Source organism: Sus scrofa, chromosome 6 (genome assembly GCF_000003025.6).
Source record: "Sus scrofa isolate TJ Tabasco breed Duroc chromosome 6, Sscrofa11.1, whole genome shotgun sequence".
Taxonomy (NCBI): Eukaryota; Metazoa; Chordata; class Mammalia; order Artiodactyla; family Suidae; genus Sus; species Sus scrofa.
In genome coordinates, this window is record NC_010448.4 from 155537392 (window position 1) to 155785018 (window position 247627).

A 247627-nucleotide genomic window follows, 5' to 3' on the forward strand; every position below is an offset into this window, starting at 1 on the left:
TCCTACTCTGTCATGACCCTCTGCTCCAAACGCCTTCCTGAGACCACTCAGGGGTGGGGTGGGGCTTGCTCTCAGCTGGTGTCACATGCCATCTGTGGGATCAGTAGTGGAGGTAGGGTCACTGAGAAACGGATGCAGTAGACCTGTACGTGTGCCGTTTTTCTGTATGTTAGGCATCCCTATATTCTTAGCCATAGGTATTTACTACTTAAGCAGGGCTTCTTAAAGATATTAGCTCAGATCCCGCACTGCTGTGGCTGTGGTATAGGCCAGCAGCTGTAGCTCTAATTTGACTCCTAGCCTGGAAACCTCCATATGCTGTGGGTGAGGCCCTAAAAAAGACATATGACAAAAAAAAAAAAAAAAATTAGCGCCTTTAAGCCTCAAGCCAACAGTGACCCAGTGGATTGCTCAGTCAGACCACAGGCTCTGGGAAGGCTGCCCAAGCATGTTTTGATCAGCACTGTACCACGAAGTAGCTCCATGTCATAACCAGTCAGTTACTAGGTTCATTCTGGAAGGGTCGGGGTGGGGTACTGTGGGGGCACTAAATACTCAGGGGTGGGGGAAGAGAAGGCAGCCCCGGCCATCACCGTGCCTTGCCTCCACCAAGTGTGCCATGGGGACCTGCAGGGGCCAAGCTGGGAGCATCAGGAATGGCTGCTTCTGTGCGATTTGGGCTTTGAAGGAGGCAGTGGGGGCAGGAAGGTAGAAGTTTCTTTAGACAGATAGGGGAAGAAAGGGTGCTCCAGATGGAGGAAGCAGCACGAGCAGAACCATGAAGATGCAAAGGGACCTGACCAGGTTGGGGATTAAGAGCTACCTGGTGGGATAGGCAGAAGCACTGGCCTTTTATTTATTTATTTATTTATTTATTTATTGGCAGGGCTAAGACCTAGATTTCGCCCCTAAGGACATGGAGGGGCTACTGAATAAACTGAAGCAGCAGAGCTCTGTGATCAGACTTGTCCTTTGTGCTCTGGGGACACCAGGAAGATGCACTGGGGAGGACTGAGACCAGGCAGAGAAGCCACTTTAGAGACGGACCCGCAGGGGCTGGAGCTCTGCACACCTGACACGCAAGGGAGATGCCTGGGGGTGAGAAGGGATGGGGAGCTCAGAAGCTCAGGAGCCAGGCCTCAGGATGCATGTGCCCATCTCTGCAGGATGGCATTGAGTGACCTTGGGACAGTCACCTCAGTGTCCACACCTGCGGGCTGGTTCCTCTCTAAAGTCTCCAGTCTGAAATCTTAGGCATCTATGATCCTGATCTGAGACCTTCCCCTCAGAGCTGCAGGACTAGGAAACAAATCTATATCTATTACAAACCCTCGAGTGTCTCTTAATGCTTTTATTCAGGACCTGTCTTCCCAGGAGACGCTCGGGGCTGTCAGTCTGTAATTAGACTCTCTCCCTCTCGCACAGCCAGGCTGTGCAGCCCAGGAGCCGGAGCTGAAGCTGGATTAACCCACTGTAAACAAATTTGGTCAGTCCCCTCCTCGCCAGCCTCGGTTCCAGTCGAGCGGATTTCAGCAGCTCCTGGGTGAATGTTAATGCCTCCTACATACACGGTTGCAAGAAAATAATCACGTGTGCCTTCTTTGCTTGAGATACTGTGGGTATGGCTTCTTCAGCATCTCTGTGACACAGCACGGGGTGGGGGGTGGAGGGAGAGGGGCGGGCAGGGAGACAGGGCAGAGAAGCTAGAAAGAGCCTAAGGAGGACATAGGGCACCTGGGTTTCAAGGCAAGCTCAGCTACTCATTTTCTTTGTAAACTTGCAAAAGTCACTTCAGCTCCCTGAGCCTCAGGTATCTCAACTGTAAAATGAGGCTGAGAACACCTGCCTGGCAGACCTGCTGGAAACGGTAATTGAGGTAATGGACGTGAGAGCCTTTGGTAAAGCTTTGTGGGCGAGAGGCCAGCGTCAGGGATCACTGGCTCAGCTTCCCTGTTCAAAGGATTGGGGAGTTGGGGCAGGGGCAGAGCCCGCAGGAGAGCTAGGCTCAAAATTCTCATCAGCACCAGGGGCCTAGAAAACAGAAGGGGCACAGACCACATGTCCCATGAACTGCCCTCTGACTGAATTGGATGTAGGTTTTTAATCTACAAGAGAAAAGTACTAATGCTTAATGAATGTGTTCTTCTTATAATCTTTACAGTAAGTAGCTTTAGATGAGAATTCTTTTTTTTTTTTTTTTTTTTTTTTAGGTTAGGGCCACATCTGCAGCACATGGAAGTTGCCAGGCTAGGGATCAAACTGGAGCTGCAGCTGCCAGCCACAGCTCATGGCAATGCCAGGTCCTCGACTCACCAGGGGACCCACGTCCTCATGGGTACTAGTTGGATTCATTTCCATTGTGCCACCACAGGAACTCCTAGATGAGAATGCTTACACCCAATCCAGAGATGGGGAAACTGAGACCAGAAGAAGGAGGTGGGAGGGAGAGCGGATTTAGGGCCGGGTTATCCGAATTTAAAGTCTGTCTCTGCTCCCTGTCTTTGGAATTAAAAGCAGACGAAAGTCAGGTTTAGAGGGGGGACAGATCGTAATAGGTTATGAAAGAAACAAAGGATGTATTTGGTGGAGAACTACTCCCTTTCCCCAGAGCAGCAGGGAGGATGAATTCATGTCATAAACTGTAAGTGTCATGAGGGCAGGGGCTGCATTCATTGCCATATCCCCAGGACACAGAACACCGCCTAGGACAGAGGAGGCTAAATATTGGCTGAATGAATAAACCAACTCCATGGGCTCATAGTCACCCTCTTAGCTTCTTCTGGCTGATCACAAATAGAAAGGAAAAGAAAGTCCTTCACATAAATGGTCCAAGGAATTTACACAGCTTCGTTGTTCCAGTTGTTTCAGTTTCTATTGCCGTAGAGCAAATCACCCCAAAATGCAGCAGCGGGAAACAACGTTGATTTATTACGTCTTTAGATTGCGAGGAAGGCTACTCATGGGGCCGCATTCCACTGAGAGCTCACTCGGAGCTGGAACGTGCATCATGGCCTCTCTGCCTTCAGGATTTTTCTCTGCAAGGCCTCTTATCATGCTGTAGTCTAGCCTAGGCTTCTTTCCAGCAGAGCAGCTGACGTCCAAGAGAGAATGCTCTGTGCATATCAGGCAAAGAACGTCACGTAGCCTAATGTCCCACTGGCAAAGCAAGTCACGTGGCCAAGCCTGGGATCCCTGTGGAGGGATCCCAAAGGTGGGAATATCAGGATGTCTGGGTCAGTGAGGCCCATTTATCCCATCAGTCTTCACGAGCAGCACGTTATAATGAATTTATACATGTCAGTGGTCAGAACTGTGTCTGGCGCTTCGTTTATACTACTTCAGTATTAGTAATAGCTAATTATTATTGACAGCTAATTAGAGTGTATTATAATAGTGTACTATAAGTAAGGTAATCACTGCAATTGCTTTTATTTTTACTGACTATGAAATAAGAGCCCCCCATGCTAGGGACACTCTGGTATATCCTTCAAAATCTGAGCATAATATCCCTCCGTATTATTGAAATGACACAAGTGTGTTTGAGTATCTGTATCAGCAAAAAAATTGTGAAGTAGAATCCTTCTTTCCCCTCTCCGCCTACTCATTTCTTTTTACATGGTTTCCCTGAATCTGGGTATGCTTTTTGCCTATTCCTGGAAGTGATGTTGGAACCTACAGGAGGATTACTCACTTCTGTAAGAACCCATTCACTCACCAAGCATTCGTCTAAGGGCATCATGGTGTGTCTTCGCCTTTTCTGGAGCTTTATTCGGAGAGGGACAGGGGATGCAGATCTAGCAGACCAGATGCAGAGAGATATCTGTTGAGGAATTTCTGAGGAAGACCGTCTACCCTGATGCAAAGAAAAAGGTGTACAAGAAGAACCCTTCTTTTCCTTGCTGCTTTTGGACATAGTTGTATGAGGGTATGATAATTAGAGATGGCCTTTTTTATCACCATGAGAAGAATATGCTCTGGGCAGTCCTCTGGTCCAAGAGGGAAAAGACACAGGAAACAGAACAACTCAGCAAGCCTGTAGGCCTTCAACCTGAGAGTGGCTCACCCAGATCTAACTCAATCTAGCTGCCACAGCCTGAGGCAGAGCTGCTTAGCTGGCCATAGATAGATAGATCTGTGAAAAAAAAAAATATGATTTAAGCCACTGAGTTTGGGGCTAGTTGGTATGTGGCATTATGTGACCGTAGCTAGCCCGTATAGCACCTTATTCCCCAGGCTACTGTCAACTAGGCTGCAGAACCCAAGGTCTCAGTGCAGTACCATCCTGAAATGGGGGGAGTAGAGTAAGAAGGTTCTTGAGAGAGATGCCTTTGGAGTTTAGAAAAACATAGAGATGGGTGCCTCCTTCTCTCCAACTTTTAGAAGGCCCCTAGACTTGCTGATGTAGCCCACACAAGCAAGGTTAAGTAAGGACCAAGGGATAGAATGGTTGGGACAAGCAAGTTAAAATACTGGGTTGAGTCTATCCTAATTGCAGAGAACAACCAAAACGCTATGTATTTGCAAATGAAACATGAGAACATGTCAGAGTTCCCATCATGGCACAGTGGAAATGAATCCAACTAGGAACCATGAGGTTGTGGGTTGGATCCCTGGCCTTGCTCACTGGGTTAAGGATCCAGTGTTGCCGTGAGCTGTGGTGTAGGTTGCAAACATGGCTTGGATCTCTTGTTGCTGTGACTGTGGTGTAGGCCAGCAGCTATAGTTCCAATTCGACCCCTAGCCCAGGAACCTCCATATGCCATGGGTGTGGCCCTAAAAGAGACCAAAAAAGAAAGAAAGAAAGAAAGAAATATGAGAAAGTGGATTTAAACAGAGCTTAGCTAAAGGCCACGACTGGAAAAGAAGTGAAACTCTATCTGGTTTATACCTCTCCATGTGATTATTCAATAAATCTGCTCCACTTAGTACTTCTCCCTGCCTAAAAATACAGTGTCCCCTTCAACGTGGAAATCTCACCATGCACGCCTTCACCCGGGCCATCGGTGAACTTGTGGGCACTGCTTTCAACATAGCCCCCTTTTTATTTATCTTTGTATTTCATTTTCTCACTTTGTGCCAATATATTACTTCTGTGTCTGGCTTTTGCAGGAGAAATCTTTCAAATGGCATTTGAATGTGTACATAATCTAAGCCTTGTCTCCAAGCTTCTAGAAGTTTTCAAGGAATATTAGGAATTTAGTCAAGTGTGATCAACACGGCTGTTGCTAAAATTAAAATTATTAATAGCAGCAGTAGCAGCGACTCCCATTTCCTGAGCGCTTTTTACATGCCCAGGTGTTTCGCACGCAATTTATTCCATTTTCCCACCAGTTGATTTGATGGATATTATTATGGCATTCTAATAATAATAATAATAATAAAGCAACATCTGTTTGGCACTGCTGCCTCTGCACCCGGCATTGAGGTGAGCCCTTTGCCTGAGTTGCCTCACTGTTTTCTCACACAACCCTGTCAACTGGCACGATTATGTCCCCATTTGTCAGATGGGAAAGCTAAAAAATCCCCAGGGTGAAGACTCGCCCACAGTGTACAGTCAAGAAGAGGCAGTGCCAGGAGTTGAACCCTGGTCTCCCTGTTCCATGATGATCTCAATCTGCTCCCTGATTCTCTTTCAGAAACAGAGACCATGTTACCTACTCTGCTACTCTGACCTCTCGGCCTCCATCTAGATTGCTGTGCTCATTTGCTCCAAAAATTCTCCCCAGTACCAAAAATACTAAATTATGAGATTTGAGTGTAATCCTGCGTAGATGAAATCTGGTGACTTCAGGGGTAAGGCAAGCCCAAAAGGAAAGGAAAAGTCCAGTGACTTTTAGCTAACATCCAACTAGCATCTCCCTTTCCTAGCCTCTGCCCCAGAGATCAAGGTCGCCAGCCCCAGGGCAGAGAGGACCCCACCCTGCAGATGCTGGGGAGAAGCCAGAGGGCATTAACAAAAGAAACAAACATTATTCCGTCACAAAACGTTACAGCTCACAGATCCCTTCATATATTTTGAGTTGTGCATTCACTCTCCAAAATAAATATCATTATGCCCCGTTTATTTGCACATCTCAGGTTTCAAATTCAGCCCTGCTTTATTGAAGTCTGAGTATAAGTCAGGAACTTTTCTGGGTGGTTTCCAGGACAACACCTCATTGACATCTCACAAAGTCTCTATGAAATGGGAATGAAGGTCATGAGCAATGAAGTGACAAATTCAATACCACCCATCAAACCAGTGCTAGAGTCTAGATTTGAACCCAGGGCACCTGTCATCATAGCTACAAGAAACCTCCCTGCTACACTGACAGCAGCCTGGCCTCTGCTGAGCACTGCTGCTCTGATGGCTCACGACAGTCTGTCTCAGTGTTGTAAGAGGAAGTAGTTGTCTTGTCCCTTCAGCTGACAGGACTTCTGATCAAGAAGGCGCTCTGTCTCAGCATCTGCATCCAAGGAGCCTAACTGATCCCCCAACTTGATTAGATGAGAAAAGCCAGACCCTCAAGCCTTAACCTAACACCATAAGGAGAGGAGACTGACTTTCGGGGCCCTACTGGGAGGTGCTGAGTGCAGTTAGTACTTCGGATAAATGTAAATAATTTGTGGCCAGAGGACACAACATTTTACAACATCCTGAAAGTCACTGATGCTCTTCTCATTAAGAGGGGAGTCTACAGCTAAGCAATGAGGTCGTACTGTACAGCAAGGGAACTATATCCAATCTCTTGAGATAGACTATGATGGAAGATAGTATGAGAAAAAGAATGTATAACTGTATGACTGGGTCACTTTGCTGTACAGCAGAAATTGGCACAACACTGTAAATCAACTATAACTTAAAAAATGAAAAGGGGGGATCCTATGTCCCTTCCCCTTGAATCTGGACTCTGGGATGGCTTTGACAACAAAATGTGACAGAGGTGGCACTGTGCCAGTTCCAAGTCCAGGACTTCATAAATCAACAGCTTTCGCTTCCTATCTCTTGGGACACCTACTCTTCAATCCCAGCCATCATACTGTGAGGAGACATAAGCCATGTGGCAGAGAGACCCATGCAGGGAGGCACCAGACAGCAGCTCTGCCAGCCACGTGGGTGACCATCCCCAGCCAGTGCTGCATGGAGCAGGGATGAGGTGTCTCTGCAGAGCCGCGGCCACATTGCAGATTCATGAGCAACAGAGAGGATGAGCAGTTTTACGCCATGGTGTTTTGTGGGGTTTTTTTTGGGGGGTGGAGGGGGAGGATAGTTACAAAGCAAGAGGTAATTGGAAAGCGAGGCGAACCTGACGCCTGTGGAGCCTGTACTATATGTCAAGGCCATGACATTGATGACCATTTTGAATTCTTACAGACATCCACCTAAACAGATGAAGAAACTGAGGCTCAGAAAGGATGGATGACTTGCTTGGGATGCCAGACCTGGTAAGTGTACCAGCATGGATTTGGATTCAATCCAAGTGAGATCTCCAATCCACTAAACTGCAAGGCAGTGAAACAGAGACCGAGACTCTACAGCTCCGTGCTACTGGTTAACTTTTTTCTAGCACGGTCCTGTATGGATTGTTGATGTGAGACAAATGGATCAGCTCACTGCTTTTAGACTGCATGGTGTTTCTTTGGGTTTGAATTCCAGGCACAACTCCAGGGATCAGGGGTCTGCTGAGCAACTTTCTGGCTGTTTCACCTTGGGCTCATCACTTACCTTCTCTGAGCCTCAGTTTCCTCATCCTTAAGAGAAGAACATAGAGTTGTTATCAGAGTCTAATGAGGACATACTAGGTAAATGACTTCACATAGTACCTGGCCCCAAATAAGTATTTAACACATCGAGTGTCTCTGACCTTGAGGTCTTAAAGTCAGAAGCGTTTTCTTTACGTATAACTCCTGACCCCAGAGACAGACTCTCCAGGGTCACAATGAAAGAGATGCAGCCCAACCCTGAGCATCATTTATTTTACCCTCAAAGACTGAGCCCTTTATGCCTGCACTCCTGCAGCCCCTCTGGACAAGAAGGAAGCATAAGCCACAGCCAGTGAGCTTTGCTCACAAATTCCTCCTTCACGACTGACTGAGCCCTGATACCGGAAAGACACATTCCGTTGAATCATGTAAATCCCCACTCATCTCCAAATTGGGTGCTGGAGTGCCTCGGGGAAGTGATTTTACAACCTCGCTGACTTCAGCCAAGGTAGAGATTCCAATTGCTCTTGTGAGATAATTCAGCTGCATCCCACCCCCGACCCCCACCCCATGCCAGCAGCTGGATTGAGGGGCTCCTTCCCTTCTCACTAGAGAAATGGCCCCCTGGGCTGCAGGGGAACAGTCCCTTCCCTTTCTCTGTGAGCCGCCTGCCTCCTGCAGCCCTCCCCAGACAGCACAGGTGGAATTCAGGGACTCATGGCTCACATTCTCACTTGAACAAAGGATCTCTGACACTAGTGGGGAGGGCTGTCTTGAGAGATGGTGTCTAGAATATGAGGTCAAGGTTGCCTGCGCTTTCCCTCACAACCTCCTGGATTTCAGAGGCACGGAGATGCTCTGATGGACCCAGCCACCGTTGTGACCCCAGGCAAGAATATGCTTTCTAGCCTGCTGTGCCTCTGGGGAGAACTGTTATCTTTTCTTGGACTGCCTTTTTAAAAAATTTATTTCCAAATCTCAGCCTCACCAATAGATTATACAGCCCACAGCCAGCTGGGCTGCGTGAAGTCCACGACTAACCTTGTGTAACTCAAGAGGCTGTGCCCGCCAGGTCATCGATGGCATAGCTCCCTGTGCTGGTTGGAAAGATGATTTCCCTCCCACGTCTTTGGGAGCCCAAGTCCAATCTAATATTTGAGGGCAAATATTAGAAAACAGGTCAGCAGCTCCACCAATATGCATAATAATAAAAATTACTCTCCATTTCTGCTTGGTCTCCAAGGACCTAATAACCACTCTATCATGGATTTCTTGCTTCCGCTCCAAAAGGTAAGTCTTATTGTCTGCATTTCATATATGCAGAAAGAGGTTCAATAATCAAGTCATTTGTTCAAGGTCACACAGCTATTATGTGCAGAGTTAGGATTTCCATTCTGCCATCATTTAAAAAAAATTCTTTCTTTTTAATTGAAGTATAGTTGATTTACAATGTTGTGTTGGTTTCAGGTGACCAGCACAGAGATTAAATTACACACACACACACATGCATACACACTATGCATGTATATATATATTCACACACACACGTATATTCTTTTTCAGATTCTTTTCCCTTATAGGTTGATTATAAAAATTGGATATAGTTCCCTATGTTATACAGTAGGTTCTTGTTGGTTATTTATTTTATATATAGTAGTGTATGTGCATCCCAAACTCATAATTTATCCTTCATCCACCCCTTCCCCTTTTGTAACTGTAAGTTTGTTTTCTATATCTGTGGGTCTATTTCTATTTTGTAACTACATTCATTTGTGTCATTTTTTGAAGGTTCTGAATATAAGCAAAATCATATGGTATTTGTCTTCCTCTGTCTGACTTACTTCGCTTAGTATGATAATCTCTAGGTTGGTCCATGTTGCTGCAAATGGCGTGATTTCATTCATTCTTTTTTATGGCTGAATAATATTCCATTGTATATATGTACCACATCTTTCTTATCCATTCATCTGTCAGTGGACATTTAGGTTGCTTCCATGTCTTGTCATTCTGCCATTGCTGACATTGCTAAACTCTCTGGGGAAAGTCCTCCTCAGACCACTGTCCACACTAAAGAGGAATTTGCAGTCCAGACTGGTTAAGTGACAGTGCTTGTTTTGCCTTCCCTGGGCTCAGCCAGGGTCCCTCAGGGTCTCTATTCACAGCTCATCTTCTCTATGTCCTGTTCAGTCTGGAGCAGGACAGATTCCTGCTCTGTCCTCACCAGCAGATGGTGTCCAGGACTGGTCTTGCAGCCTCTAACTTGGGGACCATTGATCTCACCAAACCCCAGTGCCTGCTGTTGGGACCACGCTCTATTCCCTCTGATGCCTGGACCCTGCTCTCTAGGCTGAAGTAGATCAGCAGAAGAACCTCTCACAGAGGATGGGGCCATAGCAGAGACTCCAGGAGCCTCAAGGGCCAGAATCAACAGATGCTTACAATTCCTCCAGTCTCTTTACAAAGACCAACAATGATTTACAGTCTTGCCCTTGTCCATCACCCACACTATAGCCCCTGAGCTGCCATGTTCGGCATGTGACCCCCTGGGAGCATGTGAGTACCCCAAGAGTGGACGCCTGACCTAAGGCTGGCTGTGATGTAGCCAAACATGGAAAGCTCCACCCAGAGAGAGGCCAGCTAGCCCATCAGATTTTTACCCTAGGGAAACTGAATTGAAGAGATCTCGTTGTGGTTCAGTGGGTTACAACCTGATCAGTATCCATGAGGATGTGTGTTGGATGCCTGGCTTCGCTCAGTGGGTTAAGGATCCGGTATTGCTGTTGCTGCAGCATAGGTCACAGATGTGGCTCTGATTCGACCCCTAGCCTGGGAATTTCCATATGCCACAGGTGAAGCCCTAAAAAAGAAAGAAAAAAAAAAAGAGAAAGAAAGATGTAAGAAGAATCCAGTATGAGTTGCAGAAACCAGGTCTGGTTGGCTGCCCAGAGAAGGGCTACTGGGTAGAGCAGAGACCCTGAATAAACTGACGTGATGTGGGAACAAAAGTCATGATGGTGCGGAAACCAGAATAAACAGAAGCTCCAAGGAAGACCGAAGATAAGGGAGGAGCCAGTTGTTGGCAGAAAGAGAAGCAGAGGGAAGCCAGTCCTTAAACACAGCTCAACTGTGCGAGCTGCAGAGCAGAGAACGGAGATCCAGCCAGCCCCTCCACGGAGGGTCTGCATCCAGGCTGCGACTAGGTGGCCTGGCCACACTCTGGTTCCTGCCCTTAGATTCCCAGGATCGCCTCCCCTCCCTCGCCACCGAGGCCATCCTCATGGTGACACCCTCCCCCACTCCTTCTCTTTCCCGTGGAGTCTTGCACAGCAATCTTTTCATCACAGCCGAGAGAACCTGCTAAAACCCCCATCTCCACGCATTTGGGTTTGTGCAGGGTAATTGCCTTCTTTGTGTTTTACAGACTCGGACCTTAATAGATGTGATCCTTTGTGGGCATTTGGAAAGCAAGAGGCTGCAGGTGTGGCCTGCCAGTCAGTGATCAAGGCGAGAGGTTATGGGGTGGGCAGTTTTATCTTTGGTTCCAATGCATGTTCCTTTGCCCACGTTGTTTAATGCCACCTTTAACTTTGGTGATTTCATATCTTATATATCCTGATAAGCTCCTTTCTCAAATAATACATAAGTAAATACAGCTTTTGGAAGGGATGGTATATCCATCAGAGTCCTGGTGGAAATCACAATTCAGCTCAGGCCATTTAGAAGAAGATCGGAGGGTCAGAGCCCCTCAGGGCAGTGTGGATGGGGCTGAGGGAACTGACTGGGGGGTGGTGGGGTACCAGAGATTACTAGACAGGGAGGCCATTAGCACCCAGATAGCTGGAGGAGAGGTGATGACTAGAACCAGTGGGTACCAGGGCCAGGGGGAGCACAGGGAGAGCTGTAGGGATGGAAGGGGACAGGTGCTGGGGAAAGGGCCGGGGGGGGGGGACATGCCCCCCCATCGCACCTAGAGGGTTCCCGCTGGCGCTTCACAACTTGAACCAAACAGCAAGGAAACTCAGGTGATGTCCCTGCACCCCCCACCCCACCCCACCCCACCGCGGCACAGAGAAAAGCCTCTTAGAGGTGAAGGAGGATAGCAGGGGCTGGTGGGGGGGGAGGTGGGAATAGGCAGCAGTGAGGAACCAACAGGGATCAGACCAGGAGGAGTGGGCGTGACTTGAGGTGAGTGGCGAGGACCCTCTCCAGGAAGGGAAAGCGGGCTCCGGGTTCTCCGCGCGGCTGGCTGGCAGTCTCTGCGACCTTGAAGACCTGCCTTCTAGAATTACTTGTGTTCTCTCAGTTCTGGGGTGCTGACCTGACCGGCAGAGTCCTAGCGCCATCACAAGATGCCTGCAACTCACCCTCCTCCCAAGCCCTACGCCTGGCACGTTCAAGTTCCCTGACGCTCGCTGAAGCTCCTGTCGTTAGAGGTTTCGCTCAAGCAGGGGAGGGTGTGTAAGTAACCGTGGCCGCGGATGGAGACCATGGGGGTTTCGGCTCCTCCAGCCCACGCTCTGCTTCTTCAGTCTCTGACCTTGGGAAAGCACATCTCAGCTCAGCGAGGTGCCTGGGTCCTCTAAAGAAGGCACACCTGCACGTGTGAGCTGCCTGTTCCAAAACCGCCTCACTGCCGCCGTGTCTTCCAAGTAAATCCTCATCGGCCCAGGCCCACCGACTCAGACTTTGGGCAAATGCAGATCCAGACTCTGTTCAGCCTTACCTGTTGCCATCTTTAGGAAAACAAGGAACTTATCGGGAGGAAAGCTGATATTCATTGACCACTCGTGACCGGCTGGAGACTCACGCGGACCGTTTCACCTTTACGTTCATTCTGTGACCTGGGTTTGCAGAACCTGAGGATCAGCGAGGTTAAGTAATTTGCCCAAAGTCTCTCTATTTTTTTATTTTTGACCCTCAGAGGCAAGATTCAGGTTCTGTCTCTCCGGAGCCAAGGACCACATTTGTCTCATTATCTCAGGATGCATCTTAGCAAGAGGGCTGCTCAGGGGATCAGCTGGATAGAGCAGGAGGGTCTGTCTTAACAGAACAGCCTGGTTTATGAAAGCAGGGTCTTCTGATCTCCTTTATTTTATATGTCCACAGAGCTGAAATTAAAAACAACAACAACAACTATACTTCCTAAAATAATTCTGTATTTGGACGAGACTATTCTACCCTACCTCCGTTGTGCTAGGGAAGAATAAGCACTCATAGTCACTGTTGTTGCAACACACATACACACCCACCCCCACCCACCCACCCCCTCCCTCTCTCCATCTTCCTGGTCCAAACCCATCAAATTCCACTGCCTTCAGGGCAAATATCTCTGTCCACCAGGCCAGAATTCACTCCTCTGATTTGAGTTTTAAAGACAAAGATTTACACGGGACTACAATCTTGTTTTTTCTTTCTTTCTTTTTTTTTTTTAGTTGTGGTTGCTTCCGATTTCCATTGTCTGAATCATAGCCATGGAAATAATTGAATCTTTTTCTAACATAGAATATATTACTCTTGAAATAGTAGGAAATGTTGATAATTGCCTTTTATTGGACTCACAAATAATTTATAAGTTGGTCCGGTTTAAAAAAAAAAAAAAATCATAGTCTTTTATTTCTTTGGCTTCTTCCTGGAGGCTAGAAGCAGCCTCTAAAAATAGCTGCCTGTGCACGGATGGGCCTAGCACTCCCCCTGGTGGCCATAAGGTGGGATTGCGGACCCAGTAAAAGGACCCAAAGCTGCAGACAGGGTATTTGAATAATTCTTTCTCCTCTAAGTACACAGAGAAATTTGATTTATTCTTCACCGTCATGTCTGCATTACAGAGCACTTCTCCTCATAAAGTCCATCTGCTTCGAGGATAAGTAAATGATCAATCCCTCATGTGCAATATTATCATGCAGTGAACACTTCTCTGAGGTAGTAACAGCTTCTGTGGTTCTACCAAATGTCAGGGAAGCTGGGAGTTTCACCTTTCCTCAAGAAGATACTGAGGAAAAGATACAAATTGACCTTTATGTAACTGCTTACTGCGGGGGCGGGGGGGGGGATTAACAGAACGTGAATGTGTATGGGAGGGGGGGAGTTAGAGGAGAAAAGGGGAGGAGCCAGAGAAATACAAGGGCATGGTTACGCAATGCTTAGCTTAGAATCCCTGCTCCACTTAGAAGCTTGACAGCCAGCATCCTGAGATGGCCCTCCACAAGGGTGACAGACAGACACGCTCCCTCTTCCTCTAGGCACATGGGAAGACTATTTCCCAACATCCCTTGCAACTGTGAGCCATTGACTGAGTTTTGGCCAATGGGATGTGGGCAGAAGTGATGCAGCACTTCCAGACCTTACCCCTAAGACATCCCTAGTGATTCTTCACACACTCTCTGTCTCTGTATCCAAACTGATGGGAGCAGAGTAATCCAGCACGTCAGGGTCACACAAGGCAAGTGAGCCAAATCCATACGTCATCACTTAAAGGACATTCACATAGGTGAACCACCTGATTGCCATCAAAACTGTGATGCAACCACACAATAAATGTATATATGCTGAGCCACTGAAATTTAAGAGGTATTTGTTACAGCAGCCATTGTCAATTATCCTACTAAAGCAAATCAGGTCACTAGTTTCATCTACAGTTTCCTCAACTAAAAATAGGGATAATGCATGAAGATTCAATAAAACAAAGTATGTGAAAACATTTGGCACAGACTTGGGCCTCAATAGATGCTGGTTAAAAGGCAAATGTGTCTCCCATAAGCAATATTTTCATTCTGCAAAGGAATTTTTTTATTATTATCACACAGAATTCTATAACAAAAAAAAAGAAAACCCAACTCCAACTGGCAAGCCAAATGGGAATTTTACTGGCTCCCAGAACTAGAAACTCCACATGTAGATTAAAGCTTAGGGATGGTTTAATCCATCCAGCCGTTCAAGGACCCACGTGCTTTCTTCTGCCTAACAAATTTAATTCCAAACCTGACTCTCCCGATGGTCAAAGATGGCTGTCAGTAGCCCCTCCTATTTCAATAGCCCTTCCTTCTTCAATAGCTCCTCTTACTACATGTGCCTAGTTTACTTTGAGAGCAATAGGAAATCTCATCCCAGTATTTTAAGAAAGAATCCCCCAGCTCCTCTGATTGGACTGGCTTAGATCCCGTGATCCCCACAGAACCAATCACTTTGTTGACGTGGAGGGCATGAGTTGATGACCTGTCCATCAAAACTCATCCCTGGAACTGGGCATGAGGTCAGCTTTTCCTTCAGTCACATAAGCTTATAAGGGAAGAATGAGAGTACAGTTTTTTGGAAAGAACATTCTTAAGCAGGAGAAAGAGGGAGCAGGTGAAAAAGAATGCTAGCTAAAGTATGCTACAATTGGTTATGTTTATTTTCCTCGAAACAAAAAACAGGTTGTAAGTATAGATAGGAAATGCTACTTTTTGATCACTCAAAATGGTCATTCAACCTTTCAGAAATCTGTACATTAGCTGGACATTATGGTTTTCAACTTCCAAACCTCTGACAATGAGTTGCCTAAAATATCCTCAGCTATTGACTTTTTGAAATATCCTCAGCTATTGACTTCCTGTCTTTCTTGACAGCGCAGTGTTTAAAAAATGCCTCTTAAGAATAATTTAGTTTCTTGGTCTTCTGTCTCCGTTTCCTCTCTTTATTTCTTTGTACTTTCCTTTGATTTGATGCAAGTGTTTTTAGAAAGCATGAGACGCTAGACAAATGGGAGGGACTGTCCTTTTCATCTGCTCTCGATGCCAAAACTAAATCGTATGATGCACTATCATAAAATAATGAGACTGATTTTTAAATAGACTCCTTAGATCTCTGAGTACTGCTTTCTGAGCACCCACCTTGAGAAGTGATCCCCACTTTCCAGTGATGTTGCCCTAACTCAGATTGTATCAATCACACATCAGTGTTAACGGGAAAAGCTCAGTGACTTGACTGACCACAGCCTGCCTCTCGCTGAATTCCCAGTCCCCTGCGAGGTTTTCAAAAAAGTGAATCTATCCTCCCAAGCAAAGATGTGTCTTTTCAAATAGCATATCTTGAGATCTGCAGACAGCTGTCAGTAGAGAATTCCAAACCTATTTTGTTTTTTTTTTTTTGTTTGTTTTTTAGGGCTGCACTCGCCACATATGGAAGTTCCCAGGCTAGGGGCCGAATCAGAGCTGTAGCTGCCAGCCTACACCACAGCCTATGCTAGATCTGAGCCGCATCTGTGACTTCACACTACGGCTCACGGCAAAACCAAATCCTTAGCCCACTGAGCGAGGGCAGAGATTGAACCTGCACCCTCATGGATATTAGTTGGGTTTGCAACCCCCCTGAGCAGTAATGGGAACTCCCCAAACCTATTCTGAATAACTGTTAAAAGTGAGCACGCAGGTGCAGGTTTGATCCTTGGCCAGGGAATTTCCACATGCCCCTAAAAAAGAAAGTGAGCACTCAGGAAGGCCCATGAGTCTCACACTGGTTTAGGAGGAGAGAGAGGAAGTCAGGAGTATTAAACTCTTGCTATCTGATCACCACCCTCTTTCAGTTGCCATAGAGCTGCGTTCCTCAGCCTTCCAGGGTAAGTCTAAACTCAGCCAACCTTTCCAGGGCTCCAGCTGCTCCTTCTTCCTGCTGTTGCCTCGTCTGAGCTGCTTTCCTGCCCACATGCCCTGCCCTCCTTAAGGCTCTCTCTGCTCCCTGGGGAAGCCAGCCCCTTTCCATGAGCTGTGCTTCTCCTCACGCCATGGCTTCTCCTGAAATGTCCTCCCCCAGTTTTCACCTCCCATGCTCACACCTCACTCCAGACCTGGCTCATCTATCACCTCCTCCAAGAACTCTCCTACCCCCTCCTCAACACAAAATAATAGGACTTCGTTATTCTTTTGTCTTTAGTCTTGCAGCTTTAGAAAAGGAGTCTATTATAGCACTGATTTTTCTCATGCAACATTTTTGTATTTGTCCCTTACGCTTGGTCTAGGGGAGGTTGTCCCCAGATCCAATCCTCACCTGGCCCTGCTCTCTCCCAGGTGGCAAGGCATCTGACTCTGCAGGCTATTATATGGTTCAGCTCCTTACGTCCGCTGGCATCTGCCTGGATTTGGCCAATGGGAGGCACTAACAGGAGACTGAGGGTTGGGGGAAGAGAGAAGCCAGACTTTTGCATCCTTTCCTTTTCAAAAATTTTTTGGCTATGCCCAGGGCGTGGGGCAGTTCCCAAGCCAGGGACTGAATATGCGCCACAGCAGTGACCTGAGCCCCAGCCATGACAATGCTGGGTCCTTAACCCAAGCCCCAGCCATGACAATGCTGGGGTTGCAAACCCAACTAGTATCCATGAGGGTGCAGGTTCAATCTCTGCCCTCGCTCAGTGGGCTAAGGATTTGGTTTTGCCGTGAGCTGTAGTGTGAAGTCACAGATGCGGCTCAGATCTAGCATAGGCTGTGGTGTAGGCTGGCAGCTACAGCTCTGATTCGGCCCCTAGCCTGGGAACTTCCATATGCTGTGAGTGCAGCCACCAGGGAACTCCCTGCATCCTTTCTATAGAAGCCTCAGGAGGTATCTGTGGCAGTGGCCGTATCTAATCTCCTCTGCAGATTGCTGCTCCTGAGCCCTAATAACACCACCTCCCCTTTGTCACTTCAGACTAGTGGCTCAGCTGTTGGGAATCTCTGGTTCTTTGCAGGCCCCATTCTGGTCCTAGCTCTTCCATCCCTGGTGGCCCCAACCCATTCTGGTCCTAGCTCTTCCATCCCTGGTGTAACCAGTTCTCTGTTAACTTCCCTCCATTCTGGTCCTAGCTCTTCCATCCCTGGTGTAACCAGTTCTCTGTTAACTTCCCTCCATTTCGAGCACCGAGAGTGATATCATTTTTCCTGCCTGAACCCTGGCTGATCCATCAGCTCACCTCCCCCTCCCTGCCATCGAGAGTGGCTGGTTAAATGAATGACATCTGCGAATGGATGAATAGACAACCGTGTTTACCTGTCATCCATGAATTGTGTATTTCTTCTTTCTCAGACGCTCTTATGACTTTCCCTATCAATCTCTTTTTCCTTCTGTTACCCCCAATATCTGTTTTCAAGCTCGCTCCCCTTCTCCTAGCTGGATCACCCACCCCCCACCCCCTCGATCAAGTGTACCCGCACTCAAGTCCAGCCTGGCACCTGCATCACTGACAGATGGTGAAGACATCAGGTGTGGAGTGAGACCATCACAGTGAAAACAGCTGCAGCATCCATCCCGCCCAGGCTGCTGGCCGGGACCCACAGGACAACGGCAGAGGAGTCTTAATCTCGAGGCGGTTCAGATCTGTCTGTGGCTTAAACCTGAGCCAGGCTAATTTACAGCGATTCCTGGAGCCCCCTGCAATTTGCAGATAAAAGGAAGATGCACGTCTGTGGCCAAAGTGGAAGATGTGAAGATTAGACTGGCTGCTAAAATGCTCCCCTGTGCGTGAGACCAGCACGCGGCCGGATGTTCTCCTCATCGCTGCCCAGAGCATCATTTTATTGCTTGTTCTGGAGGCCAAGTGAATACCAAGCAGGTGATTGGAAGGGCCCTGGGAGTGGTGGAAGGTTAATGTCTCTGCTCTATGAAGAGGAGACGCCCCGGGCATCTCTCAGGTCACTTTGACCCCTTCATGACTTGGCTGGAAATGAGGCCTACAAGCTCTGGAGAAGACACTGAGCACTTGGGGGGGAAAAGGAAAAAATGATACCATTTCAGGAAATCTCCCCCAAAACGTAACACATGTATCAAGGAAACACGTGTTGTGGGCCCAGCACTGAGTTGGATGCTAAGCATAAGAGTGAGGAAGAAACAATTCCTGCCCTCAAAGGCCCCACTGCCTACTTGGCAGAGACAGACATGGGATAAAGGGACAAAGGTAGGTTGAGGGGCTGAACTGGAGGCTGATGCTCTACGTGGGACCACACACAGCACAGCACTCAGGAACACATGCCCTGGGTGGGGAGGCTGGGTGCATCCCAGCTCCCACACTTCCCAGCCTCTGGACCTTGGCCCGTGTGACTAACTTCTCAGTCTTGGCCTTCTCACTGTGTTCACAAGATTAGTGTTGTTGTGAGAATGCGTTTGCACATGACAAGGTCTTTACACCTTATCTGATGCACAGGAAGGCTTAGGACCCTGGTGTCATTGTGATGGACACCCCAGTTCCTCTACCTGCTTCGTGGGCCCTGAACTTCGCAAGGAGGAGCCAGGGTGGGAAAGGGAGACCGTGGTGATGCCATGTGGTGACTCCAGTGGCCCATCTGCTTGGTAGGCACCTAGGAAGCCCTTTCTGAAGCTCCTCAGAAGTCCCGGAGCGGTGGGGAGTTTATAGACGACTCCGAGATCTTATCACATGCCCAGACACAGGACCCGTTTCATAGTTGCAGTTGGGTTGTGAGGTAAATGATGAGGGAACTGTGGGAGCAGAGGGTTCAGCAAATCACTCTCCTTGTAGTTGTCAGGAAAGGCTGGAGGCGCCAGTGCTGGAAGGGTAAGGGGGGGGGGTGCTGCCTGGGGCGGGGTGGCAGGCATGTCTAGGAAGAAGATGGCAGTGGTAATATCCAGAGGAAAGAGAGAGCACTGTGAGCCTAGGAATAAAGAAACTGTGTGGCACTGTGTGGGGAGCCGAGTGACAGGAGCCAAGGCTGCAGAAGCTCCATAGGGCCAATTCGGAAGCGCCTGTGTGTCCTGGGAGAACATATGTGGCATCTGAGAGTCTGAGGAGGTTTTGATGCTGGAGAACACGGTCAGACCATGAGGGGGAGGCCCACTCAGGTAATCCGAAGAGGCTCATTACATGGCAGGTGGGAAGTTGGGGGCAGGGGCACCAGGAGCCTGAGCCTCCATCCCCCCAGATCAGGGATGGAGAGGAGCAAACGGGTTGAGAAATGTTTCCAAGTGGTCTAGTCATCTCTGAAGTGAAACTAGACTATGCAAATGCACGATGTGGGAGTTGAGCATTATGCTTTATTCAGTGACTTTCTGAGGACTCCAAGCCTGGGAGTCAGGACCCTCAGATTGTTCTGAGGGACGGACTGTTCCAAAGAGGCAACGGGGCAGGTGGGATATATACGAGCTTTTGCAACAAAGACCAGGTAGTCAGAACATCAAAAGATTACTTAAAAATATCTTTACTAAAGGATAGTTTATTTGCGATGTTCTATCAATTTCTGCTGTACAGCAAAGTCACCCAGTCCTACATTCTTTTCTCATAGTATTTTCTATCGTGTTCTATCCCAAGAGATTGGATATAGTAGGACCGCATTGCCTAGCCATTCTAAATGTCATAGTTTGCATCTACTAATCCCAAACTCCCAGGCAATCCCACTCCCGCCCCTCTCCCCCTTGGCAACCACAACTCTGTTCTCCATGTCTGTGGAGTCTGTTTCTATTCTGTACCTAGGATCATTTGTGCCATATTTTAGATTCCACATATAAGTACTATCATACGGTAATTGCCTTTCTCTTTCTAACTCGCTTCACTTAGTGTAGAATCTCTAGTTGCATCCATGTTGCTACAAATGGCATTATTTTGGTTTTTTTTTTTTAATGGCTGAGTAGTATTCTGTTGTGTATATGTAACACACAAAAGATTACTGTTAATTAAAGAAAATCAGATATCTCAAGTTAAGAAATTTAGAGTTTTTCTATGTACGAGAAGATGTAAGAATCTGGGCTCACTGAAATCATCTCTTTGATACGCACCTCAGGTATCTGGGGCCAGGATCCTGTGCTTTCTCCTGCTGAGTCTCCTCAGGGTACCCTGTCATCGGAGAGGCTGTAATGTGATGGCCCGATGGCTGCAACATCCTTTGTTTCCTGACAAGGCAGACAACATTTATCATTCACAGCTTCTTGAGGGCAGGAACTGTACCTCATTTTCTTTATGGCCACACCTGTGGCATATGGAAGTTCTCGAGCCAGGGGATCGAACCCATGTTTCTGCAGCAACTGGAGCGGTTGCAGGTAGATCCTTAACCCACTGCGCCACAGTGAGAACTCCAGGCCTGTACCTCTTTTGTGCCAGAAGACATCAACTGCCCAACACAGGAGTGGGTATTGAGTAAATATATGTGCCTATGATTGAATAAGATACAACCAATTGTCCTTGATAAGTGAAGACTGATGGGAGTCAGGAATGGTGAGGCTTCTGCTTGGGAAAATGGATGAGCTTGATGCCACTTGAGTGGATTTAGGGGACTGAGTCATTGGCTTGGTGCTGAGTGTGAGGGTCTGTGGAACGCCCAGGGTTCAGTCCAGCAGGAAGTTGATAGATGGATCACTGTGAGCCCTTGACACAGAGAACAGCGCCTGGCTCAGTGCACTGAGGAGGTGCTCCGTGGAATTCAGTTATGACCTAGAGTCCTTGACCACCTTCTACAGTGGGGCTCCTTGTTATTTTGTTCTTGGTTATTTTCCTTGACAGCTTTTATGGGTGTGGGTACTCTGGTGACAATTTTGCCTGTTGAATGAGACTCCCTTCTTTGACTGCAGATTCCGTACTGGTGAGGACAGTGTGTGCTTTGTTTTCCGCTGAAGGTCCTGACCTAACCTTGCTGAGAATCGAGATTTGGTAAATATTTGTTGCATGAATGAAGGGCTAGGAATATGGATGTGGGCACAGTCGGGACATAGTGGAAGCTAAGAGGGAGGATGGGTCTTGCGAAGCTGGTGACCAAGTCAAGCAGGGAGCTTCCAGGTTCGGAGTTACGTGTTGGTAACACTCTTCTCCAACCTTCCCAATTCCCTCCTTTCTCTCCAAAAAGAAACCATACCCTCTAAATTGAATCCTAGTCAAACCCTTTCCAGTCTCTCTCTGAGCTGCTGTTCCCTCATCTGTATAATGGGGATTTATTATGTGCCCTGGCTGTGAGCATCAAATGAGGTAATTCAATGCAACATATGTCTATATCGGCAATTCAATGCCACAGTGATAAATGCCTTTGAATAAACACCCTGACCTCTATGCTCAGTCCACCTAGCTTGAAGGAGCCTCCTCTGCTCTGGGAGACAGTGGGAAACAAGATCTCTTTGAATTATGCCACCCTTCTTCCCAGGAAGCCCTTCATTTCAATGGCAGAAGACTCTCATCTTGCAATGTGAACAGGGGCCAAACGTCCTGTCCCATCCAATGCCCTCTTTCAGACTTGACTGAGACCTGTCACAGGGGGCTGAGGGGTGGTTTGTGTGTGTGTTGGGGAGGGGAGACTGGCTGCAACCCCCCTCCCTGCAAGCTGATGCACCAGCTCTTGGCAGCATAGAGCCCGAGCTGCTGGCCATGCTGATAGCATAGCTAGTGAGCAAGAAAATAGCATTAGAGCCAAAAAGAAGGGACCATCAAAGGGCTGCTTTCAGGATGACAAAGGTCAGAAATAGCAACTCCTGAACTCAGAGACCCAGCTTTTTCAAACTTTTCTCCTGCTAAAGGGCCTACTTGGGAGACATGATTGTTGAGGACAAGGCTTTTGCACAAGATGCTCTCACCCTCTAGACCCCCCGCTCCTGGACCATGTCAGGACTAAGACCAAGCCTTCTTCCCACTGGGAAGCCTCTCCCCACCCTCTGGGCAGAGGTCCATGCCTCCTTCTCCATGGAGAGGGAAGAGGGGAGCGAGCCAGCCTTTACTGAGTGCGTATCAGGGTCAACTCATCCCATGATTCTTTATATTCCTTTTTACCGTTTCATACTCAGAACCATCTATGGAATTAAGTTTGATAGACCCATTTTACAGATCAGGAAGCTGATAGTCAGAGACACAAGTCACTCGGTCAAAAGAAAGCTAGTAAGTGGTTGAGCCAGCATTGGTCAAAAATCAAATACCCAGTGTATTTGCTGTCTCCATATTTCTAACAGAACACTCATTGTGTGGTTTCAATGGATCTGTTCCCAAGGCAGTGCCTCTGGGGCCAGAATTCCCTCTAATCCATCACCCTGCCTATCCCAGCTCTACACTGAATGAGCCTAGGGCCCTATGACCCCCCAGCCCAGATCTGCTTAGACCCTGGGCACCTCCTAACCAAGCAGGAGGATGGTGGGGGCATCCACGCCAATGGGGAAGGGCTCCTGCTAATCTCGCTACTCTGGTCTGAGGTCCATTGTTCTCTGGGATGAATTTTCTGCTCCAGTGTGCCACGGTGCCTCGGCCATCACTCAGCACTCGCTGTGTGTACCTTGTTCCATTGATTAAATATTTGCCTCTATTCTGGATTTCCACTCCTTTTCTTCTGTGAGGCCTCAAACCCTAGTCTGCTTGCCTAATGCCCTACAGCTATTCTACACACCACAGCTTCTTTCCTAAGGTACTGAAATCAATCCCCCAGATGCTGCCAATAATCTTCTAACTAGCTAAACCATTCCTCCCCTAAAATCACAATGATGCCACCCCGGTGAGCTTCAGCTTGGCTGCCACCTATAGCATTGCAATCACTAGTGCCTGATTTTACCCCAGTTCAGCAGATAAGTCTGAACTCAATTCTGCCTCTTCTAGGCTGTGGACCTAGGGGGAAAGTTCTTAATCTCTTTGTGCCTCAATTTCTTCATTCAGGAAATGGGGATAATGACCTATACCTCCTAAGATTATTGAGAAGATTGAACTGTGTGTGTATTTAATGTATATAAAGTAATTTGATATATGTAAAGCAATGACCCTGTGCTTGATACAAAGCAAGCACTCAGTGAATAAAGGATTCCTGTTGTTCTTCCCAGCAGCCCAGAATCATATCATTTAAGCATAGAAATCGGGTCTTCAATTCAATCCTCAAGAAGCTGGTTAAACCCACCAAAGAATTGGTTTCCTTATTTCCTGACCCAAATCTTATTATGTTTTTCTGCTTTTCCTAACATCTTACTGCCATTTTTAATGTAGCTCACTAATTCTTCGAAGTATAAGGTAGGTTAGGCTGCTGTAATAAATAATCCCTCAATTTCAATAGCTTTATATAGCAAAGACTTATATCATAATCTGATGACTACTGGACAAATCTCCTTACTGGATCTCTTATAAGAAGGGGCTTTGGGATCCAGGCTCCTTCTGTTTTGCAGTTCCACTGTCTTCAACACATGGCTTCCGAGATTGCTGCAAAAGAAAAGAGAAAGTGGACAATGGAGCTGGCAGGCCTCGAAGTAACATTCACTGCTTCTTCCCACATCCCACTGATGAGGACCTGGTTACACACCCAAGTCTAACTATAAAGGAGGTTGGGACATATAACCCTCTCATGTACTCAAGAAAAGTTGAAAGAATTGGGATTTGGTGAATACAAAGCAATTTCTCTGCTCATCTAGCCTTAACTGCCGTAGCCTCCAGCAGGTGAGAAGAGGTAACTGCATCTTAGGATGCTGAGTCTTTCACCCTCTCTCCTCCAGGCTCATCAGCACTGAGAGTCTCCTTAATCAGTCTGCACTCATGCAGACCTCAGGGGACACTGCTCTCCCTTTCTTTAACATCCCATCTGGGAATTCCCATCGTGGCGCAGCAGAAATGAATCTGACTAGGAACCATGAGGTTGCAGGTTCAACCCCTGGCCTTGCTCAGTGAGTTAAGGATCCGGCATTGCTGTGAGCTGCCGTATAGGTCACAGACACGGCTTGGATCTGGCATTGCTGTGGCTGTGGCGTAGGTCGGCAGCTGTAGCTCTGATTCGACCCCTAGCCTGGGAATCTCCATGTGCTGTGGGAGCGGCCCTAAAAAAAAAAAAAAAAAAGTTATCCCTTCTGAAATATGCACCAAAGGTGCTTCCTTTTCACTCGGCCAGAACTGAGCTTAAATATCTCACCATATTATATTTTGCCAATGACTGCTGGTGCATGAGGAATAAACTGAGAGCAAGCTATAGCTGTTATTTTGCTTTTGAAAAAATGGATTCTGGGCATCTTTAATGGAGTCTTCCACAGGAGCACCTGCCTGCCACACTGCTGTCTGGCAGCCACAGGTCAGAGGCCACCTGACCCCTCCTATCCAGGAATGACACACGTGTTTTAAGTCCATAAAACATAAGCCCGGCACTTGCGGGGGAGTGATTAGAAAGAGAAAGGGGTGCACACATGGGTGGAGAAGGGAAGCTAGGCTTTCCTAACTCCTTGCAAGGAAAGCAGATCAAATTGTTATCTTTGATAAAGCTTTCCAATACATATAAAATCAGCTACCCAAACTATGATTCATGAGTCACATGCCAGTTGACCTGTAGATTTTGTGGGGAGACCTGCCACTTCCATATCTTAGTGCTCCAAGCATCCAAACTTAGCCATCATGTGTTATTACTATGCCTTGAAATCTGGATCTGAAGAAACATGACTAAAGAGAGACAGAGGGTTTCCTGCTTGAACTGTCCATCTTAGGACCGTCTTTTGTGGATGATGGGATATGGGAGTGGCTGATATGGGGGACGATTCCCTACTTCCAGGCCAGCCCCCCTCCTCCTGGCAGAGCAGTGACAGTCCTTTGATCTCTACAAGATAAACAGATCCGAAAACATCTTAATAATTCATCTGAGTGAATGCATACATAATATAACTGGCATTTGTGGAGGAAGATGCCTTCCTTACAAGAGCCTATGCCTCCAGCTCCAAGCACAACACTTACAGAAACTAGGTGCTCTGATTCTTAGTAAAAGGCTGTTCCAGGGAAAACAGCTTGCCTTGGTCATGTTTGCTTAGCATCTTTCAGAAAAGCTCTGACTAAAGTATGATATACTATGAAGATGAATTCATAGGTAAGCACAAAATTCAGATGTGAGCTTCCTGTCAGGCAAAAGAGAAAACAGTTTTCAAAACGGGTAGGAAGGAAGCTGACGCTTTCTTGAACCCACATACCTCCCAGGATAATTTGAGGCTTGTTATATCCTTTGGTGATTTATATTTAAATAATCGTATACGTCGTAACAATCATCCCATATTTCTGCTTTGTTTATCCTTCCCTTCCTGCCTTCCCAGTTGCTCTGTCCTCTACATGTTGGGGATAAATGACCGCGGCTCAAATCATCAGTGTTGCAAAGTGAGACACATGAACACGGGGGGATCTCGACACGGCTCTACTTCAGCGGAAGGGCGAGAGTGCTCAAAAAGCGCGAGCGAAGAAGAAAGACCCCCCCCTATTTATCCCTAACACCGGTGGTATATCAGTCCCCTTCCCATGGGTCAGGTCAGGGAGCACCTTCTTCTCGGTAGGCTGATTGGAGACAAATTGTTACCGGGAGAAGAAGGAAAGAGGGGGGGTCGGAGGAGGGTGTCTCAGACAAAACAGGAACAAAATGGAGTAACCAAGACTTCCTTTGATAGAAAGGACATACGTTAATTCTCACATATTGTGGCTCTTATCTTGTTTTTTAACCTTCCTCTTTTCTTTGACTTTGTATCGCCCAGTTCTTCAAGTTCTCCTGGAGGCAGCATGGAAGGGAGGAAGGAGCAGTGGGTGAAGGTAAGACAGAGTCCAGAGAGGCCGACTTTGACTCTGCCTGGCCAGGGTATTTGCCTTGGCCTTCCAGAGCCTCATAGGCTTCACTTTTCCGCCAAAAACCACATCATTTATCTCACCACATTGTCCTGAGAAATAGAAAATATATGCAAACCATGTAGCCTGTTACACAATAGGCTCAATAAATTTAAGTTCCCTTCCTCCTTCCTTCTCTCCCTTTTGAAAGCAGTCAGGATATAAATTATACATAAGTAAATCACACTTTGCACTGGAAATCCTCAGACATGATGAATGTAACCAATAATAATTTTAATATTAATAATAGGTTGCTCTAGCAGCACCATCCTGAGTCTTACACCCCGTCTCTGTGCTCCAGCTTTGTCCTCGTCTAACATAGGCTGCTCAAAGTTTGCCCTAGAAAGAGGTGAATGCACATGATTTCCCATTTTTGGCTATTTCTTCAATCCTCCCTTCTTACATCACTGTATCCTGCTACAAACCATTACTTATGGTGCAACGTGTAAGCAGTACATTTGCCAAGAAATCAAAGACTGAGACATGAATAGAAACACTGAAAAGCTATAAGCAGTATCTGAGGCTGAAAGGAAGGTTTGGAAGCAAGAAGCCTGTGCTGCAAGTACTGATTTCTACTGCTCCGTGTGTCCAAGAATGGACAGGACCTCACTCCCCATTACTAAGAGGGGCAGACTGAAGCTAGGGGCCTGAAAGACAGAACTGTCTAGAGGATATGGAGCCTAGCTTCAGCCCAGGTATCTGCTAAGCTTTCTCACTGAATGAGAGCAGGCTTTCAAAGGACCCTTTACCCTCTCGGGTTTCGCTGATTTTCCGTATTCCTCTAAGATGTAAATGGAAGCAACCAAAGTGGTTGTGAGTGTGGGCCCTGGAGGCAGACTGCCTGCACGGCAATGTCTGCTCTTCCACTTGTTCATTCTGTTATCCTGGATAGGTGACCTTACCTGGTATGTGCCTCAGTTTCCCAAACTGGAAAATGAGACTCACAATAAGAACTAAATCAGGTGATGTTTGTAAGGTCTGGGGCACCATTCCCGGAGGGCAGAAGACACTCAGTCAGTCATTTCCTAGTCTGTGATTAAGTGGAGATCATGAGCAGCTGGGCCACCAAAGCACCTTGTAGATAGAACAGGACCACACAGCTCTTTCTCCAGTGGAATTATTCCTAAAGTGTAATGAAATCTAAACTTAGGTCAACCCCCAAATTTCATAACCCAATACCCACCCCCACAACATCTGCCTGTGGTACCTGCTTCTTCTGCCTCCACTCTCCCCCAGAAGCACCTGGGAGTTCTCGTTACATCATCCCATGACCTGCCCTTGTAACTTGTTCTGAACCAAACCAAAAAGCACAGTTCTCCTAGTCCTGATCTGTCAGGTCCAAGGAGGGGAGGGCCCTTCGGACCTACTCCATCCCTCTTTGTCATTGTAGGCTGGTCTGATGCCACGAGGGGGAGCCCTTGCATTAAGAGCAAAGAGAATCTGAGCACCCAATTATGAGCTGGCTTTGGGAGGAGGGCTCTAATTTCTCCCCAGAGCTTCTGTAGATGATTCCTCATCATATCATGTACGAACGTCCACAAGACATCCTTGCCTTTGACTGGAGTGAAGGCCAGGCTGGGAGGGAAAGTTACAGAGAAACTTGGACTTGTGCCCCAGTTTGCTGGGAGGAGTGGCCCCCAACTGATTGTGGGTGGAACCCACCCAACAGTGTGGATCAAACTGTGAGTCATAAAATCACCGGAGTGGGTGTTCTGACCACTGACTTTTTAATTAAGTAGCACATCACAGCTCAGAAAAGAATAGAAAGTGTCAGTGTGATCACACACAGAAGGAGTGATTGTTTTGAGAAATTTGTGTGTGTGTGTGTGTGTGCTGACTCATGATGTAAAATAGAGATCTGTGAGTCATTTATTATTAAAACACTCAGACCTAAAAAGCTTATTACAAATCCTGGGAGCTCCCGACGCAGCTCAGAGGAAACGAATCTGACTAGCATCCCATGAGGACACAGGTTCAATCCCTGGTCTCGCTCAGTGGGTTAAGGATCCGGCATTGCCATGAGCTGTGGTGTAGTCAGAGACGTGGCTCAGATCTGGCATTGCTGTGGTGCGGCTTAGGCCGGCAGCTGTGACTCCGATTGGACCCCTACCCTGGGAACCTCCATATGCCACAGGTGCAGCCCTAAAAAGACACACACACACTCGCTAAAATAAAGTAAAATAAAAATCTAGGTTCCCAGACCCTAGACTGGAAAAACGGGCTCCTGTCTGCCTTGGACCTTGCAGCCTGTGTATTATTTTTTTTTTTCCGTCTTTGTAGGGCTGCACCAGCACATATGGAAGGTTCTCAGGCTAGGGGTTGAATCAGAGCTGTAGCTGCTGGCCTGCACCACAGCCACAGCAATGCCAGATCCAGGCTGCCTCTGCAACGTACACCACAGCTCGCCCGCAGCACTAGATCCTTAACCACTGAGCGAGGCCAGGGATGGAACCTTTGTCCTCATGGATACTAGTCAGATTCATTTCTGCTGAGTCATTACAGGGAATCCTGCAACCTGAGTTTTGAATACATGCCTGGCAGCTGTGATGATCAGCCAGGTATGGGAGGCGCCTGTTAGATGAAATGGCCCCTGCCCCCTCCCCTGGACAAAGCAGGAAAGGCTTTTCACTTCCTGAGCTTGGCAAGGTCACAGCAGACTGCTTTTCACAGCACAGGCTACCTGCTTTGCTGGCTGCCAACCCCCGAACAGCTGTGAGCTCTTAAGAACCGGAAATTGGGGATTAGGTTTCCAGCACCAACTCTGTCAGAAAAACGGCAAAAACGTGCATGCGTGCGCGCGCGCGCGCACAGGAACACAGAAAAACATAATCCCTTTAGAATCAGCCAGACCTGTGTTTAAACCCTGACCCTTCTACTTAACTACCTATATGACCCTGGGGCAGGTTACAGGATCCCTCTGAGCCTCAGTTTGCTCCCCCTTTAAATGGGATTATAGCACTTCCCAGGCCTACTGCAGGATTTGGGTAGAATCTTGTATCCAAATGTTTAGATACTGCCTAACTCAAAACAGGCGGCCCATTATAGCAGCTCAGACCTTTCTGACCTCCCTGCAGTGCCCCCGTGAGCTTGGGCACGCTCTGTCCCCTTTTGACCTTGGTTTCTCAGTCGTTTGATGAGGGTGAGTAACCATCCGAAGGGCCAGGGTGGGGCCGAGGCTGTTACTAGCTAAGATTACATTGTCCAGCCTGTGCCCAGTGTACTAACAGGAGCCCCGCCGCCCCCGTTTCCCACCCCCTACTCCGCCACTCCCCCGAGCCTTGGGCATGATGTGAACTCCCTGCAAAGTGAGTGTGGACCAGCTGAGGGAGAGAACAGCTTCCTGGGAAGGGATACTGCTAGAATCCTGCAGGTCTTTAGAGCGGTCCTTCCTTGCCCCCTTCAGGTGCGGGTCCCGGTCCCTCGAACTTGGCGGATGGAGGCGGGCGCGCGCCCCCGCGCGGGCAGGAAAGCTCCAGCCCCAGCAGAGGGCGGAGCTGCCGCCCAGGTGGGGCAGGTGGGGAGCCTGGGCTCAGGTGTGTTCTCGGGCAGGGGAAGCGATTGCTCTCTGGCCGGCGCAGGCGGAGTAAAACGGACCCTTGGCCTCAGGATCCAGCTCTGGGAAGCTGGCTTTGTCTCTCAGACGCTGCCTCGGAGGAAGGCCATGGAAGGGGTAAGACGCGTGCTTTCGGTTGTGGTTTTCTGTGGGTCGTTACTGGCTGGTCGACTCCCAGGAGAGCGAGTGGGATAAGGCTGAGCGCGCACCCCGCCCCCTGGAGAGGAAAGCACACGCAGCGTTAGTGCCGCCCAGCTCTCACTGTCCTGGCAGGTGGGATGGAAGAGGTGTGTGTACCTATCCTGTGCCACCTCGGAGGGTGAGAGGACAGAGGTTCTCAGGACTGGTGGCCTGAAGGACCCTGGCTCTAACCCAGCCTGCTGGGCTTCTAACCTATGCTCCTTCCCCCAGCCTGGGTGTAAGTGATTGTTGGCGTCTGTTTGCTTGCGTTTGTGGACTGTCCTGGTCCTCCCGAGATTAGTGGGGTGGGCTTCCTGGTGAGAGCGCAGGACTGCGGGGCCTCTTTTGTGGTTTGTGGCTTTCCTGTGGGTTCTGCTCCTTATTAGCTCTGTTGCCTGGAGCCAGTAAGTTCATCTTCCTAAGCCTCCGGGTTCCTCGCTGGTAAAATAGGATTACTGCTAGAATAACTAGTTCGTGAGATGATTGGAGGTGCTCGTAAAAAAAAACAGAGATGACCCATGGGGACGTGCTCAGCACACAGCAGGTGGAATTCCCTTCTCCTTGGATGGCCATGTGCTGTTTGCCCAGTTGGAGAATTTCTCTGCCTGACTGACTATATTTTCCTCCTCGAATTCTCCACCTCCTCCCTCCCCCTCTTCACTAAGTCACTTTCTTTTTAAGGAGGCAGGCAGCCGTGGGTTTCGCCTCTGTCTTTATTATACATTTGGAGTCAAGTCTCTTTATCCTGTGAATCCTGTGGCTTCCTTCCCAGAGGTTGGCTTAAACTGGGACAGAGGATTCATTTTAGCGGGCACCCAGCAGGAGAAACTCCCCTTTGTCCCAGGGCAGGAGACATGTATCTGTGGCCAACTAGCTGGTATTGGAAAAGAGTGGGCAAAAGCACGCTGATGTGGTGGTATTTCTACTCTCTTCCCCGCCTGTGAATGCTCTCTTCCTCCCCTTGCCCTGTGCTTTAGCAACTTCTGAGAGGCTCCTCTTTGATGGAAAAATGTCAGGCTGAATAGATCTAGTGTGGTTGTGAGACAAAGAGACTGATTTTATAGGGTGCCCTCTCTGATGTGCCAGGATATGCGTTGGCATCCACAATTTCAGTTTATCCACATGACAGCACAGTGAGGTTGATGCCATCCGCCCTGTTCTTGTAGGGAGGAAACCGAGGGAATGACGTCAGTTGGTCAATATCACACAGCTGGGGAGTCGAAGGGCTGGAGCCAGGGCTTTGATTTGTCAATAATAGATACTGAGTGCCAACTACAAGCCAGACATGGCTAGCAAGGACGACAACAGGAAAACAGGTAGAATGTTAGGCAATTTAAGAGAAAAAATGTGCCAAAGGGCAAGTTAGCTCTGAACATTTTTATGGGATAAGATACTGTGGTTATGGGATACTGGTGTGGTTATGCAACTTTTTCTGCTCAGAGAAAGAAGAAAAAAAAAGATCAAAAGAGAAATAGGGGTTATTTCTCATTGTAAAAGGATTCTGTTTTATTTTTTTAAGTCAACAGAATAACCACTGCGTATGTGTATATTGAGCACCTGCATTGTGTTGTCAGGGCCTGTTTCAAGAGCCGCTGATACAGCAGTGAGCCAGTCATATAAGCCTGCTTTTATGAAACTTATATTCTAGGAGATCCCCCTGTGGCACAGCAGGATCCACGGTGTCTCTGGAGTGCCGGGACACAGGTTCGATCCCTAGCCTGGCAAAGTGGGTTAACAATCCAGTGTTGCTGCTACTTCAGTGTAGGTTGCAGTTGTGGCTCCGATCTGATCCCTAGCTTGGGAACTGCATATGCCTGGGGGTGGCAAAAAACAAATAAAATAACTTCTATTCTAGTAGAGAGGCCACATAAACCCACAGCCTTATTTGGTGAAATGGCAGTGAGTGCAGTGTGGAACCACATAGTAAGGAAGCATTTAAGGAGGGTGAGGCAGCAGGAAAGGATGCTGTTTTAAATGGATAGTTGCAAGAAAGGCATCAATGCCAGGTGCCATTTGAACAGAAACTTGGAGACGAGGAACTTGGCCCTGTTGCTCTCCTAGGGAAGAATGGTCTGCAGAGAGATAACAGCAAAGGCCCTGGGGCAGAAGTTTTTCTGTGTTCAAGGGCCAGTAAAATGGCTGGTGCAGAGGAATCAAAGGAGAGCGTGGTCAGAGGTAGTGGCCAGGTCATGGAGGGTGCTGGGGGCCCTTGGAGGAATTTCAGGTTTGCCTTTGAGTGAGATGGAGAGCACCTGAGTGTCATGAGGGGCCAAAGAAGATGATGCAGCTTCCTTTTCAAAAGGATCACCTGGCTGTTGTTTGGAAATGAGATGATAGGGAGAGCAGGATTAGAAGCTGGCTGACCAGTTAGGAGGCTCTCAGCCGAATCTGAGCAAGAGAGCATGAGGGCCAGCACCAGAGTCTTCGTAGCAAAGGTGGCTAGAAATGGTCAGATTCTGGATATATAGTGAAGGTTTAACTTCAGCAGGATTCAGCAGCTTTCACTAATGGATTGAGCAAAAAGAAAATGAAAGAAAGAAAATGACTCCAGGGCGTGAAGCCGGAGCACCTGGGAGAGTGGAGTTGATGTTGAGTAAGATGATTTAAGGTGGGGTGGGTTTGCAAGGAGATCAGGGGTCAGTTTTAGACAAGGGAGTTTTAGGTTGAGGGGCTGAGTAGGCTGTTGGATATATTTGGGTTTAGAGTTGAAGGGAGAGGCCCAGGCAGGAAGTATGACTAAGATAATACAGCCTCATTGCCTAGCATAATGCTGGGTGCATGATGGTGTTGAGAATATTTTACTGGGGTGGTTTTTAGACTTGGGTATAGGAGTTCCCATAGTGACTCAGCGGAAATGAATCTGACTAGCATCCATGAGGGCACAGGTTCCATCCCTGGCCTTACTCAGTGTATTAAGGATCCATCATTCCTGTGACTGCAGCGTAAGCCAGCAGCTATAGCTCTGATTTGACCCCTAGCCTGGGAACTTTCATGTGCCTTGGGTGCAGCCCTAAAAAGACGAATAAATAAATAAACTTGGCTCCACATTCTCTGATGTTCCTTCCATCAAGAGGTGGTGTCTGCATTCCTTTCCCTTGAATCTGGGCAGAATTGTGACTGCTTTGGCCAATAGACTATGACACATGTGACAGTATGTGACCTCAGAGACTATGTAATAAAAGGACATGCAACTTCTATCTTGTTTGAGAGAATGTAACTCTTTTTTTTTTTTGAGGGGGAGGAGTCTAGGTATATTTTATTTTTACTTTTTAAAAAAGATATTTATTAGAATATAGTTGATTTACAATGTTGAGCCAGTTTCTGCTGTATATCAAAGTGATTCAGTCATATATATATACATTCCTTTTCTTATCTTCCATCATGGTCTATCCTAAGAAACTGTATATAGTTCCTTGTGCGTACATTAGGATCTCATTGCTTATCCATTCTAAATGTAATAGTTTGCACTACCTCACTTCCTCCCCCTTGGCAATTACAAGTTTGGAGAACCTCATCCTTGCAGCCCTCAGCCCCCACATAAAAGCTCTACAGAGACACTTCATGTAGGGGCTATTATTGACAGCTAAGTCTAGCCTTCCAGCATCCCTGCAAGACAAGAACCAGGGCTCTCCAGGCCTGCCCCTCCACCACTGAGCTACCACTGGGCTAATTTCATCAATACCCTGTGGAACAGAAGAACCACCCAGCTGAGCCTCACCCAAATTCCTGTCCCACAAAACTGTGAGATATGGAAAAAAATGTTTATTGTTTTTTTTTTTTTTTTTTTTTTGGTCACACAGGATAATGGTATCTACCTCTTAGCAGTCAAATGAGTTTTATAGAAAGAGCTTAGGACACCTCAGTGAGCTCAAAGGGCAGGTAATTCTACAAACTAAAATAATACTATGTTACAGTAATAATAAGTATACCATTATATGTTGAACTGTATCCTTCCTCCATACGTCTGTATGTCGAAGTCCTAAACACCACTACCTCAGATGACATTATTTGGAAATAGGGTCTTTACCAAGGTAACCAAGTCAAAGTGAGGTCCTTAGGGCAAGAACAATCCAATATGACTGGTGTCCTTATAAAAGGGAGGGATGTGGAGGTGGAGATACACACCGAGGAGGGACAATGTGAAGATAAAAGAACACCTTGTGAACATGAAGACAGCCATTTACAGGCCAAAGAGAAAGACTTGGAATAGATCCTTCCCTCAGAAGGACTCAGCCCTGCTGACTTCTCTGTCTTGGACTTGCAGCCTCCAGAACCACAAAGTAACACATTTCTGTTGTTTGACTCACACAGTCTGGGGTACCTTTTGACCACAGGCCAAGCAAACTCTTACATGAACCTTATCAGGAAGTTAACAGAGAGAACGTATATAAATACCTGATGTCGTGCCCTTCCCCCACCAACCTGGAAAGGATGTTGTACCATGTTACTATTTTGACTTCTCACATAAAAAGACAGCTGTGCTGAGCTCTTTAGAGAAGAAATCTGATAGGTACTTATTAGCACCCAGCTTGGGAAGCAGAGTGACATGGTCTGGGGACTGTGGTCTGTACTCCTCTCTGATCATTGATTTTTGGGTTTGGTTTTTCTCATCTGTAAGAACCTAAAAGAGCAAACTCTTGGGGTGAAGTTTTCAAAAGTAATACCAACATTTTGTTAGGACATGCTAAATACAAGTTACACATAATTTGTTTCAGAGATAATTAAGCAATTTTGGATCAGAATATTGGAAAAAGTTAAAGTTTTACTTCTTACTTTTCACTCTTACTATTGTTTTCATCTTCCCTATTTTATAGATAAGGTAGAATCAGGATTCAAACTCAGACATATTTCACTCAGCATTCCCTTTCTTGATTCTTAGTTTGGTTCCTTTTTAGCATGATCACAGTGAGTAGTTTACTGGACAGGGATGTTTAGAAATGTTTAAACCAGAAGACCTGAATCTGAGCCTGGGTCTGCCATCCAAACAACTTGCTCTGTGGCCTTGAACACGCCACTTAACTTCTCTGAGATTCAGCAGTCTTATCTCTGTGTGTCTAACAATACCTATTTGATATTTTGTCCATGAGAATCATCTATGGTAATGTATTTGAAAGTACTGTTGAAAGGATAAAATTCCAAAAATATTCAGAGTTGTTGATATCACAATTTCCTAATCCAAAATTTGAACAGAGAAGGCAATAGAATTCAGAGCCCTAAACTCTCCACTTTCTGTGAACCAGCCAAGAGCTCATCTCAAAGATCAGTGTATGGTCTTAGGTAAGAAAAAGGAAGTCGTCCTTGGGAGAGGCTTTTACAATTTGAAGTCGATATACAAAAACCAAGCAGTATTACCATTTAAACTTTTAAAAAAATCCATGCACCCTTTTAAAAAATCACCCCAAAGTCTCTTGTGCATTTTGTTTTTCATCCAGTGCTATTTCTGAGTACATGCTTAGGAGCTTTCCCCCAAGCTGTGGTACCCAGAGAAGGGCACTGATTGGAAGTCAGAGGATGGCAGTCTGAATTTAGTCTCAGCCACTCAGGCCTGTGTGCACTGAGGCCAGTGGTTCACCTGCAGGGGTTGGGGGAAGGGGGTCAGTCTCCTTACTAACAAGGATTAAATGAATGAGATGACATATCGAAAAAAGCAGCTAGCATCAAAAATATCCATGGACTCTTAGTCTAACCTGCTAGCCACTTTTGAGCTGGGTGGTGAGACGGTAGGAAGAATTTAAGAAGTTTCTGCCTCATTCTGATCTACATGTTGTGGGCATGGGACCCTAATGCCTGGCTCTGTAATTTTTAGAAACAGATGAATTACTAGTAGATGTGCTTAACCAGCTCTGTGCTCTGTACTCACCTGGATGCTCACCCCTGTGCCTTGCTTAGTGACTACTTTATTGACCAATGTCCCAGGAAGGGTAAAATATGATGTTGGTGAGGACCCACTCTCTGGTGGTCCCTACACCTGGGTGTACTATTTCATTCAAGTCTCACAAGTCGTCTGAGAGAAATATCATCCCCATTTTGCAGATGAGGAAATGGAAGTTCTTTGGGGTGACATGGTTTTGCTGTTGTCGTGATTAACAGCAGCAGCAGCAGCTAACACTGAGCACATATATACATCAGGCCTGACTCTAAATGCTAGATATGTATTAACTCACAGCTGCTCCAGAATAGGCAAGATCATTAGGCAGGTAGACACTCCCATGGAGAGGCCCAGAGAGGCTAAACAATTTCTGAAAGTCCCACAGCCAGTCAGAGATGACACTGGGATTCAAACCAAGAAGCAGAAAGTTTAAAGAATACATTCTGTAAGAGTTCCCCTCTCCCAGAAACTCTAAAATAGTGGTATCAGGCTGTCAAAAGTACAGAGCTAGCTGAAAAAGGAGAGATATCCCAACACAGCAACGCCTTGAAACCCAAGGACATGACTAGTGTTTATTTCTACTTGGAAAAACATATACAACCCCAGAGAAAATGGCATAGACAAAAACATTCTTTCTGTTCCTTATGTCTCTCTTTCAGAAAAGATCTCTCATCCTAGCATGCATTCACATGAAAAACAGTAATAAATTTCCCAGCAAAAAAAAAAGAGCCTGGCAACACCCTTCGCTCAAAAAGTTGTTTCCAAATAGATCTGCAACTCTTTTGAGTTCTTTGCAATTAACTCCTTAAAATATCAGTGGGTGAAGGCCTTATTCTTTGCTTCATGGGATATAAATCTCCCACATCTTCACTGGTGCTGAAGAGAGATTTATATTGACTTTAGCATCACAGGATTGATTTAAGAGAGCATATTCAACTTTCAGACTCACTTTTGGGGACATTTCCTGTGCTCTCCCCTAACCCAGGAGTGCAGTGTGGAGCTGGAGCTATAAGGGATGAGAAGGAATGCCACACTGCCCTCTCATGCCATCAGCACTGGGGGAGAGAGGGCTGCATCTACCCAAGGAGGCAGTGTAGTACACATTAGGAGCTTGGGCAGGGCTCCAAAGGTTCCAGTTTAAGCTCTACCCCTTGCAACATTAACTCCATGAACCTCAGTTTTTTAAAATCTGAAATATTGGAATAATACTAGATAATATCTTATTTAATATCTTAAATAATATCTTATTTAAACTGTTTAAAGATTTACATGAAATGTCTTTCTCTGCTTCAGTTCTCCCACCTGAAAATTTTAGGAAAACTATCGTTTGAAGAACAGGTCTTGGCCTTGACGGGAAATCTATGTGACTTTGGGCAAGCCTTCAGAGTCTTCATCTGTAAAAGAATGATGAGGACTCTTCATCAGAGTCTTCCATTACCCCTCTGAGTGCTGATATTTGAAGGATTTATACCTAACATCAAAAGAGACTGTCTGGTCTATGGAGCGGTTAAAAAGATGAGTGATGGTTATTTTATTTTTTGGTAAACCCACTGTTATATTCCAGGTAGAATCTGATTCACAACTTAATGTCTCCATGTTTCTTTCTCAGCTCCTCTGGCTACTGAACTCAATGTAGTCAGTCCTGTGAGCCTCTAAGAGCTTCAGATCAAACATTTGGTTCAAATTCTGCCTCCATGACTTTCAAGCCATGTGTTGAGAGATTGACATCACTAGATGGTGGGTCCATCAGTGAGCATGAGGAGTAAAGCCGTCTCCAATTTATGCCTTATTACAGGTGTATGTGTGTTTGTGTGAGTGTGAGTGTGTGTGTGAGTACGCACTCCTGACGGTTAAAGCCACTGAGATTGAAGAGTCACTTTGTTAACAATAAAACCTAGATTATCCTGACTACTGTATACTCCAAAGTTTTATTTCAGAGCTTATATACTAGTTTCCTATTGCTGCTGTAACAAATTACCACAAACTTGGTGCCTTAAAGCCCCACCCATGGAGTTCCCATGGTGGCGCAGTGGTTGACGAATCCGACTAGGAACCATGAGGTTGCGGGTTCGGTCCCTGCCCTTGCTCAGTGGGTTGACGATCCGGCGTTGCCGTGAGCTGTGGTGTAGGTCGCAGATGCGGCTCGGATCCTGCATTGCTGTGGCTCTGGTGTAGGCTGGTGGCTCCAGCTCCGATTCGACTCCTAGCCTGGGAACCTCCATATGCTGCGGGAGCGGCCCAAAGAAATAGCAAAAAAAAGACAAAAAAAAAAAAAAAAAATAAAGCCCCACCCATTCACTCTTTCATAGTTCTGTGGTGTGGGGCCGGGGGCATAGATTTAAAATAGGTCTGTGGGGCTGTGCTCCTTTTGCAGGCTCTAGAGAAAAGTTGACTTCCTTGCCGTTTTCCTCTTAGAAGCCACCCACATGCGTTGGTCCATGGCCCCTTTCATCAGCTGAAAATTCAGCATCATAGCATCTTCTCTGACTGCTGCTTCCATCTTCGTTATTTTCTAAGACTCTGATTTTCCTCCTTTCCTCTTACAAGGGCCCCTATGATTATGTTTTACCCACCTGGATAATCCACGGCCATTTGCCCAGATGAATATAACTCAATCCCCTTCCTAAATCTTCTTTAACCATGTGAGATAACATAAGTCACAGGTTCTGAGGATTGGGGCATGGATCTCTTTGGGAAGGGATATTATTCAGCCTATCACAGCCCTAGCCTATCCTGACCATCACTCATGCCAGTTTTTTTTTTTTTTTCAGAGCATATGTCATGGCTTTTTTTTTTTTTAATGTTTATTGAAGTGTGGTTGATTTACAATGTTTTATAAGTTTCAGGCATATAGTAAAGTGATTCAATTATACATATGTATAAATATATATATTCTAGGAGTTCCTGTCATGGCGCAGTGGTTAATGGATCTGACTAGGAACCATGAGGTTTCAGGTTCAATCCCTGGCCTTGCTCGGTGGGTTAAGGATCTGACATTGCCATGAGCTGTGGTATAGGTCGCAGACGTGGCTTGGATCCTGCATTGCTGTAGCTGTGGTGTAGGCCGGCGGTTCCCTAGCCTGGGAACCTCCATATGCCGTGGGAGCGGCCCTAGAAAAGGCAAAAAGACACACACACACAAAATGTATATATATATACATATATATATATATTCTTTTTCTACATTCCCTTCCATTATAGGTTATTACAAGATACTGAGTATAATTCCCTGTGCTATGCACTAGGTTGTTGTTGATTACTTTATATATAGTAGTATGTATATTTTAATCCCAATCTCCGCATTTATTCCTCTCTCCCACTCACCATAGAAAATTTGGTTTTTTATGTCTGCGAGTCTATTTCTGTTTTGTAAATAAGCTCACTTGTATCCTTTTTTAATTCCACATATAAGTGATACCATATGATTTTTTTTTTTTTTTTTTTTTTGTCTTTATAGGGCTGCACCTGCAGCATGTGGAGGTTTCCAGGCTAGGGGTCTAATTGGAGCTATTGCTGCCGGCCTACGCCAGAGCCACAGCAATGCCAGATCCGAGCCACGCCTGCGACCTACACCACAGCTCATGGCAATGCTGGATCCTTAACTCACTGAGCAAGGCCAGGGATCAAACCTGCAACCTCATGGTTCCCAGTTGGATTTGTTTCCACTGTGCCATGATGGGAACTCTGATACTTGTCTTTCTCTGTCTGGCTTACTTCACCTAGTATGATAATCTCTAGGTCTATCCATATTGCTGAAAACGGCAAAATTCCATTCTTTTTAATGGCTGAGTAATATTCCATTATGTGTATGTACCACATCTTCTTAATCCATTCATCTGTCAGTGGACACTTAGTTTGCCTCCAAGTCTTGGGTATTGTTAATAGTGCTGCTATGAATATCTGGGTGCATGTATCTTTTCAAGTTAATTTTTTCTCCAGATAGAGGCCCAGGAGTGGGATGCAAGATCACATGATAGCTCTATTTTTAGTTTTTTAAGTGAAAACCATACTGTTTTTCACAGTGGTTGAACCAATTTACATTCCTACCAGCAGTGTGGGAGGGTTCCCTTTTTTCCACACCCTGTCCAGCATTTATCATTTATAGACTTTTTGATGATGGCTATTCTGACTAGAGTGAAGTGATACCTTATTGTAGTTTTAATTTGCATTTCTCTATTATCAGTGTTGAGCATCTTTTCATGTGCCTTTTGGTGACCTGTATGTTTTTGGAGAAATGTCTGTTTAGATCTGCCCATTTTTAAATTTGTTTATTTGATACTGAGCTATATGAGTGTTTGTATATTTTGGAGATTAGTTCCTTGTCAATCACATTGTTTGCAAATATTTTCTCCCATCCTATGAGCTGTCTTTTCATTTTGTTTATATTTCCTTTGCTGTGCAATAACTTTAAGTGGGTCCCCTTTGTTTATTTTTGTTTTTATTTTCATTACTCTAGAAGGTGGATTCAAAAAGATATTGCTGCAATTTATGTCAAAGTGTTTTGCCTCTGTTTTCCTCTAAGAGTTTTATAGTATCTGGCCTTACACTTAGGTTTTTAATCCATTTTGAGTTTATTTTTGTGGATGGTATTAGAGAATATTCTAATTTCATTCTTTTACATGTAGTTGTTCAGTCTCCCCAGCACCATTTACTAAAGAGACTGTCTTTTCTCCATTGTACATTCTTGCCTCCTTTGCTGCAGATTAATTGACAGTAGGCCCCTGTGAGTAATATTCCCTTCGGAGCTTTCTATCCCATTCCATTAATCTATATTTCTGTTTTTGTGCCAGTCCTTACTGTTTTGATGACTTTAGCTTTTTAGTATGGTCTGAAGTCAGAGAGCCTGATTCCTCTAGCTCTGTTTTTCTTTCTCAGCATTGCTTTGGCTATTGAGGTCTTTTGTGTTTCTTTATATAAGAATTTCAAAATTTTTGTTCTAGTTCTGTGAAAAATGTCATTGGTAACTTGACAGGGATTGCATTGACTCTGTAGATTGCCTTGGGAGTATAATCATTTTGACACTATTGATCCTTCTAATTTAAGAACATGGTATATCTTTCTACTTATTTGCGTCATTTTCAATTTCGATTTCTTTCATCAGCATCTTGTATTGTTCAGAGAACAAATCTTTTGCACCTTTAGGTAAGTTAATATTCCTAGGTATTTTATTATTTTTGATGCAGTGGTATATAGGGTTTTTTCCTTAATTTATCTTTATGATTTGTTGTTAGTATATAGAAATGCAACAGATTTCTGTGTACTAATTTTGTATCCTGAAACTTTACCAAATTCACTGATGAACTCTAGTAGTTTTCTGAGAGCATCTTTAGGATTTTCTAGGTATAGTATCATGTCATTTGCAAACAGTGACAGTTTTACTTCTTCTTTTCCAATTTGGTATCCTTTTATTTCTTTTTCTTATCTGATTTCTGTGGCTAGGACTTCTAAAACTACATTGAATAAAAGTGGTGAGAGTAGATATCCTTGTCTTATTCCTGATCTTAGAGGAAATGCTTTCAGCTTTTCACCATTGAGTATGATGTTATCTGTGGGTTTGTCATAAAATAAAACACAATTTAGATCTTCCTCAAGTTGCTCGGAGTTTAATAGGGAAGGTGTATAAAAATAACATAATTATAAGGTAACAATTGTAATGTGAACAATGACATTATGTTCAAGTAACTGAGGGAGCAGAGAGGAAGAATCTTTCATCTCCACCTGGGTGAGGTAGAAAAGCCTTTCCCAAGGGAGGTAATTTCTGATTTGGGTTTTAAAAGATGAAAAGTGTTCACCGGAAAATGGGGGTTGGGAGAAGGAAAGGCATTCCAGGGAATAGCATATATGAAGGAAGTGAGGGTGGAAACACCATCGTGTGTTTTGGGGCAAAGGGACAGGACAGAAGGGGAACATGGGGACTTGTATGCCTTTGCTGAACACTACATCCTCCACACAGCACTGGACAACTATGAGGGTGGAGAGTGTGTATGGACCAATGAGAAGCATACAACAGATACCGAATTAACCGGTCCTTTTCCTCTTCCTCAAGCTGCTTATGGTGTCAGAGGGTATGTGGTTAGGGAGCTGCTTAGTTTCAAAATTTCAGATGGAGCTTCATATAATCATTATAATAAGTCCTTCTTTAAGCCATTCCTCTTCTTTTTACCCCAGCCCCCCATGACACTTATTCATCTGTTCATTAATTTAGTATGTATTTTTGAGTATCCACCACATGGTAGGTGCTGTGTTGGACACTGAGATCTCAAGCTAATTGCTGCTTCTCTTTGGTAAGCCAATTCCAAGAGTTAAATTTTCTTTTTATCTGGAAAATCCTTTTGTATCAGATCTATGGCATTTATACATATTGAAAGATAATGTCTTAAATCTGTGTTGCATTATTTTTTATTTTATTCAAAATGTCCTTGTAATTCATTTTATTTGATGTCTATAGGAACTTTGTGAGGCAGACGGGATAAATACAATTATTTACATTTTAAGTATAACCCAAAAAATGAGATTTTTATATCTTCCGTTGGTTAATAAGTGTTTTAGCTAACTTCCTCAAGCCAAGATAAGTTGTATGAGAAATATTTTATATATGGTTGAATGAGATTATGGTCAACAAATTCCATTTATGCATGTTCATTTAGTTAGCATAAATTTATTAACTGTTTACTGTATGATTCAGAACAAGTTAAACTTGGGAGTTTCTAATCCTTACCACAAACTTTCAAAAACAAGGTACCTCATTTTATAGATGAACAAATTGAGGCTCTGATCACAGAGTGACATAGATATTCAGCCCTGGAATGATGCCAATATTATTTCTATATTCATTTTGGCCACAATGAGTCAAAAGCTTACACATTCTTCATGAGGACTCAAGGTGATACACCTTAAAAAATAAGCTAGATCACATCCCTCCTAGTTCTTGTATTTCTTCTCTTAAAGTTAAGCAATTACCAGTGATTACTTTTTCTTTGTCAGCATCATCTGTTTATTAAAGCCTTATTATTTCCTCTTGTCTATTCACACAAAGAAAAAAAAATCTGCTAATGTTTCACTAAGCTCTGCATTCTTCTCCTTCTGCCCTTCAGTTATTCTGCCTGTTTATCTCAAGCTAGTGTCTCTAGACTGAGTGACAAAGTCTGGCCCAGTGCCCAGGAGATCAATACAAGGCCATCTCTATCTAGTTGGCTTTGTCATTTTGTTCTTGTTGGAGTCCCCTTTAGTGTTTCCTGATTTAGCTGACAGTAAACTAGAGCAGCCTTTAGGAGGGAGCACAAAATGGGCATGTGGGCTGAGCCTAAGTAAAGCCAAACAGTCTGAAAGGTGGGTCCTGTGTTGCTGTCCATTTTTCTGAAGTAGCTTTGCTGGCTGGGCTGGGGCACTCATGGGAACAGAGAGGGGATTGGAGAGAAGAGGACAACTTTGCATGGTGATTTCACAAAGTGAGTAGAAGCAAGGAGTAGACTGGAGCGAAACCTCCGAGAAAATCCATGGATACTTCAGGTCAGTGAGTGCAGAAGAGAGAGATCAAAAAGAAAGCATTGTTGGAAACTAACTTGCTGCCCATCAGAATGGGTACAGCTTTCCCATCTGAAACCACCAGGCCAGTTAGTTCTGTACATATTTCTTGAGCATGTACCCTTTGCCACAGATAATTACTTCATCATTGTCAAAATCATCACGATAACCATCATCCCCATCACTGCCCTCCTCCTCTTCCTCAGCCTCATTCTCTTTATCCACATCACAACTCTTCTCATCAGAATGTCATGACCGAAGGCCTCCTTTGTGCCAGGCACCAGGCCAGCGTCGATGGCAGTTCTTTGACGTGAATGGTTGTATCTTCAGTTTACTCCTCTGGAAACAGAGAAGAGAGAACTGAAATAGCTTTGTCAAAGTGACAGAGCCAGAATTCAGAGATTGGGTTTTAACCTCAGACTTTCAACCCCAGAGCCCACGTGCTTAACCCTATTTTTGCACTTAATTAAGGCAGCTCTAAGTCTAGGAAGGCAGGGGAAAATGTAGAAGATGATAACAGTGTAATAGACACTGTAATTGAGAGAAGGACAAGGTGTCTGGGAGCAGAGAGGAGTCAGCACTCAGCATACTTGGTGGAAGACTCCCTGAGGGAGTTGCAATGGAGCCGAGTTGAGCAATACACGTTTCAGACAAGAAAAAGGCAGAAGCGCGTTCCCGGCAGAGGATGAAATGTGTGTAAAATGTGGAGGCATTTATCCTTTAACAAATATTCACTGTCTTCTCTGCTTCAGGCACTATGTTAGGAAACCCAAGGGTGACTTAGAAGGTGAGGAGTGTATCCAGTGGGATGTATGTCCTAGAGGAGCTAAGTCTGGACACTTCAAGAACAATAACTTAGAGGGAGAAATGATAGTAATACCATGTATTACGATCTATTATGACTTTTCACAGGCCTGGAACACTACCTAGGACATAATAGGCACCTGGCTAGGTGATGAATGACTGAATGAGTGACCTCTGTTCACCTTTAACACAATCCATTTGCTTGTAAGTTCCATAAGGACAGACAACATTGGTTCACCACCATCACTGCTTGTATCTGCAGCAGAGCCCCTGAGTTGCAGGTCGCTAGGGAACACTGTCCACAGAGAGTCTATGTGAATGGTCTGTGTGATCACAATGTGACAAATGCCCCTGGGGATGTGCAACGTGGAAACTTGGATTCCCATCTCCAGAGGATTCATGCTTGTTCATTGAATGAGCTAATGAAGAAGGCAGGCAGGAAGGAATAACAGAGATTACTGTTATTCAGCCTCTTAATCATGCAAGAGGCATGTTTGTTTCACAGGTGGGCAAGAGATATAACAAGCCTGCCTCCAAACACACATCCAGTGAGCCGAAGTGCCAAAAGACGAACCCAGGCCTCTCCTAATCAATGCTTTCCCACCATATTGCACAGTTTCTCTGCAAATCCATCAGTTCACGGTTTCCTCCAAGGAACCAAGGATGCTTCTTTCCTAGGAAACAGCTGGGTTGCAGTTTTCTTGGCCCCACACAGCTGGCGCCTTCCCAAGGCAAAGGAAATTGGGAGCTTGAGCTGGGAGCCTGATCAAGGATTGGTGTCTATCTAATTGCTTCTGTAAATCTCTCTCACAGGAGGCTCTGATTCACTGTTCTCTGGGTAAAGATGATCCTGAGGTTTAGTGAGTGGATTAGCAGAATACATACTTAGGAAGCACAAAGATTGCTGAGCATCATTTGTGGATAAAGAAATTTTGTCCCAGATAAAGGGCCTTACAAACACTCTGCAGCTGCATTTCTTGACTGTTTTCAGGCATAAATTGAAGCTACGGTAGTGTGTTAGAAAGAATTGGGGACCGAGGTCCGAAGGTCTAGGTCAGCCATTTATGAGCTCCTTGATCTTAGGCAAGTAACTTGGCCTTTCCAGTTTAGTCTCTTCATTTGTGAAATGAGTTAACCACTTCTGCAGCGTTGTGAAAGAGTAAACAAATAATATATGAAAATGAAAAGAATATGAGTTTGGGAATCAGACTTGATTGATTGATTGATTTTCTTTTTAGGGCTGCTTCTGTGGCATGTGGAAGTTATAGACTCAGAGCTGCAACTGCTGGCCTACACCACAGCCATAGCAACATAGGAGCTGCTGAGCTGCTTCTATGACCTATGCTACAGCTTATGGCAACACCAGATCCTTAACCCACTGAGCAAGGCTAGGAATTGAACCACATCCTTATGGATACTAGTCAGATTCTTAACCTGCTGAGCCACAATGGGATCTCACAGACTCGATTTTTAACTACAAATTTAATAATGACACAACCTTTGATATGAGCAATAATAATAATAGCCAGCATATATAGGAAATACGCTATGTACCAGGCATTGTGCTAAACACTTAAGAAGGAATAGCTAAATAAATAGGCAGCAACAGACTAAACAATATTATTGTTGCCATTTTATTGATGAGAACGGAGCTGATGAAGTTAAAAGTGTGACACTTCCTCACTGAGAACAAAAGGGTGGGCTCCAAGCACAGATTATCTGACTCCAAAGTCCACAACATAGTTTTTTTTTGTATAGTTGATTTACACTATTACATTAGGAGTTCCCGTCATGGCTCAGCAGTTAACAAGCCCAACTAGAAACCATGAGGATGTGGGTTTGATCCCTGGCCTTGCTCGGTGGGTTGAAGATCTGGCATTGCTGTGAGCTGCGGTGTAGGTCTCAGACACAGCTCGGGTCCTGAGTTGCTGTGGTGTAGGCTGGCAGCTGTAACTCCAATTCGGCCCCTAGCCTGGGAACTTCTATATGCCGAAGGTGCAGCCCTAAAAAGCAAAAAACAAAACAAAAACAATATTACATTAGTTTCAGGTGTACAGCATAGAGATTCAAATTTTTTTTTTGCAAATTATATTCCATTATGGGTTATTACAAAATGTTGGGAATAATCCCTTGTGCTCTACATAAATCCTTGTTGCTTATCTATTTTATATAGAGCAGTTTGTATCTGTTAATCTTACACCCTAATTTATCCCTTCCCCCTCCCCTTCCCTTTGGTAACCAGAACTTTGTTTTCTATGTCTGTGAGTTTGTTTACGTTTTGTATATGGATTCATTTGTGTCATTTTTAGATTCCATATATAAGTGATATATAATACTTGTCTTTCTCTGTCTGATTTATTTCACTAAGCATAATAATCTCTAGGTCCTTCATTTTTCTAGATGTATACCTAGGAGTGGGATTGCTGGATCCTATAGTAACTCTATTTTTAGTTTTTTCAGGAAACTTCATACTGTTCTCCATAGTGACTGCACTAATTTACATCCCCACCCGCAGCATAAGAGGGTTTGCTTTTCTCCACACCTTCTCCAGCATTTATTATTTGTAGACTTTTGGATGATAGCCAGTCTGACCCGTGTGAGGTGATACCTCATCATGGTTTTGATTTGCATTTCTCTAGTGATTAGTGATAATAACATGGTTTTCAGTCTCTAAGCCAAACTGTTTTCTCTCTCCAAACCTCAGTTTTCTTATCTTTAAAATGGGGATAACAAGACCTGTACAGCCTCATTGGTAGGAGAACTCGAGGTTAGATCTGGAAAGTACATGTTGTAGGAACCCAGCATGGCATGTGGCGTGGTGGCGGAGCCGTGGTGGCGGAGCCGAGGTGGTGAGGAGATGGAGATACCTGTGATGCTTGCGGGTACTGCAGATCTTCAAGATAACTTCCATGGCTATTATTAGAGAAGATTCTGAGTAGACAGAAAACCAGATAGCAGCTGCTTTCTCTTCTTTAAGAAAAAAAACAGACACAAAACGAAAACCTCCAACACCTATAAAATCTGTCCCCCATTGCATTTAGAATGGTCTCCCTTTGATTTCTTTTACTATTTCTTCGTGCAGCTGGGACTCTAATATGAAGAGCAAACCTAAGAAATAAAAATGGCCATGTTGCTACGGGGTTTACATCATGTGAGGTAGGGTGAAAGCCATGAAGGGGCTCAAAGAAGTTATTCAGCCCTTCTCTTTTCAGTGTTCAGTAAATTGCGCTTTAAATAAAACTGTCACTAGCCCAAAGGACACTGAGTAACTGTTCTGTCTGGGACACGAGAGGGCACTACGGAGAGCAGGAAGCACTTTTTAAATAAGGATTCTCTGTGGTGGATTTTTTTCCAACTTGCTGGAGGCCAGCTTCTAGTGAACTTTCCCTGTTCTTGCTCCATGTCGCAGTGCCAAACAGGCACAGGGAATGTAACGAGGATGCCAGGCCTGGGAGAGTTTAAGGGCTGGGCTGCTGGCAGAGATCATAAATTCTGACTTCAGCCCCTTAGCCTTGGATTATTAACCAAGCTGTACTTGAACCCCTCTGCTGGGAGCTTCATTTAGAATTAGGCCTCTGAGGATGTATGGCCCAATTTTTCCTCTGAGACCCTCACTCGTCCTACAGAATGCAGTTACAAGCAACGTTTTGATATCTTAAAGCAATCTCAAGCTCACTGTGTTTCTTCTGTTTTTTTGTTTTTGTTTTTGTTTTCCTGATTTCCTAAAAAAGGCATCATAAATCTCATTTGTTTGAAATGAGTAGCTATCTCCATTTTTTTTTTCATCTTAAAGACTTGTATACTGCTATGCCTTGAGTGAGAGTATGTAGGTTGCAAAATATTGATTTCTAATGCGCCATCTCCCTGTATAGTCCATGAAGGTATTTTGAACTGTAAAAATGCAAAAGTGTGTTGCAAAGTTTGTTTTTAATGGCTCGTGGTGGGGGACTTTCAGCAGACAACCTCAACCCCACTTCTTACCCCTCCCCATCTCATATTTCAGCCAAGTTCCCTATTTTGGAAACTCACACATGCCAGGCTCTCAAACCTAGAATGTCACCCACCCTCTGACAGTCAAGCTCCTGTTTTGTTTTTGTTTTTTTTTTTTTAGGGATGCACCCAAGGCATGTGGAGGTTCCCAGGCTAGGGATCAAATCAGAGCTACAGCTGCTGACCTACACCACGGCCATAGCAACTTGGGATCCAAGCCACATCTGCAGCCTACACCACAACTCACAGCAATGCCAGATCCCTGACCCACTGAGCAAGGCCAAGGATCAAACCCACATCCTCATGGATGCTAGTCGGATTAATTTCTCCTGTGCTACAGTGGGAACTCTTCTTGTTTGCTCTTCATACCTGGCTTTCTCCAAGAAGAACTTGGCACTGATTAGGGTTTCCCTCTGCCCTGTTCTGGTGCTGCCCAGTCACAGTAGTGACCACTGGGTGCTGTCATCGTCTGTTTACTTGTCTATCTTTTCCACTGTGACTCCCGTGAGAGCAAGGCCTGGGACTGTGTTACCCATTGATATACACCATAGTAGGCAGGCAACAAATAAATGCCGAATGAGTTTGCGGAAAGATAAATAAAAGTCTGTCGTAGGGAAAAGGCATGCGATGGCACAGAGTTGATTTTCAAACATCACAGGCTTTGGTGGCATCCACCCTTGGCTCAAGTATGCATTAGCTACGTGAACTGAGCGCTCTGCAGAAAACTCTGATCCTTGGTTTTGTCCTCATGTTCGGGGGCACAGCTCAGAAGCCCACTGTAAGGATTACAGTAATTGAGGGGAAATACACATGTGTATACCCAGTGCCTGGAAGCTTAATATTAATGACATAGTAAGGATTCAAAGCACATTTCATATTCTTTTATCTGGAATTACTACTAGTTTTCCCTCCATTTTCTCCATCCTTAAATACATCCAAATGCTTTCTAACCAGTTCAGTTCAGTTTGAAAGAACACCTATTGTCCATCTAGGTTCCATGTGCCCTGGCTTAATGACAGAAACATGAGTGAAAAAAATATAGTCTGGTCCATGACTCTGAGGCCCTCACAGTGTGAATGGGATATGAGTCAAGCAGACATAAACATGCATGATTTTAATAAAATTAAACAAATGGAAAGATAGAGGTAAGCAAAAGTGCTATAAAACATGGAATAAGTCCTCTTAGCCCAACCTGAGAGCTAGAAGAAGCTTCTGGGAGAGATTGATAACTCGGCTGAATCTCAAAAGACGCACATTTAGCCAGATGATGAAGTATGGAAAAGGCCTTCTAGGCAGAAGGAACAGCATGAACAAGTGCACCAGGGCAAGTTCAGTTTCGCTAGAGGGGTGAATTAGAGGCAGGAAGTGGGAAATGAAGCTGGAAATGGAGGCAGGAAGAGTTGAGCGGGTCTTTCATGTCTGACTAAGGAAGGTATGATTTATCACCAGGGTAACTGGGAACGATTGAAGGATTTTAACAGGAATGCATAATCAGAACTGTGCTTTAGTTGCATCATTGGCATGAACTTGATGCATTAGTCTGTAAGATAGCGTTTTGAAAGCGCATCCCCTCTAGGTCATTATTTCCAGAAATCCATTTGTTTGTTTCATTCAATAAATTTAGCAAATAATTATGGAGTACTTACTAGGAGTAAAGCATCATTCTTGAAGCTGTGGGATCTACAAGAGTACCTGTGTTATTCTGCCTGCTGCTAAGGAGTTCCTAGGCTATTGAGAAGGATGAGCCTTAATTACTCAAGTCCTTGTAGTAGGACATGGAAAGTGGTAAGAGGTATGAGACCAAAAGAGGTTTGCAGATAAAATTCTGGAGACATGTTGCCCAATCTGTCCCTTGAACCAGATGCAGGTTACAAAATAACCTCAAGGTGACTCAGAATATATGGACTCTCCAGAAATTCTGTTTAAGTGGGGCAAGTTCAGGAGTCCCCAGGACATTCCAATGCTCAGCCAGATTTGAGAACCATTGCCACAGGGGGTCTGATGGGAGAGAAGTTCCATTTTAAAGCTGCCAGTAATGGAAAACCTCATGGAGTAGGAAGCTTTTGAGCTGTGCCTAGACAGGTGAGTAGAATTTGGACAGCAGATATCTGGCAAGGCCATTCCAGGTAGCAGGTGCAGCATAGACTTCAGTGGAATGCAAGAAAATGAAGCATATGTTGGGAGAACCCCAGGAGTTTTGCACAACTGCAACAGAAAGAGGTATAATGGTGGTTTGAGACCAGATCAATGAGAAGGAGTTGATGCTTTCACTGCTAGATAATTATAGTCACTTATGATGGAACATTATGGAGGATAATGTGAGAAAAAGAATATATATATATATATATATATATATATATATATATATATGAATGACTGTGTCACTTTGCTGTACAGTAGAAATTGACATAATGCTCTAAATCAACTATAATGGAAAAAATAAAAATCATAAAATAAAACATCACTAACTTTGCAAAAATGGAATGACGTAACGATAACTGTATTTTAGAGCCATCAGGTCCCTGAAGAAATGTTTGAATGAGGCCAGGTCACCAGTTAGAAAATGACTCCAAAAATCTAAGTAGAAGAGGACCAGATGGACAAAGAATAACTATAGCAACAGCTACCATTATTAGGCATGGAGTTAGGATGATTGTTTTGCTTTCTTCTTCTTTAAGCTTTGACAACCCTAGGAAATGTCCATGATTTCTTACCCATAATCCCCAAATCAAAAAAGCTCCTATAACTGTGAGTTTTCATCACTGTTTTGTTGTCAGAAGCCTACCTGAACCAACATCAGACATTTTATAGTCTTTTTATTTTTACTACATAGAATGAACATTAATAGGTCTTACTACATAAATAGTACCACATTTTATCACAGCATGCTGGCTCAAACTGCATGTAGAGAATTTGTAATATATAACCTTTCTAAAATTGAAAAATTCTAAATTCCAAAGTACATCTGGCCCAAGGGGTTTGTAGAGGGATTATAGACCTAAATTAGCATTGTTTGGTAAATGCTGAGACTAAATCTTAGAGAACCCAAGTAATTTTCCAAAGGAAAAGGGTTAAATAGAGCCTGAGCTCCTGTGAAGAGGAAGGCATGGATGGAAGGGCCTTTGCAGGGGTGGCACTAACATATAAGATTTCATCTTGGAGACTAGGGAGATGATTATTTAGGTTGATGCCAAAGTACAGTTGGGATTCTTGAGTGAGAGTTCCAATGCCTCTGTAATTAGTCATGGATGGGCAGAAAGGCCCTCATGAAGAGAAGGGTGTGGGCAATGTAGACAAGAAAGCAGCAAAGTGATAGGATATGACATCCATCAAAAGGCTCTCTGCACCAAAATAACTTCTCTCTCTCATTGTCCATCAAAGGCAACTAAAATTCCGTATTACTTATTTGAGTGAAAGCTTTGAAGGCCCTAAATGAGAAGGGCTTCAGGGAAGAATAATGACTTTCTCCTTCCACCTCACTGGCTCTATCTACTCACCTGAAAATACAATGGACCTGCATGCCTCCTGCCTTTGCCTATGCTGTTCCTTTAGCCTCACATGTCTTCGGAGCCCTTGCTTCTCTCTAATGAAAACCATTCATCCTTCAATCTTACTTCCTTTGGAGAGTGCCCTGAATGGGCCAGGCCAAACTGATTTTTCATTTCACTGTATTTTCATTGATCCCATACGTAGACTTTATTATTTAAGTGTTTACATAATCGCCTTCACTAAACAAGGATCAGATGTTTTGAACTGCTCTGTTTAGCTAGCCTAGCTATCAACTGAAGATGCAGTGATGGAATGACAAAGTCTTTGCACTGGAGAAAGATTGAGTTTAGTGGAGAGACCAGTAAACAGGATAGACCAGAGTGTGATGAACACTGAGACAGAAGACAGAAGAGGGAGGCCCTTGGCCTGGAAATGTGCCTTGAATGAGACTTGAATGAGTTGGGATTAGCTACTGTGTTGCTTTCCTGTTTGCAAGTTTTAGCGGCCTTCTGATACCTACCAAGTGAAATCATAATTCCTTAACTCAGACTCCGAGTTTCTGTGTGCTCCCACTCTAATAGATAATTCTAGCCTTTATACACTGCAAGTTGGGAGCTACCCAGGGTACACTCCAGGTACAGGTAAAGGGTAGGAAAAGAGTTTCACTGGGGATGGAATTCTAGGCACATTTTATGCCTTCATCTAGGCACAAGAAGTATGAAGTGAGAGGGAGCTGATACATTCCAGAGGGTGAATGTAGTGTCCATCCATGGGATCTAATTCATGGGAATGAAGACAGCAGAGGAGAGTAGGTAGGAAAGAAATATTGGGGCCTGAGGATTAATTGGATGGGGCCAAAAGAACTGCTGGAGTTGAGATACCAAAGTAAGAAATTGGGTGAAATAGGAGGTGCTGATGCAAGAGTGGGGTACTTGAAATTGAAGTGTTAGAGATGATCCAGTTCTTGACAATTCTAAGGTGTATCCATGGAAACCAGTGACTAAGGTCAGGAGGAAGATAAGGTCATCAGAAATGGAGCCAGGGGTTTGGAAGGACTATCTATATGGAATCTAAATTTGCTTGTTGTCATGGACGTAGTAGGAAAGGGGGAGGGGTAAGCCAGGTGCTAAACTCTTCAGTAAAGAAGAGTGACCAGGGATGTTGTAGATGACTTCTGTTGGGAGCAGGGGGTTTAATTGGGTGTCCTGTTAGTAGGAGTTGGTATTTCTGAGAAAGAAGAAATCATCTGGAAGCAGCAGTGAGGAGCTAAGAGAACACTTTACCTGCCTCCTGGCCCAGGAGTAGAAGAGTGCGGCAGAAAAAAAGCCCCTCTTGGGAGAGTATCTGGGGATATCCTCAGGGGGAGACAGCAGTTTGAGTTAGAAGAGGTGGAGGGGGGAGTTCCTGTTGTGGCTCAGGGTTAACGATCCAGCGTTGTCGTGATCTGTGGTGTGGATTGCAGACTCGGCTCGGATCCCGTGTTGCTGTGGCTCTGGTGTGTGCTGGCAGCTACAGCTCCGATTAGACTCCTAGCCTGGGAACCTCCATATGCCGCAGGAGCGGCCCAAGAAATAGCCAAATGACCAAAAAAAAAAAAAAAAAAAAGAGGTGGAGGGGCGTATTCATCGACCAGATTGAGGACCCGAGGAATTTTCCTGATCACTGACTGTGATCTTCAGATTACCCACTGGACTGGGTGGAGGAGACGAGGGAAGGGTGAGAAATGGGGTACGAATGAGGATGTTATAAAGGTCTGCGGCAGGTAAGCCGCTGTGTGAATGGGCTGGCTTGCCTTTCCAGTGATAACCAAGGAAAACAGGGATGTAAGACATGCTGGCCTGTTGTTTTAGGGGGAGCTGAATCATTGGCTAACTATTGCCCCCCGTAGCTTTCAAGGTGATGCAGGGGGTATTGCGGTGAGGGAGGTGTGGTGGTCTTACTCGAACCATATGGGACTGCAGGCTGCTTTTAAAGGCAGCTGTGGGCAGTGCCATGGCTGGGGAAGAAGGGGCTTTACAGGTAGCTGGGCAACTGCAGATGTCTCCTGTTTAGCATGCAGCAGATGGGGCTACAGCAGAGGAGGTGCAGTCTTAAGAAAAGTGCCAGCCAGGGGCCAAACACTTACCAGGCTTTGCAGCCATTTGACTGAAACCTTACCATAGTCCCATGTGGCAGGCATTATTGGCCCTATTTTACAAATGCAGAGAGATTGAGTTGCTTACTCAAGATCACCCATCTAGAAGAGGTGGGCTTCTTGTCTATATTTAACCTGAAGAATGAAAAGTACTGACCTGACCTGATGGGTGATGAAGAGAGGGTGTGTGCAGTTTTTGGTTCTTGGACCTTTGTGATGGAAGTTCTTACCTTTTCTATTGTGTGTCTGTTCAGAGGGCAGGTGGGATTTCAAACAGCACTTCTATGCTCTGTGGTCCCTACCCATTCCTTGGGGGCTTTGGCAATCATCAGTACCAAGAACACAGACCATTTTCTCCATTGTGACAGCCCTTGTGGTATTGAGGTTTAAACCGAAGCCCTTTTATTCATGTAAGGGTGACTCAGATGCTATTTTTAATTGACTTTTATTTCTTCACATCTTAGGTAGGATTTGACAACTTTTTTCTTAGGCTCATAATTTCTTAGCTTCTACCCCCTCCTCTGTGCTTTGGATTTTGAGTTTCCATTTTCCTTAAAGCCCTGGCATTTGCTTACCAGGAGAGGCATGTGCCCCGTGATTAAACCACTGCTGTTGATGTTCCTGTTGCTTCTCCCTGTGGAAGGCACTATTCAGTGGCTTTGCAGAGGTTCAGAAATGAGTTCACTTTTCTTCTTAAATCATCATCAAAATAATGTCTTTTCCTTTTGGAACTTATTTTAAGTATGGCTTCATGGCAACTTTCACTTCTAGAGTCACTACAAATTCACAGAACCCCTGCAGTTCCTGTTCACTGCAGTTTGCCGAGTGCGGAGATGTAGGTCATTGCAGATGTAAGCCTGGGGAGCTGCGATGCAGGAGCAGGTTACCAAGCAGCGTGGTGAACTCTGTAGAGACAGGTGCAGCTCTCTGTACCATATTTTATAAACCAGACATTAGGACATGTTATTTGACACATAATTTATTCTCATTTGCAGGTCTGTTTTGGAAGGGTATAACACTAAATTGTATTTGGCTATGTGGTTCTGCATTTTCTTATCACCTTTTAAATTACATTATATCAGGACCGCCTTGACGATGCAAGCTACATGGTCACAGTGTAATGTAGTTAAGTGTCTAAATGGTGCCCGGCACACAATAATGTCATGCAAGGCATGTATATGTCAAACAAGCGTTTAATGCCTATTTTGGTTAATATGATTATTATTTTTCTGAGATTCCTGTAAAGTAAATATTGAGTGAGAGACATTTTCCTCCTAGTTTGGACATGGAGATATATATATATATCCATGTAGATGTAATAATACCACATTTAGAGAGCAGGGGTTCAGATTTGTAATCATCTCACACCAGTTTCCCTCTCCTTCTAGAATAGCAATCCTTTGTTTTTCTTGACTGGTTGCTACCTCCATGGTTAATTTCCATATCAAAGAGTTAAACCCCTACTGTTTAGAGGACACCACTGTCTTTTATCTTAGGTTGTTCCTACAATATCTGGAATTGTCTTGGCCTTTGCTTCCCAAATGAGGTATTTGCGTCTTGCTGCGTCCAGATCGGAAATGCTAGAGCAAACTTCCATGGCTATTTTCAGTCTTATCTTCTGACATTACAGTACTTAGATAATTTGTTTCTGTGTGCATTCTAAGCTGTCCTTGGGGAAAAAATGTAAATTCTGTACAGTTACAGTTCATGAATTATGTGAACCTGCTCATCCTTCTGTTTATTCACTGATTCATTCATTCAACAAGCCTTTGGTGCTCCTCAGGGCTAGGACTGGAGGTACCAAAATAAATGAGACCCTATCCTTGTCCCAAAAGGATGCTGAAAGACTTGCAAAACAAGGATTCTTTCATTCCCCTGCTTTTTATTGAGTAACCACTGCAGGTCACATATGCTTTGGGGCACTGGTGCTATAACATACACTAACAAAGTACAAGACAGTATGCTGGGAGTTGATAGGTGCCATGAAGACATGTAACCTAAGATGTCCTGGTCAGTGTTTTTGGCAGTAGACAACCGAATCTGCTGCCAGTTTGAGCAGAGAGGGTTTATAATAGGTTATATTAGGAATCTTCAGAAGGGTTGGGGATGAGCTTGTACGTCACAACTAAGGGAAATGTCCAACTTGGACCATTCCAAGGGGAACATCTGTCCCAGCTCGTGGAGGATCTGCTCTCCTCTAAGTGGCTACAGCCTCATGTGCTCACTTCCCATGCCCCATGGATGACTCGTTCACAGAATTCTAGCTGAGGGGTTGCCTAGGAGGTAGAGTTCTAAGCTTTCCAGGATCTGTGTTAGGAGAAGGCTCACTAGGAAGAAACATTAATTAAAAACCTTTGGTGGATACTGAATCCTCTTCTAATTACTCCCGTCTCCCTCCTTTGCCATGCCGGCTTAAAAGGAAAGTTACAGTCATTTTTTTCCTCCCTCATCTCCCATTCACTCTGAAATCCACTGGACCATTGCGTCTGCTGTGAGACCCTTTTGCAATGTCTGTCAAATGGTCTCCATCTTGACAGACTCCACCAGATGACTTTCCGTCCTTATCTTAACAGAACTTTTCTGCTGTACTTGCTGCTATGGGCACGCATTCCCCATTCATACTCTCTACCCCTTCTTTTTCTTTCCTAACTTCATACCTCTCTGCTGCTTCTTTTCCTTTAAAGGAAGAATTAGGAGTTTGTATTGGAGCTCAGTGGGTTACAAACTGGACTGGTATCCATGAGGATGTGGCTTCGATTTCTGGCCTCGCTCAGTGGGTTAAGGATCCAGCATTGCCACAAGTGGTGGTGTAGGTCACAGGTGGGGCTCAGATCCCACGTTGCGGTGGCTTTGGTGTAGGCTGGCATCTGAAGCTCTGATTCAACTGCTAGCCTGGGAACTTCCATATGCTGCAAGCGGTCCTAAAAAGAAAAAACAACAACAAAAAGAAAGGATTAATGCTATTTTTTCTTTTTAAATTACTTTTAATTAAAGTATAGTTAATTTACAATGTTGTGCCAATTTCTGCTGTATAGCAAAGTGACCCAGCCATACATGTATATATATTCTTTTTCTTATATTATCTTCCATTGTGGTCTATTCCAAGAGATTGGATGTAGTTCCCTGTGCTATACAGTAGGACTTCATTGCTTATCCATTCTAAATGTAATAGTTTGCATCTACTAACCCAAAACTCCTAGTCTATCTCATTCCCTCCCCCTCTGCCTTGACAACCACAAGTCTGTTTTCTATGTCTTTGGGTTTTTTTTTTTTTTTTCCTGTGGATAGGTTCATTCATGCCACATTTTATCTTATCTTATCTTTTGTCTTTTTAGGGCTGCACCCGTGGCATATGGAGGTTCCCAGGCTAGGGGTCTAATCAGAACTGTGGCCGCTGGCCTACACCCCAGCCATAGCAACACGGGATCTGAGCCTCGTCCACAACCTATACCACAGCTCATGGCAACGCTGGATCCTTAACCCATTGAGCCAGGCCAGGGAATGAACCCGCAACCTCATCGTTCCTAGTCGGATTTGTTAACCACTGAGCCACAAAAGGAACTCCATTCGTGTCATATTTTAGATTCTACATATACGTGATATCATATGGTATCTCTTTCTCTGTCTGACTTCCTTCAGAGGAAGGAAGTCTCTTTAGTATGAGAATCTCTAGCTGCATTCATATTGCTGCAAATGGCATTGTTGTGTTTGTTTTTATGGCTGAGTAGTATTCCATTGTGTATATGTACCACATCTTCTTAATCCATTTATCTGTCAGTGGACATTTAGGTTGTTTCCATGTCTTGGCTATTGTGACTCTGCTTCTTCTTAGACTTTCTTCTTGGCCTCTGCTATTATCCCATGGCTCTAATCTCATTGCATGTTCCTCTCCATGATTCCATCCAGTCTCATCACCTCAACAGATGCCAAAAATCAAGGTGTTTGCCAATGACATTCCTTCTAGAGGCTCTAGGGAAGAATCAGTTTCCTCACCTTTTCAGGCTTCTGGAGACCACCTGCATTTCTTGTCTTGTGGAGCCTTCCTTCATCTTCAAGGTCAACACAAATCATCTTCAACCCCTGCCTCCTTCATGTCTGCTTCTGCTGACACATCTCCTTTTCTGACTCTTGCTTCCTTCTTACAAGGACCCATGTGATTGGGCCCAACTGGTTAATCCAGGATAATATTCCCATCTGAAGATCCTTCACTTAATCACATCTGCAAAGCCCTTTCTCCCATGTAAGGTAACATAGTCACAGGTTTCAGGGACTAGGATGTGGACATCTTTGAGGTGCCATTATCTTACTTGTGACATCTACCTTGTGAGGTGGGATGCAATTATTCTCCTAGATAAGACAACAAATACAGAGTAGGTAATTAATTTGCTCCAAGTCACAAGGCTAATAAATGACAGAGCTGGCATTTAAACTAAGTTTGATTTCAGGGTCCATACTCTTAAGCTCCATGCTAACCAATAAATGATGAATGCCAAATCTAAATTTATAACCTCTGTAGGATTCACATATAGAACTGCCTGTTAGATGGCTTCCCTAAAAATGTAACCTATCCCATTCCAAGCTGAGCTCATCGTCTTTCTCTAATACCTGTATCTCCAGTCCTCAGTCTTAATTGCTTTACCAGCATTCATCCTCTCACCCAATTTAGAAACCTGGGCATCACCATGGAGTCCTCCCTCCCTTTCCCTTCAGACCCGTTAGCCTCCAGGTTCAGCCTGTACCACTCTCTGCCTTTTCTTCTTAGCTGTCCCCTTCTTCCATTCCTACCAACACTACCCAAGTCCAGCTTCTCTTCGTCCTTACTTGATCACTGTAGTAGCCTCTTAATTGGTTTCTGGTCTCTAACTAGCATAAAATATAAGACTAACCATGTCACAGCCTGTGTAAAATGCATCAGAAGCTCTTCATCCCTGCTGAAAATTAAACCCAACTATGTTAAGGAGACGTGACCTTTACTTGCTTCTCCAGCCATATGTACCAAACAATGGGGCTCCAATAATATGGACTCCCTATTCCTCCTACATATGTCCTGTTACTTCACATGCCGTACCTCCTATGTTCTTGTTCTTCTCACGTCTGACGGCCTTTCCCACTGTTCTTTGTTTGACTACTTATTTTATCTGAGGAGTCATGTCTAGGACGCCTTCCTTGTCCCTTCCCCCACCCCGGCATCATGATCTCTGTGTTCTCAGAGTGGACTTTGTGCCATGTAGCTAATAACTTTCTGTATTATGCTAGAATGATCAGTTTGTGTCTGCCTTCCTCATTCCATAAACGCCAAAAGGTCGGGAACCATTTTTTCTTTTTCTTTTAAATTGAAGTATAATTTACAAAAATTGTATTTCAGGTATACACCATAATGATTTGATAATTGTATATATTGCAAAGTGATCCCTACAATAAGTCTGGAAACATCCATCACCATGCGTAGTTACAAAATTTATTTTCTTGTGATGAGACCGTTTAAGATGTACTCTCCAGCAACCTTCAAATATCCAGAGCAGTATTATTCACTGTAGTTACCACGCTCTATATTACATCTCCATGATTTATTTATTTTATAACTGGATGTTTGCACTTTTTGACCCTCTTCACCCATTTCTCTCACCTGCTACCCCCACCCCTGACATTCACCAATCTGTTCTCTGTATCTGTGAGCTTGGTGGGGCTTTTGTTTTGTTTTGTTTGGTTTTTTTAGAGTCTTCATACAAGTGAAGTCATACAGAATTTTTCTCTCTCTGTCTCACTTACTTCACTTAGCATAATGCCCTGAGGGTCCATCCATGTTGTCACAAATGGCAAGACTTCCTTCTTTTATGGTTGAATAATATTCTGTTTTGTAAATGTCACCTTTTCTTTATCTACTCATTCATCAAGATGCATTTAGATTGTTTCCATATATTGGGTATTGTAAATAATGCTGCAGTGAACATGGGGATGCTTATGTTTTTTTAAGGCACTCTTTTCTTTAGAAAAATACACAGAAGTGAAGTTGAGGGATCATAAGAAGTTGCTGGGTCGTATTTTTGTGGATGCACCAGTTTATGTTCCCACTAATGGTGCACAAACTTTGCCTTTTCTCCACATCCTCAACACCACCTGTTACTTCTTCTTGTTTTGGATAATAGCCTTTTGTGAGATAATACATCATCGTGGTTTTATTTACATTTCCCTGATTATTCATTTGAACACTTTTCCATGTACCTTTTGATCATCTGTATGTCTTCGCTGGAAAAATGTCTGTTCAGGTCTTCCGCCCATTTTAATATTGGATTACTTGTTTTATTGCTGTTGAGTTGTATGTGTTCTTTATATATTTGGGGTATTAACCCATTATCAGATAGATGATTTGCAAATATTTTATCCCATTCAGTGTATTACCTTTTCATTCGTTTTGTTGTTGGTTTCCTTTGCTGTGCAGAATCTGTTTCGTTTGATGTAGTCCTACTTGTTTATTTTTACTTTTATTGCCTTTGCCTTTGGAGTCAGATCTTAAAAATCATCACCAAGACCAGTGTCAAAGAGCCTGCCACCTGTGTTTTTTTCTAGGAGTTTTATGGTTTCTAGTTTAATGTTCAAGTCTTTAATCCATTTCGAGTTTATTTTTGTGTATGGTGAAACATAGTGATCCAAATTCATTCTTTTGCATGTGGCTGCTTAGTTTTTCCAACATCATTTATTGAAGAAACTGTCCTTTTCCCATTGTATATTCTTGGCTCTTTTGTTGTAAATTAATTGACAATCTATGTGTGGATTTATTTATGGGCTTTCTGATCTATTCTGTTGATCTATATGTATGTTCTTATGCCAATACCATACTGTTATGATTACTATAACTTTGTAATATAAAGTCAGGAAATATGATACCTCCAGTTTTCTCAAGATTGCTTTGGCTATTTGGGGTCTTTTGTGGTTCCATGTATTTTTTTAGGATTGTTTGTTCTATTTCTGTGAAAAGTACCAATGCACTTTGGTAGACATTGCATTAAATATTTAGATTTTTTGGGTATTCTAGCAATTTTAATGAGCACAAAATATCTTTCCATTTATTTGTATCTTCTTAAGTTTCTTTCAGTAATGTCTTACAGTTTCAGTGTGCAAGTCTTTCATCTCCTTGGTTAAATTTATTCCTTGGTATTTTGTATTTATTTTTGATGCAATTAGAAATAGGATTGTCTCCTTAATTCCTCTTTCTGATTATTTCTTATTGTCTAGAAATGTGATAGAGTTTCGTATATTGATTTTGTATCTTGCAACTTTACTAAATTTATTAGTTCTAACAGTTTTTGATGGAGTCTTTAGGGTTTTTTATATGTAATATGCCGTATGAAAATAGTGACAGTTTCACTTCTTCCTTTTCAGTTTGGATGCCTTTTTTTCATTTTATGACTAATTGTTCTGTGTAGGACTTCTAATCCTATGTTGAATAAAAGTGGTGAGAGTGGGCATTCTTGTATTATGCCTCATCTTAGAGGAAAAGCTTTTAAGTTTTCATCATGGGGTATGATGTTAGCTGTGGGCTTGTCATACATGGCCTTTATTATGTTGAATATGTTCCCTCTATGCCCACTTTGTTGAGGTTTTTTTTGGTCATAAATGGATGTTTAATTTTGTCAAATGCTTTTTTTGCATCTGGAGATAATCATATGGATTTTGCTTTCTTTTTGTTAATGTGATGTATCATATTGATTGACTTATAGATATTTGACCTTATTTGCATCCCTGGAATAAATCCCACTTGATCATGATGTATGATTCATTTTACTGTATTGTTGAATTTGGTTTACTAACATTTTGCTGAGGATTTTTTATCTGTGTTCATCGGTATTGACCTGAGATTTTCATTTCTTGTAGCATCCCTGTCTAGTTTTGATATCAGGGCTCAGGGAATGTCTTCTTCATATTTGTAACCCTAATGTCTAACACACAGTAGAAAACCAATTAATATTTTGAGGTGACACAAGTTTAAATTTTTAACAAGCTGGGATTTTCTAATTCAAGAAATTGGGAGAAAGGCAGGCATTCCAGGCAGAGGAAAGAGCACTTTCAAAGGTATAGAGACATGGACGAGCAAATAAGTTTGGGAATTGTAACTCACCGAGGCCAGGAGGAAGAAAGCATGTCAGGGAGGGGGCCATATGATGTCAGAAAATTAAGAAAGTTGGGATTAGGAAGATCTTTATGTACTAAGCAAGAGTTAGAGCTGTATTTGAAAGCTTTGAGGAAGCCAAACTGAAGAATTTTAAACAGGGGCATACATGATCAGATTTGTGTTTCTAATCAGATTTGTCTAATAGCTGGACAAATAGCATATTAGAGAGGCCCAAAGTAGAGGCAGAGAGACCATGAAGAAGTTATTTTAAGCAGCAAGTAGGGAGGACTCAAAGCAGTGGCAATGGCCTGAGGAAGGGTCAGGCGCATGGGCTTTTAAGACTTCAGATCAGCAGGATGTAATGACTGACTAGCTGAGGGTCCCAAAAAATAGAGCATGGCTTTAAATGGAATGTTTCCTTAGCCACCTCCCAACCCATCGTCAGTCAACTTGCTTCATACCCTCAACCCCGACCTCCCCCCAGGAGGTAAATAACAGAAAGCATCACATCCATGTTCCACAGCGAGAAAAATCAAATCCAAATGTTAGTGCCAGAAGGGGGCTTGGAGGTCACCCAGGCCAACTCCCTCCTGAGTAGACAAATGGCAGAATGGAATGACTTTCCAACAGTATCTCTGAAAATTAGTGGTAGGCACCAAGTCACTCTTTATTGAATGATCTATTTAATTCTCCACATAGAACTTGTCTCTAGGGAGTTCCCGTCATGGCGCAGTGGTTAACGAATCCGACTAGGAACCATGAGGTGGCGGGTTCGATCCCTGGCCTTGCTCAGTGGGTTAACGATCCAGCGTTGCCGTGAGCTGTGGTGTAGGTTGCAGACGCAGCTTGGATCCTGCGTTGCTGTGGCTCTGGTGTAGGCCAGTGGCTACAGCTCCGATTGGACCCCTAGCCTGGGAACCTCCATATGCCGCGGGAGCGGCCCAAGAAATAGAAAAAAGACAAAAAAAAAAAAAAAAAAAAAAAAAAAAAAAGAACTTGTCTCTACTATTTTCATGTATATTTGCTTAGTTTCTGTCTCTCCCTGACATTATAATGTGATATTTAGAAGCAGAGTCCTTGACTGTTTAAAAGAATGTTTTACCCACATAGTAAATACTTACTGAGCATTCGTTGAAAGAGGAATAAGCCAGGTATAATCAGGTTTTCTTCCTCCTGAACCTGTCATCTTTTCCCACGATCTTGGCTTGGAGGTTATCAGTCCTTAATTCTATTTACTGCTGGGGCTTTTCCTATTCATTTCTACAGAGACTGAAATCTACCACAACAATATCATATTTCTCATTTGGATTCAGATAGTGAAGAGCTAAAAAGTATTATCTTGCATTCCTTCAGAAATATTAACCACTAGTCACCTTATACCTATTAGGATGGCCTCTATCAAAAAAACCAAAATAACAAGTATTACAAAGATGTGGAAAAAACTGGAACTCATGTGCCAGTTAGGAATGGAAAACAATATGACGATTCCTCCCAAAATTAGATATAAAACTACCATATGATCTAGCAATTACGTTTCTGGGCCTATACCCAAAAGAATTGAAAACAAGGTTTTGAATAGATATTTGGACACCTATATTCATAACAGCCTTACTCAAAACAACTAAAAGGTGGAAGCAACCCACATGTCCATCAGCGGATGAATGGATAAACAAAATGTGTTATATACATACAGTGGAATATTATTCAGCCTTAAAAAAGGAAGAAAATGTTTCAGTATGCTGTACCAAAGATGACAGTTAAGGACATTATGCTAAGTGAAATAAGTCAGTCACAAAAAGACCAATGCATGTGATTCCACTTATGTGAGGTCTCTGGAGTAGTTAAGTTTATAAGTACAGAAAGTAGAATGACAATTGCCAGGGCTTGCAGGGAGGGAGAATGGGATGCTGTTGTTTGATGAATATAGTGCTTCAGTTTGCAAGATGAAGAGAGTCCTGGATGTTCTTAACAATGTGAAGGTACTTTTAAAAATGGTTAAGATGGTAAATTTAGGAGTTCCCATCATGGCTCAGTGGTTAACGAACCCGATGAGTATCCATGAGGACGCAGGTTCGATCCCTGGCCTTGCTCAGTGAGTTAAGGATCTGGCGTTGCTGTGAACCGTAGTATAGGTCACAGATGCGGCTCAGATCCCACATTGCTGTGGCTGTGGTGTAGGCTGGCGGCTACAGCTCCGACTGGACCTGGAAACCTCCATATACTGTGGGTGTGGCTCTAGAAAGACAAAAAACAAAAAAATAAAATGAAAATTAAAAAAAGATGGTAAATTTAAAGTTCTGTGTATTTCACCAGAATTTTAAGAATATGAGCCACTGAGGTATGTACATCTGCCCTCTCATGCAATCCTTGCAGAAGCCAGTACTGTTTGTAGAACAGTCCCATTTTATAGTGAGGACCACAGGGCTGAGAGAAATGAAAAGAATTGTCCAAGACACATGACTAGAAAATGGCAAAGCTGAGCCTTATACTCCAATCTCCTGGTTCCATGCCCTGTGTTGGTGTCTGCCATATCATTGGAGAGGAAAATTAAAGGAATCAACTTGACTGCTGGTTGAAATATAAGAAATAAACCCTTGAAATTTGTGAAGAAAGATATACATGTGCATGGTGTGTATGTGTGTGTGAGAGAGAAACAGAGAAAGAGAGAGAGAGGTGGGGGGAGAAGGAGGGGGAAAGGGAAAGGCATGCAAGCCAGCTCCCAGACACCTGCTCTCTACTTCCTGTTCAATTTTCCTTCCTTCCGACATCTTCAGAGGGCAGGTGTGAGTCAAGTATAAACACAGTGCGGCAAAGTCAGCCAATGTCCTTTCCCTCAGCTGACACCATCATGGGGATTTTGTCACCATCATGAGGGACTGTCTGTGTGCATAAATGTACACCTTTAAGACGATCCGGCTCTTCCTTTTGGAAACGGCTCCATCAGATGCCTCCCTACACTCTCCCTCCTCTCCCTCCTACCTCCTGTGAGGATGGAAAAATGACAGAGTGCACTTACCAAAGGAAGTTGAACCTAGTGAGAGAAAGGGGTCCTGGGAAGAACACTGTGTACGAGTCACGCCTGATCCTACCTACCTAAACCACCAACTCACTGTGTAACCCAGGCATGTCCCTTCATCTGTCCCCAAGGACTGGGCTGTCACCACCATTTTCATATATCCAATTTGAGCTGAATTTAAAAAGGAGAACACAGTCTCCAGAGGGGAGTCCAAAATACAAGAGCATCATCTAGTCTCTTATAAGTAGCTTTAAAATTTTTCTTTAATTTTAATTTTTTTTCTTTTTAGGGCTGCACATGCAGCATATGGAAGTTCCCAGGCTAGGAGTAGAATCAGAGCTACGGCTGCTGGTCTGTATCACAGCCACAGGAACATGGGATCCGAGCCATGCCTGCAACCTACACCACAGCTCACGGCAACACTGGATCCTTAACCCACTGAGCAAGGCCAGGGATTGAACCTGCATTCTCATGGATACTGGTCAGTTTCATTGCCACTGAGCCACAATGGGAACTCCTAAGTAGCTTTTATTTACTATGCATCAAGGCACTGTGATGGTCACTTTACATATGGTCACCCTAATCTTTCTACCCCTCCAAAGTTATTTTTATGGTGTGACTGCACTGGTAATACCAAGTTTCCCAAAGTATTTCCAATGTAGTAAAGAGCAGAGCCAGAGTTTGAACTTAGACCTATCTAGTTCCAAAGATTTCTCTTTTCTGCACCCCCATGGTGTTAGTTCAACAACCAAGTTATAAAGAGCTGTGGCAGCAACATGGAATCAGAAAGGGAGTTAGGTCTACCTGTCAGGGGAAATCTTGAAGGAGAAGGTAGGCATTAATGTGCAAGAAAGCAGTTCACAAGTAGATGGGGGACTCATTTGGGGAAGTAAGAACACATGAGTAAACACATGTACAAAAGAGAGTGCAACGTTTATGGGACAATGTAGATTATCCAGTTTGGTTTGAGTGTGGTTATGTTGAGCTATGTGTGGAGATAGTAATTCCACCATCTTTGAGATCATAATTCCACAACCTCTGCCAGTTTTCTAAGATGCCACACTAAAGAGTTTAGGATTTATTTGTATAGGCAGCAGAAAGCCACCAAAAGTTTGTATCAAGGGATTTATCAGTAATTGTTAGCACTGTCTATTTTATAAGTGTAATTTATACGTTGGGAAGGAAATTAAACACACTTGAAGTGTTTCAAAGAGTTTTTTCTTTTCTTTTTATGGCTGCACCTGCAGCATATGGAAGTTCCCAGACTAGGGGTCAAATCCGAGCTGCCAGCCTATGCCACAGCCACCGCAACACCAGATCTGAGCCACATCTGTGACCTATTGCTGCAGCTTGTGGCAACACTGGATCCTTAACCCGCTGAATGAGGCCAGGGATCAAACCCTCATTCTCACAGATACTATGTCACATTCTTAACCTGCTGAGCCACAACGGGAACTCTAGAAACAGTTGTTTTCACTCCATCTCACATGGAGAGTAGCATTACTGGCTGATACTACTCAGTAGATAAGTGATGCTATTACATCAGCACTGAGAGGCCCTTGGCATGCACAGTGAAGTCAGCTAATCATGTGGCTTTTTTCCTTGAATGATGAGACATTTCTGGTTTTTTTGTTTGTTTGTTTTGTTTTTTTTAGGAAGGGTTAAGAAACTTCAAAGAACTTCAAGCCAAATTTCAAGAGCTTGATACACCATCTCTTCCAAGACCTATTAAATTCCCAGCAGGTGTTTCTCAAAAGGGTGACATTGGAAGCAAACCGTCCGCAAAGACTTTGGCAAGTGGGAGACCCCTCTCATCCAGCCTCATTCAGCCCCCACCCAGTTGTGCCAGTGGTGACCCCCAGCCTCTTAAACACCAGAAAGTAAACTTGGCTCAGAAGAGCGAGATTCAGAAATGTTCTAATTCCCTAGGAACTCTGGGAGGCCCTTCCGGTTCTGCAGTAAATTCGCAGACAGCCTCCCTGCTGTTAGATGTGAACCAGTCAAATGCTGAGAAAAACAGTAAGAAGAAAGCAATGGTGAACAATAGCTTCCGAGACAAGCTCTGGAACTGGGAGGTTTTATCTCAGAAAAGCGAGATGGCATCAGCCTTTCTCCCCACCAGTTGCAGAAGCCGGGCCTCCCATCTGGAAGAGCAGAAAAGCATGGCATTTATGCTAGAGGAGCCCAGGAAAAAGCTGGAAATAAAAGGAACCCAGACCCTCCCTTCCCAGAGGTGCTTGATGGCCCAAAGAAGATTCTGTGCCACCTCTGAAGAGCCCACCATTCGACTTTCTCAACATGGCAGGAAGAGCCGAGACATCCCCAGTCCAGAGAGGAGCCCAACTGAGAACACCTGCCACCCCACCTATGACAATGAGCTCAACATCCAGGCCCCAGGTGAGAAATGGAAACCCCACCGGCCTGGGGGAGGGGTCACTGTGTTCCTAATGAGAGCTGGCTGGCTTGGGATGGTCGCATATGTGACCTATGGTCAATATTTGCTCCCAGCTCCAGCACCGGTGTTCTAGGCCCACCTGCTCTTTTGGCATTTTAGGTTTTGGTTGAGTGATTAATCTCCTAGAATTATATGGATAGAAGGTTTGGGCATACTTTGACTTGAATCCTAGCTCCACTTTTTGCAAGAGGCATCGACATGGGCAGTCCACTGAAGTTCAGAAAGCCTGGTCTGCTCTCCTATATGTTGATCCATTGCCTATCTTCCTTGCCGTGATAGAAAGCACAACCGTCCTCCTGGTGGCTCATGCCAAAACTCTGGGAGTCATGCTCTCTTTCTCTCTCCTCCTCATTCTTTGCAACGAATCCATCAGCAAGTTCTTGGTTCTACCACCAAACCAGATGTGTTGGGATGTGTTCTCCATCCCACCGCTTCTTTCTCTTTCTGCCTTCTGTCCATGTTTACATGGACCTTCTCTTGCCTGGACCACTGCAAGGTCCAGCTGGGCTCCCTGATTTCACACTCTTGCCCTTTTATATTCTACCCTCCTTGTAGGCACAGGGATCCTCTAAAGCATAAATCCAGTCATATCACTCCTCTGCTGAAACTGGACGATTGCCATCGAACAGTGGCTCATGTGATTTGCTCCTTGCCTACCTCTCTTAGCATCTCCTCTCTCACCACATCATTCTTCCTGTTATTCCTTAGGTATGCCAAGCTAATTTCACCCCAGGGCCTTGCACTTGCGAACCCCTCTGTCTGGAACACTCTTCCCCCCAGGTCTTTGATGTCTCCTTCCCTCCCTTCATCAAGGTCTCTGCTCAGTGTCACATGCTGTGAGTGGACCTTGTGGATCACTCTACCTGAGAGCCACTCAACCCCCAGCACTCTTTATCTTCTTACATTGCTTTGCTTTTCTTCCTATTACTTAGCCCTATCTGGTATATCATTTTGTATTTGTTTACCTCAGTAAAATGTAAGTTACATGAAAATAAAAATTGTGTTCTTTACTACTGTGTCCCCAGAACCTAGAATAAGGCCAATTTGAGTGAGTCCTCAAAATAATATTTATTGTATGATTGAATGGGTGGATGGGTCTGCTCACAATCCTTTATGTTTGCTCTTTGAACTTAGAATAGTATAATAGTCTCTAAACCACTTACTACTGACTTATGGCTCTGCTTCTTTTGGTCCCTGCTTCTGTCTCTGACTTACCTCCTGCCTTTCTTCCCCTGGCTCACTGGCCCATAGACAACACTCTGGATGTCTTGCTGTTCCTCGAACAGACTTTATTGTAGCTCAGGACCTTTATAATGGCTCTTCCCAGAAAACTCTTTGATCTTTTTATAGATGTGTTTAGGTCTATCTAAAGACCACTTCCTTACCACCAATTGTTCACATTCTTTCATATAATCCTGTTGTATATCCTTTGTAGAACTGTTAGATCTCGTGATTTTCTTATCAGTGTATTCATTTGCATGTTTATCACTAGTTTTCTTCGATTAGAATGAAAATTCCTGAGAGTAGAACTCTATCTGTTCTTGCTCCTAACTCTAACCCCAGCCCCTAGAAATATGCCTGGAATATAGTAGATAGTTATTGATGAAGGGATGGGAAGGAAGAGAGGGTGAATGGGAGGAAGGAGAGATGGGGGGAAAGGAAGGGCTAGTTTACCTGCCTGAAAGAGCTATTGGAAAGATAAATGAGATAACCCATGTGAATTACTTAGCACAGTGCCAGATAAAAATTAGGGGCCCAATTAGTAAGTGATCATTCACTTTCAGTATGTCTTCTCCTTAATTTGATGAAGACTGAAATCTCTGACAGTGTCGTGACTTGTAATCCAAGCCTAAGAAAAAAGGAACTTTGGCCACGACTGTGTAACTCTGCTGACAGGGCTAGAAGGAACCCCCCCTCCCAGCTTGTAGAGGACAGTGGTCCTTTGAGGACGTTGCCCTGAAGTATTTGTGAAACACTAGCCAACTTCTTTAGTTTTACCATGTAGGCAGCCACTATACTAGATCAACCAAAAATCAAGGCACTTGGATAATATAAGATTTTGTTCTGTTTTCAGTGTAAGAGGTAGATATATTTTTTATATATAATGTTGGAGTTCCTTTAGTTGGCTTGTTGATGAAGAAGGTAAAATGCATGAAATTGGGACTGTCCTAGAAAATTCCAGGATGCAAAATCCACAGGTGCTCTGGTACCGCAAGTCAGCTGTGAAGCCCGTTCTAGGCTATGAGCCCTGGAAATCAGAGACCAGTCCTTATTCATCCTCATGACCCCCTTGTTATTTGCCTGCCACCAGTGCTGGAAGCATCCTTTCAAGGAATAGTCATTGTCCTTTTCCTCTGCTGCAGGCCCTGTGCTTGGTGCTGGGAGGAGGTCATTAGGGCCTAGTCTCTGCCCTCAAGGAGCCTCCATTCAGTGGGAAGATGGACTAGCCCCTCTAATATGCCACAACACTGATGGAGAGGTGGTAACAATGTGGAAAGAGATACAGAGCAAGGAGTGGTTGATTCTGACCTTGTTTTCTGGTAGAAATCATGAAGAGCCTCCTAGAGGAGGTGTCTTTGGAGCAGGGCCTTAAAGGATGAGTCAAAGCGAAGCAAGGGAACAGCATTCCATAATCAGGAATGGCATGAACAAAATCCTGGATATATGAGAGCTTTTTAATGCTTTTAAAATTAAAGCTAGGGAGTTCCTGTTGTGGCCCAGCTTGTCTCTGTGGAGGCACTGGTTTGATCCTTGACCCAATGCAGTGGGTTAAGTATCTGGCATAGTTGCCTTTGGAATGGATAAGCAATGAGATGCTGCTGTATAGCAGTGGCAACTATATCTAGTCTTATTTTGGAGCATGATAATGTGAGAAAAAGAATATATATATGTATGTGTGACTAGGTCACCTTGCTGTACCGTAGAAAATTGGCAGAACACTGTAAACCAACTATGATGGAAAAAAAATCATTAAAGAAGTATCTGGCATAGATACCTGCAGATCAGATTTGATCCTGGCTTGGAAAGTTCCACATGCAGCAGAAAAAAAAAAAAAAAATCTGGACTTGTAATAACATATAATAAAAAATAATCGGAAAAAGTATATAAATATATATTAATTAATTTGTTATATTCATTTATAAATATACATATATATATATATAAAGCTGAATCACTTGGCTATACATCTGAAACTAACACAACTTTGTAAAGTAACTATACTTCAATAAAAAAATTAAAAAAATAGAAACTACAGGGAGTTCCCATTGTGGCTCTGTGGGTTAAGAACCCAACATAGCGTCCATAGGATATGGGTTTGATCCCCGGCCTTACTCAGCGGGTTAAGGATCCAGTATTGCCGTGAGTTGTGGTGTAAGTCACAAACGTGGCTCAGATCCTGTGTTGCCGTGGCTGTCATGTAGGGCAGTGGCTGCAGCTCCTATTTGACCCCTAGCCGGGGAACTTCCATATACTGCAGGTGCAGCCCTGAAAAGCAAAATAAAATAAAATAAAATAAAATTTTTAAAAATTACAGAAAAAAGATCAAATCTGGAAAACTGAGAAGCCAGTTGTGTGATTGAAAGATGTTGAGGCTTAAGGTGGGGAAGTAGGATGGTAAAGTGAGGTAAGAAAAGAGTCTGGAAATGTTGACTGAGACATGTCGTGTTGAAATGCCAGAGGATGGAGTGGGTGGATGTCAGGCTAAAGAAATCAGCCTTCATCCTCTGAGCAGCAGGATGGTGACAAGGTCAGGTTTGCATTTTTGATCAGGATGCTCCGGCTACTGGGTGGAGAGTACCTGGGAGGGGAGTGAGACTGGGGCCAGCCATGAAATGACAATAATAATAACCTGCATTTTGGATTATTTGTTGTCAGAGAAACAGCCGGATGTTAGGCACTCATGCCTTCCCAAGACCAAGCCACTGCCTTCTCTCAAGTCCCTGGGTCCTCCTCCCCCCAAACCGCCAAAGCCCCCGGTTGTGAACCTCCAGGCCTTCTGGAGCCGGGCAGCTGCTGTTTCCGAGACCCACAGGGAAGGTAAGCAAAGGCACAGCCAGCCAGCAGGAGTCACGGCTCCCATGCCAGCATCCCCCTGTCACCTCCCTCTCTGCATCAGCTCCCAGGGGACGGTGCCGAAGTGCTTGTCCATGGGGCTGGACATTCATCACTGCTTACTCTCACATTGAGGCTGTGGCAGCTTGCTGGTGAAATGACAAATTTGTGGGAAATGACCCCTTATCGCTCCGGGCCAGCCCACTTCCCCTGAGAGCATTGCATTTGATCCCTGGGAATCTGTCCAAGAGGAAGAAAACCATAAGTAGCTGAGCAGGGAGGCAGAGAGTCTTTGTTTTCCTACAAAGCCTGTGTTGTCAGCACAACCAGTGGAGAAGAGGAGGAGGGAAGGAAGAGAGGAAAGTCATTATGAACTTGACCCTTGATCTCAGGGGTCCCTTGGGGCCTCTTGCAGGAATGAATTGAAGGGCCTCCACCCTGCCCCGACTAGTCCTTTCCAGGAGTTGCAGCATTCTCGGAAGCCAAACCAGCCAGCTTTGCTATTTTGTGGTTTTCTGAATGTGAAGGGAACTTCCTTGCCCCACCACAGCCTGATCCTGTTGACACTGGAAACACCTTGGCTTATGTTTGCTCTCATGAAACCTGAGGTCTGTGTACACTTGGGGGTGATGTGTAGTGCTGGGCTAGCATTTATCACACTGTGGCCACGAGTGCCTGTGCATGGTACATTGAAAGAGTGAATTCTCCATTCATTGATTTTTTTTTTTTTTTTTTTACTTTTTAGGGCCATAGTTGCAGCATATGGAGGTTCCCAGGCTAGGGGTCGAATCAGAGCTACAGCTGCTGGGCTACTCCACAGCCACAGCCACGCCAGATCTGAGCCACATCTGTGACCTACACTACAGCTCATGGCACCGCTGGAGATTTAACCCACTGAGCAAGGCCAAAGATTGAACCTGCATCCTCAAAGATACTAGTTGGGTTCGTTACTGCTGAGCCACAGTGGGAACTCCCTCCATTCAGTGATTCTCAGTGATTCTTATTTGACTGCTTTGGGCAACCTCAGGGTGAAATTTCTTTAACTCCATGGTTCTCAAATGATAGCGTGCATCAGTCAGCTGGAGGACTTGTTAAAACACAGCTTTCGGGGCCCAACCTGAGTTTTTGATTCAGTTGATCTGGGTTTGGGGCCTAAGAATCTGCCTTTTTAACAAGCTGCCAGGGAAATGCTGATATTGGTGGACCAGGAACCACACTTTAAGAATCACTGCTCTGTGTCATCTTAAGTCTTATCCTAAAAGAAAATTCTATAGAGAGAAATAGAGCTCTGCTAAGTGTCCTTTAATAACATGGCCACCTCCACAGCAGAGAAGGCTAAGTGTCATTTTTATAAACATTAAATAATTCAGGTCTCAAACCACCTTCTTGAAAGAGAAGGTTTTCAGAGAACAGAGAACCAATGGCCAAGTCTTCAGGAATAAAACTGGCTTTGTAAACCCCAGCTCCCCCACCTACTCGTTATGTAAGTTCAGGCACAATACTCACTGAGCCTCATTGTCCTTATCTGTAAAATGGGCCTGATAATAACACGCCATTCATGGGATGAGTGTGAGGAGAAATGAGATGAGGCCTGGGAAGCCTTTGAACAGTGCTCGGTATGTCAGTAAGCGCTCAGCAAAGGCACTGTCATCATTGCTTCAAGCATGCCTTGAGCAGCCAGGCTTGCCCGGCCCTGTGATAGACACAAGGGATTAGCAGGTAAACCCCATAGGAGTTCCAGGGCTCCAGGAGGTCAAAGTCTAGCACAAGAGATTGTGCTCATAAATAAGCACCATAAAGGGTGGGTGAGTGCTGTGTGCAGGATGGCTGGGCCCTGGGTGCCAGCAGGGGAGGGGCAGCTTGTGGTACAGGCAGGGTGCCCACCCCCCCATCCCATTTTGTCACAAACAATTCACTTCAACAGGCTGCCGCTCACACTTCTTTTCTACCCTTATCTTGCTTTTGCAGCAGCTGGGGAAGAAGACGACCTACCTCCAGAGAGGTGAGGAGCCATTTCTTACTTTTTTATTTTTATTGATTGATTGATCGATTGCTCTTTAGGGCCGCACCCACGGCATATGGAAGTTCCCAGGCTGGGGTAGAATTGGAGCTGCAGCTGCCAGTCTGCACCACAGCCACAGCAAGGCCAGAGCCAGCCTCGTCTGCGACCTACACCACAGCTCACGGCAATGCCAGATTCTTAACCCACTGAGTGAGGCCAGGGATTGAACCTGCGTCCTCATGGATACTAGTCAGATTCCTTTCTGCCAAGCCACAGTGGGAACTCCTGAGGCGCAGTTTCGTAATTGTGCAGGAGTGTGGCCCATCAGCGAAGCTGCTTAGACCGTCTAAAAGCAGGCAGGCGATAAGCACACACCAAGTGTCTGTATTTCTCAGAAGGGCTGCAGGAAGAGCAGATTTATAAGCAACAAACTGCAGCTTTCAATTAAACGAGAGATTAAATAAACCGTGTTTAACAACCCTGCTGGCATTAAGTTGTGAAGACGGTCCTCTGAGGTCCTTTTATTTATGGTACAGTTAAGTTCAGTAAGTGGAAACCTCAGCTTCCGTAGTGATACATCTGATTAGAGGCTGCAGAATGCTGTGCGCAGCTGGGGTGATGCTAGGAATTGGTAATGGACCTTATGGTTAGGGTGCACTTGTAAGACGTTTGCTGTGGGAGCATCAGGCCATTAATTCACGCATTCAAATACTATCTGCTGAGGCCTGTGATGTGTTATGCATCAACTGGCTACTTCGTACCTATGTTCTCACTTCCTCTGCTCAAGAAGGCTGCAAAGTTGCTGCCACTCTCCTCGTTTCTCAGCGAAAGATACTTGAGCTCAGAAAGTTTGCCACTTGCAGAGCCATACTTCCAACCCAGGTGTGCCCAAACTATTTTTTATTTGAGGTATAATTGATATATCACATTATTTAAGTTTGAGGTGCACAATGAGTCGATTCTGTACATTTACGTCTGTAGCAAAATTATGAAATTATGTAGTGTTAGCTAACACCTTTATCACCTCACATACATGATCGTTTCTTTTTTGTGATGAGAAGAGTTAAAATCTAGTCTCTTGGCAACTTGGAATTTATAATACAGTATTTTTTTTCTTTTACTGTAATCACTGGTGCGCACTGGATCACCAGAACTGACTTATCTACTAATTGTAAGTTTGTACTCTTAAAACAACATCTCTAATTCCCTCACTCCCCAGTCCCTGGTAGCCACCATTCTGCTTTCTGCTTTCGCAGTTCTGGGTTCTTTTTTAGATTTTGCATGTAAATGATGTCATAGTTGTCTTTGTCTTTCTCTGACTTATCTTACTTAGCATAGTGCCTTCAGAGTTCATCCATGTTGTTGCAAATGGCAAGATGGCCTTCTTTTTCAAGGTTGAATAATATTCCATGTGTGTATACATGTGCATATCACATTTGCAATACATTTATATATCACATTTTTATATGTATCACATTACACATCTATGTATAATATATATGATACATATTTTATATCGTATGTGTCTCACATCTATCCATTCATTTGCTGATGAACACTTGGGTTGTTTCTACATCTTGACTATTAAAAATAATGCTGCTATGAACATGGGCATGCAGATATCTCCTGGAGATCCTGTTTTCCTTGCCTTTGGGCATTTACCCAGAAGTAGGATTGCTGAATCATTCAGCAGTTCAATTTTTAATTTTTTGGAGTTCCCATCATGGCTGAGTGGTTAACGAACCTGACCAGCCTCTATGAGGACGTGGATTCAATCCCTGGCCTTGCTTAGCGGGCTAAGGATCCAGCGCTGCCATGAGCTGAAGTGTAGGTCACAGATGCGGCTCAGATCCCACGTTGCTATGACTGTGGTGTAGGACAGCAGCTACAGCTCTGATTAGACCCCTAGCCAGGGAACCTCCATATGCCACGGGTGCATCCCTAAAAAGACAAAAAAAAAATTTTTTTTAATTTTTCAAGAAACCACCATACTGTTTTCCATGATGGCTATACTAAGAGCCATCACCCCCTTTACAAAGATGTTCCTATTCCTAAGAAGGTCAGTGTTAGAAGGAGAAATAGCATAAAAATAATCATGTTATGTATTACTTCATTAAATGTTTATAATAGTAGAGTGCATTGCATTTTGTAATAGAGAAAGGCGCAAGTTTCAAAGGTTGCAAAATTTTGGAGTGATCACTTTTCCGTGGGAAGGTCAGGGAAGTCTTTATAGAAAACATGTAAGTTATCTATTGCTATGGTAACCCTATATAACAAACAACAAAACATCAACAGTATACAGCATGAGTGTGGGTTCAAGTGATCTGGGCTGGGCTCAGCTGGTGTGGCTCATATGCTGCAGACTCTTTAGGCAGGTTTGCTAAGACTGGGTCAGAGGGAGGGCACTGAAACTTTACACGGCAATGAACAGGGATCAATCCAGGAAGGGGTCAAGAATAAGAGCATTAATTCGATCAACCTAGCACTGAAGATGAAACAATTAAAATGGGAATTGAGGATAAACATTGTCAGAAAACCTGAGGCAGGACTCTATAGGCAGAGGCAGTGAAGTAATGTCCTTTTTTGGAACCTGGAGCTAGCTGAGTTAAGAGTATACAAAGTATAGTAGGAATGGAAAGAGATGGGATTATAGAGAGAGACAGAAATGAAGTCATGGAGGATCTTGTACACCAAGGACTGATTGAAACTCTCTTGTTCAGCAAGGAACTGACTGCACAGTACTAGACAAAATTCACACGCTCCAGGAACTCCTGGTTTAGTTCTCTATTTGAAAGCATTCAATGACAGCACAAGGTAGGTCAGTGGAGCCTTCTATGTGCTTTATTTGAAAGAAAAAATTTAGACATCTCAGGCAGTAATTTGTACTACTTACTCAATGAACATGGGTCCCTGTGTTTGAAGGGACAGTGCAATCCTGCTGTGCTCTGAGTCAGTCTTGGTTTCCTCATGCCTTGAATACTGTGAGCATCTCAGTAGAATTATGAGTGTGCTGCGATTATAGTGTTCAGTGAGATCTGCATTTTCCCCACAATGTGGCTCTAAGCTAAATGGACTCTTTCTCATCCATTTCAACATGGAGAACAAACATGCTGTGATGGGCAAGTATCGGGAAACTAGTCAGCCTCTAATATGACAACTTCTTCTTAAGGGATTTACAAGCACAATTTCTCTCCTGTCCTTCCACACTGACTTTAGAACCTAACCTCATCTAAAATGAGACTCAACATACCACAATTATGATATGGGCCATGGTGCTGGAAGAGTGAGAGACAAGAGATGAAGAGGGACAAGACTATTTAAGGGTGGCTTCTTGGACAAAGAAAGAACTTAAGATGTATCTGGTATGATAGAGCAGAATTAGGTAGCCTTACTTATTTTTCCCCTTTTGTGAGACTGAGGTGGGTAAGGGTAGAGAATTGTTGCCGGACATAACCACATTCCTGACTTGTAGTTGATGGGTGGGTGGGTGGATGGATGGATGGATAGATAGACAGACCGAAGGACAGACCAGTGGATATTCAGTATAGAGGTAGAACGTGACGGTAGCAATAAAGAAGGGAATATAAACAGATGAGGGTCTGCTGAGGTGGAAAAGTAAGAGAGGAGTTTGGATCCTAAAGTACGTTAAGTGCCTTGGGAAGGATCTTGAATTTTATCTTGTCAGTGATAAGAAATTAGTTTGAACAAGTAAATGCCATGATGCTGAGCAGCTTTAGATGCAACATCCATGGAAACTAGTGCCTGTTTGGGAAGAACATCATCTGTGTTCATGGTATTAATCTTCAATACAGATATTAGCTTAGAAACAGAATATGGAGGAGTGCCCGTCGTGGTGCAGTGGTTAACGAATCTGACTAGGAACCATGAGGTTGTGGGTTTGATCCCTGGCCTTGCTCAGTGGGTTAAGGATCCAGCGTTGCTGTGAGCTGTGGTTTAGGTCGCAGATGTGGCTTGGATCCTGCGTTGCTGTGGCTCTGGCGTAGGCTGGCAGCTACAGCTCCGATTAGACCCCTAGACTGGGAACCTCCATATGCTGCGGGAGCGGCCCAAGAAATGGCAAAAAGACAAAAAAAGAAAAGAAAGAAAAAAGAAATAGAATATGGAGGATCTCATTACTGGAAGGGGACCTGGCAGTTATTTACTGTAGCCAGATTTTATAGTCAGAAGGTTAACAAACATCTGAACCTTTAATCTAAGCCTGACTCCTTAAAATTTATGTAGCCTTGGACAAAGGCCTCACCCTCTGCAAGCCTCAGTTTCTACTTATGTAAAACGGGATATTGATAGATCCTAACTCGCACATTTGTGGCACAGGTAAGATGAAATGATTGTAAAGCATTTAGTGTACCTCGCATCTAGGGAGTGTTCAGCAAAGTTTGCTTAGCTGTTATGTAACCTCTCACCAAAGGCAGGAGTCCATGCTCAAAACCTTAGGCTCTTCAAAAACCGTTTGATGGGAAGCCTGTTGCCTGCAGAGTCCAGTGTTTTTCTTTGTTGGAGCAGATTTTATTCATTCAACACATATTTATTGAGCATCTATTATATGCCAAGCACTCTTCTATACATTGAGGTCCTCTTATATACAGCAGTGTATGAAGTAGAAGAAATATCTTACATGCACCCCCACACATGTTTGTTTGTTTACTCAAAAGTCCTTCAAGTTGGGCTGGAAAAAAAATGACCTCCTTACTGTAGTTTCTCAACCGTTTGTCCAGGAACTACTCATTGGTGCAGTAGACACTGTCTTTACCCCTTCCTTTATATGACAGTTCTTAAAACATATAGGGACTATATTCTTCTCTAATCTCGAACTCTTTCTTTTCAGCCATTATTCACAAAACAAGAGTCTTTGTGTTTTAGTTGTATTTCTGTGGATATAATTTTTAATTTATAATTTTAAAATATTTTATTAGAGTATAGTTGATTTACAATATTGTGCCAGTTTCTGCTATACAGCAAAGTGACCCAGTCATATATATATTCCCTTTCTTACCACTCCCTCCTCTCCCCCTTGGCAATATCTGTGAGTCCGTTTCTGTTTTGTAGATAGCTCTATTTGTGGCGTATCTTAGATTTCACATATCAGTGATCTCATATGGTATTTGTCTTTCTGACTTTGATTCTCTTCACTTAGTGTGAGAATCTCTAGTTGCATCCATGTTGCTGCAAATGGCATTATTTTGTTCTTTTTATGGCTGAGTAGTATTCCATTGAATATATGTACCACATTTCTTCATCCATCCATCTGCTGATGGACAGTAAGCTTGTTTCCATGTCTCGGATATTGTGAGTAGTACTGCTGTGAACATGCAGGTGCATGTATCTTTTTGAATGAAAGTTTTGTCTGGGTATATGCCCAGGAGTGGGACTGCTGGATTAAATGGTAGTTCTATATTTAGTTTTCTGAGGAATCCCCATACTGTTTTCTACAGTGGTTATACCAATTTACATTCCCAGGATATATTTTTTAATTCTGTTATTAGAAATTCATTGCATTTATAATGACCATTTTTATGTCTGAATCTCTCCATATTGTGTATTAAACAGCATTGTGTAATGGAGCAAGTACATATCTGGAATCAGATTATCATAGGTTCAAACCCCTCCTCTATTTTATGCAAGTCATGAAATAGCTTGGAACTTTGATGTGCATATGTGTAAAGTGAATGTAGTAAATTTACTTCACTGATTGTCACAAAGACTAAATGAGATACATTGTATAAAGCACAGAGAACACCAAAGATGCTCAGTGAGTCTTAGCTTCTTCAACCCTTGGCCTCTCCATTTCCTCTTAGGTCTGGAATATGAATAGGTTCATTAGTTACCAACAGTGAAACGACTCTTTGGAGATTGTTCTTTGTCATCACTCTTTCGTGCAAACCGAGCTGGTTAGCATCTCTCTTGAATAAGCAGCTTCTATTTGTGTGAGCAAAGCAGGTTAATCCCAGAGCAGCAGTCAGCCCTGGACCTCTGTCAGTGCTTAGCAGAGTCGGCTGATATTTTATTCATTAGCTATAAATAGGAGGTTTCTGCCATTAGGAGAAGTCAGAGGGTAGTCCTGAGTCAGGGAATCTCTACTCAGGTACTGCAGACACTAAGGCAGGGAATGGCAGTTTATTTCAGGAAGGGAAAAGATTCAGCCAGTGTTTCTCCCTGAGAGTCTAAGAGTGGATTTCAGGAGTCTACCGGATTCTCTCCTGAACTTTTAATTTTGTATTTTTTTTTATGACTGTCTTTAAAAGATAATATGAGCCTATTTTCCATCTTCTGTATGGCATCTTTCAACCAAATACTTTGGAATATGCTTTTGTGTTTGTGTTTTGGATATTTCTACCCCATGCACAGTGGGAAACACAAGCACCTTCTAGGGATGAGCATATTGTGTGACCATGTCTAGGACCTGTGTTAGACAATGTGGAAAAATAGATTCTGGGGAATAAACGCTTCCCCTAAAGCATTCAAGTAAAATAATGATAATAGCAGAGAAATGACATAGTGGTCCAAAAACAAAACAAAACAAAACAAACAAAACTGTAGTCCTTATTTAAATAGTGGTAAGTGTTATAAAGAAAAAAATGTTTTTTTAATTTTTATATAATTTTTAAAGGTCACACACCTTTAAAGGTTCACGTACAATGACAAAATATTGGCTATATTCTCCCTGCTGTATAATACATCCTTGAAGCTTGTCTGCTATCCAGTAGTGTGTACCTCCCACTTTTCTGTCCTTATATTACCCTCCCCCACCCTCACTGGTTTGTTCTCTCTATCTGTGAGTCTTCTTCTCTAAAGACAATATTTTAAAGCATATTAGAATAGTAATGGGGTATTGGGAGTGAAAGTGTGTGTAGGATGGTCAAGAAAAGCCCCTCTGGAGTGGTGACATTTGGACTGAGACCCGAATGCTGAGACCCTCTTGGGCAAGGTCTAGGAGGCATGCCAGGAATGAGAACAGCTGGCATGAACTTTGAAGGAGAACCGCCCTCCGCAAGTTTCAGGAGCCAGAAAGGAGGGGAGCGCAGCTAAAACACAGTGCACTAGGGGGATGGCCATGTGATTCTTGGGAGCCATGGATGAATCTGGATTTTGTTCTAAATGCTTTGGGAAGTCAAAGGGGAGTTTTAAGCCAGGCAGTGACATGAGCTGACATTTATTTTGTAAAGCTCAATCTGGATGCTGTAAAAATGATACCTTTAGTGGGAAAACAGGTGGAAATAAGCAGACAGCCTAGGAGGCCATAGCGACAATGATAATCACATGAAAAATAGCAATTAACACGGATCTGTGTTCTAAATGTAGAAATGTTTCCATTTGTGACAATCTTTAAGAAGAAGATGAAACTATTACAGATGTTATAGATGAGAAAGCTGAGTCACAGAGAGATGAAATAACATGACATGGACAAGGGGAGTAGAAATAGAGATAAAATGAATGGATCCAAGTTATGCTGTAGAGGAAAGCCAGCAATTCCTGGAGTAGCTGTGTTGAGTGAGATGGGATAGAAAGAGAGGAATCTGGCACAGCTTGTAGGTGATTTGCTATTCCCGTCATTGCTTTTTGTTGTTGTTGTTGTTGTTGTCGTCGTTGTTTTGGTTTTTGTCTTTTTAGGGCTGCACCTGCTGCATATGGAGGTTCCCAGGCTAGGGGATGAATCGGAGCTGTAGCCACTGCTCACAGCAACGCTGGATCCTTAACCCACTGAGCAAGGCCAGGGATCCAACCTGTGTCCTCATGGATACTAGTCTGGTTCACTTCTGCTGATCCATGACAAAAACTCCCCCATCATTGTTGATATTAACTATGTGCTCAGCACATGGTTACTGCTCAGGACAAGACTGACCTGCCTAGACGCCATTGGAGATTGTTGTCTATTTAACAAAACAAGTGTTGCATTTTGCCTTGATCATGTAAGACCAGAATCTCTAAAGGCTGGTTTTTAAATCGTTTGCAACTACAGTGCTCTTTCCTGAATGGCTGCATTTTGGTTAGTTAAGACTGACATAGATGTGCTCTGATTGACCAGCAGCAAAGTAGGCACCTCGTAATGATATCTGAAAGGTGAATGTTGACCCCAAGATCCCTGCACACCAAACTGAATTGCTTTGGGAGAAAAATAAGGGGATGGCTTTTTTTTTTTTTAAGCCTATGCCTTATTCATTTTTATACTCAGACCATTAAGATGGCTTCAGCTCAAACCACTTCAAAAACTTCTTATTATCCCTTTTTAATTGAACTTCAGGGAGACCCCAAGGCCACTGTTTCACAAGGGCAAGGGTGGTGGGAACAGTGGATTCATTTAGGCTTTTTCTCTTCTTTAATGTTTTTAAGTATTCCTCCTTTTTAACAAAAATCACCTAAAGATCCTGTTTATTCAGCACTTTCCATAGAACTTTTTAATTGAACTTCAGGGAGACCTCAAGGCCACTCTTTGGCCTGCCTTTCACAAGGGCAAGGGTGGTGGGAACAGCGGATTCATTTAGGCTTTTTCTCTTCTTTCATGTTTTTAAATATTCCTCCTTTTAAACAGAAATCACCTAAAGATCCTGTGTATTCAGCACTTTCCATAGACAAAGACTTATGCCCTCTATTTGTGTCCATGCTTTGATTTTAAAACTCCCGATTGCTGGAGTTCCCTAGCAGCCTAGGATTAAAGATTTGTTGTTTGTCACTGCTGTGGCTTGGGTTCGATCCAAAGGCTGGGAACTTCCACATGCTGAGGGTGTGGCCAAAACAAAAAACAAAAAATCCCAACTGTGACTACCCCATGAAGGAACTGGTTAGCGGCCTCTCTGCTCATAGAGTTAGGTTAAGTAATGCAGGTAGATACAACTGGACCCACAGTGCTGGGATCTGACCTGGTCAGCCCTGCTCCAAAGTACAGCCTCACAACCCCACTCCCAGGTGCCTTACTGAGGATTCACATGGATCCTTGCCTATAACAAAAGAGGGCAAATTTTAAGAGACTCGTCACCGGCTTTACGAATTTTGCCTAGACATTCTCCTGCCTGGAAAATGTCTTTCAAGCTTGCCCTAGGATTTCATTTTCTCTTTGCAGAAAGATCTGTGTGAGGGAAGCTGGCTACATTGGAAAGCATTTAGAGCTAAGCCATGCCTTCTCTTTGTGGCATTTGGATGATAAACTGGAAGAGGTCATGATTTAGGAAGAAATCAGACAATCACAATTTGCAGACTTGGAGCCTGTTTTTGTAAGTAGATGTACTCAGAAAAGTTGAGTGGAAACTAACCTTTGGGTGCTGGGCATGCATTGGGTATTGCTCAGCCCTTTGCATCTGTTAGACTCACTTGAGCCCCAGGACCACTTTAAGAGGGAAAAATTAATATGCTCATTCTGTAGGGGAGAAACCAGGAGCTCAGAGATGTTTTATGACTTGCTCTAAAGTGTAAGATAATACAGAGCTTATCCAGGATGTGAATTGTGTCTTTATAAAGATTTTCAGCTACACTGTCCTGTCTCAGAATTTTTTCAACATGAGGGGTTTTTGGAGATACCTATTACACTGTAAAAAGGATCATCTGTCTTTTTCACCTTTGTTTCCCCAGAAAGTAGACGTGCAAGTAATATTTCATACTGACTAAGCAGGTGATGGACAAATGTAGTGACAGATAAACAGACTGATGGGGAGAAAGATGGGTAGATAGAATGAATTGCCTTCCATGAACTTTTATATAAAAAAACATTCCAAGACTCTGCTTTCTGAATAGTTTGCATTGATTAGTGCATGCAGTATCATATTCTTCTAATATTAAAGCTAAATAATGAGGACAATTTGAGTTCTTAATTTGTGCAATTTGAGGGCTCCTGTCTTGTGGAGATGTGGATTCAAATGAAATCTTCTCTTTTTTCTGCTCCTTTTTAGTCTAGCTTCTTGCAGGTGACACTCTGCCAACAAGCTTGTCCGTATTTTAGCTCTCAAGACAGTCTCCTCTGTTCCCCCTCTTCTGTGGACCTATTTCACTTTGAATTAAATATTTAACCAAACTACTCATTGAGCACTTCACCTCCCTTTTACACTTAGAATAGAATTTTAAAATTCTAAACTCTTGGAGTTCCCACCGTGGTGCAACAGAATTGGCAGCATCTCTGCAGTCCCAGGACACAGGTTTGATCCCTAGCCTGGCACTGTGGATTAAAGGATCTCACATTGCTGCAGCTGAGGTGTAGGTCACAGCTGTAGCTCTGATGTGACCCCTGGCCTAGGAACCACAAATGCTGTAGGGCCACCAAAAAAGAAAAAAGAAAAAAAATTCCAAGCTTTTAATCAGGATCAAGAAGGTCTTATACCTTCAGGCCACTCTTTCCCCCTCTCCTAACCCCCTCTTTCCCTTGTTCACTGTCCTTGGCCCACTGGCCTTTTGGCTTCTCTGCAGATAGAGCAAGCATATTCTTACCAGGCAGAAATACTTGCTTTCTCCTTCACATAGAGTGGTCTTTTCCCAGATCTTCATTTGATGGCTCCTTCTCATGATATAGGACTCATTCATTCAATGAATGTTTATTACACTCCAAGTATGTGCCAGACATTGTTTTAGAAGCTGGTAATGCAACAGAAAACATGGACCAGATATTTTAGTTGGGACGAAAGACAAATCAGCAAATAATAATATAGTGTAAAGTAATGGTAAATGTTTAAATCCCTGCCTCCCTGATTATAGCTCATGTTTCCTTTCTCAAAATACTATCTGTTCCGTATATAAGACTGCTTAATTCTTCTGTTAGTGTTTGTTAATGCTCCCAATGATAGTGTTTATTCTAGTTGTTTATTTTGTGCCTTATTTGAGACCATGAGAGTCTTAAGTTCAAGGACCTTGTCTCCTGTTTGCCTTTATAGTCTAGAACAGTGCCTTGCACAGAGAAGGAGCACAACAAAAAAATTCATGATGTGACATCATCTGCCTGTCCATGTAGTAGGAGTTTTCAGTATATCTGTGGGCATCAGAGGAGAACCCAGACCACTGGGAGCCTATAATGTGTCAGGCACTGTATTAGTCACTGGGAACCCAGCTGTGAGTGATGCAGTATAAGATCCCAGAGCAAAAGAGACAAAATAGACTGATTTTAAAAGTAGTAAAATGATTTCAAGATCATGACAACTACTAGGAATGGTATGACTAGGGTAGATAGAAATGAGTGGGGAAGAGGGCTGTTGGGAAAAGGTAGCAGGAGAAGGACTTTCTTGAAGGTGACATGTGCTGAAAAAAATGCACAACCTAAAAGTTGAGAAGTATGTTTTATTTGGCAAACTTGCTTTGGACTTAAGCCTGGGAGACAACCTCCCAGATAGCTCTGATGGACTGCTCTGTAGAGGGAAGGGATGAGCTAAGATATATAGATAGGAGTTTTTTGCAAAAACAAAGCAGGTGATTGAACATCAAAAGGTTTCTGCTAATTAAAGAAAAAACAAACATCTAAAGTGACGAATTTAATGCTTTTCCATGTATGGGAAAATGTAAGAGTCTGGGCTCACTGAAATCATTCCTTTGATAGGTCTGGTAACTCTGTAGGGCCAACATCCTGTCTTTTCTCCACCCCGAATCCCCTTAAGGTACACAGTCAAGGGCAGTTGCAGTGGCTAATGGCTTAATGGCTGCAACATCTTTTGTTTGCTAGGGCAGATGACTTTCTTAGTTCACACATCTAAGGTGAGACTTGGCGTTGAAGGCAGCTCAGCCATGCAGAAGCATTCTAGGCCGTAGGAACAGCATTTGCAAAGTCCTCAAGGTAGGAGAGAGCATGGCATCCTTGCAAAACAGAAAAGAAGCCAGTGTGGTTAGACTGCTTAAAAGGGAGGGAGCTGGTGATAGGGCAGGTGTTTGGAGAGGTTGCTAGGAGTCAGATCATAAAGGTGAAATGTTTGATGATTTTGTTGTTGTTTTTAATTAAGAATCATAGGAAGCCTCTGGATAATCTTAAGGAGGATTGGAACAAGGTCTAAGTTACCTGTTTAAAAGATCATCCGGGCCACTGTATGGAGAGTGGACTGTAAAAGGACCAGAGAAAATGGTACTTAACTGGTATTTTAGCTCATAAGTGGACACCTGTGAAAAGGACATTGGCGGGAAGGATACTACAAGCAGAGGGGCCACACAGACAAAAGCACAGAGTCAGGAAATATCCTGGTGTGTTTAGGAACCACAGGTAAATTGACATAATTAGAACATATAGTGCCAAGATGTATACGGGACATTGTAGTTTGTAATAATAGTTCTGTAAAAGTTGGTAGAATAATAGAATGGACGTAGATGGTCCTTGGATTGAGACTCAATTGTATGCAGTCTTTTTTGTTTTTTTTTCCAGATTCTTGGGTATAGTTCACCTCACTGTCTAAATTATAAATTCTTTGAAAGCAGGGAGAGAATCAAATACTTCTTCCTTACCAGCTACATGATTGAAGTTTAAGTTTAATGACATAGCAGTACTTGAAAATTAGAAGATCCAGGGGGTGTGTCATTTGGGGTTAAGAGCATAGACTTTTGTGTCAGAAAGACTGAAGTTTGTATTTTGAATGTCACACGAGCTGTGTGATTTTAGAAGAGTTATTTCATATCTCTTGCCCTCCTATTTTCTTACATGGGAAATGGTGAAATCAATAAATCCTACCTTTTAGGGTTGCTGTGAGGATTGAAATAAATATCTATAATTCTGCAAAGTGCCCAGCAATGTTGTAAACACTTGATAAATGGCAGCAGTTTGTCGTTTGTTTGGAGTAGCCGAGTTTGGCTGTAACAAGGTCTAGGGCTACAGGCAGTGGCTGGAGTCAGGAGGCAGGTCCCCTAGGAAAGCCTGCAGCGAGCTCAGAGGGTGACCTCGCCTCCCACTGCATAAAACAAATGCTTGTCAGTATGATGGCCCACCTCAAAGCAGACAACCTGAAATCTGAAATTCAGGATATTTTAAAACTTGACCTTCCTGATGAAAATGAGGGCTTGGGATCATTTTTTATTCATGCTGCCTAAGTTGCCACTACATTATTGAGAAATTGTTCTAGTGGTTGCATTGGTAGACGTCAGGGGGCTTGGAAAGTGTCATTCATAAGTTCACCAGTGATTTCATTGATTCTGCCTTAACCTCAAAATACAGGTTAAGTAATACTGTTCTTATTTTATAGGTGCTAATGCCAAGCACAGAGAAGAATAGTAATTTCCCTATCACATGTTCTCCATATAAATGGCTAATAAACAGAAGAATTGATCAGTGAAACCATTGGATAAGCCTAATGAAATTTTGAAAAGTTTCATCCAAACCCCCCTTGTAATCTCCTTGACCTTCACCATCACCCTGGGCTTCATTATTTCCATTTATCAGTTTCTCCTCTGTGCTAGAGTGACCTGTAGTTCCGAGGAAAAGAACAATGGACTAGGAATTAGAAGGTCAAGCTTCCAGTCTCACAATGGTGCTATCTTTGGCAAGTTGCTGAATATCTCCAAGCCTCAGTTTCCATACCTTTACAATGCTTCATAGCACTACTAAGAGGAGTCAAGAGAATGGATGTAACATCAGCATGAATAGAGTTGGGTCAAAGAGGGAATGAGAGTGTGTTAGTTAATGAATGAGAAATGTCACAGCTTCTGTGCTTCCCCATCTTCAGCACCTGCTTTGCTTCATAATTTGGTCAGTCCTCTCGGGTCTGCTCTGCTGTATATGCCAGTGACCTTCTCCTGGTGACATTATAGGGGGTGCAGCTCATGCTATGTTTGACCTCACCTGGCACTTCTCTTTTTGTGAGACAGTACATAGCTTTGTGGTTAGGACCCCGATTCTAGACCCAAACATCTGGCTTCTAATATCTGCTCTGCCACTAACTGCTCTGTGACCTTGGATTGTGCCTCAGTTTTCTCATCTAAACATGGAAAGAAGGATGGTATCTTCATGGGGTCAAATGAGAATCAAATAAATTGATGCCTATAATTGGAACAGTGTTGGCACATAGTGTGTGGTAACGATTAGCTATTGTTATTGTTGACAGGCCCTCCTTATGAATGAGATCAGTGTTGCTTCTGTATTAATATTACGCCCGAAACTGGGATCGCTTTAATAATATTTACCTGGTCATTGTGTTGTCAGAGTTTTCCTGAGAAACAGAACCAGTAGGATATATATTTTATATATGTATGTGTTACATATATAAAATATATATGTATATATTACATATATAAAATATTGATGTGATTATTTATTAAGTATGAAGCATTGGCTCACACGATTATGGAGGCTAAGAAGTCCCCTGATCTGCCCTCTGTAAGCAGGGAGGCCAGTGGTGCAATTCCAAATACAAAAAGCCTGAGAACCAGGGGAGCTGATGGTATAAACCCCAGTCCAATGGCAGAAGAAGAAGTGTCATGTCCCAGCTCAGTTGGTGACACAGTGAAAAATGAGTGAATTCCTCCTCCCTTCTCCTTTTGTTCTGTTCGAACCCTCAATGGATTGCAGGATGCCTGCTCACACTGGAGCAGACTGTCACTTTGCTGAGCCCACTGATTCGGATGCTAATAACTTCATCCAGAAACGCCCACACAGACACAACCGGATGCAGTATTTATTTGGACCCTCTGTGGCCAGTCATGTTGACATATAAAATTAACCATCATAGTCATTATACTTTTGTGGCCCTTTATATAGAGAATTGGGTTATTAATTGAATTAGAAACAAAAAAACCTCACGCCCAGGGCCGAATAACCTTGGAGGCATCCTTCTTGCCGTATCTTGTTGGAATTGTTGTAGAAGTCATAGTGGGATAGGTAATGCCGTGGTAGGATTGGGCCTGCATTCTCCCCCATGTGTGTATATGTGTATGTGTACACACACATACACATATGTGTGATGCATATGGTGGTAGAGGTGGTAGAAGTTTGAAGTCCCGGTGTCTGATGTGTGGAGTAGAAGTGGACATGGTAGCATAGCAGTGGAAGTGGAGGTAGTGAATTCTCTATGCCAAGAAATGCACCAAACACAGCATAGTGTATATCATCTGATAACACACAGACACAAAAAAGATAATTAAAAGAAGATACCTGGGGCCAATTATTTGTCCTGGGGCAGAAATGCTGGTACTCAGCCCCACAGCCTGTGTCTCCTTATTCTGCTCAACTTCTTCATTGCTTATTGTTAACCGTTAATATGTACAAAACAGAAGTTGACTAGCTCATAAGAAAAAAAATTCCTTAAATGTCTCATACATTTTGGTGAACCTGGTATGAATGGATGTTGAGATCCACTTTAGATAAAATGGTTGTCATTTTTAAAAGTCATTTTAAAAGTCTAATCATCAATCATTTGATGCAAAGTTTTTTTTTTCTTTTTTTCTTTTTACTCTTGTTAAGTAGAGCAAAAAGGGAATTCAGCTACAAGAGTTAGTTCTTTAATTCAAGAATTTCTTAGGGCATAAGCCTGTAGGAAGAATTGTCTTATAAGAAATATTTATTGGAAATAGGCACGTTCCCAGTTTGAGACCTTGGGTAATTGAGAACTCGAATGGTCTCATCCTTCCTTGTCAGCAGGAACCTCTAGCAGGTCACAGGGAGCAACTGCTGGCTAAGCTTCTGCTACTCTTCCTGTTTCCAGCATTGGTGGCCCATTGAAGTAGAAGAAGCTGGATTTTAAACTTAGATCCATATCCCTAATAAAACTCATGCAAAAGTAAGTTAAGAAGTTTTGCTGTTCAAGTTTCAATCTTTCTAGTTAATGCAAGCGCTTTAGACTTTCCAGAATGATCTTGCAGTGAAAATTTCCAACTCACCCTCACGCAATGTGGCACAGTAGACAATGAAAAAGGAACCTTACCTGTCAGGCCTTTCCCACATGTTAACTCAGCTATTCCCCCAGTGACCCCATAAAGAAACGAAGGCTCTGAGAAGCTAACTGCTCAAGACCCCATGGCCGGTGAGAGGTGGTAATGACTCTGGGTATAGTCCCCAACACGTGGTGAACCCTGACAGAGAACAACTAATCCTGTTGTGGATAATTCCGCTGTTCGACCAAGGGACCAGACGTTTGGATGAGCTGTGTGAGCTGATTCCCCAGCATGTACAGTCTGATGCAAGGGCTGATGAATTATTGTCTCCAAAGGAGGGCTGTGGTGCAGGGATAGACAACCGCATAGACGTGGGGTAGGAGTAGACATGGCAGATGGAGACAACCACGAGGCGAGGTCACAAGTCCATGCTGCAACCAGAGACCACACTTGTTCAAAAATCTGTTTAGGAGGTAGATTTCCAGGGGTCCAAACACAATTAGAAAGTATCTACTTTTGTGAATCATCTTTAGCATTTGCCTTGTCTTTAAGGAGCACTTTGTTTTTCCAGGGATGTAAATAATATTAAAGGTAGCATGAAGTTAATGTTTTATTATGTACTATTTAAATTACTAGAGGTTTCCTGTAAGAAAGTCAGACAAGACAGAAACCAATGCTATGCCAGTAATAAAAGGAACTTTTTTCCCAAACTTCAAACCTCAAAACTTCTTTTTGAAAATACTATAATTTTTATAAGATAATCATATTACTAGCACACTTTTTGGTGGAATGATCATATCCCAAGAGCAAATATTTCATTCAATATCCACACTATGCCTTTAAAGTAGATTTTCTTTCTTTCTTTTTTTTTTTTTTTTTTTTTTTTTGTCTTTTTGCTATTTCTTGGCGCTCCGCGCATATGAGTTCCAGGCTAGGGTCAAATCGAGCTGTAGCCGCCAGCCTACGCCAGAGCCACAGCAATGCAGGATCCGAGCCACATCTGCAACCTACACCACAGCTCATGGCAACGCCAGATCTTTAACCCACTGAGCAAGGGCAGGGATCAAACCCGCAACCGCATGATTCCTAGTCGGATTCGTTAACCACTGCGCCACGACGGGAACTCCTAAAGTAGATTTTCATATTACAGTTTTATAGAGTAGGAAACTAGGGCTTGAAGGTATTTATTCAGTACTTTAAAACTAGAAAATAAAAGAGATAGGATTCAAATTCAGATCTGTCTGACCCTAAGCTTCAAGTCTGTCTGTAATTCTGTGTAGCCTCCCAATAATGTCTAAAGTCCTGGAGACAGACTATAGATAGATATTTTAATCTACGTGGAAACAAGGAAATTGAAGCATAGGTATATTTAAATTATAGAGTTATTTCTTCCCAGCAACCCAAGTTCATTATATTGACCCACACAGTATTAAATCAAGATTGATTTCAGATCTGGTTTAAATAGACCAAGAAAAAGATAAAACACTTTCTCAAGTAGCAAAAAGGAAGGTTTACATACATCAGAAATATCTTTCTTTGTGTTTTAACATTAATCCTGGGACTGCCTCTCTATAAAGACAGTTGATCTGAAAGATGACTTGGTTTTTAAACATTTGGTTGAAATTCTTTCTGATCATCTAGGTGAGATATTTATTCATTTCTAACAAAAGTAGTCCAAGAATTTTTTTTAAATGAGAGTTGCAGCGTTTATTTCAGTTTATCTCTCTTTCTTGATTTTGTTTTTGTTTTTTTGGTTTTTGTTTTTCTTTCTTGCCACACAGGCAGTATGTGGAAGTTCTTGGGCCAGGGATTGAACCTATGCCACGCAGCAGCATCCAGAGCCACAATGGTGAAAACACAGGAGTCTCAATCGGCTAGGCCATCAGAGAACTCCCTAGTCCAAGAAATTGATTAGCCATCTCTTTCAATATTTCCACAAATTGTTTCTTATTAATAAAACTGGTTTACCATAGACTGGAGGAGATGGTTAGGCCATTGGAGCATAAATTGCCAGGCATAGTCTATAACTGAAGGAAGTTTCTCTCAGTTACTCGATGTAGGGACAGAGGAACAAGATAGGGGAGAAATTGCTGATGCATTAGCGTTCATAATACTTCCTTTTCACCAAAATGAACTACTCACTTTAGTAAAATTTAATAAAAAAATTTTAATATTTTAAAATATTACAGATATTGTGGGGGAAAAAAATCCTGAAATATCCAAAGTGGTCCTACATAGCTGGGAAAACAATTGGGTAGAAAGTGCTTATGATATAATAATAATTGGAAGAAGAAAAAGGAAAGAGAGAATTTCAACCTTTTCATTGTTGTAACAATGGAAGAAATAGGGGAAAAAATCAGGAAGAATACCCAAATGCAAGGCGCTCTCTTGTGTGAAGGTGGGCGGACTGCAGTCCACAGTTGGTATGAAGAAGTGATTTGCCATTTGCTATGGATACTGTTGAGGTCCCTTGGTTTCACTTCCAATTCCCATTGCCTTTCCTTCATCCCCAGAGGCAACTCCAGCTATGCAAGTAGGAGTGTATCCATTTGTGTACTTATTCTTCAGCACAAACTCATATATCCATTAAAGTTACCATATTTTACATTTTTGTATAAATGGCATCTTATTTCATCCTTCTGAACCTTGAAATTTTTTCAAAGCTGTTCTCCCAAAATGGTTGTGTCAATTAATACTTTCACACCAGTATAGAGAGTTTTTGTTTCTCTAGATTCTTGGAAAATGCAATATTGTTTTCACATTTTGAGATTCTTGATAAGTTGATTGAGTGTGAACCAAATTTCATTGTCCTGACCCCATTTCCCTGTTGATTATGAGGTTGCAAATTTACTTTCATAAACTATTCAGTTTTACTCTTCTGTAATGTTTATCATCCTTTTGTCCAATTTTCTATCAATTTATTTGTGTTTTTCCTGTTGAAGGAGTTCCCACGAGAGTTCAAGTACTAACTAAAGTTTATTGCACTTCATTGTATGTGTGATATTTGTTGGAATTTGATCTAGTTAAGAAAGTTTATGTGAAAAGTATTTTTGCATCAATTAAAATAATTTGGATTTTTCATCTCATATTTTTCAGTGATAGGTTTTCTGATGGTGAGCCACTCTTGAAGTCTTCAAATAAATTTTAGTTGTTCCTGAGTTAATTTTAATATCATTAATTAATTTTTATTATTTAGTGAGTTTAGGCTAAAATTTCTAAAGTAAAATTGGGCTTTTATAGTTTGGTCATTTTGTGGTTTTCATATCAAAATTACACTGTTATCTTCAAATGAGTAGGGTGGCTTTTCTCTTTTTCTATCCTTTGAAATGTTGCTAAAACTTGCTCATAAAACTATTTGGCAGAGGAGAAAGAGAAAGGTGGGTTAAGTGTAGAGGTGGGTGTTGTGCTATTGATTTGAGCCCTTTTAATGGTTTATTGGCCTATTGGTCTTTCTAGTTCTTTTTCAATCAATGTTGTAATTTTATTTTCCCTATTAATTTGCCAAACTTCCCTAAATTTTCAAACTTACTGGCAGAGAGCTGATGTCAACATTTTCTTCGGTTTCTGAAAATATATAGAGAAGTCTTTAGTTTTGTCCCTCTTGGTATCTATAATTGACGAGTATGTATGCATAGGCGCACAAGTGTGAACTTCCCTCATTTTCTTGCTTAGTCATGCCCACGTGTGGTCTAATGTTAATACACCTATCCAAGCTTTCTTTTGGTGAGTTTTGTTTTCCACCTCTTTCTCCATTCCTTTATATGGAGCTTTGGTTTGCCTAGTGGTTTTTAGCAGCATTAGCTATATTTTTAAAATATCCAGTCATATACTCTCTATTTTTAAGGGAGTGTAAGAATCTATGTGAATTTCAGTTTTAATATTGGGCTTTTTGCAAAGATATGACTGCCTGTCAAAAGTTTTAATCTTGATCACTTAACTAAATACTAGCTCTGCACGACTCATCAACCAGCCAGTATTTAAAACACAGGATTATGTATTTAAAATTAATGTGGATCAGATACTATTTCCATGCAGAATGGAAGACAAGTCAGTTTGGAGTGCACACAGCTGCTCAATAATGAAAATAATGCCTATTTAAATAGAGTATCACATTGTTTTTTCAGTGTGAGAAGCAGCATGGCATAGTTAGAAAAGCCGAGTCTGGAAGCAGAGAAATCATCTTCCAGCCCTGGATCTATCAGTGATTAGCTATTAGATGTGGGCATATTATTTACCTTTGTGGGATCCTGTTTCCCCAGACGGGGAGCAAGAATGACACAGTGTGTTTCATACATGTTTTAAGAATTAGGGGAACTTAGAATTAGCAAATGCTGGGAGGGTATGGAGAAAAGGAACCCTCCTGCACTGTTGGGGGAATGTAAATTAGTAAACCACTATGGAAAACAGAATGGAGGTACCTTAGAAAACTACATAGAACTACCATATGACCCAGCAATCCCACTCCCTTGGATATCTATCTGGACAAAACATTTCTTGAAAAAAGACACAGGCACCCGCAAGTTCATTGCAGCACTATTCACAATAGCCAAGACATGGAACAACCTAAATGTCCATTGACAGACTATTGGATTAAGAAGATGTGGTATATATACACAATGGAATACTACTAAGCTATAAAAAAGAACAAAATCATGCATTTGCAGCAACATGGATGGAACTAGAGACTCATACTGAGTGAAGTAAGTCAGAAAGAGAAAGACAAATACCATATGATTTCACTTATATCTGGAATCTAATATAGGGCACAAATGAACCTTTCCACAGAAAAGAAAATCATGGACTTGGAGAACAGACTTGTGGTTGTCAAGGGGGAGGGGAGGGAGTAGGAGGGACTGGGAATTTGGGGTTAATAGATGCAAACTATAGCCTTTGGAATGGATAAGCAATGGGATCCTGCTGTGTAGCACTGGGAATGATGTCTGGTTACTTGTGGTGGAGCATGATCGTGTGAGACAAAAGAATGTATACAGGTATGTGTGACTGGATCACCTTACTGTGCAGCAGGAAATTGACAGAACACTGTAATCAGCTAGAATGGAAAAAATTAAAACCATTATAAAAGTAAAAACAAAAAACCCCCAAAAACAACAACAACAACAACAAAAAAGGTTTTCACCCTCTGGGGGGGAAAAAAAAAGAAGAAGAAGAAGAATCTATGTGAATTTATCGGGATTCTTGATCTATTTGGACTTTTTCTCATTATATTTTGCTTTAAATTTATTGTGAAATTTCCTTTTCCTTTTCTGCCTTCTTGTTTAATATTTAAACTTCCTCATTGACTCTTGTCCTTCTACTGGTTGATAAGTTAAATACTCTATTTCTACTCTTTTCAGTGGTTACAGTTAAATTTTGACATCTATGATTAACTGTGTGATGATACTTACAGTCTCTGGCCTGCCTCTAAATGATACCTGAGAATAATTCCCACAACCCTCCTTTGTGATCTCTTATATTATTATTTAATATTTCAGTTCTATTTTATTCTTAAATTTTTACAAATTAGTCATTTTTACAGTCAATATCTATAATTATCAATAGTTTTATTAATTTCTTTGATCACTGTCATTTCACTTTTTTTTTTTTTTCGCTTTTTAGGGCCGCCCCCACGGTATATGGAGTTTCCCAGGCTAGGAGTCGAATCAGAGCACCAGCCACCACCTATGCCACAGCCATAGCAACACAAGGTCTGAGCTGCATCTGTGACCTACACCGCAGCTCACGGCAACGCTGGATCCTTAACCAACTAAGCAAGGCCAGGGATCAAACCCATAACCTCATGGTTACTAGTTGGATTCATTTCCATTGCGCCACAATGGGAACTCCCTCATTTCTTAGATGATTCCTCATTATTTGTTCAATTTCTTTTGATGTATTTCAGCCAGGATGTGAGCAGTAAGTACATGTACTGGTACTCTGAAAACATCCTTGTTTTTCTCTCACCTTTGAATGATAATTTATCTGAAGAGGATTGTACATTGACCTGTCTTTGCCCAGTGCCTTAAGATACTCACAATCCCCACCATCTGTTGTTGCTAATGAGAAATCCATTGCCAGTCTGGCTGCTTTTCCTTTGTAGATAATCTGTCTTTTTTCTCACACAACTTTTACATTTTTTTTCTTTGACTTATTCTGGTTTATTACAAACTGTAAGCCTGTGGATTTATTATTGAAGCTGCTTCAGTAGAAGGATTTGTTTTGCCTTGCAATATTAACGTCTTAGCTGTTATCATCTGAATATGGACTGCTTTTCATCGTCCTCTTTTTTCCCCCTTTTAGAATCCCTAGTACATAAATGTCAGACTTCCTTATTCTTCCCTCCCTACAGATAGCTCTCTTTTAATGTTTTTCCATGTCTTAATCTCACTATGCTACATGCTAGGTGACTTCCTCAGGTCTAACTAATTCACCAGTTCTCTTTTCTGCTCTGTCTAGTCTCCTTTTCAACTTAAATATTTTTAAATTTCAAGAACTTTATTTCTTAAAATTTTGCCATTTGCAGCAGCATGGATGGACTTGGAGGGGGTAGTAAGTGAAATAAGTCAGATGGAGAAAGACCAGTACTGTATGATATCACCTATATATGGAATCTAAAAAAATACAACAAGCTGGTAAATACAGAAACAGACTTACAGCTATAGAGAACAAACTAGTGGTTACCAGTGGGGAAGTGGGGACAGGGGCAAGATAGGGGCAGGGGATTAAGAAGTACAAATTACTGTGTATAAAAAATAAGCTACAAGGATATACATTATAACACACAGGGAATGTAGCCAATATTTTATAATAGCTGTAAATGGAATATAACCTTCAAAATTGTGAATCACTGTGTTGGCATCTGACACATAATATCATACACCACTATACCTCAATTTAAAAAATTAAATTTTAAAAAGAACTATATTTGTGATTTCTATAATTCCTCTCTCCTTTCCCAAATCTGTGTTTTTTTTTTCACTTTGTTGTTTTCCTAATGGCTTTTATCTTTTATTCCTCATTTTATTTCTTTGAACACTTAAAACATACTTTTGTGTGTGTGTGTGTGTGTGTGTATCTTTTTTAGGGCTGCCTCTGGCATATAGAAATTCCCAAGCAAGGGTTCAAATCAGAGCTACCTGCTGGCCTACAACACAGCCACAGCAATGCAGAATCTGAGCTGTGTCTATGACCTACACCACAGATCACTGGCAAAGCCGAATCCTTAGCCCACTGAGCGAGGCCAGGGATGGAATCTGCATCCTCATGGATACTAGCTGCATTCATTGCTGCTGAGCCACAATGAGAACTCCAAAACACACTTATTTTAATGTCATTTTCATGTCATCCTAATATTTAATTCTCCCATTCTTTAGATATGAGTGCCTGCGGTGGTTTTCTCCTTGTGTGATTTGCAGTTTTTCACTGTATGCTTATTTTGAGTGGGAACCACTTCCTTTGGAAACTGTAGGTGCCAAAGGTTGTGGGAGTATCTTTACAGAATGATTTCAGATTTCCTTTCCAGACCGGCAGCCTGGGGGGTGGGTTGTTCGGATTTCCAGTAGCAGTCCTGGCTTTGTGCCTCAGAAATACACAGATCCTATGCATTTAAAACCCCTGCTTGGTCTCAGTAGACACAGAAAAAGCTTTTGACAAAATCCAACATCATTTCTGATAAAAACCCTTCTGAAAGTGGGCATAGAAGGAACCTACCTCAACATAATAAAGGCCATATATGACAAACCCACAGCTAACATCATTCTCAATGGTGAAAAGCTGAGAGAATTCCTGCTGAGATCAGGAACAAGACAAGGATGTCTGCTCTCGCCACTACTATTCAACATAGTATTGGAAGTCCTAGCCGCAACAATCAGAGAAGAGAGATAAAAGAATCCAAATTGGAAAGGAAGAAGTAAGACTATCACTATTTGCAGATGACATGATACTATACCTAGAGAATCCTGAAGATTCTACCAGAAAACTGTTAGAGCTCATCCATGAATTTGGCAAAGTTGCAGGATACAAAATTAATACACAGAAATTGACTGCATATCTAGATACTACCAATGAAAGATCAGAAAGAGAAATTAGGGAAGCAATCCCATTTACCATTGCATCCAAAAGAATAAAATACCTAGGAGTAAACCTACCTAAAGAGACAAAAGACCTGTACTCTGAAAACTAAGACATTGATGAAAGAAATCAAGACACAAATAGATGGAAAGACATACCATGCTCTTGGATTGGAAGAGTCAATATTATCAAAATGACTATACTACCCAAGACAATCTACAGATTCAATGCAATCCCTATCAAATTACCAAGGACATTTTTCACAGAACTCAAACAAAATATTTTAAAGTTTGTTTGGAAGCACAAAAGACACAGAATAGCCAAAGACATCCTGAAAAAGAAAATTGGAGCTGGAGGCATCAGGATCCCTGACTTCAGACTATACCACAAAGCAACAATCATCAAAACCATATGGTACTGGCACAAAGGCAGAAATATAGATCAGTGGAACCAGGATAGGAAGCCCAGAATTAAACCCACACACCTACAGCCAACTAATTTGTGACAACAGAGGCAAGAATATGCAATGGAGAAAGGACAGCTTGTTCAATAAGTGGTGCTGGGAAAACTGGACAGCCACATGGAAAAGAATGAAATTAGAACACTCCCTAACACCATACACAAAAATAAACTCAAGATGGATTAAAGACCTAGATTTAAGACCAGACACTATAAAATTCATAGAGGAAAACATAGGCCAAACACTCTCTGACATAAGGACAGCAACATCTTCTCAGATCCACCTCTTAGAGTAATGACAGTAAAAACAAAAATAAACAAATGGGACCTAATTAAACTTAAAAGTTTCTGCACAGCAAAGGAAACCCTAAACAAAATGAAGACAACCCACGGAATGGGAGAAAATCTTTGCAAATGAATCAACTGACAAGGGAAATCTCCAAAATTTATAAACACCTTCTGCAGCTCCATACCAAAAAAACAAACAACCCCATCCAAAAATGGGCAGAAGATCTAAACAGACAGTTCTCCAAAGAAGACATACAGGTGGCCAAAAAACACATGAAAAGATGTTCAACATCACTCATTATTAGAGAAATGCAAATCAAAACCACCATGAGGTACCACCCTACACCAGCCAGAATGGCCATCATCAAAAAATCTACAAACAGTAAGTGCTGGAGAGGGTGTGGAGAAAAAGGAACCCTATTATACAGTTGGTGGGATTGTAAATTGGTGTAACCACTGTGGAAAACAGTATGAAGATTCCTCAGAAAACTAAAAATAGAACTACAGTTTGATCCAGCAATCCCACTCCTGGGCATCTATCCAGAGAAAACCATGACTCACAAAGACGCATGTACTCTGATGTTCACTGCAGCACTAGCCAAGACATGGAAACAACCTAAATGTCCATGGACAGAGGAGTGGATCAAGAAGATGTGGTACATATATACAATAGAATATTACTCAGCCATTAAAAGGAACAAAATACCAGCATTTTTACCAACATGGATGGACCTAGAAATTGTCATGCTAAGTGAAGTCAGCCATACAATGAGACACCAACATCAAATGCTTTCACTGACATGTGGAATCTGAAAAAAGGACAGACTGAACTTCTTTGCAGAACAGATGCTGACTCACAGACTTTGAAAAACTTACGGTTTCCAGAGGAGACAGTTTGGTGGGGGTGGGGGATGCGCTGGGGGTATGGGATGGAAATCCTATAAAATTTATTAGTGATGATCATTGTACAACTATAAATGTAATAAGTTCATTGAGTTAAAAAAAACTGAAAATAAAAATAAAAATAAAACCCCTACTTGGGGCTGGGATTTTAGAGTCTCTGCCTTCTCACAGGCGACTCTTTTCATTCCAGCAGCCCATGTCAGATGGCAAGCTTCCCTGCTCATTCCCTGGGAAGGGGTGCGGTTCTTTTCCAGAATTAGTTTTATAGATGGGAGGGCATTTTGTGACCCTGGACCTTATACCCATCACTCAGGGCCAGCTCCCCATGCAAATGAAGCCTGTGACTCATACCAAGTGACATTAAATCTCCAGCCACCCAGTCCTGGGATCTTTATTTGATCCTAATTTCCCGTAGCATCCTTTGGCTGCAGTTCTCATTGACATCTTTCATTGTGGGTTTCCTCTCTCTGTCTGGCACCTGGGGAGTTTTACCTTATTGATTTCTAGGTGAGTTATGGGTTCTTGGTAGAATTCTTTGCATTGCTATACATCAGCTAGAATCCCTGTGTATTTCAAGTAGGGGTGGTGTGCCTCCCATATCTGTTTAGGTCACCATGTGGGCCAGACAGACTTATTATTACTTCTCAACTGAGGACAAAAATAGCCTGAGTTTGAAAATATGTTCTAAAAAATGTTTCGCTTTAAGTAACCTTTTTTCTCCACACTTCTCAGTGCTGAATTTGAAGAACCACATAATTACGAGACAACAATTTCCTATCTGAGACACTCTACCGACTCCATTAACCTGTGCACCGCAAAAGAAATTGCTGATTGTAAGTCTGCTAAGCCAATTAATATAGTGACCCCGTATGGAAAAAAATGTGTCCAAAGTGGTATTTTCCCCCTCGCCAATTATAAGTTTCCAAATTCACAGCCATTATGCTTTACTCTCATTTCCTTTTTCCCCCCTTGCCTAATCTTTTAAAATATAAATAAACCCAGTTAAGCATCAGTGCTACCTCACAGTTCCTGTGTTAGCTTCTCTCTTCCCTCTTCTGTTTTCTCCTTCACCAGTCTACTTAGATGCTTTACCTTCTATGGATATGTGGAAGGGAAAATCAGGATATGGCGATCCCTTTTTCCTCCTTCTCCTCCTGTGGAAACTTCATCTCTCTTCTTGTGGTGTCTATCTTGAGTCTCTTGGTAACTCCCTGAATGGAGAGGGCGATAACAGACTGCGAGCGTTAGGTCCTTGTATTTAACCTTAATAAGAAGCAGAGGATTCATTTAATGAATCTGACCACTGGCTCAGAGCAAAATCTTCCAGCCTCAGGTATTGCTGACAAAGCTCAGACCTTCCTGTGAAAAAAGAGACCCTCTCAGGGAAGAAGATGAAGTAGGGACTCATAGCATTTCTACCCGTTTGTATGTCTTTGTTCTGTCTATAAAATCAGCCAGTTCTCTACAAAAGGCGTAAGTATTAGTGCTGGAATAAACACGAGTATTGATGGAGCCCAGACTGTGGGCCATGGTTCTGTGTTAGGTCCTCTGTGTATGTCCTTGCTGATGTAGCAGTTGTATTCACTGCTTTTAGAGACAGAAAACTGAAGATCCGAGAGATTGAGTTGCATAAGGTCGCACAAGTCATATGTGGTAGGGCTGTAATGGGCAGCGGGCTTAGACTGTCTCTCAGATCTATGCTCTTTCCACAGTTTTATCCTCTTCTCATTCAAGGACATTTGCCTTTCCTGCAAGGAGAGTTAGAGAGAGAGCATCTTGTGCAACCTCTCTATTGTGCAGAAAAGAAGCCCAGAGCTCTGGGGAGGAAATCATTTGCCTTGGAATACAGAGTTAGGAAGTTCACAGGGTAAGAGTTAGAACCTGCTGAAATTTTTCTCACCTCTCCCAGGAAATAAGGGATTGAGGAACGACTGGAAAAAACTCTCCTAGACTGGGAAAACTCTAGGTTCTCCCATTTGGCTTATAAAATACTAGCCATAAGAAGTGGAACTCCTGTCCCCATCAACCCAGAAAGCAATGCTTCTCCATATTTGGGGTGTCCAGGCTCACCTTAAGAGCTCAGCTTCTCAGATTCTGATGTTCACATACATTACCTAGGGATCTTGTGAAAATGCTGATTCTGGTTCAGTAGCTCTGGGTGGGGCTGAACGTCTGCATTTCCAACAAGTTCCCTTGTGACCCTAAAGCTGCTGGTCCACAAACCGCCTTTGAGTAGAAAGGCTGTGGGCCCCATTTGGACACCTTCCAACTGCATGCCTCTCTACAAAACTAATATCACAGGACCAGGGGGATGCTGTAGTCAGAGCCTGTACCTTCTTTCTCAGGACCACATGAGACCCCCAGAATTCCCTCCCACAGGTGGCTCCCTCAGACCTGGTTTGGGTCTCTCCCCTACATCCTTCCTCTTGGGACAAGAAGGGCTGTTTATGGGGGTCAGGGGAAGATGAGGTTGACATACACAAGGCCCCTTGTGTGTAGGGTGAAGCTGAAGGTAGAGAATGGAAAGAAAGCTGCACAAGAGGCCTGCATTTGTTCTCTCCAGGCCACAAATGTTCAAGGTGGGCTTGTCAGGGGCATCATTTGAGGTTCCCAAAGAAGGAACCACTAACCCGGGCCTCTCTTCAGTCTTTCACTGAGGAATTCTTTATGTCCCTTAGTGCTTCTAAGGAGGCAAGTGTTTATGACTGAAAAGAGAAAGGGCTCAGAAAATAAGCCACAGATGCAACTGAGAGGTACCTGAGCATAGGGTAATAGGAAAGGGCTAGGATGGGAGGTACCTGAGCATAGGGTAATAGGAAAGGGCTAGGATGGGAGGTACCTGAGCATAGGGCAATAGGAAAGTGCTAGGGTGGGAGAATGGTAGTGGTGGTGAGGGCTTCCCCTGCCAGGAGGGCATCCTGGGGGGATAGGAAGAGGTCTTCCAGGGCTAAAGCAGCCAGGGAACTGCAGCCTGGGATCAAAAGGGTTCTGTACATCCCCCACTCTTTTCCCTGCCCCTCTCTGAAGAGCCAAGATGCAGTTATCCTGTAGGAAAAGGAAAGGAAGGAAGCGGGCTACTGTACTCCCACCTGTCCCTGTTCACTTGACCCTTCCTCATGGCTCATCCTCTTTACACCACTTACTGGTTAATGATACATGAAACCTGTTTATTCATCTACAAAATGGGTAAAACATCTCCTTTGAGGAATTGTCCTGTGGACACATTTAAAGTCAAGTGAATTCTGCTCTGGGAAGATAGAACAGATGTGTTTTCCCTTGCACCCCTGATAAGTACAACTGAAACCCTTGGATATTATATATTTAAAGCAATCATACACATATATATCAGTACTTTAAATATTATATATTTATTTAAATATATATATAAAGTACCTATATATAACATTTAAAGCACATATATTTAAAGCACATATATAGTATATTTAAATATTATACAATATTTAAATAAACTCTGCTCCTGCTTTAATATTATTAATAATACACTTACTACTAATAATAAATTATTGAATTAATAATTTAAATATCAAATATAAATATATTTAAAGCATATATATACACATATGATTCATATATGTGTATATATACGCTTTATGTAACATTTAAAATTTATATATATAAATACATATACACATATATACATATTTATGTACATTTTTATATACAAATGTAAGAAAACTCAAAGACTCTGAAGAGGTAGGAAGAAGGTAGACCAGCCAGGGACCTTGGGACCCAAGGGAGGATAGATGGTGAGTTGTCTGGATTTTCTTCTTGCTTCATATACCTGAGCCTTGGAGCTGAAGAAGCTGGCAACCCAGAAACATCAATGGGCACAGACAAAACAGCTCCAATAGAAGCCTGCTTTTTCAAGCCAAAGGGCCAGGAAAAGGGAAGCCTAGAAAGACAGAAGGCCTGTAGACAACAACTATTCTACCCGAGCCAAAATCACAGAAAATAACTGCTTTCTCCCACCACCATTGAGCACTGGAACTTTCATTAGGCTGTGTTGATGCACTCCAGCCCCTCTGCTGAGGCGGTTTCAGAGAAGGCCAGGTAGGGAACTGGGTCTTTCAAACCTGCCAGGGTAACAAAACACCTACAGTGAAGGCCAGTGAAGCCACACGGGGAGCATGGATTCCAGCCCCTGCCCAGCAATAACAGGGTGCCCCTTCCCCGCCCTGCTGGATAGCGTCACAGAAGACTTTGAGGAGAGTCGGAACTTGCACAACCACCAGGAGTAAGGCAGCCACCACTGTGTGGTTTCTGCAGAAGCCGTCTTGGAAGCAGTAGGAGTACTCCTCCCCAGCCCAGCCAGGGTGTCATCAGCAGAAGCGGAGTGGGGAGCTGGTGCTCCCAGCCCTGCCCTGCAGTGATGAGAGCCCTTCCCTTACTTGGCTTTAAGGAGGCCAAGAAGTAGGGACCCAGACTTCTACCCCCACCTGTCAAGAAAAAGGCAGTCCTTCCCACTTCTGCTGAAACAGAAGGTTTAAATAGGATCCAGAGGCTTATAGCATGATACTGCAAATGTCCAGGTTTCACTAGAAAACCACTCATCACCCCAAGAGCCAGGAAAATCTCAACTTGAATGACAAGAGATGATTGATAGATGCCAACATCGGGATGACTGAAGTGTTAGAATTTTCTGACAAAGACTTTAAAGCCTCTATTATAAAAAATGCTTCAAGGAGCAATGATGAACTTGGTTAAAACAAATTGAGAAAAAAAATCTTACCAAAGAAATAGAAATAGCCTTTTGGACTGTGCTTCCTAGGATCACAGATTGTCCTAAAGGGTCCTGGAGACTTCAGCCAGAGATAACTTCAGCCAGAGAAGTTCTGTCTCTGCTCCTACAGTATTGTGTTTAAATGAGTGACTCCATGTAGTTCCCGCTGTGGCTCAGTGGGTTATGAACCTGACTAGGACCCATGAGGATGCAGGTTCCATCTCTGGCCTTGCTCAGTGGGTTAAGGATCTGGTGTTGCCGTGAGCTGTGGTGTAGGTCACAAATGTGGCTCGGATCTGGCATTGCTGTGGCTGTGGTGTAGGCTGGCAGCTGCAGCTCTGATTCAACCCCTAGCCTGGGAACTTCCATATGCCATGGGTATAGCCATAAAAAGGAAAGGAAAAAAAAGTGAGTGACTCCATGGCTAAAAGAAAGTTTGGAAAGCCATTTCCTAACTGAGTGGCCCTGGGCATGTGACTTCATGTCTCTGGGGGTCTGTTCCTCATTTGAAAATCGGAATATGAGAAGTGATTATCATGAAAAGAAAGTTAGCCATTTTTCTTATTGTTTTTATAATATTAGTAATAACTGTCTCACTTCCAGGTGGAAAAGAGGTGAAGGGACTTTTCCCAAGTCACACAGGGAGTGAGGACATGGAGAAAGAGCTGAGGGCCTGGATGACATGCCCATGTTGTGACACTAGCCATTGGAGGGTTGCTGATATTTGTCCTTCGTCTCCCAGCAGGTGCACAGCTCTTCAGTGGAAAGGGTTATGTAAACTGCCTGTGGAAAGCGAGCGAGGGCTCTAATGCTTTGAGTTACATCCTCCTATTATAATTCCTGGTCTTTTCCTGTCCCCCTGGGGTATGGTCTTTTGTACTTTATATTCCTATCTTGCGGACACATTTTGATGGCAGAACTTGCCATTGAGGAACCTCCACTTTGCTAAAATACAGTATCAAGTTATGAATACATTATTAATTGTGTGCATGTTACCCTTGTTTACTCTTAGCAAGTCAGTCTTCTCTGAGCCTTGATGGTTTCTAAGACAGAATAATAATATCTGCCTCCCCACCAGGTGGTAGATAGAAGCAAAGAGATCATGATTTGTTAATTCTTTCAAAACACAGAGGGTTTGGTGGAGACTTGGAGGAGGGAGAGAGAAGGAGATTATCATTTTGAAAATTGGGAAATCCATGCGTGGGTCAGTTTTGTAAACGAAAGCTTCAGGACTCTAGCAGCAAGAAGGAAAGGAACAGGAGAAGTCCCATGTATTATGCATGTGTATTCATTACCAGTAGGGGGAAACTTTTACAATTTTTAAGCAAAGAAAAATTGGCAGTTTTATCCAAAAACATGACACTTTCTGCTAGGTATACATTTCTTTCATCATTTCCTCTGATTTCCCCCATTGACTCTAGAAGGCAGGTACCAATGGGCCCCATATCACAGATGAGCAATCTGAGGTTCAAAAAATGAAATAATTTGTCTGCAGTTCCACAGGTAGGAAGTGGCAGGGTTGGGCTCTGCACCCAAATTCTTGCTCCTGCTTGTGTATGTATTTGTTGATGATTAAGTCTGACACCATGTCTTTAAAATCCACAGAACTTTGGGGAAAATCTAAAAAGGTATTCAAGCCTTAGCTGGTGTTCAGTCTCCTCTTTTCAAGCTGGGCTGAGGAAACCAAAGACTTGTGGAGGCAAACACAGTGAAATTCATTTTGCTGAAGTGGAATTTGGACTTCTGTTGCCTTTTTTTCCCCCCTTTCCCTTGCCTTTCAAGTTTCCTCGCTAATTGCTACCGCGAAATTGCAATCCTTTCTCTTAATCATGAGGTGTGAATCCATTTACCAAAAAAGAAACTGAAAATTGTTTCCAATGCTTTCCTTGACTATACACTCCATCCTGGAAATCTCCATGAAAATTAAACCACAATCAATGACCTGAGAATTTCCCAAACCAAGTCGTCCATATATCGATGTTCAGAAGGTGGAGAAAACTGAACTCTGCCATCTTTCACAACTGCTTTAATCCTGGGTCCTGTAAGAAATGGGTACTATAAGAAACTGACAGTAAGAAAATAACATCATATATAATTAATATAAGACTATAAGAAAATAATTTTTTCATGTTTATTTTAGCAACGTATGAAGTCAGAATTGAAGAACTCCAGAAGGTATTGTGTCTTCTGTTCTTATCAGCTTTATAAGTAAAACAAGTGTGCAGAGTTGATTCTGAAGTCATTTCTTTCATGAGGGTGGAAACAGGTTTGTTTTGTGTTTTCTCCAGATTTCTCAGGCTTTTTTAGACTCCAGCTGCTAAGATTCTGAAGCCTGAGCCCTGCAGCATCAGAGACAGAAGAGGTGTTAGGATGGGAAGCGATCCTAATCCATTCCTGGCCCCTCATCTAGCGTGGCCAACACCAACTGGCCTTAATAAATTAGAGTTCTTGGCATGAGCCAAACATGTGTATCCCGGTCTTTCACGAGAATGACCAGACCTCGACCTCAGAAGGCATATTTTTCAGGCTTCTGGTGGGCACTGTGCTAGCACCTTGAATCTCAGGCTTCAATCCCATCTCCTGGCTGGATGACCTTGAACCTCTATTTCTTCACGTGTTAAATAATGATACTAGAAGTGCCCACATCAGAAGTCATTGTGAGAATGAAAAGAGGTAAATTTAGGCAAGTGATTTAATTGTGAATGCTGGAATTTATCCTAGGCATTTAACCTCCCTGAGCTGCAGCTGTATCTTCTATAAAATGGTGTGTTCTCTATAGGGCAGGAAGCGTTTGCCTTGCGGTAAACTTCTCTGCAGTGATAAATACTCAGTAAATAAAGGGACCAATAGTTGTTTCATTGAATTGCTGGGAGAACTAAGTCAGACAAATAGGTAAGTACCTAGCACGGTGCCTGGTACACAATAGGCACTTACCCAATGTTTTGTTTTGTTTTTTGTTTTGCTTTTTTTAGAGCTGCATCTGAGGCATATGGAGGTTCCCAGGCTGGGGGTCTAAACAGAGCTACAGCTGCTGGCCTATGCCACAGCCATAGCAACACCAGATCTGAGCCATGTCTGCAAGCTACACCATAGCTCACGGCAACGCTGGATCCTTAACCCACTGAGTGAGGCCAGGGATCGAACCTGCAACCTCATGGTTCCTAGTCAGATTCATTTCTGCTGTGCCACAATGGGAACTCCTACCAAATGTTTTTACTGGGTCAGTCAAGCTGCTGCTCCTTCCTCACTGCGTACATTTGGTCTAGATCCTTCATCTTTCTGGTTCATTTTTCTTATGCTTATGGGAAGGGATTGTTCACTTGTGATATGCTTCATAGATAGAAAAGCCGATGTGATTATTCTTATTAACAAAAGTGAAAACTATTAAGATACTTCACTTCTGGCGATATCAGCAAATAAACTTCTCTGCACAAGGGAACTTTCTAAATGACCAAATTTTATCCTGTTCAAAACAAAAAAAAGCATGAATGTATTTTTTAATCTTTTAACTTTCAGAAGTGTATTATGCTCATCTCAATGTTTTTAAGCTCTGTGGCTAGAATCTGATTTCACCCTTTGTTGATGACCTGGAATACTCTGGTACATAAGGAGCAGGGCGGGCACAGTTCCTGCTTTCCTTATGAGATGCTTTTGGCCTTTGTAGATAGATGTTCAGAGCTAGTTGCCTTCACACCAAATCTGCGGGGCCTGTTTGCTGTAGTAGTTTTCTTATTTTTGTCAGTTATTATTTCCTTCTACTGTCCATTTCTTTGTGTTCAGCGGTGAGCCTGTCACGTGGTCGAGTGTGCACTGAGTCCCTGTTGGTGGCAGGCACTTTTGTGTACACGGCAGCATGTAATCCCCACAGTCACCTTGTGAGCTGGTATTGCTACTTCCATTTTATAGTCGAAACCTTGAGGCTCAGAGAGGTTAAATAACCTGTAAATAATGTGGCAGAGATATAAAGCAAGGTCTCCCTGACATACCTTTCTGCCAGTGCTACCTTCCAATCTGCTAGAATTATATAGAAAATAAGAGCCAGTTGTCTCTAAATGAAGGTCTGCGAGGCTCTTCTCAAAGGAGGGTCGATGAGCTCTTGAACTAGACTTTGTAGCAGCATTTTGGATGCTTAGATATATTCTCTTCTCTTCAGCTCTTGGCTAGATTCCAGTTAGTGAATAGCACCAGATAGGTGATGACAGATTCAACGAGGGGCTGTGTTGTGGTCATTAGGATGTAATTTTTTTATATTACTCAATTAATTTATTACGTTTATAGTTGTGTGTAGGACATAATTTTAACGGAGCCAAGTCTAGATCATGCAAGAGCTGATTTTTAATCTGGAGGGTGAGTAATCAGGAGGGGAGAATTCCCAGCATGACTCGCATACATGCTTCTACAGTTTTGCCCACAAGGACAATGCTCAAATATCACACATTCCTATTTGCTCATAGGATTTAGAAGGTTTTTCGTTCTACAGATGCATTCCTGGAAAGGTGTTTAGAGAACAATTGATTTTTCTGAGTCAAATTACACATTCCCTTTGGCATGCACCATTGCTTTAGAACTGCCTGTTTTCTTTTTGGATTGATCTTTAGCTTCACTGGCAACTCTTTATGGAACATTCTATTGTCAGTGTCTACTCTTGCCTTGTACTGAGACCTCACTGGCCTCACCTTTTGCTCAGGTCTCTAATGACCTGGAATCAAATAGCAGAGGCGTGGTTTGGGTTTGACATAGGTTGATTTATGAAAATGACCATTTTCCCCTTTACTTTCAGCCTTGGAAGAATTTTCTCCACCAAGAACCTAGGTGAGTTTTACCTTTTTGGTGAGTTTTCCTTCAAAAGGAAAAGCATGAATCAGCCATTGACCCCCTGGTGACTGAACTGGTTTTCCTTAATGGGCCAGCTGTTTCCAGCACCTGACCTGGTTCAGCACCCCTAGTGCCTGGCAAGGCATTATTGCATTCTCTTTTATGGATGAATAATATTACATTGTATATATTTACTAGTGCTTCTTTATCCACTCCTCTGTTGATGGACATTCAGGTTTCTTCCATATCTTGACTATTGTAAATAGTGCTGCAATGAACATTAGGGCACATACGTCTTTTCAAATTATTGTTTTCTCCTGTTAGAGGCCCAGGAGTGGGGTTGCTGGATCATACAGTAGTTCTAGATTTAGTGTTTTAAGAAACCCCCATACTATCCTCCACAGTGGTTGCACCAATTACATTCCCACCAACAGTGTAGGAGGGTTTCCTTTTCTCTTGGTGGGACTGATATTTCATCCTATAGGCAATGGGGAATTATTAAGGGGTTTTAGGCAACAATTCATTCTGGCATTGATTGGAGCAGGCAAAAATCTGGAGAAATTGTCTATGGTTGACTTCATCCTGGTCTCCTTGTAAAAAAAAAAAAAAAAGAAGAAGGGGAAGGGAGAGGAGGAGGAAGAGGACTCAAGCCTGTTTAAATTCACTTTCCCCATTCATTTCATTTAGGATTGAGGGGGACCCTATCATATAAACACTCTGATATTCACTTTTTCCCTGGTATCTCTTCACATTTCAGCCCCAAAGATGAAGATGAAGATAAAAAAGTGAAGGACAAAGATCCATGTGAATTGGAACATCAAAAAACAGAAAAGGATCTACATTCAGACCATCTTTTCAAGGTATCCAGGTTCTAGGGCTCCAGACCAAACAGCGCAGTTCAGCCATGTAATGAGACCAATTCATGGAGCGACTTTTTAGAGGTTGAGATGGGCAGCTCTCCGGAGCGACAGTCAGAAGATGCAGAAGGTGTTGGGTGTTTCATCCAAGAAATCAGCATGACAATAGCTGAACTCTAGCCTTGGATTTTCCATTTATTAGCCATGAAGTAGGCCTTAGGAGCAGGGCTGAGACTAGTGTGAGTTCAGCAAGGCATCCAAGAGGGCAAAATACAAAAGCACACTCAGGCACGACCTGCCCTTGTACCACCCTGGAGGGAGGGCCTCCTCCTTCAGCTCTGTGCTCTGAAGCCCTGCTTAAAAGAGGGGCATAGTCTCTGAGCTCAGGCATTTCATGTGTAAAATGAGAATGAATAGTCCCTACCCAATTACCATCGTCACTCCCATCCTGATTCTATCTCATTTGTGATGATAAAATGAAATGATGCTCATGAAACTGTTTTGTAAGCCATAGCTACCATAAAGTGAAATAGATTGTTGTTAATTCATTAATTGATGAATATTGTTTATTAATAGTAGGAGTTCCCTGGTGGCTCAGTGGGTTAAGGATCCAGCATTGCCACTGCTGTGGTTCAAGTCCCTGCTGTGGCATGGGTTCGATCTCTGGCCCAGGAACTTCTACATGTTGAGGGTGCGTCCAAAATATATATATATCCGTATAGTTTATTATGTATATATATGTACCTATATGTGTGTATATAGTTTATTAATAGCAAACACTGTATATGTGTATCCATATCAAATTGACACTACCCCCTTCGAAAAAGTTAGTGTGGTCAGAAGCTTAAACAATAGGTACCACCAGGGCTACTACTGGGGCTCAGAACATTCAAGATGCCTGTTTGAGATGGTCCTATCTTATATCAAATTGTTCCAGTTCTACCTGCAGGGCTTTGGTAAGTCAAGCAGCTTGTTGGTAGTCTGGGCCTGAACTAGCATGTAGGCCAAAAGACCAGGCTGGACCAGGTTGGGTGTTTCGAGAGCATCACAAATCAGCATAATTCAAACAAGTCAGTCACTTATAATGAAAGACAGGGGCCAGAGCCAGGGAGGCAGCATGATGTGTCAAGGCCAGTGGGCAGGGGCAAGACCATCCTGGATGTTGAGGCCAGACATCAGGAAGGGTTAATCAGGAGTGTATGAGAAAGACAGCAGAGGAGCATGATGAAGGATGATGACCATGGAAGAGCAGAAGCAGGATGTGCTCTTTGTCAGTGCTGGCCAAGGGCCAAGTATGGGATCAGGTTACCATCAAAGGGACACAGTCCTCCTTTCGTGGAGTGCATTTGAGTTTGGGAATTATTCATAGTTATTTGGAATATGCTGGGTAAATGTGGTGAGTGGTCTAGCTGGTCTAGGGGTCAGTGCTTTTTGGGGGTCAAATACAAATTATTAGTCCGTAGAAATACAGTCCATGGTGATTCAGACTGGCTCTAGGAAGCATTCCCAAGGACAGTGCTTGGAGAACCTGTGTTTGCTGTGTGAGGGGCTAAGCTGAAGAAAGGCGGTCACTGTATTTGTGTGAAATGCTGACTGTTACTTTTTTGTCATTTTCCCCTGTTTAAAAATTTCATTCTTGGCTATGTAGCTTAAAATAATAACCCTCCTCTTCTCCTCTCTTCTTCCCAGATCCCAGCAAGAGCTCAGGAAATTTCATGCCTTATTCATTACTTTACTTTTACCAAGCCCTTTCAAATGTATTTGTCACAGTCAAAAGTCAACCCTCATGTCCACTTGTCAAAAGGACAGTAATCCCCTCTGCCCATCTCATAACTATAAAACACAGAGATGGCCAGAGGTGTTCCAATTCTCGTCTGTCTCTAGTGTCTCTTCCTGCCAGTCTATATAGATCTTTCCGAGATGCAAGTCTGATGAGGTTTTTCCCCTGCCTGGTTCCCTATGACTATGAGATAAAGCCCATGCTTGTTGCCTTGCACGCAAGACCTTTTGTAACTCAGCTCCATCCCATCTCAACCCTTTCAGCCTCGCCTCTAGTCTTTCTTCCTCTGTCCTTTACCTCATCAGCAGCCTCTGTGGTCCCTTCTAAAGACACTAACACTTCTATGCCCCCGTTTGTGTTGACTTGTCTACCAGGTAGTCCTTATCCCCTCAACCAATTTCTTCCTTGCATTTTAAACCCAGTTAAATAAAACCTGCTTTTGAAGTCTTGCCCCACCCTGTCTCCTAGCCATGAGGACTGACCTCCCCTCCCACTTCCACCTCGTGAGCAACTCTGCAGCAAATGACACTCACCTCATTATACCTTAGCTAATGGTTTGTGTGTATTGCTCCGTGACCAGCATGGAAGCCACTTGCATCTCTCTATTCCAGAGCTTAGTGTATTGTGTCCATCAGTAAGTGTTTAACACATGCCAAAGGGAGGAAGTGAGGAAAGAAGTGATGAGAAACAGAAGAAAGGGGGGTAAGGAGATGACATATTGGGCAAAGGAACACAGGACTCTGGGGTTGTGGCAGGAACACAGGGCTCTGGGGTTCAGTCTGGCCTCGGCAGATGACTAGCTGTGAGACCCAAAGCTGTTTATTCCTCTCAACTGAGTTTAAAAACATTAAATAATGATGTTTTTCTAATGGGGTGTCATGAAGATTAAGTGAGATACAATATAGCAAGTGCCTGTCCTGCTGTCAGCACTCCATGCCACCCCGACCACCTCCCATGGGCCTGCCTCTGCCAGGCATTCATTGGCTTTTCAGAGATGAACACAAGACATGGTTTATGTCTTTATGATGCACAGGAGTAATATTGCGTTAAGTAAAATAGTTGCTACCCTGAGGAATGAATGAATACAGAACTGCATGAAGAAGCAAAAAAAAAAAAAAAAATTAAGGATAAATCAAAGCCCTGCAGGACTGTCCCCGACATGTGTTTAGGTGGATGCCTGTGAAGGGACACCTGGAGAAACCCAGATGGAGAAAGTCCACAGAGGTAAGAAGACCATGCTGCCCAGGAAGGAAGGCCCTGGGACTGACATCATCCAGACAAAGACTTGCCTGGTGGACCCCAAGCTGGCCCGGCACTCCCAAGGCCACTGTGAGTGTGTTTCCTTCTGGTTCTCCTCACTATTAGTGCATGATTTTAAGGCTGTGCATGACCCATATTTTAACGTATTTTATCAATATTTATTGAATACCTGTCATATACCAAGTAACTTGCCTGAGCGAGGCAGCTGTGCAGGAGAGGCAAAAGTCATTGGATGTAGAAACGGAAGACCCAAGTCAAACCTCAGGTCTCATACTTATTAGCTAGATAATATCGTAACTCCATACGTCTTCATATTCCTCAGCTTCTTCAGGTATAAAAAAGGGTCTTAATACAGACCGCACTGGGGTTTTGCGTGGAGCAAATCTGACAGTATATTACATGCTAAGTATTCAGCAAATGTTATTCATTTCCCTTTGTATCTACCTGCTCCTGTTGATTTCTGTAGACCCAAGTCATTGACACTGATGACATAGTATGATGTCGTAGGACATATATTCAGGTTGTATTTTATCTTCCTGGGAGTCAAGACTCTTGATTATAAGTAACAGAAATCAGGTCATACTGTGTAAACCTAAAGAGGAAAAGGAGGCTCACCTAGCAGAAAGTCTGGGAGTGGCTGGATCCAGGGACACCATCAGTATCACAAGGACTCAATGGTACTTTTTCTTCTGGCCTTGCTTCCCTCTGGCTTAGCTCCTTTGTCAAACTCCACCCTTGTGGAGGCAAGATGGCAGCCAGCAGTGATAGGCTTACACACTATTCTCTTAGGAACCCCAGAGGAAAACTAGAAATGGTTATCTTCTTAATGGTTTTACAAAAAGACCCAAATCTGAGTCAGTTATTGGCTTGATTGTGTCACATGCCAACCAGGACCCAGTCATCAAGAATGGGGGATAGTATCCTCTAATGGACCCAGCCTAGGTCATACATTCACATCTGGAACTTGAAGGATTTCCCAAGGAAAATGAAAAGGTTATTATCCTGTCCTTTCAGGATGTAATCTGAAAGTCAAGCTGACCAGTGGCTGTGAATTGGAGGTGAATATAAGAGAAGAGAATCAAGGATGTTTTCAAGATTTTGGATCTGAGCAATTGAAAGGATGGGCTGCCACTCTATTGAGATGGGGCAGATGTCAGGAAGAGCACATTTGCAGAGAGATCACAAGTTTGGTTTGAAACATGACATGTTTAGATAACCAAATGGAAACAGTTTAAAGGCAGGTGGAGTATCAAGAACTCATGGGAGGTGTCTAAGTCAGGGATATAAAATTTTTGAGTTGTCTGTGCTTTTCAAATGAAGCCTTAAACTTTTACATTTGCCTCAGCCAAAAGGGAGGATTAAGAAAGAAAAAAATGTCCTGAAGTAAGAATTAAGAAACCATGTGTTCAGTGTCTGTGTTTTGTGCTAAAGAAACTTACTGATAACTTCATAAGAAAAAGTAGGGGATTTCCCTTAGGGGCTCAATGGTTAATGAATCCAACTAGGAACCATGAGGTTATGGGTTCGATCCCTGGTCTTGCTCAGTGGGTTAAGGATCCGGTGTTACCGTGAGCTGTGGCATAGGTCACAGATGTGGCTCAGCTCTGGTGTTGCTGTGGCTCTGATGTAGGCTGGCGGCTACAGCCCCAATTCGACCCCTAGCCTGGGAACCTCCATATACTGTGGGTGCAGCCCTAAAAAGACAAAAAAGAAAAAGAAAAAGCAGGGCCTTTATGTCTCTGGGAGCTGACATTCATCAAGATGGTTTGGGACCTATATGCTAATTGATGTCTTGTAAACCTTGTTGCTTGGTGCTTTGACTTAACAGACAAAAGTCAATGTGCTTGTTGTTTATTTCTCAGATATATTACTTATTTCTGATTAATGGTTCATGCCTGAAAATGGTTCTGAGTCACCCATACTCTGAATACTAACTTATGCCAACTGATAAAAAGTGGCAGTTTTATGGTCGTGACAGGTTTATGACTCTGTGAAATAAACCAGCTCCTGCCTATAACAGGCTAGCTATTTGTACAATCCCTATGCATTTTTCCACCTGGCACACTATCCAGCTGATTCTATCACTAATGAATAATAAAGGTTGACAGGGGCTCAATCAACTTGTCTGAGAAATTTTACTTTAAGAAAAAAATGCCACAGACTGGTTAAAGTCATCTAAACGTAGGGAGAGAAGCCCCAGGGCTGCACCATGGAAGGCATCAACATTTGAAGTCAGGGATTAGAGGAGGAACCATTGATGAAGGAGGAGGAGTCACTGGTTTACTGGGTAATTAGCATCCTTTGTAAAGATGTATTAATCTCTGCCATAATCATACAAGAGTAGGTGTTACTCTCGTCATCCCAATTTGAGAGAATCATGACACGCTCAGCAAAGTGAAGTGTCTTCCCAAAGGATCATACATGCTAAGGTTATATATAATCCACTGTTAGCATGTTTAGTCTTTTCCTTGGTTGACATTGAGCATCATTTCTTGTGCCTGTTGGCCATCTGTACGTATGTCTTTTTTGGAAAGATATCTATTTAGGCTTTCTGCCCACTTTTTAATCAAGTTGCTATTTTTTTATATCAAGTTGTATGAGTTTATGATGTATTTGGATATTAACCCCTTATCAGCCTTTTCCTATTCTTGCCTCCATTGCTAGTGATGTGTGTGAATGCGATTATGAGAACAGTTAATGAGATGTTCTTTGGGGCATTTTCTGTTTTCTTTGCAGGTGGGTATGTGAAGGCCTTGGAGATGACTAAAGAAACTCCAGGCCCAGGAGCCTTTAGGTCAAGTTCCATTTCAGAGACGTATGATGATGTTGAGTGCCCGAGGAGAGAGGCGTAAGTACATTCCAGCCCTTCAGCGAGATGAATGTGATGAAACTTTAAAAGTACAATACAACAGGTCAATGGGCATTGTATCTTTTCTCCCCACAGATCAAAGTCAGACTTCTCTAGCTCATTCGCCTCAGATAATGGTAAGTATAGAGACATTTGAAACACCAGTAGGAATTGCTAAGTTTCTACGGCTGATTAGCAGTAAAGAATCTTATGTTTACATATTTTTAATAATTCCAATTGGGTGGGATGATGATAAGCTAATAGAAGTGGTTCAAGGTATGTGTGCATAAGTGCATTTATTTAAAAAAATTATATTATAGTTGATTTACAATATTATGTGAATTTCTGCTGTACAGCAAAGTGACCCAGTTATACATTTATTTACATTCTTTTTTCCACATTATCCTACATGATATTCCATCACAAGTGACTAGCTATAGTTCCCTGTGCTATACAGCACGATCTCATTGCTTATCCATTCCAAATGCAATAGTTTGAGACTACTCAACCCCATATTCCCAGTCCATCCCACTCCCTCCCCCTCCCTTTGGCAACCATGAGTCTGTTCTCCAAGTCCATAAGTTCGTTTCTTTACTGTAGATAGATTCATTTGTGCAATACATTAGATTCCACATATAAGTGATATTATATGGTATGTGTCTCTTTCTGACTTACTTCATTCAGTTAGTTTGAGAATCTTTAGTAGCATCCATGTTGCTGCCAATGGCATTATTTTGTTCTTTTTTATGGCTGAGTAGTATTCCATTGTGTGTATGTACCACATCTTCTTAATCCATTCACGTGTCGACGGACATTTAGGTTGTTTCCATGTCTTGGCTATCGTAAATAATGCTGCAGTGAACATAGGGGTGCATGTATCTTTTTCAGTGAAGGTTTTTTTCTGGATATATGCCCAAGTGGGATTGCTGGGTCACATGGTAGTTCTACATTTAGTTTTCTGAGGTATTTCCATACTGTTTTCCATAGTGGTTGTAACAATTTACTTTCCTACCAACAATGCAAAAGGGTACCCTTTTCTCCACCCCCTCTCCAGCATTTGTCACTTGTAGTCTTATTAATGATGTCATTCTGACTGGTGTGCGGTCAGGTCCCATTGGTTTGTTTTTGTTTTTTCTATTGCCTTGGGAGATTGACTTAAGAAAACTTTTGTATGGTTGATATCAGGGAATATTTTGCCTATGTTGTTTTCTAGGAGTTTTATAGTGTCTTGTCTTATGTTTACATGTTTAAGCCACTTTGAGTTTATTTTTGTGCGTGGTGTGAGGGTGTGTGTGTTCCAGTTTCATTCATTTCCATGCAGCTGTCCAGTTTTCCCAGCACCACTTGAAGAGACTTTTTCCCATTTTACATTCTTGCCTCCTTTGTCAAAGATTAATTGACTCTAAGACTCTGGGTTTATTTCTGGGCTCCTAATTCTGTTCCATTGGTCTGTATGTCTGCTTTTGTACCAGTATCACATTGTCTTGATTACTGTAGCTTTGTAATATTGTTTGAAGTCTGGGAGAGTTATGCCTCCTGCTTGTTTGCTTTTTTTCCCCCCCTCAGGATTGTTTTGGAAATTCTGGGTCTTCTGTGGTTCCATATAAATTTTTGGATTGTTTGTTCTAGTTCTGTGAAAAATGTCATGAAGGAGTTCCCGTCGTGGCGCAGTGGTTAACGAATCCGACTAGGAACCATGAGGTTGCGGGTTTGGTCCCTGCCCTTGCTCAGTGGGTTAACGATCCGGCGTTGCCGTGAGCTGTGGTGTAGGTTGCAGACGTGGCTTGGATCCTGCGTTGCTGTGCCTCTGGTGTAGGCCGGTGGCTACAGCTCCGATTCAACCCCTAGCCTGGGAACCTCCATATGCCGCGGGAGCGGCCCAAGAAATAGCAACAACAACAACAACAACAACAAAAGACAAAAAAAAAAAAGACAAAAGACAAAAAAAAAAAATGTCATGGGTAATTTGACAGAGATTGCATTAAACCTGTGGATTGCTTTGGTTATTATGGCCATTTTAATGATATTCATTATTTCAATCCAGGAGCATGGGATATCCATTTCTTTGAATCCTCTTTAATTTCCTTGATCAATGTTTTATAGTTCTCAGCATGTGAGTCTTTCACCTCTTTGGTCAAGATTATTCCTAGGTATTTATTTTTTTTCTTTTTGCCTCTGTTTCCCTGCCTGAGGAGACAGATCCAAAAAAAATATTGCTAAGACTTATGTCTAAGAGTATACTGCCTATGCTTTCTCTAGGAGTTTTCCCAGCTTTCCTACTTATTAAAGAGACTATCTTTTCTTCATTGTCTCCTTTGTTAGATTAATTGACCATAGGTGCATGGGTTTATTTCTGGGCTATTCTGTTCCACTGATCTTTGTTTTTTGTGCTAGCACCATACTGTTTTGATTATTATAGCATTGCAGTATAGTCCAAATACCTTTTTTTTTTTTTTTTTTTGGCTTTTTGCTATTTCTTTGGGCTGCTCCCGTGGCATATGGAGGTTCCCAGGCTAGGGGTCGAATCGGAGCTGTAGCCCCCGGCCTACGCCAGAGCACAGCAACGCGGGATCCAAGCCGAGTCTGCAACCTACACCACAGCTCACGGCAACGCCGGATCATTAACCCACTGAGCAAGGGCAGGGACCAAACCCACAACCTCATGGTTCCTAGTCGGATTCGTTAACCACTGCGCCACGACGGGAACTCCCCAAATACCTTTTAAGATCATCCTTAACATGGTCTAGAGACCTTGAGTTGACCCAACCTTTTCTTACACTTTATTCAGTCTTCAACTATGAGGTCTAATCATGCTGGCTTTTAGCTTCTCTAACATGCTAAGCTCCAACTTCAGGGTGTTTGTATATGCTATTCCCACTTCCTGCAGTGTTTTCCTCCCTGCCGCCTCTCAGCCTAAGTGACTCTTAATCTTTCTTCTGATCTCAGCTCAGTCATTATTCCCCAGGGAATATTTTCCTAAGTATACAGTCTTGTAGTACCATAACCCTCTTTCTCATAGTGCTTTCCCAGTTTTATTTTATTTTGCTTTTTAGGGCTGCACCCGCAGCACATGGAGGTTCCCAGGCTAAGGGCTGAATCAGAGCTACAGCTGCTGGCCTATACCACAGCCACAGCAACACAGGATCTGAGCTGTGTCTGTGATCTACACCACAGCTCACAGCAACACCAGATCCTTAACCCACTGAGTGAGGCCATGGATTGAACCCACAACCTCATGATTCCTAGTCAGATTTGTTTCCACTGCACCATGATGGGAACTCCACTTTCCAAGTTTTAATTCTATATGTGTATGATTCTTTGATTAATGACTGTCTTCCCTCCTAGATGGTTTTCTTCTTTATACTTACCATTTTCCCTAGCCCCTATTATAGTACCAGGCACATGTTAGCTATTCAAAGAATATTTGTTGAATGAGTGAAAAGGTAATGGAGGAGGGGTAATCAAATGATACTCTGGTTGTTTTTATCCTTCATAGAATATCAGAATTTTATTTATTTATTTATTTTGCTTTTTTTTAGGGCCACACTTGCAGCATATGGAAGTTCCCTGGCTAGGAGTCAAACTGGAGCTACAGCTGCTGGCCTACACCACAGCCACAGCAATGTGAGATCTGAGGTGTGTACTCGACCTACACCAGAGCTTACAGCAATGCTAGATCCTTAACCCACTGACTGAGGCCAACATCCACAGGGAACCCACATCCTCAGGGATACTTCTTGGGCTTCTTACTGCTGAGCCACAGAACCTTCCAGAATATCAGAATTTTAGATGGAGAAAGAATCTTAGAGATCATTAAACATGGTACCCTCATTTTATTTAATTTTATTTATGTATTTATTACTTTTTGTCTTTTTAGGGCTACACTGGCAGCATATGGAGGTTCCCAGGCTAGGGGTCAAATCAGAGCTGTAGCAGTTGGCCTATGCCACAGCCACAGCCACATAAGATCCAAGCCAAGTTTGCAACCTATACCACAGGCAATACTGGATCCTTAACCCACCGAGCAAGGCCAGGGATCGAACCTGCCTCATGGATACTAGTCAGGTTTGTTGACCACTGAGCCACAACAGCAACTCCAGTACCCTCATTTTAAAAAGAGGAAACTGAGGCTCACAGAAGTTAAGTGACTCTCCTAAACTCATTGTGATTCAAGTTCTTGAAAATCCTCCATTGCCGGGTATACTCAAACTATATCTCTGTGTTTTAAGCTTACATTTTGGACTAGGTGAAAGCCAGGCTATGAGAAGAAGGACTATTCAAAATTATTTCCCCAGCATTCAGCACAGTGCTTGTTCTTTAGCAGACAGGTTGTTATATGTTAAGCCAGCAAAGAGGGAGAATAGAAGGAAGGGCTCTGTTCATTAAACCAACTTCCTTTAACTAAATCTGATCAGACTTGGAAACAGAGTAGAAGCAAATATTTTGTTTGTATATACTTTTATAGAGGTTAATTATTTTTTATCACACGCTTGTAAAAACCAGTGCATATGGTTCCATTAAAACTACTTACTAAAGAAAAGATCAGAGTACATAGAACCTGGTACTTATCCAATAATTTTGTGTTAAATATCAATCTGAATTATTGCCATTATAGTAAATGAAAACAGCTTTTTTATTTTGTTTTACTTTCAGAAGAAAATAGTGAAGAAATGTATGAGAATGTCTACAAAACAAAGAGCAACTACCCAACAATAGAGTGAGTTTCTCTTTTTTGCCTTCACAGCTAAGGTATTTCTTATTGGTTTAGGAAAACCAAAGTTTAAGAAATGACCCCCATCTTTAAGGAGGATTTGAACCGAGAGTGGAGATAAGATATTGTAATATGACATTGTGATCAACGGGGTACTTGTAATTGTGTACAATCATATGTTATAATTTTTAATCACATTGCTTTTTCTTTTGAGAAAATATCCATCTCCCAGAGTAGAGGACTTTGATGTTGTGTTAGGGAATAAGTGAGAAAGGAGCAATAAATATCAATAAAGTGCTTTGATTCTGTGGTTGCTTTTCCAGGAAGAAATCAATGGTAATGACTTAACTGTGTCTTTGCAAGTTAATGAGGCTATCTCTGGGATGTGTGCTTAATTTAATACCTAATAACTCAGTGTCCAAGGATAAGATTTGTTCAAATGTTTAATTATTAGGAGCACATAGTGGAAAGGAAAGCAGCAGTGGTCAAAAGCACAGAGTTTAAGAGTTGAAGGGAGAAGAGGGCATTTGTGCTGGGTGGGATGATGCGGGTGTATCAGTCCCTCTTCCTAACTCCCCCATTAAAAAGAGCATATTTGGAAACATTTTAATCCCCAATCAGGCAGTGTACTATCTTTGTTTTTTTTTAACTTTTTATTATACTTGATTTATAATGTTCCTTCAATTTCTGCTTTACAGAAAAGTAACCCAGTCATACACACACACACACACACACACACACACACACCTCTTTTTTTTCATACTATCCTCCATCATGCTCTATCCCAATATTGGATATAGTTCCCTGTTCTGTACAGTAGGACATCATTGCTTATCCTTTCTAAATGTAATAGTTTGCATCTATTAACCCCAAACTCTTCATCGACCCTAGTCCCTCCCCTTCCCCCCTGACAACCAAAAGTCTACTCTCCACGTCCATGATGTTTCTGTTTTGTAGACAGGATCATTTGTGCCATATTTTAGATTCCACATATAAGTGATATCATATGGCATTTGTCTTTCTCTTTCTGACTTACTTCACTTAGTATGAGAATATCTACTTGTACCCATGTTGCTGCAAATGGTATTATTTTGTCCTTTTTATGGCTGAATAGTATTCCATTGTATATATGTGCCACATCTTCTTAATCCATTCATCTGTCAGTGGACATTTAGGTTGTTTCCATGTCTTGGCTATTGTGAATAGTGCTGCAGTACACATAGGGGTGCATGTATCTCTTTGGATGAATGTTTTGTCTGCCATCATTGTTATATAATCAGTCCATAAATTAAAAATTAGTGATATGAATCAGGAGCCAGGAATTTCTATAGTGTATTTCTAGTACAGTTTGTAAACTCTGGTTCCCTGAATCATCTTCTCCAAAAGGAAGACTTTGCTCCATAAACTCTATAAAATACAGACCATTTGGAGTAGATGAAAGTTTGTACTGAAATATAGTAATTCCCTTTATAGCTGGTATATGCTACTTCATATCCACACTTATTCAAAGTAAGAGCACAGAAGCTGATAAGGCATCTTCTTGATCTTCCTTGAGTGGGGTGTGTTTTAGAAATGATACTGAAGTCTCTGAACCTTTGTACTGCAACAGCCTTCCATCTCAAGAACTCTCTCAAACACATTATTTATATCCTCTGATTCCTCTTAGTTTAGATGGAAAAGAAGCACTTAAAAGACTGCAGAGATTCTTCAAGAAAGAAAAGGACAGATTTAAAATGAAGAAAACCAAGTCAAAAGAAAATATAAGGTAAAAAGTCCCTTTTTTATTTCTCTTTGCAGGAGAGGATTAGCAGTGCCAGCTTGGTAGTTACAGAGGTGATGTCATCCATCCTGTTTCTCTAGTGAAGGGGTACCAGAAGCTAGAACCAAAGGCCCTGGTTATCACCTATCTCCTTGCCAATATTTGAGTGACCCACACCACTGATGCCAGTTGGAAAGTGACAATATCCCTTTTGAAAAAATTGATGAGAAGAGGTCGTAAACAAGGGTAGAGGAAAAGCCTTAAATACAGTCCGGGAAGGAAACTTTGCTCATCATCCTTGACATGTATTCCTGATATTACTGAGTGCCACATTATTAATTATGTCCTTTTATGCTTTTGCAGCCCTACAAGTTCCAGCAGTTTTACTTTTCTACACTTCCAGGTTCTAATCTGCCTCTCTTAAGAGAGGCAAAGGGTGGAGAGGGAAGATGAGTGTTTTAGCTGAATGGACCATATATCTCAGAATCTTGAACCTGGAAGGGACACTGTGAGATCAATCCACTACCCATGGGAATTTGGAAGGTTCAAAAGAGAAGAGACAAGTGGGCTATGTTCTAGATTCTAGTTTCAGGTCTTCTGTTTATTCAGTGTGCAACCATGGGCAAATCACTTGCATTTTACATTCCATAGTGACTAAGCTTCCTCTTGCTTAGAGTGGAAGGTACCCTTGGGGTCTCTGGAGGCACTTCTCTCTTCAATCTTACATAAGATCTACCAAGAGGGAGTCCAGCTCCATCTCTGTTTCTCTCTCTCTCTCTCTCTCTCTCTCTATATATATATATATATATATAGAGAGAGAGAGAGAGAGAAACACATAGACATAGATCTGCACTTTATGAGGGCAGGGAATGGTCAAATAATTTGCCCCAGGTCATTACATATATTGACACAGAATTATGTTACTGTACCTTTGAAGTTCTTTTCATTTATAAAACCTCAGAGTCACATGAGTGTGCCTAATCATCTGCTGGATCTAGATCTACCAAGAGTTACAACAGAATATGGGGTTTAAGATCAGAGTCCTGACCACGGAAGAGGAGGGAGTCCAGCCCCAGTGGTCAGGAAGAACTAAAGGCGGACCCCAATCTTAGCAGGTTAGATGCCCTGACAAACATTATTAGCATACCTGCAATCCCTTAAAAATTGGATCCAAGGGAGAATGCTGTTTTAAAAATGCAAATCTTACTTCCTTGTCCTTAGAACTATTTAGTGACTGCTTACAAATTTCAGAACAAACATCCAATCCCTTTCAATTGCAAGTGAATACTTTTCTGGCAGGTCCCTACCTACTTATCGGGCTCTATCTCTCACTCAGATTTACTCTCACCCTCACTCCTGTGTGTATGTGTCTGCCATGGTGTTTCATGCTTCCTTGTTTTTAACCATGACATTCCATTGGTCTGGAATGCACCTGCCTCTCCCCAACTTCTTTGATTATCAAAGTTCTAGTCTTCCCTTAAATTTGGTCAAACATTATCCCTTCTGGGATGCATTCCATGAACACCTCTTCCAAAACCTGTATTACCTGCTACTCTTCTGGGTTCCCATAACATCCCATGCACATGTTGTAACATCTACTCATACTACTGAGAAACTCTTAGAGTCAGAGAATCTAAAGGTAGGAAGGGAAATCCATATTACCTAGTCTGACCAACTACACAAGTTTCTCAGAAAATTTCCTAAGAAGCCAAATCTCTGGGCCTGTGCACTTTATAAACAGAAATTTACTACCTGCAGAGAGAAATCGTCCAGTTTTAGAAAGGTCTAAAAAGATTTTTTCCCGTTAAATTTTGCCAAAATCTGCCTCTCTACCTTAATTTTTCAGTTAATAGCATGGAGATTTACCCATATAATACAGAACTTTGTTTATTCCCTTGTTTCTTAGTTTGCCTTTTGTTGAGTCTTTTGTTGGAAGGCTCTTGTCTTGACCATCAACACCTAGTTTGTTGTCTTATTTTCAGAACAAGGTTGCAACCCTGAAAATGAAACTTTTTTTTTTTTTTGGTCTTTTTAGAGCCACCCCAGCAGCATACTGAAGTCCTCAGACTAGGGGTCCTGTTAGCGTTACACCTGCAGGCCTACACCTCAACCACAGCAATGTGGGATCCAAGCCACACCCCAGCTTCTGGCAACGCTAGATCCTTAGCCCACTGAATGAGGTCAGGGATCAAACCTGAGTCCTCATGGATACTAGTGGGGTTCATAACCTGCTGAGCCACAATGGGAACTCCATGGGATTGATTTTAGAAATGGAGAAACTAAGGCCTCCATAAAGGGTATTTAGTGCTATTATTTTGTCCTTTGTTATGTTTTTATCACAGAGAGTTACATTAATTTACTTTTGGTCCTCCTCCCTAAACCCTGAGCAACTTCAGGACAGAAACTGTGTCTGCTCATTTTGTAGATGCAGCACCTGGGCCTGGCCCAGTGTCCTCAGAATACTTAGAGCACTGAACTTAAATTGCTTAAAATACACGGATTTTTGTTTCTACCACATCGTACTTCCTTCCATGTGATCTACCTAACCGTGAAATTTGAGGAAAACCAGTCCATGTACCTGAGCCAAAGACCCTCTCCCATTTCCATGTGGACTGGAATTGTCCCCTCAGGTCACCTCTCTGGTTAAACATATACATAGTCATGGTCCAGTGTCTCCAGAGGGTCGTTCTTTCTCACCGTATTTCTCCACTGGATGTATCTGACTGGCATCTAGGAAGGTTAGAGGCACAACTAGGACTTGTGGACCGAGAAGGGTGGGGCTGTGCAACAGCCTGATATTGTCTAGTTAGGAAAGGGGGTGTAGCTTCTTGGGCCTTTTGGCTAACATCAAGTGTAGGAAAGGGGGTGCAGGTCATCACTGGAGATAAATTATCTCATTTACAAGAGCAGGGAGGTGATCAGAACAAAGCCACAGGAAAAGTTTGCTTCATATCTTTGCCCAAAAGCATCTATATCAGGAAGCCTAGTCATCAAGATGTTGAGATATATCAGCTAATATTTTTGAACATGGCTTTTTTTCCTTAACCCTTTTGTGTCTTTTGTCAATTAACAGTGCATTTTCCATTTCGCTGCCTGATTTAGGTAAGTGACATTCACTTATTGCTGGCACAAAACTATTTAGTATTGGCACATTCAGGGCTTGAGAAAGAGTAGTAATCCTGCCTGCATTCCATAGTTAAGGAAAAATTGATACGTGAAAATCAAAGACATTTTACTTAAGAGTATTCCTTACTTTGGGAAAGATGAGTAACATTTCTCAAGTGCCTCCTATATACCAGGCCTTTTAAAATCCCAGAGAAATAGATGCATCACTTGTTTTTATGAAGGTCACAGCCATACTTTGGTGACCTGGGATTTGTACTCAAGTCTCTAAATACAAAGCTCACACATTTTACATTATACCACATAACCTACTGAAGGACTTAATGCCCAGATCACCCTAATCAAAACATAGTGAATTGAACACAATCACTTTGCAATACACATACTGCACTTGAATCAAGGAAAGGTCATTGGAATATTTTTTGCTTGGCCGTGAAAACAGTAGGGCACAAATTAGCACAGTGCCTGATGCATAGTGTGCTTGCTCTCAGTGCATGTTCAGGAAGTTGAATCTGTCGATGAGAAAGGGCTGTGTGTTTTGTTGTCAGTTTTTGCTTATGGGCTATGGCAAGGGCGGCTACTTTGATTTTACTCTGACTTGGCAATTCAAATGTATATTATATTTCCCAAATATGAGCTTGCTGAACAAAATAACAAATGATTATATATACCTAGTATAATCACAGGTCTCCCAAAATATCCTTGCTCTACGTAAAAGAAAAAAACCCAGCTTCGAATAGCTAGCTATTGTACCCCCATCCAGATTTATGAATAACTGAATATGAATTGTGAATAATCATGCCAAAATGTTTCTAATTCATTCAAGTGGTGAGTCACTTGAACATTATGGAATTCTATGAAGAGCACCAAGGAATGTGAATATGCTAAACTGAATATATGTAATTATGATTATATACTAAGTCCAATTCAATTTTATGCAAGATTAATATAAAGAAGTTGTCAAAGGTTTGAAATAAAAATCATGGGAGAAAAATGAACATTGATATTCGATTAAGTTGTTGTTTTCCCCTACACTTTTCTAGCAGTGTAATATCTTTGTCCAGTTCCAGGATAATGGGAACCTCGTCTAAAAACGATCCTTTCAGCAACTCATATTTTCTGGAAATCTGCATGAAATCAAATCAATATATTTATTTGTGTTTGAAATACTAAGACATCCCAGTTGTTTTTTTTTTTTTATGCTTCAGTGATGTTCTTCTTAAATGGATACTCTTTTTGTTCTTTGATCCTTTCAGCCTAACCTATATTCTATGATCCGATTTTGATAAAAACAGGCTTGGGAATGCACCTGGAAAATTAAGTTGGGGATTGTATAAACCATTACCTAATAAATGACTATTTTGATCCTATCTTGACCCTAGAACTTAGGTCTCAGGAAGTTATTATCTATGATGATGTGGACGTAAATCAAAAAGAGTCGAAGTAAGTCAATGTGTTTCATCGGTCATCCCTGTGGGTATTTAACCCACTGCCTCATGCTTTGTTAAATATGGTCAGAGGGCCACCTCTTCAGATCCCTGGGTACTAGGTGAAAATTCAAGTTACGATATATTCCCCCAACGAAGAGGAAAGAGAAACGATGAATAATATAGATGCCCTAACAATGGCAGGTGATTCAAAACTCACTGGAGCTTTGTTTCTTACCTTTGAATCTATAGACTTGAAACTCATTTCAACACAACAGATATTTATTTAATAACCTCCTATGGAGGATGGCAAGAACTACCGGACAAAACCTCTGTTCTCAAAGCCTAAATAACTAAAATGTATCAAAGAAAATAAACCATCCTGAAACCCTACGCTCCCTCTTTAGCTACGTATTATCTGTCCTTTCCCTCTCAACTAAATGGGCTCTCATCCCGGATACATTTCTCCAAGATCACTCCAACTAGGTTCCTATCGTGATAGCAAATTTGGTTTTGATAGGGTCACTGATAACTTCTTTGTTAAATCCTGTGGTTACATTTAAGTCCTTATTCTACTTGGCTTTTTTGTAGTATCTTAAATTGTGGATGCCATCCTTCAAAGGAAGGAAATATTAACTTTTCCCCAGGTCTCTTATGTTATTATTTCTTATTCCTCATCTTTGGCTGTTGCTCCTCCTGTTTGGTTGGTTTTGGTTTAATTCTAATTCTGCTGTTCATTTCTTTTAAAATTATGTGCTTCTCAGACTTCCTATGTCAATTCTCTTTCATTCTTCCTTTATGTTCTTGAATGGTCTCACCCACATCTAGGGCTTTCATTAAGATCATTATGGTAATGATATCAAAAGCTACAATTTTGAGGTCAGATTTCTCTCTTCCACTTTAGTAACTCTGTTATATAACTCTATTTGAAACTCAGGATTGTACACTAATTCATATTCTCAACCATCCCCATCCAAATATGACCCCTTTCTTCTAATCTCTATGTTGGTGATTATTTCAATAGGCACACAGTGGCTCAAGCCAAACCCCCCCATTGTTGTTGACTCCTTCTTTGCTGCCTGCACCCTCTTCTGTTGTAGTAACTCAGAATGTTCTTGCTTCCCCATCCCCACTGCACAGACACAATGCAGGCACTCCTTGTTTCTCAGCTGGATTACTGCAATGACTTCCTGAATGGCCACCTCACCTCCACCTGAGTTTGTTTTCCAAATGTTCTAAAGTACAAATGGGATCATGCCACAAACCCCACCAGTCACCAGCTTAAAAATGGTTAGTGGTCATCTATCACTCAGAATGAAATCCAGACTGCTTACGAAGACAAAATTCATTCTTGATCCAGCCCCTGGCAAACTCAGCCTCACCTGTACTTCCCACTCACCCACCATTCCTATGTTCCATCCTATACTATTGGGTGTTTCTTGAACTCAAGCTCTCCAGAATTTCTAAACCTTCATGTTTGTTCCAACTTCATCAGTTCATTCAACAAATATTTACTGAGCATGTACTATATGCCACGCACTGTGCTAAGTGTTGAGTACAAAACAGTGAACAAAACAGATGTAATTCCTATCTGACTGGAGAAACAAATTAATTTTAAAAGCTATAATTAAACATTGGAACTTGGGATATTTTGAAAGAGAGTGGACATATGGTATGTGTGTTGAAAGGAGACTGATAGTCATTTTAAAGTAGATGTCTGGGGAAGGCCTCAGATAAATATCCAAAGAGGTGAGAGTTTACAAACAAAAGAACTGTTCTGCCTGAAACACACTTTACCATACTTTTTGTTTGGTTAATGATTTTATCTTTCATTATTTAAGACTGAATTCAGATGTTGTTCTCTAGGAAGACTTCTCTGAGCTTTCCTACTTGAGCTAGATACCCCTTCTTATCAGAATATATTTTTCATTGTTGTATTGGTCTTATTTTTACCTGTCTCCTCCTCTAGATGGGAACTCCCTGAGGTAGGGACTGTGGCTTTCTGATCTGTATATGGGTCTCATACCAAAATGTAGTTTTTAAATCAGTTAACAAGAAGGATCTGCTACCAAAAAATGTGCAAAATAATCTGAAAGCTCAGACTAGGTAGATATTTCCACTATCTGGGGGATAAGAAAAGTCTCTGTGCCAAGGTGAAGAAGCAAGGATAGGAAATATTTTGACAGGCAGAGATGGGGGCCTGAGAGAGAGAAGCAGGGAAGGTTTGCTGGGCAGAAGGGATGGATACTGTGTAAAGGGAAAACACGTGTGTTTGGGAAGTTTCATTGGCCCATAAGGCACATGATTAGGAAGGTGGGTGTTATAAGCAGGAAATGTAATTTGACAGGAGATGGAGGATAGCCCTGGGATATAAAATTAGAGTTAAGAATGATTTTTTTTTCTTAAAAATGTACTATATATTTACACAAATGAAAAGAAAACAAACAACTGCCCTGAACCCATAGCTCAACTCCAGAACAAACCCAGGGCCTCAGCTTGTCTACCTTGAGCACATCCCTCAGTCTATCCCACTGCCTTCCCCCAGGGTAAACACTCCCCTACATTTTGTGTCTTTTGCTTTCTGTTCAAAACCAAAATAGTGTTATCAAACACAGGTGATAAAAACATAGTGTTTGATTTGGGATTTTTAACATTATAAAATGGTGTCATGCTGTAGATAGAATTCTGCAACTTTTAAAACTCAAAACCCATCCTTTTTTTGAATCTACTATAAATGCATTCATTTTTACTGTTCTATAATATTCCATTTTACGTATATACCAAAATTTATCCATTCTCTTGTGAGTATTGGGATAGTTTCAATTTTTTTTTTGCACTTACGAATACTACTACTGCAAATACTCTTATTCATATGTATACTTAGAAATCAATGCAAATTACATAGGGACTGCAAATTCATAAGAAAATGCCAACTTGTTTTCTGAAGTGGTTGTACCAATTTACACTCTTCCTAGAAGTACATAAGTGGAATACTGATCCACAGTCTCACCAACGGCACAGAAAGACGTCTTAATTTTTTTTGCCAATTTACAGGGTGTGAGATATTTTCTCTTGTGGTATTAATTTGCATTACCTTCATCACTAGCAATGTTGAACCTCTTTTAATGTTTATTTACCCCTTGTGTCTTTCCTTATGTAGAAAACCTGTTCATATTCTTTGTTGATTTTTCTATTGAACTACTTTTTTTTCTTATTCATTTATAGATAGGATTTTTTTATGCATTCTAGATACTATTCCTTTGCCAATTATGTGTGTTACAGGTGTCTTCTCCCACTTTGTAACTTGCATTTTCAACATCCTTCCTAATCTTCTGATGAATAGAAATTCTTAATTTTAATGTACTTAAAGCTACCAATTTAGGAGTTCCTGTCATGGCTCAGTGGTTAACAAATCCAACTAGGAATGATGAGGTCGTGGGTTCGATCCCTGGCTTTGCTTAGTAGGTTAAGGATCCGGCGTTGCCATGAGCTGTGGTATAGGTTGCAGACACAGCTCAGATCCTGCATTGCTATGGCTGTGGCATAGGCTGGTGGCTACAGCTCTGATTAGACCCCTAGCCTGGGAATCTCCATGTGCAACGGGGGGTGGCCCTAGAAAGGACAAAAAAAAAAAAAAAAAATTACCAATTTAACCTCAATGACTATTGCTTTCTGTATCTTTTTTCTTCCTCTTTTTAGGGCTGCACCTGCTGTATGTGCAAGTTCCCAGGCTAGGGATCGATTCTGAGCTGTAGCTGCCAGCCTACACCACAGCCACAGCAATGCCAGATCTGAGCCACATCTGCAAACTACACCACAGCTCACGGCAATGCTGGATCCTTAACCCACTGAGCAAGGCCAGGGATTGAACCTGCATCCTCATGGATACTAGTCAAATGGCTCCCACTGAGCCATGGTGTGAATTCCTGATTTCTAAAGAAAAAAAATAGATTTTAAAGAAATCTTTATCCCAAGATCTTAATGTTATTCTCCATATTTTCTTCTAAAACTGTTAACTTTCTGCCTTTTATATATAAACCTTACACCTATCTGAAACTGATTTTTACATTTTTACTTAAGTAGAGATCCAATTAACTTTTTTTTCATATCGGTAGATCTCCTAGCATGGTTAATTGAATAGCCCCTATTTTCCCCATCTCTACAACGCCGTCTTTGTTGTACTAAGTTTCCATATATCTGAAGAGCTGTTTCTATGCTCTGTAGTCTATTCCAGTGTCAATTCTATCTTAAGTACACTGTGGTCTGGAGAAGTAGCTGATATATTAGTACTCTGAGAAAGTAGTTGGCATCAGTACCTTGACATGTTCTCTGACGTGTTCTCTGACATGATTCATGCCTCATGAATCACGTTGTAAATTTTTATAGATGTTCCATGTGTACTTTAGAAAAATGACTTCTCTAATTGTTTGGTACAAGGATCGGTTTATGTCCTTTAAGTCAAATGTGTGTTAATTCTCTTATGAATTTTTAGATGCTTGATCCATTAATATACAAAAAAATGGGTTGAAATCTCAAAGACGGTAGATTTGTCAGTTTCTTCCAAAAGTTCTATCATTTTGTGCTTTTTATAGGCGAAAGCTCTTTTATGAGTAGCATACAAAATGTTAAATATCTTCAAATGAACTGAATGTTTGTTACATTGTAGCCATCTCCACCCCCCCCCCAAAACAATACTTACGTAGCTCTTACTGTGGGTCACAGTTGATAGATTTCCTGCATATTAATTCGCTCAGTCTTCTCATCAGTTGTAGAGACTATTGCAATACAAATTTTATAGAAAAGAGGTAGAGACACAGAGGCTAGGTTACTTGCCGAAGCTCGCATAGCCAGTAAGTGGTAGAACTAGGACTCAAACTCCAGCAATGGGAGTCCCCTTCCATACTTTACTGCAATGCTAAGCTAATTTCCCAGTGGTGCTTTGTCTTAAAGTCTAATCTGTCCAATCTTACATACCTGCCTGACCTTTTCGTTAGTATTTCCCTAGTATACATTTCTTATCCTTTTTCTGATTTTCATATTCTTGTTCACTGTGTCTTATATAAATAGCAAAGAGTTGAATTTGGCTTTTTAAAAAATCTGCCTTAACTCCTACCTGCCGTTGACCTGAAGTTTAATCTTCTGAAATATTGTAATGCTGAGGAGACATGTCTTCTGTGCTTGTATACTGCTTATTGCTCTCTGTTTGGTTTTAGTTTATGCGGTAGGGCTATTAGGATACTATGTCCAAGACTTAATCTAAGTGTAAAGTGTAACAAGTTGTTAAAATGAACTTTTATCCAGGATCTAGTAGTTTTATGTTGAAAGGGCCCTTTCAGAAAATTCTCGTGCCCTACTGCCAAATGAGGTTCCAGAACTATGGGTAAGAGGACAATATAATCAGAGCCACACTTGAGGAAGAGTAATTAGACCCTTCTGCAGAATGCTCTGGAGGGAAAGTCGGAAGTAAAACATTTGTTAAGATACTGTTGGAATTCATGTTGTGGCACAGCAGAAATGAATCTGGCTAGGAACCATGAGGTTGCAGGTTCGATCCCTGGCCTTGCTCAGTGGGTTAAGGATCTGGTGTTGCCATGAGCTGTGGTGTAGGTCACAGACATGGCTTGGATTCTGCATTGCTGTGGCTGTGGTATAGGCCAGCACTGGTAGCTCCAATTTGACCCCTAGCCTGGGAACCTCCATACGCTGCGGTTGCAGCTCCAAAAAGGAAAAAAAAAAAAAAAAAGATGCTCAGGTGAAAGATGATCAAAATATGTTGTGTTTGACGGTAGTGAAAAAAAATGAAGATATTTTATGATTAAATATTTACCAAGTCACTTAGCTCTATCAAAATCTGACCAATTTCTTTTCATACGTAGAGTAAATCTTCTATACTTTGACCTCGGAGAAAGCAATTTAAAACAATGTAGCAGATGGAACACTGATGGAAAGTAGCAAAATTTGGAAAGAGAGATGGAAGATGATAGCTTGAGATCTTGTAAGCTTGGCTAGTTTGCATGTCATGTCTTGGAAGGTATTAAATTGAGGAGATGCCTAAACTCTAGGTTTGATTTTGCTCATAGGAATATCACCGAAAGAGTCAGCAAGGGAAGGAAGAAAGGGAAGAATCTTTTTTTTTTTTTCTTCCCTTTTTAGGGCAGCACCTTCAGCATGTAAAAGTTCCGTGGTTAAGGGTGGAATCAGAGCTGCAGCTGCCAGCCTACACAACAGCCACAGCAACTCGGGATCTGAGCCGCATCTGTGACCTCCACCACAGCTCACAGCAACGCCAGATCCACAACCCACTGAGCGAGGCCAGGGATCAAACCCGCATCCACATGGATACTAGTTGGGTTTGTAACCCACTGAACCACAAGGGGAACTCCAAAAGGGGGGGTATTGAAAAGGACACTGGAACATCTTCTACAATTTGATATCAGCAGGACCTATGGCACGTCACCTTCTCAATCTTAGCTTCTTAACTTGTGACAAGGCAAAAACCAATCATCCTGCCAGATTCATTAAGCTCTCTAGCTAGGGCCTTAGAAAAACTAAAATAAGTTGACAGAGAGGCAGAGCTGGAACATAATGTTCACATGGTCAGCATGAGTATAAACTGGTCTGATCTTTCTGAAAGGATAATACGGTGCTATGTATCCAAAATGCCCATACTGTTCATGTAATTCTACTATAAGCAGTTAGTGCTAGTAAAAAATAAAAATAAAAAATCTTTCATATACAAAATTTCCATCTTAGGATCATTTAAAAAATGTTTAAAACAACCAAAATATATAGTAATTTGCTAAATATGTACTCAGCATGACCATTTAAATGTATGCTAAATATATACAAAATAGTTTCTGCGTGCTCTCATTATAACGACAACTGAAAGACAGTGGGATGCAAAATTGTATATAGAGTATGGATCTCAATTTAGTTTTTAAAAGTGCTTGGGAGATATTTAGGAAGAAACCTGGATGTTTTTGAGAGCTCCTATTATGCTTACTTTTGTCTCTTTTCTAGTTGTGCCTCTAATTTGTCAAATACGCAGGATATATTGCTTTTTAATCAGTGAAGAACATGAACTGTTAAGGAGGCATTTGCCTTGCCTCTTCCCCACCCTCACAGCTGTAGCTCCTTGCGAACAAGTCCATGCACTGCACAAGTCGTGAGCACCTGCCCTGGCCCAGCTCAGTGAGCACCTGCCCTGGCCCAGCTCTGTGCTGAGCCTGTGGTAGCTACAGCTGGAATATACGTCTAGATCCCATCCATTAGGAACCTAAAGTGGAGAGACAGAATAAGTGAACAGTAAATTGCTGAGCTCCTTGATATTGACTCCAAAGGCAACAGACATTGTGAAGAGAGTGACTGGAGATTCCTAGACAAGTCCTGGAAGACTTTTTAAAAGCCTCACCTAAGCTGCATCTTTCTTTTTCATTGAAGTATAGGTGATTTACAGTATTGTATTAGTTTCAGGTATAGAACATAGTGATCCAGTTCTTTCTTTCTGATTATATTCCATTCTGTTATAATAAGATACTGAACATAATTCCCTGTGCTATACACTAACTCCTTGTTGCTTAACTATTTTAGGCATAGTAGTTTGTGTCTGCTAAGCCCATATGCCTATGCTGCATCTTTAATGCTGGCCAGATGCTGAGTCCTTGATATTCTGTTAGACACCTGTGACCATAATCTGTAGAGAATGGTGATACAATGTCACTGAAGGAAAATTTAAGTTCCTCTGACATAATATCCTTGTGAAGAGTTCCTGTGTTCTGATGTACAAACACCATAAACATACAGATGGTTGATAGAGGAGGGTCCTGTTTGGCTCACAACAATGGTGAGCATATCGATACTTTGTCATACCAGCAAAGAAATGTTTTGAAGCAGCAGGCATGATGAAAGACCATAGACTTTGAAGTCAAACACACTTGAATTCAAAGCCACTGGGTTGAAAGCCACTATTTCTGTGACCATGATAAGTTACCTATATCTTCTATTTCTCCCTTGGTACAACTTTATGAAAGACTAAAGGATTGTTGCAATGCTTCCTGTAAAAAACATTAATTGACATACGTAAGCATACGACTTGGCACATAAAAGCTCAAAAATATTGGTTCCTTCTGTAATACCCTCTCTGCATCCTTTTCTGCTGATACTAAACACTAGTTGGATTAGTCTTAACTCACAGTAAAGGTCTGTTTTATCATTTATGTTTTAGAGGTGAAGAAACTGAGGCTCAGAGGGAGAGGAAGTGTGTTTATATACAGGTTGATCTCTTGCCTCTGGCTTCAAATCTGGGGGTCGACAAGCTATAGCCTATGGGTCAAATTTGGCCAGCCACTTGTCTTTGTAGATACAGTCACAATAGCAGAGTTGAACAGTTACCTCAGAGATGGCATGTGTGCAAAACCTAAAATATTTACTATCTGGCCTTGCCACAGATTATCAAAATATTTTTCTAGATGACTTAATTTTTTAGTAAAACAAAGTTGTCCAGAAAGTACTGATAGTTCTATAAAGGTTCTAGTTCAATTTTAACTTATTTGCTCAAAATATTTTTCTTCTCAGTGATGAAGATAAACAAAAAACTTGGAAGCCCAAGTTTCTGATAGCAAAGGAAAAAAAAGAGAAAAAAGGTACTGAAGAATCAAAAAGGTAAGCACCTAGATACACTTACAGTTGATCTTTTGCAATTTATACCTCTTACTAAAGTAAACTGAGTGACCTTGGGTGGGTTGTTAAATTTGATATTCAGGTTCCTCATCTACAAAATGAGAATATTAACGCCTGTATTACAATACAATGGAGAGGATTCAAAGAGAAAAAGGATATGAAAATGTAAAGTGTCACACACACATTTATCTTCATTATCCCTGCTTTTGGTGGAAAGGGAGCAAGCAAAGAATTCTAGCCAGGCTTTATCAAATGATGAAAAACTTCCATTCTTCTTTTAGGCTGTGAGAACTTTTCCTTTATAAGACAGAACTTAAATAATACACTAATTAGAACTTAAATGCTACTTCGAGAAGCTAGGTATTATATAGTTAAGATCTGCCAAGAATACAATTCTAGTTATCACTGTATTAGTGTCAGAAATAGAATGTTTTATTGACTCAAGATCTAACCTTTATTCGTGTGATTCGAATTCCCAGTTGGCTGCTGGGGGGCGGGAGGGAGGCGGGGGAGGATGGTTTTACTGTCTCTGATGGTCACCTAGTGCTTTGTGCTCTAATCTTCCCCCATTTGCTTGGACCTGGGGTGCAAGCCTGAGATACTTTGCTTAATGAATGTTTTGGGGAAGTCCTTGTCTGAACAGTCAGTGAGCTAAGAACACTGTGGTCTGTCTGCTCTGGGAAATGTGTCTAGAAGACTCCTACTGGGGCACTGCAAAGGAAAGCAGATGCCTGTCTATACCAAATTTAAACTCAGAGCATGGCACAGGACGGCCTTTCCCCTAAGTTTGTTTTCATTAAGTTTAGACTTGATGTAATTTATTTTCCCCAAGTTGGAAAGATGTATTCCTAGTCTAGATAAACATATTTTTACCTTAAACTTCACACTTTTACATACTTGGTGTAGCAGAGCAAAACAAAATCCCCAGAGATGCAATATCAGTGAAATTATTTGCCTTACCCCACAAAAAAAAAAAAAAAAGCTTTTTAGTATTTTAATGACTACATGTCTTTTTTAAGAAACAATTTTATTTCTTTCAACAGACTGATATTATGATTTATGTTTTCCTCAACTGAGTAAATTTGACGAATATGGTAAATTTGAAAAATGCAATATTGAGTCTATCATTATTCCGGCAGATTGATGTTATTATTTTCTTTGTTCTTTTTAAAATTGTTTCTACCATAACCCACCAATAAATAAGAAGTACTTTCAATATTAATTCAACCCTTTTATCATCCCTTTATTAATAAAAAATGATCAGTTTTCAGTGAAGTGTGGGGAAAGGGCACCCCAGGTATAAAGGCATGGAGCTGACAGCCCCCCTTCCAAGATGTTCCAGGTAGACTTTGCGTATGGAAAAGGGCAGCTGGAAAGGTAAAGTGGACCAAATCATAAAATGCTCCGTGGACCATGCTAAGGAATGTGACTTTATCTCATAGGCAGTAGAGATAGATTGAAAGGTTTTAGGGCATCTTGCTTTGTTTTCTTAATTCTATCCTTCTCTAAAACCATTCAGCAAACAGGATCGTTCTTTGAGGCACACTAATTTGTGATTCCCCAGTTAGGTTTGAAAGTTTGGGAAGCCACAAAATGTAAACCACTTACTCTGTTTTCTATTAAATAATCTGAGGGTGATTGGGAAGATTTATACATTTACTTCAGCTTCTTTTTTAACAAGTTAATTATATTTCTAAGCCTGATTCAGAGAAGATTCTTGTTTATCTTGTTTATTAACCAATTTGCTTTTATCTTGTGATTTAAAAAACTTCTCAATTGCAGGGAGAGCAACTGTATTACTTACCTTGTTCTGTTGTTTTTACAGCCTGCTCTAGTGGAAATATGTATGTATATACATATACACAAATATGTAATTTTATGTAAAATTAGATATGCAGTATACCTGAATTTATTCTGAAATAGAATGAATTTACAGCTTTGGAAGCTCAGAGTTTTACTATACTATACTTAACCCTGCCTGCATATTTTTTGCCAGCTTATCTCCTAAGAATTTCTTCAAAATCAAGAAGCAAAACTTAGAAAAGAACAGAGTGGAAAAAGAAGAAAAACTTTTTAGAAAAAGATTTGAGGTATGTTCTCCTCTGAAGGTAAAAACTAACAATAAGAGCAATTTCTTTTATAAAGATCCCATACGTGAGCAGCATCTCTGCCTTTCTGGGAGAAATGATCATTTTAACATATGCTCGTTTTCTCCTGATATGTTTCTGTATTATCATGCCTTTGTACGTGCTATTTCCTTTGCCCAGAAAAACCGCTAAGTTGGTCTTCAAGGTTCTGTTCAAATGTCACCCACTCTTCCCTAACTCCTCCAGGCAAAGTTATTTCCTCAGCACATTTTATAATCTCCATTACACAGTATCCACTCTAACAGCGATCAGTTGTATCACTGTGTGTTCTGAACTAAATCTCGAGTCCATTTTGAAAGAGCGATTTTTGTTTTCTTGAAATTTGCCCAACTCCCAACATAAAAATGGACACATTGAATGATTAAACAACTTCTATTATTAGAGTCCATTGAGCACTGTTCCATGGTTCCAAGGTTCAAATGATTCTCCCTTTTGATTTCATCAATTGTCACCATGGGAATGTATTAACTTGAGAAACCTACACTGACCACTTTCCGTGTACCGGATTTTGGAATGAGAGAAAGTGTGTGTCCTACTCACACACTTTGTCCTTTACTTTGCCTAAAATTTTTCAAAAGTTCTCCACTGGCAAATGGATAAAGATTAGGTTTCTTAACATGGGATGTAAAGCTCTTCATGTCATGACCTTTGCTTATCCTTCTGGTTTTATTTCACGCCATTTTTCACCTTGTGCTGTGTGCCTTGGCAACAAATTGTTCATAGTTCTGTTTCTTGAATAAGCATCTGCCTCTATCCTGTCATTTCCTTCCTCTAGGTGTTTGCTTTGTCTGTTCCAACTGTCTGGTGTGCCCTTGGCTACTTTTCTCCATCTGACTAGCTCATGTTCATTTACAAAGACCCAGTCAAGGTACCTCCTCTATAGGAAGACTTAACCCACACTTCCTCCACATACCTATATACCTGAGCAAACCTCTAGCTTATCACAAAACATTAATATTGTTGCAGCTACGCATTCAGCAATTAAATTATGAGCTCCTGGCAAACAAGGGTTACATTATCTATTTTTCTATCTGTGCACAGAGCAGAGTATCAAACACTTTGTAAACATCCAGAAATGTTTTTGGAGTGAACTAAAATAGGAATATACACAAATCCCTCAGAGTCATTATTAAATTCTGCATGGAACAAAGCTGATTAGGGTTACTATAACTAAAAAGTGTGATATGAAATTAGTTACTAAAAATGTGACATTATTTTGATTAGTTGAAAAACAAGTGTGTGATAATTTTTGAAAAGACCTTCAGTTCCATCTAATGCCTTTCTTCTCAACTGTATTTGTGACTGGCTCATACCGGACAGAAATTTCTGTTCTCGTATGCATGGGATTCCATTCTTCTTAATTACATGTGGTGAGTTTCCTTGATGTATCACTAGAAAAACTATAATTTCAAATTTTATTAGGCTCAAATCACAAAATATTTGGTGCCTCATGTGTGCAAGGTGTTGAGGGTATAAGGCTGAAAAAAAACTTTTTCCATTTTCATTTTATAAGGCAATAGGTTGATGAAATGCTATAAAAGGGGTATATATAAAGTGCCGTTAAAGCAGTAAATTATACATAGCAGTCATGAAAGTCTTCATGAAAGGTGCTTAAGAGGAAAAACGAGAGTATTTCAGGCAGTGAAAACACCAGGAGTGATGACATGGAAATAGGAAAGGTATGCAGTGTACTCAGGATTAGGATACACTCTGACATAGCTTCAATAAAGGGGACAGCAGTGAGGGAATGGAGAATGGCGGTACTCAGAGGACCTGGAAGTCACACTAAGAAATGTGGATCTTATCGTGAACATAGAGTTTGCAAAACTTTATAAAAAAGGCGACCAGCTAATCAGATCTGCATTTTAAGACAGCTCTGTGTAGTTGCAGTGAACAATGGCTTGGAAAGGGTAAGATTGGTTAGGAACCTACTACTTTGTTAGGCACAAGGAAACTCTATCTTGGAGGTTAGGTCTCATTGGTGTAAAGTAATATTATTTATTATTTCAAATTCAGGACACTTTTGAAAGTGGAAGGAGGAATACTTAATCCTAACAAGGATTTATAGAGGCATTAACTATAAATAGAGACCATCCTGAGCAAAGCAAAATCTTTGGTCACCCTCATTTACTGAAGGGGACATCTGTAAATATAAGCTGCATATGCTCCAACTATTTTTTTCCCAGTTAATGGATTTCAATACATTAGAAGGTGGTATACCTGCAGACATATAGGTTGGCTAGTTTATCACAGAAAAAAAGCTCCCCTGAGGTCAGAAGTAGAATTCCTCAGTTTTTTCACAAATGCCTTTAAGCACAAATGGAGAGTGGGAATTGCCCTCATGCAGCCTTGCTACTCCTTCAAGATATGTGTGCTCTGGTCATATGCACATAAGAATACATGAGCCCACTGGAGAGGAAGGGTGGGAGGAGTGCCATCTAGCAATGCTATGTATTAAGAACATTAGAAACTCTATGACATAAACAGGTTTTTCTCTTTCCCTCTTCTCACTTGTCCTCTCTGGGTTTGGTGGTGACTTTATTGCTGGAACAATTAATATACAAAGTACAGTACTTAATTTATACCAATGTTTTATATAGCCTTCTCACCCACCAGAATTCATTCTAGTACAGTAATATAATGGGTATGAAAACACTTTGAAAATATGATTGTATGAAACAAATGTAAAATTATGATAATAAATGTCCTATTATTTCCTTAAACAACTTCCCTTTTACTGAATATCCTATTATTTTCTTTCATTCTTTTTCTTGTATAGCCACACTTGTGGCAGCACACAGAAGTTCCCGGGCTAGCGGTTGAACTGGAGCTACAGTTGTGGGCCTATGTCACAGCCACAGTAATGCCAGATCGGAGCCACATCTGTGACCTATGCCACAGCTTGTGGCAAGCCAGATCCTTAACACACCATACGAGGACAGGGATCAAACCCTCATCCTCAGGGAGACACTATTTCAGGTTCTTAACTTGCTGAGCCACAACAGGAACTCTAGGAAGTTCCTGAGGACTTAAAAGTCTGAGTGAGGAGTTATTTTCTATTCATTTAGACAATGGTCAACTAATATCTTGAATTTATTTTGAGGTTACTATGTATGTTCTTCATTAATTTTGTCATAATGAAAAAGAATAAAAACCATGCAAGCATATTCTGATTAGCAAATTTCTCCTTTCAGTACGACAAAGAGATTACTGTCATCAACACAGCAGTGGCATGTTCCAATAATTCAAGAAATGGGATATTCGACTTGCCAATAACCCCTGGAGAAGAACTGGAAGTCATAGATATCACTGAAGAAAATCTAGTGATATGTCGCAATTCTAAAGGCAAATGTAAGTCACTGCGTTATCACTCATAAGGTTGTTTTTTCAGTCTTTTTATGGCTGCACCTGCAGCATACGGAAGTTCCTAGGCTAGAGGTCCTATACCACAGCCACAGCAACACTGGATCCGAGCCATGTCTGCAGCAATGCTGGATCCTTAACTTACTACTGAGCAAGGCCAGGGATTGAACTGGCATCCTCATGGATACTAGTCAGGTTCTTAACCCACTGAACCACAAATCCCAGGGTTTTAATCAATGTTTTTTTTAAAAAAAAATCTCAGTGCATTATAACTTTCAGATGGATAATGCTGATTTTTGTTTCTATAGATGGATATGTGTTAATTGAACATCTAGATTTCAAGTAAGTGGTTCGTACTTCAAGTAAGTGAATACTTCAAAATCTTAAATTCCAAATACATAATACATTACTGTGTATGTGAGTCTTAAGGAAAGACTATTGAATATATTTAAATTCAGGGAAAGTTTTAAAATACGCAATGCCCTATTCTATAAGGATTACTTGGAAGAGACTTTATCATTGTGCCCCTGAATATGTTATCAAACTTGTCTACAGAGCATATTTATAAACATTTTAAATGAGCATAAAAATATTAAACAGGATAAGAAATTCCCCCGAAATCTCCTACTCACTAGTCCATGGACTTGTATCTCAAAATGTTTGTCCATTTTTCTTTTTTCTCAGGCACCAAAGTTGGTCACCTTAGGAAGACCAAGATCAGATGGTCTGGGCTGCACAATTGAGAACTGCTTCTAAGGTCTCAGTCCTGGCCTCGTATCAGTTTACTTGTCAGTGTGAGATGATGGAAATGTTCGTGACGAGCCGAGAACAGAAAAACGAATCTCCCATATTTAGATCTTGGTTTTACTCCTAAACGGTTATCTTTCACTGTCTATTTCAGTATCTAGTTCACTGCTGGCTCAAGAGAACGTGAAACAGTGTGTGTGGGCATTTGAACACTTGTTTAATGAGCCATGTCCAAAGTTAGAAATCTCGCCTTTATGGCACCTCGTCAGCTGTGCAGATGGTTAGTTTGCTTCTAATATTAGTACACAAGTGTTTATAATTTTTAGATGATGTCATGCATTTAAATTTGGTATAATTTAATTCTGAAAAGTAAAGAAAGTGTAAGTCTTTTAAATACTCCAATTTAAGGTATGATCCTAAAATCAATGTATAAATGTCCTTACGCTTTATCACCAAACTAGAATCAGACAAATGCTGCTCAAAATTGGTTTCTTTAGGAATAGTATGCTGAAAAGCAGTTTATTCCTAAATTCACCCAATATTTTAAAAAATGCCTATATAATTATTTTGTTTAATCCCTGAATATTCAAATAAAATAACTCATGTGTTTTTACTTATAGAAAGTAAAGGAAAATAAATTGAGCTGTAAATAACATTCTATTTTTCAAATGATGTACACTGCCAGTTAGGTAGGATGAGTCTGCCCCTCAAGCGTATGATCCATGGCCTCATCGTTTATACTGTGAGGCTATTTTTTAAGTTTCTAGGGTCTTTTATCTTCTTTTTTGTTGTTGTTCCACATAGCACTTTCCAATAAAGGTCAAGCTTATTCTAAAAGACCAAGATCAAAAGTATTCATAGAGTTTAGACAGGGAAATAAGGTAATTACAAATAAGTAAAGGTGACACCAAAGCTTGGTCTTTAAACACAATATATTTCCTAAATGCAGAGATGGACAATCCATGGTCTGTCTGGTGACTAGGAAGAAATTCAATGTAAAAGGAGTAAGTGTACCTGGTGGGAGATGGCAAGGGCTGGAGTGGGGTAAGTCTGGGCTAGAATGTGACAGAGTTCACTGGCCTCTTTCCTAAAGAGAAAGTAGCAACCACTCAAAGGTCTTAAGCAGGACGACAAGGCCAGACATCGAGAGAGAAAAGGAACAAAAAAATCATAGCAGTGGGGGAAAAAACTGTAACTGCAATGTATACATCTAAGGATGACCTGACCCCCTTGCTGTACAGTGGGAAAAAAAAAAAAAATCATAGCAATGGGGTGGCAGATTCGAATAAGGAGAGACGAAGTTATTTTTGCAGCATCCAAGGTGAAAGAGCACTAGAGCTTAGGACAGCAGCGACAGAAATATATAGTACAGCTGAGATTGCTAGATAATTAGTGTAAAATAATCAGAAGACATTTTTTTCATCACTAAATTTCACAAGAGCTAAGAAGATTGACTTTGACAATCTTTTCAGGTTGATGGAGTGTAGAGCTGTCCTATATAAAAGTGATATAAAAATAAATTATTACACATTTTGAAAGGTAGTAATGAACCCACTTCTGAGATTCTATTGCAGATATACAAAAGCAGTCTTCATTATAATATTTTAGTAGAAGTGATTAAACTGAACCTACAAACATCCCTAACGTTAAAATATTAGAGCTCTATTATGGTACATTAATAACATTACTTATACTTATGCAGCTATTTTTTAAATGTAATAGATCTAAATACATAGAAGGGTATCTACGAGACGTCTTCAAGGAAACATGCCAAAGAATATAAGCATTCTCTTCTGTAAAGAGAAAAGCTTGTTGTGTTTCTAAATTACAAGAGTATCATTCTGAGCATGAAAACATACATGGATGCCCTGCACCAACTGAAGGACAGTGAGTATCGGTGACCACGGGAACTTCATGGTGATGTTTCGGTGTACCTGTACATTTTTTATCTTACAAAATTTCAAAAGTCAGAGAATCAAGCCTTAATTTTAAAAGGCATAGTCACCTCTTTCTTTAAATACAGATTAATGCTTTTATATATTTTATTACATATGCATGGATGTATTAAAAGTGTACATAAAAGCTAAAACTGATTTTTCAAAAAGAGAATATATTTCAACACATGTTTCTGTTTGAAGTTTGAAAAAGCCCAGGATTTGAAAGAGATAGTTCTACTGGCAATAGAGGTTACTCTCACAACTACTTTCGAAGCTATTGTTGTACCTCAAAAGCAGCAATGACAATATGTAAATGCAAGGCATAGCTTTGTTCCAATAAAACTTTACAAAAAAATATATATACATATATAGTACAGAAGCCCCATTAGAGAGATAGAGGAGAAAGAGAAATAGAATTAAGTGATGCTGAGATTTCCTTTTTTTAGGGAGATGAGATTAAGGCTGGTACCAAAGACTGGGAATGTATTTATGCTTCAACCCCCCCCTCCCCCGAATTAAATGTACTACTCAGTGAGAGGCAGGGCAGTAGCTAACTGCAGCCCTCTCCCCCACTCTGGGGCAAGACCTGTTACAGTGGGCATCGTAGAAAACCAGGATGAGCATGCCCACAGGAAAGCTAGTAAGCAAGAGGGAGTACAGGGCTATGTTGAGCAGAGACAGTTCATGCAATAATCCTGTACAAAAGAGGATTAAATGCCATGCATCACTCTTGCCATCTCACCAAATCAGCAAAACATGAAGTATTTCAAATCCTGCAGTGGCAGCAGGACTAAATTTTACCTGACATAGATGTGTCCATGCGCACTCCATCTCATCACATGGCATCTAATTCTAATCCCACGACTCAAGTCTGAGTCTCAATTTCCTCATCAGTAAAACAGGGCTAATAACACTCACCTTATCTGCTTCACAGGGTTGTTGTCAGGCTGTAATAACATAAATAAAAGTGTCCAAAAATTCATAACACAAAAGACTGGGTAAGTGTTGTTATTTTAGTACCTGGACTTTTCTGATATTGGAAGATGTTGAAAACTTAATAGGTTTTTGAGATGCAAATATATTAAGACTTGAAAGAATGGCTAGGAATATAATTAACATGGATATATTTAACAGGGTTTTGACACTAAAACTTTATGTTTTAAAGTATAAACCATTTGGTCTAATATAAACTAGTATAGTATTTATTGATATGGATTGCATTTTTAGAAAAAACATTCCATCCACATCATTGTAATTGTTTCTGTTTAGCTACCAGCCACTCTTCCTCCATTCTGTAAATCACAGCATTGAAAATAAACTTCACACACTCTTGAGCTGCAAGGTTCTTTAATGTGAACATTGTAACTAAGATTTCAGTGATGTCTCAAGCAGGTGTCATCTGTTTCCTAGAAACTCTAATCTAGCATAATGTTTCACTGCAAAGACTGAGTTTCTATGTAACTTTTAATTTTTGCATAAAAAAGTGTCATGAAAGATGACAACATTCTGTCAGATGAAAGACAGCACACCAAGGTACTTAACCCTGACAGAGGCTAACAATGCCCCACTCATTCATTTATAGGTGGGGCCACCAGCAATGTGTGAACATGCACCAGCAAAGCCGTCCATCCCTTCCTCCTTTTGAGTACCTGTGCCACACTTGGTCTTCCAAGTTCGACATAGCATTCTCTTGACCAGGGCCTCTCCTGCACACGTTCAGACCTTTTAAAATATAGATTCTAGGGGGAAAGAATAGGAAGAGAAAAAAATCAATATGTAATGACAAATTCCTAAGAAGGGGTTGTTTCTGGGTAGTAGGGTTAGGTTGATTTTTTTCAGCCTCTTCAGACTTTCTGCTTTTTTCAGATTTCCTACAATAAGCATCTATTATTACTGAAGCAATTTAGGAAGTAAAGGAAAAATGTCTTTCATTAATAAAAACAAATCTCTCTTTAAAGTCTGGATAAAGCAGATTGAAGTCTTATGTATCTTGACTTGGGTGTGTTTTTAATGAGAGCTAGCATACAGTGCTTTTCAAAAAGCTTTTAGATGTATAAATATGAAACCATCATGAGCACAGAGGACCACATCGATGTTGCCTGTTTTGTATTCTCAGCAGCCTTCGGTGTAAAACTCTGTTGTAAGCCTGAGGACTTCTAAGCCTTTCCTTTCCTATCCTATGGTAAGCAGAATTTTGGTCTCCGTGATCTTCATGCCCTGGTTTTAATACCTTGTAGATAACGTTATGTGACTCGGCAAAGGGGACTTGACAGATGAAATTAAGTTTGCTGACCAGTTGACCTTAAAATGGGGATATTATCCACATGAGCCCTATTTAATCTCCTGGGCCCTACCGTCAGAAGAGGAAAGCAGAAGAGTCAGACTGGCAGAGAGATGTAGTGACGAGGCAGGAACCATGAGCCCCCGTTACTGGCGTTGATAGAGAAAGGAGACATGGACCACAGAATGATGGTTGGTGGTCTCAAGAAGCTGCAAATGATCCCTAACCAAGAGCCAGAGAGGAAGTGGACCTCAGTCCCATGACAGCATGGAACTAAATTCACCACCAACTTAAAAAAGCCTTGAAACAGATTCTGTGCCAGAGCCCTGCCCTTACCAATTCTTTGGTTTTCAGCCTGTGTGACTTGATACAGAAACACTAGCTAAGACTACTGAACTTCAGACTTACAGAACTGTAAGATAATAAATTTGTATTGTTTAAGTCACTAAGTTTGTAGTAACTTCCTATGGCAGCAATAGAAAACTACTATAACAGCTAAAGCTAGGAACTACAGTATACAACGGTATACTAGGAAGACGGGAGTGGACAAGATGGAATGGAATCTCCAAGGGATCACAGGCAGGCTCTTCCTACAACAGCTTTCTCTGCAAATATTAACTGACATGCAAATATTAGCTTAATGAGAAACAAAACAGCTTTTAAATTAACCAGAGACTTTAATTTGATTTTGTGAAAAAAAGCTTATAAGCAATCAGTGCTTTTCTCTTTTGTGTTTGTTACCTATGAGTCTGTACAGTGCAAATATTAACTAGGGAGAACCTGTACCTATGAAATGCTGTGTAATTCCAGCAGACATCTTTACCACACAGATACTGGAAAATAAATCCTTCCCATTGATCATTTAACACTCACAAAAAAATACACAACAAACAAAACTGAAACTTGAATCTTTAGTTATTAAAACACAAAAGCACTAGGAGTCTGGTCTTTTTTCTCCTCTCCTGAAATGAATTATAAAAAACGATCCCAATTTCAATGGTTTAAAAAAACTACTTTAACAGATATGTAATCAAGTGCTTCAATGGGTAAATCTATCAGTCTCTGGGATTTTGTCTTCAAAGATGGGCTAAGAAAAAATGAATGCAAAATGTTCTTGAAAATTTTTTGATTAATATCCAATCTTATATTTTCTTATGATTGTCATGGACACAACCAAATGGCTGTCAACTTTCAGTTTTGTTTGCTGCACTCAAAAGTCACTGTATGATACTTAAGCATACATGATACTGAACACAAGCATTCTTCCTAAAACAAGATTACTATGTGTAGAGTTCATAGTTCTACAACAATTTTACATTAAACATTCAAAACATCGTACAACCATAGATATTTGTGAACAGTTTTGAGGGAAAGCCGTATTTTGGTATATTAAGGCAGCTCCAGCCAACATTTTAAGAAATTGTGAATATGTGATATTTGGATATTTGATATTTGCAAGAAATTTTAAAAGTCACTTAAAAATGAGAACACCATAATTTGTGAAGTTGTCATCTTAAAACATTTTTACTGCTACATTCTTAGCACGTATGACTTACCTAAAATCAAGATACTCATCCTATCAGTAGCAAAGATATCTATAAAAAAAGGAAGGGATTTACATTAAATATGATAAATCTTGTATTTAAACAAGGGCCTTTAAACAGTTTCCCACACACATCTGTGAGGTAGGTTATTCTCCACATTTTGTAGATGAAGAAACTAAATGAGGTTATGTGACTTGCTGCTGCCACAGCGGCCAAACTGACAATCAGTTTCCGAATGGGATTTTGTTCTTTGCATTACTTCTTTCCTTTACAAAGTGTTTAAAAGGTTGAAATAAAAAGACTGCTATTCATTGCATTCATTTTAAAAACATGAGAAGGCAGCCAAACTTTTACCAAGGTAACTTAAAAGGTGAAGCAACATAAAAGAAATAGAAAAATACATCCAGTGAACAATTTCTGACAGTGATAGTGAGGTCTGGCCAAAAGAACCTGAAAACAAACAGGCAAAAGCAAACCGTACAACTGTGGAGGACAGACTGAAGGAAAAATGAGAAGAATTAGGAAAAAAAGAAAAAAAAACAATTCAAACAAGCTTTTGACTAATTATTATTCCTATAATTTAAGAAAGAAGGCACACTTAATTAAGGGTTTTTGTTTGTTTGTTTGTTTTTAGTGGATCTGTCCTCTTTTCCATCTTAGGAAAATGTTACCTCTCTAGAAAAAATGGCCTCTCGTTGTAACTAAACTTAAAAAGGACTTTTAGCTGTGAAAAAATGCATGCTTAAATTAGCAGCAAAAATGACTATGCAGTTCTCCTTGGCTAGAATGTTCCTATTCCTTCCTTGAAATTTTAAATCAACACAAAGTAACAAACCTCGAATAAAAAAATTCACACTGTATAAACCCTGTCAAAATTCCGTGTCATGTTCAAAAGAGTTCTCATGCTAGGATATTCTACCAATACTTAACTTTTTTCCTGGTAAGAGCACTCTACTCTAGGATTTCCTTAATTGCACTTTTTTAAAATGTAACTTAAATTTACCTACCCTGCTTGTCCAAATAATCACGAGCTACTTTCATAACATCGGAACCTCTTTAGATATAAACAGTAGTTACTGAGAGTCGTCTACACAATCATGGCTGCAAACTGGCATTGCTAGGCGAGGTTGGCAGTAAACATTAACATTGGCTCACAAAGGTAATACAGGCCCACAGTCTGATAACGTCTAGACCCAGCCTGATTCTTATCAGGCTATGGCTGAAAAGGTTTAATTAAAACTCAATCTAGTCTAGGCTGTAGGACCTCTTCTTTTATGTCGGTGGCATCAAATGCATCATAATTATATATGGAAAAGGCTAGTAACAATGCCAGCAATTTGCTTAAATAAGATATAATTTTTAAAGCTCAAATACAAATGACAGTTCAAATTTTTATAAGGTTTGAAGAATCCGTATCAAGCCAATAATAATTAGGTAGTTTGTCAATAGAAATATACTCTATGAGAACAGTGTCTTATCATCTAATATGCACTTTATACAGTGAAAAATTATCAATATATATATAACATTTAGATAAGCCTAATTCAGATTAATAGTCAAAAGCCACTGATAATTTAAGATAGGAGTTGGGGCTAGTTTTTCTCTTTCTAAAATATACTGTGTTGTAAGAATCATACAAATAAAATTAAAGGAAGGATCATGTCCTAAAAGTTTTCTTCAGCATTTTTTTTACCCTCAATAACTTAGAAGTACTTAGGAAAAATCAATATGCTAATCATGAATACTTAAGATAACTTTGTATCTAGTTAGTACAATCAACTGGTTCAAATAATTAAACAAAAAATATTCAGTTAAGACCACTTTATGTCACCCTAAGACTTGAAATCAATACATCTGTGTTTATTTTTATTACTCAACTACTCAGCTATTTCAGCGACGGACTGTTCTCCCCCAGGAGAAGGGGACATATAAAGAGCATGGCCGTCACTGAACCCTTGTGCGGCATGAAAGCCTTGTGAAGAGCTTTTGCTCCTGCTTCCTCATCTGGAACTGGTTCACGAGGTTACTGTAGGGCATTAAGTTAACAGATACGGAGCTGTCTCTGCATCTAAAGATCACTGTTAAGGTGGGCGGAACATCTCCATCCAAGCAAATTAGTCATGTTTTGTTTTATGGCAAGTGCACACGATGTTTGGTTTTCTGGATGATTTTGCGGGGGGGGGGGGGAGAGCAGCTCTGTTTAGAAAAATATTCAAGTATATACCTTCACCTCACCAAATAGAGACCATTCACACTAGTATAAAATCTCTAAATATATAAAAAGTGAACATTAACACAAACTGTAAGAAAAGGCAGAGAGGACAGAACTTTAAAGCTCAAAGATAATTCAGAGGTTTTTTAATCTATCCCTCCCACTCGAGAGGTTATAAAAATGTGGCCCAACATAGGATGTGACTGACCAACAGATTGCACATACCCCTCACCCAGAATATTAGAGCGTCTTTGATAACTATTATTAAAATAAATTACATTCCTTACTTAAAAAGTCACAGAGTGATAGAAAAAAAACAGGTAATGAAATGCCAGAACGAAAAGGCAGAAGTCTTTACAAACAAATAAAGAGATCTAACTGTGAACATGTCTAGCAGTGAGATATTGAGATTTCACAGCCAGTAACAGGATTTAACTTATTAACCAGTGACTAGACAAGGATGCAGTGTCTATGGCAGGCACATTCCAAGATCTTAAGTTCAAAAATGGAAGGTGCATTGCTAATATTAACTTAGTATACTGTCTATTTACAGGTAAATCCGAATAGTCAAAAAAATCTGCAACAGTTATCTATGATTATTTTCTCAATTGTGTCTCGTCTAATATAAAAATCAATTTGTATTCCCTGAGGAGAAACTGGCTAGGGAATAAGAGAAAGCAAGCCCAGTATTATATAACTATCACGGAAAACCTATTTGTAGAGAGTCAGCCAATTCCCTGACACAGATTACTTCTATTCCTGAATAATTTAGGCTTATGGATTCTCTTCATAGCTGGACAGTATCAAGGAATGAAAACACTAGGTTACAAAAACTGTCTCAAAAGTTTGTTGATCAAAACAAAACCCGACTTGTAAGAGCCTGCCTATCTCCCTTCCAGATAGTTAATTTGGGAAGCTGTTTGTTCCTACTTTGAAGAATAACAGGAATTAGACAGAAATATGGTGTCCTATATAAAAATATATAGAAAATGTTCACTGACTACACTTTTTGAAAGAATCAGTGATAATGACTCATTATCCATAGAGCCATAAGCATTAGTCAGTAGTCTCTTAGACAATGTTAAAAGTAATTTTAAGGTTTTTCAGTTATCCATTCAACGCAAAAAAGAATTTTGATCCCCCAAAATACCACAACCTGATTAAGAAAATGAAGATGCTATGAAACAAGTTGCAGACATACAAAATTCTAGCAGACCAGCATTTGCTTAAGATGAATAAATACATCTACAGGTTTAAATGAAATGATTCTGGTTTTGAACCAGACTCTTTCCAACAAGAGATAAGAGAAAATAAACTTTAATTTTATACTTAATTACCCTAATTATGGCAACCTGATACAATAATTTTCCTAAAATAGTACTTTTCCAAATATGCTTTCTCCCAGGGAATAGTAAGTTTAAAATGATGATTAAATTAATGTGGGCAAAGCAAGATTAAACAAAGTTAATTTTTTTTTTTTTCACAAAAGGACTGGCAAAAGTCTTTAATGTTCGCATCCTTGGTCATCCTCAAGTGGGAAAGTATCATTTTCCCAACTCGCTCAATTAAATTTCTCTTCTGCAGAGCATCTCAAAGAATAGTTTGGAAAATGCTATTCTAGAACCATTACAGATTCCATTTCCACAGTATAGCTAAGACTTCACAGCCTAATAATAGCAGCTCTCCTCCAGAATCTTAACAGGAGAAATTGTTCCTATCCCAGGTCTACCACATACATACCACATCCATACCACGTCCACAACTAACCAGTTTACAAGACTAAAACGCGAGAACTTAGCAGCTGATTCTCTTCCTCTCTCTGCCCACGAGCAGCAAAGAACCTCCTAGGAAAATGCTCTAGCCCCCTTATGGTGGGCTGAGCCTCCTATAATCTTCTCTCTAAAAACCAATGTACTAAACCATCTATATTCACAAAATAACTGTGCTTTAAAAACGTAAGCACACAAGAACCAAACTATGAGCCTTGGTTCTCCTAAAATTCAAGAGATAACTATCAAAATATAGATATTTATAAATACTGGCACAAATGAGAAAATAGTAAATAATTTTTTAACTCTTAAAAAACATAATCATCCATATAAAGAAATTTTGATATAAGTTTCTAATATCTGATTCATTACAGAAGCTAAAATGCCACTGGATTCCTTCTTGCTATTTCTCTGCCTTCAAAATTGTTAGGGATTTTATCACTGAGAATAAGGATTCAGAGTAATTCCTTATTTTGAAGGTCATCTCATTCATAGGCAAATATTATGAAGTGGCCCTGTTTTTCCCAAAAGGTATTTACACACTTGTTGAGGCCAAAATTATGCCGTATCTATATGCACATCAAAACTAACGCAGCAGAACTGCTTATCCCTATAAAAATAATCACAAAAAAGTATCCTTTGATGCCACTAGATGGCAATCTTTCAAAGGTTTAGACTTAAAACATATTAACTACAACTCCACCCTCTTTCCCAAACTGGCAAACAAGGATTCCTTGTACTTTGCTATTAAGAAGTCGGACATAAAAGTTGTATCATTTTTTAAAAGTTCTTCAAAAAATATGATGTGACACAATGCAAACCCCTGACTCAATACTCATTTAAAAACAGCCATATTTGTTTTACAGGAGAAACTTGGTCTAACATTCTCATTTGCTTCTTGGTAGAAAACACATTATTTTTGGCAAAGAGAAACCAGTCAAGGCAATGTCACTTTTTGTTTTCAAGAGCTTAATCTTTTCTAGGGTGAGTCAGGTGAATGATATTGTTAATTACAGCATTTTAAACAAAAAAAAAAAGAATAAATACAATTAGATAAATTATACATGATTTTAAAATTAAATATTTTTATTAAAACAAAATATAATCAATGGGCTGTTACCTACCCTGCTGTATGTAGGGTTATTTTTTAAAGCCTTAAAAAACCAAAAACCCTGCACAAAGCAAAAGCAAAAGTTTGGTTTTCCTTTAAAAGCACTGATGTGCGAATACATATATGTATATGTGTAAACAACACATATATTTATTCAAGAGAAAATTCTTTGAATGTTTAAGGTTTCGCTGCCCTAACAAGTTCAACAGTGCAGGTCACAGCCTACCGAGCTTTGGAAATACACAAAAGCCCTTAGGGCCAGAACAGTGTTTTCAAACTGGATGGCTAGCAACCAAGATACAGAACAAAGAAAGAGAACCAGAAAAGATTTTAAAGCTAAGTCAGTCGGCCACTAAAGATGAAACATTAAACACAAAGGCAACCAGGAAGGTGAGGGACCACAACAACCAAATTCAGATGAAAAACCAGCATCACGGGATTCAGCGGGGCACACACACTCCTTACACACAGTTAAAGATCAAAGGTAAGAGTTCTCTTTACAGGGACTACCGACATTTTGCTTTGTTTCATTTAACTGTCAAATCATGCTTGGTGAAGTATAAAAACAAATAGAGCTAAAAAATATTTGAGAAAGATAGATTTTGAAGGCATGTCGTAAAATAAGTTTATGAAAAAGACAAAAGTTGCTGCAATTCCAGATGTTCCAGTACTGAGAAGAACTTTAAAGGCAAATCTTTAGTACATTATTCAGGGACATCTCAAGATAAAACCTCTAGTTACAGCTGTTTTTAAGAACTTAGAAATCATGGTTACCTGTTTCGGGACCACAGCCCTTCTGCTGAACACTGGGCAACATTTGCGAAAACTTCTACAAGAACTTGGTTTTTGAAATTTTGGAGGCTGACATTTAAGATTTCAACATTTAAATACTACCTTACCAATATTGCGGTTTTTTTTTTTTTTTTAAACTTCTTGGGCATAAACACAGCGTAAAGCCTGCCGAAATTTAGGAAGCAAACTGGATTCACCTACACTACACAGTAAAGCAAGAAGGTGATGCCAAGCGACTCTTCGTTGATGGTTCACCAGTAACGATGTCTTAATCATCTGCAGTGAATCCACGGTTTTAGATGAACAACAATCTTCGTCGATGTTCACCTAGTAAAGACACCGCCTATGTGATTTTTATCGTAGGCAAAACAGAATTACAGATGTCTACAGTAAATAAAACGTCAGATTTGTTTTCAGTCATTTCAAAGGTATTGAGTGTCCTCTGGAGATAGTTACGTCTCTCAACCACTACTGCAGAGTATGTGATTTCAATAGGTAAAACAATAATTTAAAGAATATATCTCATTTTCACAGTGCAATAACAGAAGATAGAAACTAGGGAAAGATTATCAACGGGCTAAAGTAGTGATCAGACTGGCACACATTTCGAAAAAATCCATGGTGTGACTGCCCAGGCGAGGTGGAACTGAAGGCAGCATGCTTCCGGTCAAGGAGCCAGAGAGAGAGCCAGAGAGTGAGTGGCTCTCCGCAGTGACAGAATCCAAGCTTGACCGCGGTCTGTGCAAGCCAGCAGCAGAGCAGGACCGCTGAGGTGTTGAGGAACCAGACCTCTGCTCCAGCACCTCATCTGAAATGGACCAAAGAAGAGCAATTTACATGAAAGGTATACTTGTCCAAGCTCTTCCTCTGAAGACACTGTATTCAGAATATTAAGTAAACACATCTGAGCAAGGACAACCTAACAAGCAATGTCATGTTTCAGTGTTTTAGGAACAGCTCCTCCCTCCCTCAATCGTAACAGACATCACTAATCAATCACAACACTTCTATACAGTCAAAACATGACTTTTTTTAGGGCTGCACCTGCAGCATATGGAGGTTCCCAGGCTAGAGGTCAAATCAGAACTGCAGCTGCCTGCCTACACCACAGCCACAGCAACGCCAGATCGCCTCGTCTGCAAGCTACACCACAGCTCATGGCAACGCCAGATCCTTAACCCACTGAGCGAGGCCAGGGATGGAACCCGCATCCTCGTGGATGTTAGTCGGGTTCATTAACCACTGAGCCACGATGGGAACTCCAAAATATTACTTCTAAAACCTCTTTAATATAGTATTTGACAGTAACCTTGAAATGAAACCAATATCCCTTCCATCTGAAGAAAGCATGCCTTTGGAGGATTATTTTCTTGCAGCATTTCACCAAAAAAAAAAAAAAAAAAAAAATCACTAGGATAAAAACAAAAGTTACCATTGCAGAGTGGTTCTGATCCTTCAGAGCACTGTAACTGCCCACAGCAACGGGCAAGGGAAATTTTTGAAAATGCAGATTCCCAGTTTCCCAGAACCCATCTCTAGAGATTGATTTGCTAGGTCTGAGATAGTTCCTAAGAATCTGCAGTTTAAGACGACCTCTGGGTGCTTTCAATGAAGATAATCTGGGGACCATATAAACACAGCTAGAGTTGAGGACAGTTCAAGGATAACATTTATTTTATTAATTGATTGATTTTTGTCTTCTTAGGGCCACAACATATGGAGGTTCCCAGGCTAGGGGTTGAATTGGAGATGCAGCTGCCGGCTGCAAGATCTGTGCTGTATCTGTGACCTACAGCACAGCTCATGGCAACGATGGATCCTTAACCCACACAGCGAGGCCAGGGATCAAACCCTCATCCTCATGGATACTAGTCAGATTTGTTTTTGCTGAGCCACGACGGGAACTCCAAGAATAAAGTTCCAAATCTGAAGAACTCAGTTTTCCTCTGGTTCCATCCAGCAGTGGACACTTGGTTCATTCTGCTTGTATCCCACTTGGACCTCTGAGTGGAATACACACACTGACCAGCCGAGTCTGACTCTTGGCACACACTAGGACATGACCACCTCCCTGACTCTTTCGCCGGTCAGGGGCACCAAACCATGGGCATCAAAACCCAACCCAAATCCTGGGGGAGGCCATACAGGATACCTTGGCCACCCAAGATGAAAGAAACAGATGAAGTTTAGATATTATAATGCTTAATGGTAAAATATGACTGGGGAAATGTGACAAGAACCTAACGTCAGCTTACTTTAGGTAAAATTGCTTCCTTAATTGTTCCTTCCTTTTCTCTACAGCCAACACTTCAAATGACTTTTTAATACCAAGGAAGCACGTCTTTTGGAGAGGTGATGGATTAGAGATTTTCCACATGTCTTCGATCCTTTTCGCTTCACTTACACTTTTAGTTAAATCTAGGTTACTTAAAAACCAGTACAGAAGACCTACCCACCATGTCTTTGAGATGGTTTTAACATCTTGTCAACTAGTGCCAAGTTTTATCTTCTCAGAGTTCATGCCTGCGTGGCTTCCTTACCATCAATGCTTTTAAAGTCCAAAAGATAGCTTCTATTGTCAACCAGGTACAACTGTAAGCTCATTTTCACATAATTGCCAGTCACTGGATTTTTTCTTCTTACACGTAGATGGTATGCATTCACTACCTAAAACGGAAATTTTTCTTTAAGGGAAAACATTAAAAATAAACTACAAAATACCTTATTCTTATTGAAAAGAATAATATTAAAACAAGTAACTGACAGAGGTAGAGCAGAGATGGAATTCCTGAATTATCTTTTTTCTTTTACATTACACAGTAGTTTAGTATTTAATCCCTACCAACAGTACTATATACAGCAATTAAAATTTAAAGGGAATGCAGAGATTATATGGAGTCCAGCATTCTTTCCAGATGTGCCTCTACTCTAAATAATCTTCGTTGCCCATTCTCAACTTGGATACCTTTACTAGGACTATAAGCTAGACAGAGACCTAACATGTTAATGGTTTAAACCTGGCACAGTAACAGGTACTGTCACAAAATTGAAGTATCATAGTAATCTTGCAAGGAAGATATTTTCTTTTGAAGATAATAAAACAGCAACTCAGATAAAGATTCTGCTTTTTCAAAACATCAAATTATTTACAAAATGTTTTCAGTAAGGAATTTTAAGACATTAACATCTATTTTTAAACTAACTAAATAAAACCATTTCAGAAAAGGGAGATCTGCTTTTTAAATGGTTTTAAGGAAATATGATTTTGTTTATTCATTCCATGTACAAATAACGAAATAAAAATATGTCAAGTGAATATGTACATGGTATGTTTGAACATTTTTCTTCTGTTAAAAATACATTCCAGTCCTCAAGAAAGGAACGAAAATAAAAGATACCTGAAAAGGAAAAACTGCCCCCCATATACTCAAATAGAATTGAAATGCATTTGAGCACTAATAAAAAAGTAAAATGTGGACTGAAAAAAAAATATATCACAACTAAGGACTAAAAGCACTAGCCAAATAAGACAGGCTTTCTCAACTTACAGAAAAGTATTTGTCAACTCAATAAATATATCCTGATGGTATAATTTGTACGAACCACTTGTTGCTACAGCTATTAACAAAAAGAAAAAAAGAGAAAGTAAAAACATACTATCTTTGAAGACACATGACTTTTTTTCTGATGCATGCTGAAACAGGTAAGCTATTTTCTCAAGAAATTTCAAGTTTATTAAAACTCTTTCTTGGCCAAGAATGCTATTCTATAATTCAAAAATATATAGGTCCCCAACATCAACGGTTCTTAATCTTTACAAAGATTTATTTTGTTTTGAGTGTACATGGTACATTACTAGAAAGAATGGGGTTTATTAGCCAGAAGCATCTAGACCACTAAATTCATATATAAATCAAAACCAACTTTTTTATTGACCACAGTACTCAACTCAGCAGCTCACTATATATCAAAGGGCTTCTACTAATGATCTTCATATACTCCAATCTCCTACCTTCCATTCAAAATCCAGCTGCTTCATAGCTCGGTAAACTTCAGCCATAATGTCATATGGTTTGCTTTGACTTCGAATCCCAAGATGCCACTTGGCTTTTTTCACAGCTAAAGATTTGGGCTTGGTTGTATTCAGTGCATCCAATGGACATCTTGCTTTAGGGCTGTCTGCTATAAGAGGTGGCATCCTTTCTGGATGAGGTTTCAGGCCTGGGGGAATATGCATGGCACTATCATCCATAAAAGAACCAGTTGGGGGACTAGAGGCGAGGTAGAACTCACTGGCTTGGTTCATTATTCTCCGATTGTCAATGACAAGATGATAAGCCACTGCAAGCTGGTCTTGAGGGTCACCACTATACAAACTGTTCATTACTTCTGATTCTGTACACTCAAATTTTTCACACACTTCTTTCACAGCCTCATCATCAATGACGTTAGCATCATAGGAGGGGTCTTCAGGAAATAAGTAACTGGGCAAATCTTGTTTAAACCATTCATGCTCTCTAGGAAAAATACCACAACACACTATTGTAAGAACATGCTCTGGCAAGTCCCAAATAATTTATGTACAATGTAACAGAATCAGAAAGATGTGATCTCTAGGCACTCACTAGCTATGTGACCCTGGGTAAGTAAGTTAACCTCTGCTCTTGAATATGATGATTATTCAGACTTGGGTATGTGGCTGCAATTTCCTCAAAAATAAAATGAGCTTGTCATTCGAAAGGAAACAAGTGGCAAACAACTATTTGATGCCAATGATAAAATTCAAGCTTTAAAGCAAAATCTTAGAATTCTGTATTATTTGTACATGTCTCTATGAGTTTGACAGCTTCCCAATACATAAAAGTTTTTTTCTAACTTTATAGTGAAGGTGATAATAAACATGATTTGATATTATATAATGAAATGGGTCACCATTTGGAAAATCAGTCTACCTCAATAACTCAATATTTTCCATATGACCAATGCTTGATGTTACAGAATCATACATGAGTAAAAGATCCACTTGAAATAAAAACAAGACCAGTGGATTTTAATGTAATAAAGAATAAAAGTTTGAGGTCGTTAAAATGACCCAAGCCAATCTACAGATTCAGTGCAACCCCTATCAAATTACCACTGGCATTTGTCACAGAACTAGAGCAAAAAAATTTTTAACATGTATGGAAACACAAAAGACCCCAAATATCCAAAGTAATATTGAGAAGGAAAAACAGCTGAAGGAATCAGGCTCCCTGACTTCAAACGCTACTACAAAGCTATAGTCATCACAACAGTATGGTACTGGCACAAAAACAGAAATATAGATCAAGGGAACAGGATAGAAAGTCCAGAAATAAACCCTACTATGCTCAACTGATCTATGACAAAGGAGGAAAGAATATACAGTGGAAGAAAGACAGTCTCTTCAACAAATGGTGTTGGGAAAACTGGACAACTGCATGTAAGAGAATGAAATTAGAACACTAACACCACACACAAAATAAACTCAAAATGATTAAAGACCTAAATGTAATAAGGCCGGATACTATAAAACTCCTGGAGCAAAACATAGGCAGAATGCTCTTTGATATAAATCACAGTAACATCTTGTTTGACCACCTCCTAGAATAAAGACAATAAAGACACAAATAAAACAATGGGACCCAATTATATTCAAAAGTCTCTGCACAGCAAAGCAAACCAGTGAAAAAAACAAAAAGACAACCCAGAGAATGAGGGAAATTTTTTGCAAACAACTCAACCGACAAAGGTTTAATCTCCAAGGTATACAAACAACTCATACAACTCAACAACAAAAAAACAAACAACACAATCAAGAAATGGGCAGAAGACCTGAATAGACACTTCTCCAAAAAAGACATACAATTGGCCAGCAGGCACATGAAAAAATGCTCAACATCACTAATTATTAGAAAAATGCAAATCAAAACAATGAGGAACCACCTCACACCAGTCAGAGTGGCCCTCATTCACAAGTCAACAAACAACAAATGCTGGAGAGGACGTGAAGAACAGAGAACTTCCTTCACTGCTGGTGGGAATGTAAATTGGTACAACCATTATGGAAAACAGTATGGAAATACCTCAGAAAACTAAATATAGAACTACTGTATGACCCAGTAATCTCATTCTTGGATATATCTGGACAAAACTATCACTGAAAAACATACATGCACCTGTACATGCATCATAGCACTATTCACAATAGCCAAGACATGGAAACAACCTAAATGCCCATTAACAGATGAATGGATTAAGATGTCGAACATATGTACAATGGAATACTACTCAGCCATAGAAAGGACAAAATAATGCCATTTGCAACAACATGGATGGGACTAGAGACTCACACTAAGTAAGTCAGAAAGACAGACACCATATGATATCACTTATGTGTGGAGCCTAAAATATGCACAAATGATCTATCTATAAAACAGAAACAGGAGTTCCCATCGTGGCGCAGTGGTTAACGAATCCGACTAGGAACCATGAGGTTGCGGGTTCAGTCCTTGCCCTTGCTCAGTGGGTTAACGATCTGACGTTGCCGTGAGCTGTGGTGTAGGTTGCAGACGCGGCTCGGATCCCGCGTTGCTGTGGTTCTGGCGTAGGCCGGTGGCTACAGCTCCGATTCAACCCCTAGCCTGGGAACCTCCATATGCTGCGGGAGCGGCCCAAGAAATAGCAACAACAACAACAACAAAAGACAAAAAAAAAAAAACAGAAACAGATCATGGACATGGAGGACAGACTTGTGTTTGTCAGGGTGAGTGGGAGGGAGTGGGATGGGCTAGGATTATGGGGTTAGTAGATGAAAACTATTGCATTTTGGGATGGGTAATGGAATCCTGCTGTATAACACAGGGAACTAAATTATATATATATCACTATATATAAAATAGATAACCAACAAGGAGCCACTGTATAGTACAGGGAACTATACTATACTAAATATTTTGTAGTAACCTGTAAGGTAAAAGAATCTGAAGAGTTTCTATATCTATCTATCTATTTATCCACACATACACACACATATATGTAACTTAATCACTGTGTTGTATACCTGAAACTAACTTAAAATTGTAAATTCACTATACTTCAATAAAAAAATAATTTTTGTAAAAAAGTACAAAAATCAATCGATATGTTTTCTGATTTGATACTGCAACTGATACGTTAAGCTTTGGTTTAAAAAGATATCAAACAGGAGTTCCCGTCATGGCACAGTGGTTAACGAATCCAACTAGGAACAATGAGGTTGTGGGTTCGGTCCCTGCCCTTGCTCAGTGGGTTAATGAGGTGTTGCTGTGAGCTGTGGTGTGGGTTGCAGACGCAGCTCGGATCCCGCGTTGCTGTGGCCCTGGCGTAGGCCAGTGGCTACAGCTCTGATTCGACCCCTAGCCTGGGAACTCCATATGCCGCGGGAGCAGCCCAAGGAAATAGCAAAAAGACAAAAAAAAAAAAAAAAGATATCAAAGAAAAAGAAATATCCAAAACTATCCAAAAAGCTATGAAATGCTCCTCCTTTTTGCAACCACTTATTTGAGCTCAGATATTCTTCTTAGACTCCAACTAAGACATGGTGCAAGATACTTCAACAGATAAATGAAGAGGTAGATAAAGAACTCATGTCGCAACAGAAGAAAGGGTGGGGGAAAAAACTGTAACTGCAACGTATACATCTAAGGATGACCTGACCCCCCTTGCTGTACAGTGGGAAAATAATAAAAAAAAAAAAAAAAAAAAAAAGAACCTAGCTGTTATCTCTGACTAGGCCAAACAGTAAGAGGATTTGAAAAATGTAAGGACGTTCCGTATGACAAAGCAGTTAAGGATTTGGCATTACCGCAGCTGTGGTACAGGTCGCAACTGCAGCACAGGTTCGATCCCTGACCCAGAAACTTCTACATGCTGTGGGTGTGGCCAAAAAAATAAAGAGGATTTGAAAAACGTAAAATGATGTCACTCTTGCCATTGTATTTTGTTTTGGAAAATAAGGTTATTTTTCATAAGAGACATGTTATTCAGATTAACATGTAATAGGTTTATTATTATTTTTATACATCAATTAAATATTTTTTAATTTCTAATATGATATTGATAAATATTACCTGCATTTAAAACACACAGAAAAAATAAATGAATAAATAAAATAAAACACACACACACACACCCCACACAACTCTTTGGCGTCCTCAATTTTAAGACCATAAAGGGGTACTCAAATCAAAATGCTTGAGAACCAGTCTCCTAAATCTTATTTTCTCACACTTCTGGGCCTTTGCACATGATGTTATTACTACTGCCACCCTAAAATATCCTACCCATTTTCATTTAACTAACATGTACTATTCCTTCAAAACTATGTAAGCATTGCTATATGGTAAGCTGGGCATTCCCTAAATTCAGATAAGTACACATTTTACCTGAATGCCTTTTATTGACAAATTAATTCATTTATGAATACTAAGGACATACTATGGCAAAAAAAGCACACTCCTTCTCCTCACAGAGATTATATTCTAGCTGAATAAAGATTAAATACTCTCAAAAATAAATATATAGTTACAAATATACAGCTAAAAAAATCCTGTCATACAGATTTAGAGAACAAACTTGTGGTCGCCAAGCAGGAGGGAGACCGGAGGAAGGAAAGATAGGGATTGGGATTAGCAGAGGCCAACTATTACATACAGGATGGATAAACAACAAGGTCCTACTGAATAGCACGTGGAAGTATATTCAATATCCTGTGATAAAGCATAATGGGAAACAATATGGAAAAAGAATATATACATGTATAACTGAGTCACTTTGCTAAACAGGGGAAATTAACAACATTGTACATCAACCATACTTCAACAATTAAAAAAAAATCCTGTGATAAAGATTATGAGTGAAAATCACATGGTAAAATAAAGACTATATAATTCAGAATGGAAGATGCATGACTAGGGAAGCTGGTCCCATGGTATTTAAGCAGATACCAGAAAGATTATAATGCAGCTAGGCGCAGTTGAAGAACTGTGCTTTTGCTAGGTACTCCTAGCAAATGAAATAATACATGTAAAGACTCTGACACAAAAAAAGTTCTGCTATGTTCCCGAACTGAGGCCACAATCACAAAGATTAATGAGTTATGGGTTGGAGTGGCAAAGATAGCTGGTATTTCTGACAGCTGTAGACTACAAAGAAAGATTTTGGAAGACACATGTACTCCAATGTTCACTGCAGCACTATTCACAATAGCCAAGACATGCAAACAATCTAAATGTCCATCGACAGAGGAATGGATAAAGAAGATATGGTACATATATACAATGGAATATTACTCAGCCAATTTAAAAGGAATGAAATAATGGCATTTTTAGCAACATGGATGGACCTAGAAATTATCATGCTAAGTGAAATCAGTCAGACAACGAGACACCAACATCAAATGCTGTCACTGACATGTGGAATCTGAAAAGAGGACACAATGAACTTCTTGGCAGAACAGATACTGACTCACGGACTTTGAAAAAAACTTATGGTTTCCAAAGGAGACAGTTTGGGGGGTGGGGGAATGCGCTGGGGGTGTGGGATGGAAATCCTACAAAATTGGATTGTGATAATCATTGTACAACTATAAATGTAATAAATTCACTGAGTAATAAAAAATTTTGGGATTTGAACCCATGGTTGATGAAAATAACAAAGATTTTAATTAGGCAGGGGAGACATGGCCTAACTTGCATTCTGTAAAGATCATGCTGTGATAAAGAAATTGAAAAGATAAAAATAATGATTATGATGATTATGAAAATGATGCTAGTGCAATAGTCTAAGTGAGAAACGATGGTGTGCCAGGCATTGAGGATATATACAGAGATGAAATTTCTATATCTTCTAGTAGATGATTCTATTACAATACTAATACTTTCTTATGGTTGTTAAAAGATTTTTTTCCTTAATCTTCCCCTCTAAAGTGGGACCTCCTTGGAACAGGGACCATACCTTATTTAGCTGTATTGCAGTACCCAGGTACAAAGTAAATGCTTGATAAATGCAGAATAGATAAATGATGAAGAGCCAATGAAGTCAATTCATTAATGTGTTTAATTACTACATCATAACTAAAGCACTTAAATGTTTAGAAGTAAAAAATGACTGCTAAATACTAATTTTTTCAAAATAAATAATAGAAGAAAATAAAATTATGTTACATATCTAAAACTTTTTTAGAGTATCAATGACAAACAGGAAGGATGATTACTTCTGAATGAACTCCAAAAATTCACTCATCAGTGTGAATTCCCCCTGAACCACGATGGGAACTTCCATGAAAAAAACTTTAGACTAATGATATTAAAGATGACTCAAGATGCTAGAAATAAACTGGAGGCAAAGATTGATAAATTATAAGTAACATTGAACAAAAAAATAGAAGATTTAAAGATTAAGCAAGCAGAGATGTAAAATACAATAACTGAAATAAAAAATTCACTAGAGGGAACAAAGAGCAGAATACAGGAGGCAGAAGAACAAATAAGTGAGGTGGAAGACAGATTGGTAGAAATCACTGAGGAACAGAAAAGAGAAAAAATATTGAAAAGAAATGAAGGCAGTCTAAGAGAACTCTGGGACAACTTTAAATGCACCAACATCTGTTTTACGGGAGTGCCAGAAAGAGAAGAGAGAGAGAAATGACCAGAGAAAATATTTGAAAGGGTAAAAGTCAAAAACTTCCCTAACATGGGAAAGGAATCACTCACTCAAATCCAGGAAACACAATGAATACCATATAAAATAAACCCAAGGAGAAACACCCTGAGACACAACATTAATCAAATTGACCAAAATTAAAGACAAAGAGAAAATATTGAAAGCAGCTAGGGAAAAGAAAGAAATAACATACAAGGGAACCCAGAACAGGTTACAGACTGATTTTTCCTCAGAAATTCTGCAGGCCAGAAGTGAGTGGCACTATACACTTAAATTGAAGAAAGGGGAAAAAATCTCCAACCAAGATTACTCTGCCCAGCAAGGCTCTCATTCAGATTTGAAGGAGAAATCAAAAGCTTCACAGACAAGCAAAAGCTAAGAGAATTCAGCACCACTAAACCAGCTTTACAACAAAAACCACAGGAACTTCTCTAGGTGAAAAAGAAAAGGCCACAATTAGAAATAAGAAAACTACAAATGACAAGGCTCACCAGTAAAGAAGACCAGCAAACTATGGAAAACATATGTATGGAGATTCCTCAAAAAACTAAAAACAGAATCACCATAAGATCCGGCAATCCCACCCCTGGGCATCTATCTAGAGAAAACCATGACTTGAAAAGATACATGTAGGAGTTCCCATCGTGGAGCAGTGGTTAACGAATCCGACTAGGAGCCATGAGGTTGCGGGTTTGATCCATGGTCTTGCTCAGTGGGTTGAGGAGCTTGTGTTGCCATGAGCTGTGGTGTAGGTTGCAGACGCGGCTCAGATCCCGCGTTGCTGTGGCTCTGGCGTAGGCCAGTGGCTACAGCTCCGATTAGACCCCTAGTCTGGGAACCTCCATATGCCACAGGAGCAGCCCTAGAAAATGCAAAAAGACAAAATAAATAAATAAATAAAAATAAAAGTAAAGATACATGTACCCAAATGTTCACTGCAGCACTATATTCAATAGTCAAGACATGGAAGCACCTAAACGTCCACTGGCAGAGAATTGGATAAAAAAGATGTGGTACATGTATACAACGAAATATTACTCCGCCATAAAAAAAAATGAAATAGTTCAACATATGCAAATCAATCGAAGTCATACACCACATTAACAAAAGTCAAAACCCATATGATAATCTCAATAGATGCAGAAAAAGCAACTGACAAAGTCCAACATCCATTTATGATAAAAACTCTCACCAAAGTGGGTACAGAGGGAACATTCCTTAACATAATCAAAGCCATTTATGACAAACCTACAGCAAATATAATACTCAATGGAGAAAAGCTGAAAGCCTTCCCACTAAAACCTGGAACAAGACAGGGATGCCCACTCTCACCACTACTATTCAACATAGTACTGGAAGTTTTAGCCACAGCAATCAGACAAACAAAAGAAGTAAAAGGCATCCAAATAGGAAGAGAAGAGATAAAACTGTCACTGTGTGCAGATGACATGATACTATACACAGAAAACCCCAAAGACTCAACACAAAAACTACTTGAATTGATCAACAAATTCAGAAAAGTAGCAGGATATAAGATTAACATTCAGAAATCAGTCACATTTCAGTATACTAACAACAAAAGTTTAGAAAAGGAATACAAAAACACAATACCTTTTAAAATTGCACCCCAAAAAATCAAATATCTGGGAATACATCTAATCAAGGAGGCAATGGACCTATATGCCAAGAACTATAAAACATTAATCAAGGAAATTAGAGAAGATGTAAAGAAATGGAAAGATATTCCATGCTCCTGGGTTGGAAAAATTAATACTGTAAAAATGGCCATACTACTCAAAGCAATCTACAGATTCAATGCAATCTCTATCAAATTACCCAGGACATTTTTCACAGAACTAGAGCAAACACTCCAAAAATTTATATGGAACCACAAAAAAACCAGAATTGCCAAAGCAATTCTGAGAAACAAAAACCAAGCAGGAAGCATAACTCTCCCAGACATCAAGCAATATTACAAAGCCGCAGTCACCAAGACAGCGTGGTACTGGTACCAAAACAGACATACAGACCAATGGAACTGAATAGAGAATCCAGAAATAAACCCAGACACCTATGGTCAATTACTTTTTGACAAAGGAGGCAAGAACATAAAATGGGAAAAAGAAAGTCTACATAAAATGGGAAAAAGAAAGTCTATTTAGAAAGAATTGCTGGCAAACCTGGACAGCCACATGTAAATCAAGGAAACTAGAACACACCTTCATACCATGCACAAAAATAAACTCAAAATGGCTGAAAGACCTAAATGTAAGAGAAGACACCATCAAAATCCTGGAAGAGAATATAGGCAAAACATTCTCTTACATCAACCTTATGAATGTTTTCTCAGGTCACTCTCCCAAAGCAATAGAAATAAAAGCAAAAATAAACCAATGGGAACCTAATCAAACTGACAAGGTTTTGCACAGCAAAGGAAACAAAAAAGAAAACAAAAAGACAACTTACAGAATGGAAGAAAGTAGTTTCAAACGATGCAACTGACAAGGGCTTAATCTCAAAAATATACAAACGACTTAGACAACTCAAAAGAAAAAAAACCCAACAACCTAATGGAAAAATGGGCAAAATATTTGAATAGACATTTTTCCAAATAAGATGTACAAATGCCCAACAAGCACATGAAAAAAATGCTCAATGTTTCTGATTATTAGAGAAATGCAAATCAAAACTACCATAAAATACCACCTCACACCACAAATAAAAAATGTCGGAGAGGGTGTGGAGAAAGGGAACCCTCCTGCACTGTTGGTGGGAATATAAGCTGGTACAACCACTATGGAGAACAGTATGGAAGTACCTTAGAAATCTATACAAAGAACTACCATATGACCCAGCAATCCCACTCTTGGGCATCTATCCGGACAAAACTTTTCTTAAAAAAGACACATGCACTTACATGTTCATTGCAGCACTATTCACAATAGCCAGGACATGGAAACAACCTAAATGTCCATCAACAGATGAAGGGATGAGGAAGATGTGGTTTATATACACAATGGAATACTACTCAGCCATAAAAAAGAATGAAATAATGCCATTTGCAGCAACATGGATGGAACTGGAGACTCTCATACTGAGTGAAATGAGCCAGAAAGAGAAAGATAAATACCATATGATATCACTCATATCTGGTATCTAATATACAGCACAAATGAACGTTTCCACAGAAAAGAAACTCATGGACTTGGAGAATAATAGACTTGTGGTTGCCCAGGGGGCGAGGGAGGGAGGGGGTGGATTGGGAGCTTGGGATCAATGGATGCAAACTATTGCTTTTGGAATGGATTAACAATGAGATCCTGCTGTATAGCACTGAGAACTATGTCTAGATACTTAGAATGGAGCACAACATGGAGAAAAAATTATGTAAACATGCATGTGTAACTGGGTCCCCATGCTGTACAGTAGGAAAAAAAAAAAACTGTGTTGGGGAAATAACAATTTTTTAAAAATGAAGTTAAAAAAAAAGAAAGAATGGCTTTTGCAGAAACATGGATTAACCAAGAAATTATCCTGCTAAATGAAGTTAGACAGTGAGACACAAATATCACATGCTATCACTTATTTGTGGAATCTAAAAAAAGGATACAAATGAACTTATGTGCTGAATAGACTCACAGACTTTGAAAAACTTATGGTTATCAAAGGGGATAGGTTGGTGGGGAGGAATGGACTGGAGTTGGGAATAGAAATGTTCTAAAATTAGCTTGTGATGATGGTTGTACAACTACAAACATAACGAAACTCGCTGGATTAAAACATAAACTTATTCCAGAAGTTCCCGTCGTGGCTCAGTGGTTAGGAAATCCAACTAGGAGCCATGAGGTTGTGGGTTCGATCCCTGGCCTTCCTCAGTGGTTTGGGGATCTGGCGTTGGCATGAGCTGTGATGTGGGCTGCAGACGTGGCTCGGATCCCGTGTTGCTGTGGCTCTGGCGAAGGCCAGTGGCTACAGCTCCGAATTGACCCCTAGCCTGGGAACCTCCATATGCCGTGGGAGCGGCCCAAGAAATAGCAAAAAGACAAAAAATAAATAAATAAATAAACTTATTCCAAAGATAACCCCCCCCCCAAAAAAAAGAGTTGGAGTAATCAAGAAGGCAGTCAAAAAAACTTAAAAGGAAAAGTTACGGAGTAGAGTGTCACAGGGTCCTTGAAATACTGTGATATAAACCTTGGACTCACAAATGCAGAGCTGTGTGCATCCCCAAGAAAGGCCCTTATTTCTCATCACTGGCCGACTTTGAGGCTCTGTGCTAGTAGGAAGTGAAGACTAATGCGGTTATGAATGTCTCATTAAAGCACTCAGGACACACCCCAACATGCACAGAGTCCCTCAGCAAAGGCTGGGAGACTTATTAGATCAAGACCTTTAAGAAAAGCTCTCTCTAATAATTAGCTGACCATTAAGCTAACCAAGCAGAGACTTCAGTGACTACTCATGCCAAAGAATATAGACTTATGGAATTAGTTCAATAAAATCACTAAACAAACAAGAGCAACAACATACAACAATTACAAATTCTAGGCATCTACCCAAAAGAAGTAAAAACATATAAAAGCTTATTCATGGCAACATCGTTCACAAGAGCCAAAAAGTGGAAACAACCCAAATAGCCATTAAGAAATGAGGGGATAAACAAAAATGTGGTTTATCTATACAACAGAATATTTTTCAAGCAAAAAAGTGATAAAGTACTAATACATGCTATACCATCAAAGAACCTTGAAAACATCATGCTAAGTGAAAGAAGCCAGACTCAAAAGGCCACATGCCATCATATGTGATTCCATTTATATGAAATGTCCAGAAGTGGCAAATCCATACAGACAGAAAGTACATTAGTGGTTGCCAGAGGCTGCAAGGAGGGGAAAGAGGTATAGAGTTTCTTTGGGGGATGAGGAAAATGTTATGGAATTAGATAGTAGTGATGATGAATGTACAACTTTTTGAACATATGAAAAACCACTGAATCATGCAATTTAGAGGAGCAAATGTATGGTATGTGAATTATATCAATAAATGTTTAAAAAACAAATAAATTTTGATTTCTAATTAATTTAGAAAAAGAACCACAACTCTTTATAATAATAACCCTGCTGATTAAAAAGCCATACTTCCAGGTTTTGATTTTCAGGAGTCAATTTCTGAATTAACTCTACCAAGGTGAGCAGTAACCAGGACGTTTATGAAGGTTCACCTTAGACAAAAACGAATTCATTTCATACAGTTAGTATATAGCCAGCAGAAATTATGTCTTTCTGTTATGACTAACTAGTACCTGATTTTGATACATGACTTAAGACTAAATGAGTTATAATGACTACCAAATTTTAGAAATGTCACAAGGTGTGCAAACTTCTTTAATTACAACTAAAAGGTCCTTACATATTCACCAAAAATAATATTAATACTAATACTGTAGGCCAGACATTGTTCTAAAAGCTTTAATTATATTAGTATGAATATTTGTAGTTTCTAATATTCAACTGTTTTTAGACCTACAAAATCATAAATTCATATTGGTTCAACATAAGAATATCCTCCAAACAAATCCAGGACATAGGATGTAACTAAAGCACAAAGAGGTAAGGAATGTGCCAAAAGCTAGTACGCAGAAGAAATTGGATTTATAATTAGACAGTTGAACTTCAAACCCTTCACTTTTAACCACAATAACAATAATACCAATACTAAATTTAAGGCAATTAAAGATGTGATTTTTATGAAGATGATGTCTGTCTTATCTACCAATATATTTCCAGCACTTAGCAATGGACCCTGAATAGAGCAGATGTTAAATAAATGTTAAATAAAAAAGAAAAAATGATTAAATGAATGAATAAATACTGAGATATAGTTTCTAACCTCCACAGCTTAAGACAGCTTACCATCTTAAAAGAAAAACAAGACCTCTATGGACATACAGGTACACCTTACAGACACTACAGGTTTGGTTCCAGATCATGGCAATAAAGTGAATATTGCAGTAAAGCAAGTCACCAATTTTTTGGTTTCCCAGAGCATAAAAAATTATGTTTATGACTGGCCAATGGAGACCTGCTGTATAACCAATATTCTGTGATAACCTATATGGGGAAAAGAATCTCAGAAAGAATGGATGTATTTACACATTTAACTGAACCACTTTGTCATACAGCAGAAATTATCACTACATTGTAAGTGAACTATATTTCAATAAAACTTTAAAAAATGAAAAAATTATGTTTATAGTATACAGTAGTCTATCAAGTTTGTAACAGCATTATGTCTAAAAACATATATACCTTAATTAAAAAACACTTTATTGCTAAAAAAAAAAAAAGGCTGCCACAAACCTTCAATTTGTAAAAAAAGAAAAGAAAAAGAAAAAAAAAAAACCAACCCAGTATCTACACAGTGAAATAAAGCAAAGAGCAATAAAACTAGGTGTGCCTATAAGACAGAATGTGGTAGCGTAACAGAAATATATGATTTGTTGGAGAGAAGATGGGTATATAGAACTGGTGTAGCAATCTGAATGGTAGTATAGGTTTTGAATTCAGGCAATTTCTGAGCCCTACTTCTGCGTCTTATTAGCTGGGTAATTTTCAACAAAAAAGGATTTACTCAAGATATAACTCATATCAAATGCACAATACCTAGCACTGTTAATACTAGGTTCTTAAAGCAACTTCAAATTTAATAGGGACAAACATATATAAATCAAAACACAGCCTTTTGAAGCTTCAGTTTCACGACTGATAAAATTAGAAAAATAGCTACTATTAAGAATCAGTGCAGGAGTTCCCACTGTGGCACTGCAGAAATGAATCTGACTAGTATCCATGGGGATACGGGTTCAATCCCTGGCCTTGTTCAGTGGGTCAAGGATCTGGCATTGCCATGAGCTGTGGTTTAGGTTGCAGATGTGGTTCGGATCGCATGTAGCTGTGACTGTGGCATAGGTCAGCAGCTATAGCTCCAATCTGACCCCTAGCCTGGGAACTTCCATATGTATGCTGCACCTGTGGCCCTAAAAAAAAAAAAAAAAAAGAATCAATGCAATAATATGTTAAGTATCTAGCAAATTGCTTGTTTTAAAACAACTGTTCAATAATTAGTAATCCTTTCTCTGTTGAACCATATTTTATCAAATGAAGAATTTCTAAACATAAAAAAAACAGAATATGGATAAATTTAAAAATAATAAAACCATAAATTCAAGTTAGTATTTTAAGTACACAGATGAATACCACTATATTATATTACCTATTTCTATAAATTAACTCATACTAGTAGCTATTTATATTTTTCTTCTCAAGCCTGTAAATATACAACTTTTTAAAATAATAGAATCAGTAGTTTTACTACTCTAAATGTATGTGTTGATAAAAACAGGTTCAAGTATATACATATATATTAGGATATTTAATTTTCTGAGGCAAAGTCAATTAAGTGAACTATTTATTCTAAAGATCTATGAACACAAGAGTTTTTCCTGCTAAATAAGTTCATTTCCATAACAAAATCTGATGCTGATTTACAATTTCATATTTTTATGTATAAGGCCTGGAACACTAAGGCAGGGTAGGGGAAGAAACGTATACATGAATGCAAAAGGAATCACTCTTTCCTTGCAAAGAGATCAGCAATAGTCACATAAACACTACCTCAGCCATCATTTAAATATTCCAAGAGTCTTATGAAGAGACAAGGCAAAGTATTCTGGAAAGATGTCAAAACAATGCGTTGGCAAATAAATATATGATGAAATGTTGGGTAAGAACAAGACACCCTCTAAGAAACATGACTGATAAGAAGTAGAAGGCAGTGGATCGTCCTGACTCATGTGTGCTATAGAAAGGTCATATTCACAGTTACACCAGCAACTGCACTTTCCAAAGTTTCTCACATAACAAGAAATCCTTCACAGCAAACCCACTAGCAGCTATTTTTGGATTCAAAATCTTAGCAAAACATTTCATGCTTTATATCATCAACCATATACATATCACCCTGTTTTTCCATTTGAAACTCATTAAAAAGCTGAGCATATGCTCTATTCCTAGGCCTTCTAACACTGTATGCAGAAAGATGGTAAGATACTCTCTCCACACTTTTATAGTATAAGACAGGAGAAAGATACACTGAAAACAGCTAGATACAAAATGAGAATGAAAGAATAAAAGCATGAACAAAATGTGGAAATCACCGAAGCAACTAACATTGCCCAGGAAAATCAGACATGATTTCACAAAGAAGGTGAGCAGATTTTTAAAGAAAGAATGGAAATCTATCAGGTCCAAAAGGCAGAAAAGGCATCAGAGGGAAAGGGAATAGTATAAATAAAGATATGAAGGCATAAAGGATGTGCGACGTTTGAGGAACAAGGACAAGTGCCATGTGCCTGCGGCACTGGTTTAACGGGTATGGTGGTGAGTGCAGTAAATGAGACTTCCAAGAAAGCAAGTCGAGTCTTTCTATGAAGGGCCTGTATGCTTTGTCGCCTTAGCTGAAAAGGTTGGGAAACAATCTGAAATGTTTAAAAGATGAGCAACAGGATATGGTTTAGGTAATAAGGAAAGAAAAATCAGTGTAAAATAAAGCATTACAGTGCCTAACATAGATCAGGCATTCAGTTAGTGGTACTATTATTAATACTAGAATGTGTACTTAATAGCAACACGAAGAATATTCACCTTATGTCTTTGATAGTTGCTCGTTTCAGGGGGTCAACCTGCAGCATATGCATCAGGAGAGTGGCAACAGAACGATTGAGATATTCTGGGATATAAAAAACACCCCCTCGGATCTTCTTAAACAATGTAGGCACATGCTCATCATCAAATGGGAGTGTGCCACAAAGAAGAGCATACAAAATAACACCGCAGCTCCAGATATCGACCTCAGGACCTGCATACAATCTAGAGGGAAAGATGACAACACAAACCTGAAATGCAAGTGTTACTTCTCATTTATATGTACCCTGCTTCTACATGTACCTATATTCACAGCACAGAGTCCATGTACATTGCCTTTCAAGGTCTTTAATGAAGTCCATGGCCACTCCCACACACACACTGGTTGTTCCTCCAGAGAGTAATTGGTTATAGCCACTTAATTACTACTCAAATTTTCCAAAAGAAAAATAGTGTGTTTATTTTCCACAAGCTAATCTGACTGAACTTACTGACCAATTAAGAAGTATAAAACTTTCTATGGGTGGTTTTTGATAGAACCATCAAAGCAGATGACCATAAATTTTAAAAAAAGTCATACCTTAGAGTGTGCAAGCTAAATCTTTTTATCATAAATGTATTAAAAGGAAAGAAAATGCATATATAATAGAGTGTTTATGCCTGGCACACATATTTCAAAAAATATTTGAAAGAGTCAAGTACCTAACTAGCCCTACGGCAATACCTGACAGTACTGATGCTGTGTTATCCTGCGTAGCTACTACTTTCATTTTCATCACTTGGTAGCCCACAGGACTAAGATTACCATTATCCAGAAAATCTATGCCTAGAATGCTATTCCTTTTTTCTCTTAACTTTCTACAGTATTAAAGTTCCCCTGATAGCACATTCCCAAATTCAAACATGATTTTTGAGGTAACAAAGCAGATCTCTACAATTCCAATTTAAAAAATATAATTCATTTCAAAAGAATATACACATGTATAGGTGACTGGGTCACCTTGCTATGCAAGAACACTGTAAATCAGCTATAATGGAAAAAATAAAAATCACTATTAAAAAAAAGAAATAAAAAATATAATTCATTTCAATAAAAATCGCTATCATTTACACTGTTTGCCGTACAGTCCAAATTCCCATATCTGCAATAGACTTGAGTTTACCAATCTGTATAAACATTTAAAAAATGTACCAATGAGTAAGTTACATGAATTAGTCTCTTCTTGCGCAATTTAATTTCATTAAAGGACAATGCTGTCTCCACAAAAACCTCATTCTTTCAAAGACAAAATATAAAAATAATACTCTGAATACTTTATAAAAGAATATATAGGAGTTCCCGCTGTGGCCTAACAGGATTGGCAGTGTCTCTGTAGCACTGTGATGCAGATTTGATCCTCAGCCCAGCATAATGGGTTAAAGGATCCAATGTTGCTACAGCTGTGGCACAGGTCACAATTGCAGCTTGGATAGGAGCCCTGGTCCAGAAACTCCATATGCCATGGGGCAACCCCCTCCCCCAAAAAAGGGGTATATAAAGTATTATTAAAGAACTGTATCTGATAAGTAAATAATGACACTAGCTTTAATATAGCAAAAGCTTGCTCTCTTAGCTGTGATTTTCTAAAATGAAAAAAATCAAGATTTGTTTCAAATACCATATGATATCACTTATATCTGAAATCTAATATAGTGCACAAATGAACCTTTCCACAGAAAAGAAAATTACGGACTTGGAGAATAGACTTGTGGTTGCCGAGGTTGAGGGGGAGGGGAAGGGAGTGGGATGGACTGGGAGCTTGGGGTTAATAGATGCAAACCATTGCTTTTGGAATGGATTGGCAATGAGATCCTGCTCTGTGGCACTGAGAACTATGTCTAGTCACTTATGATGGAGCATGATAACGGGAGAAAAGAGAATGTATACATGTATGTGTAACTGGGTCACCATGTTTACAGTAGAAAAAAAATTGTACTGGGGAAATAAAAAAAAAATTGTTTCAATTTTTAATGGAAAAACTCCTTAAATATATTCATAACAAAATCTAAATTAACTGTTTTTAAAAATTGTTTAGGAGTTCCCTCTGTGGCACAGTGGATTAAGAATGCAACTGCAGTGGCTTGGGTCACTGCAGAGGTGCAGGTTTGATCACTGGCCTGAGGCAGTGGATTAAAGAATCTGGCATTGCTGCAGCTGTGACATAGGTCACAGCTGTGGCTTGGATTCAATCCCTGGCCCAGGAAATTCCATGTGCCACAGGTGTAACCATAAAATTAAAAAAAAAATCCTTTGATATAACTATTTTCTCCATTGACAACAGAAAAATTAAAGGGATGGACCATGTGTTTCTAGAGGTTAAAAGTCTTATTTTCCAAAGAGAATATATTATATTTAAATGTTACCAGAATGAACAAAACATTACAAGAAGCTTTCTTTTCACTCATGTATTTTTATTTTTACCTGCCTGAGATGACTTCAGGTGCTGCGTAATTTGGAGACCCACAACTAGTTCGCAGAAACTCACCATCTGACATCATATTAGATAATCCTGAAAATAAAAGGAGTATGTTTACCTGGTATTAGGTATGTTTAAAAGTAAATACAGATAAATGAATGAGGAAAAACCTGAAGTCTGTAAAGCCTCACATATTATCATGTTTAATTATTTTAAAAAGCAGTGGAAAGCATTTGCTAGACTAGAAAGAGATCATTTCAGAATGCTTACACATGATAAAAAGGCTTCATCATACATATGATTGAAATTAAATTTCTTTTCTAGGAGTTCCTGCTGTGGCTCAGTGGGTTAAGAACTTGACTAGTATCCATGAGGACGTGGGTTCGATCCCTGGCCTCGCTCAGTGGTTTAAGGATCCAGCATTGCTGTGAGCTTTGGTGTAGGTCATGGAGGTGGCTCAGATCCCGAGTCGCTGTGGCTGTGATGTAGGTTGGCAGCCACAGCTCTGATTTGACCCCAGCCTGGGAACTTCCATATGCTGCAGGTGTGCTGTTAAAAAGGAAAAAAAAAAAAAAATCCTTTTCTAAATAAGATTGATTCACTTCACATAAATGAGGTTTTTCTAAATCATATGAACTTTTCCAAACATAAAAACATCAAAATATTATTTACCCACTTCTGCAGCTGAAAGAAAATAGAGACTCCTATCACTTTTTTATGCCCTGCTTTCAAAGGCATGGAAAAAAAAATCTAAGTAGAAATTAGATAAGCACCAATTTATAAAGATTATGTTCCAAAGGTTTTTTATTTGGGAAGTTTTAATTCAACACAGATAAATATTCTATTAACCAAAAATCTAGTTGAGGAGTTCCCGTCATGGCGCAGTGGTTAATGAATCCAACTAGGAACCATGAGGTTGTGGGTTCGGTCCCTGCCCTTGCTCAGTGGGTTAACGATCCGGCGTTGCCGTGAGCTGTGGTGTAGGTTGCAGACTCGGCTTGGATCCCGCGTTGCTATGGCTCTGGCGTAGGCCGGTGGCTACAGCTCCGATTGGATCCCTAGACTGGGAACCTCCATATGCCGCAGAAGCGGCCCAAAGAAATAGCAAAAAGAAAAAAAAAAAAAAAATCTAGTTGAACTATAGTACTAAATGAGTTTTGATTTAGAAAAGAAAGAAATAAGAAAATTAATTTCCTGACAAAAATTTTAAATAAGCAATGCTGAACTCTGGTACCTTTTTATCTCTTTCCATAATCTCTCACTACCTAATCCTTTTCCCAGACATCCTGCCATGGTATCCCAGAAAGCTATGTTTCTCCCAGAAAGCATCTGGTGCATAAAAGTTACATTTTACCCTTTTATTTTACCCCTGACAAAACCTCCTATTCTTTTATCAAGCTGTTAGATATTATCCACTGACATTCCTCCTTGATCAAATCAGAAGCATTACAAAACTCCCAAAATACATGCAAATTTTCATGTAGCTCCATTTAAGAGTAAGTGCATTTATCAGGGAAAGTGCCCATATTTTCATTAGATTTTCTAAGGAGTCTGTGCTCCTCACACACACAAAAAAAAACCTATTTAACTCTCCTTTCCACTCAGGAGGCAATGCAGACTGAATGGATTTACCTTGATGTAAGCTCTCTAACTTCTCTAGAAGTACCTGCATTTTTCTGCATGTGTTTTTAGAACCACACCTACGGCATATCAAAGTTCCCAGGCTAGGGGTCTAATCGGAGCTACAGCTGCCAGTGTACACCACAGCAACAACAGAGCCAAGCTGCCTCTGTGACCTACATCATGGCTCATGGCAATGCCAGATCCTTAACCCACTGATCGAGGCCAGGGATCGAACCTGTGTCCTCATGGTTACTAGTTGGGTTCATTACCACTAAGCCACAACACGAACTCCCTAGAAGTACCTGCATTTTTAAAAAGTGATTTCAATGAATAGAGTAAGCTAGTGTGGAGACTGTGCAACTAATCTTTTTCACAGTATAGGATTTACATTGTAAAACTGAAAGTTTGTTAAGAGTTATTTATTGACACTCCTGAAAAGGCAGCTAGTATCCTTCTAAACCACCTTCAAGTTACATACCAAAATCTGCTATCTTGGCATTCATCTGTGCATCCAATAGCACATTCTCTGGTTTCAGGTCTCGATGAACAACCATATGCCTGTGACAGTAATCCACGGCAGAGAGAATCTGCTGAAAGAGCCGCCTGGCTTCCATCTCTTCAACCTATCAGGTGTAAAAGAAACAGCATTAAGAAGATTTGGGGGGAGTTCCTGTCATGGCTCAGTGGAAATGAATCTGACTACTATCCATGAGGATGCAGGTTCGATCCCTGGCCTTGCTCAGTGGGTTAAGGATCTGACACTGCCATGAGCTGTGGTGTAGTTCGAAGACTTGGCTCAGATCCTCCGTTGCTCTGGCTGTGGCGTAGACCAGCGGCTATAGATCCAATTCAAACCCTGGCCTGGGAACCTCCATATGCCACCGGTGCAGCCCTTAAAAAAAAGAAAAAGACAAAAAACTGGAGTTCCCGTCGTGGCTCAGTGGTTAATGAATCTGACTAGGAACCACGAGGTTGCGGGTTCAATCCCTGGCCTTACTCAGTCGGTTAAGGATCCAGCGCTTCCATGAGCTGTGGTGTAGGTCACGGAGGCAGCTCGGATCCCACATTGCTGTGGCTCTGGTGTAGGCTGGCAGCTACAGCTCCGATTCGACCCCTAGCCTGGGAACCTCCACATGCCACAGGTGCGGCCCCAAAAAAGACAAAAAAAAAAAAAAGATTTGGGACATCTATGTAGCAAAAATTTTAGTTTCATAATCAGCCTAAATATAACTAATTAGAATTGTATTCGAATTCTCAATAAATCAAACAACCCAAAAACTTGCGTTCAAGCTCAACAGGTTTTTCTTTGCTACTAGGCAGTTACAGTTCATTTTCAATTAATATTACTAAATGTGCACCATGTTTCAGGGAATCAGCAAGTAAAACATACTCTAAAACAGAACATAAGTCAAAGTGCTAAGAATATAACTGATGCTTCAACATGATGTTACAGAACTGATTTTTCATTTTGAAAGTATAGGCTTTTCAGTTGGCCAATAAGTGGGCATTTCCTAAAATCAGTATTTCACAAGGTACACTTTTTAAGAAAGAAAATATGTCTAATACTCTATATGTTTAGTTAGACATTACTGCAGAAGCAACCCCAACTTTGAAGCAATCTTTGTGGTTTGCTCTTTCTATTTTCTTCTTTATTTAGCTTAAGAGCGTACTGTACTAGATAGCGTGTTACTCACCCGTCCATGTTTACAGATGTAATCAAATAATTCACCACCAGACACATATTCCATTACCATAAAAAAATCTGTCGGAGTGCTGATCACCTGGTATCTTTTTGTAAATGAAAAAAATTAAAAAATTTACATTAACCAAAATCAACCTAGTATATCCATTCTTGCTATAATTTCATATTCCAGTATTTTACAATATTTTAAGGTGGCAACAAATTACATAATGTAATCAATATAATCACAGTTATTAACATGGAGCTTTATAAAACTCAATTACTTTACAGGGCTTAAAAACTTTCCTTCAGATCCCCCTTTCACGTTTACAAAATCTAAAAAATCCTTCATCCCACAACAACTAAATTAAGCATTAATTTTTCCATTTAAGCATAATTTTTTATGGAAATGAGCTTATATTTAAATATAAGTGAAAAAAATATTCTTGGAAAGGTAAAATGATACCAAGATGAAGACAACCAGCAAAATCCATAGTGACAAATGATCCTTTGCTCAAAAAACAAAATGCAAGAAAAAAAGGAGTATAAAAGTAAATCAAGAGACATACTGATTGATTATACTTTATAGACTTATTTTAATTCCAATTCAGACAAAATGACTTTAAAAAACCATTTATGAAACAATCGAGAAACTCTGAATACTGACTGAATAGTTGATAATACTTTGATTGTTTAGATGTGATACTGAACTGTGCTTATTTTATTATAACAGAGCTTTTATCTTCTAGAGTAGACATGGAAGAATTTATAAATCAAAAACATTACTTAGGATTTGCTTCGAAATAATCTGAGGTGAGAAAAGTAGAAGGAAGCAGATAAAACAATACACTGATAACTGGTAAAGCTGAATAAGAGGTACATAAGACTTCATCACTTTACTTTTGTATTCATTATAAAATTTCCATAATAAAAAATAAATAGATGTATATATGTGTGTGTGGGCTACGCATATGAAAATATATATGTGTACTTTCTAAGCATTCAAAGCTGAGCACATAAAACAATAAAGAACCTTGGCTCTGTTTGACAAAATTTTCCCTAAAAAACAATGTTCACATACACACAATTGTACCAAGGGTTTTGAAAGCTTTAAAAACAAGTTAAATATAATACTAATATTTTAACTGAAGGTGCATTTAACACATATAAATAATTTCTCTACTCTTCTTGGTTTATAAAGGATTATTTATAACCTGGTTGATCGTGAGCAGTATCTAATTTACACTGAGTTGCTATTTAGAGACACTAAATAGAGCTGTGCAGTTTTGCATAGCTTAAAAACCCCCAGTGGAAGGCACAAACAGGAGCTTAAAAGTGGCCCAGAGGCCACCTTCTGGCAGTACACATTGACACAGCATGTGTCTGAGTGGATGTGTCTACCCTGATGGGGCACCTTTTATTATTAACGTGCAAAAAACCAAATGTGTGCTAAGTGGTGGTTCTGGTTACTGTTCTTCATTAAAGAGGAGGGAAAAAAATGGCCAGGAGTTGGTGGTATAACTATATACCATAGATTTTAAGAGAGGGCACATATATAAATTAAACATTTGTAAAAAGTAAAATATTAACACAACACTGTAAGTCAACTGTACTTCAATACTATACTGAAGAAAAGAAAAAGAAAAATTAAAATAGTAAAGCTATAGTACTGAAAATGATTACAGATTTTCAGAAGAAATATTTATAACGCAATTGATAGTCTTTGATGAAAAAGGACAAGATACCCCACTCCATACAGAATAAACTAATATAACTGGTGAATAGGTTGAGTCTACTTCACATGAACTGTGAAAAGGGAATTTTATCTGAGAACTCTAGAGGAAATAGTTCTATAAAAGCAATCCTAACAGGCACCCACCTCTAACTAAAATAAATAGTGTAGAGCAGAAGCACCCACTGTGTCACCTCACCATAGGCTGATCTGATTTATTAACAGAATTCTCAATCACTTTTCTGCTCTGTACATCCTTGGGGTATAAGAGAAAAGAAGTGATGGAATTCTAATAAATTCAGCTGCCGATTCCTATAGCACAGGTCTTCACTAAATACTGTTGGATCTAAAGACCTGGTTCAGACTTCAGGTTGACTTTTATTTTCTTTTTAAAGACTCGATGGTGATCGTGTGCTTCTAGCCAAAGGGGTATGATACCTGTCTCTCTTTCTGGAGATGTCAATAGCCATTACTGACCACAACCTAGATTTTATTAATTCACAATGAAATTTTAAATGCTGACTGATTTCCATAGTCCAGTAATGAACGATGGTCTAAAGGAAACCCCTCACTCAGAACTTCCTCCCTCAGAAACCCTACTGTCTCTGAAGTGCAGATGATCAGGTTATACTACCCAATACCCTTTCTTATTATAGTCATTAATCAATCTCCTTGTCAATGCCCTCTCATTCTGATTTAAGGTCTTTTTGCCTGCTACTAATGTTGTCAACATTCTGGTTGTCTAATATACAACCTCTAATTTCCTTGACCTCCTCAGTTCTAATTCTCTCTCCTTCCACACACACAGCCACTCACTCTTTCGTTATAGACTAAGACTAACTCCTCCAATTATGCATGGGATTCCTTTGGCCCACCTTCTAAAGAACTTGGTTACTACAAACTGCTCTTCGTTCCTGTATCAATCTCTCCCTCCTGACTGAATCATTCCCTTTGGCATACATTCCATAACACCTCCCGTCTTAAAAAATAAACCCTGTCTACCAACATCCATTCATGATAAGAACTCTCACCAAAGTGGGTATAGAGGGAACAGGCCTTAACGTAATCAAAGCCCTTTATGACAAACCCACAGCAAATATAATACTCAATGGAGGAAAGCTGAAAGCCTTCCCACTAAAATCTGGAACAAGACAAGGATGCCCACTCTCACCACTGTTATTCAACATAGTATCGGAAGTCCTAGCCACAGCAATCAGACAAAAGAAATAAAAGGCATCCAAATAGGAAGACGAGAAGTAAAACTGTCACTGTATGCAGATGACATGATACTATATACAGAAAACCTTCAGGACTCCACACAAAACTACTCGAACTTATCAAAGAATTTAGTAAGCAGCAGTGTACAAGATTAACTTTCAGAAATCGGTCACATTTCTATACTTAAACAATGAAATATTAGAAAAGCAATACAAAAACACCTTTTAAAATCACACCCAAAAAAATCAGATACCTGGGAATAAACCTGACCAAGGAGATGAAAGACTTATATGCTGAGAACTATAAATCATTAATCAAGGAAATTAAAGAGGATTCAAAGAAATGGAAAGATCTTCCATGCTCCTGGACTGGAAGAATTAGTATCATTAAAATGGCCATACTACCCAAAGTAATCTACAGATTCAATGCAATTGCTATCAAATTACTCATGACACTTTTCACAGAACTAGAACAAATGATCCAAAAAAAAAATTTTTTTTTTGTCTTTTTGTCTTTTTAGGGCCACACCGACAGCACATGGAAGTTCCCAGGCTAGGGGTCTAATAGAAGCTGTAGCTGCCGGCCTATGCCAGAGCCACAGCAATGCCAGATCTGAGCTGCATCTGCGACCTATACTACAGCTCATGGCAACACTGGATCCTTAACACACTGAGAGAGGCCAGGGATCGAACCTGCAACCTCAAGGTTCCTAGTCAGATTCATTCCCACTGCGCCAGGACGGGAACTGCAACAATCCAAAAATTTATGTGGAACCACAAAAGACCCAGAATTGCCAAAGCAATCCTGAGGAACAAACATCAAGCAGGAGGCATAACTCTCCCTGACTTCAGGCATCATTACAAAGCCACAAAGACAATGTGGTACTGGTGCCAAAAGAGACAGACAGACCAATGGAACAGAACAGAGAACCCAGAAATAACCCAGACATCGACAGTGAACTAATCTTCGACAAAGGAGACAAGAAATAAAATGGGAAAAAGACAGTCTTTTCAGCAAGTGGTGCTGGGAAAACTGGACAGCTGCATGGAAATCAATGAAACTGGAACACATCCTCACCTCATGCACCAAAATAAACTCAAAATGGCTTAAATAATTAAACATAAGACCCCATCAAACTCCTAGAAGAGAACATAGGCAAAGCATTCTCTGATACCAACCTTACAAATGTTTTCTTAGGCCAGTCTCCCAAAGAAATAGAAACAAAAACAAAAATAAACCAATGGGACCTTACAAGCTTTTGCAGAGCAAAGGAAACCATAAAGAAAACAAAAAGACAACCTACAGAATGGGAGAAAATAGTTTCAAACGATGCAACCAACAAGGGCTTGATCTCCAAAATATAGAAACAACTCATACAATTCAACAGCAAAAAAACAAACAACCCAATTGAAAAATGGGCAAAAAACCTGAATAGACATTTCTCCAAGGAAGACATACAGATGGCCAACGGGCATATGAAAAAATGCTCAACATCACTAATTATTAAAGAAATGCAACTCAAAACTACTATGAGGTACTACATCACACCAGTCAGAATGGCCATCATTAGTAAGCCAACAAATAACAAATGTTGGAGAGGGTGTGGAGAAAAGCGAACCCTCCTGCATTGTTGGTGGGAATGTAAATCGGTAAAACCACAGAAAACAGTATGAAGGTACCACAGAAAACTAAAGACAGAACTACCATATGATCCAGCAATCCCACTCCTGGGCATATATCCAGACAAAACTCTCACGGAGAACAAAATTGTAGTTGCCAAGGCGGGGGAGTGGGATGGACTGGGAGTTTGGGATTAGTAGATGCAAAAGATTTCATCTAGAGTGGAGAAGCAATGAGATCCTGCTATATAGCACAGGGGAACTATATCCAATCACTTGCGGTGGAATATAATGGAGGATAACGGGAGAAAAAGAATGTATATGTAACCGGGTCACTGGGCAGAAACTGACAGGACATTGTAAATCAACTATATCATTTTTTTAAATCAATAAATGTGTTCAGACTTAAGGATTAATTTCTGGCCTAGAAATACAGATTTGAGAATCTTTAGGACAGAAATGACAAATGCCACCGTGGCAGTAGATGAGATCACCCAAAAAGGGTCCACTAAAATCACACCAGCTCAGAACACCGAAATACATCATACCCAAGGGCTAGGCAGATAATGAGAGGCTCCTAAAAGAAAGTTTCAAGAAGAGGCAAGAATGTAACAGGAAAGTCAGAAAACCAGGACGCCACAAAAGCCTACAGACTGCATTTCAAGGTGGTGATGATGAACAATGTTAAAGAGCTGACCACAGGATGGATAAACAAAGACTTTAAAAAACTGGTAGGCAAAACCATCTCTACCAAATTAGAAAGTACTGATCTTTTGACCAGTCAAAATGCAGTTTTCTAAGAACTATGAGGAAATAAAAAACAAGTACAAAAAAATCAATTCAACAAATCTAGTTCATGGAAAAGTCTGGAGTTTCCTTCTGGTCCTGTTTATTCCTTTTACTTGTCTTTCGGTGGAATTTCTTTCAAGTTGAGTGAGTAGAGAAACTGTGCAATGTATAACCTTCATACTTACTATTTAGTTTTCAAACCTTCCTGCTAATTCTAGAGGCCCATTCTTTAGCAAGGAAACATTCTTGGCAGTTAGTCCAAGACTGCAGAAAATAAAACTGCTAAAAGGACCAGGTTTCTCTCTCTGTTTAAATCATCAACTCTACCAGAGGCCATGTTAATAAGCTTGTTCTGCAGCAGGAACGCATGAGTACCTTTTTCAAAAAAATTCAGATCCACAATTAAAGAGACAATGCAGCTGAATGGATGAAGTTCAAGGCTAGAAACCAGAAGCTTTAAACTTCTCTCTGCTAATTATCTTCTGACCAACCCTGAGAATATTCTATAAACTCCTTCACAAAACAGCAAATAATTAAACAATTCAATAACAATGAAATAAGTAGTCAAGTCAAAATCAATTATAAATAATTACAGAAATGGAAGAAAACACTAGTAGATATAACACCAAAAGAAGCTCTTAAATCCTTGTGACAACTGACAACTGCTTATTGACAAAATCTAATTTGTGTTTATAGGAGCAGAGCACGAACTAGGACTCACACCCTAAATGGACAAGATTTCCATGGGATCTCTCAGGGTTGGCATTCTAAAAGTGACGAGGTCAAGGAACAAGGAAGATGCAGAGAGAGCTCTCCCTTCTCCACTCTCACTTTGGCCTGTGATCCTTTCAGTCCACTTTTTCAGTTTTCTCCTCTTTTACAGAAGTGACCACTTACTAAGGAAGAGCAAAGAGATTTAGCTTAGAAGTCATTCAGCAAGTAGAATAAAGCCATAGCTAACACAGAGTTAAAGTCAGATATGAACTGTTACAGTTAACCAAAAATCATTTGGAATCATAAATGGACTGGAAACAGCTTGTAGGCCACCAATTCTTGCTTTGGAGCCAATGTACAACAAAGTATTAGGCATTATAACAGTGAGAAAGACATTTAATCCTCAAGTAGAACCATGAAGTATCTCCATTTTAAAGTTAAGGGAACAAAGAGTAGGAGAATGAGTCACTGAGCTCATCAGTGATATCTGAATTCTTATGATAATCTTTAAAAACCTATATACATGAATTCTGGATCATCTAGAGTACAGGTCCTAGATGAGAACCTTATGATCAAGTACTGCCACGCAATTTCAGGGGCCTCATTTGTTTTCATTTATGATCAGGTGAACTTCAAATATACATCAAATGACACTGAAGCTTACTGTTAGAATAAAGTCTTCATCATAGTGGTGTGAGAACTGAGTCATCACAGGTCACCCAGTGGCCTGCCAACCCCCAAATCCTTCTCTGAACAGTCAGCGGCATATTCATATTCATGCTGTTAGTAAGATACACTAAGTGGGCCCGCTCCTTTAACATACCAATTTGCAACTGTTTCTTAGCAATAAAGTATCTAGTTAGAGTAAAGACTAAATGCGTGTTGCAAATCCCAGCAATAACTGGATCAGCCATTCATTTAAGGACTTCAAGAATGTTACTCTATTAGTTTCCAACTGCTGCCACGTTAAGAACTTAGTGCATAAAACAGCACAAATATATTATGTTTTATCTCACAATTTCATAGGGTAGAAGTCTGATACATGCCTCACTGTGCTAGAATCAAGGAGAACGGAGCTGCATTGCCATCTGGAGGCTCTAGGGTAAATCCACTTCTTTGTCTTTTCCAACTCTTAAAGAGAAACCACCTTCCTTGGTTCATGGCTCCCCTTCTTCCTCCATCTCCAAGGCCAGGCAGAGCCTGAGTCCTTCCCACATCCCATCACTTCAAGCTTGCTTCCGTCTTCAAATCTCTTCTCTGGTTGTGAGCTCCTCTTCCACACTAAATGATCACTGTTATTACACTGGGCCCACCCAGATAACCTAGGAAAATCTTCCTATTGTTAGCTGACTAGCAACCTTAAATCCACCTACAACCTTAATTCTCCTCTGCCATACAATATAACGTATTCACTGGAAACAACGGCATCTTGGGGATGGGGGCACAACTGTCTACCACAGCTACTAGGCAGCCTTGTTATGAGGGATACCAAGTCGTTCCTGACATCCAAAGATTGCTCACTAACAAAGTTTAGGCTAAATCTAATGTCTAATTATAATGTATGAACTGGCAAACAAAGACTGAAAGATAATAATACCATGTTTCTTCCCAGTTTTCTTAGTATCAGAGTAGAGATTAACAGCATAGCATTTGGAATCAGGTATGAACTCAACTACTAGCTCTGCAATTTACAGCTATTTGACCTGGGACAAAGAGATACATGATTTTCTTATATTTAAAAATGAGCATAATACTACCACCTTAGGATGAAGTGAAATTATATATGTAAAATGGTCAATACAGTTTCTAGCCATTATCAGGCATTCAATGAAAAAAAGCTTTTATTAAACTCTATCCAAGCTTTAAGATAAAAATACAGTTTTCAGCGTTTAGCACATTATATTTTTGCAAAAGTATTAAACGCTGCCCCCAAATTATGTAAAGGAACAACACTATGGCACACTTAATGTTTAAACCGTCTATGGATATAGTCAATTTTAAATTTTTATCTTTCAATTTAATTAGCTTATTACTAATCTCAATTTACTTACCTTCTAATTTTGCAGCCTATCTTATCCAAAAAAAAAAAAAAAATTCATTTGCCTTCCTAAGAGCTTTACTATAAGTAATCAAAATAATGATTGCAGTTTTGCAAGTAATACTATGGCAGATAATCTTTAACTGCTACTTTCCACCTTTTCAAAAAAAAAAAAAAAATCCTGATATGCTAACTTGAAGTAACTAGAACAATATTACAAAATAATTCTAGAAACAGCAAGTCTAGAATTCAGCAGTCCTAAATGATCTTCAACATGAATATGACAAAGAAGAGGCAACGTAAATTACATTTTTAGCTCTGAACCAGAAGTATGCAAAAAAGGATTGATGGAGGTTAAATGAATTAATGCTTGCTAAATATAAACACGAAAAACTGTATTTTTATAAAAGTTTAACTGAAAATTATTATTTATAAATTGAAATATAATATTTTAAGACACTTCATCTTTTATATTATCAAATGCAAAAATACTTACAGTTTGATAATATGAGGATGACGGAAGAGTTTTAGATTTTGAATTTCTCGTTTTATTTTTCCAACAACATCTAAACTGCGAATCTTCTGCCTATTTAAAATTTTAACTGCCACTTTATGGCCTGTCAGTTGATGTTCTCCAACTAGAGAAAAGAAAAAGGGAAAAAACCTGTTGTCATAGTAATGTAATCGTTTATTCATGCATCCTTCCACTGTAACCCCAAATTTCTTTATTCATGTATACCACTTTGATATAATTTATTTCATAGAACTAAAGATATCTCTTTTCATGTCTGTCTCTTCCACTGGAGTATACATTCCTTAAGGAAAGAAACTGTATCTTAGTCTTCTGTATCACCACCTAGCTTAGTGATGTTAATTAACTATTTGTGGAAAAATTACTGAATTCCACATTCCCACCTAAAAGTATAATCAAATTTGAAACATCTTCTGGACAGAATACAATTTACTATGTTTTGTTAATCTCATTCTTTGTCCCCTTCTGGTTAACCCAGTCATACATTATTGAAGAACAAATAATTGCTATAATAACTCATAATTAAATTAAAACTCATAACAAGTTTAATTACCATTTCATCAGAAAATCTACATGTACCCCTTCTTTTTGGCCTTTTCTATAAAGCTTTCTAATTTTCTTCCTCTTTGATGGAATCTCTACTTCTTTAAAACTCTTACAGTATATTTAGAAAGCTCAAGTGTCATTTACCATTTTTAGGCTATAATAAATACTTGTGTTTTTGACAAATCATACCCTTCTTGAATAAGACAATCAGTATTCATCTGAATCTCCCAGGAAGTATACACCACAGTGTCCTGAACACACATATCGCACTTCCTGGTTTCAAAATATATTACAAAACTATAGTAATCAAAACAGCATAGTATTGGTATAAAAACAGAAAAAGAGATCAATGGAATGGAATAGAGAGCCCAAAAATAAACTCATGGATGTAAGGTCAATTAATTTATGACAAAGGAAACAAGAATGTACAATGAGGAAAAAAGAATGAAAATAGATCCCTATCTTACACATTACACCAAAGTCAACTCAAAATGAATTAAAGACTTAAATTTAAAACCAAAAGCCATAAAACTTCTAGAAGAAAACACGGTAAGCTCCTTGATATTCATCATGACTTTTTGGACTTGAAAAGCAAAGGCGGAGTTCCTGTTGTGGCGCAGTGGTTAACGAATCCGACTAGGAACCATGAGGTTGCAGGTTCGATCTCTGCCCTTGCTCAGGATCCAGCGTTGCTGTGAGCTGTGATGAAGGTTGCAGACGCAGCTCAGATCCTGCGTTGCTGTGGCTCTGGCATAGGCCGGTGGCTCCAGCTCCGATACAACCCCTAGCCTGGGAACTTCCATATGCTGCGGAAGCGGCCCAAGAAATGGCAAAAAGACAAAAAAAAAAAGAAAAAAGAAAAAAGAAAAGCAAAGGCAACAAAAACAAAAACAAGTGAGATTAAATTAAATTAAAAAGTTTCTGCACAACAAACCATCAACAAACAAATTATTTTAAAAAGGGACAGAGGAACAGAATAAACATTTTGCTAAAGGAGGTATACAAAGGGCCAAGTACACGAAAAGGAGCTTAACATCACTAATCACCAGGCAAACGCAAATCAAAACCACAATTAAATATCACATCACATCTGTTAGAATGTCTGTCATTAAAAATGAAGAAATAGGAGCTCCCATTATGGCTCAGCAGTAATGAACCCAACAAGTGTCCATGAGGACGCAAGTTCAATCCTTGGCCTTGCGCAGTGGGTCAGGGATCCAGCGTTGCCATGTGGTGCAGTGTAGATTGCAGGTGCGGCTGGGATCTGGTGTTGCTGTGGCTATGGTGTAGGCTAGCAGCTGTAGCTCCAATTTGGCCCCTAGCCTGGGAACTTCCATACGCCATTGGTATGGCCCTTAAAAAAAAAAAAAAATTTAAAAAAGCTCAAAATTATCAGTCAGCAGGGAATGTAAATTAAAACCACAATGCTATACAATACCACAGCATGCCCATGACAACAGCAACGTGCCATGGGTAAACAGACTAGAAACAGCACTTGGACGAAAAAGAATACAAGAAAATCCTTTTCTCAAAGATATACCATATATTTCAATTATAATTTGATTTCTTAACCAAAAGTTATACTTCAGAAAAGAGATTCTTCTCAAAATCCAGTTCTCATAAATCTTTCGTATTAAGAAGGCATTTTCTAAATTATTTTAAACAAATGACTATGTATGAAAGACATTTGTCTAAACAGGTGCCATTCATTACCTGAGAGAAAACTCCTTACGCAATCAGTTTTTTTAAAAAAAGATATTTGTCATGGATATGGCAATAGGATCATTATTCCTGGAGAATAAATTCATACTACAAAAGTGGAACAATCACCCTAAATACGCCTTTTAAAGATCACTTAAAAAGCAGTATACTGTATGGCCACAACACTGTGATGTTACTAAGTATAACGGTATATGACAAACGAAAAATACCCAAAGCTCTAATGTTACACTAGTGGGTACCTATTAGAGTATTGCACAGAGATTCAAAATACTTTAAATGGAAATGAATATGGTATTCTAGAACACTACTGCATATGATTCAAAAAACAGCCCTAATAATGATAAAAATCTACAATCTGAAGTAGAAAAAAAAGCAGTGTTTCTTGTTTATATATGATATGACTTTAAATATGTTTATCTAAAATAGAAACACATTATAAATAGAAAAAAGACATGTACATGATTTTTTTTTTTTTTTTTTGGCCACACAACATGTAGTGACTTGATGTGGTATATCAGTTCCCAGACTAGGGACTGAACCAGGGCTGCAGCAGTGAAAGCACAGAGTCCTAACTACTAGACCACCAGGGAACCCCCCAAGAATGTTTAATAGCAGCACGAGTCACAAAAACTCAAAAGTAAAAACTACCAAATGCCTATATGTAACAGATAGATAAATAATGGTATAGTCTTAATGTAATACTCTTCAGCAACGGAAATGAATAAATTAAAACTGCATGCAAGGACATGGATAAATCTCACCTTCAAACATAATAATTCTATGAAGTTCAGGAGTTCCCGTCGTGGCGCAGTGGTTAACGAATCCGACTAGGAACCATGAGGTTACGGGTTCGGTCCCTGCCCTTGCTCAGTGGGTTAACGATCCGGCGTTGCCGTGAGCTGTGGTGTAGGTTGCAGACGCGGCTCGGATCCCGAGTTGCTGTGCCTCTGGCGTAGGCCAGTGGCTACAGCTCCGATTCAACCCCTAGCCTGGGAACCTCCATATGCCACAGGAGCGGCCCAAGAAATAGCAGCAACAACAACAACAAAAGACAAAAGACCAAAAAAAAATAATAATAATAATTCTATGAAGTTCAAAAACAGATGAAACTAATCCATGGAGAGTGGTTACCCTTCGTGAGGGTGGAGAACATAAACAGTAACTAAAATGGGGCACAAAGTGGGGGGCTTGTGCAATATTGGTCATTTTTTGTGCCTTTCGATAGTGGTTGTAAGGCTATGTTCAATCTGAAAATTCACTGAGGATTCAGGTAAGATATAACTTAGAATGTATGTACTGCTTTACATTTGTGGAACAATTCAATAAAAAAAGTTCAGGAGTTCCTATTGCAGCTCATCAGGTTAAGAACCCGACATAGCGTCTGTGAGGATGTGGGTTCAATCCCTGGCATCACTCAATGGATTAAGGATACAGCCCGCAAGATGTACCACAGGTCACAGATGCGGCTTTGATCTGGTGTTGCTATGGCTATGGCATAGGCCACACCAACACCTAGCCTGGGAACTTGCATGTGCCACAGGTATGGCCATAAAAAGAAAAAAAAAGTTAGAAGAACGTTTGGATGACACTATACTCATACCTAGGCTACTAGAGCCAAGAGACATCGTGTATGTCAACAAGCAGGGCTTCGTCTGGCTTTAGCCACCCTTACTCATTTGTACCAAGAGCCTTCATTCTGGGAGTCAGGAGAGTCACATGATGCACATACGTTCTGACCACTACCTTCACCAGACTCCTGCCAAAATAACACAAGCCTCCTTTCTTCACCCATGGAGAAAGAGAACACAGTCTCATCGCTTTTCTCCAAACTTCTCTTCCCTCAAAGTTCTTTAAAGGACAGTTCTCAACAGGAAGAAAAAGAATTCTCCTTTTGATATACACCACTGATTAAACAAGTACTATAGGCACCTTATATACAAATCTTATTTATTCCCCAGAACTCTAAAAGTAAACATTATTAGAATACAAAAATATAATACCTTTTAAAATTGCACCCCCCCAAAAAATCAAATACCTGGGAATAAACCTGACCAAGGAGATGAAAGACTTATATGCTGAGAACTATAAATCATTAATCAAAGAAATTAAAGAGGATTCAAAGAAATGGAAAGATCTTCCATGCTCCTGGACTGGAAGAATTAGTATCATTAAAATGGCCATACTACCCAAAGTAATCTACAGATTCAATGCAATCTCTATCAAATTACCCATGACATTTTTCACAGAACTAGAACAAACAATCCAAACATTTATATGGAACCACAAAAGACCCAGAATTGCCAAAGCAATCCTGAGGAACAAACATCAAGCAGGAGGCATAGCAATCCTGAGGAACAAACATCAAGCAGGAGGCATAACTCTCCCTGACTTCAGGCAATATTACAAAGCCACAAAGACAATGTGGTACTGGTGCCAAAAGAGACAGACAGACCAATGGAACAGAACAGAGAACCCAGAAATAACCCAGACATCTACGGTCAACTAATCTTCGACAAAGGAGCAAGAAATAAAATGGGAAAAAGACAGTCTTTTCAGCAAGTGGTGCTGGGAAAACTGGACTGCTGCATGCAAACCAGTGAAACTGGAACACACCCTCATGTCATGCACCAAAATAAACTCAAAATGGCTTAAAGACTTAAACATAAGACAAGACACCATCAAACTCCTAGAAGAGAACATTCTCTGATACCAACCTTACAAATGTTTTCTTAGGTCAGTCTCCCAAAGCAACAGAAATAAAAGCTAAAATAAACCAATGGGACCTAATCAAACCGACAAGCTTTTGTACAGAAAAGGAAACCATTAAAAAAAAAAAAAAAAAAAAAGACAACATATAGAATGAGAGAAAACAGTTTCAAATGAAGAAACTGACAAGGGCTTAATCTCTAAAATACACAAACAACCTATACAACTCAACAGCAAAAAAAGCCAACAACCCAATAGAAAAATGGGCAAAAGACCTGAATAGACATTTCTCCAAAGATACACAGATGGCCAACGGGCACATGAAAAAGTGCTCAATATCACTGATTACTAGAAAAATGCAAATCAAAACTACCATAAGGTACCACCTCACACCATCAGAATGGCCATCATTAATAAATCCACAAATAACAAACGTCAGAGAGGGTGTAGAGATAAGGGAACCCTCCTGCACTGTTGGTGGGAATGTAAATTGGTACAACCACTATGGAAAACAGTATGGAGGTGCCTTAGAAAACTAAACATAAAACTACTATATGATCCAGGAATCTCACTCTTGGGCATATATCCAGACAAAACTTTCCTTTAAAAAGGCACATACGGAGTTCCCGTCATGGCGCAGTGGTTAATGAATCTGACTAGGGACCATGAGGTCGCGGGTTCGGTCCCTGCCCTTGCTCAGTGGGTTAACGATCCGGCGTTGCCGTGAGCTGTGGTGTAGGTTGCAGATGCGGCTCGGATCCCGCGTTGCTGTGGCTCTGGCGTAGGCCGGTGGCTACAGCTCCGATTGGACCCCTAGCCTGGGAACCTCCATATGCCACGGGAACGGTCCAAGAAATAGCAAAAAGACAAAAAAAAAAAAAAAAAAAAAAAGGCACATACACCCACATGTTCATTGCAGCACTATTCACAATAGCCAAGATATTGAAACAAACTAAATGTCCATCGACAGATGATTGGATTAAGATGTGGTATATATACACAAGGGACTACTACTCAACCCTAAAAAACAACAAAATAATGCCATTTTCAGTAATATAGACGGAACTAGAGACTCTCATACTAAGTGAAGTGAGTCAGAAAGACAAATACCATATGACTTCACATATATCGGGAATCTAACATAGGGCACAAATGAACATTTCCCCAGACAAGGAAATCATGGACTTGGAGAACAGACTTGTGGTGGCCAAGAGGGAGGGGGAGGCAGTAGGAGGGACTGGGAACTTGGGGTTAATAAATGCAAACTACAGCCTTTGAAATGGATAAGCAATGGGATCCTGCTGTATAGCACGGGGAACTATGTCTGGTCACTTGTGATGGAGCATGATAATGTGAGAAAAAAGAATGTACACATGTATGTTTGACTGGTCACCTTGTGGTGCAGCAGAAAACTGACAGAATGCTGTAAATCAGCTATAATGGAAAAAATAAAAATCACTGTAAAAGAAAAATAAATAAAAGTAAACATTTTCATCCCCAGTTTGCAGATGAAGGAACTAGGAATTAGAGAACAATGAGTAGCAAAATGGTTTATTTGCCTCCACCACCCACGCTCAAAGCTCACATTACTTTACCTCCCACTAACCAGGCACTCTCAATTCTAACATATCAAGAGTGTTTACTTGCACGTTTACCTTTTTATTTCCGGCATGTCAGCTGAGAAACCAAGACACAGTAAAGGCATTGAGACTAGTGGTGTTGACTAAGGATGGAGGGACAGTGTGAAGAATAATCAAGGAAGGAGAACTGCTGTGTTCAGTGAAGATGCAGGCTGGGGTTGGGGCTGTGGCCTTTGGGATGGAGCAGATATATGTAAGTTGTTTCTCAAGAGCTGCCTCATGTCAAGAAAACAAAACATGGACCAAAACAATCCCATAATATGTAACATGCACTATACTTTTACTGAGGGAATAAGGGCAGCAAAAACTATCCTTGAAAACCTTTTTTCTCTTAGTTGTTTTTACCTCCTGTTAGCCTGAGCACTTGTTAATTCATACATTTAAAAAGTATTTTCTGAATGTCTACTGTGTACTGGGCATTGCTCCAAATGCTGAAAATGCAGGTATAAATGAACTTGCATTCTGGTGAAGAATATAAACAGTAAACACACACACAACGACAGAAAATGAAAATTGAGCAGAGTACCAATGACTGGGGTGGAAGTGGGGAAATAGGCTATATTAAATAGATCAGGAAAGGCCTGAGGATGTGATTTTTCAGCAAAGACTTGTTCTACAGCTAATTCCTTTGAGAAATGATTAAATAATATGCTGTATTCTGCTTTATTTTTAAAACTCATCTTTATATTGGCTTGGATTATAACTTTAAAGTACTTCTTTAAAACCTAATAAAGAATTCCATAGGAGAATCAACTTAGTTTTCACAGAATTTTTTTTTCTTTTTGCTTTGCCCACACCATGCAGAAGTTCCTGGACCAGGAACCAAACTTGCACCACAATGACCTGAGCCACAGCTGTGACAATGCCAGATCCTTTTAACTGCTATACCACCAGGAAACTATTTTTTTTTTCAATATCATTTAAGATGAATCATTTACATAGTCATGGTAAAAAGTTTTCTGGTATAGAAGAGATTATTTTTATTTTTAAAGTGCTGGAGAAGGTATTAAAATTCCGGTCAGAAATAAAAAATTCTTTAAAAAGTTCATATTAAGTTCTCGCTCCAGATGAACAGAACCTTCCAGAAATACTCCCAAAGCTTCTTAAACCACCCCCTTCTTATAGTTTCAACTTTGGTCCTTCCTCAAGTGTCTCTTCTTTTTCTTTCTCTTATTCTACATGCTTTGTCTACCTCTTTTTCCATTTCCTTTCCTGGCTTCAATCATTTCCCCTCTATGCCCATTAACTGCCCACCTGAGTAACTGTTGTTGTCAAATATATTTACTGAATATAACTTTATGTTCCATAGGCTTTTTTTTTTTTTTTTGGCTTTTTAAGCCCACACCTATGGCATATGGAAATTCCCAGGCTAGGGGTCGAATTGGAGCTGCAGCTGTTAGCTGGATGCTTAACCCCACTGAGTGAGGCCAAGATGGAACTCTCATGGATACTAACTAGTCAGATTGGTTACTGCTGAGCCACAATGGAACTTCCATAGGATTTCGCTTTAAAGAAGAATTGTGAAATGATTTAAAGTTCCCTTCCAAACAAAAAACAGAAAACTTTTTCATCTCTAGCACTTTTAGGTGTTCATTTTAGTGGCTACCCTGCAGATTACAACATTCATCTTGGATTTACTAGACTCTAACAGAATGTTTTTACCATTTTGTAGAAATGCATGTACTTTAGAACACTTGAACTGTTTTTCCTCTCCCACTTTTTCTGTTGTATTTTAGTCCTAAGTATATTTTAAATCTAACAAGATGTCATTACTTGACATAGCCAGTATCTATTTAGTTGTGCATATATTCACCCTTTCCGATGGTCTTCCTTTCTTCTTGCACCCTTGCTTCCATCTGGGAAAGCATCATTTTTTTCTGCCTGAAGACTTCCCTTTGGTATTCCCTTTACTGTGGGTCTGCTGGAAACAAATTCTCTCAGTTTGGGTTTACCTAAAAATGTATTTTGCCTTTATTTTTGAAGAATATATTTGCTGGATACAAAACTATATGTTGGCAGTTCATTTCTCTCACCTCTCTGGAGATACCATTCGACTCTTTCCTTGCTTTCGTTGTTTTTGTTGAAAGTCAGCTTATTTTTGTTCCTTGAAGACAATATGCCTTTTATATCTTTTTCTACTTTAAGATTTTCTCTTCACATTACTGGCCCCACCCCCATCTCTGCATTGACGGATGCAATCCACTCAAGTATAGGAGAATCTCAAGCAACAAACGAACAAACCCAGTTTTGGGCAGTTTTTCCAATAATGTGCCTCAGAATGGTTTTCTTGTGTTTACTCTGCATAGGGTTCATAGATCTTCTGAATCTGTGGCTAGATGTGTTTATCACTTTTGGAAAATTTTTCCCCATTTTCTCATCAAGTATTGCTTCCGTCCCACTCCCTCTCCCTTCTTCTGAAACTGTCAAAGTGCCTTCTCTGCATAGCATCAGTGGTCTTGGGTTCGGAATGACATTCACATTCAGAGGGCACGGTAAGAAGTAATCTTTTTTTTTTTTTTTTTTTTTTTTTTTTGTCTTTTTGTCTTTTTGTTGTTGTTGTTGCTATTTCTTGGGCCGCTCCCGCGGCATATGGAGGTTCCCAGGCTAGGGGTCGAATCGGAGCTGTAGCCACCGGCCTACGCCAGAGCCATAGCAATGCGGGATCCGAGCCGCGTCTGCAACCTACACCACAGCTCACGGCAACACCGGATCGTTAACCCACTGAGCAAGGGCAGGGATCGAACCCGCAACCTCATGGTTCCTAGTCGGATTCGTTAACCACTGCGCCACGACGGGAACTCCAGAAGTAACCTTAATGCCAATTTTAATTAACTTTTGGGAAGGATTTAGGACTGGAAACATAGTATCAGTATGGCAATATCAACAGCATCTTTATCAGGAGTCCTTAAAACATCCAGTTCCTACTTCCCAAGCCCTTAGTCAATTACATAAGCCAGACTAAACTGTAGCTGGACACAATCCACTGCAGCACTCATAACCACATGGAACTACAGCTCATGCATGCAGCTAAGCCCTAAACAAAGGGTACACTGAGTTGTTGTTAGAAGAGACATCATAAAGAGAAGCTGGAGGTCTAGTTTCCTACAAATGTTATGCTGGTAAAACAATGTTGCAGTAATGCAGTTCCTTAGAGTATAACATGTGCTTCCATAATCCTCTCAGTCCGGATGTAATTCATCAATCACAGGTAATTTCACAATAAATACTGTTGTTTAGTATCAGAACTGAAATATCACATTTATCTTGTGATATCTAAGAGAAACTATACTAAAAGAAGGTAAACCTGAGGTCATCTTTCCAAAGGAAAAAAAATCTTAAGCCTGCAATTTTTTTCTCTGCAGGTTCCAATAACACATGTTAGCGTTTTCACTGTGTTCTCATGTCTCTTACACTTTCCATCATTTTGTTTCTCAACACTTTAGTCTATACCATCTTCTGACCTATCTTCTAGTTCACCAATTCTCTCTTCAACAGAATCTATTAAACCATCCATCCATAGAGTTCTATTTCAATTATTATATTTTTCAGTAATAGAATTTCTTTTTTTTTAATATAGATTCCTGTTCTCAGCTAAAATTTTGCAACTTGAACATATTTTTTTTTTCAGCTGTGCCCATGGCATGCAGAATATCTGGGGCCAGGAAACAAACCCAATGCCACAGGAGTGACGCAGGCCACAGCAGTGACAATTCCAGATCCTTAACCCACTGAGCTACCAGGAAACTCCTTCCATTATGAACTTATTAATCACATTTTTTGCTTTTTTTTTTTAGGGCTGCAGCTGTGGCATATGGAGATTCCCAGGGTAGGGGTTGAATCAGAGCTGTAGCTGCTAACCTTCGCCATAGCCACAGCAATGTGGGATCTGAGCCGTGTCTGCGACCTACACCACAGCTCAAAGCAATGCTGGATCCTTAACCCACTGAATGAGGCAAGGGATTGAACCTGCATCCTCATGGATGCTAGTCAGATTCATTTCCACTGAGCATGACAGGAACTCCTTTTGCAGTCATTCATCTGTTGATGAGCATTTAGGTTATTTCCACATTTTTGCTACTATGAAAAACGTTGTGGTAAAAATGGGACTGCATATATACCATCAAAATCCTCTTTTCCTTTGGGTGTATTCCTAGAAGGGGAATTGTTGGGTCATATGGTAGATTTACTTTTAATGCTTTGAAGAAGATCCACATCATTTTCCACAGTGGTTGGAACAATTTATACTCCCACCAACAATGTATAAGGGTTTCATCTTCATCACATCTTCACCAGCACCTACTTTGTTGTCTTCTCAATGACGGTCATTATGAAAGGTGTAAAGTGACATCTCACTGTGGTTTTGTGTTTCCCTATTAGTGACATTGAGCATATTTTCATATATGTTTGCAATTTTCATGTGCTCTTTGGGAAAAAGTCTATTTATTCTTCTGTCCATATGTTCACTGAATTGTTTTCTTACTAAGATGACAGAGGTTTTTGGAGATTAACCCAGTATCTGATATATGGTTTGCAAGGTTTTTCTTCCATTCTATAGGTTGTCTTCCTTTTGTTAACAGAAGGCTTCTTTTGCTGTACAGAAGCTATTAAACTTGATGCAGTCCCACTTGTTGATTTTTGTTTTTGTGTGCTTTTGGCCTCATGTCCAAAATCAGTGCTAAGACCAGTAACTTGCTGCTTCTCCACATTTTCTTCTAGGGATTTTACAGTATCAAGTCTTATGTTTAAGTCTTTAATCCATTCTGAGTTAATTTTTATGAGAGAAGGTTCCAATTTCCTTACCCTCCATGTGTTCCTCCAGTTTTACCAGCACAATTGGTTGAAGAGACAATCCTTTCCCCACTGGGTATCCTTGGTTTCTGTCACATACTAGCTGACCATGTACACTGGGATTTAATTCTGGACTCTCTGTTCTGTTCCATTGCTCAATGTGTTTATTTTTATGCCAGAAACATACTGTTTTGATTACTACAGCTTTGTAGCACAGTCTGAAATTCATAAGGGTGATACCTCTAGCTTTATTTTTTCCCTAGCATTTCCTCAGGATAGGCCTTTCAGAGTTTTTGTGAATCCACATAAACTTTAAGATTTTCTTCTACTTCTGCGAAGAATACCTTTGGTATTTTGATGGCGATTGTAAGAAATTTGTAGGTGGCTTTGGATAGTATGGCTATTTTAATCATATTAATTCTTCCAATCTATAAACACGAGATGTATTTCCATTTGTTTGTCTTTAATTTCAGCGAAGGATCAAAATTTTCACTGTATAGAGCTTTCATTTCCTTGGATAAGTTTACTTCTGAACATTTTGGTTTTTTCTACTACTGTGAATGAAAGTTTTATTTCAGATGTTTCGTCATTAGTGAAAAAGAATGTAACTGATTTCTGTATGTTGATTTTGTATCCTGCCACTTGAATGAAATTAATTCCAAGGGTTTTTTTTAACTCTAGGATTTTTTATATTTAAGATCATATCATCAGCAAATAGTGATAATTTTACTTTTTCCTTCCTGATTTGGTGCCTTTTCTTTGTCTTTCCTAATTGTTGTAGCTAGGATTCCAATACAGACTCAGTCTTAATAGGTTGTGTGTTTCTAAAAATGCATCAATTTCTTCTAGGTGATGTAATCAGTTGGCATATAATTTGTTCATAATAGTCTTCTATGATTCTGTATTTCTGAATTCAGTTCTCTCTTCTTACATGTCTAATTTTACTTATTTGACTTTTTTTTCCCTTAATCTAACAAAAAGTTTTGTCAATTTTGTTTATCTTTCCAAAGAACTAGCTCTGAGTTTCACTGATCCTTTCTATTGGTTTTCTGGTCTCTATTCATTGATTACCATTCTGATCTTTATTATTTCCTTCCTTCTTCTAACTTTGGGCTTAATTTGCTCTTCTTTTTAAAATCCCTTAGGTATAAAGTTAGGTTGTCTATTGGAGATCTAATTTCTTTCTTTTCTTTTTGCTGTACCCATGCCACATGGAAGTTCCTGGGCCAAGAATCAAACTTGCAACATAGCAGCAACCTAAGCCACTGCACTGAAAATGCTGGGTTTTTTTTTTTTTTTTTTTTTTTTTTGTCTTTTTTTTTTTTTTTGCCATTTCTTGGGCTGCTCCCACGGCATATGGAGGTTCCCAGGCTAGGGGTCTAATTGGAGCTGTAGCCACTGGCCTACACCAGAGCCACAGCAACACGGGATCTGAGCAGCATCTGCGACCTACACCACAGCTCACGGCAACGCCAGATCGTTAACCCACTGAGCAAGGGCAGGGATCGAACCCGCAACCTCATGGTTCCTAGTCGGATTCGTTAACCACTGCGCCACCACGGGAACTCCTGAAAATGCTGGCTCTTTAACTGACTATGCCATAAAGGATCTCCTCTAATGTCTTAATATATGTGTTTATTGCTATAAACTTTCCTCTCATCACTGCTTTTGCTGCATCTCACAATATTTGACATACTATATTTCATTTATCTCAAAATAATTTTTTACTTCCCTTTTGATTTCTTCTTTGACCCAATGGTTGCTTTTTGTTGTTGTTGTTGGGGTTTTTTGTCTTTTGTCTTTTTTTTTTAGGGCCACACTCATGGCATATGGAGGTTCCCAGGCCGGGGGTCGAATTGGAGCTGTAGCTGCCAGCCTGCACCATAACCACAGCAACATGGGATCTGAGCCACGTCTGCAACCCACATCATAGCTCACGGCAATGCCGGATCCTTAACCCACTGAGTGAGGCCAGGGATTGAACCCGCAACCTCATGGTTACTAGTCAGGTTAACCACTGAGCCGCAATGGGAGCTCCCAATGGTTGCTTTTAAGTGTTGTTTAGCTTTCATATATTTCTAGATCTTGTATCTTCTTGTTGTTGATTTCTGGTTTCATACCACTGCAATCAGAGAAAATGGTATGATTTCAAATTTGCTAAGATTTGGTTTGTGGCCTATCATCTATCCTGGAGAATGTCCCATGTGCACTTGAGAAGAATGTGTATTCTGCTGCTGTTAGGTAGAATATTCTCTATTGGTCCATCTGTTTCAAAGTGTGATTCAATTCCAGTATTTCCTAGTTGAATTTATCTCTATGATCTGTTGACAGTGTAATACTAAAATCCCCTACAATTATTATATTATTTCTCCCTTAAGATTGGTTATTATTTGCTTAATACACTTTGGTGCTTGCATGTTGGGAATATATGAATTTACATTTGTTATATCTTTTTTATATACTGATCCCTTTATCATTGTACAATGACCTTCTTTGTCTCATTATACTTTTTGATTTGTCTATTTTGTCTGCTATAAAAATGGCTTTGTCCCCTTCTTTTGATTTTCATTTGCTTGGACTAGCATCATCCATCCTTTCACTGTGAGCCTCTGCGTGTCTTTAGAGCTGAAGTCCCCTGTAGTTTGGTTTTTTTTTTTTTTTTAAATCCATCTGGCCAATCTGTGCCTTTGGACTGGTGAGGTCAATCCATTTACATTTAGGGTGATTACTTATATGTAAGAAATTTACAAAAAAAATAAATAAATTTTAAAAAATTAAAGAAAAAGAAATTTATTACTGCCATTTTATCTTACTTCCATTATTTTATCTCTCCATTTTTTTCCTCCTTCTTCTGTCAACCTTTGTAAATTGGTGATTTTTCATGGTGATTTGCTCAATCGCCCCCTTTTTTTCATTCTCCACTCTATATTTTTGTTTGTGGTTATCAATAGACTTACATAAAATTTTAATAGATAAAATAGTCCTTTTTCTGCTGATAGCAATTTATCTTCATTTGCCTATAAAGGTTCCATTCTTTTACTCTTTCCTCTTCACATTTCTTACATCACAAATTATCCTTTTATTCTGTGATTACAAGCTGTGGTAGCTTTAGTTCTTTTCCTTTAACCTTTGTATTATAATTAAGAGTTTAATATTCTAAGTTAGTTTTTTGATTCTCATCTTAACCAGAGATTTGTGTAATCTTTTCATTCCAGCTTGAAGAGCTCTTTTCAACAGTTCTTATAAAGTAAGTCTTATAAGGCAAGGTGGTGAGCTCCCTCAGCTTTGGTTTGAGAAAGCCTTTATTTCTCCTTCATATATGAAGGATAACTTTGCCAAACTGAGTACGCTTGGTTGGCAGCTTTTATCTTTCAATATCTTAAATATGTCATTCCACTCTCTCTTGGCCTATAGAGTTTCTGCTAGGAAATCTGCTGGAAGCCTAATGAGGGTAACTTTGTAGGTTACTGTCTGTTTTCCTTTGGCTGCCTTTACAGTTATATTATTGACTTTTGACAGTTTTAAAATAATGTGTGGCCCTAAAAAGACAAAAGACAAAAAAAGAATGTGTTTTGAAGAATGTCTTTTTGTGTTAAAATTAATCAGGTATTTCTCTAGTACACTCTCTGCTCCCTTTTCCCTCTCTTCTTTTTGACTCATCAGATGAATGAAGTCTGAGAGTTCTTGTAGGGTTTCACTTTTTAAAAAATTTAGTTCTCTCTCCTCTATCACCTGAATCATCTATTTATTTCTGTCCTCAAGCTTGCTAAATCTTCCTTCTATCTGATCTGCTTTATTTCCATTGCATTCTAATTCTTCATCTCATTATTGAGTTCTTTAGCTCCACAATTTGTTTCCTTTTTAGAATTTCAAACTGTTTGGTAAAGCACTCCTTTTGTGAATTTTATTCCTGATATCATTGTATTGCCTAAGTTTTCTTATAGCTCACTGATTTCTTCATAACAGCTATTTTCAACTCTATCAGACCACAATATTCCATGTACTTGGGTTTGGCCATTGAAATTGTCATTTTCTTTTTGTGGTACCATATTACAATGACTGTTTCCATGGTGTTTGATGAAAAGAGCCTTTCTTCCAAATTTGATGTAGCCCTTCTTTCTTTAGGCAAAGCTTTGTTTACTCTGCTCCTAACAATTTAAGTTGGCAATTAGAAGCCTTCCTTTTGTTTTCCACAAGGTGGCGGTATAGCACATGTTTTTTGCTTTTTTGGTTTTTTTCCTTTTCTCTTACCAGTGCTAACTAATCACCAGTTGGGAGTGCACGTTAAGGAGGGAAAAAAAAAAAAAAAAAAAAAAAAAAAAAAGCTGGCAGAGAAAAATAAGAGGGAAGGGTGGCTGGCAGCAGAGTGGGGAAGGTGTATACTTAGCACTTGGGGCTTTGGGTGTGCCCACTGCCTAGTAGAGGGATCCCCAAATCTGGGGTTGGGGGAGTGGTCCAAGCAACCTGTGGGCAGTCCTCTTGCCAGAATTCTAGCACCAACAGCAGGAGATGCTTTCCTTCAGTTCTTTCCATCTGCCTATTTCCCTTTCCTTCCTCCAGTCAATGAGGTCGCTCCTCAGAGAAGGCAACAGATCTGTCCAGCTGCAGCATGCACAGCTGGATAGACACCAACTCACCACCCTCAGCCTTCATCTCCTCCGTCAAAAAGTTCTGTGCTGGCCCACTCCCAGACCTGCTGCCACCATCTCTATTCTGTCACCACTCCCTAACTCCACAGCCTCTTCTGCAGTCCAGCACACACACTTTCGGGTACAAGGATGGCTATCTTGTGTGTCCTTGTATGCTACGCAGGAGTGTTGTTTTTTTTTTGGGGGGGGAGTATGCATGTCCAATTAGTTACAAATTAAAGGGGAGAGAAAAACAGAGTAACTCACACCATCATAATGCTGACATCACAATTATTTAAAGTCCCTATCTGATTGCTTGAATATTTGAATCACCTAGGAGTTTGTTTCTACTGTCTTGGCCTTGTCTCCTAGAATGCTGAATATTGTGTGTGAAAAACTGAAGAGGGTCTGCCTGATTTTACTCTCCTCCAGAGAATAAAGATAGGAAGCAGATCATCTTAATAAATCTGGGACTAGGGTGAATCTAACGATTTCAGTCTTCAGAGGGTTGCAACCCAACACTCAACTAGTTACCTGGGACTCTCCTCCTTGATAAGCTGTGAACCCCAACCGTTGTCTCCCCAGGATTTAAAATCTTCTTAACTTTTCTCCCTTTTAGCCACTGCTCTCTGGCTTCTTACAGTTACTATTTTTACAAATTAGCAAGTGACTCAAAGAGAAAAGTCAAATGAAATATCAGACTGACTCCAATGCATTTTACCCCTCATAGGGATACCGACCAGTCAAGTCCCAGCTGCCTTAATTTTCTTCATATTTTCTAATTGTTCTTAACTAGAAGGTTGATTTGATACAAGTTAGAAGTCATAGCCAAGTATGGAAGCCAACCACAGTAGGAAAAAAAAAAAAGTATATGCAATAATAGAGTATTAAAGTTAAAGAGAACTCGGTATTAATGACTTTCCATTCAAACCAGAAATTTTATGGCAACAATCTTGATATCCACCTGGTATCCAAGTAAATCTGTCAATAACGGAAATATAAATGAATTGTGGTACAAGTTGTACTACTCCTAGACAGTCTCCTTGAAAGAAAGATCCTCATTATTCTGGATTATAATTTACCTCCTTAAGAATTCACTCAAGAGTCACAGATTCAGCCTTGAAAGCGTGACCCCTTTTTCCATGTGACAGTACCTTAGCTATTTAAAAACAGCCAATCACTTAAAATATGTTTTCTCATAGTATGAAAAATATCCTTTACTATATCTCATATGGCATACTTTCTGAACTCCTATAGTTATAATGATCATTCTGTAAATGAAATATAATCGGCTAAGTTTTTCTTCCAAATTATGGAACCAAGAACTGAGACCAATAGTCAAGATTTAGCTTAAGACAAAGTAAAGAACTATTATTTTCCACCTAATAACAATCTTTAAATTTAGGCACTCATATACTTGCAAAACTTGTGGTCAGATAAAACTTCAACATCTTAGAAACTGGCTATCAACTGTTCCACTCTTTTATGCACCTGTTTGTCTTCAGTTTTAACCTAAGGACTAGATTTGACACCTGTTCCCATTCAATTTTACGTAATAATCCAAAGAATCTACATAAATATAAACTGATTCTGTGATTTCTCTATTAATTATATCATCTAGCTTTGTACTATCCCAAATAGGAACTCTTACTATACTTAATAAATGGAGTAAATGTCCAAGATTTCCCCTGACAATGACACCTGAATTCTTTGAGAACAGTTGCTCAGCAGCAATAAGCCATCCAGAGTACATTTCTTTATCTTGTCCAAAAAAGACCATAAGGCACAAAGTCAAATTTCTTGCTAAAATCAAGCTTATAGCATATAGCAAAACTGTTACACTGTCAACTGTGAATTAGAGCTCTAAAGAGGCCTGGTATAAACTGGAGTAAAATGTGGATTCATCATATCTTATTTGACTTAGAATTCAAACGTGAAGCAAGAATCATTTAAGTAAATTTGTGATGAACATGCCCTCTTTGTTTTAAATTAGTAAATTATCTATTGTAGTATCATTGCCACATTTTTAACACTGGTAAAAATAACGTTCTTAAAAGTCAACATGACTAAACATGGTAGATGTTTAATATGTATTGGTTCTATTACCATTAACTAATTCTGGAAGAACTAAAGTCAACTATGGAATACATGTAGTACCAAGTTATACTCCAAAACATTAAAAATGAAAATGAAATTAATTCATACTTACAGTATTTACCAAGTAAGAATTTTTTTGTTGTTGTTGTTGTTGTTGCTATTTCTTGGGCCGCTCCCGCGGCATATGGAGGTTCCCAGGCTAGGGGTTGAATTGGAGCTGTAGCCACTGGCCTACGCCAGAGCCACAGCAACACGGGATCCGAGCCGCGTCTGCAACCTACACCACAGCTCACGGCAACGCCGGATCGTTAACCCACTGAGCAAGGGCAGGGACCGAACCCGCAACCTCATGGTTCCTAGTCGGATTCGTTAACCACTGCGCCACGACGGGAACTCCAAGAAGTTTTTTTTAATGTATGGCATATACATACATTTTTTCAATTTTTTTATTGTTATTTCCCTGACACGTTTTCTTTCCTACTGTACAGCATGGTGACCCAGTTATTCAAATATTTAATTCCATTAATTTCCAATTATGATAGCTAGGTAACTATCTCATAACTAATTTATAACTTAGAAATTGAGAGATAGTAAATGAGAACAACATATTGCTCATTGTGGGCTTTTTTTTCCCTTGGCCACGCTCACAGCCCATGCGAGTTTCTTGGGCTAGGGACTGAATTAGAGGCACTGCTGTGACCTATGCCACAGCTGCAGCAATGCTGGATCCTTACCCACTGCACCACAGTGGGAACGACCATTGTGTTTTTAATAGTGCATAAAATGTACAAAATAATATGAAGAAAAAAGATTCTTAAAAAGTATTTTAATAAATTGATACATTAGCATTCAGGGTAAAAGACATTATAGAAAGATTTGATGCTTATCTTTAATCATATGATTATCCTAAATAATAGCTGTTTTAGGAGTTCCCTTGTGGCACCGCAGGTTAAAGGATCTGGTGTTTTCACTGTGGTGACTCAGTTCACTGCTATGGCACAGGTCTGATCTCTGGCCTGGGAACATTCATATGCTGCAGGGATAGTCAAAAAAACAAACAAAAAGGCTCTTTTATAAAACTAAGGGCAAACTTAAAAAGAATTTTTAACACTTTAAAAACAAAGGCACCACCAAGGAGTTCCCATAATGGCTCAGTGGAAACGAATCTGACTAACATCCATGGGGACGCAGGTTCAATTCCCGGCCTCGATTAGTGGGTTAAGGATCCAACACTACCGTGAGCTGTGGTATAGGTAACAGAGTCAACTTGGATCCCATGTTGCTGTGGCTGCAGCTGTGGCTGTGGTGTAGGCTGGCGGCTGTAGCTCCAATTCAACCCCTGGCCTGGGAACCTCCATATGGCATGGGTATGGCCCTAAGACCAAAAAAAAAAAGAAAGAAAGAAAAGACTTTGCCTTGGAGTTCCAATTCTGGCTCAGCGAAAATGAATCTGATTAGGAACCATGAGGTTGCAGGTTTAATCCCTGGCCTCGCTCAGGGGGTTAAGGATCTGGTGTTGGCATAAGCTGTGGTGTAGGTGGCAGACGCGGCTCGGATCTGGCGTTGCTGTGGCTCTGGCATAGGCCGCTGGCTACAGCTCCGATTCCACTCCTAGCCTGGGAACCTCCATGTGCCTTGAGTGCGACCCTAAAAAGCAAAAAAAAAAAAAGGCACCACCAAAAGAAATACAGAAACATTTATCAGAGGCAAATGTTGTTAACTGTAAGACACCACTTAAGCAAGAACACTGCTCCCCTGAAGGGGTGAAGAAGGTTTCTATTATTAGCAGAGATAAGAGCTGCCTCAAATTCTTTCCTTAATAACACTATACTAAAAATAAAATGGTTCACTACATTTCAAAATAAACACATTGCTTTGCATATGCATTTCAATGGTTCAAATAATAAAAATCTATTCAACATGATCACAGTGTTTTTGCTTATATTTATTTGTATCTAATATACAACAAAGATTGGCTCTCATTTTCATAACACATTCAGTATTTTAGGGGTCTTTCGCCATCCACTTTCTCATCATTTCTTAAAGGATTTGAAATTAGATCTTCTGCTAGTTTCAATTAAATTATCTACCTGGCTTCTAAAAATTAACTCCTTTCTACAAAATATTTTCCCTATCATCAAGCAAACCACAGGAATCTCAGAAGAATAAATGAGGCCATCTTATCATTACGAAGCAGTATAAAACGCTTTAAGGAAAGCTAACATGGACCACATGATGAGTGAATGTTTTGGCATGTTCTTACAAAGCAAACTAGATAAAGCAGTGCTGTGTCAGAATGGGAAAGGGAGAAAGTCCACGGAATTGAGGTAATCTCCTCAGAATGTGATCAGCTACAAAAATTCTTCCTAATTTACATAGCTATGTTAGGAGGGAGTTTGTAGAAAGGCATTTTTTAGCTTGGAGTCTGCATATTTAGTTTAAAAAAATGAACTTCATGTATTATTTTGGTTCTACTGTAAGAAGAACCCTGAGAATGATCCGTATATAAGAACTACCACCTGCTGCTCAGCTTTGCCTTCCCAGCGTTCTATGATTACTACCACAGGATCTGGGATCTGCTACGTGTTTGCAGCTACACACATGGTGTATAGAGGAAGGTGACAGGTGAGCAGCATCAGAGCATCAGCGTTTAATGCACACATCCAAATGAAACATGAAAGAAGACCAGGGGAAAATTAAAAAGGAGATAGTATACTCTTCCTCCTCATCATCAAATAAATTCTTTTCTCAGAACCAGATCACAGATTCGCAGAATTCAGCTAATTACAGGTTTAAGTACATATGAGGACCCAAGGACATACAAGTTAAGTATTTGTGAGTAGCTTTTCACCTGCATTTTCTCATATGCTACTCACAACAGTGTAAAATAACAATATGGTCTCATTCCCTTTTTCAGCGATCAAGTGACTTTGGTTTAAGGCCGCACAGCTGGCGCACAACAGCAAACTTCCACACTAGGCCTTCCAAACCCAGTGCTCTCTTCACTATATACCACGCTGTCTTTATGGACTTAACCTGCATCTATCCATCACTTACACATTGTTTCCTACGGAAAAATATCTTTTGAGAGTCAATCAACTGATTACACAAAATGAACAAAATCCATTTGGTATCAAGGACAAAAATTACCTATGCTAAAAATCATTAAAATGATATATAAATCAGCAAAAACAAAAAACAAACAACAAAACCCCTAAATAGCACAATATTTACTTAGTTGTTTGAGAGATCTGACTGAACTGATTTTGATTCAAGCGCTAATGTTCTAGTATTTCAGAAAATACACGGCTTCATTACTTGGAAGTATGTTTTAACAATTGTTTAGAATCTGACTCTTCAAAAGTAAAATCAGTTCAGCTAACAACTTACATGAACATACATAGTTTATTTCCATTTCATTTTTATTTTATTCATTTTTCATATTGGTAAAAAACTGAATTTCACAACTTAACCAAAAAGGATACTGCCTTTTTAATATAAATATTAATAATCAAGTATCAAATAGCACAGACGAATTAATCACTAGGAACTTTCTTCAATGCAGGCAACCAAAAAATAGGGGCGGATTATTATGGCTCTGTCTCAATGTTGTGATCAGAATTGAAAGTATTTCTAAACACTGCCAACACTAATTAACACATCACACAGGGCACAGGATCCATTCACAATGGCCATGCATCTAGTCATCTCCACAGCAGTACCATCTATTTGTACAGCAATTTATCTTTTTTTTCATGTCTGACCTGGGACATATGGAAGTTCCTGGGCCAGGGGTCAAATCGGTGCTGTAGCTAAGGTGTATGCCACAGCCACAGCAACCTGCGACCTGTGCTGCAGCTTAAGGCAAAGCTGGATCCTTAACACTGAACAAGGATAAGAATCAAACCCACATCCTTGATAGACATTATGTCAGGTCCTTATCCCACTGAGCCACAATGGGAACTCCTAGTTTATCTTTTTTAGAGTCATTTTATGTACCTCAACCCTTTTAATTCTCAAAAAATTCTTGGAAGTAGGTAGGCCATGTGTTATTGCCATTTTACAAAGGAGGAAACAGGCTCAGAGAAGTTTAATAATTTTCCCAAATTCATATAACTAGTAGTGGAATGGAATTAAAATTTTCAGCTAAGGGGGTGGCTGCGTGTGGGAATCGGCCACATTCCCAGGGATGGTTGTCCACGATACAGCAGTGTGGCCATATCTGGCGGCCTTAACAACGGGGCTGCCCACAGCTGCTGCTCTGACCCACATCCCAGCACCAAGGATTTTTCTCTTGCAGCAGGCCACGCTGCGAATTAAGGATCCTAAGAAGTCGCTGGATTTTTATACTAGAATTCTTAGAATGACGCTACTCCAAAAATTAGATTTTCCCACTATGACATTTTCACTCTATCTCTTGGCTTATGAGGATAAAAATGACATCCCAAAAGATAAAGACGAAAAAGTAGCGTGGGCATTCTCCAGAAAAGCTATGCTTGGACTGACACACAACTGGGGCACTGAAGATGATGCCAGCCAGAGTTACCACAGTGGCAATTCAGACCCTTGGGAATTTGGTCCCATTGGAACTGCTCTTCCTGACGTTCATGGTGCTTGTAGAAGATGTGAAGAACTAGGAGCCAAATTTGTGAAGAAACCTGATGATGGTAAATGAAAGCCTTGGCATTTATTCCAGATCCTGATGGCTACTGGATTGAAATTTTGAATCCTAGCAAAATGACAACTATTATTTAGTTCTGTGGGATATGACTTTGAGATTTCAGTGGAGACACTGTGGAAGGTAAAAAAGGAAACTCTGTGAGCCAAGATAGTCAGACAACAAAAGCATTTAAGGCTAGATGGATCACGGTCCCAATTGCAATTACTCTTAAGCCATTTCCCTTTCCTATTTCAGCTGTTTTTCCACTAACTGTTCAGTCATCCTAGTTTTAAAGCAGTGCTTTGTCTTAGGTCCTGGACTGTACTTGTATAACTTTACTTTTTAAGGCAATAATTAGAACAATCCCCTTCAGAAGCTGCATTTGCTTTCTATCTCCTAAAAAAGATACAAGTCTACAAATCTGCCCTTGAATCATCATTTTCAAAACAAAACATATAGCATGTTTTTGCTGTGGTTACCTTCTGGGGTTTCAGTTCTTCAGAAGTAACTTTTCACAATGCAAAGAACACTAAATAAAAATGAAATTTCATGTATATTTCCAGTAATATAAAGTTTATTTCAGAAAAGAGAGATTACTTGGGAGAAATTCAAAATCATGCTGACAAGGATTCTGATAGAAAAACTAACTTCTTTACAAAGTCCTCTCAAAGTTTAAGGTCTAACCTCTTCATTTTGGATGGGGAGGAGGATGGGAATATTATATACTAGGTGTGCGGACAGGTGGACTAGGGTGTCACATACTTTATCTCACTTACTCCTCCCCAGTATCCTGTAAGATAGAAAGCAGGCTAGATATGCAAAATAACTTGACTGGATCCATGGCAATGTGAACAGACTCAAGTACGAAAGATTTCATCATCATTCTTACTATTTAGATTGTACCTCGAATATTAGTACCTCACTATACCTCCTCCATAGTCTGCTTTGTAAAACCTTCAGTGAGTTTAAGCACTGTCCATTCAGCTTTCGAGCCTGAGCACCACGGCGAGGGAAGAAGCAGTGGAGGAATTCAGGAGCACACAAGTGCTCTGGGGATGCCCAGTTGTACCTGTACCAGTGGTGCTTATACTGCGAAGAGCCCCTACCCCAAGGTCTTCCAGAGCCCAGTGATCATTTAGGATCGATTATGTTCAGTGACAACACAACCGAGTTATCAAAAATTAGCTCAGTCGTCTTCCCTCCCATGAATGACATTTGATGGGTTTTAAAAATCAAACTGATTTTGAAAATCTCTTATGGTCCAAGTAATAAGACCATCCAGTTTGTGGTTTAGCGACATTCAGATTTTTTTGTAGACTCCAGTGGAAGACCTCTGGCTAGGCCTGCTGACTGTGCTTACACTGATAGAAGCACTTTACATTTCCTTTTTGGATAGAATGGATTTATGTGAGCAGTTCAAACAAATAGTAGTATGTATAAACTGAAATAAAATCAAATTTTATGTAAGAAAAAAAAATCTCCAGCTAATGTCTTTCCTAAACCAATGTTCTTTCTTCCTAGGACATCAAATTATTTTTACAAATTCTCTTTAGTCTGGTTACTAAGTTACTGGTAATCTTTAGTCAAGGTTACTTTCATAAGGGAGAAAAAAACCCTGAAATAGATTATAGTTTTAAGAAATTTAGGATAAAATTCTCGGAGTTCAGTAAATGTATCATGTAAAAAATGAAATGGATTGAGACATAAGATTAGAAGTTGAGAATACGAAAATATAAATTTTAACTATCCATATGGAGTTCCAAAAAAACTGTTATGTGGATCAAAATAAATTTAAATCTTATTTTCTTAATCCTTGAAAAGTATCTATGGACATGTAAAACTATATCATCATAGGTTTGAAATTCACAAGACACATACTATGCATTTTTACTTTCCAGTCCACACACCACAGATTTGCATCGGAGAATTCTCAATTTGCCAACTCTGCCACTTACGAGCACTGTGACTTTGGGCATTCAGTTTTAAATGTCTACATTTGTAAAGTGGAGATAATATCAAATCAAACTGATTACTTTGGGAAATAACCAAAATCAAGTGCATAACAATACTTATAAGACAATAAAAACTGAATCAAGTTATAGCTTTTATCACTGAAGTGTTACACGCTTCCCTTTTATTTTTCTGCTCTATATCTTTATTTCAGCTCCCATTTTCAGTAATTCAAATTTCTATTAACCAGAAGAAACAATTAAATGCACCCATTTTTTTAAATTAAATGTTTAAAAAATGAGTTGTAAAAGACCCAACAACTTCCATATTCTACTGTCATCCTTTAGAAGAAGAAAATAAAGTCCAGATTTTGAATGTCTTCTCTGGGGTCTTTATACTACCTAAGAGTCAAAAACAATGCCAGGGAGTTCCCGTCACGGAGCAGTGGAAATGAATCCGACTAGGAACCATGAGGTTTCGGGTTTGATCCCTGGCTAGCTCAGTGGGCTAAGGGTCCAGCATTGGCGTGAGCTGTGGTGTAGGTCAAAGATGCAGCTCGGATCTGGCGTTGCTGTGGCTGTGGTGTAGGCCAGCAGCTACAGCTCTGGTTTGACCCCTAGCCTGGGAACCTCCATGTGCCATGCGTGCAGCCCTAAAAGGACAAAAACAAAAAACAATGCCAGTATGGTCCCAAAATAACACAGGTGTAACTCTGAGGTCCACCAATTGATTGGGTAGTTGTTCGAAGTCAATTTATCATTTAGGACTTGGTATTTCCATTTTTAAAAAGGTAACACTGCTTGTTAAAAAAAAATAATGAAAGTTTTCTATTTGCTTATATTTCCTGCTATCTCAAAAAGAAGTAGGGAATTAATACAATATTTACTTAATTTCTGGAAGGTCAATTCCGTGAGTCATGCACATAACTATATGAAAAACAGAAAGTGATTCCTTGATGAGAACTTCCTGACTAGAAAGCAATAGTGTGACTGCCAATAAACCCATGCTGTACATTCCAATGAAGAGCAATTATTTCAGAAACCAAATCTATCAGTCCTCACCTTGAAAATACAGGCCTCTTTTTAAATAAGTACCATTATATTATAAATATATTTTTTCGTCAACCTGTCTTTGTATAACACAAACAACAGATCTATTCTTCTAGAATTTCTATTACCTTCATTATTTGGATAAGAACTGAGCAAGTCTAATTACAAGAGTTCTCAAACAGCAGTTCTTCCCTACCCTGGAAAGATTAAGAACCAAAGCAATCAATATAAAGAAAAAAATTTAACTAGATAAAAAGTATTATCTTTAAACTGTAAGCCCACATAATCTGTTTCCATATGCACTCCCCTAGCAGTCTAATAACACAGTAGAACAATGGAGAAAAATCAATTTAGAATATTTTAAATAAGGCTTTAATTTTCAACAAATAGAAGTATTTCATATACTTAAAAAAAAATAGCGTAAAGCCAGTGCTCTTTAATGAACACTAGTCATTTCCACTTTTGCTTACTGTACCTAACCTTGGTCTGTAAATCAACAACTGAAGTTAAAATTTCAGTATCTATAAATAACAGTTGAGAGAAGGTACATAAAATATTCATCACTCCTCACTGCCGTGTTATTATGGCCATATAAAATAAAATCATCTACTATTAGATTTTTAGTAGAAATTAAGTTTACAAAGTTTAAATCTATAACGAATAAAAATGCATGTATTTCAACAAACGGTGCTAGGACAATTGGATACTCTTACTCAAAAAGCTGACCTTAGAACTTCAACTTATACCATACTCAAATAATAACTCAAAAAATGGGTCAAAGACATAAATATAAGAGCTAAAACAATAAAAGGTTTATAAGAAAACATACGAGGAAATCCTTGAAACCCAAAGCAAAGATTTCTTAAATTCAATACAAACAGCATGATCATAAAAGGAAAAAGGTAGCTAAACTGGACCTCACAGAAATTCAAAACATTTACACTTCACAAGACACCATTAAGAAAATTAAAATCAAACTGACCTGGATGAACTATCTGCAAAATGTATCCAATAAGGGACTTGAATCCAGAATTTTTTAATTCTTATAATTCAACTTATAAGATGGCAAACACCTCAATCAAAAAATGAGCAAAGGATATGAACGGATATTTTTCCCAAGAAGATATACAAATAGCTAATCAGTACATGAAAAGATGTTCAGCATCACTGGTTATGAAGGAAGTGTAAACTGGAACCACAATGGGATACCATTTCATACTCACTAGAATAGCTATAATAAAACAACAATAACAAACGTTAGTGAGGATTTGGAGAAACAGGAACCCTCATACACTGTTGGAGGAATTGCAAAATGGCACAACCACTCTGGAAAACAGTTTGCAGTTTCTCCAGACGATAACATAAAACTGATATGACCCAACAATTCTACTCTTAGGTATCTACCTAAGCTCTATGAAAACAAATGGCCACACAAAGACTTGCATGCAAATGTTTGTGGTGGCACTATCTGTTACAGCCAAAAACAGAAAAAAAAAGTCCATCAACAGGTGACTGAAAAGGCAATGGAATATTATTTGGCAATAAAAAGGAACAAACCACTGACAGATGCTATTCATGCACAAACTTCAAAAGCATTGTTACATTAAAAAGTCAGACATGAGAGACTCCATATTGAATGATCCCATTTACAAGAAGTGTCCAGAGAAAGCAGACTGATCCAGAGAACAGATTAGCAGTTTTCTAGGGCTGAGGGCTAACTACAAATGGGCATAAGGAATCTTACTGTGGTGATGAAAATGTTCTAAAATTGATCTACGATAATGGTTGCACCATTTGGTAAAGTTACTAAAAAAATCACTGAATTGTACACTTGGAATGGGTGAATTTTATGATACGTAAAATATGCCTGAATAAAGCTGTTTTTAAAAATGCATGTGCTTTTGCTTCCTGTCCCTTGAAGAATTACAACTGGCCCTTGAACCACACCAGGGTTAGCGGCACTGAACCCTGGGCAGTTGAGAATCTATGTATAACTTTACAGTCAGCCCTCCATATCCATGGCTCCACATTCTAGGATTCAACCAACCTCAGACTATGTATTACGTAGTACATATTTAGTGAAAAAATCTGTAGAAGTAGACTTATGCAGTTCAAATCTGTGCTGTTCAAGGGTCAATGGTAAATGACTAACTTCAAGATGTAGCAACTTCTATAATTTTTATTAAGCAATTGTACTAAGTCTATAACCTTGGATGAGAAACCACAGTCTTACTGCAGAGAGGCCCTAGTATAGTGTTAGAAACATCTCCTCCAATTGGCTGCTCTTTGGGCAGGGGCTTCCAGGAAAAGTATTTCTCATAAATCAAAGCATTTTTTCTGATGGTTTACATTTTAAGTCGTCAGTGCCTAGAAGCAGCTCAAAAGTATATACAAAAGAGACTTAAGTTGTCTTGTGCCAATGGGCTGACTGACCTGATAGGTGTTTTAGTCAACATTCAGATTACAGAAAAATTTAAAAAGACAAACAAAAATGTTAACAATTTCAAAGGGCGCAGGGTACCTTATATAACCTGGAGAGTGTACTTGTCCAGATGGCAAAGGCTTGGGTGTATAACATCAAAACACAAGAGGCCTCAGTAATGTTATAAGCGTTAATCCAATTCCTGAGTCTATAGTCATTCTAAATATATTCTCCTAACTGTCCACTCTATAAAGTCTTTCAAAACTAAAAGCCTTCACAGCTCTCACAGTACGTCAAAGAATTTTACAAATCTTTTAGGTCTTTAGATAAATACCACCCTGCCGGTGAGGCCTTGCCTGATAAACTTATTGAAAATTGCTAACCTCACAAAATTCCCTATCCTCTCTTCTCTCATTCATTTTTCTCAAGGGCACCAAATATATACATACACACATATATACATACATATACACGCATATATACATACACAAAGGAATTGTTGTCTTCCCCTACAAGAATTTATTAAAGCACCACAAAAGGAGAGATTTTAATCTGATTTTGTTTCTAGGGTATCCCCATTACCTAGAACAGTGCCTGAAACACTGTAGGCACTCAATCAGTGCGTTCTGAACAAACGAAAGGATATCAGACATGTGGAAGTAAATAAGAGCTGGTCCGTGCCACAGAAATAAACATTTAACAGCCTTAATTTAAAGTTAAAACATCAGTTTTTGAGGAAATAGAAGTTTCCATAAAATCTACAAACTACCTAACCAACATTTCTAGAGCAAAGGGGGGGGGGGAGGCAAACTACACTTACAGTAATGGATTTGCAACAATCAAAAGAGAAGTATTTTTAAATAGCCGGTTCTAGTTCGGGGGAGGGGGACAAATTAATTAAATCCATGTGACTCTTATTAACAAAAACAGGAACGTTCAATACTTAACTAGGAAGAAGTAAAAATAATTCAAAAGCAACCTGTTTTTCTACACCCCAAAATGGGACCGCATCACCAAGAACACAGACCTCAGCAGAGCACAAACGCCTTAGCAGTTCTGGCCTCAGCCCGGCATCCCCCAAGATCCAGCACCAAGGACCGCATTTTCTCTCCCGCATCCCAGAAGCCTTCCTAGGACCATTTTACACAAACCAACCAACCTTCAGACCTCCCAGCTGTAACTAACCCCGATCCAATGCAGCTGCATTCCAGCCAGGAGAAAGACCCACCCAACCGCTCGCTCGGGGAGCACCCCCTAAACTCTCAGCCCCACCAACCCAGCAAGGGAGCACGAAAGAACTCGGACGGCAGGGACCTCCCAGCTGGCCAAACTGGAGGACATTTTAGACCTACATCCCAGTGTGACCTTGAGCATGTTCCTAAACCCCTAGGGGGTCCTTGTTTTCTCGCGTTTAAGGTGAGGATAACACCTGCATCTGCCCTAAGGCTCAAAGGAGATCACCTGTGAAGGACCTAACGGGGCACCTGGCAAAAATGGAAACTCCACTACCAGGAACGCGTGTCATTCCCCACCCCTACCCGTACAGTCTCCCAGCAGGAAGGCACCTTGCCCAACAGTCCAGTCTCCCGGTGTCACAGAGCAGGGCACTGAAGTCGGGCGGGAGAAGCGTCTCGCTCCCGACTGCGAGAAAGGCGGTGGGCGGCGGCCCTGGACCCCGGGACGCTTGCGCCCCTCCCGCGTCCCCTCACCCGGCCGCTGCCGCGGGGCGAGGAAGTGACGGCTGCCCTCCCGGAGCCCCCGGGCTCCGCGCGGCCCTGGTGGGGCCGCTCCACCTGCCGCCAGGCCCCGCCGCCCGCTGCCCACCCACTGCCTGCTGGCGGCCCCGGGCTCCCGGGCTTGGCCTCCCGCGAGGCTGGCAGCCCGGAGCAACGGCCTCGGCGCGTACTCAACTCTTCACTTTGCCGAAGGTGCCGACACCCAGCGTGTCCCCCAGCACGTAGTGTCCAATCTTCACCCGCCCGTCGTGCTTCTGCTTCTCAGCCATGTTCGGCGCGCGCAGCCTCGCTCCGCCGCCGCCGCGGCGGACTCCTCAGTGCGGCCGCAGCCGCCGCCGCCGCCTACCCACAGTGCAGCGGGCCCGCGGGGGGCGGGGGCCCGGAGGCGCCGAGGGCCGGGCGGGGGGCGGGAGGGCGAGCAGGTGGGCGGGGCGGGGGCTCGAGCGGGTGGGCAGAGCGCACACCCCCGGCCAGAGCCGGCGCGGGGACGTAGGTGTGCGGAGCTGGCGGGCGCGCAGGGTGGGCCCTGGGCTGGGCGCAGGAGGCCGGGTGGAGGGAGGGTCGGAGGACTACAGGTGTGCGCGGGAGGCGGTGGCGGTCGGATGGTGCCCCGCTATCTGGGGGCGGGGCGGTGAGGAGAACCCGAAGGAGTGGAAATGAGGGTGGGATTTGGGCCGAATCTTAGCAAATGCGGAGAGATGCAAGCTGAAGGTGGAGAAGAGAAACAGGCCTGAAGTGTGAGGAAAGAGGGGTGTGAAAACCAGCTTAGGGGTCTAAGGGATCCGGGCGGGAGGCGATGGTGAACGACCTTGCTCGAAGGTCAGTCTAAGGAGAGCTACAAGGAAGTTTCTCCAGTCTCAGGTTCAGTGTTATGATACAGGTCATGACACACACACAGAACCCAATTGTGTGCTGGCTTCAGTGACCCACCTCGGTGTACTTCCTCATTCTCAATCATTTTGAGCTACAGATGGAGACCCTCCATTCTAGAGTTCTCAGTTCTCACTAATTTGGACAAAGTTCTCGGAACAATCAGACCCAAGAGTTACCTGATTGTATTTTAGCACATACCTATATAAATAGTGTATAAATAATTTGTGATGGAGCCGTACAAAAGGGAAACAGTGACGGAAATGAAGAGAGCATGGAAAGTAAGATACATAAGGGACGAAGTACTACGGTGAGCTAGGGCAATATAAAGGCACAAATTAAAGGTAAAGATTGAAGTGGGGGGAGGTGGTAAGCATTAAAAACTGCCAAGATACAGTAATATAGTAATGAAGTGGTTCTCACTTCCTCCTCTCTCCCTTCTTTGCTTCCTACTGTGTCCCAGTCTTCAAAATTTCCTCTTTCCGTGACTAAAAATTATTTGCTGATTGGGAATAAGTGTTTAAGGATTAACTGAACATTTTTAACTTTGTGCATGACAGTAGAGTTTCAAGGTCACATTCCCCAAACAGGAAATTTCATCTCACTATTTTTATGTAAAGAGAGAAATATATTTATCAGAAAGAATAAGATGTAACAGAAGTTTGTTTTCCGAGAAGTGACAAATATACCAATGGCGAGCATACATCCATTTTTGTTTAGCCATCAAGTCAATCTGATGAGAGATGATCACATCTTATAAATTATAGACATCACAGCTGTTGAACAGAGGCTATTTTTGTTCATTCTTAGGATCATCTTTCTTGCTGACCAGAAGTATTATTTAAAAAACAGTCTACCTAGCTGACGATTTGGAGAAAATAGCCAGTTATTTTTGATGCTGAACCTTCATTTGATTGATGGTCACTCCAGTATTCATTCAAGTAGAAAAAATACCTATTCTTCTTTTGCAATATAAAGTGTCTGTGTCTTGTTCTAACATCTCATTAAAAGATGTTAAAGAGTATTAGATTGCTTTCTTGAAGCTGTATGAAGACAGCCTATAAATATTTAAAAGCATTGTGCACTGTCTTAACTAGTGGTTGATAATTGCAACTTGAATTATTGTATACCTCTTAGCTATGTTCCTTACCTAGCACCTGTAAACAACCTGGTAGCTTTATTATTATGCCAAACAAGTGGGTGGTACTTTGTTGAATAAAAAGTTCATTTAAATGCAATTATCCCACTTAATTGTCATAAAAGAAAATTGTTATTATCCCCATTTTATAGATGATAAAACTAGTTTTTCCCTTTCTGATTTACCCAAGGCTACTCAGCTAAGTGGAAGTGTCAGAACTCACATCCAGTTCTGACTTGTCCTTTTGTCTTTCTACTATACAACAGCCAGCTATAAAAAAAAAAAAAAAAAAGTGAGACTCTAAGAACATTGAAGTTTTTCACAATTACAGTCCCATTCTTATATTTTTATTATTTTGAGGGAAGGCCAACAATGTATACTTTAAATTTATATTTTTAGCTATTTTCCTGACTTCTGTTTAGAGGAAAGATTGAGTGCTAAGTGAGTGAGGAGAGTGGGGAAGCACAACTCTTGGTGGCAGCACTCAGCCTTCTATTGCCCTGAATATTTCATATGTGGTTCCATATTTGCCTCACCCTACCTAGCAATGCAGCTTGACAGACTGAATCTCCTTGAGAGCCCGGCCACTTGTGGGTCTCACCTCCCAAAAAAATTTTAATAAATTTGCAATGTTTCCCATTGCATTCTCTTCCAGTGATGTTTCAGTATCCTTCTGTTGTTCAGTACCAATTTCTAATGTTTCAAACAGCTCTTCAGTTCTCGACCCCAGTCCAGCTGTTATCGCTTTACTCTCCTACTTCTGTGACTTTGGAGTTGACTTCAAATATTCTAAATCAGGGGCATGAGTAAGAGAATAATGGAGCACCACAAAACTTAATACCCTTAACTAGGTTCCATAGGGATTATCAATAACCAGTTCCGTCAAGCCTTCACTTCTCTGTGAGGCTTACCCACTCTGACCACCCACCCACACTCTGCCCTGCACCGTCTATTCCCTCTGACCCTTCTCTCCTTTTTCCACAGCACTTCCCTTATTACTATTTGCTTTACTTGTTTATTATATTTTTGTTTTGTGTGTCTCTCGAAACTAGAAGGTAAGCTTCTTAGAGAGTTTTTCCCTTCTACTCTTGTTCACAAACGGCTGTATCCTTAGAACGCATGTATCCTGGCAAGTTGCAGGCACTCCAGGGGATTCAGCTTGTGTGGCTGAAGTTTACACAATGAGAAGGAGCCTCTTTAAGGAAAAAATACAAAACTGGGGATGGACGTTAATATTTGAAATGAAAAAAACACAACTATCTACAAATTTTTTTGATGCTAACAAATAACGCAAACATCCCTAGATCCAGAAAAATACATATTTTTATAAATTAGCTATGTTTATAGCCATCTTATGTACCTCTATAATATTTTTTTTTACATTTTTTGTTGCAATATTGTTTGACTGCCTCTTCATATTTTATATTTGTTATAGGGAGAATAAAAAGATAATTCTGTCCTTCCTGTAACATGATTGATCAAGTTTTTGTTCACATCTTCCTCTTCAGGAAACTCATAGTAATTTTTTCATACAGTTAAAAAGGTATCTATCAATTCTGTTATGTATAAGAATATTTAATATATATTTCACATATTTTCATATATAAATTAACATTTCATATACATGTGAAAATGACATACACCATCTGCTGTGCCTAGGGCCTAATAGAAACTGGCACATCATTCTAGAAGTATTTTTTGAATTGAAATAAAGAAATGATTACAGAGAGTTCCCATTGTGGCTCGGTGAAACAAACCCAACTAGTATCCATGAGGATGAGGGTTCGATCCTTGGTCTCAGTCAGTGGGGTTAAGGATCTGGCATTTCCACAAGCTGTGGTGTAGGTTGCAGACTCCAGTTTGACCCCTAGCCTGGGTCAACTTCCATACGCCACATGTGCGGCCCTAAAAAGCAAAAAAAAGAAAGAAAAGAAAAAAAGGAAAGAAATGATTACCAAACTGTAGAACCAGGGAACAAGAATCCAGGAAAGAGCATTTTTAAACATATGTCAAAATTAATAGCAATTTCATGTCATACATACACATATTAAATCCAGGCAGGATTTTCCATCTCTGTGCAGCAGTCACTAGTAAGGTTAGAGGTCAGCAGAACACGGAATGTATAGAACCTTAGAGATTCATAAGGTTTTCTTATTATTCTCCAGTTTAAAATAAGAAAAAAGTTGGCTGGTGACTAATAAAGTGTACTGATGGTATTTTCTATATAGTATAAATTCAATAGTTACTTCTTTTCCATTATGAAAAATTTCAAACATTCACCAAAGTGGGATAAATAACCCCCACCCTTAATGGTTATCAATATTGTTAATATTTACAGTCTATTTTTTTCACTTACTATTTTTTCTGCGCTACCCAGGAGAAGGAGGAATTGACATTTATAAGGGGAATTGACATCAGGTTGGCTCATCAGCTGCCAAGGAAACCAGCAGCTGGGGAATATCCATCACAGTCCCTCCCATTAACAAGGATCATGAGGGCTATCTTTGAACTTTTTAATTTGTTTGTTTCCTGGGGTGTTTTATAGCAAACAATCAGATAAATTATTTTACCAGTAAATTGCTTCAGCATATATCTCTAATGGATAAGGACTACTTTTTAGCAAAACCATCCTTCCACTACCATATCTAACAAAATTAACTATTATAAAACACCTACTCTGTATTCAATTTCTCTTGCTTTTCTTAGGAATGTCATTGTACATTTGATTTATTCTAATCAAGATTTTAAACTGTCTGCAGTTGAATGTTTTGCTGAGATGAATCTTCTGTCTCTTTTAACCTATGATATTTTTTCCCTCCACTGTGTCATTTATTTGTTGAAAAAGTGGTTTTTACCTGTTAAATATCCTAAACCTTGTTGACTTTAGCTCAATAAGTATTCCTAAATATGAGAGGTAGTATGTTGTTGTAATAAACAAAGTATTTAGAACCAAAAACCCTGAGTTCATGTCCCAGCTTAGTCACTTAGCAGTGTGTCCTAAAAACAGATCATTTATATCTCATTGTTGAACTAGATTAACTTTAACGTTCTTTTTAGTTGTTAGGAAATTCAATTCCCAAATCCCACTCCCCGTTTTAGAATGACACTATCCAAGGAAGAAGGGAGATTACTATGAAATACTGTAGGCTGTAATGCATGGCATCACAACAAACTGATTCATCTTGGTGTATTATTTTTCCTACACACATTTTACCCCTTGACACCTATTAGTATTGGTTTATAAGGTTGAGAGATTACCTGGCCCAATATTACCTGGCCCAACACACACTTCAAAAAGATGAGTAGATACATGAGATAGCCCTTAAAACCCTTTCAAGGAAGTGTAAAACTTTGAGATGCTATTTTTAGCAGGTACCCCAGTAACCAATATTACACTTAAGCCATTCCCATTTTGTGGCTGAGTACATTTCTAAATTGCTTCAACATGAGTCAACATTTTTTCAGTGTATCGAGAAGAAAATAAAACATTTTGGATCAGATTTGCTCCTTAAGCAGATGCATTAATTGGAATAACAAAGGTTGTTTGCTCTGCTGTATAAACATTATGGATCTAACAGGATTTTTAGAATCTTGCTTTCATGTGTGTGTTGACAGCTTGTCTGAAAAAAGCTCAAACATACTTTTAGATCAGTTAAGTCAATTATTTCCCCCTGGCATGGATTCAGTGCCTATCTACACTGTGCTTTTAAACTAGTGAGGTTTGAATAAAGAGATACCAATGTCACCTTGAAATGATTATCATCTTTGTTATGGCTGTGCATTGGAATTAAAACAGCCTTTGGCAGAACTATACAGTATATGCATTATTTGAGGTCTTTTATAATATACTTTTAATGACTTCCAGTGGGTGTTAATGTTTCGGCTTTTTGGCTCCATCCTGTGAACATTAACTGCAGAGCTTTAACGTGATTAATTAGAGCAAACTTAAGATCAATTAGCTAATTTCAAAATTTCCAAAGGCTCTGTAAATAATAAAATAATTCTCCCTCTGAGAATAAAGACTTTGAAAAAATAGCCAGAGGTTTCCATTTCTTTTTTAATTAGAATGTGGGCTTGCACTCAGCACCCTTTAAGGGCCCTTAACTCTGCGGTTCTGATTCTATGAAATTAAATGTGTTAATAAATTTTAAAGTAGTCATTAATAAACTTTCCACCCTCTGTTTTTAAAATATTGAAATGTTTTTAAAGTGGTTTCTAGCTATTTCACCAATTAAAGATTCCCAGATTCTTTGAGTATATTTTTCCTTGTTCTAAATGTATTTATTTATTTACTTTGCTTTGCTTTTGGGGCTGCACTTGCGGCATATGGAAGTTCCCAGGCTAGGGGTCTAATTGGAGCTGTAGCTGCTGGCCTACACCACAGCAACGCTGGATCTGAGCCAAGTCTGTGACCTACACCACAGCTCATGGCAACACCAGATCCTTCACCCACTGAGCAGGAGCCAGGGATTGAACCCGCGTCCTCATGGATACTAGTCTGTTTCATTTCCACTGAGCCACAACAGGAACTTCAACATATTAATTTATTGAAAAATGATATAGGAGTTCCTGTTGTGGCTCAGTGGTTAATGAATCCGACTAGGAACCATGAGGTTGCAGGTTCGATCCCTGGTCTTGATCAGTGGGTTAAGGATCTGGCGTTGCCATGAACTCTGGTGAAGGTTGCAGATGGGGCTCGGATCCCAAGTTGCTATGGCTCTGGTGTAGGCCGGTGGCTCCAGCTCTGATTGGACCTCTAGCTTGGGAACCTCCATATGCCATGGGAGCGGCCCAAGAAATGGCAAAAAGACAAAAAAAAAAAAAAAAAAAGGAAAGAAAAATGATGTAGTGGGGAAAAAAGAATGGATAGATGTGTATGTAGAACTAATTCACTTTGCTGTACATCTGAAACTAATACAACACTGTGGGTCAACTATACTCCAGTGAACCTTTTAAAGAAGAGCAACTAAAAAGAAAAGATAGAAGATATACCGAATGCCTACTGTGTGCTAGGCACTACGGTGCCTGTCTTGTTTACCACTCTTAGTGTCAATATTTGTTGAAGAAAAAAACTCTTCAGGACAATTTTAAAAGAAGGTAAGGCATACTTCATTCAAGACTGTGGCTAGAAGTTAAGAGGCTACTGTAATGGAGATTTGCAGTAGAGGAGAGAGGTTGAGCTTAGTTCCTAAAAGAGCAAAGAGAAGTGAGGATTTATAACCAAGGAGCAGGGTGGCAACATCATGGAAAATTACCAAGAGGATAGGGTAATGCTTTGCTAAACTAACCTCAGGTTAGTGATGGTGAGGATGATGAATTTTGTTGGACATCAAAACGATTATTCTGGCCAAACTGAATTAGCAGGATTGCTGCTAAAACTGGGCTCTTGAGGACATGCCCAAAGATGAGGTCTAGTTGGATTCAGAGGAACCTGACAAGAATTAGGTCAAGGAGAGAGTTTTTGTCGCATTCTAGTGGAAGTGCCAGAAAATAAACAGTGAGACAAATACATAAAATAATATACCGTTAATGACAAGTGTCATGATGAAAGTGGGAAAGGGGGGAGGGTTGAATAGGCATTTTATCTAGGTTGTCAGAGAAAGCCTTGCTGAGAATGTAACAGAGACCTGGGAATGCCATGAAGGAAGGAGCCATTGAAATATCTGAGATAAGAGCATTCCAGACAGAAAGAAAGGCAAATGCAAAGGCCCTGAGACAGTACAAAGAGCTTATTGGAGGAATAACAAGAAGGTCAATGTGTCCAGAGTGGTGCTAAGTATAACAATGAGAATGGAAGTGTTTGCAATTAGATGGTGTTAGGCAGGCGATGTTAAAAGCATTGGATTTTTTAAAAAGTGTAATCACGTATTTTTGGAAGATATTTGAACAGAAGAGTGATGTTATATGAATTATAAACTTGAAAGATTTCTGTAGATGTTGTGTGGAAAAGAGTCTAAAGGGACAAAAGTGGAAAAAAAAGAAACTAAGAGGACGCTGCAGTAGACAACTCAATGAACAAGGATGCCATAGACCGACATGCAAAAGACTTCATGAGAACTAAGGTGGGAAGAAGGGAAGGACGAAGGAAAAAATTATGTTTTGATCATGGTGAGTGTATGGTGTTTAACAGAATTGCAAAAGGATATGCCAGGTAGGTAGCGGACCACAAGAAAGTGAACTTAGGGGAGAGGTCCAGACTGAAAATATGTTTCAAAATCATCAGGCTATATGCGCTAGGACTGGAAATCCCTTAGGAAGTACATATAAACAACAACAGGAAGAGATTCTCAGACTGAGATATCCCAGGCTGAAGGAAATATGAAAGGAAGAGGAGTCAGCAAAAGATACTGAAAAGGAATATCCACTAAAGTGGGAGGAAATTTAAAAAAACTATTATCAACTGTTTCACAGCAGTTATCAACCATGTCTAATGCTACCAAGAGATCGAGTGAGGTGAGAATGAAAACTTGACTATTGGATTTAATAACCTTGACAAATTCAGTAAATTAAAAGACTCTTGAGTTTAACCAAAGGAAAACTAAAACAAAAGACCTGCACCACTGGCAGGTCCAGTAAGAAAGGAGAGGAATGGATGAATAAGATTGAAAAGGATTTAGTGATGCTTATTCTGGATGATGATATCGGTATGGATGAATCTTCCAAAAGCCATTTTTAGCCTATCACCTCCTTCCTTAAAAATATTCAAAGACTTTACAATTACCTAAAGATTAATTTTTGAAACTTTATTCTGGAATTCATGGACCCCTAAAATCTGCCCTTTTGCTCTTCGTCTTCATGAAGTACTTCCTTGGAAGTCAAGAACTTTTTGGAGTCCAGTTGGAAAGGCGCTGATCTACAGTCTTTAAGTCTGCATGCAATGCCCTCTATCTCGTCCCTGCCAACCTCAACTTCCTCATCCAAAACTTTATTCATAATGAATTTCTTTCCGTTCTGGGTACACACCAAGCTGTAGTAAACCACCGCACCTATTCTACCATTGTTCTCGATGTCTGGAACTTCTTTTAGTCCTTGGTACTCAAAATCACAGTCTGCCTAACAGACACAGTTTCAAAATTCACCTCCTCTCTGCAGCTTTTTCTCAGCCTCCCAGATGCATTTGACCACCCTGTATTTAATATTATTGTGTACTTTACACTTAATTATATACATCATTGCTCTTATCTGTTAGTCTGGATTACCCTTTGACTACTAATTCCTTGAGAGCAAGCACTCTGAACATAGTAGGAATTGAACATGTGGCAACTGAATGAATGAGCAACAAATGGATGAAATCAGTTCAGGCATACCTCTATCTTAATTTACCTATCCCCTCATAAACAAACAAACAAAAAAGCTTCTTTTTGTTTATTCCTGTAAGGCCCTCTATCGCCTCTATTCTAGCCCTATGTTGTGCTATAACATTGTATTTGTTCCATGCCTTTGTTTTTCTTCCTTCTGGGGGAGAAGAATACTTCTCCCTGCCTGAGATATTCAGAGGCATTGGTTTTATCCTCTTTGTCTTTGTACCCCAAGCACCTAGGTTCTTAATAAATGTTTCAAGGATGTATTGTTTAATAATTAAAGAGCTATCTTACCTCTAAAGTCTTATATCAGGTAATCATGCCCATCTCTTTCCACCTTCACAAAGAATTTCCTAATCACTTGGCTAGAATTAATCTTTAGCTCTGGCATTCTACAAAACTGTAGCTATCGCTCTTCTGTGTAATCATCATTTTCTAGAATGTCATTGATATAGAGTGACTACAAAAGCCTAAGAACAAGAAAATTTAATTCTTCATTGTAGTTTTGAGTTCTGATTCTCAACCCTTCTGTGCACTGTGGCACTTGGGTAGCACACAGTGGTACCAATTCCTAGAGCACTTGGCATAATTCTATCCTTCCCCACTGAAGAGCGCTACACTCATATCTGATATGATTTATTTTGTTAAAACAAACAATGAATAATCTCCTGCATTGACACTGTAAGTATGAACAAATTCATGACCGTTTTTGCTCCACTGAACCTTACGCAATGTAGGTTATTCTTCAGATATTTGATGAATAAATAAAAGAAGGAAGGAAGGAGCATTATTTCCACTACAAAGTTCAAGAGAGTTCGGTCTCTGCCTCTCGTACAAAATATATCCATGCATTTAATCTATGACTGTCTAGAGCCAGAAATAATTATTCATACGGGTGAGAGAAATACCATAATGTCCTTCACAAACCAAATCCTAAAGAAAATAATAGTTTTGATTTGAAAAATAACACTTCTTTCCCCAGCTCATGCTAGTCTTGGAAACAAATAGAAATGTTACAGGATGGAGTTCCTGACGTGGCACGGCAGAAACAAATCCGACTAGGAACCATTAGGTTGCAGGTTTGATCCCTGGTCTCCAGGGGTTTAAGGATCCGGCATTGGCTGGCATGAGCTTTGGTGCAGGTCGCAGAAGTGGCTCAGACCTGGCATTGCTGTGGCTGTGGAGGAGGCAGGGGGCTACAGCTCCAATTAGACCCCTAGCCTGGGAACCTCCATATGCTGCAGGTGCGGTCGTAATAAGACAGAAAAGACAAAAAGAAAAAAAAATAGAAATGTTACAGGAACTGAGTTTTCTTTCAGGTTTTATTAAATTCTGAACTTGATTCTCTGTGGAAGCCAAGGGACCCAGCCTCATCTCCATTTCCCAGCATTCCTCAGCTCTGGTTGTCCCTCTGGCGCCCTCTGCTGCCCTCCCAATCCTTAAAATTTAGGGGAAGAATTTTTTTTCTCTTCCCAGTGACAACTCAAACAGTTGAAGTGATGATTTTGTTCTTTTAGTTCACAGCCCTTTACCACGCAGAGCTTGCAGTGCATTTCCAGGAAAAGGGCAGAGCCACATACAAAGGACATCGTCCACGCAGAGCCATAAGCGGTCATCCTTGTAAACCGTAACTGCTAACACGAGTCTTTTGTACCTGTCCTGCCTGCTTCCTTCTACCACTTGGGTAACCCGCACAGGGAACGTCGTTCACTTCTCCAGAGGCTAAAGACAGCTTTTATTTCCCCCACTTTGTTTTTCCTCTTTGCGTCATCATCATTGTGCCCTAGAAGCCTTCTCCTGTTATTGGGATAAAGGGGGCGGGAAAACACGGCAGGTTAGGAGGTGGACCCTGTGCAAATTTGACCTTTTGACACTCTTGGCCAGAATTCAGAAAGTGAGCCTGTGGTTGGCATTGCCACAAAGATCCTGCTCTTTTACTCTCTCATTATTTGATCTACTTGATTTCTCACTAGACTGGGTAATCAATTGTGTAGAATTTTAGGAGTACTTGGCTACAGTCATAGAGAAAGACTAAAAATTATAATATATAATGAAAAAATTGTCACAGCATCTCTCATGAGATTTTTCCCTGAAAAAAAAATTCAAAGCAATCTTGATTCTTAGAAAAAAAGAGCTTTAAATTTTTCCTCATGAGGAATTAAAAAAAAAAAACACTTTAAGTATCTTCCTCTATTTTTTAAACTGTACATTTCAAGTCTTGTAATCTATTTCAAATGTTTGGGTAACAGTGAATTTTTTTTAAAATGGAGGCATTTTTAAAAAGGGATTCTAATTCACTTTTCTAAAACTCACACCTACTTTGAACATGGCTTTTTTCAGTTAATTATTATTTGGCTTATTATCAAGTTGATTCATTAGAGGCATTTGGGTTAAGTTAAATGCTAATTTTCCAGAATGTAATTCAGACCTCAAGGATTGTTTTTTATAATCCCTACCATGCTAGATACAAAAGAAGTATCTCATGAACCATATGCCCACAAGGCTCTTTCCTTCTCCAGGAGAAGACATGTACCTATGAAATAATTTTAAAACAAGTTACTTATTTTTTAACTCACAGAAAAATTGGCAGCTCATTATGTCTTTCACCAAACTCTTTAGTTACATAGGAAAGAAGTCACTGGATTTTTGTTGCCTTCTTTGTTGCACATAAGTACCTTTAGAAACACAGACTTGTTTAAAAAAAAAAAAAAAAAAAAAAGGAGTTTGCTTATATACTCTTTCTGCTCTTTTCTTTATTCCCTCATCCTAAAATCTAATGGTGCCTTTATGATGCCCAGAGGACGAAAACTAAATGGTGTGCTGAAAACAAGCTGGAAGGCAAGGAAGATTTATTTGTTGAGACAGAATTTATCAAATGTGTCTTTAATAAATATTATGTTTCTAAGTCCCAACATTGATTATGTTCCTTGAATCTAAAATTTAGCTTCAATTCTGAATTACTTCTGGAAAGGTTCTCTGCATTGGTCGTAAAGACATGCTCACTAGTTGTTCTTTACTTTGCCTATTAGTTTATAAATTCTACTTTTTTTTTTTTTTTTTCTTTTTAGGGCCGCCCGCACCCGCGCGGTTCCCTGGCTAGGGTTTGGATCGGCGCTACAGCTGCCGGCCTAGCGCCAGCCACAGGAACACGGATCTGAGCCTCATCTGAGACCTACACTGCAACTCATGATCACGCAGGATCCTTAACCCACTGAATGAGGCCAGGGATTGAAACTGCATCCTCATGGATACTAGTCAGGGGGCTTGTTACCGCTGAGCCACAAGGAGAACTTCCAATTCTACATTTTCTATATTTACTTGTTTTTCCAACTTGTTCCATCCAGAGTCTGAAGGTCTCAGCCACATCTGAGTCATCCTTACAGGTCCCAGATTCATTCTAAAAAAATGTGGGCACACCCTAACACACTCCAGGCTTCCACCTGAATAGAAGGTTGCCATAGTGTCAAATAAACAAGAACATGCCAATCTGGCAAGTTTCTTGCCATCCCAAGTAACCCCCAGCCTTGTCACTCATTAGAATTTATAAACTTTGCAAAGGGATGACTCTTTTTCCCTTCTCTTCATGCAAGAGGATGCCACAAACCCTTATGCTTAAGCTTGATTTAAGGAGTCATGCCTATTGAGAGGTATCAGATGAGGAAATATTTGGACTGGTAGTAGTAGAAATGGATAGCTTTCATAAACTGGAGAAATGAATTCTTAGTTTGGTAGTAGTAGAAATGGATAGCTTTCATAAACTGGAGAAATGAATTCTTAGTTTGGTTAGAGGTACATTCTATGCCTTGTTTCCTGTTCAATAAATGGAGCGTTTTTGTGGAAATAAGCCAAAGTTTTTATGAATAGCTCCTTATTTTTTTCCATCTGCTAGGAACATTTTTCAAATATAAATTAATAAATAAGTCCCTACGAAAATTTGTATGTTCTCACTCCTTTGCCTATGGAAACTCTATATCATGGTTTTATATCGGGAGTCTTAGCTGAGTTTGCATTTGATAACATCCTTAGAATAGAGTCAATCATCAGATAAAACAACAATCTTATTGTACTACAAACACTTATTAGCAGTCTGTGAAGAATTTTGAGATTTCAAAATTAACTGGTTAAGTAGTTAAGTATTTTTAATCACTATATTCTTGCCATGATATGTCTAACTTTCAAAATTAAAATCTTCAGAATATGCATTACAAATCTAATATTTCCTGGGGGTGAGCTGGTTTTGCTGTATGATTGGGATAATTTTTTTCTTTTTTGTCTTTTTAGGGCTGTTCCCGCAGCATATGGAAGTTCCCAGGCTAAGAGTCAACTCAAAGCTGTAGCTGCTGTCCTACACCACAGCACAGCAACGTGGGATCCAAGCCACATCTGCAACCTACACCACAGTTCAGGCAATACCAGATCCTTCAGCCACTTGAGTGAGGCCGGGACTGAACCCTCAACCTCAAGGATACTATTTGGAATCATTACCGCTGAGCCACGATGAGAACTCCTAGTTTTGGATAATTTATTTAGTCTCTAAACTGCTATCACTTTTTTTTTTTTTTTTTTTTTTTTTTTTTTTTTTTTTTTGCTTCTGAAGGCCATATCTGTGGCATATGGAGGTTCTGAGGCTAGGGGTTGATTCAGAGCTGCAGCTGTTGGCTTTCCATACAACCACAGCAACATAGAATCTGAGATGTGTCTGAGACCTACACCTCAGCTCCCTTCAGTGCCAGATCCTTAACCCACTGAGCAAGGCCAGGGATTGAACTTGCATCCTTTTGGATACTAGTCGGGTTTGTTACTGCTGAGCCACAATGGGAACTCCTGCCATCACATTTTAACCTATAAGGGAAAAAAAAGGTCAGTCGAACTGAGAAATGATATCCCCAAGTCCTCAAAAATTTTGTCATGGTTTTCTATAGTAAGGTGATATGCATTTGTAAAAATCATGAACAAATTCTGTTTCTTTTTGTGTAGCCCCATTGAAATAATATTTTCTACTCTTGTCACATACCTGGTCTATCTAAAACCAGCTGGGAAGTTGTGGTTTGGGGAAGTGGGGGGAACTCTAGAGATGATATCCCCCTGTTATTTCTGGATGACTTGCAAAGAGGCAATTTTTATGAACTTCATTTTAAAATACTTCAGGGTGAAGTTTAAATCATGAAAAATACACAATTGAGCCAAGAGAGTCGAACAATAATTTTACAGAAATTGAAAGGTTTATTATTTGTGTTGAATGGTAATAGAAACCATTTGGCATTCTGCTATTTCCATTTTCTTTTTGTTGAATTATCATCAGCTTTCTCATTCCTTTATATTGTTGTCTGCTATTTACTGTGAGAGCCCTGCATTATACAACCTATTTGAAATCTGTTTAACTGTGTTAGTATGGTAATAGTCCTCCTGACAGGCTCATACCTACATAATGCGACTCTCTGAAGGTTTTCCCAGTAGGCAAATCACAAACAAAATAAATGTGGAAAGAACGCAGTTCAAGAACTGATTTTAATCAATAGTATAGTGAATGAATAGTGAATGCCCTAAAGATATTTCCTAAATGTATAAAAACTTTTTGCACTGATCTTTCACACAAACACATATACACATATACCCAGGTGCACACATGCACATACACAAAACTTATCTGAGGAAAATACTTTAGGTATGCCAAACCAAGCTGTTCAACTTATTTTATTTAAAATAACCTCACTGGAGTTCCCATCGTGGTGCAGCACAAACAAATCCAAGTATGAATCACGAGGTTGTAGGTTCGATCCCTGGCCTCAGTGGGTTAAGGATCTGGTGTTGCTGTGAGCTGTGGTGTAGGCTGCATATGCGGCTCGGATCTGGCATTGCTGTGGCTGTGGTGCAGGCCAGCAGCTGTAGCTCCATTGGACCCCTAGCCTGGGAACTTCCATGTGCCATGGGTGAGGCCCTAAAGAGCAAAAAATATAAAAATAAACAAATAAAATAAGGAGTTCCTGTCGTGGCACAGTGGACATGAATCCAACTAGGAGCCATGAGGTTTCGGGTTCAGTCCCTGGTCTTGCTCAGTGGGTTAAGGATCCGACATTGCCATGAGCTGTGGTGTAGGTTGCAGACTCGACTCGGATCTGGTGTTGCTGTGACTGTGGTGTAGGCCGGCAGCTACAGCTCCAGATGGACCCCTAGCCTGGGAACCTCCATAGGCCACGGGTGCGGCCCTCAAAAGACAAAATAAAATAAAATAACCTCACTGAGGGAAGGAAAAGTGCAAAGTCTCAGGTGAAAAAAAAAAATGGGGAATAGAAAAGCAAATGCGTTAGTTTTCCCATGTTATAAAATGTAAATTTCACACTAAACAAAAAAGAAACACTAAGAACAACATATTCTGGGTTGTATGTGCATACATTCATTTAGTCATTAGATGAACAGTCATCAAGTGCTTATTCTGTGTCAGACATTTTACTGGGCCTCGAGTATACAAAGATAATAATGCCCCTGTCTTAGAAACAAACAATCAGAAAACACAGTGATAGAGATGATACAGAGATAGAGGCAGATAGAAGTAAGCACAGGCGCTAAGGAAGCCCCAAAGAGAAATGAATGTGTTTTGTTTTGTACTTAGATTTAATTGATGGATCAGATTTTTTTTCTCTGAACTTCCATTCGGGCTCCCAAACAATCATGTCCTTTGTAAACAGCTGTCCAAAGAAATATTAAATTTTTACTTCCATATGGAATGATACTTTATTTAGTATTTAACTCTTTTGTAACTCAGGGATATGACTCAGCCTTTTTTTTTTTTTTTTTTTGCTTTTTTAGGGCCGCATGGAGGAGCTGTAGCCACTGGCCTACGCCACAGCCACAGCAACGTGGGGTCTGAGCCACGTCTGTGACCTACACCACAGCTCATGGCAACGCTGGATCCTTAACCCACTGAACAAGGCCAGGGATCGAACCCATGTCCTCATGGATACTAGTCAGATTCGTTTCCACCGAGCCATGATGGGAACTCCATAACTCAGCTTTATAATCTTCAGTCAAGATAGAGTGTGATGGAGTTGTTGTGACACAGCAGAAACAAATCCAACTAGTATCCATGAGGATGCAGGTTTGATCCCTGGCCTTGCTCAGTGGGTCGGGGATCCGGTGTTGCTGTGAGCTATGGTATAGGTTGAAGACACGGCTCAGATCTGTTGCTGTGGCTGTCGGGTAGGCCGGCAGCTACAGTTCCAATTAGACCCCTAGCCTGGGGACTTCCATATGCTGCAGGTGTGGCCCTCAAAAGCAAAAAGGAAAAAAAAGGATAAGGTTCTTTTTCTTTTTTTTTTTTTTTTTTTTGTTTTTTTCTAGGGCTGCTCCCAAGGCATATGGAGGTTTCCAGGCTAGGGGTCTAATCAGAGCTGTAGCTGCTGGCCTATGACACAGCCACAGCAACGAGGGATCCGAGCAGTGTCTGCTACCTACACCACAGCTCACGGCAATGCCGGATCCTTAACCCACTGAGCCAGGCAGGGATCAAACCTGCAACCTCACGGTTCCTAGTTGGATTCATCAACCACAGAGCCATGACGGGAACCCCCAGTGTTACTTTTCAAACAGTGTTAATTCTTCAACCCCCTCCTTCCCCACAGTGGGAAGAATGTACTTCCCCACCATCCACCAGGTTGACAAGGGGCTGGTTTGTGTGACTTGCTTTGGTCAATGGAACCTGAGCAGATGTGATATACACCCCATCTTTGCAGAAGGTGTTAAATATGCTTGCATGGTTTAGCATTGCTTCTTGAGCTTTGGACCTCTGCCAAAAGAAGAGATTTCCTCAGATATTCCTGGACCCAAAAAAACACACAGACCCCATCAAAGCTGTAGGCAACTCACAGGCCTAGGACTACTAAATAAATATTTATTAGTATAAGCCAATGAAATTTGAAGCCATTTCTTACTGTAGCAAATACAAGAGTCAACCTTATAAGCATGACTATGTGAAAAACCATAAACAATATAAACAAAGTTTAGGATATTTCAAATGATTTTCAATACCAAAGTAGCTAGTGTTATACCCAGATCATGGCATATGCTCCATTTGTATCACCTTCAGTAGAATATCTACCTTTTAGTAGCAAAATGTATGTTTGAGAGGCAAATATAAGGAGCCATGCAATAGTCTACAGGTATGCCTATGTATCTGTATAAATAATTAATAGCTATGTAATTTGTCATGATTCTTAGATTATAAAACTAAAAAGGACAGTGATTCATTTTTACAATAAAATCTATTGCCATTAATCTAATTCAACGTAGAAAATTGCCATTTTCTCATTGCCATGAGGTAAGGAAGCTTCACCCAATAAGGTAGAACTTCAGGCTTATTAAATGCTTCAGACAGTTTTCACATCCACTACTGACCACAGGCAACATAATACAGAAGCAAGGTTGACGACTACGATGTCATGTAACTACACACTCAAATGTATGTGCTGATAAAAATAATAATCATAGCAAACATTGGAAATTTCCCCGCTTGTAGCAAGGTTCTAGTTCTAACACTGAGAAAGACTTCTAGTTCAATGCTGGTCATTAGCTGTACATCGTGAAATTTGAAAATCGTCTCTAGTTTCCGTCCTGGCTCAGGAGAAACGAATCTGACTAGTATCCATGAGGACATGGGTTCGATCCCAGGCCTCGTTCAGCAGGTTAAGGATCCGGCATTGCTGTAACCTGTGGTGTAGGTCACAGACACGGCTTGAATCTGGTGACTACAGCCCCAATTCAACCGCTAGCCTGGTAACCTCCATATGCTGTAGGTGCGGACTTAAAAAAAAAAAAAAGGGAAAGAAACTCATCTCTGACTAGCGCTCATCTTTTTTACATTTCTGCTATTCTCACTACAATGTATTTGCATATCATAGTTATGCGACTCTCTCAAAGCAACCTCCCTGTTCCCAAATTAATTATAATGTTGAAGAAGTGTATGTGTGAGTGGAGAGAATGTAACTTCATAAAACATAATGATGTTATGGCCTTTCCAGTATAAGCATTTTTATGTACTCTAAAATATGCAAGAAAGCATATTTTATAAATTGAGAAATGTTTTCTAAGTACCAGTGGGACATAAACTTCCTTTACAAAGACACATATTGTGTCTACCAGGAGCTATCTGGTATTTTTCATCTAAATGAAAATTATTTTTACAGCTGATTCTTTTCAGTAGTTTTTCATTGTACCCTGCAGATACATTAATGTGCTTTTATCATGTTGACATCTTATTATAAACAAATCCATTTTATGTTAAACTTACGGTGTTTCCCCCATGCTTATGTGAAGAGGAAGTGGGAGACCAGTTTGAATCAAAAGAAATATCTGTAATTGCCCCTCCAGGAGTCCCTAGACCCTGTAGTCCCTTGCCAGCTTGAGGCAGATGTTTTGTTGTTGTTTGAATACAATTATCTAAAATATAAACGAATGTGTTTTCCCAAAGTTCCTTGAATCAGAAAAAAAATGTGTTTGGGATACGCCACACAGATTTATTTGAATTCCTTTGCCTGTTCCAAGTGAACCCACAGTCAAATAAATGAAGCTTATGGTTGCACAGCTGGCCACTTATTACTTCTTCATTGCATAAAAATAAAACCACAGGTGATTGTGCACAAGCTGGTCTGAATTTGTACACGTAGCAAATAGGTAATGAATTACTTCCTTCACTTTCTCTAGGTACTGAATACAAGCATTTATCATAAATATGTCATATATTGGATGTAGGAGACTGGATATTAAGGCTGAAAATAATTCTTTGAGTGGCTGTTTTGTCCATTCATTCCTTGATTTGCTCCTTTGCACTTCCTTTATTTATGCATTCATTTAACAATAGATATTTATTGAGCTCTCCCTGTGAAGTAGACATGGTGGGAAGTTCCAGGAATACAATGGTAAGTAAATAAAATAGGAGGAGCTCAGAGACAATTCCAGATCCTTCTCAAATTCACGCATCCATTTATTCACATTTAATTCCAACACATGGTACAATAGAAAAGGTCAAATTTGGATTTAATTTGTACTTAATAGCTGGGTGATCGTGGGCAAATTGGTTAAATTCTCCAAGCCTCAGATTTCATATCTGCTATCTACCTCACAGAACTGTAGAATGGATTATAAACATAACATAGAAAAGTGATTGACATTTTACTCTCCCCCACCCCCACACCAAATCGCACCTGATCCCCACATGTTAGGTCCTGGGGAAATAAATTGGATGGATGCATTCACTATGTGCTTAACTGTAGCTAAGGATATAGAGAAATATAAAATGTGGTCCCTGCCTTTTGGAAAATTAAATTTAGAATAATAATGAGTAACACGTAACCAACAAAACAAAAAGACAATCTACAGATTGGGAAAAAATCTTTGCAAACAATGCTACCGACAAGGGATTAATTTCCAAAATATATAAACAGCTCATACAACTCAATAGCAAAAGAGCAAACAACTCAATCAAAAAAAGGGCAGAAGATCTAAATAGACATTTCTCCAAAGAAGACATACAGAGGGCCAATAGGCATATGAAAAGATGCTCAGTGTTGCTAATTTATTAGAGAAATGCACATCAAAACCACAATGAAGTATCACCTCACAGGGATCAGAATGGCCATCATCAAAAAGTCTACAAATAAGAGTTCCTTTGTGGTGAAGCAGGTTGGGGATCCATCGTTGCCCCTGCACCTTCGGCAAAGGTTTGACCCCTGGCCCAAGAAATTCCGCATGCCATGTATGTGGCCAAAAAGAAAAAAAAAATTTCCTGTGATTTTGTTTTCTATGCATATTTAACTGTGTTTTTGCATAAAAAAAATAGGCAATATTGGACTTCCTGTCGTGGCTCAGTGGGTAACGAACCAGACTAGTATCTACGAGGACTCGGGTTTGATCATCCCTAGCTTCCTCTCAGTAGGTTAAGGGTCCCCCATTGCTGTGGCTGGGGTGTAGGCCAGCAACTACAGCTCCAATTTGACCCCTAGCCTGGGAACCTCCATATGCCAAGGGCATGGCCCTAAATAGACAAAAGACAAAAAAAAAAAAAAAAAAAAAAAGTAATATACTTACATGCAGTTTTCAGTCCTTCTCTTTTCATCTAATATTTTATCCTGAGCAAGAAATGTTATTTTTTTTTATTGATGCCCCAACATTCCCTAATCTCCTTCATCACTTTACTAACTTGGTGACATGCAACCTTGCTTATACACTGCACTTTTTTTTAAACTTCTTTATTTTGTTGATGCATCTCTGAGTCCTTCTCTCCCCTCCCTCATATACACATGAGAAGGTAATGTCCATGAGAGCAAGAATATATTTACTCTGTTCTCTACTTCATTGCCAGTGTCTAGAAAAGTGCCTGGCATATAGCAAGTGCTCTGTTTGTTGAATGAATAATGTCATAGAGGAAGGTAGACTAGCGCCATCATGGATGATAATTCCTTGACTTAAAAGCTGGTTAGAAAAAAAAAAGTTGGTTAGATAATGTGACTGTAAAAACAAATGTTCATGCACAACACACAATCATTCTTTTTTTTTTTTTTTTTTTTTTTTTTTTTGTCTTTTTGCTATTTCTTTGGGCCGCTCCCGTGGCATATGGAGGTTCCCAGGCTCGGGGTCGAATCGGAGCTGTAGCCACTGGCAGATGCCAGAGCCGCAGCAACTCGGGATCCGAGCCGCGTCTGCAACCTACACCACAGCTCATGGCAACGCCGGATCGTTAACCCACTGAGCAAGGGCAGGGACAGAACCCGCAACCACATGGTTCCTAGTCGGATTCGTTAACCACTGCGCCACGACGGGAACTCCACAATCATTCTTACCTCTCATAACAGCTGCCCGTTTTAGTTATTCAGGCTGAAATACGTGGGTAGTTGGATGGATAATTCCTCACGAATAATGAATAAGACGGTGGCTGCTTACATGCAGTTTTGTTCTTATAAGGAGTTTGCAAAACTCTCTCTTTTTTTCTTTTTCCGGCTTTTCTCTTATATGATCTTCTTTGTCCTTTTTGTTGTGCCTCATACATTCCCCATAATCCTTGTCCCTAAAGTCACTGTTCTCTGGTTTGTTTTCATAGATAATTTGCAGTAAGTCAGGCACGTGTACTTTATTTCTGAGTTGATTTCAGTTTGACTGATGTTTTGTTGGTTAGTTCAGCTAGCTAAGTCTTGTAATACCTACTATGTCTTCAGTTAATCAGTTCCCTGGGTTAACTGGCATGGCCCGTATGAACTCCCATCTTCCTATCTAGTTAAAACCTGATCATAGGATATATTTGTAATCAATAGCTCTTTGTCTCCTTTTTATCAGCAATGTTTGTTTTTTCCTACTCTTTTTTGTATGTATATAATAAGATACATATAACATTGACTTTTTTCTTCTTCCTTTCTTTTTTCTTTTTCTTTTCTTTTTTTTTTTTTTTTTTTTTTGGCTGTACGCATGGGCCAGGGATCAAACCTAAGCCATGACACCTACCTGAGCCACTGCAGTGATGCCAGATCCTTAACTCGCTGAGCTACAAGAGAACTCCCTAACACTAACATTTTAAACTCCACTCAATACCATAGAAATTATTAAAATGAGATAATATATGTGAGCGTGCTTGCTAAGTAAGCTTTCAAGCACTGTATGAACAATACCCCAGTACAATGACCATGAACCCATATTGTCTCAGACTATATAATGTCACGTAAATATACCATTCTCTGTTGACAACCCTTCCTATGCTAGAAGGCCATCATCAAATCCTCATTCTAATTTTTAGGCTGAATAGCCAACTTGGTTGAAAATTTCCTCCCACAAGTTCTTTCTCAAACTTTCAGTGATTTTTGAATTTTGTAACTGTTCTGTGCTCTCTCTCAGCTGTCCTATTTTTGTTACCCTGATGGTCATACAACTGAACCTCACTTTATGAAATGCAGCCAAGTGAAAATAATTTCTTATGAGTCGTGTCATTTTACAAATGCACTGAGATGCTAAGAGTTACTTAAAGACCCTCAGTAGAGGGAAAGGGGGAGTTGGGAAAGGGGGAGTTAGATAAAGGCTGGTGTTTACTGAGCACCAGCTCTACTGCTTTTCTGTAACATGACCTTGTCACTTAGCTTCTCCAATCCCTGGTTTCCTCATCTGTCAAGTGGGGACTTGCCGTCAAGCCCCCTACAATGGTTCTCAGTGGTTGGTGTGCTGCGGCACATTTCCAAGTGTGTGGGAGTACTTGCAGTGCTCACAATAACTGGGGGTGGTTATTGCTATTTAGGGAGGGAGTAGGGTTGGGGCGGGGACACAAATATTCCCAAATGCCTGGTGCGTTGCCTTATAACTAGAAATTGTCCTGCCACAACATGCTGGTGGTGCTGTCATTGAGATACTGATGAAGCAACGCATTACAAATTTCCCTCGGATAAATTAGTGAACACTAGATGGCAGGACAGGGTGCTTTATGATTAAGGGGGGAAAAATCAGCCTTCAGAATCTCTAAAACACTTCTGCTCTGTTAAAATAATCCTTTTAAAGTCTTTCCCACATAAGTCCACCCAGAGCAAATCTGAAATCTTCCTGCTATGTAGAAAGCATCTTAAAAATCTCTAATCAGCTTACCATGCGGATTAGAGGACTTAGCTATGACTTTAGAAACAGACTAGTTGATTTGCATTTTTGTCTGTGTTTCTAAAGTATTACATGACTTTAGTCAAATCAAGAAAACCATATTCCCAGAGTTCCCGTTGTGGCTCAGTGATTAATGAACCTGACTAGTATCCAAGAAGACAGAGGACATGGGTTCAATCCCTGGCCTTACTCAGTGGGTTAAGGATCTGGTGTTGCCCTGAGTTGTGGTGTAGCTCACAGACAAGGCTTGGATCCCACGTTGCTGTGGCTGTGACTCCGATTAGACCCCTAGCCTGGGAACCTCCATATGCCTCAGGTGCAGCCCTAAAAAGACAAAGAAAAAAAAAAAGCCATATTCCAGAGTTCCCACTGTACCACAGTGGTTAACGAACCTCAGAGACATCTGAGGTTGTATGGATTCAACCACCTGCCTGGTACAGTGGGTTAAATTATCTGGCATTGCCACAGCTGTGGCATAGGTTGCATCTGTGGCTTGGATTTGATCCCTAGCCTGAGAACTTCCATATGCTGCAGGTGCAATCATTAAAAAAGAAAGAAAGCCACATTCCCAATTGTAAGTTGTATCGGATACTTCTTTGGACATATTTGTCTCTTATTCTAGTTGCTGCAAGGCCAGCCAATTCTGCATGGGCTCTGACAAAGTTCAAGTTTCAACAGGCCCCATTTGAAAGTATTTCACCTTCTGGGCCCCCTTGCATCTCTCTCCTCCCATCTCAAGGTTTCCTTTGTGTTATAACCCCTTATGGACCCTACTAGGGGCTGACACCCAGACATATGCAACCTGGAAGCACCGTGGGTGACCCAAGGATTTCAGGGATCAGAATTCCCATTGTGGCGCAGCAGAAATGAATCCGACTAGCATTCATGAGGACGTGAGTTCGATCCCTGGCCTCACTAAATGGGTTAAAGGATCTGACATGGCCATGAACTGTGGTGTAGGTCATGGACACAGCTTGGATCCCGAGTTGCTGTGGTTGTGGTGTAGGCTGGCAGCCATAGCTCCTATTCGATCCCTAGCCTGGGAACTTCCATATGCCTCAGGTGCAGCCCTCAAAAAAAAAAAAAAAGGCAAAAAAAGAGGACCCCAGAGATTCTAGCCAGTTGGTAAAAACTTCCTCTCTTCTACCCCATTCTCTTCTAAGTGGGCAGACCTGAGGTATAAGGTGTCCTGGTACTTCAGAGGATCCAGGAATCAATCATACTTTGCAATAGTAACATAATATCCTTACTTTGGCTTTCCTGCCTTGCTTGCTCCACTCTCCCTGCCCTTCATACTTCTTTCCTGGGATTGCACTCCTTAATCAAATAAGAGCACATAAGCCCTCTGCTTCACGTTCTGCTTTTGGGAGATCCAGGCTAAGACATAAATAAAGCGCAAAATTGAAACCATCATCTGGCTAATTCAGACCAAACTCTTGCAAAAACAATTTGGATTAATTTTACAAGCCAGGAAGTTAAATACAGAAGAACAGTAATGTTGTCAATTGACAAGTAAAATGAGCTGTCAACACTGCCTAGCCATCAATGTTTGTCTCATAAACTCATGCTCTTATTCTCTGAGAAAATTATTCCATAGAATCTTTACCTTCAAACTTCCCATCCCCATTGTTATCATCTTCAACTGATGATCTCTCTTCAACTTTAATTGAGAAGATAGAAACCATCAGATGAGCACTCTTTCACAATCTTATCAACAAACCCATCTGTGCCTGCTCACATCTCCTCCTTCTCTCCTATTTCATCTGATGAAGTGTCCCTTCTCCTGTTGGCAGCCAGTACAGATCTGAATCCATCTGGCCTTCTCCAAGGCTTGGTTCCTAGTAATTTCTCCCTCCTCCTTGCACTGATCGTCTCTCTCACTCTACTGCATTCAGAATGCGCTCCTATCTCTAGAAAAAGGAACCCTCCTATGCTGTTGGTGGGAATGTAAAGTGATACAGCCACTGGTGGAGAACAGTATGGAGGTCCCTCAAAAAACTAAAAGTAGAGTTAACATATGATTCTGTCCTCCTACTTCTGGGCGTATAGCGAGAGAAAAATTATAATTTGAAAAGACACATGCATGGCATTGTTCATTGCAGCACTATTTATGATAGTCAAGACATGAAGCAAAATAAGCGTCCATAGACAGATGAATGGATAAAGAAAATGTGGTATAAAAGCAATGGGATATTAGCCACACACACAAAAAAATGAAATAGTGCCATTTGCAGCAACATGCATGGACCTAGAGATTATCATACTAAGTGATATAAGACAGAGAAAGACAAATATCATATGATATCACATATGTGGAATCTTTAAAAATGATATAAATGAACTTTATTCACAAAACAGAAATAGACTACAGACATGGAAAACAAACTTATGTTTACCAAAGGGGAAAGAGCAGGGGAGGGATAATTCAGTTTGAGATTAAAATACACACAGTACTATATATTAAATAGATAAACAACAAGGATCTCCTGAATAGTGTAGGGAACTACACTCAATATCTTGTAGTAACCTATAATGGAAAAGAATCAAAAAAGAATACACATATATAGCAGAAATTGACAGAACATTGTAAATCAACTATAATAGGAAAAATAAGAATATGCATATATAACGGAACCACTTTGCTGCACACCTGAAACTAACGCAACCTTGAAAATCAACAATTATTGCTATTTAAAAATTTTTAAATGCTCTCCCATCTCTAAAACACCTCTCTTGACTGCACATTGTCCTCTAGCGAATGCCACACTTTTGAACGTCTCTCCCCAGTCTACAGAGAAAGCCGCCGCCTCTAATTTCTCACTTTCTATACACTCCTCAACTCACTTTAATTGGGCTTCCACCTCCACCACTTCACTGGAACTGCCCTTAGAGAAGTTAGTAAGGACTTTTTCTTTTGTCTTTTTAGGGCTCCACCCATGGCTTATGGAATTTCCCGGGCTAGGGGTCAAATCTGAGCTGCAGCTGCCAGCCTACACCACAGGCACAGCAACACAGGATCCGAGCTGTGTCTGCAACCTACACTGAAGCTCACAGTGAGTGATAGAATCTGCATCCTCATGGATTCTAGTTGGGTTCATAACCCAGTAAGCCACCACAGGAACTCCCTGTGAGGATTTCTCTGTTGCTCCCTCTAGTGATCATTTTTTATGGCTTCATTTTAACTCAGCCTCAAGCAGCAATCAACTCTAAGCCTTCTTTCCCTTAAGCACTCTCTTTCTCTGGCCTCCCTTTAACCCCACTTAACATGCTGCTATTTTCCTATTACACTCGTGTGCTCCTCCTCTCCTTTCTGGCTGTTAATGCTGTTAGTTCTCAAGACTTGGAGTTGACCTCTTCCCTCCTCATTGCATCCTTAGGCATTCTCATATCCACCCATGATTTCAAAATTATGTCATTTGCAGATGACTCACAAGTGTATATCATTAACTGAGACCTTTCCTCTGACCTTTATTTCCATTTTGTGCTTGCTGTCTCTTAGAATCTCAAATGCACTGATGTCCCAGCATATCCAAAATCCAACCCACTATTTCCACCCACCTTCCTCTCTGCCTGACCTGGCTGCCTTTCAGTGTTCCCTTTTTCAGGGATTAGCATCATTGTCCATCAAGCCTTATGAGCAGAAACATGGTTAAGAGGGAAGTACCCTTTAACTAGTCCATCACGAAGCATGTCTATTTGTAGAATTTAAAATTTTTGGAGGGGTGCACCTGTGGCATATGGAGGGTCCCAGGTTAGGGGTCGAATTGGAGCTGCAACTACCGGCCTATGCCACAACCACAGCAACGCCAGATCCGAGCCAAGTCTTTGACCTACACCACAGCTCACAGCAGTGCTGGTCCTTAGCCCACTGAGCAAGGCCAATGATCGAACTTGCATCCTCATGGATGCTATTTGAGTTCGTCTCTGCTGAGCCACAACAGGAACCCCTCATATCTTGTACTTGCTCTTCTATCGTAGCTTAATTACGCTTCATATTGAACTTTTCCTTTTCAAATGGTGGTGTGGTTTCTGCCTCTGTATTGGACAGACACCGATGTGAAGTGGGAATAGTCCCAGAATTTCAGGTTTGGGGATGGAGTTGATCATAGGCTTGAGTGCAGTGCTGAGTGGGTTGCTAATGGGAAAAGGGATACTAGTAACCCATGACACGCAATGGCATCACAATTAATCCAGCTGTGGTTGACTTTGATGAAACGCCATGTGGAGCATGTGCCTTGGAAACTTAAGTGTCCACTGTGTTTGACCTTTGCGGTCATCGTGATGACTGTAAAGCCTGTGGCATAGGATGGATTCTTCTGAGAGCATTTCCGTACTTACAGAGAAAAAAACATGACCAACTCTAGCTAACTCTCAACCTCCTTACTCAGAGAAGTAGCTTTCTCCCACACCCTGTGCATGCCAACTACTTGTGGCTTGTCTAGGCCCCAGAGGGTTGCTTCCTGCTTTCCCAGTAAGTGTGGACCAGCTGTCTTCTGGGAAATCAGAGAATTCTTCATCGTCTAGTGGACACAGCCACACATTCTCTAGTGAGGTCTGAACTCCTGTGCTTGTTTGTCCCTTCTTGGTTACTCTCCCTCAGCCCCAAGGTATATGTATATCTTATACTTACACTTTTATAATAGCTTGATAATTTTTTATGTTGAACTTCCCTTGTTTAAATGGCAGTGTGGTTTCTATCTTTTGTTTGGACCCAGACCGAAAAAATTGGACTCCAGTTTTGCTGTCTGCCACAGGTCCAGAAGCTGATGAAGAATTCGTCAACTTTTTTTGAGGCTACTCTTTGAGTTTCCTGTTAACCCATATTTGCTTTCTTTTGATTAGAGGCATAAAATGGTATCTTTTTTTTTTTTTTTTTTTTTTGGTATTTTTAGAGCCGCACTTGTGGCATATGGAAGGCTAGGGGTTGAATCGGAACTGTAGCCACTGGCCTACGCCACAGCCACAGCAATGTGGAATATGAACCACATCTGTGACCTACACCACAGCTCATGGCAACGAGGGATCCTTAACCCACTGAGTGAGGCCAGAGATCTCACCCGAATCCTCGTGGAGACTAATCAGGTTCATTACTGCTGAGCCGCAGCAGGAACTCTAAAATGGGCTCTTTTTTGAACTGCCTATCTATTTTGCCTCCAGGGACATTGTATTCTATTAACCATCTTTACAACTCTGTGGATCAGAATCTGGGATGCTACATCATTTTGTCCAATCATTATGATTATAATTAAGCTCTTGGCTTCTGGTAGGTAAGCATGAGCTGTTGGCCTCATCCCCCTTCCTAACAATGAGTAAGTTCTCATACCTCTCCTACTGGCAGACTTGGCCTTTAGAGGAGATCTCAGCTTCTTAGTGATACAGGTGCCTTTCTCACTGGTGTATACTGGATGGCCTTGGTAAATTGCACAATCTTTGGAACTTCCTTGGAACAAAGTCCTGTTGTTTGTCTTTTAGACTCCCATGATATGTCAACTCCATTGTTGCCATTGCTTGAACTTTGTATCCTCTCTGCCCACCATATGCCACAGAAATCCAAGTATTTCAACTTATCTTGCCATAAGCCATTGCTTTCCTCAGCTACCCTTGCAGTGAGTTTGCACTGTTGCTTGAGTTTCTCGAAAGGATGTTAAATCCAGTATCTCAAGAGAGTTGCCATGAAGTCAACAAACTCTCCCTAATTCAGGCTTATATTCCAGACCCTTCAATAAATTATTTTCAAAATATGGTCCCACAGGAACCCCCTGGCTTTACCTGGAACATGCTAATTCTCACAGAGCATTTGGAGTACCAATCTTAACCTTTCTTATCAGGCTCAACATGGACCCACTAATTATGCTGTTACACTGCCAAGTATGGACTTGGCACCTTGGTTCAGGTGCACTGTCTCTAGAGTGTCTTCCCTCACAGAGAATGTGTTGGCTCTAAGTGAGGATGGGGAGGCCACCGCTGCAGGCTCTGAGCGTGTAGATCGGTCTGGGGAGTAATAATCATCAGAGGATATGCAGATATCTCTATTCCATGTGTCAGGATCCTAGGGTTTCATAGCCAGGGGGGTGACATTGGTATAATATACCTTCTCTGCTTATGTGTTCAACCGCCTTTGAAGCTAGGAACCCTCTTTCATTTTGGGTTTGGGTTGTAATTTTTTCTGCTACTCCCCTCAAGTGATGTAGGTCTTTTCCTAAGATACCAAATAGGATCTTTTCCTAAGATACCAATAGGACTTGACAATTAATTTCCCATTGTTAACCGCCCTCAACTTTTCATTATCCCTCTGTAGGACAGAGGATCTGTAACTTACAACTTAATGACAACTAGCCAATGCCATTGTCCTTGTATGCGTTGCCTCTCACTCCCATGCCTGAATAAATACACTGAGCAAGGGATTCCTCTTCACCAGAATGTTCTTTTTTTCTTTTTTTTGGTCTTTTTTGCCTTTTCTAGGGCTGTTCCTGTGGCATATGGAGGTTCCCAGGGTAGGGGTCTAATCGGAGCTGTAGCTGCCAGCCTACACCAGAGCCACAGCAACGCGGGATCTGAGCCACATCTGCGACCTACACCACAGGCAATGCCGGATCCTTAACCCACTGAGCAAGGCCAGGGATCGAACCCACAACCTCATGGTTCCTAGTCAGATTCGTTAACCACCACGCCATGACGGGAACTTCCAGAATGTTCTTTCAAGGTACCATTTTAGCAACTGCGCCACCACTTCGTATCAGCGATGATGCATGCCTTGATGTCCACTGGTTTGAGTTTCCTTTAGACCCAAGAACTTCCTTTGTTATTTCTTGTAGTGAAGATCTGTTGGCAATACATTTCCTCAGTTCTTGTCTGAATCTATCTATTGTCTTCATTGTTAAAGGATTTTTTTTCTGGGTATATAATTCTAGACTGACATCCCTCCCAACCCAAACTTTCAGTATATTGTTAAAATTTCTCTGCCTAGAATTTTTCTGACAATGTCTCCTATGTGTAATGTATCTGTTTTCCTTTGGCTACATTTAGATGTTTTTTTCACACTGGTGTTGAGTAATTTATTTATGATGTGCCTTGACTTTTTGTGTGTGTGTGTGTGTGTGTGTGTGTGTGTGTGTGTGTGCTTATTCTGCTTGATATTTGTTTAGCTTCTTGGTCCTGTGGGCTTATAGTTTTCATCAAATTTTGAAATTTTTCAACCTTCATTTCTCTTCTCCTCTGGGATTCAAATTATAAGTATATTATATGACAAAATAGGTATAATTTAGAGATAGTGTAAATTCAATTCCAGACCACTGCAATAAAGTGAATATCATAATAAAATGAGTCAACAAATTTTTTGGTTTCCCAGCACATATAAAAGTTGTGTTATACTATACTGTAGTCTACTAAGAGTGCAGCAGCCTTATGTCTAAAAACATAATGTATATACCTTAATTAAAAATATTTTATTGCTAAAATTGCCAAAGCAATTATAATAGTGATATCATAGACAACTAATAACAGATCACCATGACAAATTTAATAATGGAAAACTTGAAATATTGGGAGACTTAACAAAATGTGATATAGAGAGACACAAAGTGAAAAAATTCTATTGGGAAAATGGCACCAATAGATGTGCTTGATGCAGGGTTGCAGCAAACCTTCACTTTGTAGAATATGCATAATCTGCGAAGCACAATAAAGCTAAGTGCAATAAAGTGCGGTATACCTCTATTATCCATCCCACAAGCCATTTTAACTGTTCATTCTTTTTTTTGTCTTTTTGCTATTTCTTGGGCCGCTCCCGAGGCATATGGAGGTTCCCAGGCTAGGGGTCCAATCGGAGCTGTAGCTGCCGGCCTACGCCAGAGCCACAGCAACGCGGGATCTGAGCCACATCTGCAACCTACACCACAGCTCACGGCAATGCCGGATCATTAACCCACTGAGCAAGGGCAGGGATCGAACCCGCAACCTCATGGTTCCTAGTCGGATTCGTTAACCACTGCGCCACCACGGGAACTCCATGTTCATTCTTTTTCACTCTTTTTTTTAAAGATATATTTCAGTTTACGATGTCTTCAAATTCACTCATCTTTCTGTAGTGACTAAGCTATTAAATCCATTTGATGAATTTTAAAAATTTGAGATACTATATATTCCAGCTATAGAATTTCCATTTTAG

At 40.5% G+C, this 247627-nt stretch overlaps 2 protein-coding genes and 1 pseudogene across 8 annotated transcripts; 2 read left to right on the forward strand and 1 right to left on the reverse strand.

Annotated features, from left to right (window-relative positions):
• Positions 29605-147423, forward strand: C6H1orf168 (chromosome 6 C1orf168 homolog). Of its 5 annotated transcripts, none has more exons than XM_021096577.1 (20): positions 29605-29864; positions 66519-67260; positions 71195-71356; positions 73340-73373; positions 99594-99694; positions 105743-105777; positions 108383-108414; positions 109175-109277; positions 112224-112383; positions 115051-115162; positions 115259-115299; positions 119816-119879; positions 121540-121638; positions 124706-124734; positions 126138-126198; positions 134757-134843; positions 136858-136951; positions 140203-140359; positions 140680-140713; positions 141056-147423. In XM_021096577.1, the coding sequence occupies exons 1-20, from the start codon at positions 29628-29630 to the stop codon at positions 141075-141077; spliced, it is 2406 nt and encodes an 801-aa protein (XP_020952236.1). In that variant the 5' UTR covers positions 29605-29627; the 3' UTR covers positions 141078-147423. The 5 variants fall into 5 exon arrangements, 4 of the variants coding, with proteins under 4 accessions (XP_020952236.1, XP_020952237.1, XP_020952238.1 ...); XM_021096578.1 differs by having other exon boundaries at positions 73343-73373; XM_021096579.1 differs by lacking the exons at positions 124706-124734; positions 126138-126198.
• PRKAA2 (protein kinase AMP-activated catalytic subunit alpha 2) lies at positions 146001-216892 on the reverse strand. Of its 3 annotated transcripts, none has more exons than XR_002344420.1 (9): positions 216710-216889; positions 186555-186696; positions 177962-178055; positions 176746-176890; positions 174650-174737; positions 172189-172413; positions 156777-157281; positions 155217-155431; positions 146001-153572 (listed from the first exon to the last, which is right to left on the reverse strand). XR_002344420.1 is itself a non-coding variant. In NM_214266.1 (9 exon segments), coding segments are annotated over 9 exon segments (1659 nt in total). In that variant the 5' UTR covers positions 216804-216853; the 3' UTR covers positions 152899-153333.
• Positions 206941-209472, forward strand: LOC102158444 (annotated as a pseudogene).

What these genes read in the sequence shown, in the direction of transcription:
- C6H1orf168 (XM_021096577.1), top strand. Translation starts at nt 29,628, where the DNA reads ATGGAGGCGGGCGCGCGCCCCCGCGCGGGCAGGAAAGCTCCAGCCCCA. An exon ending in GACGACCTACCTCCAGAGAG is followed by an intron (nt 73,374 to 99,593) that starts GTGAGGAGCCAT and finishes CACACTTCTCAG; the next exon opens with TGCTGAATTTGAAGAACCAC. An exon ending in AGCAACTACCCAACAATAGA is followed by an intron (nt 119,880 to 121,539) that starts GTGAGTTTCTCT and finishes GATTCCTCTTAG; the next exon opens with TTTAGATGGAAAAGAAGCAC.
- PRKAA2 (XM_021093564.1), bottom strand. Translation starts at nt 216,803, where the DNA reads ATGGCTGAGAAGCAGAAGCACGACGGGCGGGTGAAGATTGGACACTAC. An exon ending in CACCTTCGGCAAAGTGAAGA is followed by an intron (nt 186,697 to 216,709) that starts GTTGAGTACGCG and finishes TCTTTTCTCTAG; the next exon opens with TTGGAGAACATCAACTGACA. An exon ending in GGACTTTAAAAGCATTGATG is followed by an intron (nt 153,573 to 155,304) that starts GTAAGGAAGCCA and finishes GGTCCATTTCAG; the next exon opens with ATGAGGTGCTGGAGCAGAGG.